This window comes from Tiliqua scincoides, chromosome 1 (assembly GCF_035046505.1).
Source record: "Tiliqua scincoides isolate rTilSci1 chromosome 1, rTilSci1.hap2, whole genome shotgun sequence".
NCBI lineage: Eukaryota > Metazoa > Chordata > Lepidosauria > Squamata > Scincidae > Tiliqua > Tiliqua scincoides.
Genome location: NC_089821.1, coordinates 147,092,021 through 147,380,378, shown reverse-complemented (window position 1 = coordinate 147,380,378; position 288,358 = coordinate 147,092,021). Strand labels below are relative to the sequence as shown.

The following is a 288,358-nucleotide window of genomic DNA, read 5'->3' as shown; positions in this document are numbered from 1 at the left end:
TAAGAATTTGGAAAAGGCCCTTTCCTTCCCAATATACAATATAATTGCAGAGTAGGATTTCCCTAGGAAATTATTTCAGTTATGGGAAGTTCCTTTCTACTAGTGTTGTTTCAGACACTTTGGCAGACACATGGTCAGCCATGTGTCTTGTACGCCATACCATCCTGAAACAAATGCTTTGAAACAAAGGATAATTTAATGCAACCTTAAGAAAAGAATGTTTGCCTCTGTTCTCTCTTTGCTGCTTAAGTTTCTCCTCCTTTTTATTTTTCATGCTGCAACTTGTATGTTATGCAATTTTTTTGATTGTTTTAATTGATTTTGTTTGCTCCCTTGGGTGCCTTTATACAAAAAGGAAAATGCTAGAGCCAGGATGGTGTAATGGTTTGGGAGGTGGACTTAGAACTGGAAGATCCAGGTTTGAAGCCACAAAACTTCCTGGGTGACCTTGGGCCAGTCACTTTCTCTCAGCCTCACCTACCTCACAGGGTTGTTGTGAGGACAACAGGAGGGGAGCAGTGGTGTACACCGCCCTGAGCTCTTTGGAGGAAGGGCGGTATAAAAATGTGAAAAATAAAGTCCCACTATGTTGAGTAGGGCTTCCATAAGAGTGTGTGTGGGACTGAGGCCTTAGTTTTCATCTTTGTTCTACCCAGGCATGTCTATAAAGAAAGCATTCAGCAAGCTGAAAAGTAGGATCGTTTGGTCAAGTGTTTGTGGTAGCTGTCAGGGTCACTCTCTCCTGTCCTCTTCCTGTCCCAGGCTCTCTGTCATCATCAAATAGGGAATGCAGTGCTCATGAAAATTTGGCTGTTTTAAATAGAATCCTGTAAAACTTCCCAGTGGTTCTCAAAGAGCATATTTCCATCTGAATGAAATCTGAGAGTCCCACTTTATATATTATAGCTGAAGCAGAGAGAGCGATGTTAAAAGCTTTTCTGCTTCCTTGCTTCACTTTCCCATGTGGACCAGAGCTCTAACTCAGTTACTTCTGTGAAATATGTTTTAATTGTTGTTTTCCTCATATTTTTGTAGCTGGATGAAACTTGCATTTCTGACCAACACTAATGGCAAGATTCCGGTTAGGAGGTAAGTGCAATACGAATTTTTTTTAGTGATGTGCCCGGCAATAGTTGTATGGCTGTGGAATTTTAAAGAAGCAAGTTGGAGCCAATCCCAAACCACAGATTTCTCTAGCCAACGTCCATGTGATTCATGGCCCACTATTCTGTTCAGTAGGTTTTGTGTTCTCCTGCCTGCTGTGTCCTTTACTACTTATCTCACTCTGGGCAACAATCCTATGAGACAACAGCTATTTAAAAAGTATTTTAATAATAATAGTAATAATATGTTCATATATAAAAATTTAACAACTTTAATATAAGCATGGAGACCTCAGATAAAATTTATCCTCCTTCTCTTGCATTTTTTTCACTACATAGATAGAACATATGTTAGAATTGGGAATAGAAGGCCATTGAGCTAAGGGCATGAAATTGATCAGTTTCAAGAAACACTCTTAGCTCCACAGAAGTGCATACATTCTTTTAAAAATAAGTTTACAGATACAAATAGCTATGAAGACCAGGACAACAAATAAACTTATAGTTGTAAAATGAACAGATAATAGTGTTCGTACTCTCTGTTCACATTAGTGGTGCCAGAATTTCACTGCATTGTCCATTTTTACTAAATCAATTGTTGGGCAATCCTTGACAGCAAAGCAAAACTTTGTAGCACAGCACCATACATAGACGCCTATATATGCTAGATCAGTGGTTTCCAAACTGGTGGGTTGCAGTCCCCCAGCCAGCCAGGGAAGCACTTAGGTTTGGGTCCTTCAGGGGAGGAGGCAGGGGGATTGCAGCAACGCAATCCCCAGGATCACACTGCTGCAGGGGAAGAGGGGTTCCTGGCTTACCTGAAGCCAGTGATAGGGTGCGGGGAGCCCCACAGACACCTCCACAGGGCTTCCCAATCCTGGAAAATTTTAAAAAACACGACCAGAAGCCGCTTTTGGTTTCTGATCGTGAAACCAGAAGTGACTTCCGATCACTTTTTATAAAAACTTTAAAGGCTTGGGAAGCCCTGTGGAGGTGTCCGTGGGGCTCCTAGCACCCCCTGGACCCCATTGGTGGCCTCAGGTGATTGTGGACATCACATTGCTGCAATCCCCCCACCCTCATAAGCACTTAGGTAGTTCCCTCCTCCTAAGGAGGACTTTGGGAACAGCTGTGCTAGATGCAAACTGCTTTAGTAGTTCATGTATAAAATCCAGAGAAGTAAAAAAAAAAAAAATCAGAGCTGAGCTGAAGGGGGCATGTTTCTTAGACATTTTTGGCATAAATATGTATAGCTTCATATGTCATATTCATCTTTGCTCTTCTTATGTTGTGTTCCCAACTGTCAGTATTGGGAGTCAAGAACCTATCTTATTTACTGGTGATATGCTTTGAAATATTAGCCCAGTTGTTCTTGGAATCTTCAGATTGAAGAGTGGATTTTAAATTCTCATAAATACTATGTATTGGTAAACAGTGTGTGCCCCTGAGCTTTGGAGCCCAATCCTTCATTCCAGGGCTTGCTTTGGGGTGAGCAGAGGCTGAGCAATCCGCTCTCTTTAAGCAACTAGAGGGAATGGAATGGAGAGGAATAATTATCTAAGCCTAAGTTGAGCCCTTCTTTCCCCTCTAAAACGGCTGTTTGGGGAAGAATTTTCCTCTGGAAAGTTCATGGCATCAGCATACCTGAAGTAGTAGCAGTTCCAATCTGTACTTCAGGCTTTGTAGCTTCCACAAAAGCTATGGAATTGAGCATTTCCTTTAATCCAGAGGCAAGGACTCCTTTATTGTTAATACTTCATCATCTTCCAGTAAGACTGACTGCTTGGGCCTATGTACAATAGACAGCAGATGAAGAGGACACCCAGAAAGCCATTTAGAGCCTAGAGCTAAATGCAGATAAGTTGTTTTCAGTATGCTGTTGTCAAAAATCTTTGTTGATGGAAAGTGGAATCCAGTGTGCAGTCTTTTGTAAGAGATAAACACGAAGCCATTAGTTTTGAATGTCAAGCAGTGTATACAGCCAAACTAACTTTTGGAATTTAAATTAGGCATTAGGGTAAAGGCTAAAAAGTAAAACACTGTTTCAGCTTTTCAGTGGTAGCAGCACATCAACTATGTTCACAATAGGTAGGACTGTTATTCAGCCCATGGGCTGGAGACAGAGTTTACAGAGAATGAAGGGATACTGGCTAAACCAAGGATGTCAAACTTGTTTCATATAATGCTGGATAGAGTTCATGGGTCCTGCTGAGGGCTAGAAGTGACATTACTAAACCGATTATGGTCAGAAATAAGCACTTTGTTCTCACATAGAAGAATTAGCTGCAAATGACAGAAGAGAAAATGTGCAAATCCTGTTAATTTCAAGATATGAGAGAGCTGAATTATCAAGCTGGGTGAGCCCAGTTATAACGGGGGCTGTATAAATTGCTCTGGGGCCTGCATCTGGTCCGGGGCCTAAAGTGGCCTAAGCTTTAGTTCTGACTGGCTGAAGACGTTCACCATGCTTGGCTAGAGAAGCTCTTATATTGTCCACCTTCGTTGCTCCCCAGGTTGAGGGATCCTCTCAGGGCTGTGCTCTGTGGGCTAACTCAAGAGCTATACAGTTTCTTGGAGCTTTAAAAAAGCCTTTGGAGGCTTTTGCATAGGTCTACTTAAGCTGTGGTGGTTAGTGTCTAGGATTTAGGCAGCAATTGATGAATTATTGTGGGTTTAATTGAACGTTTGGCAAACAATGGAGGTGTTTTCCAGCAATAACAAAAGTGAAATCGAAATCAAAAAGTGTTTTAGTTTCCTTTTACTACTGATGCTTGGACTCCATTCATACCTGACCATATGATGTAAAGGCAGATATGTGGCTTGCCCTTTTACAGATATTCCCATTTATTCAAAACTACAGTTTATATGTACTATGTTGAAAATAAACGTATGTAATTGCAGTGTTAAAAGTTGTTCAGGCATGGAATGATCAAGTGGTAGGATGTTCTTTAGAAAGTTTTCCCCTGAAGTACCATTTTGAAACTAATAGATGAAAAGCATAAGCTAACATATATCTGGAGCAACCGTGGTGATGGATTACAACACCTTTCAAACAACTGTCTTTTCTCTTTTCTCTAGCATTACCAGAACTTTTGCATCAGGTAAAACTGAAAAGGTGATCTTTCAGGCGCTTAAGGAATTGGGTCTTCCTAGTGGAAAGGTATTTAAATTTAATTATCAAGAATGAAGGGCTAAATCAATTTTAAATTTGTGTTATGATCATAACATTGTAGTCCTGATGGAAGGCTATTTACTTACAACTTTAGTTTTAACTGTACAGTATTTTGTTATTTTGCAAATGTTAACTAGCATACTACTTAGTATTAGGACATTTTGTAGGCTATAGATGCACATCAAACATTGTATGTAGCATTCTGAATGTTGAGAACCATTTCCCTGATCTTTCTGTCGATTATGTTAAGCGAGATGCACAATTCTTCCATTCCTAATGGGCATTGTGTGTAAAATGTTGTGGCTAGTAGCTAGATCGGTCTGTGAATCACGTTGAAGGAGTAACCTAAGGGTTTCCATTTGCTAGTCATTTCCCTGTTGCCTTCAACTGGTTAAGCTAGGCACTGAACACAGAATAATTTGTTAGAGTGCAATCCTAAAGGAGTGCTTGGCTGGTGCCAAGTTCCTTGCACTGGCCTGGGAGGGTCACAAACATGCCGCAAAGCATATTTGCACCTCCTTGTATGTTGGATGGGCCAGTGCAGGGATGCGCGCTGTTCCATAGAGGCCAGATCCAACCTCTGTACTGAAGAGGATTGACTGGCACTGTGGCTTGGGGGGCCTGGGGAGGACGGAGAGGAGGTGTTCTGGGGCGGGGGAGGACGGGGAGGCCAGGGGGCGGATGGGTCCGTGGGCGGGCAGGCAGGTGGAGGCGTGGCCAGGATCCAGCGGTTTTGCCTGATCCTAGCCCCGTTCTCGGGAGGTGTGGAGTGGCTCCAGGCTGCTCTGTTCTGCTCGGATCTGCGACACCTCTCCAGGTGACACAGATCCAAGTAGACCCATTGGGGCTGCTGCAGCTCTCCCTGGGGTAAGGGGAATTTTTTTCCCTTGCCTTGGGCTAAGCCTCAGCCAGCCACAAACTTGCGCTGGATACAGCGCGGGCCCACCAGCCTGCCTGTTCCAGAGCAAGTTAGGATTGCGCTGTTAGTGCACTGTGTCAGTCTTAAACAATATTTAAGTTTGGGTGTTTTCAGTATATTGGATTAGCTGGAGCACTGGTTTCACTCATTATATTTATTTTGTCAAAATATTAAGGAAGCATTTAGAACAAGTAGAGTCATGTTTTTCTTTCCCTTTCAGAATGATGAAATAGAACCTTCAGCTTTTACTTATGAGAAGTTTTATGAACTGACCCAGAAGATTTGTCCTCGTACTGATATAGAGGATCTTTTTAGGAAGATGTAAGTTGATTATAATATATAATGATTTCTACTGTTAATATTACTATATCCAAGCATGATAAATGTCCTATATCATCTTTATACTATATTGATATTAGCAGTCAAATGAATATTCTTCTCCAAATGTTTAACCTACGGTAAAAGCTCAGATAGTGTTGTTTAGAAATGTCTAACCGAGTTAAGGGACGCACCTGGAACTGTTCCATATTGGCTTTACTAACTAACAATATTAAACTGCTATGTTAAGGTTATTAACACAATATGTGAACTAACTAGGTTAAGAAAGTTGTATTGTCTGAAATTTCATACACCAATTTGGAGTGGAAGACTTACATGTTGGTTTGTTAATAATTTGCTTTAATTTGTTCAATAATGAGATGGGGGAAAGCTGCTTTTTTTGTAGCAAGCTCGGTTAGTATTACCCATTTCAAAAATGGCCAGCATTGACTAGTGGTAGAATTTTTATGGGTGTTAAGAATATAAAAAATGTCAACATGTAAATCATACCTGCTGTAGCATCTGACATGAAAACTTACTTTTTCTAATAAATTTCTTTTCAGCAATGGAGACAAAACTGATTATTTAACGGTAGACCAATTAGTGAGCTTTCTAAATGAAGTAAGCTTTTTCATACATTAACTACCCTACAAGTCTGTCTGCAGTGGCTCGCTTCTTCCAGTTTTCTCATTGCATGTTTCATGCTGTCATTTGCTGTGCTTTTGATCAGCTGATCTTTCCATTTTGGCTATATCCAGGTGCAAAAATCAGCTCCAACGATGCATTCTTCTGCTTTTTTCATGTTGGCTTTGCAAATTGCTTGCATTGATTATTTGCTGTAGTGCTGTAGCTGTTGTGTGTATTACTGATTGCATTTGTTTCTATGTGCAATGTACTTTCAACTGAAAGCCTTCTATTTTTAATCACCCAATGTTTATGGACTTGTCCTAAATGTGGTGAAGGGGAGATAGAGAATTGCGTTTCCATGTGCAGTAACTGGAGCCTAATTTCAAGTTGTTATTTTAGTAAACAGTCACATGATGTTGTTTTCCAAAACACTGGCTGCTGTGTCATAGGCAGTATTAAACTGGCAAAATCTTCTTTCTAAGATACATTTTTTTCCTTGTTAACAAAGCCAAATGATGACCAGGTAGTTCTTTCTGAATCAGTGGCATCACTAGGGCTTGTGTCACCCAGTGCAGGAGACCAGCGTGTCACCTCTCCTCCCATGCAGTGAGTGAGGCAACTTCCATAGTGGTGGGTGTGGTGACACATCATTGCCCTACCGCCACGGGTTTTTTGGCTATTTTTAATAGAATGAAGATATTTCACTGCGGTTTGTTTCATTGCATTCTGCATGAAATCACACATCAAATGATATATAACATGATGGTATTATTTGAAAATGCCAAGGTTTAAAACATTTTGGCTGGTAATGGTGTCACCCCCTCTTGTGTGTGTCATCCAGTGTGGCCTGCACCCCCCTAGCAATGCCACTGTTCTGAATTAAGTATCTTGATGAATAGTTCTTCATGGAATGTTCTCTTATTCCTAATGGTGTTCAGGTAAGCACACATGATACACATGTGGAAAAGGAAAAAAAAAAGATTGAAGTGCAATATTAGATGGTTGTACTATTGGCTTAAATCTCAGAAGTCTCGATGATTCAACACGATTCTGATTCTTTCTCATCACAGTTTAACTGTGAGTCAGTTAAGTAGTGCAAGAATTTTGGCCACCTCTCCTTTCTGATTTTGGAACTCAATAGATTGGGTGGTTTTTGTCCCCAGCACTGGGGACACTTTTTATCCACCATTCTTCCACCGAGGGTACTTTTGCATGGTTGCGTGAAAAGTATTTTTGCTGCACCATATATAAAAACAAAGTTTCTACTTTTTTCTCCACACATTGTCAATCCCAGTAAAAAGGCTACTGGTTTCATTCGTACATTTACTTTTAGATTTTTTACTTTTCCACATGTCTGCCACATACTATATAATTTACCTTCTTGTTTTTTTACATTTCCAGCATCTGTTTGGCACATTTTTACACATTTCTGCAAGTTTACTAGGCATCATCTACCACTGATATATCATTTTATAGAAATTTGCTTTAATAGTCAAATTGAAGGTAAATTTCAAACATTTGGTCCATATTCTTTGGCCCTCCATACAATTTTTGTAGTTCAGTCAAAATGTTTGCCCAACTCTTGTGTGAAATCATGAGATGATTGACAGAGCAGCATGAGAACCAAAGAAGTTATTATACAGTTCTTCTCAAAAACTACTCTGACTTTTTTTCTTGTCATTCTGCTTTTGTTTTCCTGTGTCACCTTTTCTCTGTTCATAGTTGTATTCATGGAGTTGATGTGCAGTGTAGTGTAGTGCAGTATGTTGAAGAACAAACTATCCTGAATCGTCTCTGCTTTCCTTATATTGGAACTAATGGTGCAAAGCTTTCCACTGCTCATGAGAAATGTGAATGGGCTGTGCAGTTACAGCTAGTATTCTGTTTTTAAGTGACACTTTTTTAGCAAGCTGTAGCCTGCATCCAGCTGCTTTCATTCCCTTCAACATAGGCATCCAGTTTTATAGTGAATTACATTACTATATACGTAAGACAGACTGTTAATAGCATTGCTTAAGAGACAATGCTGTCACAGTTGCATGTTTTGATTTGGCATTGGTAAAATTTTTAAAGTACTAATTTATGGAGACATGGAAATGTTTTCACTAAAAAGAATCCATTTCTTTGCCTTTTCATTGGATATAGCTTGACACTGAACTGAGTGTCAAAATATTTACGGGGTTACAGCAAATATTCATTTGTGCCTTTTATACAAGATTGGTCAGTCCAGAACTTTGATTTGTAATGTGGCAGTCTGCATTTCATTTCTGAATCTCATAAGTAACATTCAACACCGATCTATATGGAAGGATTTCTACAGTTCTAGTTTTATTTTGCCTGCATTTGCTTACGTGTCACTTACGCAGCTGAAATATCTTTAAGATTTGTTTTGTTTTTTAAAAACTGGAGAATCAGATAATATGCAGCTTGATATTCAGTATGATAAAGTTAAAACCTTACATTCTGTGCAATCTGTTAGCAATTAATTTGAAGTTGTAATTAAGATGTAGGCAAACCTTTTAGGGATGATTGGATATACAAGCAACATTTGCTGTCTTGCAAAATGTTGTACAGGTTGGGAATCACTTATCCAGAATTCCGAAATACGGAATGTTTTTGAGCTCCAACATGACTTTTTAAAAACTTCTTTTTTGCCTAAAGAAATAAAATCACAAACTGTGTTTCATGCACAAAATTATTAAAATATTGTATAAAATTACCTTCAAGCTATGTGTATAAAGGGTATATGAAAATAAATGAATTTTGTGTTTAGAATTGGGCCCCATCCCCAAGATCTCTGTGTATATGCAAGTATTCCAAAATATGGAAATATCCTATATCTATGGTCTCAAGCAATTCAGATAAGGGATGCCCAACCTGTACTGCTTCAAGATCCAGTCCTAGAATTTTAGAACTGCAGAAGCCCCTGAAATCACAATGTTGTTTTGTGTTAGACATTTTTATGCATTTCACAGGTTCCTCATTAGATTAAAACTAAGGCTCCAGTTCTGTGTAAAAGAGCCCCAGTGAAAAGAGAGTCCCATTAGTAACTACCAGTGGGATTTACTTCTGCGTACACTTGCATAGGGATCGGGAAGCACAGTAGATATTGGAGCGCAGATTTAGTGATGTATTATTCAAAACATTCATGTGAGAAATACATTGCATATCTATTTCCATATTTGAGAGGACAATTTTTTAAAAATTAACTGTTTGCAAAATTTTTTGTATAGCCTTACGGAAGCCCAATCCTGAGCTGCCCAGGGTGCCCAGCCTCGGCAGCACCAAGAACAGCTGCTGCTGGATCCTCTGCGCCCCAGGCTACTGCAGGAGACACCTTGGGAGAGGGGGACTTTCATCCTCTTCCCCCGGGTGATTTAAGCAGCCCCGCAATGGGGCTACTATACTCACGAAGTAAAGGTGCTTGTGTAGTGCGCAGAGCCCTCCACGAGTGCCTCGGATCCTGTGGAGCGGAGCTTCACGGACCCGCCTCCCTCCCTCCCTGGCACTCCTCCAGCTCGCCCCCTCCTCACATCACGCCTCCGTGTCATGCCTCCCCCGCCCTCTCTCTGTCCCCTGCCAGCCTCCCCCTCCCTGGAACTCCTCCTCCCCGCCCCCACTTACCGTGCTGCAGCTTAGCTGTCTGGGATACTGCTGAGCCACAGAGGGTGCATGACTGCCCCGCGTTAGCCCAGTACCGGCTGGGCTGAAGCACAGGATTGGGCTCTGAGTCTCAAGTTTATAGTATTGCTAGAAACAGTGTATGCGTTCCGTCAGATTTGTATTTTCAAGGTCTCCTCCCACCCCCACACCGCACAGCGCAGAGCTTACCTGCTCTGGTGGGTGTCCTCTGCTATGCTTCCTGACAGCACACCTAACTGTAACACAATCACAAAGTGCTTTATGGCACTTTTGCATCAGCTATCAGTGCTGGTGCACGCACTCTGCCGATGCAAGCCTTAGATAGGATTGTGCTATAATTCTCTTAATGTCATGTTATCTTTGCATTTTGACACCATATTTTGATAGTACATCATTCTTTTGAGTGGTTAATATCTTGTACTTCATTATAGGGAACAAGTCCATTTTCCCTTCACCAAACCACATAGCCTTGTGAACTTGATATATTCTGAGCTGTGAAAATTGCACGCCATCATCACTGCTGAGAAACCTTTATGATAAATTACTGAGGAAGAAAGTGAATCTATAACTGTAAGATTTGTTCTGTATCTTTCCCATACAGACAATAGTGATCTGTCATACAAATGCTTTTATTTCCGACCCAAGGTCTGTTCTGCTTCTGTAATATTGTCCATCTTTTAGAACAGGGCTTTCCAAACCCCAACCCTGGGGCTAGATCCAGGGTTTGGGGATTGCCTTCTGCTCTGTGCTTTCCATTCTGCCTCCGCACCACATTTATTTCCAGTAAATCTGGGCAGCAGGATGCTCTGGGCAGTCATGTCTGCCTGAACGTCTTGTTGCACAACCTTCTGGGATGCCGGGCAACAGATGCGACTACCCAGAGTGTCCTGGAGCCCAAATCTACTTGGAATAAATGTGTTTTGGAGGTGGAACGGTAAGCTCCAGTCTGAATGGGGACCGCTGTTTTGAAGGCGAGTGGTCGCAAGTTTGGCAGTCATTCTTTTAGGAATATTTGTGCCTCATTATTCTAAGAACTAGTTGAGATTATTGTTCGTAGATTCTGACACATAGCTGTAAATATTGATCTGTGTGAGCACTTGGCACTATTAGGCCACCACTCTCCGCTTCCACTTCTGCATCTTCTGCTACACTATACTTGATTGAATGACTGGGCTTTTGTCATTCTCTATAAGAGGATTTATTAAGAATTGTATTCAATATGATTTTTTTTCTGGTACCTTCATTACCATTATTATACAGAAAGGTTGGGAATGTGTGTGTTCTCTCCACCACAGTTCTTACCATCCATGATATCTGTTAACTTCAGCAACAGTTCAGAGTCTACCTCACTTAGGATACTAGTGGATCATATTGTCCTTACCAGCTTACCAAAGAATGTTGCAACTATTTCTACATGCTCAAGGAGGAGGACCTTCAGTTTGATTTTTTTTTTTCTCCAAACAGTGGTCTACACAGAAAGTCACATTTAAATCTGAAGAGATTTTGAAAAGTTTAGAATATGGCAGTGGTTCCCAAACATTTTTGACTGGTGACTCCCTCGACCTTCTGGGCCATTGGTCATAGCTCCCCATTAGAGCTTCAATCCTGTACATTGTATAGGGCAGCATTTTTTTCACGAGGATTCTGTGACTCCCCTGGCTGGTTCCATGACTCCTCAAGGAGCCACGGCTCACAGTTTGGGAACCACTGGAATATGGTATGGGGAACTGATTTGTTCTAAGTAAAAAACAACATTAAAATTCCCCTTTGACATGCCCAAGCCCTCTTGACATGCACCAAAATTAGCTATTTGGATCCTGCTAATTAACATCATAACTACATCACAAGATACCCAACATCTTTATATTGCCAGTTAGTAACTGATATTTAGTGATTACTTCTTTCTCTTCTATATCAGTATGTACTTAAAATAGTTTCGGCGTCATTCAGCTTAGCTTATCATACTTTATCTTTATGTGGCCCTATTAATGTAACCATTCCATCAAGGTATTTACTGACTGTACAAGGTTTTTTTTAAACACACCACCATTACTGTGATGATCATCTTCTTCATAATCTGCATGGTTTGTGTTTAATGTTCTGTATGTGTTTTCTCTTTTGATTTGATTGGTTGAATTTTTCAAAGAGAAAGTTATATATTCTAATGCTTAGAAAATTCAGAGACAATCTAATCTCAATAGAAAATCAACGGTCAAATCTATTATTTAAAATTAGAGTTACGATAGATATGATATATGTATTATTGAGTTGTGAAATAGGCAATAAATACATTGCTATGTCTGTGACTCCTAAGCTTACCTGGGTCATGGTGCCCCACAGCTTCTTTTTCCCAGTTCGGCCACGAGCTGCCATCTTGGATCTCATGAAATCTCACAAGATCCAAGATAGTGGTACCCAAATCTCTTGAGATTTTGCAAGATCCAAGATGGCAATGCTTGGAAGAACAGGTTGGAGGGGCCACCAGGAACATCCTGTGGCACCCCTGTGAGTGTGCCATAATGCCCTAAGTTGTTGTGATGTGCACTTTGGGAACCCCTGTGCTATGGTATTGCGGTTGGAGTAGGGTTAGACTCAGCAGAGCAATTACCGACCAAAAAAGCTGCTCTTCTCCCCAGGATGCTTGCAAATAATAAGGCATAAAAAAACTTGAGGTGAAAAGCTTCAACATTAAAAGAAAGTTTACTCACAACTCCATAGAAGTTCATACATACACTTAGAGCGCAGTCCTAACCCACTTTCCAGCACTGGCATAAGGGTAATGCAACTCTGAGGTAAGGGAACAAACAATGCCTAATCTTGAGGATGCCTCTGTGACTACCCCCCAACTGCAGGATACAGCGTGCCCCATTGACACAGCTACACCAGTGCTGGAAAGTTGGTTAGGATTGCACTCTTAGTTACATCAAGAGTTCCTTAGAAGACCAGAAGCCCTAGAGAGCTGCTCCTGGAAGCATGCAAGTACAATAAAATAACAACTGAGAGCAGAAGCTGAGAAACACACATCCACACAAAAAGAAGGAAGAGAATTTATATAGCCTTAAAGGAAGAGGAAATGGCCAAGGACACACCTTTACAATAACCACTAAAAGGGAACAGTTACAGTATCACTTTAGAACATTAGATGCTGCCCTCTGCTGGTAGATGCAACTCACTGTTGCTGTTCCCCAACAATTGCATGCATTTCTTTTCTGTTTATGAACTACAGTAATACATTTAATACAGTAATACATTTAGTTATACTGAATGTGTTGAAATACTTCACCTGCAGAATGTTAAAACAGAGAGAAATTGATTTGCTATAAAACACACAAGTTGCAGTTTCAAATCCAGTCCTCCTTTTCCGCTTTGTCTCAATCAAAATTATATAAAATATTGTGGAAGTAAAGTTTATCCATCTGTAGTTTCTCTAAATACTGTTCTTCTCTGAACTTTAGCATCAACGAGATCCTCGGCTGAATGAAATTTTATTTCCATTCTATGATCCTAAACGAGCAGTGCAGATAATTGAGACATATGAGCCAGATGATGATTTAAAAAACAAAGGTAAGCAGGTGGCATGAACAGAGATGTAACATTTCTTGAAATTTTGGAGTCATGGGGGAAAAATGTGCCTTCCTGTAGTTTTTCAAAGTACAAGAGATGTCAAGGAAAGATGAAATATATGCAATACTTAGGGCACAATCCTTACCAGCTCTTTGGTCAGTGCAAGGCCCTTGCACCTGGCCGGAGTGTTGCAAATGTTCTGGAAAGCACACTTGCACCTTCTTGTGCGCAGGCCTCCCAGTGCCAGATCCCACCCGGGCAGGAGTAGGTAAGCACCAGCTGAGAATAGCTGGTGCAGGTGGTGGGAGGCTGATGGGAGGGTGGAATGGGGGCATTTGTGGGTGGGTAAGGGTGGGGGAAGGAGGGCCAATGGATGGACCAGGCCTGAGAGGGGGATGGGACCAGCCTTGGCAACTTAGGCTGGATCTTAAACCCCCTCCTAGCCAGCTTGGTGTTACAACAGGATGCTCTAATTAGTATCACCAAATTCAGTGGTGCAGATCTGAGTAGCCCCATGGAGTGGCGGGCTCATGACATGGTGTTATGAGATAAATATCCCCTTACCCAAGATGTGTCAAAACCACCTCCTCACCAGCACTGGATGCAGCACAGGCTGTTTAGCCTGCCTGTTCCAGCACAGGTTAGGATTGGGCTATTATTTACTGATCAAAGCTAAATTTACTTCATTCTTTTCAGAACATAGAATGTATTATGTATAACTAGAGGTATGATTTTTCTGGTGATTATGAAATAAAAACACATAACATCAATTTCTGCACTTCTCATTTTTGTAATAAATGACCCCCCCCCCCAAAAAAAACCCCAAAATCTGTGAGAAAATAAAACACCTTTACATATTGGTCACTGTAGGCTGTTTGGGTTGGTCTGAGGGAGTGCATGGTTAATGACTGTGGCTGCATCTACTGTTACTATGCCACCGATATAACCTACCTAGTACACTTTAAAAGTGATTATATTTTTATAATTATAATTTATAAAAATGTGTCCTTGGAATAAAAACATATAACATGACTTTCTGCACTTTTCCTCCTTGGGGGAAAAATAAGAAAATACACCTCTGTGTGTAATTTGATACATAGAATTGCACAATTGTCTGATTTTTTTCATCTAGAAATATACATACCTAACAGCCCAGTTTGATTGTGGATTTGACTAATAACCCAGGTTTTAAGTCCAGATGGTTTCATAGTAAGCTAAGGAAGGAGCAGACTGATGATTTGGGGTTTCATTATTATTTATTATGGGTTCTCCTCCCCCTTGCATAAATGCACAATTATGTGTTTTATTCTTTCAGGTCTCATGTCAAGTGATGGGTTTTGCCGGTACTTGATGTCAGATGAGAATGCTCCTGTCTTCTTAGACCGTTTAGAACTTTACCAAGAAATGGAGCATCCTTTGGCTCACTATTTCATCAGTTCCTCCCATAACACATACCTCACAGGAAGACAGTTTGGTGGGAAGTCATCAGTGGAGATGTACAGACAGGTCCTCTTAGCCGGATGCAGGTTTGACTTACAGGATTATAGTTTAACTCAAGGGCGTCAAACTTGTTTCATACAGTGGACCAAACAGAATTCATGGTACTGACTGAGGTCCGGAAGTGATATCATTATGCATGTTTTTCTCACTTAAGAACTCATTAGCTGTAAATAACAAATATGCAAATCTTGATCATATTTTCAAGATATCAAAGAGCCCAATTACCACTTCACAGCAGCTAAGAGGTGCTCTGTAAAGTGATGCCTTGGCAGAAGCTGTGCTGCTGGAAGGGTGGCCTGCGTAATAACTGGGCCCATCCAGAATCTTGGCAGCTTCTCCCTTTTTCACCCCTCTTTGTCTCCCTCTTCCTCCTGACCTTCTGAGGTCTCCTTCCATCTCTCCTTCCCAGCAACTTAGCAGAAATGGTATTGCTGAAAGGGTGGTGCTGGGAGAGCCCAATTATCATGTGGGCTGTCCTTTCAGTAGTGGCACCTTGGTACCAATCTTTCAGTCGTGCCACTTCTGCCAATGGGTCACTTTATAGCTCAGCATCTGAGAGCAGCTGGTGGTGGTGCTGGGAGAGCCCAATTATAATGGAGACCAGCTAGAGAGCTTCCGGGGCCATATTTGACCACGAGCCTTATATTTGACACCCCTGGTTTAAGTGAATGGGCAGCGCAATCTTAATGCTCTGGAACAGGCAGGTTGATAGGCCTGCGCTGTATACAGCACAGGTGTGGGTCTGGTTGAGTCTCGGCCCAGTGCAAGGCAAGAAATTCCCCTTACCCTGGGGAGAGCCACAGTGGCCCCAATGGGTCACTGAAGAGGTGGTGCAGATCTGAGCAGAATGGAGCAGCCTGGAGCCACTCTGCGCTGCCCAGGAATGGAGCTAGGAACCCACATAACTGCTGGATCCTGGCCCTGCCTCCTCCCCACCCGCCCTCCCCATCCCAAAACGCCTCCTCCCCACCTTCTCCCTGCCCTCCCCTGGCGCCAGTCAAGCTCAGCTGGCGTGGACCTGTCGCTGCCAACAGTGCACCTCTGTGAGCCAGCGTGGCTTACTCCCACGGAGGTACATACATGCTTTACGGCACATTTGCAACCCTCCCAGGCTGGCACAAGAGACTTGCGTCGACCTCGCACATCTTTAGGATTATGCTCTAAGTGAAGTAATTGCGTGAATATTTTTAGAGGGCTACTATACTTTAGAACAGTTTGAAAGCATCAGCTTCACCTCTGTAAGTGGACTAAACTCATTTGTATCTATGTGATGCACACATGAAAAACACTGAATTAACGAGTGAAAAGATAATTGGACCTGTTTTAAATGATTTTTTAAAAGAAATTGCAGAGTCACCAAATGTATGGGAGAGTTTTATTTACCGTATTTTTCACTCCATAAGACGCACCTGACCATAAGACACACCTAGTTTTTAGAGGAGGAAAACAGGAAAAAAAATATTCTGAACCAAATAGTGTAATAAAATATTAAACTATAACAGAATAACATTTGAACCATGTAAAGTGAACAGCAGTCAACAGTGGCATTAAGAACCATTATCACTGTCATTAACAAATGGAGAGACTTAAGGGTTTGAGCACTCTAGTTTTCTGGAAACCCCAAGAACTCATCATCGCTAGAGTTAGAATTTATGAAGCTCACAAAAGCAGGTGCACACAAATAGGGGATCACATTATCTTTCTGCTACAATGATGTTCTGCCAAATTCCAATCCACTGGGCCTCGTGCCCGCTTAAAGCTGATCAGTCCCCCTTGTGCAACTCACCAGTGCAGCAAGCAAAAGTTAGAGTCCAGTTCCAGTCCACAGATGCCAAGTAAATCAGTCCCATCAGAGTTGCCAAATCAGAGTCCAGAGCCAATAAGCCAAATTACAGTCCAAGGTCAGGTTCCAGGTAGGTCAGTCAAATCCATCAGGGTATCCAAGTCCAGTCACAATCCACAGTCAGATTCCAAATTCAATAAACCCAGTCAGTCTCCTCTTCTACCTCCAACCTGCACTCCTTCAAAACCCACAAACCCTTTCTGCCTCAGGTACTCCTTATATCCCTGAGGGCCCTATTGCCTTCCAGTGGCTGTAGCTGTGCAGCACACTCTGCTGGATGCCCAGGCTTTACCCTTAAAGGGGCCACTGCTGACACCACATCTACCTCCTCGCCAGTTCTTCTGTGATTCCAATACAAATGAACAAGTGGAAAGTCCAACCACAACTTGAATTGTCAAGACACAACAAACCTCTGGATTTATGGTGAGAATCGAGCCTTACCTGGGGCTTGTGCAATAAGCAAACACTGGCATTCTGACCAAGGAGACAGTTTTTTCTTTGTGATGGCAGGTTGGGGGGGGGGGGCTTACATTCAGATGCTGGATGAGGTGAGTGAAAGCGCCCCTCCCCTGCTGTGTGAGTGTGTGGGGGGGGGCAGAGCATCTCTGTGTGTAAGAGAAGGGGGCAGCCTGTGTGTGTGAGAGAGGGGGGAAAGTGTTTGTTTTTGCAGAGAAGTTGTGATGCTCCAGGCTTGGGGTGGGGGGAAAGAGAGGCTGTGATGCTCCAGGCTTGGGGGGGGGGAAGAGTCTGTGATGCTGTAGGCTTGGGGGGGGAGCAAGAGTCTGTGATGCTCCAGGCTTGGGGGGGGAGCAAGAGTCTGTGATGCTACAGGCTTGGGGGGGGGGGAAGAGAGAAGCTGTGATGCTCCAGGCTGGGGGGGGAGAGAGAGGCTGTGATGCTCCAGGCTTGGGGGGGGGGAGAGAGAGAGGCTGTGATGCTCCAGGCTTGGGGGGGGAGAGAGAGGCTGTGATGCTCCAGGCTTGGGGGAGAGAGAGAGGCTGTGATGCTTCAGGCTTGAGGGGGAGAGAGAGAGAGGCTGTGATGCTCCAGGCTTGGGGGGGAGAGAGAGAGGCTGTGATGCTCCAGGCTTTGGGGGGGGGAGAGAGAGTCTGTGATGCTCCAGGTTTGGGGGGCAGAAGAGAGAAGCTGTGATGCTCCAGGCTTGGGGGGAGAGAGGCTGTGATGCTCCAGGCTTGGGGGGGGGAGAGAGAGAGGCTGCGAGTAAGCCCCCCTGACTCTAATGGGATTTACTTCAGAGTAGGCATGCACAGGATTGGGCAGCGAGACTGCCACCCCACCCACGCTTTCCTGGGAGTGAGTCCCACTGACTCTGAGACTTACTTCTGAGTAGACACGCGGGCTTGGGTGTGCGGTGGCACCGCCGAGGCTCAGGCTCTGGCGGGCTGTGGCGCCTTGACGCTGCTGCTCATTGCCCTCGCGCTCCTTCCGGCGCTGCCACAGTCCGGGGTGCTGAGGGAAGGCAGGAGCCCGCCAGCCAGCTCAGCCTCTGACTGCCCAGGGAAGTCGTGCAGAGCAGAGCGAGTGGGCAGGGGGCGGGGGTGGAGAAGGGGCGGCTGTTTCCAGTCCGCAGTTGTTGTTTTTTTTTTTGCAGTATTTGCTCCATAAGATGCACACACTTCCCCCCCCCACTTTTGGGGGGGGGGAAGTGCGTCTTATGGAGCGAAAAATACGGTATATCTTAACTGCTTGCACAGAAAATATGGTTGTTAATTCAGATTATTTATATGCACATAGAATCATTTTAATATGATCACTTTTGTTGCAAGTCACATTGAAAGGAATTCTGTTGGTTTGGAATCTTTACTCTTAATAGTTACTGGATGTGAAGGGGATTCAGTACTCTTTGTTTTGGTTTATAGGTGTGTTGAACTTGATTGCTGGGATGGAAAAGGTGAAGACCAAGAACCAATAATTACCCATGGAAAGGCAATGTGTACAGACATTCTTTTCAAGGTAAACATCACCGGTAATAAATGTAAATGGCTAAGCCAGACATCTGCTGGTCCAAATTCTATTCTCAATTTACTGTCATTTGTGTAAACTCCATCTTAACTGTAATGGTGCTACTCCACCAAAGTATATAAAAAGTTCTTTCCCCCTATTATTTCCTAACTTGTTTAGGATTGACCACTGTAGTATTCATCTGGCCCTTTCCTGATCTGCAAAATAGTTCTAGTACTGCTCCATTGCAGTCCTTCTTGCCTATTATTGAAAAGGAAAATTATAATATTTGCTTTGTACAAAGCCCTGCCAGTAGTGTTACTTTTGTGATCAGCCTGAGTGACTAAGGGCCCAGTCCTAACTAAATCCCCTGCCACTGATGCAGCAGTGCCAAAGGACCACATGCTTTATCCTGCATTGGGGAGAGAGTCGTGGAGGTCTCCTCAAGGTAAGGGAACTTTTGTTCCCTTACCCTGGAGAAAACCTTTATTGCTCCAGTGGTTCTTCTTGGATCTGCACCAGCTATTTGCTGGCACAGAACCAAGGAGAGTAAGGGGGAGGGAAGGGGATAGAGAATGGGATTAGTATCTGGTGCACACTGGTGCTGGTGAGTTCCATCTCCTCCATTCCACCTCCTGCCCACTCCCTCCATGCCCAGAAGCTCCCCTGTTTCTCCCCCTCCTTGCCCCGTTACACTCATACCCAGTTGCTCTGTTCCCACCACCCACTTACCAGTGCTCCCAGAGGTAGCTGGCAGCAACAGCAGACCTCCAGCACTGCCACCACAAGCAATGATGAATTCAAAATGGTCTGTTGCTGTATGACCATTTACGACAGTGGAACTGTGTTATGCTATCATAAAGGGTAGCCAAGTCCTAGTTGGGATTTAACTAAGGTTGCAATCTTATGCACATGTTCTCTGTAAGTAATTCTCATTGAATTTAAGGGGCTTACTTCTGAGTTGACATGCATAGGGTTGTGCTGTTGCAGTACAAACTTATGCATTCTTACTTGGGATTAAGCTCTGTTGCACTCAGGGAGAGTCCTACGTGAACCTGCATAGGACTGCCATAACTCAAGGGAGGGACTGTAGCAGACCTACCATAAGTTCCGATGGGGCAAAAGCCCCAGGCGTGAGGTGCTAGGACCCCGCGGAAGCCTCCCTGAAGCTCCTGACGGGCGGAAACGTCTAAAAGTTTAAGGCGTTGGGGAACCTCACAGAGGTTTTTCCAATGCAAGTAGAGGTCCTGCGAGGGTCAGTGAGCCTCAGGTGAGTGGGGGGGGCAGATTTCTGCATGGGGGCGCCATCAAGGACCTTTGCCCTGGGCATGGGGCTGGGGAGGTTCGCTGCTGACTGTAGCTCAAAAAGTTCCAAGCTCATTCTCTGGCATCCTTAGTTGGAATAAAGATTTTTGTCTGAAAATGTGGAGAGTCACAGTCATTCAATATAGACAATATTGAGCTAGATCAGGGGTGCCCAAACCCCGGCCCTGGGGCCACTTGCGGCCCTCAAGGTCTCTCAATGTGGCCCTCAGAGAGCCCCCAGTCTCCAATGAGGCCCAGTCTCTGGCCCTCTGAAGATTTGTTGGAGCCCTCACTGGCCCGACGCAACTGCTTTCAGCTTGAGGGTGATTCTTTGACCTCTCAAGTGAGCTGTGGGATGAGGGCTCCCTCCACTGCATGCTGTTTCATGTCTGTGGTGCAGTAGCGGCAGCCTTTCCTTTGCTGCCGCTACTGCACCACAGACGTGAAACAGCAAGCAGTGGAGGGAGCCCTCATCCCACAGCTCACATGAGAGGTCAAAGAGTCACCCTCACGCTGAAAGCAGTTGCGTTGGGCCAGTGTGGGCTCCAGCAAATCTTTGTGCTTTGTGCTTTGTGCAAGGCCTTTTATAGATCTTGAGCTATTACAAAACCTTCATTCATTCATATAAGTTCATCGTTAATATATTCATTTATGTAAACTTATGTAAATTTATTCAAATTTTAAATGTAAATTAATTCTTTTTTTCCCTGGCCCCTGACACAGTGTCAGAGAGATGATGTGGCCCTCTTGCCAAAAACTTTGGACACCCCTGAGCTAGATGGACTCATGGTCTTGTTCCATACAAGGCTTTTTGCTGGGTTCCTATTGACCAATATAGTATCAAAGTATTAGTTGAGTTTGCTTTGGCTTCTTACCACAGTCAACATAGTCCAACTCCAAGGAGAACTTTGAGAAGTATACTATCCAGTTTAAAGACCGGGAATGACATTGAAAAGATCAATATGTATGTCTTTTAGCATATGTGTTTTCATTTGGCATCTTTCATGTTATTTAATATAGACAGATACAGTCACATGTTATTTTTTTCCTTTGCACTTTTAAAGGATGTGATTCAAGCCATTAAGGAAACAGCATTTGTAACATCTGAGTATCCTGTCATCCTGTCTTTTGAAAATCATTGCAGGTACTTTATGAAGGATTATTCCTGTTATGTATTTCAGTGGTGAGATGAAAGAAAAATTTTCTCTGTGGCAAAGCTTAAAGTAGGACAACTGTTGTTATTAGGCTAAATTAAATGTCAAGTGCCTTTTGAGTATTGCACTTGCTTGAATTACAAAGGTCAGATTTAGGTTGCTATATCATACTGTGTTTTAAACCGTGATGCAATAACTTTTAATACACCTGAAAGCCACTGTTACATAATTATTTAAATAAAATCACCTTATGTCTTTGGTTTCCTTGTGTTATGTGTTTGTTGTCTGTGTTGTGCATGGTTAACTGTTCCGATACAATGGTTAGTTATGCAATAAGCAGATTGCATAGAAAATAGATTCTGTACACTATTATATTTTGGTTCGTAACAATACTCCCTTAAATGTATTGTTTTTCAGCAAGTATCAACAATACAAAATGTCAAAATACTGTGAAGACATTTTTGGAGAACTTCTATTAAAGCAACCACTAGAAACGCATCCAGTAGGTACCTTCCCAATATTTTGTGTATACTTTCTGATTAAAAGGTTTGAAAAATTGATGGCAAGATGTATGTATATTCATAGGTCTGTTAAAAGACTGACATGTAGGCACTTTGTGAAGCCCTGTGTGTTGGTCCCAAATTCTGTTACATCTGCTGTTCTCTCCCCTTTCATTTTTGTGCACCTGATTTCTAGACTTGTAGACATGTGGTGTCAGTATTTTAGCTAGGACTTTTTTTGTCTGTTTGTTTTTGGTTTTGCTGCTCTTTCTTTGGCATAACTTTTATAACTAAACGTTGCGAGCAGAGCTGAATCAAAAATTGTATTGGCAACCTTCAGTCTCAAAAGACTATGGTATCGCGCTCTGAAAGGTGGTTCTGGCACAGCGTCTAGTGTGGCTGAAAAGGCCAATCCGGGAGTGACAATCCCTTCCACACCAGGAGCAAGTGCAGTCTGTCCCTGGTCTGTCTCCCTGGCTATGGGCCTTCCTTCTTTGCTTCTTTGCCTCAGACTGTTGGCAAAGTGTCTCTTCAAACTGGGAAAGGCCATGCTGCACAGCCTGCCTCCAAGCAGGCTGCTCAGAGGCCAGGGTTTCCCACTTGTTGAGGTCCATTCCTAAGGCCTTCAGATCCCTCTTGCAGATGTCCTTGTATCGCAGCTGTGGTCTACCTGTAGGGCGCTTTCCTTGCACGAGTTCTCCATAGAGGAGATCTTTTGGGATCCGGCCATCATCCATTCTCACGACATGACCGAGCCAATGCAGGCGTCTGTTTCAGCAGTGCATACATGCTAGGGATTCCAGCTCGTTCCAGGACTGTGTTGTTAGGAACTTTGTCCTGCCAGGTGATGCCGAGAATGCGTCGGAGGCAGCGCATGTGGAAAGCGTTCAGTTTCCTCTCCTGTTGTGAGCGGAGAGTCCATGACTTGCTGCAGTACAGAAGTGTACTCAGGACGCAAGCTCTGTAGACCTGGATCTTGGTATGTTCCGTCAGCTTCTTCTTTGACCAGACTCTCTTTGTGGGTCTGGAAAACGTGGTAGCTGCTTTACCGAAGCGTTTGTTTAGCTTGGTATCAAGAGGTAGAGTGTCGGAGATCGTTGAGCCAAGGTACACAAAGTCATGGACAACCTCCAGTTCATGCGCAGAGATTGTAATGCAGGGAGGTGAGTCCACATCCTGAACCATGACCTGTGTTTTCTTTAGGCTGATCGTCAGTCCAAAATCTTGGCAGGCCTTGCTAAAACGATCCATGAGCTGCTGGAGATCAAAAAACAGTAATACAAATTCCAAATGTAGGCATGTAAACCTTCTAATGTTGGCTCTCTTCTTGGTTGCAGCTTGAACCAGGAAGGCCTTTGCCTTCCCCAAATGACCTTAAAAAGAAGATACTTATTAAAAACAAAAGGTTGAAACCTGAAGTGGAAAAAAGTAAGTAAATAAGTATTAAAAACATTGAAATTAAAACCTTGTTGATGTGCCAGAGGTCTCTAACTGGGCACTCTGGCAGCAGGGCTCAGGTGCCTTACCCTCTGCAAACCCCAGTAGCTCCCAGGCAGAGAGAGTTACTAGAGTGTAGGTACCTGGCGAGTTGGATTGAATGCCATTTAAGTAAGCACTGACTATACTGGACTCAATGAACATACTGTACTGTATGTACAGTTCAGTATTGACAATGACTAACTCAGTCTGTTGAGTTTTTGCAGCCTTTCTGAACCAGGTAAATACAACCTTGGCAGGATATTCCGGGCTGGGAACATATACACTTCAGTGGCATCTCTAGTTCCCATGCTTATCCAGAAGGTTTCATGTGCTTATGTGCAAGCAGAAGAAATATTTGGATTCAGCTTCACTTTTCTCGTGTTACATTCTAGCGTGAGGTGTAAATTTCACGTCTCATGAGTGGAGGATGCTTTCTGCATGTGAGAGGACACTTTTAGATCCATCCCCATTCCTTTGATATTTATATTAGACTTCACATGGCTGTACTAGTAACAACTTGCTTTTTGAGAGAACACTGTGTAGCCTGCTGATGCTTAGGAAAATACAAAACTGGACTGATGATTGTTATAAGTCTGGCTCCACAATGTTTACTGTTCAGTGACCAGATATAGTAGAATAGTCAACCCATCCTGAGATCAGGCCTTAACCAACTGAGGACCCAATCCTATCCAACTTTCTAGTGCCAATGCAGCCGCAATGCAACCTCAAGGTAAGAGAGCAAACATTCCCTTACCTTGAGGTCTCTATGACTATCCGCCCGCCCCCCCATTGCAGAATGAAGCACATGCCTCATTGGTGTGACTGCATCAGTGCTGGAAAGTTGGATAGGATAAATTGCCTGTGCCAGGTGCCACTACCACCTCTGATATGCCTCCCAACCTCCCCCGTTCCGCCCTCCCCACTTTCATTGGTGGGTGGTCCTTTCCCCACCATCATGTATGGGGGCTGCTCCAGCTTCTCTGGTGGTGGTCTAGAAGCATGTGGCTCTGCACTTCTGGAGCATCATTTACAACAGCTGTAAAGCATCTACCGGAAAGCTGTAGCTGGCAGCACTAGAGCCCACTGTAAGTTATCCTGCTTGTGTAAGGGAGCTTACGCACATAGAAGTGATAAAGCAAGGTTCTTGTGCACATAAATGCAAATGGAAGCTTACCTTAGCTTTGTAGTTGTGGAAAACATTCTGCGCAGGATATTGCATGCAGAATTGCCAGACTTGCACAGCCATTTATGGAGCAGTCCAAAATACCATCTTCTTTCCCTGTGCTCTTTTTATGATACAAGCCAAGATATTCTGTTTGATAAAGTATCTTTTTCTCTGTGTATGCGTGTGTTTATGTGTGTGTGTGTGTGTGTGTTTTAAATAGAACAGCTTGAAACCTTGAAAAGTATGATGGAAGCTGGTGAAACTGCTGCTCCTGTTAGCATCTTGGAAGACGATAATGAAGAAGAGATAGAAAGTAGTAAGATGGCACTTCACATTTTCTCTCTTTACTGCCTCCCTGCTGATGTTCATAATGGCATAGCTGAGCTCAGTTGCTCACTAGGCAAATAGTATCAGATATTTAACCTTGACAAGTTTTAATGTGTTCTGGTAATGGCCATACTTAGGTGAGCATCCACTTATTGCAGAAATGCTTTTATCTCTATATGTATGCTGTAAATTCCAGTGATACATGCAAGAAGTTCATTAAAAATTCACCCCACTTGATCCTGTGACATGTGACTGCTCAAGAACATGTGATGAGGCTTGGAGGGATTTGACCTAACCCCAGTAATAACAGAGCAGGTATTGGTGATGCTGCGTTTATACTTGTTAAGGCTCACAAGCGCCATACAAGCACAGTGTGTGAATAGAATGGTCCTTAGTGGAATACACCATGAACATTTGTAATCTAATAGTCAGGCCTAGATGAACGAAATATAGTGTGTGATTGCTACAATAATACTAATGGATAGGAGTGGCCACAAGTAGGATCCCACTTCTGAGCTGCCTTGACAGCTGCTGTTCATCAAAACATATTTTATGTTCAATTTTATTCACCAAAAAGTGATTCTTAAGATTATTATGGCTAGTAAATTGCTTAGATGCCTTTTTTCCTGCCTTTTGAAAGCCTCTGGCGATGTGAATTTTTTTAAAATAAAGCTTCTGTCTTCCAATATGGTTCCTAATGATAATTCCTTTTTTGACTTTCTTCATTATTTAGCTGACCAGGAAGAAGAAGCCCACCCAGAGTACAAATTTGGAAGTGACCTTTCTGCAGATGACTTGAGCCAAAAAGAATCTGTAGTCAACAATGTGAAAAAGGTAGAATAGTTCTTTTTTTTTTTCCTAGAGACATTCAATTTAATTAGAAAACATTCCTTTGAACTGGCTGAGAATGGAATTACAGTGCATATTAAATATAGGTAGAAAATGAGTAAGGCATTTAACTTTTTATGCCATTGCTGATGTTTTCAGAGTATATCAGCATGAACCTTTTTAGAAAAAGTGTATTATGCATATTCAAGGATAGTTCTCATTTGACATATTAGGAGCTGTGCCCGAGAAGACCCAGGATCTGATTATGTTTTTCACTACATCTCAACAGAATATATATTATGTTCTGCACATAATATATTGTCCATATGGTTGATTATTTTTTCAAAGTCACAAATGAGCCTCTATTCATTTCTGGTTGCTGTTGATGATCTAGGGTGCTATTAGTCTCTAGTGTCATTTATTTTGCTTGTTTGCTACTCTTTGAATGCTTTCCCTTCTAACACAAATAATGAACAATAAGAAATAAATATCTCTAAAGGAACAAGCTTCTGAAAGGGCAAATATGAGATGAACTCTGAGAGCAAGAGGAGGTGCAGTTGGCTGGTGTTGCTTACTCTTCCATTTCAAGTGCTGGAAGAGAGTTTATTGTAGCACGTTTCAATGTAAGAGCAGCTGCTCATCAAATTATGTTAGGGCCAGGGAAACATTCCACATTTTACTGCTGTAAGTAATCTAGATCCTTCCTTCTTACTTCGTTATCTTTTGATCTTGTTTCAGGAAACTGCCATAGTTGGTCCACCTTACTAAGCGAACTAGCTTTTAAAACATTTGTTAATTGTTAATACAGAAATGATAAGATCCTGCTTGCTTCCTCTTTGCTTCCTCTGGAGTGTCAAGTTGCAACTAACAGAGATGTGGGATTTTTCTTATAATACAGTGGGTCTGTGGCGCATAATGAACCAAACGGTACACATCAACTCGCAAATCGTAGACCAACTTCCCTAATAGATGATAGATTCTCCATGATCACATCTTCAAACTGTAGCATTTGTTTCTTGGTTTAGCATCAGAAATATAACTACAGGTCATTGGCCTGTATATTTGACTAGTACATAGATCTGTGTTCTGTATACAGACCTATGAATGGTCATAGAATCTTTTTGATCAGTCAGGGATTTTTTTCTCCATGGTGATTGAATACCTTCTGTTCATTTTTTAAAAAATTGCAACAATTATTTATAATCAGGACCCCCATATATTGTTGTTACTCCTAATCTTGTTTTTCTCTTCCCTTTTCTGCTCAGTGGGCTGTCCTTTCTCTATACCGTTAAACAATGTGCTTTTTGCCAACATATTTTCTGCACACATGTTAAAGTTAAGTAGCAGCTGTCTACACACAAACACACACACACCGCAACACATGCAGACACATACGCCCAATTGAAAGGATATATCTAAAATATGTGCCCAGTTATTTCTCCTCTTTAGGCTCCCCCCTCCCTTTTGAGATGAGTGTTTGACCTTACGACTTCTTTGGGATAATATCTCTATTTTTTCCTTTAGGCTGTGGACGATTCTGAACAAGAAAACAATAAAAAGGTGACCCATGGGATATTTTACAACTTTCAAAGTTTATTTCTCTGCCTCTAACCCAGCTGCTTTGTAGAATGCATTCTTAACTTACTGCATCATTGAACCCGTGTCTTTATTTGGTTTTAGCTAGGATTTAGCAAATTGTTTCTGACTATCACGCTCGCTCTTTCTTTGTATTGGTTTAGGAAGTCCAGCTACCCATCTTTCACATAGGATGGTTGAATGCTGGGTGGGTTGCATGACCACTCTGTCTCAGCCTAGTGAGGATGCTTACGCAGTTCATTGAAGACTGGTAGATACTACTTTGACTTCCTTCTCATCTTGTCATGCCTTCTATTCTTTGCGTTTTTTCTTTCTTTTTTTGGTGAAGGGGATGGGATATGCATGTTATTCCTTCTGGAAGTTCTTTATTGAACCTCTTTTTCCCTTTCCTTGCCATGCTTTCTCTTCTATCAAGACTCTTCCTACTCTCAGGTCTATTCAGTCTCTTCCCATATTTTATGGGGTATCTGATCTTTTTTTACAATATACATAGAAGATGCTGATATAATTCTGATTTTATACCTTTGATACCCTAGAACAGCATGGTAATTGTCATTGAGCCATAATCATCCCTTTTGTTCAGTAAGAAAAACTGAAACACAACTTTTACTCCTGTGCTCCATTATCGCTACTTCAAGGATAATGCAAATATGTGATGATTTATTATGCATCAGTAGAAATATCAAGGAAAATCATAATAAATGTGAAAGCTTGTTCTTTCCTCTCATATTTTGCTTATTCAGAAGAATATGGACTTCTAAACAACCCTGAGTCTATTAATAGAATCCATCTATTCTATCATTGGAGAAACAGCATCATGCACTTGCAGTTCTTCTCTTATGTAGGGTGCAAATTTCCATTGTCTTCTGCCTCACTGCAGTTCATTAATTGTTCAGCAATGGTTGGGATTTCAAAAGTAACTAGTCTGTGTTATGAACATTATGCCATTTTATTACAAAAGATAATGGACTATGATATTAAAGCTGCAATCCTAACCACACTTTCCTGGGAGTAAGTCCCATTGACTATAATCAGATTGACTTCTGAGTAGACATGCATAGGCTCTTATTGAGTTATTGGGGCAGAACTACATATTTGGGGGAGGATGGAGAAAGAAAATACCTGTATCAGAGAAGCTTGTGAGATGGAAGTGGCTCTCAAATCAGCATTTAATATTATATGACAGCATCTGTGACAATTTTGTAGTAACCAGGGGGACGGGGGGAGAATGGGGACTCTGCAAATATTTCTGTAGTTACTGAATTGTAAAGTATGATGACCAGTGCTCAAGGTGGAGTTATGGAAGCCCACCAAGGTAATAGTTTGGTCTTTTAGCATTCAGAGAACAATGGGGTGGATATGACGGCATCCTCCGCTCACAGAAGGGCTGTTACAGAATTGTATTAGAAAATTGGCTAAGATAGCCCAATCTTGCATAACTCCCTCTGCAGCAATGCAGCCACACCAACACAGCACACGCTGTATCCTGCAGGGGAGTTCCAGGCCCCATAGGTCTTCTCCAGGTAAGGGAATGTTTATTGCCTTACCTGGGATAAACCCTCACCACCTAAACCCAATCCTGAGCTGCCCAGGGCGCCCAGGCTCAGCGGCACCAAGAAGGACTGCCGCCAGATCCTGCGTCTCCCAAACTACTACAGGAGGCGCCTTGGGAGAAGGGGACTTTAGTCCCCTTCCCCTGAGTAAGGTAAGCAGCCCCGCAATGGGGCTACTCACTTTACCACCAACCAAAAGGTCGGTGGTAAGGTAAAGGCACTCGTTTAGGGTGTGCAGCCCTACACAAGAGCCCTGAATCCTGCGGAGCGGAGCTCTGTGGACCCGCCTCCCATCCCTCCCTAAGGCGCGCCTCCAGCCTGCCCCCCTCCCCACATCACACCTCCCTGTCACGCCTCCTCCCCACCCTCTCTCAGCCCCCTGCCAGCCTCCCCCCTTCCCGGAATGCCCCCACCCCGCCCCCACCTATCTTTCCACAGCTTGGCGGTCCGGGAGACCGCCGAGCCATGGAAGCTGGGCGACCACCCCGCACTAGCCCAGCACCGGCCGGCGCTGAGCTAGCACGGGCAGGAGCCTGGCGGTGAGGCTGGCAAATGTGCCTTATGACATGTTTGCGACAGCGCTCAGTGGCACGGAGCCATGCTGCCAAGCACACGATTGGGCCCTGAGTCTACATGGTCTTGTGTCAGCGCCAGGTCCGCTGACACAAGTCCAAATGGACCCAAGAAGGCAGATCAAGGCTGGGAAGGGTGACAGAATATTGATGGTACTGCTGTTACTGGTACCATCTCCTTTCCAGCCTTAATCTGCCCTCCTTCCCACCCCCTGCTCTGACTTACCAGTGCCGGGGGGGGGGGAGGGATATAGATGGCCTGCAGATGCATCCACTTGCTGCTGCAGGTGCCATGCAGAACGTAGTGTCGCAGTTTGCATTGTGGCAGGGCAATCCTTATTAGGATTGGGCTGTAAATACAAAAATATTCTGCTTGCACAAGAGCGCTGCACAGAATTTACCTCTTTCAGCAGTTCATGAAGACTTCCACAAACTCTGGTTCAAGCATGTGTAAGAAAGCACTAGAAAGATATTTTCCTTTCACATATGGTTCTTTATATATATATGTGATAATGTTGTTGTCATGAGGCTTCCAGCTTGTATATTGTATTTTAGCTATCGGGGCTTTATTTGCTGAATACACATGAATGTTCTCTATCAAGCTAGGAGGGCTGACACTGAAATCCAGAAAGCTCTTGTTTCCTATCTGCAAGAGAGGGACCTATATTTTCCTATTCGATCATAGGATCGTTGTACATTTATGTATCAGTTGAGCTCCTGATAAATCTTTGCTTTTTTATTCCTACTTATTTTGCTTAAGACAAGTCACCTATTAGTCATCTTTTCTGACCTTTGCATACCCAAGAGAGGGCAAAGCAAACCTCCCTAAGTAACCAGAAGCTTTCCCCCCCTATTGTTATGCTCCCCAAGGCAGCTTAATGCAGTGCTAACTTTCTAGCCCATAGTCAAGCACAATAGTGGAGGCAGTTTAGTCTGTCTCCTCCCTCTACCTCGAGGCAGGTAAAGGGTGGCAAGTAGGCCTAGGAACTGGGGTCTTTCTGCAGCCTTCTGCTGAAATAAGGACAGGTGAATGATAGTGTCTGCAAAATTTAAAGCAACTATTTTTACAACTGCAGTGCCATAACTGTGGTTGAATGGCAGTGGGTAGGCCCCAAATAGGGGTCATTTATCCTGGCCTTACTCACCTACAGGGCCAATATGCCAAGTCTGAGATCTGGCTTGAATAAGATGGCTATTGGGATAGGCATTCTGGACCTGGGTGCCAACAGAGCTGGCAAAAGTGTTGATGTCCCATTAACTTGGATCTCCAGAAGGAACATAACCTAAAAGCATGAATGCAGGTAGAAATACAAGTGTATGTCCATGAGCCATTCTATTCATCTTTGACCAGAAGCCCATAGCCTGAGCCTACCTAATGCCCCTCTTGACCCTGCAGTATGTTAAGTTTTTTCTTTCTGTGCAAGAGGGAAACCTCACTACCCTTTTCTCAGTTCATAAGAACATAAAAACAGCCCCACTGGATCAGGCCATAGGCCCATCTAGTCCAGCTTCCTGTATCTCACAGCGGCCCACCAAATGCCCGAGGGAGCATACCAGATAACAAGAGACCTCATCCTGGTGCCCTCCCTTGCATCTGGCATTCTGACATAGCCCATTTCTTAAATCAGGAGGTTGCACATACACAGCATGGCTTGTACCCCATAATGGATTTTTCCTCCAGAAACTTGTCCAATCCCCTTTTAAAAGCATGTAGGCCAGATCCTGTGCCACATCCTGTGGCAATGAGTTCCACAGACCAACCACACGCTGAGGACAAGTTCATGTAGGACAAGGCTGTTAGGGCCTACTAGTCATGATGACTGTACATACCCTCCAGGTTCAGAGGCAGTGTGCTTCTGAAGAGCAGTTGCAGGGCAACAACGGTGGGTGAGGAGTATGCCTTCATCTCCTGCCTTGTCAGCTTTCCAGAGGCTGCTGATTGGCCATTCTACAAAACAGAAGATGGGCCTTTGGAGGTTGTTCTTGTGTTTTTATTAAAGTTAAGGTCTTTTAATTTGGGTATCTAAGATTTCAGAATGCAGCTCAGTATTTCTCACATTCTCCTTTTCTTATCCGTGCCTCTTCCCCCTGTCTCTTTCAATTGTTAACCTATTTCTTCCCTCCTAATTTTATTTTACAGCCCAATCCTAACCAGTGCTGGTGCAGCAGGGCCATTTGGCCCATTCTGTATCCAGTGCTGGGAAAGAGCAGGCTGGAAGTCTCCTCAAGGTAAGGGGACATTTGTCTCCTTCCCCAGGTAAAGCCCCAGCCTGTATAATGGGGCTACTTGAATCTGTGCTTGCAAAATTGCTGGTACTAATCCAACTTGGCCTTCCAAGCCTTGAATAGGATTAATTGTGGCTTAGCACCGCCGATTCTGCCCCTCCTGGGCCCACAATGCCACCCTGTTACACCCCCTTTTCACCCCTGTGCCACCTGGTGGAGCTTTACCTACTCTGTTGGGAGATCCTTGTGGATGCAGTACCAGTGGGACAGGATTAGTTGTGAACTGGATTGCACTGTTAATTTAGATAATATACATGGAACTCTCCTTTGCTTATATTATTCTACAAAGCACCATTGCACTGATGGTGCTTTACAGTAATAAATCTGGATAATAATAAAATAGTATGTAACCATGGAACTGTTCCTAAGTCCACCCCTGTGTGAGACTCACATATATAGAAGAAAGTATTATTTTGCATGTATCAGTGACAGAGCAGGCCTCTGCTGTGCCATCTTCCATTTATGCTTGCTTTTAGAAACTCTGGCCTAATCCTGTTTGAAATCATTGCCAATTGGACAAAAAAGAAATGCTGCTACTGATGGGTTTGTCTGTCTAAATATGCTTTCAGGGTGTTATAACTGCAGAAGACGAGCAAGCCTGGATGGCCTCTTACAAGTATGTAGGTGCCACAACGAATATACACCCGTATTTATCAACATTAATCAACTACGCTCAGCCTGTTAAGTTTCAAGGGTTCCATGTTGCGGAAGGTACCCAAAATATTTGTTCATCTAATGTAAACTATATTTCTATTACTTTCCCCCTAAAGTTTCTGTTCCCCTAAACCTTTATAAAGTTCCTTTATGACTTTAATAAGTATCGTGTTTATCCTGAGATATCATTTCAGTCTTTGTCCACTTGGAGGCACCAAATTACGAGGAGTAGGTTAACCTACATAGAGCTATCAAGAAGAATGTTTATATAGCACTGGTGGTTTCAGTGCATCTGCTTTGTCTTGATTGGTAAAATGTACTTGCCCTAAATACTTGCATTTTGCCTGGAATGCTGTATACTACTCTCTGTAAGATAAACAGGGTAAATTGTTGACATTCTTAGTTATTCTTAGTTAAAATAAATGTGAATTTTGATAGAAAAGATGTAAGTTTGTAAGTTAATGAAACATATCTAACATACGAATACTGTTTATTTTATTTCATTGATATATAATTATATATGCCTTTGGGCACAATCCTAACCAGGTCTACTCAGAAGTAAGTCCTATTTTGTTCAATGGGGCTTACTCTCAGGAAAGTGTGGTTAGGATTGCAACCTTAATTAATAAGCCCATGCCCAGAGGCAAAAGCAAGGAGATGTGGATGGATAGATATATGCAGGTGTTTAACTTCATTCATTGTTTGGTGTACTGCTAACCTATCACTAAAATTACAAAAGGGCTCTTAACTGTTTTCTTTCTAGAACGCAACATTCACTATAATATGTCCTCTTTTAATGAGTCTGTCGGACTCGGTTATTTGAAAACTCATGCAATCGAGTTTGTGAAGTATCCTTGCAGGGAGAGGGGTGGGGTTGGAAGGGAGTTGTTCTAACAGTGAAGATAAATATGTGGCTAAGCAATGCATAATCTTTATAAACTATAGCAGGAACATGGTCTGTGACAAATGCCTCATAAGGCAGAACATAAAAAATAAAGACGGGAGCAAATGATCGTTAAATCTATATGTTGCTTGGCTATTCCATTTTCCTTAACAAATAACACAGCTATAATAAACGGCAAATGAGTCGGATATATCCAAAGGGAGGCAGAGTGGATTCCAGCAATTACATGCCTCAAATTTTCTGGAACGCTGGATGCCAGATGGTCTCACTCAACTATCAGACCCCAGGTATGAAGGCATGTCCACGGAATCTACGTTTCAAAGGAAGGCAGCTTGGGCAGTAACTCTCCAGCAGATGTCATAAGCTTTTGCTGCTGGCATTACTGGGGAGGATTCAGTCGCATGGATAAATACAAGAATGTGTTTTGAATCAGACAATCATAATGTTTGAATAAAAGATTGAAAGGGGGAAAACTTTTAGAAATCCCTACACGCCTTTTACATTTCCGGTTTGATCACCAAGACATAAAGGCTGACACATGTTAAAACATGCAGAGAAGCAGCTGATATTTAAGACAAGTCATTTCTCTGGGACAACCATCTCCTCTAAATGAAAATATTGGAAGGGAGGGCCTGGAAGAATTGTTGAACAGCACATTACTGTTTACTTATGCTTTGTTTGTTTAGATCTCATCTGTTGCCCAAAGATGAGTCTTTCTTTATGGTAACTACGGAGTGATAATGAGAGACATGAAGGTCATGTGACTCTATGCAAAGCAAGAACATTCAGGTTAACATATGGATGTTTGCCTGTAGGGTTCTTAATGCCCTAAATGTTGTAAAGTACAGTTCGACATTTCTTCTATGTGGAGGCCACTGAACCAAAGCTTCCACATGCTTGTATTTTACTCAGGGTGGTGCGTGTGCCACTTCTGAACTCAACTTACCCTCTTAATGACCTGGTGTAGAGTTTCCATGCCACCTAGGGACAGCTCATGAGATGCTTCTGTCACTGAGTGCCACTGCGTAGAGGAAGGGAAAGCTCTTATTTGAGGCTGTTGTGAGATGGAAACATAATGGCTGCTAGCTTAGAACTACGTAAGCAAACACCTGAGTGACTTGCAGAGCCCAGACAGTGCTATTCAAAAGTTTTATTGCCTCAATTAAAGCTTGCGAGCTGCTGTGCTAGAACTAATTTCTGAATGGCTCTCCTCATCAGGTTCAGAACCCATGGATTTGACTTACTGCGGATTCTGAACCCATGACTGAAGGTCCTCACCAGACCTCCTGGACATGACCAGAAGGGCCTTCTGGTCACAGGGGGTCCGGGAACAGAACCCTCACAGATACTGAGGTCCTACCTATACTGAATTATGTACACCATAATTTGCAAACAGCTTATTCACTGAACTGTGAGTTCAGTTTTAGTGAAAATATAATTAGAAAATATTGTAAATTGTGTGTGAATACTGGGATTTTGTTTCAGAAAGGGACTTCAGGCACAAAATGATTTTGCAACAGGTATCTGTTTACCATTATTATTTATTTATCCTGAAATGTTAACATATACAACGTATATTTGCTAATGTTGCTGAGTGGATTCATTTTATGATATATTAAAATGTTGAACCCCTGCAAACTTTTTATTAGAATTAAATCAAACATCCTGCTTTAACAAAAAAGATTCCCAGAAATAGAAGCTGATCCATGTACTATACATCATTGTCCCTCTGTCATATTGCTGTAGAATTTAGAAGTCTATGACATTAATATATTCAAAATGCAGTTTTTAACTTCAGGAAGATTAAGAGTTCTTAGCTTTCAGAATAAGTATTTTCACTGAGCTTGTAGGACTTAATATTTAGTTAAACTGACTATCCTAGACAAATTGAGCATCTTATTTCCTTTACAGCACAATCCTATACATGTCAACTCAGAAGTAAGTTCCATTGAATTCAATGGGAGTTACTCCCATGAAAATGTGTATAGGATTGCATCCTTAGATTAAGAAGGCTCTTGAAGCCCGGTGTGGTTCAGCACTGAAGTACTAAACTATTTTGTGTCTTGACAGATTTAGCAATGCAATTGAATCAGGGAAAATTTGAATATAATGGGTCATGCGGGTGAGTAATGACTTAAACAGCTGTCGTTTTGTAGAACTATGTCACTTCTAATTATGTGAAAAACAGCATGTAGAAATTAGATTTTCGATTCTGTTTTATGGAAGAAATTTTGAAAGATCTGGGCCTGTTTAGACTTGGGGGGGGGGAGAAATCTAAGGGCACAGTCGTATCTGGCCTATGCACTGGCGTGGCAGACGCTGCACTGGTGGTAGCCATTGCAAAAGTGCGGTAAAGCAATTTGTGACGGCACAGCAGTTACCAGTGCCAGCAGGGAAGTCTGCGCTGACTCACTCATGCCGGCTGAAGGAGCAGTGTGTACTGGACATGGTAGGTTCCATGCTAAGCTGCTCAGGGGCGGGGTGTGAACAGGACAGGACAGGACGGTGACAGTGGTGGGGGTGGGCAAATCAGGCCCAGAAGCGGGCAGGATTTGTGGCACTGCTGTGTGATGCATCTTATCCCCCTTCCTGGGCCTGATCCATTGGCACAGGCAATGTGGATTTATGCCAGTGATTGAGCTAGCACAGATCTGAGTTGCCCCAGTGGCGGCTGGGGCTTATCTGAGGACAAGGGGACAAATGTCCCCTTACCTTGGGGAGGACCCCCTGCCTGATAAATCCCTCCATGCGCAAGTTGTGCTGTTGCTGTTGCATCAGCATAGGGGAGGCTGTGCTGAATTGGGCTGTGAGATACAGATGATTCTCACTGTGGGCTTCAGAATGCCTCCTGGAGGCAAAAACACACAACTTCCAGTTTTTGAATTATCTGTATCAGGGGGTGGGCAAACTTTCAACTTTAGGGATCCTGGATCTTTAACAATTGTATAGAAGAGGGAATTTCAGCAGGTGCAGCTTGTCATCTCATAGAAATGAGATGCTGAAATTCTGCTGCATTTCACCTGATGAAATTCTCTCTTCTACATTGTTAAAAGTCCAGGATTGCTAAAGTTGGAAGTTTGCCCACCCCTGATCTTTACCGTATATAGGGTCAGTTTTTAAAAGAATTGTGTAGGTTGCCACATACAGGTTGAGTCTTGTTATACAGGAGGGTCCAGTTCCCAGAACTCATGTGGATGGCAAAAATCGCATTAGAGCAAATCCATTTAAAAAGCAATATCCCTTTGCTAGGCAATTTAAAAACAACCTTGCTTCCCTTTGTGATGTAAGACAGAGTCACAATCCATCAATCAGTCTCACTCTAGGTGCTTAGAAAGGCTTCACTCCAAGGCAGTGACCCCCTCCCTTTAGCCAGAGCACAGATCTGGGAAAGAATGCAGAGTGATTATCTTTCTTCCACATGCTCAGGGGGAAAGAATGGAGGAGGTGATATTCACTGCCATTTAGCATTTTCATGTGATCAGGGGGAAGGGAGAGGTCGCTTGCCTTGGAGTGAAGCTGTTCTAAGTGCCTGAAGAGAGAATGATTGATGAATTGTCAGTTGGCTGCCCTATATTGCATTAATGAGGCTATTGTTAAACAATTTTTCCTTTAATTTAAAGGCTCCTTCTCATCGCATTGAGATAAAACTGCGGGTGAAGAATCCATGGATAATTAAGTTATACCTGTACTTGCTTAAGAAAATCTCATCATAGCATACAGGTTACTTGCCTCGCTATGTCATGGCTGAGGACTTGATGTGCAGGAATAAATGTCTAAACTGATTAAAAGATAATCTGGGTAACTTACATTAAGTGTTGTAGTTTTCTTTTCTACAGTTCAATGGGTTAAAGTCATAGTAGGTATCTACGTCTGTCATAAAATATGTGTTTAAGATTTCACCTGTAATCACATACCTTATGATTTTTGGGTTTTGTTTTTATAAATTCAAGGTTTCTTCTTAAACCAGATTTTATGAGGCGACCTGACAGAACATTTGATCCTTTTTCTGAAACTCCTGTAGATGGTGTTATTGCAGCAACTTGTTCAGTACAGGTAAGAAGTATACATTGACTAAAGAAACCCAACTTAAAACAGTCTTGGCTAAAAATGAAATACCCTTCTTGATAGCAAATGTACTAGGACTAAATTAAAAAGGAGTGGCTACAGCTCAGTGGTAGAGCACATGCTTTGCAAGCAGAAGGCACCAAGTACAACTGTGGCATCTCTGACTGAAAGGATTTCAGGAAGAAGGGCTAGAAGAGACTTTCACCTAAGAACATGACACCATTAGGCCGAGTAGATGGTACTAGGCTAGATGGTTTATCTCAGGATAAGGTACCTTCATATGAAGGTCTTGTAAAGTTTGCCATGAAGTATGCTTGTTAGTTTATATACCAGCTGTCATATGAATTCACTAGTATGTTACTTAATTAGGTATTTGCCCTTTTTAAGTACATTTGAAATAGTTTCCTTGAGACTTCACTTAAGGCTAGAGTTCAGGGGCTGGCTTATGAATATTGCAGACAAGATGCCTTCAGTCTACCAAATTGCTCTGCCAATAAATACTAAGGAGGTGGGTTGTGTTTGTGTGTGTGTGTGTTTTTTTTTTTTAATTACACTGTCAGTATGCATTTCTAGTACTCTTCATACTAGTTTTTCACATTGCATGAGGAATGATAGGTGTTTTCTGTAACATTCAAGCGGAAGCGTCCTGGAGCCTAATGGCACCCAGGTCTGGGTAACACAGTGATGTCACCACCCTACATCACCATGTCACCTCCGCACTGCTGCCGGACACTCTCCCCTACTTCTGGCATGGCTCCATTTCTGAGCCAAATGGCGGTGAAGGAGGGCAGCGGGTGGACAACTTTGCAGCGCTCACCGCTCTAAATGTCAAGATCAAAGTTTCCCAGGCTTAGGGGGTTGTACTGCCCCAGTTGCTCCCTCCACGTGCTGCTGGCCTCTTGGACACCTCCCTGCAACCTGACCCCCCCCCACCTCATGCGCCATGTCAGTTAAGCAGAAGCATAGGTACTCTCACACTCTATACTTCTAAGTGGTATAAAATGCCAGAAGACATGCTGGACAAGCTTGGGTCTGTCATTGGACCATTTGGATCTCTGTAGACTTTGTAACTAGAGGTGGGTGAAAAGGATTTTTTTGTTTGTGGATTTTAGTGTTTTCTAAAGTTAGAAGTGTAGAAGGCAGTGTTATGTGTTTTTATTCTGTTATCCCACCTTTGCCTGTAACCTATTATCACTGATGATTATTATCACTGACTAACGCATCATCAGTGGCAGTATGAAGGGTAAGGGAGGAATGGGGGGGTAGAAGGGCTACCAGAGGGGTGGATCCAGTGGCAGTGACATGCATCTGATCCTATACCCTCCATCAGCAACCTTCCTCCCCCCTCTCCTCGAACTTGCACCAGCTATAGAGGAGACCCATAGCAGAGCAGGAGACTTAGATGGGTAAGGGGATTTAAATCATTTTTCCCTTCCAAAGCCTCCTGATCTGCCTCCCCCCTCCCTCCGCTGCATACGACATGCTTCTTTTCAACATGGCTGCTCCAGTGGGGAGGGGAAGTATAGGACTGAGCTCTTAATCACATGCTACTAATCTCCACATACATTTTTATCCTAAAAAGTTTATTTCACAGTTGAATGAATGAATAAGTGTGTGTGTGTGTGTGTGTGTGTGTGTGTGTGTGTGTGTGTATTTCTATGCATAGATATAAATAGATGTATGGGTATGTCACTGAAGTAAAACAGTAAATATTCATTGGGTATGTTGTAGGACCACCTTTCTGACCAAAATGTACGCTTTTTGTATACTTTCATTTTAAGGTAATATCTGGTCAGTTTTTATCAGACAAAAAAATTGGTACTTATGTAGAAGTGGACATGTATGGCCTGCCTACCGACACTATACGCAAGGAATTCCGAACACGAATGGTGATGAACAATGGTCTGAATCCTGTTTACAATGAAGAATCTTTTGTGTTTCGAAAGGTATGATCTAATACTTCAAGTGGTATCTATGCTTGGCAACACTGATGTTGCCAGTATTTGCTCCAGTATGACCAGTTCCCTGAACAAGGATTATTTATGAGAATAAAGGCTTGCTGGTGGGCTCCCTGCATTTGTAGGACAAGGCTGCACAGTGGTTCACTTCTCAACATGGTTAAGGCAGAAGTTATCATAGATGTAAAGAGAGAGAAAGGATCTCTTGTAGCTATCACATGATTTTTATTTTTCTGTTTGGCTTTTCCCTCTTCTTGCTTCTTCCTCCTCCCTCTTGGAGGAACCCACCTCGTTCGTGGCTATGCCCGTGTTCCAGGTGTGCAGTCTGCTCAGAATGAGCTTCAGCTGGTGAACATCTACATTCCTTGGAGATTACAACTTCTTCCCTGCCCTGGCAGTGGCAGCTATCTTGCACTGTTCCTTCAGCCAAGAGGGCAGGTGAGATGCTGCATCCAAAACGAAGGTCAATGTCATTCCATGGATTCAGTCAGGAGGGTGCTGCCCCCACATCTGAGGCCAGCTCCTTGGTCCTGTGTGCGTCATGTGCATTTTTTCCTCTAAAAATGTTCTAAGCACTGTTTTGGTAAACACATTTTCAAAGATTGCTTCATGGGGATGAGTTTACATGTGCTGTTCCTCAGAACTTTCTCAACACGGTGGCAAACAAATCTCGATTCTTCTGTGGTTAAACATTTATACGTGTGTCCTGGTGTCGTTTTAAACATACAGTAGAACGGTAGAATCTGGATGTAGTTGAGAGGTTTATACCACTTCAGGCAGGGTGGGGTGGAAGGGCCTCATTTTTTAATGTTCTACCACATAAACAAAGTTTTAAACATAGCACATCAGGGGCACAGGTTGTTTCCCAGACCTCTCACTACTGTGCTGTTTTTCGACTTGTGTTAGGTTTTTCACACGAAGGGCCATCTAAAAATAGTATCTCTCATGCACAGTCCAAAGTGTACAGTCCTTTCGATGCCCTCAACACTCTACCATTTCATTCCGCTGCATGCTTAGAGCAGGTGGTGAAAATGTGGATGGTTCGCAGTATAGGGCACGTGTGGAATCTTTAACAATGGAAGTGCTACAGAAAAATGTGACAAAACTACACCTGTAAACTCACCCTCAGCTGTAATCAGTGCTGTCTAATTTTTATATCCCATTCTATTTTAATTTTTGTCAACTAGAGTTTCATTCAAAGTATGTGACGTTAGTGGTGCTGTCTTTGACAATGTCTCTTATCCTTTCACCTGTTCTGTTGTCCAGAATGCAGAATAATTACCTGCTCACCACCACTTTTTTGAGGAATTTTTTTTTTGCCTGTTGATGGATTCCTCCTTTTTTTAATTATGTCTGTAGAATAACACTAAATATGAACTGGCCTAGTAGTTATTGGCACAGGTTTTATGTAACTGAGGGTGCAATCCTAACACCTTATGTCGGTGATCTCCAGCACTGGCATAGCGGTGCCAATGGGACATGTGCTGCATCCTGCAGTTGGGTGTCACTCACGGAGGCCTCCTCAAAGTAAGGGAATGTTTGTTCCCTTACCTCAGAGCTGCATTGCCCTTATGTCACTGCTGGAAAGCACTGACATAAGGGGTTAGGATTGTGCCTAGATTCTTAATCTAACAATGGTTTTTTGGACATAGTTTGGAAGCCAGCTTTTTCTTTAAAAAAAAGTAGAGACATTTAGCAAGGCAACATCCTGAGTAATGCTCTGAGACCGTAGGTTTAGGCTTTATAGTGCTTTTCACGTTAGCATGAACCTCAGACAAACTCTTAGCAGGTAATGTGTGGATTATGTTTTATTGTCCTCCTGTTTAAAAAATAAAACTGCCACTGTTGTAATACATAGTCTGTGTTGTCATTCCACTGTGAGATATTGGTAAGTTGTGATATGGTATACTGCTTACGTCAGGTCAGTCTTGCTATATTTTAACTATGCATACTTATTTGGGTATTTCTGAATAAATAATTGATTTTATAAGAATGAACATGAAAGTGGAGTTGAATCAAGGTTAATTTAACAGCTTTCTCTCATGGAGAAATTGTTGGTTCAGAGGCTAAAGAAGTTTCTTGTTTGCCGTAGCTATTGTGATGTATTGTCCTTAGAGGGTGGTGGGGAACATTTAACTCCATCGTACTAGACAAGCAAACTACCATTGCATTTATGTTTGCTGAAGCTGTTGTCAGATTGCCTCCTTCCTTAAGCTGTTTTGTCCTGGCCGTTTCTAAATAAGTGTACATTTTGAGGCAGGGATTCTTGCTGGTGCAGTGGTTCCAGCCATTGGGCCCAGCTTGATACAACACCAGCATTCATGGTATTGCATTGGCAGAAAAACCTTTTGGCATTCCATTGTTGGAATGCTGATTTATAGGTTCTATGGCAGTAGTCTGTTTTTATTCATAATTGAGTTTGCATTATTCTTAATGAGAATAATTGAGCTGATTGTTCCACCACAGATTTCTGTGGTTTGTATACAGGTAGTCCCCAAGCAACAGACATCCAAATTACAGACGTCATGACTTAGAGGCACCTACTTTTGCACAGGTGTAGCCTGTCTGACCACAAGCTGGACAGCCATGTCGGTGCTCTCATGCAGGTGCAGTCCATCCAGGCTTCTGCTTTTGGACCTGTGCAAAAGTGCTATGTTAGTTATGTCAGTTGGTGCTATTTATGTCAGTTTCAACTTCTGAATAAATGCCCAGAATGGAACCTGGGCATTACAAAATAAGCTCCTCTCCCACCATCAGCAACTTTATGGTTACTCTATTTTCTTTTTTGATCAGATTTTGGTAGCCAGAAAAATCACACTCTTGTGTGGAATATTCCTGCAGGCTTGCCTTGTCCTGGTATATATGCATATCAGAGGGGGAAAAAGAGAAACAGTTTAATGCATCATGGGTTATGTTGCTGCCATGGGCCATAATTTTAGCAATCTGGCCAAACTACATTGCTAGAGGAGGCAGTGGTGGGAACAACCTTGGAGAAAGTTGCAGCGACACTGCTGTGAATAATCTATCATCTATCTGAGGGCACTGTTGTCTTTATCTCAGTGCTTATTATTCCTGCATATTCTTCTGGGATTCTATGCTCCTGGTATTTACTGTCCTGTCTCAAAAAACAAATTTCATTTAAACTTTTTTTTCTGGTTGCTACCCATCTGCAAAATAGTTTACATTTTTAAAAAATCCAAACAGCAGCAATCTAGATACAGTAATTCTTCAGAGGACTATTTTCATATTTTGTGTCCCATCCCTATACTCTCTCTGTGGGAGTTCTGTATAAAATTAGGTATACAGTACTTCAAGATATGCTGCCAGAGAGGTTACTAATGAGAAACCCAGCCAGACATACCTCCTCTTTCATGACACTCTTGGAAACTGGCTATGAACTTGTGGATTCCTTTAAAGATAACTTCTGAGCAACATATTCTATAACTATAATCAATAGCTATCTTTGTTCTTGGGTTTCTTAGGTTATTCTGCCAGACCTAGCGGTCTTAAGGATAGCAGTTTATGATGACAACAACAAACTCATTGGCCAAAGGATATTGCCTCTAGATGGTCTTCAGGCAGGTTACAGACACATTTCCCTTCGAAATGAAGGCAACAAACCGTTATCCCTGCCAACGATCTTCTGCAACATTGTACTCAAAACATATGTGCCTGATGGTTTTGGAGGTAAAACTTTGACTTGGTACCTTTTATTGCTCTGAGGATTTTCATAAGCAAGAGAATGCTTTCTTGAGAATGCTTTCCAGAATGCTGTAGAGCAGGGGTGCCCAAACCCCGGCCCTGGAGCCACTTGCAGCCCTGAAGGCCTCTCTGTACGGCCCTCAGGGAGCCCCTAGTCTCCAATGACCCTCTGGCCCTCCGGAGATTTGTTGGAGCCCACACTGACCCAACGCAACTGCTCTCAGCGAGAGGGCAACTGTTTGGCCTCTCGAGTGAGCTGTGGGATGATGGCTCCCTCCACTGCTTGTTGTTTCACGTCTGTGATGCAGTAGCAGCAGCAAAGGAAAGGCCAGCCTTGCTTTGTGCAAGGCCTTTTATAGGCCTTGAGCTATTGCAAGACCTTCATTCATTCATATAAGTTCATCTTTAATATATTCATGTATGTAAATTTATTCAAATTTGAAATGTAAATTAATTCGGCCCCCGACACGGTGTCAGAGAGATGATGTGGCCCTCCTGCCAGAAACTTTGGACACCCCTGCTGTAGAGTGAAGAATTTCTACAGTTTTCTTAGACCTTCATAAAATAATGGCAATTTGGTAAACAGTATGTTTTTATGGTTGTGAAGTATTCCTTAACAGTTAAGATGGGAAATACTAGCATGTCAAACTAATTAAATGTATTAATATTGAATGCTTTAATGCAGAGATGACCTACCGGCCATATGTGGTCCCCAAAATTCATTTACAATGGCTGTAGTCTCCTTTTTAGACTTCTGAAAGGCTGACTTCTAACTTTATGCTGATAGAAACAGGTTTGCTTCTCAGCAGTGGGGATTGCCTGAGTCAAGGAACAGGTGGGCAGCCCAGGCCTGAGCTGCCTTGAGCATGGGGCTGCCCTACGGCATGTTTGCAATCGTGTGCATCACCAGTGAGCCAGCACACACTGCATAGGATTGGGCCCTTAGTCTCTAACCATTGGTATACCCCATACACCTTTTTAGCTGAACTAAAATAATGACTGGCTCTCATTGGCATTTAAGGAGGCAGAAAAAATGCACTGTATTTCTGGACTTTGTTGCAATAAAGGGAAAAGCTGCCCATTACCTCTGCTCCTGGGTGGTCCAAGCATAATCAATATGGAATCCGTGGGAGAGAAGCAGTGTTCCTTGTCTGAAGGAGGTTGAGGGCAATATGTTTCCAGTATATCTTCCCCCAAGTAGAGCCTGAAGGAAATAAGTTCAAGAGTGGGAAGGAGTTTTTACCTGTTTTTACCTTCCCCACCCCACACCCAGCTTTTGGCTTACCTCCCCAGTGCCTGAAGACCATGGCCATTGGGGGGTAATCTGCGTCAGGGCCAAGTTTGGAAAAGCAGGGTTCAGGTTGACCTTATCGCTCATGACAATAACCTCAGTGGTGGGTTAAAGTTAGGTGGAAAAGGAACTCTTCACTTTTACCACCTTGCTGCCCAGCTCATCACTGAGGACATTGTAGGAGACAAAGTGAGAGAGTAGGCTCTGACCAAATTCTCTGCTTGGGGATGGAGTTGGGGGTGGTAAATGGAGCTGAGGAAGGGCTGAAAATCTCACTCTCTCTCTCTCTTTCTCTGCTACTCATTAAGTATGACAATATAATTAGATATGTACATAAAGGGATAAGATTTTTTTCTTATTCATATAACATTGGGTATATTTGGGTTGTGAGTCAGAGAACGTATGCACACACGCAGCCAGAGATTTCACTGAAGTTTTAATGACAGCAGCTTCTACTACTGAAGACATAATTCACTTTCCAGTTTGCAAAGCAGATATCTTTAGTTGTCAGATTCACTGCAATTAATGCACATATCTAGTTCTTTGGATCATGACCATACAGAATTATCTTCCTTTATGAAGAGATTTTACTATACGTTTCAGCACCTCTTCTAAATATATTGTGGCTATCCATATCATTAGTTCTTGATGAAGAGGTGGGTTAATGTCTGACAAAGTTAAACAGAGCTTTTGTAGAAATTATATGACATTTTTGAAAATAGCATGAATACTTATTTTTAATATTCTTTTAGATATTGTGGATGCCTTGTCAGATCCAAAGAAATTTTTATCTGTCATGGAGAAAAGAGCCGACCAGATGAGAGCTATGGGAATTGAAACAGTAAGTAATAACTATGAATATGAAAATGATTTGCATTTGTACTTAAAGCCTCTCCTGGTAAAAGATTTAAATGAAGAGAGTGGCTGAAAAGTAACAGATGGACTTATTTTCCCTTTGTTAATTTTAGGTAGCTGCCACCACTACATTTATTTGGTTAAAAGTACATATGGGGATTTGCATTTTATTTAGTTTTGGTTGTTGTATTTAATTCAATTAAATAAATATAAGCCAACTTACCTTTTGGTATTAACACACAACTGTCTGCATTGGAACTGGGATGCAAATCTATGTAGTCAAAGGAGAAAGATCATGATTGGCATCTCTACTAGCCAGTTGGCTTTGCAAACACATTAGGCAGCACTGAAATACAGGCAGAAAAACCAGTGCTAATACATTATTCCTAGGGAGCAGTCTTTTCCACATGGGTCTTTGCCAGTCACTGCCAGAATTCATGGTGGAAAACTGACAATATTCACATTTCCCCAGGGATCAAGGCCCACAGAGAGCCTTCTCCTCAGTAGAAATGACACAAATAGCATTCATTTCTGAAAGGATTCTGGGAATGGTAGTTCCAGTCCTTAGCTAGAAAGGGTATTCTGCCAGGAACCAACCACTTTTCCATTTCTTGTCCCAAACATAGCTACTTAGACTGAGGGGCAGAGAAGGTGATAACTCACAGAATCATAGGAGTTGAGTGTATTTTCCGGTGAGAATTACAGTGCAGAAAAAGTCCACCTTTTAAAAAAGATTTTGGGCCTCAATTGTCTGAAGTGTTACAATTTCCTCATGGTTTGGGCAAGGGCAGTAAGGTTCTAAGAATCTTACTTTTTAAAGAGTGATGTGTGCCATTGTGACTTAAATGACATTTGAAATTTGCCAGTTGAACCAGAATCATGAAATGCCTTTAAAATCCAAAATCAGATGCAAATTTTACCAAGTATTTGGTTCTTGAACTGTGCCCTTGAGGTGGTCATTACTGTCGTCACTAGTGTGTGACTACAGCTATAACCTAATTATCCATGGATTTTTTTACCTATGGATTTATCTCAGTTCAATGAGAAGGGCCCTTTAATTTAAAGGAAAAAAAAGTCGTTTAACAATAACCTCATTAATTCGAGAGAGGCAGCTGGCTGACCATCAATCATTCTCTCTCCAGGCACTTAGAACAGCTTCACTCCGAGACAAGTGACCCCTCCCTTCCCCCTGAGCACGTGATAGAAAGATAATCACTTTGCATTCCTTCCCAGTGCTGCTCTCTGGGTGAAGGGAGGAGTCGCTCGGAGTGAAGCCTTTCTAAGCACCTGGAGAGAGATTGATCGATGGATTGTCTGCCTAATGACTCTGTCTTACATCATAAAGGTCAGCAAGGCTGTTTTAAAATTGCCTAGAAAAGGTACATTGTTTTTTAAATGGAATTGCTTTAATTCAATTTTTGCCATCCACATTCTGGGAAGGAAACCTCTGGAATAAGGAGACTCAACCTGTACTTTTGCATGACAATAAATCTAAAGGGAATGGCACTCTGACAGAAGGGGTCTAGTTGTACCTGTGCTGTGATGCTGGGGCTGTTACATTTTGTCTTCTGTACTTTTCCTGTGCATACGTGATTTCCTTTGAGTCTATTAACCTCCATTCCAGATTTGACCACTGCCTTAAAATTCTTTGTTTTTTTGCAGAGCGATATAGCTGATGTACCAAATGACACTTCAAAGAATGATAAGAAAGGCAAAACTAATAATCCGAAAGCAAATGTTGCACCTCAGACTAGCTCTGAACTTAGACCAAATGCCACTTCTGGTGTGGGTCCTGGAATGGAAGCTAAGAAAGGTAAAAATGCACCTGGAGAGTTCAAGACTTCTTATGATACCTCTTTTCTCCTTTACAAATATGGTGACTGCTGATGATAGCTTCTGGGAAGCATTCGTGTAAAATATATTTTACCCTCTTTTAGATGAATCAGCATGCCTTTTGGCATTACAAAAGATTCCATTAAAATACAAATTGCTTCTAGGTAAAATGCTGCTCTTTATTCTAGGTATAGATCTTATTCCTCAAGTCAGAATAGAAGACTTGAAGCAAATGAAGGTACGTCTGTGAAAACTTAGCAAATCATTCTAAATTATGACAATATGCATTATTGTCAGAGGTGAAAATAAAATTGAAATTAAAATGTTGTGAGGTGCCCAGCAGGAATCACTGAACCTTCACTCTCAGTTTTCTTGGCTCCATGCCGAACTGCTTGCTCATTAGATAGGTTAAAAGGTGATTCTCCCCCCCCCCCCCATTTTTAGGTCTCTCTTCACTTCTCTCAGCATTCTGAAGTGGCCCACCTTTGCTGGAATTGTGTATTCACTTTGGGAAATGGAATACCAGGGAACTTTTTAAAATTGTGGTTGGTTTGAGGAAATGTTACAAATAAGAAACCTGACTTCCTTCTCCTAGCCACCGCCCATTGTTTATTTGATCTCTGGTATAATATGTATACTGGAAGAGTTGCTTATGTCTTGCATTTATATGTTGCCTTTCTGCCTTGGCCAAGTCAGGTTACAATATTCAAACAAAAATGTTGTAGAATGTAGAACTCAGAATTGTTCAAATTCAATTCAAAGTGTTTTTAACCTTCAAAGCCCTACATGACCTGGGACCAGGTACTTCAAGGACTATTTTTCTCCCAAATGATTTTGCCTGCCAGTTAAGATCTACAGGGGAGACCCTCCCGTTTGTCCCAGTGGTGTCAGGTGTACATCTGGTTGGGACATGGAAGAGAGCCTTCTCTGATGTTGCAACCAGGCTCTGGCATTCCCCTTGTGAGGGAGGGCTTGTAAGTTGATTGGCTTCTCACTTTGGTGACATTTTTGCCAAGGGCCAAAACTGTTCAATTTACAGAGGCTTTTAATGTGTAGTCTTTTTATAGGGTTGTTGCTTTTAGTAGTTTTCTGTCTGCCAGACTGCTGCATTGATTTTTGTTTGTTTGTATTTTAGATCCTATTTTACATGTTTTAACCTGACATGAGCTGCCTTATGTGTCCCTTTTGGAGGCAGAAAGACAGAACATGAATCTCCAAAATAAATAACAGATCATCTCAGGAGCTCAGTGCTTCTCCTGTCTTGTCTTCCCCCAGGGCACATGGGTCTGTTAGTAGACCATAGAAGGGTGGGGAAGGGGCTGCTCCAGACTCTTTCAAGCAGTTGAAATAATCTGCATATATCAGACAGCCTAGACTTCCAGATCACCACCTCAAATTCCTGCATGCATTTGTCAGTTAGTTACCGGAGCTTGGCTATGTATGGAACCTGCGTGAGTTTTAAATTTTGAAATAGATGCATACATTTACTCCAAGACAATGTGTTGTGATGCCATTTTCAGAATGTTTTTGATTTCAAACATTTTGAAGAGAAATTAATCTAGGTTTGTTTTTTGGGGGGGAACAGGCATACATCAAACATTCAAAAAAGCAGCAAAAAGAGCTGAATTCTTTAAAGAAGAGGCATGCAAAGGTATGGTAATTTTTGTTTGAGTTTCAGATAATGTGCTTTGCACCAATTTTCTCTTTGGACAAACAGAATAGCAGAGTTGGAAAAAAAATTATAAAATAATATATTCAAATACCTAGGCAAATACACCTGCATCTTAAGTATGCCCAGTAAGTTAACTACATGGAAACTTCTGCATGTTGTTAATTTTAACTTTAAAGGGGAAGTATGCAAGAATCTGGCTGCACTTTCCATCTTTCTGAGGTTCTATCTCTGTCTCTCAGAGCTGCAACAAATGTGTAGAAATTCACACTGTAATGGGCATTTTGCACGGAATAACTGTACATTAGGAAACATTATTCATGTGGGTTTCCTTATACCACAGATTTTGTGCCATGCAATATCCATGTATCTCTTTGCCACTAGTTGCCCTCCTAATCCATGAGGCAGGATTTTTTAACATGGGTTTTTGCACATGTGGTTACAAAGGTCACGTGGTTATCTGTGATTTTAGTATGTGAGATAGCATCCTAGAACATCCATCTGGAAAGACCGTCTTCTCCACTGCTGCTCCTCTTCCTGGTCTTGACTTTCAAAGGCAGCCAAAACTAGCACACACCGGAAGACCTTGCCCCAGATATCCTTAGGGGACAAATTATCTCATACAGCAGTTCCTCTGATGCCCTAGTCCCTAACTGTAAATCTGTGAATGATAGGGCTGAGTATAGTTGAGTATCCAAGGACAAAACAGTTAGAAATTTGGTACTGCCTTGCTTGGTTCCACAAACTTCCATGTAATCCAGTGATCTGATGTAGGCAGCAAGCAGCCAAATATGTCTGGAAGGCCACAAGCAGGACAGGAAATGTGTTTCCCATTTGTTCTCAACACTGTACATTCATAAATTAAAATGGTGTATTTAATATGCAGGTTCAACCTTGTTTTTCACTGATTTTTTTATACATGGATTTGGTTCAAAACGAATGGCCACTGCAAATGAGAAAGAATGTGCTGATCCCTGGAGAAGGGGAAAAAATGCATCCCTTTAAAATCACAGTTTTAAAAGGTGCTTTTCTTACTGTTGTAGAGAGACAGTCATGCAAGCAATCATTCCATTCTTCGGCTGTGCCAGGCAAAGGCAGGGGGTCCTTTGAATTTCTAATTGCTGACTGCCTCTCTACAACTGTAAGAAAAGCTGTTTTTAAACCACAATTGTAAAGAGACACACTTTTTAATTTTTTTAAACTGCTTTTATTTAACACATTTTATGGTATCAGCAGGGAGTCCCAGATAAAACCCTTGCAGGTGTCAAGGCAAGGTCTTAGTCCGTTAGGAACAAAGGAGGTGCAAGAAACCTGAAGTGGGTCTTTAAATCTGTTTTTCCAGTTGAACCCCAGTGAATAATAAGGGATGACCTGTATATATAACTGCTGTTATTTTAGAGTGGAAAGAAAAGCTTACACCCGGATTAAATTTTTCTGACTGTAATATTTATATGCTGTGATGGACATTTAAATGCCTACTAACCCAAACTACAGCCTGACAAATGATTTTTGTTTTTCAGGAACATAGTGTTATGCAGAAGTTGCATTGTACACAAGTTGACAAAATAGTAGCACAATATGACAAAGAGAAGTTAGCATATGAGAAAATCCTTGAAAAATCAGTAAAGAAAAAGGGGTAAGGTTTTCTTTAAAGGACAAACATTTCAATTTTAGGATATATCTATTGCATCCATCTTTTTCCAATGTTTGAACTAATGCTTAGTGAACTGGCCTGGCTTTTGTATGAATTACTCTGCTTTTTTTTTGTTGTTGTTGGCCTGCATAGGTAAGTCTATTAAGGAAGTTGACCTGAGTTGTACCAGTTTTCTGCAGATAGGCTGCTGGTCTTGGGGAGAGAGACTGTGTGGAGATCTTAGATATTGAGGTTATTAACGGAATGATCTCCTAATCAAATTAGTTGCTACCACTTCACTTTTGAAGAGGAAGTAGGGAAATCTCATATTTAAAAAAACCCACTAAAATAATATTTATCAAGAAACTTTGCTTTGGATAAGGTCAGCTCTCAAAAACCTTTAGTAGCTTAATTGCATTGGAGATGTAGTGTGAAACCAACCTTTTAACACAGTAAACTGTTTACTGTTGTAGTAAAACAGCAAAATAAGATCACTCTTCTTCAGGAACTAAGAAATGCTCCAGCCAGTTCTTTAAAGATGTAAATCAGCCTCCTTAAAAAGGGAGAGAGGAACTGGAGGAAATAGGATTGTCACGTCCTGCTCAGAGCATTCTGAGAGAGAGGTTGGTGTAGAAGTTCTGGTGTTGGACTTAGACTTGGAACATCCAAGCTCAAATTCCCATGCAGCCACAAAGCTTCCTGGGTGACTTTGGACCATTATCTCTCAGCCTAACGTAACTCACAGGCTTGTGAGGATAAAAAGAGGGAAGGAACCACATGCACCACCCTGAGGTCCTTGGGGGAATAACTGTAAAAATTTGAAAAATACATAAATACTCTGACCTGTATTCCCTGTAAGGGGTCTGTGCTGTGCCTGGACCCCTTCTCTTCCTGTGTGGCATCCTGTGTGGCTTCAAACTTCATGGCTGCCCGGCTTAGCAGGACCCCTGACTCTGAGGGGACAACCACGTCGGCTGCTTTCTGAGGTTGTTCTCCATTGGATGAGATCTTCCTGGATGCAACTTGCACTTTGTCTAATCCCCTTTTAAAGCCAACTCAGGCAGCATCAATTCCGTAAGTGAATTATGCATTATACGAAGAGATACTTCCTTTTGCACATCCCAAGTATGTGACAGGGAGTATTTGAGCTGCACAGTTTTCAGGGAGAAAAATATTATCATGCATTTGTAATTTGGCAGATGGGCTAAGTGCTTGGTTAGCTTGAACTGGGACTTCAGCTGTACATTGCAAATACTGTTATGTATCTCAGAATCTCAAGGGAACCAGTGCGTTCATGTGTTTGTCCACAGCTGCTCATGTGTTTAGATTCACAAATGATTAAGTAGTTGTTCTGAGGAAAGGGAAATAGCTCTGCTAGCCTCTGTGAGTTTTTTAGAGTTATGGTCTTATGAGGACCAAACTACCAGCCACAATTGTTTGTTCATGTTTCTACTCTAAACATATAAAGCAGGGGAGGGGGAAGTTGTATTTAACAGCAAGAGAGGTATGTGGGCAAGGGGATCGAGACCCTCTCCCAGTGTACCTCTCCACTGTTTCAGGTGTTTTTCATCCAGCCCAGTTCTTTTTTGCTATATTGGAGCAGGGCTAGGATAATAGAATCTAAAGTGATGGAGCAGGGGGAAGTGGGACAGGCAAGAGTTCAGCTTTACTCATCTACATACATCTTTCAATATAAAAATCGGACACAAACAGACAGAGACACTAGAACAATGGTGACTGCCCTGTCACATTAGCTCCATGGCTCTTATATATCCTAACCTACCTTATAGGGTTATGATGTTAATAACAGATGATCGCAAAGTGAAGCACTTTGAATGCTTTAAAGCAGCAGTCTCTAAACTGCTAGACTGCTACATTAAGGCCTTCCTCATTGCCCACAGAACTTACCATTCCACACTGATACCTGTTGTCTTTTGAACTGATCTTGTCAGAAAATTGCTCCAGGCAGCCACTTCTGTCCCAAAATCAGGGTGCAGAGCCTGCTGGGGTGACGGATAGCAGAAGTGGCTGCCCAGCCTGTCTTTCTGATGAAATTGGTTCAAAAGATTCAGGCAGCAGTGCAGAATGGTAAGCGCCTTGCATGACAGGAAAAGTTTTCTCCAGGCACCAGGTCCAGCCCGGGGTCTGGGATTTGTCACCTGCTGCTTTAAAGCATTATATAAATGCTAAGAATTGTTTTGCTTGAGTGGGATTGAATGAAAAGAATATAAGGAACATTCATTAATCTTCAGTGCCACTTTGCCACTCAGTACTGTAGTATGTGTGCTTTATTTAAATTTAGGAGGTTGGGGAGCCTTTATTTGAATCTGAATTTTCCCTTGTTAAAACTTTCATCACATTAGCAGTTTGTGGTGGTGGTTATTTTTTAAATAAAAAAAATACATTTTCTTAGGACACCACATATTGGTGCATAGTTCTTATTAGGTAAAATGGCATTTTAAAAAAAAAATCCTCTATCAACCCATTTGTCTTATGTGCTTCGTTTTAGTCTGCATAAGTACTCAACAGATTCTGTCTCCAGAGCTTCAATTGTACCTTCCAAAAATGTCAGACCTGTGACAGGTGTCTCTGCAAAGCTGTTCACTGTGTGACAACAAAATCAGTGATTAATCCTCCCAGCTATCCAGAGTGTAACCAACAGTGCTTTTTAAAACACATGGAACATGTGCAAACGGGGGGGGGGCACAGTCAAGTGCAGGGTTTCTGTGTAGCACAGTGGCACAGTTGCTTAATTGGGCAGGGAAAGGAAAACAGAGATGAGGGATAAAGGCCAAAGAATTTACTAGCAGAAGGTGCAGAGCAGAGCTACCAAAATGATTACTGGGCTGGGGTACCTCCCCTAAAAGCTACAGTGTTTGGGACTTTTCAGTCTGGCAAAAAGGAACTTGAGGGGGGACATGATTGACACATACAAAATTATGCAGGGGATGGATAAAGGGATGGTTTTTTCCCTCTCATGCAACACCAGAATCAGGAGACATCCGCTTAAACTGAGTGTTGGGAGAGTTAGAACAGACAAAAAAATTATTTCTTTATCCAGTGTATAATTAAACTTTGGAACTTGCCGCAGGATGTGGTGATGGCATCTGGCCTCGATGCCTTTAAAGGGGGATTGGGCAGATTTTTGGAAGAAAAGTTCATCACAGGTTACAAACCATGATGGGTATGTGCAACCTCCTGGTTTTAGAAGTAGGCTACCTCAGAAGGCCAGGTGCAAGGGAGTGGCAACAGGACGCAGGCATCTTTTTGTCTATGTGTGTTCCTGGAGGCATCTGGTGCCCACTGTGAGATACAGGAAGCTGGGCTAGATTGGCCTTTGGCCTGATCCAGTGGGACTCTTCTTATGTTCTTATGTACTTCAGTGTTTAAAAACCAAAAAAGGGAGTTCAAACTAGGCCTGACTGAAACAGCACACTCACACTTTAGATGGAGAGTTCTGCACCCACAGTGGAGCCCTGTGGGAAGTGATTCAAAAGAGGGGAAATGAGAAGAGGGGAGGAGAGAGGAACTCCTCATTAGATGGACTTCCCAGAAGTACCCAGGAGAGGGAAGTGAAGGTTTTGGGTACAGGGAAGGAGAGGAAAAGAGAGAAGAGTGGGGAGGTTGGTGAGAGACAACGTTTTGGTAGTTCAAGCTATGGCAAAGACTGGTTGGCAGTGGTTCTCTGTAGCCTGAACCGAAAGCTATAATGAATGCACTTCACCCACTTGCATTGGGGGATCTAATCTTTCCCACCGATCAAGGGCTCTTGATTGATGCACCAAGCCTCTGAAGGAGATCACAATTGAAATGTGAGATTCTCCTTGTTTCAGAGTATTTGCTGGATTATCCATTGAGTTTGGGGAACCCTGAGGCTGATCTCAGGCCTCCAACAAAAAGGTTATAAAAAAGAGACAATCACTTCACTTGCACATAACCAGACATCAGTCACAAGCAGAGAAGGAAAGTAACAAACACTAAGCATTCAGTTAATGGGACATCACATGAGACAATAACAAGGAAAGTAATGCTTTGGTTTTCATGAGTCTTTGGTGAGGCTGCACCCCAGAGCAGAATTACCTATTGCTGTTCTGCAAGGCTTAAGAGCAGGGGACAGGGTGGCAAGAATTGACAGGTAGGTCTCCTTATGCAAAAAGGGGTCAAGACAGGACTATGAAGCAAGCCCTAGCATGCAATTGAGGCAGGGTAAGGGAGTTGAGCTTCCTTTCTTGGGAAGAAGAGAGAGAGAGAGCTTAGAGAAACTAAAGCAGCCTGCAAGATTAGCTGACTAGCCTCTGATTTACAGCACCATGTTGGTTTTGGATTTCAGTATGGACTTAATAACAAGGAACCTTAGTGGGTAACGTCTTCTGTGAATGTTCTTGCTTAAAACTGCTTCTGATATTAAGTTATTTGCCACGATTTTGATCTTGAAAATGTTGCACCACAGGGGTGGATAACTACAATTTAAAAAATTGTGATAAAGCTTTTGACAAATCTAAAAGTCATAAAATAGAAGCAGCCAGGAATAATACTAACCGTAGCCAAGTACATTTCCATAAAAGCAAAATAGAGCTTGGGCCTGATCCTATCCAACTTTCCAGTGCTGATGCAGCCATGCCAATGGGGTGTGCATTGCATCCTGCAGTGGAGTGTAGTCACAGGGACCTCCTCAAGGTAAGGAAATGTTTGTTCCATTGCTTTGGGGCTGCATTGGCTCTAGAAAGTTGGATAGGATTGAGCCCTTTGTGTATCAACCACCAGGTAATGGTTTCTGATAAAGCTTCATTTTAACCTTGTGATGGAAAACCAGGAAAAATGGGATCAGGTGTACTTCTGCTGACAAAGTGTTCCACACTGTGAGCGCCATACAAAGAATACATATCCCTGTAACCTAGAAGCTCACATATTTGGAATGGATGAGTGTTCCAAAAACAATTGCTTATTAGCAATTGTTGCACAATCACTTTTTGTGGGCGTTTTATCCAGATGATTTTTTTTGACACCTTAAACCTTGACTGTCTCCATATTTAATACCTTAAACTGGACTGTCTCTATACATTGGACTGGGAGGGGCACAGTATGCTTGTGCTGCCCACAGCCCTGAAAAACCTTTGCTGGACAACCCCTCAGGTCTTTGCACTCAGGCAGACACAAAATTCTGTACCCCCTATAGGAAGGAGCAAGGGAGCAAAAACCAGCCATTTATTCTGGGTTGGTTTGGAACATCCTCTCCTTTCATGGAAGTTAACAGAATATAGATAGAATATAGATTTTCCTGAATCTTGCATTCTGACAATGATAAATTTAAAGATAGAAGCAAAGACAGTCATGTTCTCTCCTTATCTTATGCAAAAGTTCTGAAACAAACATGAGTGTTGTTCTGAGAACTTCTCCTATGAGTTTAGCTAAAGGATTTACTGATACTTTCTGTATGCAGTTATTGTTCTGTTATGAAAATAATTGTGCAGTATTAAATTCCTGCATCACTGTGCCAACAGTGGGCCCAATCCTATCCAACTTTCCAGCACCGGTGCAGCTGCAATGCAGCCCCAAAGTAAGGGACCAAATGTTCCCTTACTTTAAAGAGACCTCTGTGACTGCCTCCCCACCACTGGATGCAGTGCACACCCCATTGGTGCAGCTGCACTGGTACTGGAAAATTGGATAAGATTGGGCCCAGTCTGTGGCAAGTTTGGGCTTGTGTGTGAAAGGGAATAATTTTATTCAAAAACTTTTAGTTTAGTACTTGGTCTCTGGTGAATGTTTTTAGGAAGTTGTGTGTTGCAACTTTTGAAATTTTCATTTTTCTTCTTTAAGTGGAAGTAATTGCCTTGAGATGAAAAAAGAAATTGAGAATAAAATTCAGATACTAACATCTGATCACAAATCCAAGGTAAGAGAACTGGCCATTTGAGCAATGCATTCTTTCATTTGAAGGTCTTGTGTATGTGTAGATATCTCTAAAGGCAACAAGCAAATTTGTGCCCACAGCAGGGGACAAGAAGAGATATTTTAGAGATACACTTGGAGGTGTGTGTGGCTGATACAAGCTACCACGTTGATTGAGTTTCCAGACTTCTGTGTTGAGAGGGACTCAAAAGTTGTAGCTCCAAGTGCAAAGAGAAGTTTTTGTGGTTTCAACTTCTTCGCATTGTAACCTAGGAATTGTCCATAGCTATGACCTTGTTATTACTCTGAATAATGAAGCAATCCAGGAGTGTCTGTAATTCTCTCCAAACTTGAAGAATAACACCAACCCATCTTAAAATTGTCAGGTAATGCTAAGTGACAAAATGGAGCAGGGTGTAAACTCACTGTGGAAGTAACAAGTGTAAACTGAAAGTATTTAAGCAGTTAGGAATATTTGTATTTCTAGGTGTCCCTATTGGTATGTAAATAACAGCTGCATATATTATAAAACTCCCTAAACTTGTTTTTAGTAACTTCAAGCAGTGTAATAAAGTGAAATAGACATAAATGGGGAAGGTTAGTGTTTTTTTTTACCTTTTTGCTTCTTGTCTTGATAGCAGAGGTTTCTTCAGTAATCCCATGGCAACATGAAACTGATTTGTGTTGTCAAATTCCTTACATGCAGGATTCCAGTAATTATTTCAGACTGCTTACAAAATAATCTTCCTGATAGCCTAGCACTGAAAGATACAAATGGGAAGTACTGACATAGCCTTCATTTCTCCTAGGTAAAAGAAATTGTGGCCCAGCACACAAAAGAATGGTCGGAAATGATTAACACACACAGTGCCGAAGAGCAAGAAATGCGTGACTTGCACCTGAGCCAACAGTGCGAATTAATGAAAAAGCTACTAATTAATGCTCATGAACAGCAGACCCAGCAGCTAAAACTTTCTCATGATAGGTAAGCATATCAGTGCTCACCAACATCATCATCACCTTGCTCTGTGGTGAACAGAGGCAGAGCTTTGGTTTTATCTTTCACTCTTCTTTCCTTCCCCCCCCCCCATATTCAGTCCGTTGCCAAGTAACATGTCTGCAGTGTTGCAAAAATACAGCTCCTCTTTACTACTTCCTCAGTAAAATCTCTGGCTCATGCTGTGGTCATTTCTCACTTTGACTGCTGAAACCCTCTCCTATCTGGTCTTCCCTCACTAGAACTCTGCTGGCAAAATAATTCACCTCATATATTATCCTGACCATTAGGTTTCCCTTCTTAAATTCCTACATTCATGATACTGTAAATTGTATGGTGATCAGGGGTGACTCAAAGAGGTAGAAAGAGATAGTGGACACTTCCCACAGTATTTCCTACTACTCCATTTTCTTCTACCCCAGCTTTCGTTCATGATATACAGCAGTGATTTTCAACCACTGTGTTGTGGCACATTGGTGTGCTGCAAAAGATCTGCAGGTGTGCCACAGGTCATATATTAATAGGGCAATTGGGGGTTGTGAGCCTTCTGCTGGCAGCACAGTATGCTGTGTCATTTGTCAAAAAACTGATGGTGTGCCTTGACAATTTTAGTGCCTTGTCAGTGTGCCACAAAAGGTGAAAATCGCTGATATATAAAGATCTGAGCATCAGTCCCACCAGTCTGGGAAGCACATAGTTCTGGCCCCTTAAGGGCCGGTGAAGGAGGGAAGGCACCAACATGATCCCCAAGATCACACTGCTGCCAGGGGAGAGGGGTTCTAACTTATCAGATAGAGTGCTAGTCTCCGTGGTGTGTGAGGAACCACACAGATGCCTCTGTAGGGCTCCCCAAGCCTCTGTGATTGTAAAAAATTTGATTGAAAGCCACTTCCTGTTCTCGACTGAAAACTGGTAGTGGTTTTCAGTCAAGTTTTTTTTTTACTATTACAGAGGCTTGAGGAATCCTATAGAGCATCTATCTGTGGGGCTCCCCATACTATCTGGAGGCCAGCACACCTGTGGATTCCACCCCACCCCCCTGGCGGCAGCACAATCCTCTGGATCGTGTTGCTGCTTTCCCCCCTCCCCCGCACATACTTTCAGGCCTGACTACTTTGTAGGAGTTCAAGAAACACTGGGCTAAACAGTAAATATAATGCCATCAAAAACAATAGGTCTGTGCTGTTTTTGAACATTAATACATTTCAAATTTTCTGTATTCTTGAATGTTTTGTATCTAAATTTATTACTTAAACTGCTAGTAATCAGTTATTCTCATCAGTGATAGGTAAATTGTGTGATTAAAACTGTGGTTTTAAGTAACCTCTGTTCTTCAAAATGGTTAAATTGTAAATAACAATATTTGATGTTCAATTTTCTGCCTCTATGAAATTAAAGACAGACTCGGGTAACTTTTTGACATGAATTGTCTCATCATATGAAGACTTTATCATACAGTGACATATTCATCACATGGAAGCAGTAGCTTATCAATGAGGAGAGCAGTGTTTTGTGATGAGGTGACTGTGTGCCTTGAGTAAATTATTGTCTGAATCTTAATGCAGTGATATTTTTTTCTGTGGATATATCTATGTACACATCTGACTGTGTATACGAGATGATAAAAACAGAATCTGGGTAGCTGAGTGACAACCAAATCATTCAGGCAAATGGTAGTGTTTCTTCTACACAATTGCTTTGATATAGGGTTCCATGGAGAGAAACACAATAAATTTAACTAGAGCAAAATAACAGTGCTGCTGAGGAGCATGTACATGACAGTCTGCTATTTTCCACATGACTGCATAATTCAGATTCAAAAAGGTATGGGTGGATTAGTCTAGTAGTCGAAGCCTATGCAAGTCTATTCAGTGGTATGTCCCGTTATGGTCAGTGAGGCTTACTCCCAGGTAAGTGTAACTAGGGTCGCAGCCTATGGCTGCCATCCTTTCCACACTTTCCTGGGAGTAAATCCCACTAAACACAATAGGAATTACTTGTGAGTAGACCTGCATAGGATTCTGCCCTAAGTGTTTAATTGTCATGTTTTCAATTGTCTGTTTATTATATTTCCTTAGGGAAAGCAAAGAAATGCGTGCCAACCAAGCAAAAATTTCTATGGAAAACAGTAAAGCCATAAGCCAAGATAAATCTATCAAAAACAAAGCTGAAAGAGAGAGGTAAGTATTGAATTCTGTTGCTGTCTGTAAGAAATGTTCACTCCTTATGCATGAAGACTCAGTAAAAGACTACTTGTGCATAATTTGTGAGGATAGCACCACACATATAAGGGTGTGAAATTTCCCTGACCCTTCCTGCCCAGAAGACCTCTATGCCCTTCTCAGAAATGGAGATGGATGGGATATCCTTCAAAGAGAGGGGGGAATCACTCAAGATCAGGCAGGGGCATCCTTGGTAAAAAGTGAAATGATGGGGGGAGGGAATTTCACCACACTGTGAAATGGGTAGGCACACTGAAACCAGATGTCATTGTTTTGATGACCATATTCAAAATTGGAGCCTCCAGTTAGCCAATCTTGCATCAGAATATTGATTCAGCAACTCTGAAGACCAAAAACAGTGAGAAAACAAAGCTGAAACACTCATTGCTCTTCATTAGTAACATAAGACCAACAAAGTACCCTATGTTCACTTGACATTTTATTTTTAAAATAAGCAGATACTACAGTTTCATATCTTTTATAGGCGTGTCAGGGAACTGAACAGCAGCAACACAAAAAAATTTCTGGAAGAGAGAAAGCGGGTAAGTAATTAATTAATTCAGAAATCGGGCTGGGATTCAAGATGGCTTCTGGCTAACAGCTCTTTTGTTGGAGTGCTCCTAAAACAACATCTGTGTGCCAGTTTTTGGTCCACTTTCTCAGCATACCTAATTTTCTTTTATTGACAAGGATCCCTCTTGTGGCTCTGCTATTTTTTACTTGATTTTATAATTGACAAGCTGTGGATTGCTTTGGATTGGATTCTGACTGCTGGGGAATTCAACAGATAAAGAATCATGGGGAGGAAAAAGAAATGCCAAAGAGTTTCCCCGGGTCGGGGCTCTCCAACGAAAGCTGCCAAGCAACTCTGCTTAGAGGATTTATCAGGGTGGACTGAGACAGCAATTGAGACTTGCATCCCTGCTTCTACAAACAAATTCTCTGTATTGGAATCATCACCTTCTGCTGTTGGAAAGGAAAATGGGGAGTGCTGTGAGAATGCCTCTGAACCTGTTTATGAAAGATCTCTGCAAGCTGGGAGACACAACACAGCTTCTACACCCTCCTCTCCAACAAAGGAAAATACTATTCTTATCGACTGCCTCCTGGAAGATAACAATGACGCGGACAAACTTCAGAACTTAAAGGAGGGTAAGGAGGGTATGTTTCCACCTAACAGTCCCTTGTTGCCTCTTATGGTGGAGCAGTGTGTGATATCAGGGAGGACCGCCTTGATTTTCTTTCAAGAAATAAAATGTATAGCCTCCTGGGTTAGCACCCTCCAGGAGTCAGTTAACTCCCTCCGAGAATTGTTTTGTAAACATTTCGTTGACCCCCAGCTACCGCAACAGCAGACACATGGGAGGCATAAAAGCTTCACTCCTAAACCTGAGAGGCATAAAAGGCAAAAAAGCTTAACTCCCAAGCCTAAGAGTAGGGGAAGAGAAAGGGAGAACATGGAAAAGAAAGAGAATCCAACTGTATCTCGGCATCTTCTAGTGAAACAGGTGGCCCTTGAACTCAGAAAGAATGTGTATAATGTTGGTAAATGGCTAAATAAATTTAAAATTGTGGATTCGCTGGCTAGATTACTTAGATCGGAACCCAGATGTATTGATTTAAAATATTACCAGAGATTGGCTGCCCCTCCAGATAGAACAAAATTGAGGCTGGAATTTGCAAGCCCGACCATCCCCCTGATGCTTTTCAGAATGCGGGGTTTTCTGAACTCTTATGAAATAAGAGCAATGAGAGTTTTTACAGATATAAGCCAGCCACCAATGCTGCCTTCTAAACGCTTATCTGCAGCTCCTCCAGCTGTTATCATTCCAAGGTCAAGGTTTGAGAGGCTTGGCATGGAGCCTACGACTGCTGCTGCTAATGACCCACTGGAGAGCTATGTAGTTAACTCTCAAAATACTTTGAAAAATCTGCCCTGGACTTGTGCTGCTAATGATTCACAGAGGAGCAGTGCTAAAAATCCACAAGATATTTTGGAAAACCCTCTGAATACAGCCATAAATGAATTGGAAGAGATGACAGCCTCCCTCGAGGAATCCTTGGCAAGGCTAACGCCCAGAACACCTAGGGTGCTTCCCACAGTGGCAGTAGAGGCTATGGTCCATTCAAGTCAGGTTTGCCATGTGGAGGACATGGATACAGCTCCCCCTTCTGAGAGAGAATTGGCAGAGCTGGATGACTCTCAGGACTTGGTACTTCTACTGGCCTCTACACAAGAAGGTGGAGAAGAAACAGCTGAACAAACATCCCCTCCTGCTGAACTCTTTGGGGAGCCAATAAATACTGCTGGTAAGGCACCCAACATAGAACAACCAACAGCTTATTTACAATCATCTGGCGTTAGCGCTGCTCTCCAGAAATGCAGCGTGGTCAATGGAAGTAATATGAGACTGGAAACTATACGCACCCAAGACAATACTGGGGAAGAAGACCTAGATTTTAGAGAACTTTTGTTCCAACTGGAGGCTGAGGAGGGATCTCTTTCCTCAGAGGTTTTGGAGGCCTTTAAAAATTTGTCTGCTGGAGAGCAAGCCAAAGTTATTGATAATTTGGATAAGATTAGAGTCCAACTTAAAGACTCTATGGCTGGACAGATGACCATGACCTCAACTGCTATTGGAACAAGGACTGCTCATTCGAACTCTAACGTTCCCCACCGACCATCTGCTGTTAAATCGTCTAAAACACAGAAGCTTATTTCTTTGGGACGTGGTGAGGAAGACATTCAAGCCCTCCCATCAGATTGACTTACATCTGCAACACCTGATTTCACATCAAGGACATATTTAAAACTTCTTTCTTGGAATATTGCGGGGTGGCGTAGCAAGGTTAATGATGAGACTTTCCAGAGATATTTATGTGATTTTCACGTAATCCTTTTGCAGGAAACCTGGTCTCAAATTCCTTTACACCTTCAAGGTTTTAATTCCTACAACATTCCAGCTTATAGAATAAGTTCCAAGGGGCGTTTGCAAGCGGGGATGACAATTTTTGTCTCTTCCCAGCTAAATTCAGAACTGGTGGTCACCAAGACAACTAGCAAATTATGTCATGCAGTCAAGCTTATTCTTAACAATCTCCAGTTAATAATTGTAAATGTTTATCTTCCTCCTGGCTTGAACAACCAATTATTATCCCAGAATTGGAGCACCTTCTCTAAAATTGTCACGGAGTTAGACATGGAATTTCCTTCATGCCATTGTCTTATCGGTGGGGATTTCAACGCCAGGGTTGGAAATTCAGAGCCATTGCTCAGTACTGCCGCAAACTTAGATCCTGATTCATCTCTCCTTGATTTATTTTCTTTAGAAAGATTTTCCAAAGATAATAAAACAAATGCAGCTGGCCTCTATTTGGCCAGATTCTGTGTTAATTTTAATACAATATGGTTAAATGGCCTTGTAGATTTCCCCAATTCAGGTGAATTCACTTAAGCTTCAGCCATTGGTTCCAGTGTTATAGATTATTTCTTGGTTCCACTTCACCTCAAGGTCAATGTTATTGATTTTTTTGGTTGATGATCTAGGAATGAGTGACCATTTTCCTTTAATACTCAAGCTAGATTTAGGTTCTTTCCAGTACTCCACCCCTGATGTAGAACTTGAAAATGAATATGAAATTAGGCCTAAAATCATGTGGAATACTACAATTAATCAGAAAATGAGCGAACCGCTCTACACGGAGCCGTACAAGAGCTATAGAATCCAACTTTTAAGTGAGTCAGATCCAATAGAACTAATTAAGATATATGAGTTATTAATCTCTAGGGTTTCATCCACTTTAGTCTCCTACACTAGTATACCCTCTGCTAAAGGTGGTACAGGGGAGGGATCCCAAACAATATCCCCTTGGTTTGATAGGGATTGTATGGATCTCAAAAATCAGATTAGATCCGTTTACCAGCAATACCGCTATTCAGGGGCTATTCAAATTCTCGATACATATTTTATTCTAAAGAAGCAGCTGAAACAACTGATCCAAGAAAAGCGACATAATTATGCTTCCTGCTTGTGGTATAAACTACTAGCCGCCATAGAACATAAAAATTCTAAGCAATTTTGGGGTATAATCACCAATTCTGCTCAGAAAACTGCACCTCGCTCTCAGATGGTCATCTCCCCACATGAGTGGTGCCGCTTTTTCTCCACCTTATATCGCCAAGAGGGTGAAAGTGGCTTAGCATCTTTTACTTTAAATCCTTCAGCAACCACCCCATGGCCTCCTGTATCCACTCAAGAAATTATAGAGCTAGTTTCTCAAAGTAAACAAGGGAAAGCTCCTGGGCCAGATTTGGTATTGTCAGAGATCCTGAAAGTGGACCCCGAATGGTGGGCCCCTATTCTATCCTCATTATTCACAGTGGTGGACCAAACAGGTATAATACCAACTGAATGGACAAATGCTACTATAGTGCCTATTTACAAAAAAGGCGACCATCGTGATCCCTCCAATTTTAGACCTATAAGCCTTTTATCAGTGGGGGGAAAACTTTATGCAAAACATCTTTTAAACAAGCTGCTATCCTGGACGGAAGATCTGGGCCTTCCTGGGTGGGATCAGATAGGATTTCGAAAAGGATCTTCACCAATTGATCACTGTGCTGTTTTAGCTCATCTGATTGACAAGTACACAAGGCTAAAAAATCAAAAATTATATGTTGCTTTTCTGGATCTTAAAGGAGCCTTTGACTCCATTAATAGATCGCTGCTATGGGACAAACTAGTTAAACTCAATATAGACCCTAGACTTCTAACTCTTATTCAGAAACTTTATACAGGCACCACCTGCCAAATTAAATTTACATCTTCGGGGAAATTGACCCCCAAAATTCAGGTCGAAAGGGGAGTGAAACAGGGGTGCATTTTAGCACCCACTCTTTTTAATCTTTTTCTACATGATTTTACCCCCTTTTTGCTTCAGATAGATGGACATTTTTCAAAACTAGGTTCAATGCATATTCCAGCATTGCTTTATGCAGATGATGCAGTGCTAGCATCCTGTACACCTATTGGACTTAAGCGACTTTTAAATAGAACTTCTGACTATCTGAAATGTAACAAACCTGAACTGAATTCTCAGAAAACCAAAGTTATGATCTTTTCAAAATCATGGAGCCCAGGTACTTGGTCTATTGGAGCGGAGAAACTGGAACAGGTCAAAAGCTTTAAATACCTTGGAATTCACTTCCACTACAATCTTTGCTGGGGTACTCATCAAAAATTGGTTACCAACTTGGCCCGTGTCACTTTGCAGAGCACCAATCGATTCTTTTTTAGTCAGGGCAGTCGTTATATACCAGCTGCTCTCAAGGTATTTAATGCCAAGGTATCGGCACAGCTCCTGTACGGGTGCCCTATCTGGATTAGTTCTATAAATCACACCCTTGAGAGTATCCAAGCAAAATTTTTGAGGGCTATTCTGGGTTTACCTAAATCTGTACCATACTCTGCATTATGTTTGGAGACCGGACAATCGCTCTTAGTATCAAGAGCATGGCTTTTAACCATACGCTATTGGCTTCAATTACATTATAACGTGAAACCAGGCAGTCTCCTATCCAGAATGCTATCTGAGTCTGGTTCTTCTAAATGGTATAGCCAAATTAAATCAAAAATCGAATCAATTGGTTTTTCACTGGATTTTTTAAGTTTCTATCCATTCCCTGAAGTTTATCAAAGGGTAAAGCAAAGAATGCTAGACACTGAGGCACAAAACCTCTTTGAACTTGCTTCTAGAATCTGCTCCCCTCTTAATTTCTCTATCCTGCTAAAGTATGGGCAAATGGCTCCTTATCTGAGTATTGTGATCAACCCCTCTGAACGTCGTGCAATCTCTTTGGCAAGATTCAATGTGTTTCCTTCCAAAGTTACAGAAGGCAGATATAGGCAAATACCATATAAAGAACGCCTCTGCCCTTGTAATTTGGGAAATGTTGAATCAATCATAGGCATTCTTTTTTATTGTCCTCGGCACACTAGATCCCGCCACACTTACATGACTTCACTTCTTGGCAAAATGAATAGGCTTTCGGATGAGGCAAAACTGAAGTGTCTCCTAAATGACTGCTCACCAGATGTGCTAGAGGGAATTTCTAAATTTTTACTTTTGGTGATTTCCAAGCCTTCTTAATGTAATTTGTCAAAAATGTTGATATTTTATGTTGAACTGTAAATGTTTTATTAGTAATTTAGTATCTTAACTCCGTTTTTGATAAATGGGATTAGGACTAATTATGTTTGCTTTTATGATTTCTCTATCTATGCCTAATAAAGGTTTATTCATTCATTCATTCATTCAATTCAGAAATCACCTACCAAGAGTTTCAGACTTTCTCATACTGGGCAGACACTCATCTGTATGCCAAAGGTTGATTGACCATCAACCAGACTGAAAATTCATAAAGTCTAGTTACTCTTTTGCTAGTGTTGGTTGCATATGTAAAATGAACAGTGCAATCCTATGCATACTCCACTGAGTTTAATGGGGCTTACTCTGAGGTAAGTGTGTATAGGACTGCAGTCAAGTGTATGAAATAGTATTGTACAAAATTTTTGCTTGTGTAATCTCCAAACATATTCTTTTCTCATTTGTTTGTGATGTTTCCCAGCTCCTCTGTAAGGTTTGCACATTACACTATAAGGCATTTTACATTGTGGGCTACTCCTTTATATTTTAAAAACAGTTTATTCTACATTACACTGTGATCTCAGCAATTCAGAGATCACACTGTGAGCACAATGACATCATGATACAGTGTAGCCAATCAAACTTGTATACCTAATGACATCACAAAAGGCAAACAAAGATCAAAGCATCCCCATTGCTAAGGCAACAGGACTGACTGTCTCTGTCTTGCTACTCTGTTCTGACTGACCATGAAAATTTCTGACACCTATTCCTGTACAATACTTGAATTTTGTCGTTGTTGATGTTTCAGCAGCTCCCTGCTGCCAAAAATAACTGAAAACGGTACTTTTAGAGGACTGCAAACATGAGCCCCTCTTTTTGGTTTAGCCCTTGTATTAAGTGAGTCAAATATTATTTTGCACTTTGTTTCATAGAGTGTCTTGGCATTTATATACAGGAAAATGCATACAAAGATGCATATATATGTATTCCTATCTATATGGATGTAGGCATGTGTGCACACTTAAGAGTCCGATCCTGAGCCCTGCACACTGGCTTACCAGGTTACACCGGGTGAGCGCCTGTGCTGGCTCAGACCTGGCCGATGCTGGGTCTGGACCGCTGAGCAGTGAAGAGGAAAGTGGGGGCATGTGGGGAACTGGGGAGGAGGCATTCCGTGGAGAGGGGAGGGCGGAGGGTGGGGAGGAGGCATGACAGGGTGGTGGGAGGTGGGGAGTGGGCGGGGGAGGGAGTGAAGAGAGAGGGAAGTGGGACCTGCAAAGCTCCACCGGATCCTGAGTCTCTGCGTCAGGCTCAGCAACTGACACAGAAGCTTTAACCTCCCCGTCAACCTTTTGGTCGGCGGTGAATCGAGAAGCCCCATTGCGAGGTTATTCCCTTTACCCGGGGGAAGGGGATGAAAGTTCCCCTTCTCTGAAGGTGCTGCCCGAGGCCACCTTGGGTGCACAGGATATAGCGGCAGCCGTTTTCGGTGCCGAGGCAGTCACGCGCCCCAGGAGCTCAGGATTGGGCTCTAAAACATCCTGTGGGCCATCAAGATAGTGTCATTTCAGCCTAGTTACTACATATACAAATGACTAATGTGACAAGCATCACAGTTTGGTTTTTTGAACTTCCTCTTACCATTTATAATACAATATCCTAGAAATGACACTAACTACCACGTCAAGCTAAACACAGAATGATAATAGCTTTGGGAATGAAAATTCTTAAGAGGTATATTTATCTCACTATATATTCTGCAGCAAGAAGAATTCCACCACTTCAAAAGCAAAGTTCTGGGAGAAAATATGGCCACCACTTTTAAAAAGTCCATGCAGTCACACTGAGATGATTCTGTGTTGCATTTTATCTTCCTTTGTCTGATTTTCCAATAGTTGGCAATGAAGCAATCAAAAGAAATGGATCAGCTGAAAAAAGTTCAACTTGAACATCTAGAACTTCTAGAGAAACAAAATGAACAGGTAATTGTGTAACAGACTACAAAGGTATGTCTAAATAATCAGATCATCTGGAATGTGCACTGTGTTCAGATAAGTACCTGAAAACCGACATGCACCCACTTAATGGAGTTTATTCCCAAGTAAGTGTGCTTAGGATTGCAAGTTAAGTAGTTTACAGCCCAATCCTAACATGCCCTGGAGCAGGCAGGCCAGCTGGCCTGCGCTGCATCCAGAGCAGGGCTGGGCCAGGTTGCAGCACACCACAATGAATTCCCCTTATACCATGTTGCAGGGCAGCTGCCCCATGGGGCTACTCAGGTCTGTACCACCTAAAGTGGTATTGCAGATCTGAGCGACCTTGTAAGGTTGAGCTGCTTGGGGATTAAGATCTGGCCTAAATGCTGAATCCTGACACCATCCGCCTCCTCGGCCCTGTCCTCCCACCAGCCCACCTACTGCCCACCCTCCACCCAGGAACACCCCCAAAATGCTCTCCCCAAGCCCCTGTGCCAGCCTTCTCGAGCTGGCACTCATTTACCTGGTCTGGGTAAGAACAGGCCGGTGCATGTTTTTCCGCTGGCAAAGCCTGCTCCTGAGTCACCACAGAAGTGCCTTACGGCTCTTTTGAAACACCCAGAGGCCAGTGCAGCAGACCTGCGCTGGCCTAGGGTGCAGTTTGGATTGTGCCCTTATTTGGTCAGGTTAATCAATGAAATATATGTGGTTGACTACAACGGTGCCCCAATTAATTGTGAAATAGATTTTTTTTCATGTACATCATTAGTATAAGTATTGTAGAGGACAGGCACCCCCCCCTTCTCTGTCAGAAAACAGAATGGCTCTTCAACAGTGCCTACTGCAACACAAGTACATAATTTTTTTTAAATTCTTTTTTGCAGAAATGCAAGTGTATGTGATTGATTAGTCATTGAAACTCATACAGTTCATTAACTTCAAGATGTCGTGGAGTGACAGTCCAAGTGTGTGTATGATTGTCTACAGATCCTCTCAAGCTGCCAACTGCAATCCCTTCTGTTACTACATGTAACATTCATTTTAATGGATTCTGTGCAAACTTTCAGGATAGGAAGGGCCTCAGATGTTTGAATTTCCAAGGAAGCAGATAGTCTACAGTGTACACTGTACACTGGAGGTCTGGTTTAGAGGGGAGAGCCAACTGTCCATATGCTACGAATAGAGTGGTAAATAAATCACATGGCAAAGTCTACACACTGTTGGATGATGATTGTGTACACTTGAACTAGATTATACACTGCACCACGTATGCACAATATACAGCCAGGCTGCTGAGGGTGTCCATCCAATGAATTCTAGCTATGCAGTTTTCAGTTACATCTATCAACTAAGGAAGCAAGTTGCACTCTGCAGATGAGAGGGGCTTTTAAAATGTTCTCAATAACAACACACTCCCTTTACCAGCAGCATTTTGAAAGGTCTTTAAAGACCCCTCCTCCTGTCCCCAGGAGTAGCTTGTAGTCCATCCCCAGGAGTCTTGGTTGGGAAAGAAGAGAGATGTCCTGTTGCAAATCCCAGGTCTCAATATTAGTGGAAAGTGACTCTATTGTTTCCAAAGTGTCAACCTAATTTTTCCCTGCTCTTTTTCAGCATTGCTTATAGTGTATAAGAAAGTTCATTGTTATAGCCAAAAATTATGATAACTTCTGTACTGAAAAGGAGCAACAACCAGTTGTCTCTAAAAATCAACTATATATGTATCCCCAATTTTGAAGTTCAACATAACAATAGTTACTGTAGAAAAGGCTAGTATTAGAAAAAAAAATTTTTTTTTTACAATGCCAGTAGGGATTTAGGCATGGAAAAATATTATTTCTTAATCACTTTCTGCTCTGGAAAACACAAGGTTCAGCTAATGAGTGTTACACGTCACTGTTGTTTCTTATCATTTATTATTTTTGCTATACTTCTGAAACTATTAGTTTGCAAGTAATTTATTTGGCTAATCAAGAAAACCATTCCAGAACTGGTGAATTCAAATGATGACATCAGCAGCTTTTTTTCTCTCTTTGTCTTATCAAGGCTGCAATCCTATACACACTTGCCTGGGAATAAGTCCCATTGAACTCAATGGGTTCGACTTCAGAGTAGACATGCATAAGATTGTGCTGTTACTTTCATCTTATTTAATTTTATTTTGTAGCACAGAATCAAGTCTTGAATATTTTATCTTGGCCATGTGCACTTCCATTAAAGATTTAATTAAAGTTCCTTTTGGTAAGCCTCTGGAAGTCTTGCAGCTTTGATTCCTCTACCAACTAGAAGGGGAGAGATACAAGTAGAAGCACACCTAATCATAAAATGTTATGAATTTGTATGTCACTTTTATTTCTCTTGCATTTGTTTGTCAGTCTCATCTCATTTTTATTTGCCTCCCTGTTGTATTACTCAATTTTGACATTATTATTTTTGTGCAAACAGCTTTTGAAATCCTGTCATGCAGTCCCTCAGACTCAAGGTAGGATTAATGTATACTGACAAGCTACTACATTCGGTGTGCTTTCCTTCTTAAATAAATCTGTGTCACCAAGGCACTTTTTGTAAACGTGATAGATGAGCTCTCTAAAATTCAATTCATAACTGGCTCTGGATTTACGAGCTTTCACAGTGAGCATTTGAAAAATCCCATCTGTTTTTCTGAGACTTCTGGTTCATCAGTTGGGCACATGAGCACTGATGGGGCTGCAGGCATTTGCTTTATTGCATTGCCTCCTGGAAATTATAGTTTGTTTGGTACCCCACGTGTAACTGAAGTTGTTGCACTGAACGCATATGTTTCAGGGCATTTCCCAGCTTTGTTTTGTGTATCCCATATTCATTTTAAAAGGTCACACAGTTTCACCTCAATAATATTTTCACACAGAGCAAGGTGTTAACAGCAAAGAACATCTACACATGCACCTACATGCAACAGGCCCCAGGGACTCAGCACACCTCCCATGCTTACTTATCCAGTCAGCAAGTGGCCCCTTCCATCTCTCTAGGCAGAGAGTCTCTAATCACCACTCCATATTCTTTGTTGGGGCAGCAGTGACAATCCTTTGTTGTGCTGGTGATTCAGCATCCTCCACCATGTTTCCTCTTCCACAGGAAGGGTTTGGAAGTGATTCCTCAATTCTAGGAAGACCATGGAAGCCTTCATTACAGGCTTTGTCTTTTTTGGGACATTCCTCCACAGGGTTGCCTCTTGCATGTTTCTGTCTTCTTCCTTGGTGGAAACTTGTGAGTTTTCTTGAACTTCCAAAAGAACCTCCTCTGTTCTATCTCGAAACTCCTCATTCTCCCTGATAAGTTGAAGAGTGGTTAGACATGCCTCCAGGCTGCTCACCTCCTCCAGAAGGGCCACCAGCTAGCACTTACTGCAAGTATAGTTCTCTTTCTGCCTTTAGGAATAGGAACATGCCACATTCTGTGCAAAACACTGCTTCTTCTGCCATATGATTATACAGAGTCCTGTGAGTAGACAGACACACACACAGACACACACACAGAATACTAACATGAACACAATCAAAAACTCACCCCCTCCTGCCTAACTCCAATTTAAAATTCCCCTGTTGGCAACTATGTTTGCAAGCTTAGATTGCAAGCTCTTCTGCCCTGGCTGTCTTCTAGAAACTGAGCAGGAACCAATTCTCCTCCAGACCAGCTTTATTTCCTGCAGTTTGGCAACAGGTGGGAAACACATTCCCCATTAAATTACCTCTGTAAAATGGAAAACCCCTTTGCTTGACTCTGTTCTCTTATTCGAGATGGTTAATCATTAGTGATGCAAGGAGAGGCATGAAGAATGCCAGGTGTTCAAATCAATTTTTCCTCAGACAGAAGTAGCTATTGAGTGGGGATTACTAATCTGGTATTCATTCCTAAAGACAGTAGGAAGTGTTGCAGTCACCATCATTGGAATTTCCTTTATCCTTATCATTTTTTTAAATTCAGAGTTTTAGTTATCTATCAAATTTAATTCTTTTTATGGATTTGTTGTCTCATTTGCTTTTAGGAATCCCTTATGTCATATGTTAACTGTTTTTGTTGACAACAGTCGTATAGTTAACCTAGACATAAGGCTGAATTGTCCCCCTTTTTCAAACTGAATCAGGAGTTCCCAAATTTGCTTCCAATCAGAGCAAGTCTTTGCATTTGATCTCCTGAATAGTACGCTTACCCACTGGTTCTCCCCCCCAGAGAGAACCAGTCTTCATTTCTAACTTGAAAATTTGATTGTGGTCAGGAGAAAATACATGCAGATGATTCTCAGAATATAGTCTAGCGGGTGAAGTCTGTCTTCAAACCATATTTAAAGGTATGGAGGGAGACCTCTGAATTTCATTTGGAACATTCCACTTGAAGCATACATATAAGTCAGCATTAACATTTCAAAAGAGGCTGTACTTGCTGATCCATACATTATGTTTCTGTATTTTCCTTTTATGATTTTTCCATTAATTTTTAATTTGAGATTTTTGAAAGGGAAAGAAAAGGTGCAATGATGTCTCATTTTTGTGCAAGTCACAATGTTCAGATGTAAAATCCAATAATTTTCATAGAGAAACATGCTAATCACACCTACCCTAAGCTTTTATATTTACGTTGGTATTGGAGAGAATTATGTTTCTAAATTCTTGGTGTATCTGATGTGTATCCAAATACACAATTTAGCCCTAATTCGGTGGTTCCTTGCATGCACAGCAGGCCTGATGTACCCACACATAACAAATGTGAAGTAGAAACATACACACACAGAAACATCCCTGTTCACTCCAGGGCTGTACACTTACCCTTGTTGCAACAGGAATTGTTTTAGCCAAGGATCAAACTACACCACAGCTGCAGATTTATATCCCTCTCCCCCCCCCCCCCACAATGTTCAGTCATGTTAATAGCACAATTGTCCTGGTTTGCAGGCGAAGGAAATGCAGCAGATGGTGAAGCTAGAAGCAGAGATGGACCGCAGGCCAGCAACAGTGGTGTAAAGCTCTAGCGTGGAAACTGAAGTTGGAAAATCCAGTATTTTTGAATTTCCAAAGCTAACTCACTGAAGATTGGAAGGCGGTGTCTCTTCAGCTTACTGTCTAGTGGAGCTGCAAAGAACTGACTTTGAATTCTTTATAAGATTTGGAGTGCCCTCTCTTATTTTATTTTTGCCACTCTAGACTGTGTTCCTCCAAAAAATAAAAAAAGGATAAGACTATGATCTTGAAATCCTGCCAGTTGAGAAAAAATGCTCCCCTTTAAATGAGATGTTTCTGTGCATTGAGGTTATGCAATCAGCAACACATTCTTTCTGCTCTCAGTCATTTGCACTTGTCTGTTCCTTACTTATACTGATATTTTATATTGCACTTTGCCTTCCTTGGCTTTTGAGGGTCAGCCAGGTATCCTGTCTCTTCCCACAACCACTGAGCACCCTGTAGCAGCACCCTTTTATGAGGGGCACCTGAATGATTTTTTTTTTTAAGTATCTTGTAATGAATTTGACACCTAAATATCTTTCTACTTTTGAACATTTTGTTTTGTTTTCCTTTTGGCCACAAGGACAACATGGAACTGTAGCAAACTTTAAAAGAGTTGAAATTTTAAATTTATGTATTGGAAAACCACAATCTATAACATCAACAGACTAGATAAATGTGCAGTATAAAAACTTTGCAGATAATTTCTGTATTTAGGAATATGTTGTCAGCAAGTGCCATGTTGGGCTGGTCTTGTCTGAACAAAGCTGATATTTTGTTAAATGTTGCTGAAAGGAATGCCATGTTGGCAAAAGACAGTCCTTGTGCCAAACCTACTTAATATGATCGAAATGTTGAAAGAATTGCATTGTAGGCACTTTAACAAACGTTTACATCCTACTCAACAGCTACGTTTTGATCCACTTGTTACCAACCCCCAACACTACAGCTCATGGTTTCTAAAAATTTGTTAAATAGCTGTGGGGGGGGGGGAGCAGAGAAAAAAGTTTGTAACTGTGAAAATATAAAGTATTTATACACATGCAATCACAATGTTGTAGAAGATCACATTCCTGTGGCTACCTTGACAACAGTAGTAAACAAATCTTGTTTGCATGTGGTAAAAACACCAATTTTGACCAGTGACTATTGTACGACCACACAGTCATTCCCTTACCAGTAAATACAGAGTCTGTGTATGATACAGAAACTTTGATTACTTAACAAAGCATAAAATATGTATGTATATGTATGTATATTAATTATGTGGGCATTCTTAATACTTCAAGTTCTAGTTGAAAAGGAACGTATATTAATTTAATTTTACACAATATATTTATGCAGATTTTCAGATTTTTCATATCAGGAATAACCCTTTTTATGTCTGTTAGATATCCAAACAATTTGCTACAGTATTTAATGTGCATGTTCTTCAAGCCTGCTGTAGTTACAATGCAGAACACTGCATGTCTCGTCCATGCTACCGACATAAAAGAGAAATTGGTGATCTAGAACAAATCCAATGACTGATTTCAAGAGCACTCAGTGCCAATCATATTGTTGTATATGCTTGTACAAAGTGATTCTGCATATTCCTACAAATGAGATAAAGAGATTATTATGTAACAGTCCAAAAACTTTCAAGTTCTCTAATAAAAAAAATGCAAATGGAATACCAGGCCACATGGATCAGATTGTTTTGATTATTATCAACACAGACAAGCTGCAGTGAAATTCTCTCAAGGTGCCCGTATAGAATTTTTGGTATTTTGTCATCAAGCTTGATCTGCTGTGGTTTTCCAACAACGGGTATCATCTTTAAGTGGTGTTGTTTTGTTGTTCAGTTATGGATGTGACCCCCACTTCTCCCCAGATAGAATCTGCTGGCAACACCCCACTGCACTTTCAAAGGAAAAGTCACAGAAGCTGCTCATCTTTAAAATAGAATACAAAACAAGCCTGTATGAAGTTCACCATTTACATGCTCTCTGGCGTGTAAATCGTAATTGATGGTACATATTTGTATCTTGTTCATCCTGCCTTTCTCTTTTTTTATTAAACTGCCTTTCCTAAGCATAATTTCTTACCCAGCAAGTGTGCCTGACGTTGGCCTGGTTGTGCTTAGGTTGCAAGGATTCCCAAGCAACTGAAGCCCATGCCACCATTGTGACGTTACTATAATTTGACCGCATTGTGACCGCAGCCCACGCCGGAGAAACCTCTGTGAGTTCCCTGGTGCTATAAACTGTGGTTCCGGCAAACCGGAAGCACAGTTTCTAACCCCCCCGCCCCGTCAGGAGCCTCAGAGAGGCTTCTGCAGGGTCCTAGCAGCCGACATCTGGTGTTTTTGCCCCATCTAACTCTTATGATAGGCACACAACTGGGGACAGCAAATGGGTGGGTTAGGGCAAAACAGGTGTGGGAGGACAATGGTGGGGTGGATGGATTGAGCCTGAGAAGGGGTGGTCATCATTTTTCTGGCCTGAACCCCATTTTTCCACGATCGCCCTCAGCCACTCCCAATCAACTCTGTTGATGCTCAAGAGTTTCCTTAGATGACAAGCACTGCTCCTGCATTTCCAAAGTGTGCCTAGAGAAAAAAAAATTTTCCCACCTAAATTTTTGATGACCCCGGGGGTCATCGTTTTTCTGTCCTGAAACCAATTGTTCCACGATTGCCCTCATCCTCTCCCAATCAACTCTGTTTATGCTCCAGAGTTTCATTGGGTGACCAGCAATGCTTCTGCATGTTCGAACTGGGCCTAGGGGAAAAAGCCCATTTTTTGGGTATCCAGCACTGCTCCGGCATGTCCAAATTGGGCCTAGGGAAAAATTTTTTCCACCTAAATATTCAATGACCCTGGGGTCATTGTTTTTCTGGCCTGAACCCCATTTTTCCACGATTGCCCTCAACCTCTCCCAATTCAATCTGCAGATGCTTCAGACTTTCCTCGGTGATCAGCAATGCTCCAGCATGTTCAAAGTGTGCTTAGGGGGAAATTTTTTTTTCACCTATATTTTTGATGACCCCAGGGCCATCGTTTTTCTGGCCTGAACCCCATTTTTCCATAATCACCCTCATCCTCTCCCAAGTTCCCAAGGGTGAACCAGCACTGCTCCTGCATGTCCGAACAGTGCATAGGGGAAAAAACTTTTTTCCCCAAGATTGCCCTCATCCTAATCCATTCAAATCTGTTCATGCTCCAGAGTTGTTTTGGCTGACCAGCAATGCTCCTGCATGTCCAAAGTGTTCTTAGGGGGAAAAAATTTTCCATCCAAACTTTTGACGACCTCGGGATCATTGTTTTACTGGCCTCAACCCCATTTTCCCAACATTGCCCTCATCCTATCCCATTCAAATCTGTTGACGCTGCAGAATTGTTTTGGATGACCAGCAATGCTCCTGCATGTTTGAACTGGGCCTAGGGGGAAAAAAATTTTTTTCACCTAAATTTTTGATGACCCTGGGGTCATTGTTTTTCTGGCCTGAACCCCATTTTTCCACAGTCTCTCTCATCCTCCCCCAATCAACTCTGTTGGTGCTCCAGAGTTTTTTTGTGTGTGTATCCAGCACTGTTCTTGCATGTCCAATTTGGGCCTAGGGAAAAGGTTCTTTTTCCACTATAATTTTTTATGACCCCGGGGTCATTGTTTTTCTGGCCTGAAGCCCATTTTTCCATGATCTCCCTCATCCTCTCCCAATTAACTCTGTTGGTGCTCCAGAGTTTTTTTGGGTATCCAGCCCTGCTCCTGCATGTCCAAATTGGGCCTAGGGAAAACGTTTTTTTTCCACCTAAATTTTCGATGACCCTGGGGTCATTGTTTTTCTGGTCTGAACCTAATTTTTCCAAGATCACCCTCATCCTCTCCCAATTCTATCTGCTGGTGCTTCATACTTTCATCGGTGATCACCTATGCATGTTCAAAGTGTGCTTAGAGAAAATATTTTTTTTTCACCTATATTTTTGATGAACCCGGGTCATAGCTTTTCTGACCTGAACCCCATTTTACCACGATCACCCTCTTCCTCTCCGAATTCAATCTGCTGGTGCGTCAGACTTTCCTTTGGTGATCAGCAATGCTCCTGCATGTTCAAAGTATTCTTAGGGAATTTTTTTTTTCACCTAAATTTTTGATGACCCCAGGGTCATCGTTTTTGTGGCCACCCAATCCCAAATTGTGATCCTAGTCTTACTCATCAGGAAGCAAGCTCTATTGAACATAATGGGACTTGGTTTTGGTTACACATGAGATCAGGCTACATAATTAGTCATTGTCATTTTCAGTTACCATGTTAGCTAGATATCTTACAGAAGAGTGTAAATCTTAGGCAAGTGAGATTTTTGTCATGTTTGTGAATGGATGTAATGTAGAAAAACACAAAAGCTAGCACTCGGAAATGCACCTCATCTTTATGCACATATAAAGAGACATCTTTCAGAAATCCACTTGAAACTCTTTGCCCAGAGAGGAGCCCCACATATTTATTATTATTAAGAATGTGTTTATCTGCCCCATTTTTATTATTGGAGCCATTTTTCTCCTTCCAGAGGTCTTTGTTCTTTCCTGCTTGATGGTCCTGTCATTTTCTTTTGCATTGCAGGTATTATGGAGTCAAGATTACCATGGATAATGCTTTTCCCCATGATATTTTCTAATACTGTATAATTAAATGTAGTTGTACTCCTAAGTGGTAAAATCAGTTTATGGGAAAAGGCTTGCTAGTGATTTTTTAAACTGCTTTGGCCTGTACTAAAGTCGAATGTTTCTGCTAGAGCTGAAGTCCATTCTTTTTCCCATCTGCCCAGTCTCACAATACCTGGAGACTTCAGTTCCACCCCATCAAGTTTGGAAATTACACTGTAAATCACAGCCACCTTTCAGTCAATAGGATCCAATAACCTTTGTTTCAATCGCTGCACTTAGCAGCTATTTGCTGAGAGAAGGAACTAGAGCTGCTATTCATTCCTTCCATGGACCCAAAAGCTATTCTGGAAATTAGCTGGAAGTAGGGGATGGGGAATTATTAAGTGCTACAAAAGTAAGCTACTCTTTTGAAAGTCATTTTTTTTTGGGGGGGGGGGGTTTAGCATCCGATCTACCCCAGCCATGTCCATTTCCGTAGTAAACTATAAATCCCACGTGCAAAGATTTCCTTATTACATTTAGCATATATGACACAAGTGCATGTGAAAAAATTAATGTAATTGAAGTTTAGCCTATCAGAGCAAGAAAAAGAAGCAAAACACCCTTGTGTGATGTCATCTTGGCTTAAATCTTTGAGGCAAGACAGGCCCCTGCCGGCCAAGCCATGCCTAGTGGCATTGATCTTCATGCCCATAATGAGGAAAGTCATCAAAACCCAGAGGCCTGTCCTCTTAGTTCCTTGCTTTGCAATGTGTGTGCAAGTATAAGTGGACTCATTTTGGCAGTGGCATGGAGCCAAAGGACCATTCCTCTGTCATGGCTGGTCTCTCGAATGGCTTGCCATGTAGAGCCAGTCACCACTGGGAACAATTACACACTGCCTCTATACATGGCAGCTGTTGGTGTGCATTGGCCCTGTGCTGGAGGACTTGAGACACCGTTCCTTACCAGACCTGCTGTCTGGGTTTCTGTTTCAGCAAGTCAGTCAGTTCTCTTTATGTGCAAATTCACTTATCTGTGAAGGGTGAAATTGACACTTACCTCTCTGACTTTGTTCTCATTATTCTCTAATACTGTGCTGGTGTGCATGAGGCAAGGGGGGCAGTGCAGCTATGAGCAGGCAGGTGGGGGGAGAGAGGTTGTGGGAGGATAAGGCAGTGGCCTCCTCATGAGGATAGCCCTGGTGCCTTGCAGGGGGAGAGGAAGAGATGCCCATGCAGCCTATGGCTGATGGGAGAAGGGTTTGCAGTAATTACATCCAACCAATTATACTCTTTTTTTTAGAAAGTTGCCTTGATCAGGTCGATTTTCAGCATCAAACGAACATTGGTATTGGCTTTGGAGAATCATCGGACACATATGTGACTGATTCCAGACTTGCCCCACAATCTTGGACACCATCTCCAGGACTCCAGCTGAACCTTTACAACCCTGGCGATGATGAGAAACTAATGATGAGAGGTCTCTGGAAGGCTATCTGAGGGCTGTTCTGGGGCTGGGGCAAGCACAGGGAAGGAGTTAAGAGACAGGTGGAGGAGGAGGATGGGTGAATCAACCCCACTGCTGAACTCTGAGGCATCGGGCCAGCAACCTTCGAGGGGTAGCCGAGGGGCAGAGGAGGAAGCATCACATGTTTGAGATATTGATGAAAGCTTACTATCACTGAGTCCCACAGACTTCAAGTTAAGTTTTAGGTTCATAAAGTTCGTAGAGTACATGAGGAAGAGGGTCCTCTGGAGCCTAATCCCATTTTTCCCATAGGCTCCATATCTGCTAATTTGGTATCCACTAGGTTTTCCAGGAACTTAACCCTAGTGGATGATGAGAACTGACTGTCGTTTCATGAGAGGGTTCAGCAGTTTGCACTTGGCTGTGTTCAAGATTGTTTTTACACATAAGCTATATTTTAAGGTCATTCATTTCTGGCTTCTTTACTTTTTCCTCATCATTACTAGAGTAAAATAATCAACACTAAGCAGTCACAGAGAAACACCTACAATTTTTTTGTTTTGACATGATGGAACCGTGTCCTTCTTTGCAACCAAAGGAAATCATGTTACAGTACAATTTAATTATTTGCAACAATGTTGTGTAGAAGAGTGACAGCCCAATCCTGAGCTGTCCGGAGCTGCGGGACCCGGCGGCTCCATGTAGGGCTCCCGCCGGATCCAGCGCCTCCCGCGCTACCGCGGGAGGCTCCTCGGGAGAAGGGGATGTTCGTCCCCTTCCCCCAGGTAAGGGAAGCAGCCCCACAATGGGGCTACACACTTTAGCAGCGACTGTTTGGTCGCCGCTAAAGCAGTGGTGTCACTAGGGTTCGCGTCATCCGGTGCAGGATGCCAGCAGGTCACAACCTCCATGCAGTGGGCGGGGCACTACCCCAGGTGTTGGGCGTGGTGAACTACCATCACTCCGCCCTCACTGGTTTTTTGGCTGTACCTTTTGGCTGAACAAAGATAGAACACATTCTGCATGCATGAAATTACACATTGATTGATATATAACATGATGGTATTATTCTTCCAAATTATGATTTTAGTGATTTTGGTCACTAGTGGTGTCACCCCCCCCCCAAGGGTGTCAACTTACTAACACCTTATTGCAGCAGTTCTCAAACGTTTAGCACTGGGACCCACTTTTTAGAATGACCATCTGTCGAGGACCCACCAGAAGTGATGTCATGGTGGAAGTGACATCATCAGGCAAATTAAAATAAGTATAAATAATTAAAGTAAAACAAATAATTAAATAAGCAGAAGCCAGCCCTGTTCCACCAAGTGAATTTTCTATGTAGCCTGCCTGCAGTAATACCCCCCTCCAAAACCAGTAAGGTTTTCAGCCCTACCCAGTGCCCGGTTCAATTTAAGAACTTCTGTTTAAACCAGGTCACTGGCAGGATCCAGCTGGATTTGCAAGTCTCAAACAGGTTCACCGTATCAGCTGAAGCCTCTGTTTTGATTCTTTTTAGTGGGGGGGAGGCTGCCTCTGGAGCACTTGTTTAGCTGCAGGTGCATAGGATCAGGACCATTCTCATAGCTTTGCACTCGCCTTCACCTGATCTTCCACACCAGCCAAGGCACGTTTGCTTACTCATGAGTAAATGTGACCATGAGGCTTACTTTCACTTTCCATAGGGCTCAATACATTCATCTGCTTGGAGGGAGGAACTTCCTTCTCAGGTGTTTTTGGTGGCTGCATTCATTGAAACAGGAACATTCTGTGTCTTTGGATTCTCTCAGCCTGCCCCTTCCAAAGGACTAAGGCAAGTTCGCCTATTCGCAAGTAAATGCGTGATACGGCTCACTTTCACTTTCCATAGGGATCCAGGCATTTTTGTTCTCCTGTTTTTTTTTGCCATAACTTTTGATAGAAAGGAGATATTTCACTCGGGTTTTTTGCATTGCATTCTGCTCGAAATTCCGCATCCAACGGTATATAATATGATGGGGTTAATCCTAACCATTGTGATTTTAGCATGTAATCCCCCCAGAGCACATCACCCCCCTGTGCACGTCACTTGGTGCAGCCTGCAACCCCGCACCCCCCTCATGACGCCACTGCACTGTTTTGTGTTTTTTTTTCCAGAAAAACCAGAAGTGATGTTTTTGGGTCATCTGAAGACCTTAGATTTTCTGAGGCTTTCTAATGTATTTATTTAAATTTTATATTTAAAATTTATTTATTTTTTCCAGCACCTCCATACCATGCCAGATATTTGATGTGGCCCTCTGATGTAAAAGTTTAAAGACCCCTGATCTATGGTGACTGGGGGAGATATTCCCTCCCCAAATTGTGCATCTGTTCACATTGTGCATCTGTCCATTTGCACAATTGTGCAAATTGTGCTCATCCAGTGCTATCTGATTCTCTAAAATGGGGTTGCAGCATCTGTCCATTTGCACAATTGTGCAAATTGTGCTCATCCAGTGCTATCTGATTCTCTAAAATGGGGTTGCAGCAAGATGGGACACGGCCATCATTTTCCTTTATCTTGTCTATGATTTTCTTTTTAACAGGAAGGGAAAATAAAGGGTACAGAAGGAAGCATAAAAAAAATCACAAGCAGATTCCATGTGGATGCTGGAACTTTAAATGAGGGTTCTGATTTGAAAAAGTGAGACTGCTCTATCTTATTTATCATTTATTTATGATTCAATTCCTGGCCTTTTCCTATTCCTCTCTGGTTCTTTTATAGAATGACTTTCATGTACAGGCACAGGGTCACTTCTCACATCTGTGAGATTTGGGCATCACTTTTATCTACTGAACATTTAATAAAATGTAATAAAAGTGATGCCCAAATCTCGCAGATGCCCTAACAATAGAAGTGACTCTGTAGAAAACCTCTCTAATGGCCTTTGGTGAAAACCTCTCTAATGGCCTTTGGTGATCTCTAGAATATTGTTTTACTTTGCTTTTCTTCAAATACATTTGACATGAGAATTTTGATATTTGGATTGTTAGACAATAATGCATTGGATTCTGTTAGGCTTTGTATCTCTCTTTGGCCACTGAGCCCCTGTAGGCTTAAATTTTTCTTTCCATGGCTCCTGGCTGGGGTCTCACGTCCTCTTGGGAGTCATAAACCAGGCCCTGAGAAAGGAAGGATCCTCTCTTTGATATGTAAACAAACCTCCCCAAAACAAGGGCAAAAGGATGATTGCATTTCACACTTGCCCTGGATTCTCAGGTGCCCCTTTTCATGTTTTGAGAAACTGCAGAAGAGATGGAGTCTGGGAGGTTATCAGGGAATCATATTTCAAGTCATGTTTATTGTGATGGATGCAACCAGAAGTTCCTGGTAAATTATAAGGCTGAGCCTTATTTGAGAGAGCAAGAACCCAATCCCATGCAACTTTTCAGCACTGATGCAGCTGTGCCAACAGGGAGTGTGTGGGATTTTAAATGAAGAAGCCATTTTCCTGGGATGCTTTTCTGATGTTCTTTATTTAAAGTGCCATTCCCCAAAAGCCGCCTGTGCAGTGGCTTTTGTCACTGATATACATTTGTCATCTTTCTGTCTTGGACCAAGCGAAGACAATCACTCTGAGCCAATCCTGCTCCAGTTGCCCATTTGATATTCCCCATCCACCCACCTCCATTCTCCAATCAGATAAACCCATCACCAAGCGTAGGTGCTATATGGCAGACAACCAGGAGTGTGTGTGTGTCTTATGAGTCTGCCATTGGAACCCCCAGCCAGTCATGGTCATTCACCACTCTGGTAAGTGCAGGAAGACAGCATCCTTGGGACAACATAAGTGGCTAGCAACAGGTACTGTATTTATAGTTAGACATGCTTAGGGAATTGTTTTTGGTTTACCTGCTCTTTCAACTCCATGCAGTCCTGCAAACTGCACCAGTGTAGCACTTCATTGGGCTTCATTTTGTTGTTGTTGTTATTATTATTATTATTAACAGTATTTACATACCACTTTTCAACTAAAAGTTCACGAAGCGGTTTACAGAGAAAAATCAAATAACTAAATGGCTCCCTGTCCCAAAAGGGCTCACAATCTAAAAAGATGCAAATGAATACCAGCAGACAGCCACTAGAACAGACAGTGAGGTGGGCCAGTTACTCTCCCTCTGCTAAAAAAAGGAGCACCCACTTGAAAAAGTGCCTCTTACCCAATTAGCAGGTAATTTTATTTCTCTTAAGTATTCACCTGGTTTCCCTATGGGATGTTACTAGCTCCTACATTCAATTTTGTTAACCTCTGTCATCCAGCCAAGGCATTTTTCACCCGTTTGCATGTTATGCTTTTTAAAAAGCATGTTACGCTATGTAACTCTTTGAGGGGAGGTGTTAATAAATTGGTTATATTTTGTCTCCCTACCTGCCTCATTATTGCCCACTAGTAATGCAGCAGTTTATCATGTCTGAGAGTCCATGTGATTTGGTTTTAAACAGAATAGCTAGTTTTTATGCTTTCCCCTGATGGGAGGTTTCTCCCACCTCAGCCTGTGTTCTGCAGCCTGTGTTCTGCCAGGTTCCGCCAGCCCCCCCCCCATTCAGCTGCTGCCCCAATAAGGGTCCAATCCTATCCAACTTTCCAGTGCCGATGCAGCTGCAATGCAACTCTGAGGAAAGAGAACAAATGTTCCCTTACCTGGAGGAGGCCTCTGTGACTGCTTCCCTACTGCAGGATACAGTGCATGCCTCAATGGCACAGCTGCACCAGAGCTGGAAAACTGGATAGGATTTGGCCCTAAGTCGGTGAAGTAAAGAGCAGGAAGAAGCTTCTTGTGCACTAACTACTAGATCTACTTCCTTTGGTCAACTTCTGGCTTCCCTAACAGCAGTAGACCAGAAATAGAAAGAATATGGGTTCAACCCTCTATTCCAGTGATTTTCAACCTTTTTCATCTCACAGCACACTGACAAGGCACTAAAATGGTCAAGGCACACCACCAGGTTTTTGACAATTGACAAGGTGCACCATGCTGCCAGTGGGGGCTCACATCTCCAATTGGCCCTATTAATAAATGACTTTCCCATGACCTTCCCTCAAATTCCTCTGGCACACCTGTGGACCGCTCGTGGCACACCAGTGTGTCACAGCACAGTGGTTGAAAATGGCTGCTCTATTCAGTCATAAAGCTCAATGGGTAACTGTGGGCTGGTCACACTATATCTCAGTCTAACCAACCTCACAGGGTGATTGTAAGGACAAAAGAGAGATAATCTTGTATGCCACCATGATATAGAAGTGTCAGTGGCATCACTAGAATTCATGTCACCCGGTGCGGGAGGCATGCACGTCACCCCATGCAGTGGGCGGGGCAACACCCCAGGTGGTGGGCATAGTGATGGCCATCACCCCGCCCCCACTGGTTTTTTGGCAGTACCTTTTGATAGAACACAGATATTTCAATGTGGCTTGTTTCATTGCGTTCTGCATGAAATTACACATTGATTGATATATAACATGATGGTCTTATTCCTTCAAATTCTGATTTTAGTGATTTTGAAAACTTGTGGAGTCACACACACACACACACCCGTGTCACCCTGAGAGCCAGGGTGGTGTAGTGGTTTGGGAGGTGGACTTAGACCTGGAAGATCCAGGTTCAAATCCCCCCTCAGCCATGAAGCTTCCTGGGTGTCCTTGGGCCAGTCACTTTCTCTTAGCCTCACCTACCTCACAGGGTTGTTGTGAGGACAAAAGGAGGGGATCAGCTGTGTACACTGCCCTGAGCTCCTTGGAGGAAGGGCGGTATAAAAATGTGAAAATAAATAAATAAATAAACTTACTAACACCTTATTGTAGCAGTTCTCACACTGTTAGTACTGGGACCCACTTTTTAGAATGATAATCTGTCCAGGACCCATTGGAAGTGATGTCATGGCCAGAAGTGACATCATCAAGCAAATTAAAATAATTATAAATAGTTAAATTAAAATAAAAGAAATAATTAAATAAGGGGGAGCCAGTCCTGTTCCACCAAATGCATTTTTCTCTGTAGTCTGCCTGCAATAACCCCCCCAAAAGAATCAGTGAGATCTTTAGCCCTCTCCAGTGCCCAGTTTAAAGTCCTTCTATTTCAAGCACATCAATACAAAGACTCACCTGGCTTTACAAGTCTGAGAGCCCAATACTATGCCTGTCTACTCAAAAGTAAGTCCCATTAGAGTCAGTTGGGCTTACTCCCAGGAAAGTTTGGGTAGGATTGGGCTGTGAGGGAAGCTTTGCAAGCGCAAAATGGAAAACTTTCCCCTTAGCAGCTCAAGCCTCTTTGTTGGTTCTAGTGGGGGGGGGGGGAGGATTTCTGGGGCTTTTGTTGCACTCCAGTCCCATCGGATTGGGACCACTCTGGTGTCCTCACATTCTTTGCCTGGCCTGACCACCAGCCAAGGCACATCTCCCTACTCATGAGTAAACGCTACATGAGGCTGCTTCACTTCCCATAGGGCTCCATACACTCGCAGCTGGGGGGATGGACCTCCTCCTCAGGAGTTTTTGGGGCTGCATTCATTGGATCAGGACCATTCTGACGTTGGAATCCTCTCTGTCTGCCCTTTTGGATGGAGCAAGGCAAGGTCACCTACTCTCAAGTAAACGCAGCCACGTGCCTTCCTTTCCCTTCCCATAGAGCTGAACACACTTGCAGCTGGGAGGGGGAACCTCCTTATCCAGTGTTTTTGGGGGGCTGCACTCATTGGTTCAGGACCATTCTGACGTTGTTGGAGTCTTCTCAGCCTGCCCTTTCCGATGGACTAAGGCAAGTGCGCCTACTCACGAGTAAACACAGCCACGTGGTTCCACTTGCTTTCCATAGGGCTGAATAGGGACCTCCTTCTCAGGTGTTTTTTGGGGGTTGCATTTACTGGATCAGGTCCATTCTGGTGTCATTGGAGTCCTGTCAGCCAGCCCTTTCCGAAGGACTATGTTAAGTTTGTCTACTCACGAGTAAACACATGATACGGATAACTTTCACTTTCCATAGGGCTCCATGCATTTTTTCCTTCTGGTTTTTTGGCCATAACTTTTGAAGAAAAGAAGGTATCTCAATGGGGCTTTTTGGATTGTGTTCCGCTGGAAATTCCGCATCCAACAGTGTGTGGCATGATGCAGTAGCTCGTAAAGGCGCGATTTTAGCATGTCACCCCCAGGGCGCATCACCCCCCAGAGCGCGTCACCCAGTGCGACCTGCACCCCCCCGAACCCCTTGTGGTGACGCCACTGAGAAGTGTAACTTGATTTATTCACAAATGTTCTATTTCATTATCGCCTTTCTTCTTTTTTGTCCACTACATTCCCCTCCATATTTATTACAAAGGATATGCTATTACCCTTGGGGACAGTAATGCCTTCATAAGTAACACAGAATGTACATAGTGACTTCCTCTTCTTCTAAATGAGTCCATGTTGACATGGATAGTTTTGCTCCCTGAAATTTGGTGGTTTCTCACATTATTCATCACTGTGCAAAGTCTTCCCTCTTGTTACATGGTAATTGATTGGGTATGTAGACTAACCCATTCGTCTTCCTGGAATGGAGTATGGCAGGGACAGTTGCAGATTATTGGCATTGCGGGGGAGGGGGGGCATAGAATTGTGTGAAACTGTATTGAAAAAATCAGTTTCCCAGTGAGGGGCAGTTGATACAAACATTTCAACCATTTCGAAAATATTTGGAAATCTGAAAAGCACAAATGTTTGACGCCATTCATTATACCAGAGAGACAAAAGTTCACATGCAGAAATGTAAGTGACCCCAAATATTTCCCGAACCGCTTCTTTTTGTTCATTCCATAATGTCTTCCATTAGGATATCATCCTCAATGACCCAAAGAAGGAGTGAAGAAAAAGAATTAAAAGAATCATTGCATTAGATCACTATGCTTGTTTCATATTCTGCACAAATAAAGATAAGCCACAGGACCATAGATAAAACGGGAGGGTATCATCCATTCCTTAAGCCTGGCAATCTTTCCATGATGTATGTAATGCAGAGTTTTAAGGGAATATAACCCCCACTTTACGCATACCAACTCCTACTCATTGTTTTTTCTTTAATATTATGTTGTCTCCGCCCCCTCCCACACACTCCTATTTTCTCCAGCTGTTTTGCATATATACTCATACACATGCATGAGCTTATTCCAGTCAGAATTTATGATATGTGTAATTTGGGTAATAATCATTGCATGTGATGTGCTTGTCTGTTATAGTCCTTGCACAGTGCTTTAGATACAAACACTGGGAGAGGTTGGAGTTAACTAAAGGTTCATTTTTGTCTTTTGGCAAAGGACTGCACAGAAAGAGAACAGTGTTTCTGACTGCCTTACTCTGCCACACATTTGTGTGCTTGCTTCTAAATTGACACATTAAACAGCTGTTTTTGTTAAGCAAAATGTGTGCTGATCCATGGACAGCTGACAGCGGAACCCTTATTCCCTGCATCAAACATGACCTTAAAATGCCCTGTTTTATTGGTGTCTTTCTTCCTCTGATGGAATTAGATTCACTCAGGGAAGGATCGTATCTGTAGTAATGTGAGCTGCTTGAGGTGACAATGGAAAAGGAAGGTTGCATGCCAGGATGCTCAGGCCAGATTTTTTAACGGTTGTGGCACGATCAAGTAAAAGGGCTTAAATAGTCTGCACATTCATAAATTTATTTCCTTTGAGGTGTCCCGCCTCTTCAAATAACTCTTCCCATTCTTCCCAAAAAATGGAAAAACCTTCCCAAACATCCACACACTGCCACCTCTCCTACTTACTTTAAATTCCATCTTAAGCCATATTTCCTAGTACTCTCTGTTGTAACTAAGCCTAAGTATGCATTGATGAAAATAAGCTTGAGTCTTTCTGCCTCCAGTTCGCTTTCCTTCCTCTGCTGTTCTCTTTGTGTCAGTTTTAGATTATGAGCCTTTTGGGATAGGGATATGTAAAGCACTCTGCATACCAAGGAAGGAAAGAAGGAAGGAAGGTCAATATTGTGCCAACTATCTTTGGAGCCTAGAAGTTTGAAGAAACACCTCAACATTCTTGACCTTGACCAATTACACCAACTCAACTCCAGAAAATAACGCTTGGAACAGCAAGAATCCTTCAATTCTATAAATGTAATCTCTGTAATTCTCTGGATCTCTGTAATTCCCAGGATCTTTGCTAGATCCCAAATTGCAGACTATAATAACCAGCTCGGCATAGGCTGTGATGAAGCATATTAATAAAAAATAATAATTGTATAAATGAAGAGTAGTTGTGAATGTGGCTTATATATTTGTGATTCTGGTTTTTGCCATAAAGTTTTGACTACCTTGCCTTTAAAGTCATCCTGTTTTGATATTGGGGCTGTCACTTTGCCATCTAAAGAACACTGATGAATACAAAGAGGAAGGCAGTACTTGCTTATTTTACCTATTCACAATTAAATGATTGGGGGTGGGTGTGTGTGTTTAAGTCCAGTGATGCAGATTTAACATCTATGAGATTCTGGTCCAACAAGAAGCTGACGGAACATACCAAGATCCAGGTCTACAGAGCTTGCGTCCTGAGTACACTTCTGTACTGCAGCGAGTCATGGACTCTTCACTTACAACAGGAGAGGAAACTGAACGCTTTCCACATGCACTGCCTCTGATGCATCCTCGGCATCACCTGGCAGGACAAAGTTCCTAACAACACAGTCCTGGAACGTGCTGGAATCCCTCGCATGTATGCACTGCTGAAATAGAGACGCCTGCGTTGGCTTGGTCATGTCGTGAGAATGGATGATGGCCGGATCCCAAAGGATCTCCTCTATGGAGAACTCGTGCAAGGAAAGCGCCTTACAGGTAGACCACAGCTGCGATACAAGGACATCTGCAAGAGGGATCTGAAGGCCTTAGGAGTGGACCTCAACAAGTGGGAAACCCTGGCCTCTGAGCAGCCCGCTTGGAGGCAGGCTGTGCAGCATGGCCTTTCCCAGTTTGAAGAGACACTTTGCCAACAGTCTGAGGCAAAGAGGCAAAGAAGGAAGGCCCATAGCTAGGGAGACAGACCAGGGACAGACTGCACTTGCTCCCAGTGTGGAAGGGATTGTCATTCCCAAATTGGCCTTTTCAGCCACACTAGATGCTGTTCCAGAACCACCATTCAGAGCGCGATACCATAGTCTTTCGAGACTGAAGGTTGCCAACACACCATGTTGTACATAAACCTCAGTTTGGACTTCTCGTATTGAAAATAGAAACAATCCTTCACCCTAGATTACTTGGTTGCTGCTGATCTAATCCAGAAATATTTCTGAATCTCAATGAATTTGTTTAATCCTTGTTGCATCATTATTCTGCTGTGAGATAGATATGAAAGGCACAGTCATCTAGGAGATAGAAGCTTTTCACCACTCTAGGTCTAAGATACTCACATGCATTCTGCAAGAACTTATGTTTCAGTAGGGCAACAGGTTCAACTGGATTGTATTTAAAATACCCTGTGTAATTACTGTAGCTTTGAATTAGAATCAGACACTTCGCAGTGCTATGAACGCTCAAAAACATGCTGTCTAAATGCTCTGTTGTCAAAGTATATTTGAATAACTTCTTCAATGGAAAAAAAGGCTGGTGCTAGGTTTTGTCTTCTTTGTTTTAAGTGAAGGTTTGGTGGCTGATTTGTTAGACTTCACCCTTCCTCCCCCCAAGTTGAAGGGTTAAGGTTTATTTGTTGCTATCACAGTAATGGTTGTTCTTTTCCACTTAGAATGCAACTGAGAATTCAAGGATTGGGAAAGTAAGAGCTTATTACATGTTTTAGAATAATTAATTAATGGTTAATTTACCTCCTTTGTTACTGTGGTAACTAACTCTAATCCAATATGCTTCTAGGAGGAGATCAATGAGCTTGAAAATTCATGCAATTTGAATGGGTCAGTCTTCCGCAGCTGTACACTGCAACAATTAAGGGCAGCCTCAAGTTAAGAACTACAGTCGAGCAAGGAACATTCCTGGCTTATCTCAGGCAAGACTCAGGTTTTGCTTCTAAAAGTTAATGTTAATTTCAAAGGCAAATCTTGATTAGGGACTTTCAGTCTATATGCAGTGAAATTATATAATGTTTAAATAAACTTTTTATGCTTTGGAGAGAAATGTGGATATACTAGCCATTTTCAACCACTGTACCGTGGCACATTGATGTGCCGCGAGTGGTCCACAGGTGTGCCACAGGAATTTGGGGGAAGGTCATATATTAGTAGGGCCAATGGGGGGTGTCAGCCCCCACTGGCAATATGGTGTGCCTTGTCAAATGTCAAAAACCTGATGATGTGCCTTGAGAATTTTAGTGCCTTACCAGTGTGCCATGAGATGAAAAAGGTTGAAAGCTGCTGTACTAGAGTATACTGTAATAAGTGCTAGAATAATGTCAATCCTTCATAATGAGAATTGCTTTCATCTAATGGCAGGCACCATTCACATCGAGAATGGTTGCACTCTGCTCATGAAGTTTCTTGTTCGCACTAGGATTTCAGAGAAGAACATTTGTGGAGTTTGCATTTCCATGTACTGCATTTTCCATGTATTGATTTCAGGACATCACTGTGTGCCAAACCTGTGTCTCACTTCACTTGAAAAAAAAATATGCATAACATCTGAATGAATTTAGTAAACTAGTGATTCCTAAACTGTGGGTTGCAAACTGATTTTTTGCTGGGTGTCCAATGGGTGATGGAATGATCAGATAACTATTTGCCTCAAGCCACAAGGCTATTCAAAAATTAGATACTGTAGTTGCTAATTATCCTGAAAAGAGCTCAGCTCCTGCAGTTCGCAAGGTAGCTGCAAACTGCCCTGAAAGGAGCTGAGCTTCTACAGTTTGCAAGCATTTATAAATATAGAGAAATGAAGTTTGAGGGTCCTTTTTCTTGTTATTACCCTTTATTATTATTACTTAGAAAGTAATAATTATTTCTTTTTAGATCTCCTTTTTTAATAGCCTGATTAAGCTAGGTGGGTCCCAATAGAGTGTTGCTTTAAAAAGTGAATCCTGTGTCAAAAAGTTTGGGAACCACTGTAGTAGACCGTTGTACAAATTGGTTATTCTGTCTTCTCAAGTGGCTGATATCTGAAAAATTTACTGTGGGGGTACTGATCTGTCATATGGTTCATGAACATCAGCCCTAGAGACTCAAACAGAGCTTCCTGTTTGAGTGTCTGTTTACTGAGAGGACTGATGTATATGGCTAGATCAGAGTTAGATAGTGATTCCCAGAGCTTCATGATTTGCTCATTATGGTTACTATAATTACACTCCATTACTACCTTAACTCTTTGCAGGGGAATATATTTGAATCTCTCAGTGTTTGCTGGTAAACTCCAATCCTTGACAGTGAAAATTGTGGCTTTTTAACCGCATTTCATGATGTGGCCATCAAGTGATGGCTGATAAAACTGACTGTACCTGTCTGCCGCTCTACAGAGCAAGTCTCCTTGTGTGATCTAGCTCACCATGCTGATCAGTCCTCATGCTCCATGTTTTGAGGTGACTGGAAAATGAATCACAAGGTGGTGGCTGGTAATCTGTGCAGCACATTTGTACACATAAAATGGCTCACTCGGTGACTATTATTATGCAATCTACCACCTGTTTAAAGAAAGAATACACCGCCCATTAGTTTTGAATGGTTACAAATACATCCATGGTGTAGTGCAGTGGTTCTCACACATTTAGCACCGGGACCCACTTTTTAGAATGGGAATCTGTTGGGACCCACCGGAAGTGATGTCATGACCAGAAGTAACATCAACAAGTAGAAAAAATTTTCACAATCCTAGGCTGCAATCCTACCTACACTTAGCCAGGAGTAAGTACCATTTACTAGCATTGTTAAAAGCATATATATATAGTCTGTTGAAAGTACAGATCTGTAACATGTCCTGAAACTCAGTCACATACCATGGTAGCATCAAGTCTAATATATTAAAAATAAAATATTGAAATGAATGGGGACCCACCTGAAATTGGCTCGTGACCCCACCTAGTGGGTTCCAACCCACAGTTTGCGAAAAACTGGTGTAGTGTATGATTTTGTAATGTGGCATGACAACTGCGGACTTGAATTAACTCTATAAACCCTATTTACTGATGATTTTGGCTGCAATCCTATCCTCACTTATCTGGAAGTAAGTCCCTTTAACTATAGTGAGGCTTACCTCTGAATAGACATTCATAGGATTGGGCTCTTTGTCTCATTAATTTTGTTATCTGTGTAATTTGGTTTGAGAAGTTGAGTTTAAGGAGGCATTCCTACTCTTGCCGAACTCTGTGAAGGATTATTTGTGGGTGGGTGGGCTTGAGTCTCTTTAACTTCAGTTGAGTGTGCATTTTATTACTTCAGCACATTCCCCCCACTACACTCTTGTTATACCCTTCAGCCTTTTCTTGTTTCCTATTATCCACCTTCTGCACTACCAGATATTAAGCAGCTAACTTAATCAAGCCCATTAACCTAAAAAAAACAAAAAAAACTCAAGGATGATACACCAGCAGCTTCCTGAGTACAAGAAACCTTGAAGGCTTCAAAGCTATTGTCCTTTTTGCCTATCATTAACAGGGTTCACTGATGCCCCAAACGCTGTATGGAGGCGTATCTTGAATCTCCCAATGTCAGCTGGCAATTTCCAACCCCAGGAAACCAGAAGCTGCATTTTAATGGTTCGTTGAAGGGTTCCCACTAAGGCAAGACCTTGGAAGGGGAAACTGCTTTACAACTGCAAAGATCAGTTCAATAGAAGAAGAGTCCTCCATAGGAAGGATGTGAAGGAGAAGGACTCGCTCTGGAACTTGAGACTGGGTTGCCCACTGAAGACAGCGATGTGAGGGTGGAGGACAAGACATGGGACACCCGTAGTCTTCTGGAGGGGTTTCAGCGGAATCTGTGGTTCAACTCTGAGTGGCCAGCAGCCACTGGCTACAGCGCGGCTACTCTGGACAGCTCCTTCCAACCTCGCTCTCCGCCACTTGGAACCCGGAGCGCGTTTGGTACCACGGCGGCACTTCAGCACCAGTTTCCTTGGACAGCTCCCGCCGGCCTTCCACGCATACCCCGCCTCCGCGCCGTTCTGTGACTGGAGCCTCTTGCGATGATCTGAGCGCATTCGCCGCCGCGCTACAGGAGCAGCGGGAGCTTCCCAGGAAAGCCCACCAGGAGCAACCCCACCTCTCGCTGCCTGCTCGCGGGCTCCGCTTGGGAAGCATGGATCTGAGAAGGTGCGGGACCCCCACACGGGGCCAGAAACTCGGGCTGCTGCTGCTGCTTTTTTTCTGTGAGTATCCCCTCCCCCGTCCCAGCCTAGATTTCCCTGCAAAGGACCCCCTAGCAAGCGGGGCTTGAGTCTCTCCTCGGTTACGCACACCTTCTTCAGCTAAGCTTATGCTGCTTTGAGGAGAATCATATGGGAAGCGGGGAAAGAGCCATGAATGCTTCCCCCCCTTTGATTTGCAGGAGGGTCAATCAACGTGGATTCCCCACCCCGAATCGCTAGGTTAGCCGGACCGGGGTTTCCATGCAGGGGAGGCGGGTAACTTCATGCTTACACCAGCCAGGAGCCTTCCCCGTGGAGAGAAGTCCTTGAAGTCTAACTCCTCGGCTGAGCCATGCCACTGGAGCGGGCGATCCTCCTCCCTCGACGCCTTTTTCTTTCCCCGCAGATGCACTCACCGGCAACGTGGCCGAGCAAGAAGCGGAAAACCTCTCAGGGCTCTCTCCGAACCCCGAGAAGGCCATCTTTGTCGTTCGCGAAAACGGCACCACTTGTCTCATGGCGGAATTTGCAGCCAAGTTCATCGTCCCTTACGACGTGTGGGCCAGCAATTATGTGGATGTAAGAACTTCTCTCTCTCTCTCCCTCCCCCCCTCCCGCATATTTTTATAACTTATGGGAAGATCCAAGTTTCACATCTCTTCTGTTTTATATAGGAATTTTTGTTGGCTACAGTGCTCTGTGTGTGTGTGTGTGTGTGTGTGTGTGTGTGTGTGTGTGTGTGTGTGTGTGTGTGAGAGAGAGAGAGAGAGAGAGAGAGTATCGTGATCCCAACTATGCATGTTGCTAAGGCAATAAAACCACCACACTCCTCCCCCCCTTTGAAACAAGGCAAATCTTCGTCTCTTTTGCGAAGAGTTAAGCAAAGCTGGAGTGAGACGATCCGGTATAGGGAGCATTCACGCACACACACACACCCCTCTTTTTAGCAGTCCTTTTCTCCAAAGAAATGCTAGTTGCGTTTCTTGCGGGGCATAAAGTGTGTTTCGTTTTGATTCTTATATCTGTGCATGAAGTTGGGCGGGCTGTTTTTTTGTTTTTTGTTGTCTCCTCGTGAGTGTGAAAAAGAGATTCGATGCTATATAATTACTTATCTCGATTCCCTGGGGCTGGGAAGGGGGAGTCTATTGTGGGTAATTATACCTTGGGCTGTGCTGTAAAATCTCATTTCTTTCCAATGCGTTGCGCTGAAATGCTGGGATCCCACACATTGCTGTAGTCACTCTACCTGTGGTGGGCTGCTAGTTTTCTGGCTGCTGAAATACAGTGTAGGAAAAAGGGATTGGGGGGGGGCTTCACCACATCCCCCCTGATATTCCTCATGAAAGCATTTCAACCTCCTTTAATACCCTCCATTTTATTTTATTGTTTTTGTTACTCTTTGGGATCGGGTCCTGAACCTTTTGCGCTCTTGTGTGCATTCAGATGATCACGGAGCAAGCCTATATCCCGCTTTCTCGGGGAGCGGAAGAGCAAGGCAAGTGCGGCAGCAATGAATCAGAGCTCCAGATTTCCTGGATAGATAAAGCTTACACCCTCCGACTTTACTTTGTCAAGGTAAATGACGACCTCAGGCTCCCTGCCCAGGGCTCAGGAAAAACTAAGAGCTAGCAAGGAAGAATGAAATGGGGGGGGGATGAGGGGGGGGATGAGAGAGAGAGAGAGAGAGAGAGAGAGAGAGAGAGAGAGAGAGAGAGATGCGATCCTGGATCAAGCAAAATGGCATTATGTAGGGTGTTAAAAATCCTTGTCAATTTCATTAAATCCATGTCAGTTTCAGGCCTGTTTAGGGCCTAATCCAATGCACGTCTACTCAGAAGTAAGTCCTCGTGTAGTCAATGGGGCTTACTACCAGGTAAGTGTGGATAGGATTTCAGCCTTAATTCCCTGGAAAGAGGAGCATAGGGAAGATAAGTTAGCCTAGCCAAAGTTCTGGCCTAGCCAAATTCGGAGTGGGAGAGACTTCCCAGCCCTTTCTTAAACAGCTGCCTTTTCTTTCCCTCCGCCACTCTCTCCCCACCCCGCAGGAGGGTCGCAACACGAGCGCGGGACCGGAGGCTTGGTGGAAGATGAACAAAGTCCAGTTCGTTTATGACAGCTCGGAGCGCACCTACTTCAAAGACGCCGTCAACCGTGAGTGCTGGGCTGGGGAGAGGGCCTTTGCAGCGGGGAACGGGGCCAAGAGGTGTGGGGTGGGAGATCGAGGGGTCGGCGTGCGTTTGGGTTGAGAAAGCCAGGCTGGACCCACGATCTAAGCTGAAAAGGAAAGCAGAGGCCTGAAGGGTCAGAGTAGAAAGCAGACTCAGGCGCGGTTTAGCTGTGCCCAAGTCCTATACTATAGTACTACACTTCAAGCCAGGACAAAAAGACCCCCATTCATTCTTTCCTAGATTCATTCATTCATTCTTCTTAGACTTCTGACCCCCCACCCACCCCCATCGCTCCTGTCTATGGTTGACAAAGAGAACCGCCTCTTTGGATTTGTCCAATCTTCCTTGCACCAGATCTCTCCACCCACCCCTAGCCCTGAAGCCCGCACTGCGGAAAAGTGGCACCCCTGCATCTCTCCTTCAGCTGAGCGCCTCCTTTCTTGGGGATGTTTTCAATGCGTTTCCTGATTAAGACCTGAACCTTTCTCCCCCTCAACCAAACCTCCGGGTATAATACTCTTCTCCATCCTAGAGAAAATTCTTTCTTTCTTTCTTTCTTTCTTTCTTTCTTTCTTTCTTTCTTTCTTTCTTTCTTTCTTTCTTTCTTTCTTTCTTTCTTTCTTCTTTCTTTCTTTCTTTCTTTCTTTCTTTCTTTCTTTCTTTCTTTCTTTCTTTCTTTCTAGTGACCAATTCGACAATATAAGGCTATCGTTGGCCTCTCTCTTATTAAGAATTAATAAATTCTCTCTTAGCAGCTTCAGAATCCTAGGAGTCTTCCAGGGGAATAAGCCCCACTGAATTGAGTAGAGGATGTTGACTGACTTCTAAGTAAATCAGTTTAGAATTGGGTCGCATCCCATATATGCAGATGGCAGGGCCATATAGGTTTTGGATGCATGGTCTTTAAAAGGGATGTCAATTTATGACATTTAAATATGGTCAAAGTTCCATCGGAGGAGCAGGACTGAAAGGAAATGGGCAGGATTGCTTATCAATAAAGCTTGCCATTGTGAGAAGGAAAGTCCCCCCCCCCATTTTTTTCTTCTCTATTACAGTAGTTTAGGACTAAAATAGCATACGGAATTAAGCATACACCCTAAACTCCAAGACCCACAAAATAAAATTGGTCCCCACTGATTACTCAACTGAAACCTTTATTACACTGCTGCCCAAGGCTGCAATGCTATCCACACTTACCTGGGAGTAAGCCCTATTGACTATAATGGGACTTGCTTCTGAATAGACACCCAGGCATGGACTGTAAATGGATTTAACCTTGTACCCTTAATTTTTGTTTTGCAAACTCTTGATTTATAAATAACCAAGTTTTGTATAAGGGTGCATATAAGGCATGTGACTTTTGAATGCAGCCCTTGGGCTCCCAAGTCCATATTACAGTTTTATTCAACAAAATGTGACTCAAGTTGAAATCCTATACATATATCCACAGGAATAAATTCCAGTTATCTTGAAGCTTTCTGCTGAATAAACTTGCATAGGATTGTCTATCAAGTTGTTGTCCTATGCAGATTAAGCCCCTCTGTATCATGGGAGGACTTCATTCAAGATAATTTGTGCTGGGGTTGGTCTGTACCAAACCTCAGTAAGTTTCCATTTTCCTTTTGTTTGATTGTGGTGTTGATATTTTGCTTTTATATAATAGGCATTGTAAAATTAATGTAGGAGTCTCAATTTCTCTTCATTGAAATGGCAGTGATAAGATGCTAAAAACTGATGCTATTTAAATACTTTACAAATGTGAATACCTGTATATGTTTCGCTGGCACATGTGATGAAATTCAACTTGTGTGTGTGTGATTTTTAAAACCACAGTAGAGATTATTATTATCAATCATTACCTTGAATTTTCCTCTTGCTTAAAAAAAAAGAAAGATATTTTCCTAATGCCTATATTTACTGCTGTGTGTATCTGCAGTATGTACTGAGAGACTGTCAGTTATTCTTTTTTTGTTTTGTTGCATTGAAGCATGCAAAAGTCGCATTCAGTGGTTATAAATTGCACCCATCTAATGTCTGGATAGTTGAAGCTTCACCCTGAGTTATTTCTATTGTAAGGGTATATTGCAGAAAAATCCATTTAAATTTTTTTTAAAATAAGCATTTTAAAATAAGCTATAGATGGAAAAAATAAGCATGTATTTTCAGTATGGTTTGAAATGCACCACTCTATGCGCATGTTTCAATATGTTTTGTTGTCATATGTAACCATATCTTAGTTGTGTAGGACCCACAGCTTATTTTTCCAAAATACATGCCTTATTTTTTTTTGTAATGATTAAAGACTTATGCTTCAGTCCAGAAAAAATGCTTCATTGGGACATAGGAGCATAGAGAAGCACTTGCCATTTATTCAATGGAAACCGCATGGATATTTTTTTTTCCTTGACTGCAGCCCTACTTATTAACATTAACATTTGCGAATACTTTAATCACCTGAGCAATCCTGCAGATCTCAAGGGCAATGTTGTTCTTGCTCAGAATGAAGGAAAATGTTGAGTTTTATCCTGTTTTTATGTCAGCTCTCATGATTTCTTCATATTCATTTTTAGCATTGTTTGCTATGATGGTTTTGAGATGAGAGCCAGAACATTCGAAGTGGTGAGAGTGTTGGATCTACATGGGAGAATCCCAGGTCGCTTTGTGTCCTTGGTTAAGTCGCCATCTCTCTTCCAAGCCTTGCCTGCTGCATAGGGTAGATGAGGCAAAAATCCTGCCCCGAGTCAGATGACAAAACAACTATATAATAATCCTTGAGTCACATTGAGAATGCAGCAATATAGTTCATTTTGGATAATGAGGAATACAAGAATTCTAAAAGGTCACAATGTCAGATATTGAATATTCTGCATTTTTGATTAGGCACAATCCTTACTGTTTATAAATGTGATGGGGTGGGGGTGGCGGCACTGGGGGAAGCACAAGTTTCTTGTTCCCAATTCCTCTAAGTGTTGGCATTCAATGTGTGAATATTTTTCCGATTTTTAAAATGTAGTATAGGAAATATATCATCATCATTATCATTAAAAACAGGATTTGATCCTGCACCGAAAGTTTCTTAGAAATATGCATTGCCTTTTCCTGAAATGCAAGGCCCAATCCTAACCAACATTCCAGGACTGATGCCGTCACAATTTAGCCTTGAGGTAAGGGGACAAATGTTCCCTTACCTTGAGGAGGTCTCTCTGACTGCTCCCATATTGCAGGATGCAGTGCACTCCCTGTTGGTATGGCTGCATCAGCTCTGGAAAGTTGGATAGGATTGGGCCTGCAGAAAACCAAGAGAGCCTTGGGTCTTGCTCTCACTTGGGGAGGGGGCATAGCCATAGCTCACTGGTGGACCACACAGTTTGCACGCAAAAGGTTCTGAGTTCAATTCTGTATCTCCAGGTAGGGCTAGGAAAGACCCTTGCTTGAGACACTGCAGAGCCAATGGCATAGACAAGTGGTTCTCACAGATTTAGCACCGAGACCCACTTTTTAGAATGAGAATCTGAAAGGACCCACAGGAAGTGATGTCATGACCATCAAGCATCAAATCTAATATATTAAAACTAAAATATTGAAATGAATGGGGATCCGCCTGAAATTCGCTCGTGACCCACCAAGTGGGTCCTGACCCACAGTTTGAGAAACACTGAGAATACTGAGCTATATGGTTTGGTTTCTAGTATGTACAAACAATACATGAAACTACACTGCTAACTGGATGGAGATAAGTTAAGCTCCTGCCAGCATTTTTATTCTGCTCTAAAAATGATTGGCAGATTCCAGTCAGGTCACTCCAGCCAACAAGAATTGGTAGGGCACAATCCAACTTTGGCTGAAGATAGTGGCTAAACTCCTTTTGTCTTTGACTCTATACCTTTTTGACAGCAATACTGAGGAAATACTCCAAACTCTATTGGATCCATCTAGTCTTACTATGGGCACAACATGCACATGAAAAGGAATCCCCCTGGGCGCAACAGGGTACTGTTTTACCTCTGTTTTCTTTAATTTGCACAGTCACCATACCATGCCATTATAGGGAGTGCGTGGCCTGTGCATACCTCGCATCTCATCTAATCCTCTCCCCTGTGTTTGGTCAAAGAAAGCAAGCTACGGAGGGGGCAATATTCTGTCCAGTGGAACCTCTTCACATGTCAAGGTGGTGCCCATGGTTCGACTGTGCCAACCCCTTTGTGTTTCATTCATTCACTCTATTTATTGAACTTCTACCTGACCTTTCTGCTTTAGTAAGTTCACAACAAGTGTTCAGGTATTTTGTCCTTCAACTTTTTACAAGGTGTAATCTCTCTGGGTGTGATTAACACAGAGTCATAGTTTCTACTATATCAGGGGTGTCCAAAGTTTTTGGCAGGAGGGCCACATCGTCTCTCTGACACTGTGTCGAGGGCCAGGGAAGAAAAAGAATGAATTTACATTTAAAATTTGAATAAATTTACATAAGTTTACATAAATGAATATATTAAAGATGAACTTATATGAATGAATGAAGGTCTTGCAATAGCTCAAGGACTATAAAAGGCCTTGCTCAAAGCAAGGCTGGCCTTTCCTTTGCTGCTGCTACTGCATCACAGACATGAAACAGTAAGCACTGGACAGAGCCATCATCCCACAGCTCACGAGAGAGGTCAAACAGTCGCCCTCTTGCTGAGAGCAGTTGCGTTGGGCCAGTGTAGGCTCAACAAATCTCCAGAGGGCCAGAGGCTCATTGGAGACTGGGGGCTCCCTGAGGGCTGCATTGAGAGACCTTGAGGGCTGCAAGTGGCCCCAGAGCTGGGGTTTGGGCACCCCTGGACTATATCATAGACCAGATGAAAGGAGAGTCTGATTGTTGCCTTCTCTCCCCCTGATAGGAGTAGCATCAGGACTGGCACAGTGATTCTGACCATCACCCGATTTCTATAGTGCCCACACAAAATCCTTTGGGAATTCTCAGGGCATTAAAGTTGGTAGGATAAAGCTGTACAATTAGTGCCTCAAAATACTAGGAGCAGGGTATAGATTCTAAGCAACGGGGATGGTACTCATCCATGGACATTTCTATTCTCTTAACAGCTGGGAAGCACACATTCACCACACGTCATCTTTCAGCCTTAGTCACCCCAGCGGGCAAGTCCTATGAATGCCAAGCTCAGCAGACTATCACTTTGTCCTCCAGCGACCATCAGAAATCTGTTGTTTTCTTGTTGTCTGAAGTCCGTCTTCAGCCATTTGACATCAGCTCTGATTTTGTCTTCAGTGAAGGTAAGGGTCTCATGGGGCTGGTAAGCTTTAGGGCAAATTTTGGGAAGTAAAAATAATATTTCTTGTAAAACATTGTTCTATGGAAAGTTGGCATTGAACAGGGAACATAGTGCAGACTTTTAAAAAAGAGCACTGATAATGTGTTTCTTTGAACATCTTATACTAAAGTTTCATCCAGGTCACACCTTTCATTCATCCAGAGAAAAGTGGAATTTCCCCATTTCTTTCTGCTATGAATACTGGGATTCACTCTGCCCCTGGTGACATCAGTAGGAGGGTGCGGGGGGAAGTGCAGGCCACACCAGGTGACATCACTACTGGCCAAAATTTTTTAAATCTTGGTATTTCTGAATAATACCATCATGTTATATATCATTTGATGTGCAATTTCATACAAAATGTACTGAAACAAACCATGCTGAAATATGTCTATTCTGTCAAAAGTTATAGCCAAAAAACCAGTGGGGTGGAGCAATTTTTTGGCCAGAGGGCCACGCATCAAATATCTGGCGTGGTGTGGAGGGCTGGGAAAAAAATTTAAATATAAAATTTAAATAAATAAATTAGAGATGGAACTTAGATGAGTGAATAAATGAAAGAACTGGTTCATTCATTCAACCTCTCTGGCCCTCAGAATGCCCTCCAGACACCATCAGAGCACAGTTCTGGTCATGTTCAGTTGAGTGGGCCAGAGGCTTTCAGGGGACAAGAAGTTGGCCACAGGCTGGAAAGAGGCTTGCTGCGGGCTGCATCTGGCCCCCAGGCCGGGGCTTAGAGACCCCTGGAGTAAACCAATGCTGACGTCACATTGCAAGATAAAAAACAAAATCTGGATGTGATCAGAATTCCCTTTGCACAGTCACATCAGAATTCCCTTTGCACTGTAATTTAATCCATGCTCACTGGATTAAATTGCATCAATGCACATCAATAATCTGTACTATTGATGCAATCTGAGAACTGGGGAAACTATACTTACATGACTAGAATAACGGTAGAATAATGGCATTGTTGCAGTTGAACTGAGGTACTGTTACTAAGTACTGAGGTACCTAACTGTCAGGTAACTGAGAACTCCCAAACCTTGAGAGTAATTTAGGCTGGGGGAATTTTGCAAGTATCCACCATAGCTCTGAAGTGGAACAAAGGAGCATTAGTAAACAGAGCGGAGGAGGCTGAGATGATGGCATGCCTTTTTGTAATCTGTTGTACCGTTCCCTGCCTTAGTCTGTTTTGATGGGACTGGTACCCTTTGGCACCTTTGGACTAGCAACAGTCAACACAGTTCTCATGTGGCTTGTGGGGTTGACAGGTGAGCTGAGTCTGCATTAGCCCTCCTTCACAGCCTGGTGGAAGTTTGGCTGCTCCCTAAAACAGCACCAGAGAGTGTTGCCGCCACCACCTTGCACTCCTGGGCAGTGGAACCTTTTTACCCCTTCCTCCAGAATGGAAAAAGAGCTGCCTTCACCACGGCCTCCTCATCCACTCAGCTGCTTAGGACAGTAGTCAAGAGGGCAAGGAGGGTAAAGCAGGGCAAGGTGATTTGAATCCACCCCCAGTCTCCTTACCTTACTCTTTAGTGCCATCTTCTTCCTTTGTGCCATCCTATTTGAAATAGAGAACTCCCAGCATGCTCCACTCATCCTACTTATTTCAAATAGGATGGCACAGAGGAAAGTAAGGGGAAGGGGTTGGATTGTGCTCCAGAGCACTCTGTGCTCCGCCTGTCCTTGCTTGCTTGGCTGCTTTCCTAAGCAGTCCGGTGAGTGAGGAGGCAGTGGGGGTGGCAACTTTTTTTTCCTTCCTCCAGCATTGCTGGAGAAAGAGGTAAGCTGCCACTGCCCTGACCCTCTCCAAGTAAGAATCAGATGGGAGGGCTGATTGAAATAGCTGAGTGAGCAGCAGCCTGGGGCAGGCAAGTGCAGAGTGCAGGGTACCCCTCATCAGTTGAACACTCCCCCTAAATTGCCACTTAACATTAGTCCTCATGGGTGGGCCAACCCTGCTCCTTCAGGAAACACCCTGTTCAGTATAGATCCCACTCATTTCCCCCTGTATCACTGACTTAGTACTATGAGTGAAGGGGTGATAGAAGTGTCTTCTATCCCCACAATACCACTAGGACCAAATTTCCATTCATGAGGCCCAAGTGCTGACTCCAATTTGTTGCCATCAGATTGCTCAATGGCTGATTTTGGAATGGTTTCACAGATGTTTCTCAAGCACACTCTGTATTATAAGGCGACCAGTGATTTGGATTTATTTCTTATGGTATTTTTTTTTTCCTCACTAAGCTTGCAAGCAGAATTTCTAAGTCACACCATTTGTTGCACTTCTTTTCTTTATTGCCTTTGACTGTGCATCAGTCAATGACTCATACAGACTGGAGTGGTCTCCACTAAGTTCTCTACCAAACCCTTTTCCCATCTTCTGCTTGGTCAATGTTGATCAAACTCCACTGTTGTTCTGAAAGTCATTTCGTGGGGTTGCTTTTCTTTATCATTAGAGACAAGGTCTTTGAACAGAACCAGCAATCCTGCCTCCCTTTTTTGGCCCACTGGGGCCGTTGCAGTTGACTTGGTAACACAACAACAGTGATTAGTTATTGTGCTGGCAAAATGGCACAGTTCCTGAATGGAAGGAAGCCCATGTCAACATGCTTTCTAGAGCTCTCTTTGTTTCATCTGCTTGTGTTCTCCGCTAAATGTTGAGTAGAAGGTAGAAGATTGTCCAACTTTTGTAGCTTGTTTCTTTTCTCATGCAGTATTTCAGGTTAATGAAATGTTTTGGCTTTGTGCATGTATATATGTCTGTGGCTATGTCATAATGATTGGCATGTGAATGCCAGAGTCCAAAATATATGCACAGATCAGAAGAATAATGTACAAAATTGCTCTGCTGGACCATGGCCAAGGGCCCAGCAAATGCAGCACCCTTCCTGTTTCCAAAAGTGGTCAACCAGATACTCCTGGGAATCTCAGAGGCAGGGCATTAAGGCAAAAGCACTCCCTTCTTCAGCTTCCATCTGGTTCTAAATGAGATTCCATTTACCTAACATGCCCTTGATTGTTCTATCATCCTCCATGGGATTAGACAAATTCTTTTAACAGTGATCTAAGCCAGTTGCCATCACTACATCTTGTGGCAGCCAGTTCCACACGCTAATCATGCATTATCTGAAAAAGGACTACATTTGTTCAAATCCATTCCCCAAGCATTTCACCAGGTGAGTTCGAGCTACAGTACCATGAAAGGAGAAAACATTTTCTCTTCACTTCTTCCACACCATTCATGGCTTTATATTTATCATCCCTCTTTCATGTCATTTTAAAAAATAAACCCAGCCCCAGTGTTTTAGCCTTTCCTTGTTGGGAAATGATCCAAATACCTGGATCATTTTGATTGCCCTTTTCTGCACCTTTTCCAGCCCTCTTTGAGACATTGCATCCAGAGGTATACACAGTATTCCAAATGCAGCCACACCATGGATGTATGCAAAAGAATTATGATACTCTTGAAGTGTTCTATTTTTAGTTCCTTTCCTAATAATCCCTAGGATTTTGCTGCTTCCATGACTCACACAGTGAGCTGGTCGTCTCAGTGACCTGCCTATCATGACTCCCGAATTTTTCTTTTGGTTACTCATTGTTCAGACCTCACCAGGGTATATGTGAAGTGGAGACCTTTTGCCCCAATGTGCATTGCTTTACATTGAATCACTTACCGAATTGCTCATTGCTCACCGACTTTGGGAAGATGCTGCTGCGTTAAAGTAGCTATATTAGCATTCTGTGGGAGGCATGTATGTTTCATGACACAGTGTCAGTTGCAGTCACATTCTAACACCTTCCTTCTCCACAAAGTTATTGTGCTGTTAGTGGTGAGGTATTTGACAGTGATTGGCTGAGCTGCTACTGTTATTGTTTGCCAGAAGGCAAAGAGGCCTATGGCCCAATCTTAACCCTTACATGCTCCATAAATGCGCACTGTCACAGAAGTGCAGGAAAGGCTGCAGTCTTTGTCTATTTTCATGATTCTATTCAAGAACAGAATCTAATCAAAACTGCAGGAAGGTTTTGGAAGAAGGAAGGAAGGAAGGAAGGTGGTGGACTGAAAAATAGAAGGTTCTGAAAAAATTTGGGGAATGGTCAGGTTGCATTGGTTCTCTAAGCAGAGTGCTGTGGTTTTGTAACTGCTTGGCTTCCGTGGTTCATATTCTCCAGACTTTTGGGTCACAAAACCAAACAGAAAAGTGTAAATTGCATAGCAAGCAAACCGTGCAACAAAGGGTAAAGAGTGCAACTGTCTCCTTACCTTTGGCAATGGCATCAATGATGAGGTTGACCGAGTTCAGAAATGTGGTAAATCTCATGGCTCAAGCAGCACAATCCTAATTTTCAAATGGCCACGGCCCTCAGTAATTACCTCACTTTTGATTTTAAGGCTTGCCTTTAAGGCTAGGCCTCCTTAAAAAACACATTTCAATGTTCAACAAGATAAATAAAACAAGTGGTGCGCCATGGTCACAGTCAATGACCCTCACTCCCCCCTCCATTCCCATTCACACATGTTCCTCCATCTGCTGCCTGTCTTTCCAAAGTTGGCTCATGATGTTGCACGAAGGGAGCAGCCCTGACTAGTATTACTATGTTGGCAGCTGCCACCATTGCTAGATGTGGCATAAGGTGATACGCAGTCACGTCATGGGGCAGAGAAGTTGGTCAAAGAAGGACATGGACAGAACAAGACTTGGGGCACTTGTTAGGCAACATAGATGCAGGATACCTGTGCTTGATCTCAGATCTGTCCAGACTGGGTGTGTTATTTGCACAGCTTCCAAATATTCATAGGATTTGACGCTGCCTTGATGTCTTCCTTTGCCTCGGATTCTCTTAGTGCCAAGTGTATGTAGTGCACCAAGCTGTGGCCCTGCTTGAGGAAACCCAGGTACAAGTTCTTACTGAGCCATGAAAGGTTCCTGAGTTCTGCATCAGTGGTGCTCTCTTAGCTCAACTGACCTTACAGGGTGGCTGTGGAGGCAATATAGGGAGGAACACCATGCTGCCCCAAACTCCTTGAACAAGGGGAGGAAAAGTCAAAATACTCAAAATGAATTTTCAATAGCATGGGTCAGGCCTGGTTAGTACTTGGATGGGAGACCACCTGGGAATACCGGGTGCTGTAGGCTTATACCATAGTCTTTCGAGACTGAAGGTTGCCAACCAGCATCAGGTTTGGAATCATCATCATCATCATCATCATCATCATCATCATCATCATCATCATCATCATCATCTGTTTCCACAAAAAAGCTTACATTCACCCATAGCTCGTGTTTGGGGGTGGGCTTTTAATTGCCACTTTTTCCTTTGTTTACAGTTTGATTGGCTTTGTTTTGCTCCTCTTATTGGTGCATTTTAATTGCTGCTTTTGGCTTGTCCGCCTTTATGTTCTACTGAATTTTGAATCTACTGCTGTGTTGTTTTTTGTGAATCTCTTATTCACTGCTTGATGAGTTATGCTGGGGTTGGGTTTTAATTTATGCTATTTTTTCTATAATTGCTTTAGATCGGGGGTGTCAAATGTAAGGCCCGTGGGCTGGGCGCAGCACCGAGAAGCTCTTTATCCAGCCCTCACTGTAATTGGGCTCTCCCAGGGCCACCCTTTCAGTAGAGCCACTTCTGTTGGGGCATCATTTTGCAGAATACCTCTCAGATGCTGAGCTGTGAAGTGATACCTCTGCAGAAGCTGCACTGCTGAAAAGACAGCCATGCTCTCATATCTTGAAAATAAAATCAAGATTTGTGTATTTTCTCTTCTGTCATTTGCAGCTGATGAGTTCCTACTTGAAAGCTGTGCTTATTTCTGGTCAGCATCTGTTTAGTGATGTCACTTCCTGCTTCATGATGTCACTTCCGGCCATCAGCAGGTGCCATGAATGCTATACGAAATGAGTTTGAAACCCTGCTCTTGATGCTTAGCCAACTTGTGCAATTCTAAAAAAAGAGGGAGCTGGGATATAAAGTTTTAAAATAAATACAGTAACTAATCTCTCTCTCTCTCTCTCTCTCTCTCTCTCTCTCATATCTCAATATTGCAGAACATAAATGTCCAGTGGACCAAAGGGAACAATTAGAAGAAACTCTTCCTCTTGTTCTGGGGTTGATCTTGGGACTGGTTATTGTGATAACCCTCGGTGTTTATCATCTCCATCTCAAAATGACAGCTAATCAAGTCCAAATTCCACGAGACAGATCTGAGTATAAACATATGGGATAGCTAACTCCCAATCAGGGAGTTGGAGCAAAAGCACTTTTTTCTATAGGTCAGGAACCCACATACTAGGAAACAGTCTATTGCATAATGACCAAATTGGGAGGAATGGGGGGTGGTGGAGAATTAGCCATTCTGCCAAAGCCATTGCCTAGAGCAGGGGGCAGTATTCTTTTTTCAGACTAGTCAGCACAATTGCTAGCTTTGCCTATATTTTCCAGATTCCTTTTCCCATTCATGTAATGAGGGAAGTGCTTTGGATGAAGATATATGTTTTGCTCTGATAATGGACTAACAGTCCAATCTCAAGGGCTGGAGTCACCAGTGGAATGCATGTTCCACAGGCAGCAACTGCTGACAAAGCACTGTAAATTTATTTCTAGCAGTGCCCTAAGTAGCAGGCTGCTGGAACACCAGTGGGAAGGCCAGAGCCTTCCCATGCACATCATCAAGCTTGCCCACCACCCGCTGGAGCAGGTAAGCCAGCAGGAGAGGCAAGAGAGGGTGGTGGAGGGTGGGATAGGGAAGGAACTGGGTGGGGGAGGGATGCAAAACAGAGGTTGGGAGGTTGCAGGAAGGGTGGATCTGGTAGTGATGGTGCACACTGAATCCTGTCCACCTTTCCTGCAACCTCCTTGCCCCCTTTCTCTACTTGGACTTGTGCTAGCAAAATCACTAGTGCAGGCCTGAGGAGACTCATTGCAGGCTTATGCAGGGGTAAGGGGTTTTAATCCCCTTTTCCTGCTGAAGCCTCCCAATCCACACATCGACCTACACGCACCCGCACCTGCTGGATACGGCACACCTGTTTTTGGTGTGGCTGCACCAGTAGGGGGGGAGGGAAGATAGGATTGGACCGCTAGCATATGACAATGGTGATGATATAAGAGAGACCAGTATGCATGCTTACTCTAAAGTAAATCCCACTGTGTTCCGTGAGGCTTACTCTCAGGGAAGAGGGCATACATTTGCATCCCTAGTTCTGTATTCCAAAGTACCAACAGTTCCTGTAGAAATGAAGTAATATTTAGGAGCAAGGACACAAGGGTTGTGCCCCCCTCCAACCCCCCCCAAACATTCTCCAAGGAATAATGCCATTTTGAAAAATACCAGCCAGGTAGTGTACTGATGTGAAACCACAGTTGTCCACTTCAGCTCACCTCAAGTCAAAATCTGGTTCAGTGGGGCCCGGAACAAGATTCTGTGGGTTTTAGCTTGAAGAGCATTTGTGTTTTGCTTATTGGGGAATGCTTTAGCACCAGAGCAACTTTCTGGTTGTTGCTGCACAAAAACCATAAGAGTGTCATGCTGTTGTAAGCCAATCAAGAAATGCTTCTGGGCTGGGCACTTTTGCATGTACTGTGATTGAAAACTGCCTACTGCTATGTGGCAATTCCATAAGATGACAATGACAACAACAACATATTACTATGCAGATATCTTCAGGTGTTATAAATATATATGTGTAAATATATATATGGAAAACCCCAATAAATCCTAAATTATCTTGATTAATGGAGAGCATTTTTCAAGTCAATGCAAATATAGGACTCAATAAAATATGTCATGGGCGTTCTTATTCCCTTGGAATCTACCTCTGCTTCCCTAAAAGAAATGGATTGCAGATAAGATGTCGGAGGGCTACAAAAAGTACATGCTATCTTAGGGCTTTCATCAGTGAAGCCTCAAGCAGCAAGAAGGATGGAGGTGGTGGGGAGGAACTGGCCTCAGTCCAAGCCAAATTCCATTTTGTCACATGTAGGCCATTGCCTTGGACAATGACTTGCAGTCTCAGCTGTTTCAGATGCATCCATCAAATTCAGAGGGGTCAAGGTGAGTTTTTTGGTTTCTTTTTTTTTTTTTTTAATGTGCACACAGCTCAGAGGCAGCTCAACCATGAGGTGAACCAAATGTGGCTTGCATCAGGGTGGGTGGTGGATTTGGGATGCCCTACATATGATTCATGGAGAGTTGGCACCCCAAAATAAGGTCCAGCTCCATTGTATAATGAAAGGTAAATTGAAGTCACTGAGGACTTAGGTGTAGGTTTTAGGCTTCTACACACATTTTCTGAGCAACGGTTGGAAAGATCTAGCCTCGGCCATTTGCAAACTGCTAGTTGGGAGGGCAGTGCTGTCTCTCCTGCTGGGCAGTGTCTGGGGCCCATAAGTGTCCCACCAGCACCCAGAGTCCCGCAATGTAGCCTACATTACATACCAAGATGCCTGATAATTAACTTCTGTAAAAGTGGCAAGGAAGTTGCAAGCAGTTCAGAAATATGTTCGTTCAGAGAAATGTTTAGTCTCTGTAGTACATTCACAAGCACTTACGACAGGGTTTGGAAACTTTATTTTAACCATAGCAAGGCCACTTCTATCTCTCGCCTAGAACTTAACTAACAGCAACTATTTACAGAATGGAAAGTGAAACTAATACAAAGTAACTGGTTTGCCTCTAAGCATCAAGTACTGTAAGTCTGTCCTCTCCAAATGCACACCCGTCAAGTGACCTGAATTTAACACAGGAAATGTCCTGTGAACCAACAGATTCTTATGTGCTACTAAGGCTTAGTCCTTTTGGGGGCAATCAACTTGTGTTTGGAGTTGTCCGGCAATCAGCCCACATCTTACATGGGCTTTACTTGTGCAAATTCAGTTACACACAGTCAACAAAGAAACAATGCTGATGACCATGGAAGAGGGGTAGGTTTAAGCATGGTTTAAGTCTGTGTCCCAGGACTGCCTGGAATTGTGGGGACTGAGCCCCATGGGGAGGGAATTAAGAAAGACCTCCAAGACCACCCCCCTAATAAGCCAGGCAGGGACCCTTGGGCTTTTCTGGTAAGCAGCTCACCCCCCAGTGCCAGGGAGCAGAGGGACCCACTTTTCCCTGGAGTTGGCCATGAAGAACCTCTGTATGAAGCAGGACCGGTTGTTTGTGTGAGAACTGCAGATCTGAAAGAAATCAGGAAAGAACTGAGGGCCCAGTCCTATCCAATTTTCCAGTGTTGGTGCTGCTATGCCTATGGGGTATGCACTGCTTCCTGTTTGGGGGAAGCAGTCTTGGAGGCCTCCTCAAGGTATGGAAACATTTGTTCCTTTACTTCGGGACTGCATTGCAGCTGCCCCAGCGCTGGAAAGTTGGATAGGATTGGGCCCTGTCTCAGAAATGACACTCTTCTCCCTTTGTAAAGGGAAGAACCGTATTCTCCTTAAGACAGATTCAATAAAATACACCCTAGCACAATGGTTCCCAAACTGTGGGTCAGGACCCACTGGTGGGTCGCAACCTGATTTTTGGTGGGTCACCAAAGGGTGATGGATAGATCAGCCAACTAATTGCCTCAAAACTTGGCTATTCCAAAATCAGATACTGTAGCTGCTAATTACCTACAAAGAGCTCAGCTACTGCAGTTTGCAAGCATGTGTAAATATAGGGAGAGAAATGTTTAAGGGTCTATTATTCTGGTTATTATTACTTATAAATAAATTTTTCTTTTTAGACCTTTTTTAAAAGCCTAGTAAACTTAGGTGGGTCCCGATAGAGTGTTGTTTAAAAAAATGGGTCTCATTGCTAAAAAGTTTGGGAACCATTGCCCTAGCACCATCTCTCTTGCCTCTTGAAAGTCATTTTTCCTTGTCCATACTGATTAGCAGGGGATGGAATATCTTACACCAACCCCTACAATGTGGACTCTCCCCCTTGGAATGACACTCAGGGAAAGGGACTGCAGCAGGTGAGTGAATGGATGCAGCCTGATGTAGCAGGTCCTATCTAGCAAGAGCCAGATCTAGTCAACCTCATCATGAATTTCCATTGTGTGAAAGCAGGGAGGACACTGATCAGCCTGTGATCAGCCCTGAGATGTCTTGAGCTGCAACTGAAGCCTCCTGGGTAGCTTTCATGAGAATCTCTTGCAATTCCCTTTTGCCCAGCAGTTGTTACTCTGTGAAAATGGCCAGCTAAAAATACTGGGAGTGGGGGTGGGGGAGTGGAGAAATGAAAACATCTGCTCTGTTATTTTGCATCCAAGTTGTAATAAAAGGAAGCAAATGGATAAGCCCTCTATGCCAAATGAGTCCTTCCTCAGCCATCATTTGTTCTTCTGTTGAGAGAGAGAGAGAGAGAGAGAGAGAGAGAGAGAGAGAGAGAGAGAGAGAGATTCCAAAGCCTTGGGTGGCCAGTTCATACACAGCAGATGAATTTAGTCTAGAGTGATCATAATCAGAAAAGCACTATTTAGGTACTAATTATCTTTTTATTCTAGTAACTAATTAGTGCATTGTATTCCACCCTGGGAGCTGCAGGGTAAAACTTGTGTTCTTATAGCATGTGTGCTATGCGCACGCGCACCCCCGCCTCCCAGCATTTTAAGGTCTCAGTCTGAATGAATGAATGTTTCTATTTGTGCCTGCACCAGGGACTGTAGTAGGTGGAGAGAGGTGATGGGAAACAGACACATGACTGAGTAAAAACCAGTCACAACTGTATAAGCCACATGACTGTTTCCATGAAAGTCTGTCACACTTGACAGTGTCCAGGCTGGACCCAGGATAGTCCAGAAGTGGACCAGATGGGAGATGTTCCCCCTGTGGTCCACTCTTAGGCTCAACCATCCATATAGTGAAGCCCACTGACTGTTGGGTGACCCATTTTGTTGTGGTACCGAAGAGCCATGGAACATTTCATGCCTGGCTCCTCCTCCACCTTTCACCTGCCACCCTTGATGTGAAGGGCACAAAGAGGTGCCCGCACCAAAGTGGGGAGCTGGGCTTCTGTTTACTGGGTAAATAGAATAAGTTTACCATTAGCAAACTGCTAGTTGGGAGGGCAGTGCTGTCTCTCCTGCTGGGCACTGTCTGGGGCCCATAAGTGTCCCTTTATAGGGCATTTGTAGTCCCTTTAAATAGGAGTGATTAACCTTCTTCTGTTCATGTCCATGCATATCACAGTTTTGTTGTGCTCTGGGAGAGGGTCAGTTCATTGTGTAAAAATATTGAGATAGGATGCCCTGAGATGCACCCATTATTTGAGTGATGGTGATGTAAATGGTCTTTATAGAGGCATATTGGCTGCAGTTACTATGTCTTTGGTACAAAAAAAATCTGAAAAAAGAAAATAAACTGCCTTCTCAGAAGCTTCGGGGTCATTGAAAAGGACTGATGAAGTACTAAACTTCCATGCTGCAATTGAAAAAAGGATACTAAACTAGATGGTTATTTGGACTGATCCCACAGGGGCTGTTGTATTAACACAGTCACAGCCCAATCCAACCTAAATTCCCACACAGCGATGCAATGGCACAAGTGTGGCTTCCACTGCATCCCATAGGGAATTTCAACTGCTGGAGGTCTCCCTGAGGTAACAGGACATTTGTCTCCTTGCTGTGGGGTAAGCCCCAGCAGCAGCAATGCATCTACTCAGATCGCCACCAATCATGTCGCTGTGCAAGTCCGTGTTGTTTCCTGCGGGAGGATCAGGTACAGGAAGGGGTCAGGATTTGGCATGTGCTGCCGCCAAACCCACCCCTGGGCTCGATCTGCTCACCCCAATCCCTGTCTCCTCCCCATCCTGCCCTTCCCTGTCCTGTTCACCCCCTTCCCCCAGTCATCCTCCTGCACTGGGCTTCCCTGCTTCTGTCACTCCACCAGCATGCACTACCAGCAAGGCTTCAACCTTTCCCCTGGTATGCTGGCTCCCTTGAACTTAGCTGCTGGTTTGAAAACTTGGTGCCATCTGCCCTTCAGAACATGGCAGGGCAGTGGTTCTCAAACTTTTTCGCCCAGAACCACTTTTTAGAATGATAATCTATTGGGACCCACCAGAAGTGAGGTCATTAACCTGGAAGTGATGTCATGGCCAGAAGTGACATCATCAAGCAAGAAAAATTTTTAACAATCCTAGGCTGCAATCCTAGCCACACTTACCCAGGAGTAAGCCACACTGACTATCATTGTTAAAAGCATATACATTGTAGCCTGTTAAAAGTACAGATGTTCCAAGTTTCTGGAGGAGAAATCCATTATGGGGTACAAGCCATGATGTGTGTGCGCAACCTCCTGATTTTGGAGGTGGTCTATGTCAGAATGCCAGATGCAAGGGAGGGCACCAGGATGAGGTCTCTTGTTATCTGGTGTGCTCCCTGGGGCATTTGGTGGGCCGCTGTGAGTTACAGGAAACTGGACTAGATGGGCCTATGGCCTGATTCAGTGGGGCGGTTCTTATGTTCTTATGTCCCCAAATGCAGTCACGTATCATGTTGGCATCAAGTCTAATATACTAAAAATAAAATATTGAAATGAATGGGGACCCATCTGAAATTGGCTCGCGACCCACCTAGTGGGTCCCAACCCACAGTTTGAGGAACAGTGTGGTAGGGTATAAACTGAGAAAGTATATTGTTGCATGAATGCAATGTAAAAACATTCTCCACAGCAGAACTGCAAACATGTATTATTATTTTATTTGTGTGTGCATTTTCTCCACTGAGTGGGTTTGCTGTGCACAAAACTTTTATTTTTTAAGATGACAATTATTTCTAATAAATGCAATGGATACTGCTGAAAAAAGTATTTCCCAATAAGAAAATTACAGATATCTCTTTCCATTTAAAAGGTGAAACATGTACAGTAGTTTCTCTGAAGATCAAGGATGTTTTATCTTGCTGCTTATGGTTTTTGCTTTCATACAATCATTTTTATTAATAAAGTTCAACTCCTTACTTCTTAAAAAAATGGTGGAATCATTCTGAATTAGCAATCAGTTTCGGGCACATGATCTTGGTTGGGCACCAAGCACATATGGAATGGCTTTCCCATTTGTTTTAATAGAGAGCTGAGCTGACATAGAAACAATTCAGACCATACATCTGCGGTTTGCAAACTCTCTGGGGATTTGAAACCCGCAGTAAGTCTTTGTGGAGGTGGGGAGGAGGCAGCAGGGGCAGGGGGAAGGCAGCGAAGCGATCCCCAGGATCGCGTCGCTCAGGGGGCTGCAGGGACTGGGATGCACTCACCAGTCCCTGCAGCAGCCGTCACTGTGTGCGGGGAGCCCTGTGCGAGCACCTGCAGGGTGCCCCATGTCAGGGAAAGGGAGAGTGGAGCAATCTGTTCTGCCTCCGCAAAAGTACTAACCAGAAGCGGAGCGCGATTGCCCCACTCTCCCTTTCCCTGACCTGGTGCTCGCGCAGGGCTCCCTGCACACAGCGACGGCTGCTGCAGGGACTGGAGGGTACACCCCAGTCCCTGCAGCCCTGTCAGAAGGGAAAGTGGAGCAATTGTGCTCTGCTTCCGGTTTTGCAGAGCAGGACACGATCGCTCTACTTTCACTTTTCCTGACCTAGGGCGCCCTGCCAAAGGTTGCGCAGGGCTCCCCGCACCCCTGGGAGGCTGCAGGAGGCTTGGGCAAGTGCACCCAAGCCCCTGCAGCTCCCCTGAGCAGCGCGATCTGCAGGATTCCCCCTCTCCTGGCTGCCCCCGCCCCTTAAGGGGGCGGAGGCCAGGACCCACAGGCTGGGTCGTCGCGACGCCCCAGTTTGAATACCACTGCCATACATCATTCTGTAGTCTTTCATATATGTCAGTGGTATTTCAAATAATAAGTTGCATCACAACTTTTTGTGCAGTAGTGCTCTGTCATCAGAAGTTTCTTCTATGAACAGAAAGAAGGTGCGCTCACACAATGAACTTCTCTTGTAGAGCACCACCTATGCCAAAGGTGTGAATACAACCCATTATGTTTTCCGATATGAAGACTAATCCCCTTTAGAAATAAATGCATATTTTTCAATGTATAAAAGCTGGAATTGTGGATGATTTCCACCATAGGCACATGGACTAGGGAGCACTGTATGTATCAACTGACATCATTGCTGAACACAAATTTATGTGGCAATTCACGCACTCCAAAAGACATACTTCAAAAAAATTTTTATGTTGTTATAACATCAGCCCTCACTGAAGCAGATGGCAAAGATTGGGCATTTATCATTTACCATCATCAGTGAAAACCAATAGCCTATGAGAGAGAGCTAAACCAACAGGGCTCTGCATTTTTGCATTTTAGAGCCCAATCCTATGCATGTCTACTCAGAAGTAAGTTTCATTACAGTCAATTGGGCTTATTCCCAGGTAAGTATGGATAGGGTTGCAGCCAATTTGAGGAGGCCTATCAAACAGCCAAGCAATATGTTTTCAGCTGAGTCAGGATTCAATATTGATTAGGACCACCTACATTCGTGTTGTTAGGGAGCTAAGTTCTTGAACACTGGAAAACAATAGCTGAAAGGTCTATATTGAGCACTGTGTCCTATGTACACTTGCTTTGGAAGTAATGGTGCATTGAAATAGTTGAATCCTGATCCTATGAATCCACTTTATCTATAGGAATGCAAATAGAAGGTCCCTTTAGCTCAAGAAGCAACTATCCTTGACTTATGACTGCAAGTCATCAACTGTTACCCTGCACATGCCCGATCTCGTCTGATCTTGGAAGCTAAGCAAGGTCAGGCCTGGTTAGTACTTGGATGGGAGACCGCCTGGGAATACCGGGTGCTGTAGGCTTATACCATAGTCTTTCGAGACTGAAGGTTGCCAACCATCATCATCATCCAGTCCATTCCCACTTGATGTTGTCACTACAGCATTCAGGTCATGCTGTTACACCAACAGCATGCAGGTCAAAGCATGCACACAGGTAAGGTTACCAATCCTTCAGGATTGGCCTGGATTCTCCAGGAATCAGCATCCATCTCCAGGAGACTACTGAAAGCAATCTTGGATATTTTAACAGGATGGCTATGGGGAATGGTGTAAAGTCATGTTGTGGCAAAAAAAAATGTTCAGGAATTACTTTAGCTAGAGTTGATGACTCTACACACTATAACGACAGAGTCCCAGTTCTCACAACCCTCTCATATGAGGTGGTACATGAGTTGTATAACTTCAGATTACGGATGAGAGTTGAAGTACAGTACTTGGAAAGCCTTACATCCAAAAATATCCACTGTACATAGAAAATCAGAGTAACAAGGAGATGAGTTGAGCAGATGTGCTAGTTTTCTGTGAGTAATATGATCTATGTGCTGCTAAAAATTATGTGGCCAAGATCCTGTGTTGCTATTGGTACAAGACTAGGGGAACGCAGTGCACGAGCATACCGTATCTGGTAGGCGATACTATGTCCATGTTTGGACTGAAGCTTGATCATGAAACTTAGTCCTCATTTCAGTGGCTCATGGGATCAAGCCATTCATTCCAAAGAAAGTGCTTTGGCCAATTGCTGAGAGTTGGCTTTCTTTCATTTGAAACATCAAGATGGTTCTGCCCATGAAGAAGACTTCTGCCCAGTCTTGATTATAAGCTGAAACACTAACTCGGTGTGATATGCAAATTGAAGAATCATTACTTAGTGTGTGCTAACCTACTTGGAATGTTTCAAATTACGTAATTTTCGTAATCGAATAAAGGATCTTCATCACTGTTGATCAATCTATCTGGAATCAGTAGTATTCTGACATCTTGTTTTGCTTCTGTTTATTACAATAAATAACGATCAAACTATTTCTGTGAACCTCCCAAACCAAACCAAAAGACCCTCTATACTGCAAAAATTTATCTAACCAGATATGTTAGAGTTTGGGTCAGATATAATTTTCAAGTGAGGTCAGTAATAACAAATAAACAAAAACAAGTTGGAAAATACATGGCTTTCATAGTATGCATATTTTTTTAAAAAAATCATTAATAAATAAATTCCTCCATCATAATTATGAAGCACTTATAAAGGCAAATCTCTATAGGCCTATGGTTAACATGCAAATCTATCCAACAAGCAACACAAAATCTGTTGTAGCAGTCACTGCTGAATTCACATTCCAAATGGGTTTAGAAAGCATTTTCCACCCCCATATGGCAAACACATCCACATATTCTTACAACACTTTCATATCGACGTGGAAAAAATACCCACTCGGCGGCCAGACTTCTTGAGTCTGTGTTTGACTTTGAAAGCATGAATATAAATAACAGAGACTAATATTGCAACCCAGGAGTGGACACAGACTGAAATGAAGACATGTCCGTATTGCTAGCTGAGGCCAGTCGTTAACCCTTTCACCAGTAGGTGAGGCTGGATACTCATATGTTATAAAAATCGTGTTAGAAACAATGACGTGAAACTGGGATCCAGATTTCTGTGCATGCAACTGGATGCTTTTGTTACCTTTGCACTCCAACATTGCCTGTACAGGTTTCTGGAGGCCATGGCGCAAAGTCCTGGACTGGGCCTCTTCCTGTTATGCTGGGCTCTGCATCCCACCAAACCTAGAGGCCTATCCAACCTTCTAGCACTGATGTAGCCGTAGTAATGGGTCAAGTGCTGCATCCTGCTTTGGGAGAGTGTGGCAGACACAGAGGCCTCTTTAAGGTAAGGGAATGTTTGTTCCCTTATCTCGGGGCTGCCTTGCAGTTGCACGGGAACTGGAAAGCTGGACAGGATTGGACCCTTACTTTGTACAGTCCTCCTGGCCAGTGGGAGTATCTTCTAGAGGCCCTGCAATTATACAGGGGCCTGAGGAAGATGCTCCCATTTGTAAATAGGGTTTCAAGGTGCAGTGATAGCATGAATCTCTCAGCAACACACTGCCGACCCTGGAGTTAGGGGTTCAGGAGGCCATGGGGGCTATCTAATGGGTATGACCCTCAGCCAATGCCTGACCCCTGATGCCATCCCTATATGCCAATCCACAACAAGCGAGCTGCAAACCAGGTCGCAAACCAGGTGCATGCAACTTCCATGTGACCTACTCAAATGGAATGCAGCTCATTATAGTGAACCTATGCAGGCAAATACAAGAAGTTTGGCAGGCTACAGACATGTGACTGGTAAAGCTACAAACATAAGCCTTTGGCTACACTGGTTGTGTAGAGCAATGGCAGGAGCTGTTAGAATTCAAACGTAAGCAAAATTAACCAGCTACATGCACACTTATAAGGTGAAACTGAATTGCAACCACTGTTTAATCATAGTCAGGACCAACTTATGCCATCAGAGGTGGTGCGTAGTTATCAAATGACACACTTTTGACTCTCAAACCCCCTCTCACATGAGCAATGCAGTAATGAGGACCGGCCCTTAGAATACGAAGTACTTGTGTGCACTTGCAAGGTGCCTATCTCTTCAGGGCATCTTTAAATGTTGTTTTAAAGGGGAGGAAAAGGATATATAATAACTCAGGAATTTAAACTTTTGCAAAAATGCGGATTTATGTTTGACTGGCATGGCTGACAAGTTCTTGTCAACATTCTGAGCTGCTAAAGGGTGGGTGTGTGTTCCTTTCGCTTCAAAAGGGATAAAAAAGTAGGAAAGATCTTGCTCAAATGCTTTCTAAATTACACCTATGACCTCTACGAGCACTATCGCTAGGACATCCAAGTACTTACTGTAAATTATCAAAAGCGATGTACAGAAAATTACAAATTCATTTCAAAATACGGCACACTGCTACAACCGAGATAAAAGTGCTTCGATTTTTTTTGTTGTTGTTGTCAGAAAAAAGTGTTCTTCTGAAGTAGAAGAGGTGTTTGTTTCACTTATATTTTAGATCATATTCTGGTGTTCCCTCCAAATTGTGCTACAAACTTGGGGTTCTTTTCCATCCAAGTGCGCACACTCACTGACCATGGAAAAGGTGTGCCACGCAGAATCCGGGCTATCACCAGAATTCTCCTTCTTTGTATGCTGAGCTGTAACAACAGTGGTACATTTCTCTGCTGCTGTGCTCCCTGGTGCTTTTGGCTTGCTCGATAGTTTTCATCCAGTATCTCTGCAGCCTTCCCAAGAAAAAAAACACCATGCTGTTGAATTCAGCGATGCCTGTACTGCCTCATGAGAGGCACAATGCAAGAAGGAGGCCCAGACAGTTTCAGAAATGGATGTCTCAGCAGTTCTTGTGCTGTTCCTCTCTGGGAAGGTTCCCTCACCAGCATCAAGTCTAAAAAGCCGCGGAGCACTGAAGAAACCTGGGAAAGCCAAAATGACATTGTGATGCAGGTAAGGTCTAAATGATCTACTCTGAACCTTTGAACCAGCGGAAAGATGACTACTACATTTTCAGCGTGGCTGCACCAGTGACAGATGGACGGACGGACGGGGGGGGGGAGGGAAAAATAGAATTGAGTTGCTAGTGAATGAATGCACTCTCCTGAAGTGAGAGGCCACAGATTACACAGTTCATGCTCTCAGGCCAAACTAGATGGCAGGCAGCTTCCCTCTCAAGGCAAACAGCAGCTATGTAGTACCAATCCGGATTAGATCCCCCATGCTGTGGTCCTGATCTGGCTCAGATCCCCAGGCGGTTGCTATTTATGGGGAAAAAAATAAGCATGCAGTGTAAGTATTTCACGTTGCATCCAGTTTAGCTGCCAATCACAATGTTACACAAATTTTAAATTAATAAGCCACAGGAATAAATGTGAAAATGATTTAAGATCCAGCATAGGGGCATTAATCATACATTTCCACAACTAAAAAGGTAGCAGTCTTCTTTCTGTTGGTAAAGATGGGGACAATTGGGAACATGAGTCAGAAGACAAATGGGTACATACCAATTACATTCAGGGTGTGTCAATGGATAGCAATGAATGTCTGTCTCCTCTTTTGAACTGCTTACAGCCCAGTCCTGTCCCTGGAGGCTCCACCAGGCGCAGCAGTGCTTAAATGGCTACTGCGGCATCCAGCAGCACTCCTTGGGGGAAGGGGATTTCTGTGCAGGGGCTGCAATGGGTCTCCTCCATTCTGCATTGGCTATTTTTGTGTAGTGGTTCAGGAGTTGGATGTAGACCTGGAAGATCCAGGTTCAAATCCTGCTCAGCCATTAAGGTTCCTGGGTGACCTTGGGTCAGTCACTATCCCTCAACTTTACCTACCTTACAGGGTTGTTATGAGGACAACAAGATGGGGGGAACTATATACACCAGCCTGAGCTCCTTTGAGGAAGGGCAGAATAAAAAAATGGAAAAAATAAAATAAAAAGTGACTGAAACTTAACTCTAAACTCTGTTCATGCTCAAATTGCAAAAGTTCAAGCAATGCACCAGACGAGAAGTGTGCTTAAAGACCTCTATAAGTCGTTGTCTATATGACTCCTAAAAAGACACAGGCACCACATTTAGGAACTGTTTGCTCAAGCGTGTGCTGCAGGATGAAAATGCTCAGGAATGAATGCATGCTATGAAAACACAGACATCCCCACCTTATGTAGATCTTTCACTCTTGGTGGTAAATTGTCTCGGATTCTGCGCATTGCCTGGAGAGGGGGCTCATTGAAGTAAGGTGGCTCTCCATCTATCATTTCTATTACCATGATACCGAGGGACCAGATGTCCACCTGCAAGAAACATCCATTTGTTTAAATGTGAAAGAGGCTGTACGTAACTAGCTTTCTACATATGCTTCATTCTCATGGAAGCTTGTCCTAGTGACATTTTAAAAGCGAGATCTATAGTCAGCTGGCTTAGTACTGATCTTCCCTTAGGAGTTGGGGACACGGGGCAAGGTCTCACATCTAGTTAATTGATGGCACAAACATAATAGTTAATACCAAGTCATGGAAGGATGTTCACACTAGGCTGTCTCCTGTTGGAAAATATCAATAAATGTACAGTAACTACCTTTTGCAGACTGAATTGCACTAGACACCATTACTGTTTAAACTATAAGCACTCTGGCCAAAAATCTTCTTAAAGTTCCTACCTGGTGTGCGGTTTTATTTCTTTACACAAATCTTAAGGGTGCAGTCCAGAGGCACCCATGGGCCAGGGCAAGTCCCTTGCGCCAGCCCAGAAAGGTCGCAAATGTGCCGTAAAGCATGTTTGTGCCTCTCCGGGAGGAAGCCAGGTCGATGCTCAGAGGAGGCTGACATAAGCCTCCATGCTGGCTTCTTCACTGAGGCTTGTGTAGGCCTGGCTGGGGTGATGCAAGGCTCTGGGGTGGGCGGGGAGGAGGCAGGGAGGAAGCGGGAGAGAGGCATTCCTGAGCGGGGCGAGGGTGGGTGGTGGGCGGCCCCAGGGGTGGGTGGGTGGGGAGTGGAAGGCGGGGCTGGGATCCAGCGCTTATGCTAGATCCCAACCCCCGTTCCCGGGGAGAACAGAGCAGCTTCAAGAGGTGGCGCAAGTCAGAGGAGACCCATAGGGGAAAGGGCGCCTTTCCCAGGGGTAAGGGGAAAAGTTTCCCCTTGCTTCTGGCTGAGCTGCTTTTGGCCCCTATCCTGTGCTGGATACAGTGCAAGCCTCTGAATTGCCTGTTCCAGCGCAGGTTAGGATTGCACCCTAAGAAAGTGATGAGCCTATGCATGTTTAAGTCCCACTGTGTTCAATGGGGAACACTGTTAGGTGACTATAGGATTGCAGTCTTTCAACCCAAACCTAACTGGACTTCATGACAGGAGTGGCAATTCTGCTGTTGTAAATGATCTTATGGTGGCATGTGCAGTGCACTGGCAGTGGCCATTCTGCGGCTGCAGATGGCTCTGGTGTTGGATGACTGCTGTCCCAGGTGCCTGCTGCTGGTGGACATGCAGGTAAGTTGGCACTGGGGATGGGCGGTGAACTGGGCTACGTTCCCCTCTTCCTCTTAGCAGCAGGTGAAGGAAGAGGAGGAACAGAGGCTGCCAGGGTGCCTGGATGGTGGCATTTGGCTTTCTGCCCCTCCGCTGTCAGGAAGGCTTGGGCTGACCCTACTGCAAATGCAGACACTACATTTTGATCCCAGCTTCTGCAGGGATCACTGGATGGAGATCTGCATGGGTGTCGTTCTGGCCCCATTTGCACCGTTCCCCATTCTCATCCACTTCAGCCCCCTTCCCAAAGAGCCAATCAGTAGGGTTTCAGGATAAAATGCATTTGTAAAAAAGAGCCTAGTGTATGCATTCTATCAGAGGAGGGCATCGGCATATGGGGGAATGATGGAGAATGGTCTCTCTTACCTTTCTTTGGGAACCCCTGCCATACAGTTCCCTTTATTCTTTCTAATAAGCTTTTTGCAAACGTTTATTCAAATCAGTGTGGGCAGTAACATGGTGATCAGAGAATGTTGTATGCCAGCAGGGCCAGCCTTAGGGCAATTTGATCCATTTGGCCAAATTGGACCCTGTGCCTGAAGGCACCAGGGTGGCATGAGGAACACCTGCAGCCACAGCTGGCACCTCACTCTGTAGCTGAAGCTGCAGCATGGAATCTACCAAGCTGAGGCATCAAGAGGAGAGCACAGTGAGAGGAACATTGCCTCTGGACGGCCCTCCCTCCCTCCTGCCCCTGGATCTGATTGACTTGAAATCACCCCCCCCCCACACACACACACAAAGCTGTTGGCAATGACACTGCTGCCAGATGCCTCACCACTGCTGCCCCTTCTGGTGTGTGTGTGTGTGGGGGGCCTGTGGGCTCCTACAACCCTGCAGCTTGTACGACCGGCCCTGTATGCTCGTGTGTGAACAAAGGTTAACTTGAACAAATGCCAACTCGGTATGATTTTACTGTGTTCAGCTGCAGCTATGAAGATCATTTGATTGCAGGTTTAGTAAGTTGCTCATTCATCATAAAGCAATGAAGAGGTGCCAGCTCTTGAGGGGCATCAAGAGGTACCAGTTCTATTACAATCAAGAGCTATTTCACACTGAATACACAGACAGGGTAATAAGCTTGTCACACAGAGCACTGGACCCTGTATTAACCTGTTAAGATCTTCTTTTAGGGAGGTCTTACTCAATCTCTCTGCTTCCAGAGAAATCAGAATGGTAACTGGGAGAAGCAGGGCCTTTCTCAGTATTGGTCTGGCGATTTTGAATGGAGCAAGGCATCAGTTTTACTTACCTCAGTTCCATAAGGCAGTCTAGAAATCACTTCTGGTGCCATCCAGTACGGGGTTCCAACCAGTGATTTTCTTTTTGGAACATCTTTTGAAACTTGGGCACAGAACCCAAAATCTGACAATTTGATCTGAAAAATTAATAGCCACTCTGAAAACTAACCAGCAATCATCGTTCACATATATTTGGAAGATATCTATACTGCTAACCATCGTATCATAGATAACTCTCCATTTATAGTGATGCAAAGTGGTGCTGTAGGAATGATAAATACTATAGATTTCCAAGAACAGAAAATGCCTATGGCTTGTCAACTGATATCCGGGCAGAAAAAGGACATGATTGTTATAGCTTGTCCGAATCATTTCCACACAGCCCAATATTCTTTTGGCAGACCTAATCATTTCTAGCTGATGATTCTGATCCAGGGAAAGTCAATCATACTCAGGTTCCAGGCCCAACCTGAGCCAAAGGGGCACCTGAAATGGTGCCCAAATTCCACCTCCCTGTTTTGTTGTTTTGGGGTACATGCTTGTGTGCGACATCCCCCCCTCCCTCCTCTTTGACTTGCTGCATCTCCAAGATAGGCCAGCTAGAGAAGATCTTGGGAGTTCTGCTTCCAAGATCCTCCCCACTTAGTCAATGAAGATGTGCAGGTACAATGTACATGATCTTCTTCCAGAATGTAGGACCAGGACTGCAGTGTCCTTCCTCTTTCTCCAGCTCCAGGGCAGCATTTCTAAGCAGCGGAGCTCGAGGAAGAGGTCAGCCCTTCCATCCTCACCTTGCTTGCTTTACAAGGAGAGCAAAATGGGGCAGGGTTTAAGTGGAGAAGGTGGTAGGCACAGGGCCCTCGCTGCCAATTCTCTGCCTCCCCCAGGCTGTCACCCCAAGCAAGCATCTCAGCCCAGTTTGTGGGTGGACCATGCCTGAGGGATTGTGTTGACAACAGTGGGACTGATGTGCCAACAGCTATCTCTACATTGGGACCTTTTTGTTATTTCTTCTATTCTTGCCACTGAAAAGTTTTACTTTGTGATGGAGACTTGTCTGTCCCACCCTCCCCTTTTATCCATGCTGTGATTTTTACCCTTTGAGAAATCGCATGCCCAGTACTTCTCAGATCAGATTCAGATTCCATTTCCTCCTCCCTCCCCTCAGATTCATGTGGGCTCTGAAACGTTGGTGCTATCATGAGGCACTCCATCATCAGCCTATTTGCAAATTTCAAATCTGTTGCCTGGAAACATTCAGGAATTGCTTGACTTCAAATTGCTCCATTCACCTGAACTTTACTTTGACAACAAATGATGTTCAGAGGGTGGCTGATAAGTAGTCCAAATTAACGACAGGAAGAACAGCCATGATCACCAAAGCCTCACAATCTGTAACTTCCACAACCTCTTGCTTAAATACAAACTAGCAAAGGCTAGTTTTAGAAAGTCTAGCATCCCTAAAGGGGCATTCCTTTCTGCAGTCATAAAGCCAAGGAACCTTGGGGGTGGTGCCATTCCTTTGGAGAAGGCTAGGCAACTGCGCACTCCCCAAATAAAGAACTTTTCATAATATCTTCCTAAGGAAATAGTTAGTGGAAATACGTAGTTACACAATGTACAGTTATTCATGTATATACTACTACTACTACTGGAAGCCAGTTCACATGTTTCTCTTTATATGATGGAGAAGTGGCTCCTCCACCATTCTGTGTAGTAAGGCAATGTGTGTTGTGGTTGTTTCACATAAAGGACTGCTTTGCATAATTCCTTCCACTCAGAAAAAGGGGAAGGGGAAGACATTGGGCAAGGAAAGTGACATATGCTAGTGTTCAGTTTCAGAGGTTTTGGTCTGGGGTGTCTGGTACAGATCCCCACGGGTGCTGTGAAAGTCAGTGGCTTCCTATGTGCACACATGTCACATTAGAATCAAGGCAAGTAATGACTAAGGACAGGACCTTCTCTGTGGTGGTGCCCAAATGGTCAAAAATAGAAAATGCAGCATATCACACATGTCATGTCAGGCTGCAGTTTAGAATCTAGTGAAGATTTAGGAAGCGTAAATAGGACGCTTCAGAGATGGCTATCAAGTAGAGACCAGAATTTTTGTATCAGTATTGTTTATCTCGTTTTGGCATTATTTCAGACATTACTTGTAATAAGAGCTTCTCACTCACTTCTCCCATCACTCAACACAACATCAGGAAAAAAAAAATCAGAAATAATTGCTTCTATTTCTAAAACAAAGCCGGCTATAGCGCAGCTTATTTTTATACAGCAAAGAATAGATGGAGCAGTACATATATTGGATGCCAGATCTATTTCCCTTTTTATGGGAGCGCGAGAGGCTTCTGCAAATGTATTGCTCATCTGAGTACATAAAAGAGATGCTTTTTCTTAAAAGAAAAATAAGATAATGATTCAACCGCTCCATGACAACAATGTGCATTGCGGATAATAAGTCCAGGAGTAATAAGGATAATTAGGTATTGTAGGCATATCTGCAGAGCAGAGATCAAAAGGGTTTTTTAGCAGCACTCTGTTTAAAAAAAAAATCAAAGAATATTCATAATAATGGCATCCGCTTTTCTTTTTTGATGCAGGTCTAGTCTGTTAGATCCTCTGAGAAACTCTGTGTTTCCTGAGCATGCAAAAGGAGAGCAACATCCCTTATTATGTGGAGAGTGTCTAAATGATCAACTGCGCACAATTAGTCTGTGACAATCCCACTTAAGTTAGTAGAATCTGGGGAAGCCTAACTACACACAGGATTTCAGCCTAAATCCAGAAGGAATAGGATGAACCATCACTTCTTTTGGTGATATAGCATGATGATGATTAGTAGCACCTTAGATATATTTAGGCCAATATTCCCAGGACAATGAAGGATAAATTAGGCTAGAGTTCCATAGAATGCCAACTGACAGGATGCTAGCAACCCGGCCTCTCATAGCCTTTCATGGAGGTAAAGAAAAGGTGACCTTACCCTGTTCAAATCTAATCTGATAGTAGACATGTGATCAAAAATCAGGGCCAGGGAAACATCAAATACTTACTCTCCCATCACTTGTGAGAAGTATAGAGTCACTCTTTATATCCCGATGGATAACTCCTTGGTTGTGCAGGTAGGACAATGCTCTTAGTACAGACAAACAAACAGTAGCAATCTGTTCTTCATTCATTCTGGAATTAAGAAGGCAACATGGAGACAAATTTTGCAGCTGGTTACTGTTACGGTTGGTTGAGACATTTTCCAGAACAATGTCGTAAAAGAGGTATGCCTTAGATCTACATTAAATATCGACATTAAAAACATCGCGTCAGGGTTGTGTGCTATATGCAATTTACACACATTAATATCAAACAATAACCCAATCAAGCCCATCCACTCAGTTCCCTTAAGAGGCACGTTACAAACTTCTGTAGCAACAGTACTGATCTAGAGATAATTGTATTCAAATATACACTGCATTTAAATGCGTGTTCGGAAAAATTTAGAGGCAAGAGAGATAAAACGTAAAGAAAAAAGGGACACTGTCTTTATAGTGTTTAACACATTCTGTAGTCTTCATGAAACACATCTTTGTTTAGTTTCTGGTAGATTACATGCTCCTTGGATTGGGGTCAGTCATCTAATTCAAATATAGTTATGCTGAAGGGCTCGTCCAAAGAAACTATCCAAAGAAAGTTAGAGCCCAATCCTGAGCTTGGCGCGCCAGCTTTCCGCCAGAGTGCACTTTCACAGACATGCCATAAGGCACGTCTGTGAGGCTTACCGCCGGGCCAGCACCCGCGCTAGCCTAGCGCTGGCTGGCACTGGGCTAGCGCAGGGCGGGTGCCTGTCGTCCGCTGCTCGGTGGTCTCATGGACTGCTGAGCTGTAGCATGGTAAGCAAGGGCAGGGAGGGGGCGTGAAGGAGGTTCCAGGGAGAGGGGGAGGCAGGGGGAGGGTGGAGAGAGGGCAGGCGGGAGGCGGGACGGGGAGATGGGAGGCAGAGAGAGGGCGGGCGGGAGGCATGCTGGGGGGGAGGGAGCAGGGAGGCAGGAGGTGGGTTCAGTGCAGCTCAGCTCCACTGGATCGTGTCTGTTCTTTACTCTGTCTGATCCTTTACTTTACCACCGACATTTGGGTCGGCGGTAAAGTGAGTAGCTCCATTGTGGGGCTGTTTCCCTTACCCGGGGGAAGGGGATGAAAGTCCCCTTCTCCCAAGACACCACCTTCAGCAGGCTGAGGCATGCAGGATGTGGCGGCAGCCGTTCTTGGCGCCACTGCAGCCGCGCGCCCTGGGCAGCTCAGGATTGGGTTGCCCGTCGCAATTAAGCACCATTAAAATCAATCAGAAGTTGAGATGAGTTTCATCTCATTAGGATGGTGAAGATCAGTATAATACAATCAAAGGTGAGGAGGCATGAATTATTCTTTTCGCTAAAGTCTGATATTTATAACTATAGTGACCTAGTGAGAAAGTGACAATATTTTTGAAATTAGTTGTTAAGAGAAAGACAGTATGTTCTACTGTAACTTTATCTAAAATGGTTGAGGATTTTTAAATCTGTTGTTTTTTAAGTCATATTTCTGTATCGTTATGCCAATAAATGTATTCTGAATGAATGAGTGAAAGGTATCCTAGGATCAGGCTTTTAAAGGAAAAAATAGATTTGAGTTATGTATTGATCAAATACATTTATGATCAACTATTTATGTATGTATTGATGAAAGAAATCTGATAGTCACTTTTTCACTAAATATGGTCCACAGTAAATTACACACAATAATCCAAAGTCCTGTGTTAATTACGGATATTGTGGGCCCAATCCTATCCAACTTTCTGGTGCCAATGTGGCTGCAATGCAGCCCTTACTGAGGAGGCCTCTGAGACTGCCCCCCCCCCAAACAGCAGGATGCAGTACATGCCCATTGGCACTGCTGCATAAGTGTTGGAAAGTTGGATAGGATCAGGCCCCATGGGTTTACACTATTTTCTTCAGCAGTCCTATATAGAAATAGTTGGCCATTACATGGGCAGGAGCGGGGTGGAGCTACTTCCTTGCTCCCCTGGGGGATGGTAGAACTCAGGGAGCCACCTAGTTTCATATAAATAATCACCTGTCCCCAGAAGGGTAAAATAAACATCAGAACATGGGTGCAAAATATGTTCTTCTGGTACTGCATGTCCAGCAATAAAATTGACAGTTTGGATGGTTGGAAGCAGTTCTTACAGTTAATGTTAGATTAATTAATGTTAAATTGAATTAATGATAGTCTAATACTGAGAGAAGCAATTCTAACATTTAACATTGCCACTCCACTGGTTAAAGGAAATGTCTTCCTTAACACCTGCACATCCATCTTTTCTGAGTACAGAATGTAAATCAGGCAGATCTCCTTTCACAAATATAATTCAAAAAGATGGTGAAGGGCAATGAATGGGTGCATCATTTCCAAAGTACTAGCTCCTTCTCAGCAATGTGCCCCCTGATGGAACGTGGCTTTGTGGAGGTGAGCAGCCAAACTGACCCCTCCAGTCTTGGATTATTCCATCAAGAATGAAATGGCCATGAGCCGTCCTCAGATTCTGTTTTAAGAAGAACTGTTTTAAGCCATTTCTGCCCGACATTGCATATAGGCAATAGGAATAAAATGTATCCACTTGTGGGAAGGGCAGAAATGGGTTAAAAAAAGCAAAGTTGCAATAGATTTAGTGCTGTGAAATGACATGTTTTGAACAGCAATAAGTCAGTGCTCTCCTTTTGAGAAAGCAGAACTCTTTTTTTTTTTTTTTTTTTGCTATAATGCACTGATAGATTTTCAGAGGGGAAAAAATAATAAAAGTGAACAAAGGCAGAAAATGTGATTTGGATTTCAGGGAATATGTGCAAACTCCAGGTGGTGCAGTCCCTTGGGTCTCCCCTGTTCCCTAAACCCCTCCCCCCATTTTCCATTTAGTATTCAAAGCATTATAAAGAAGCATTTTTTGGGGGAAAAAAGAATAACACATTGCAGTGAATGAAATTCATAACGAAGCAAAGCTGCCTGCTTGATGACCAGACTTGAAGGAGAAGATTCCTGCCAGATCATTCCAGTGTATTACTGGAATGGAATGAAATGAATGCGCTCTTTGCTATATCACAGCCATCTTTGCGTTCTGTACCTTCTGACTGGGCTAATCAGTGAGAGATGCGGAGTGGCCCTCCAATCTCTGCTGTCATTGCAGTGTTTTCAGGGCTACCCAGGATATATATATTTCAGATGCTGTTTGTAGGCATTATGTGTGAATGTGATAGAAGGGGCTAGTGAGGTTTGTACCTCAACTAGCATCTTCTCCCCATTTCAGCTCCACTTTAATGAGTCTTTTTTTTAATGATGAAACTTAATATATCATTATACATGTACTAACTTCAAAACAGTCTTCATTTTGGATGAACATCTTAGAATGACAGTCATCTTGGTACTGTCTTAGGACCCAATCCTACTCAGCACGTACCAGCTCACCGTTCGCGTGCAATGTCACAAACGTGCCATAAGGAATGTTTGAGGGTCCTAGAGTCAGTGTTTGACCCAGCTCTTGCCAGCTCCAGTGCAACACTGGAGCTCTGCCACTCGGCAGTCACGTGGATTGCTGAGCAGCGGAGAGGTAGGTGGGGGCGTGGGGGGAGGCGGGAAGGAGACATTTGGGGCTGGGGGAGGTGGAGGGAGGGCAGGGAGAGGGTGGGGAAGAGGCATGCCAGGGGAAGGGTGCGGGGTGGGAGGGAGGCGGGAGTAGGGGAGCTTTGGTCCACCAGATCCAGAGACTCCTCCTTACACAACAGATAAACAGGTTTTAGGACTTTGTTGGATTTTTGGGGCCACAGCCACAGTATCCACTAGTGGCAGCCAGCCACAAAATGGTCTCTCAGGCTTGGTTGGTCAGGGTCTGGAGTCTATTGAAAATGCTATGTTGATTGGTTTGTAGCTACTACCAGGGCTGACCCAAGACCTCCTGAAACCATGTCAAATGCTGCCCTCCCTTATCCGGTGATGTGCCTACCTCAGCTCCTCCCACACTCCAATGTCCAAGATGAGCACTCTCCTTCCCTCTAAATTTCCCCTTCCTCTCTGTCCCCCCTCACTCTTTTCCAATCCAGGGAGGGGAAGGGGAAGGGGAAGGAGAAGGAGAGGCAGTTGGGGCAACTAGACAGACAGGGATGGGTGTCCCCCACCACTCTACCGCCTGAAGTGACTGCTTCAGTTGGCATTATGAATGGGCTGGGTACGGGCTATTACAGGTGCTTACAAATTCTCTGTTTCACAGTGGTACCATCAATACATGATATCAGGCCACCCCATGGGCCAGACATAATCCACACCGTGTCTGTGCCACAAGCACAAACCAAGCATTAAAGATTCCTGCAGACCATATAACTCAAACAGGTGAATTCAGCCACAGACTACACATCAAGTGACACATGTAATGCACACTGCATTTGCCTAATTAAATAATTAAGCAGTTCCATGATGTGACAGAAAACATGTACTCCTTTTCCAGAGAGGGAACATGGCGAAAGGCTCAAATACATACAGAGCTGATAATTCAAGAATGGGAATCACAATAAAGAACAGAGGTCAAGTCATCAGTGGCAGGGGGTGGAGTTAACACTCAGTGCAGTAGCAGGGAATCTTGGAGGACTCCGGGGGTGGGGGGGGACATGGGACTGCTAAATAGATGTGTTTCCAGAGGACCTCAGCAATGAGGGACACTTCATTGTCTAAAAAGAAGACATGAAGGCTGAGAGCTTGAATTCGGGGGGTCTCTAGGGATGGCGGTCACAGAGATAACCCCCAGATATCGCTCTATGCTGGATCACATCGTATACCGGATGCCATCTTCGGAGAAGATTCAAAGAAGACAGATTTGGAAAGCTGGGCACCCCCCCCCCCCCACGGTCTAGATACAACAACATAACAGCAAAAAAAGCTTTAAACTGTGAGTAACCAGTTCATTAAAAGGTTTTAAAAAGAACTGCAATCAAGAGTTGGAAGGAGGGAAAGATAACTTTAAGATTATTTATGTTGGCTTGTAGCCACCCAGAGGGGAAAAGAGCGAACCTGGATTTAAAGAAGCCCCTGCTGGAGTAGTTTTTCTTTTCTTTTTTGTAATAAGGGTGACTGGAAGAAAAGGCAAGAGACAAGACAAGATATATAAGGAAAGATAAAGGATCACCCTGCTGAAATGGTATGCATGGAAAAGGAATAAATAACTAACCTTTAACGGATGGAATAACTTTCACTTTTGTTTTCCCAGCAAGACGTCAGAATCAGGCTGGATTTAGGCCTGACCATTTAAAGACATATTAACTTAATTTGACAGTGTTATTGACCTGAACTGGATTACTGATCCACCCCTTTTGGATATTAACAATTAAGAATTACCTTGGACAAGAAGGGGTTAAATCCAAAAAGAACAGAATGGAGAGAAAGAAAGAAGAAAAGAGAGGGATTAAGAAATACAAGAGAATTAAGAAGAAAAAGAAGAAGTGGAAGGAGCAGTGGGAGGAGCAAGAAGGAAAATACCAACAAGACAGAGAACAAAGGAAGTATTAAGACAGAAAGTGAAAATGGCTGAATAACAAGTAGAAATTTTTTTTTTGGTAGATTTTAATGGATTGAATTCTCCTTAGAAGCAAAGAGTATTCCATTAATTATATCAAATCAAAGCATATATAAATGAAAACAAATTTGGAACACAAATATTAAGATAACTAAAGTGGTATTAAGATAACTAAGTGGTATTTTTTTAAAGAGAAATTATATAAAATGTTTCATAGATGGTATTTAATTCCAGAGAAAATAGCAAAAATGTATCCTGGGTCATCAAATAAATGCTGGATATGTAAAAGGTTGAGGGAACTTTTTACTATATGTGGTGGACAGTGGTGTAGCTAAGGAGGTGCAGGTGGTAGCAGTTGCACCGGGCATCAAGCTTTAGGGTGGCAATTGGCTGAGCTTGACGCTAGTGACCAAAATTGTGAAAATCTTGGTATGTATGAATAATACCACCATGTTATACATCATTGGAAAGGTCATTTAATGCAGAATGCAATGAAACAAATCACACTGGAATATCTGTTTTCTATCAAAAGTTATGGCCAATTAATCAGAAAATGAAAGCACAACTGCCTTGCGGAACAAAAAGTGGATTTGCTTAACTCTAAACCGACCTATGAGACTGTTTGTTCTGAGTGCCAATGAGATATTATTATTATACAGCATGGAACCAATAACTTTTTATTTATTTACTTAATTAAATTTGATTTTGTCATGCGGAGTGGGCTACAAAATGTTCTTTTGACCCCAGGTTGTAGATAGATGCCTTGGCTATGCTGCTGACTGGGGGAGGCAGCAGAGCAAGTGGATGGTGAACTGCTGGGGGGAGGAGGTGGGTTCCTCCCAATTTTCACTTTTTAAAAAGCCTGGGTGGTGTCACTTCCGGTTGTGACATCACTTCCGGGGCAACATTTTGAGCATGGAACCGGGCTACACGATCATTAGCTACACCACTGGTGGTGGATATGCGAGAAAGCAAAGAAATATTGGAAAATGATATATAAACTGTTACAAGAGATATTGAATTGTGTATACCATTCAAACGGGAAATATTCCTCTTAAATGTGACATCAGAAATTAAGAACCAAGATTTTATTTATTGTAAATATTAGTATAGTGGTAAGAATATTGTATGAGTAAAATTTGAAGTCTTTTTATGACCGGATAATAATTTTAGTTAAACAGTATTGTTTGTTTTGTTAAATCATTGATTAGTAGATTAGCAAATATGATAATTTTTGTATTGATGAATAATATATTTTTTTTAGTCATTGTTGATTTTTTGCTTTTTTGGATTAATGCATGTTGTAATCGATGGCCAATACCCTCGTGTGTAACCTGTGTAGTACCAGCCCTAAGTCTAACCCATTTTCCTCACCTGTATCTGTAATGAATAAATAAATTTTGCTGCAAAAAAAAAAAGAAAAAAAAGAAAAGAAATGTCAGTGGCAAATTTAAAGGGACTAAGGGCCCAGTCCTAACGGGCATAGCACTGGTGTTGAGCTCCAGTGCAGGTACTGGGTTTCATAAATGTGCCGTAAAGCACATTTACAGCACCCTTGGAGTAGGGAGTGCTGGAGCCAGGCCAGCACCGGGTGGAGGATGCCAGGTGGGACCACTGGGTGGCAGTGAGGCCTTTTGGAGCAGAAGGAGGCATTTTGGGGCAGGGGAGGGTGGAACAGGGGAGGGGCCAGGGCAGGAGGGAGTGTGGGAACAGCAGATCCTATCCTCTGTGTCAGACTGCAAAGCCCAACTCAGAGGTTCTCAAGTCTGTACCAGCAAAATAGCCAGTGCAGGTGTGAGAACCCCCATTGCCTGGCCTGGGGCTTTCCTCAAGAGAAGGGGACAAAAGTCCCCTTCCCCTGCGGAGTCCTCCAGCGGCTGCCCGGCACCTGTGGGACTCAGCGGTCACCATTTTGGCACTGGGAAGGATAGGACTGGGCTGTAAGACAGCCAACCAAGGCACACATTTACACAGGCAGGGCAGGAAGAAGTTCACTGCTGCCAGTTGGGGCTGGTCTATGCAGCCGTAAGCCCAATCCACCATAACTCTCTGTGCATGATTCAGTGCACCAAGAAGGCGTCCACTGCATTTTGCAAGAGAATTTTAGCCTCCGGAGGCCTCCTCAGGGCAAGGGAACATTTGTTCAAACATTTGTTCCCTTGCCGTGGGGGAAGTCCCTGCCAGCCAGGTGGATCTACTCAGACCTGTGACAGCAAATTCCTGGCACAGGTCTGAAGGACCTGGGAAGGTGCATTGAACCCAAGAAGGGGGCTAGGATTTGGTGGATGCTGCTGCACCCACCCCTTCCTGGTCCTGATTCGCCCTCCCCCTTGCCCCATTGCTGTCCCATTCCGCCTACCCCACCTTGTTCTGTCCATCCTCTGTACAGTCTTAGCTTGGGTGCTGAGCATCTGGAGTCTGTCGTGTGGAGCCAACGACTTGCTATTTCCAGCAGCAGCCAGCCCACATGTTCTGGAATGTCACACATTGCAACTTCCAGAGAGCACCTAGTGCTGCTGGAACACTCGTTGTGGGGGTGGTAACCACTATTAGGGTTGGGCAGTGAGTCCTGGTTGCTCTCAGATTTAAGCTCCAGGCTGAGGCCCTATGTCTGCTGCCACTGTTCTGCTGGCCACCGCCACCCTGATCACCACTGACAAGGTTAACCTTTTTCTCCAACCACAAGGTCCATCAATTGGGCTGAGCTAACCAGAAATAATACCTGGACACTTCTTTCTCCCATTTCAAGTGTTGAATATATGAACCAGTCTTGCATGCACACACATAAGCTGATTGGGAGGTGTGAAGGACAGAGATGACCAGCCATAGTGTGCCCAAAGAGTTAAGCCCAGCCTAGTGGCATTGCAGATGAGCCCTTGCAAGGAGCCTCAGGGAAGAGACCACCTTGGCCTTAGTGTCACCGTTAAGTCAGAGTGTGAGAACAGATGAGAACTCTTTCTGTCTCCTAAGCAGGAACATCCCATAGTACACTGTGCAGTGGCCCATGGTCAACCTATTAATTGTGACTGACATTCTGGCTTCCCCCACCTTGTAAATGTTGCAAATATGCCAGCAAAATCTTAGTGAGAAGGTCACTAAATGAGCAAAATAAGATTAAGGAGTGATTTTAATGAACACAACCCTAATGACAGCATTTAAGAAAGAATCTTCTGGAAGTATCTGTTTGCAATTAGATTCCTGTCAAAATATTTGGCATGGTGACTAACTTTGCAGAAAATAGCTCTTAATGAAAGCAATGGTAATTTTTGGTATGTGGGCTGAAGTAGATCTTAAAAATAGATTCCACAGAAGAAAAGTCACAAAACAAAGGCACCAGCTAGCATACCAGAACCAACTACCATAGCAAATTCAGCATGCAAACTTTTCCAGTTACACATAACTCTTCTTCATGCTGGGTATTCAGGAAAAGAATTACACAAGACAGAATTCCCATTGTTGAGTTTCAGGAGGAGGTATGAATCTGTCAAAAACAGCACACATGGAACATAGCAAGGGTGCTTTTTTTTAGTCCAGAGGGGCAGCATTCCCAGTTGCACTACCCCGGACTATGGCACCAGTTCTCAAATTGAAGTGCCCTAAAGATATTAGAAGAGTTTCCCCTAAAAGTTGCAGTGAAGGTGTGACTTCATCTGTGTCTTCCAAAGAGGATCAGATGTACGTCAAGGATGTTGGTAGGGTTAATGAAGGCCTGATATCAACAGAAAATGTTACGACTCACTGACCTTGTTGTCTATTATGAAAACTTTTCCAACAACATCATAGTTCTTGCTTTTCCTCTTGAACAAGCAGTTGCAGAAAGCGATGCAGGAGGTAGCCATGGGCCAGCATGTTCATGAGGACTACTTGCACCAACTCTGAATGGGAATGCACTGCCTACTGAGTGCACTGCACTCGTGCTGAGAGAAGATGCATCGTCTGATGCGCATGTCACATATATTGTCGCCATCTCCACCTAGCTTGTGCAAGGATCTGCACATCCAGCTGCAAATAATTTATTATCTGCACATCCAGCTGCACATCCAAAGGGACATAAATGGGATACAATTGCACATCAAGAAGATTCAGTTGAAGAGGCTCAGAGCCTGAGATGCAAATCAGGACTTCTCGCCTTTGCCATGAACTCACTAGGTGGCCTTAGGCAAGCTGCTCCCTTAGCCTCTGCTGCAATATGGAGATAATAATACTTACCTTACAGGGTTCTTGTAGGGGCAATATGAACAGTTTTGTACACTCAGAAAGCAATATACAAATGCTAAGTACTACTATATCTATGTTGGAAACTGAACCTGGAGTGCATCATCATGCATCCCTAGTTCAGTATTTTATAGCTACATCTGGTGCTGGTACAATCAAACTATGTTTAGTAAATTTCTCAGTTACCATAGAAACAGTGGAGAGAACTAACTGGAATTACTGTTAAAGGATGTACCAAATCAGCCCCCATTTCTCCACCTTTTCTTCCTTTTGCTATTGACAATGACCAAATGACATACAGTAACTGCCTCTTCCTTTTCTTGCCACCAGTTCATCAGCTGAACTTCAATCCAGCATTCTGTGTGTGCACTCTGGTGCACGCATTGTGCTCCTTCATACAAGGGCTCGTACATAGGGCTTCCTATTCCTTCATACGAGGGCTCGTACATAGGGCTTCCTATTAATTTAGGTGTGTCAAAATTTTTTGTCATTGTAGTATGGCTTTCATTTTTGTGTTTAAGCCTATTCATTTTGTTCATTAAAATCAGTGTTGTTTTCGTTCCAGGGGAGCCACCAGGTTCAGGTTTGTAGCAGCCAGGATCTCTTCCTTTGTGGCTGATTTTGTACAGTGACACTGGAGGAAAAGCTAAGCCATCACATCCCATTCTCCTTTCATTCTACAGGGAAAGTCAAGGTTGGGGCAGAGACCGGGTTGAGCAGGCGGGCAGGTGGCGGGCCACTGGAGGTGTAGGGTGCTTCTGGCAGCTCAAGGCTTCCACAACTTGCCACTAAAAGCATCCACTTCAGCTCACCTCATGGTGACCACCATTTTCTTCTCACAATGCCCTGGATGTTGCATCAGTTCAGGGTATTGTGGGGGGTGGGGTGGGGCAGTTAGACTGCTGCCATGTTTCTCATCATAAGGCCTTAGAGTGACACAACACTCTAAGGGTGCAACCCTAACCCCTTATGTCATAGTGGTGCCAATGGGACATGTGCTGCATCCTGCAGTTGGATGTCACTCACGGAGGCCTCCTCAAAGTAAGGGAATGTTTGTTCCCTTACCTCAGAGCTGCATTGCCCTTATGTCAGTGCTGGGAAGCACTGACATAAGGGGTTAGGATTGCACCCTGAGTGACACAGCACTAAACATGTGTTTAGTGGAAAAAAACATGGCAGCTTCCAATACAGGAAGGACCTTTTATGCTTTGTTTGCACTTCTAAAACAGTTCAAAGAATTAGGAAAAATGTTGACTGCTCTGCCCCACTACAAAATAAGCACCCTGTTCCTAGTTCTCCTCCATCAAGAAAATGGATAGGCCAGAATAGACCAAATGGCGCACATGCCATTCAGCTCATTCAGACCTGTCAGCATTCATTTCTGAACCAATGAAAACTGGGCCAAAGGGGCCTAATTTGGTTCCATTTGCCATTTATCACAAAAGAAATGCACAACCCCATCCAGTGCAACAGAGTCCCTTCATCGCAGGAAACTGGGAAGCCTCTGAAGGCAGGAGAATTCTGTGTCAATACTGCTGGAGCGGGTTGCTTGCCTTGCCCATGGGATATGAACCAAGCTTACCTCGTATGGGTCACTATGTCTGTTAGTGCTCCACCTTCCAGGAACTCCATCACGACCCACAGCTCATCTCCCACAAGGTAACTGTTGTACATGTCAACCACATTTTCATGATGGTAGTCTCTCATGATGACAACCTAGGAAAAGAGCCAAGGCATATACATTACATGGTTATGGATTTATTGTGTATGTGTCTTTTGTTTTCAGCATATATCATATTATGCAAACATCATAATATCATAAACTATCTCAATATCACAGGGGTGTCCAAAGTTTTTGGTAGGAGGGCCACATCGTCTCTCTGACACTGAGTCGGGGGCCAGGGGAAAAAAAGAATTTACACTTCAAATTTGAATAAATTTACATAAGTTTACATAAATGAATATATTAAAGATGAACTTATATGAATGAATGAAGGTCTTGCAATAGCTCAAGGCCTATAAAAGGCCTTGCACAAAGCAAGACTGGCCTTTCCTTTGCTGCCACTGCTGCCTCACAGACGTGAAACAGCAACCAGTGGAGGGAGCCCTCATCCCACAGCTCACGCGAGAGGTCAAACAGTTGCCCTCACGCTGACAGCAGTTGCATCGGGCCAGTGTGGGCTCCAACAAATCACCAGAGGGCCAGAGGCTCATTGAAGACTGGGAGCTCCCTGAGGGCCGCATTGAGAGGCCTCAAGGGCCGCAAGTGGCCCCAGGGCCGGGGTTTGGGCACCCCTACAATATCATAATCATAATATCAAATCAAGCAAATATCAACTACAGGCTGAGTCTCATTATTCGCATGGGTTCCGTTTCCAGAACTCACGTGGATGGCAAAAAAATGCACTATAGTAAATCAATTTAAAAAACACAGTTTCTTTGCTCTGGTGATTTAAAAACAGTCTTGCTGACCTTTTTGTAAGGTAAAAGTCATTAAGAAGACAATCCATCAATCAGTCCTCCTCCAAGCACTTAAAAAGGCGCTTCACTCAGCCCTTGCCTTCACCAATGCAAAGTGATCACCTTTCTTTCATGTGCTCAGGGGGATGGGATGGGTCTCCTGGAGAGAGAAGGATTAATGGATTGCCAGGCAGGTGCCCTCTCTCTCTCTCTCTCTCTCATTAAGGAGGCTATTGTTAAAGGTATTGGCAACCTTCAGTCTCGAAAGACTATGGTATAATTGTTAAAGGACTGTTCAGTTTTTTAAACTGATTTTAAAGGATGCATTTTTCCCCTTCGCCAGGGATCAGCACATTCCTTCTCATTTTCAGTGGCCATTTGTGTAGAGTCAAATCCGTGTATAAAAAATCTGTGTATAACAAGGCTGGACCTGTATATATCAAAGGTTGATTATATCAACCTTTCAAAAAATCATGACTGATGCAAATGATCAACAAAATGACCTTGAGGGAGAACTGGGTGCATTAGATATGTGTGGACAACTGGAAATATCCTGTTTGGTCATAGCAACACCAAGCCTACCCCCAAAAGCTGCTTCTGAATTCTTCCTTCACAATGAATTTAAGTAGTAATTTGCAATATGATACAAGACGATGCAGGGCAATGCAAAGGGCAATGCAAATGCTCCTAGACCAGGTTTGAGACTTTTGTCTGGTATCAAAAGACATTGTTGTGTGTGCTGTTGCGTGAACCTCCAGATGAGCCTCCCTGGAAAGAGTCTTCCATATCTAAGAAGGCACCCTCTTCCTTGGTCTTCACCTTTCAGACCTCAGATGGTAGGGCATCCTTGAAGAAGATTAAAGGTACAGGAGCCCTTGTCCTCCTTTGCATCTGTTTGCCAAAACAATGGGGGGGATCTGACTGTGCACTTTTGGTACCCTTTTCTGCATATTCACTGAGTCTGTAGACTGAAAGCATTGCCTTGCTATGTAAACCACTTTGTGAACTATTTCTATTGAAAAGCAGTACATTAATTCTCTTAAGAACAATGATAATTAATTTAGGAAGGCAGCAGACCTGTGTGTGTTCCTAGGAGTTGCATTTGATGGATTTTAGCCTTGCTTATCTTAATGAGCAGGTCCCATCTCTGCACACCATGGCCATTGCCAGCACTGCACCAGGCAAGAGGGTTTTGGTGCCAGCACCTACCTCCTGCTTCTGCTGCAGCATAGCTGGGCTGGGAGAGAAAGATTAAAATACTACTCTGGAGGAGGAGGAGGAGGAGACGGGCAGAATCCCCTTGTGGTTCAAACAGCATCTGAATTCTTGCTTGGGGTCTTTGCGATAACTTTGTAGCCAAAGCGTGCAACCTTCTATGCCTTAACTGCACTCCTTTGGCACTAAAAGGAGACTGGGGTGTGTGTGATGTTTTGGGGCAAGATGGTGAGGAAAGGGCAAGTTAAAATAGAGCAATTGTTTCACTGTATGAGAGCAGAGGCATTTGCTGAGGGTGTTAAGACAAGGCCAAGAACTAGAGGACAGGCTACATGAGTGGGAGAATCTGGGACCCTAATGAATGTGTGGAAGTTCAGGCTTGGGTGGAATGGCTCCCAGCCCTACTGCTGAGTATTTGCTTTCGGCCACACTCTCTTCACACACAATTTATTGTGTGGAGGGGAGTTAATGAGATAAGGTGGTGGGCTCTGAAAATAGGTACACAGGATAATTGTTTTGTACCCACAGAACCTGTTAATTAGATCAAATAGTGGGAAAGGACAAACTCTAAACGACTGTGTGATTGGAATGTGTGTGGCACAGTTCAGACTTCATAGCCAAACCATGGTTTAGCAGTCAAGAACGTGCTGTGAGCTTGTGTGCTTCCTTGTTGCCTTACCTCCCTTGGTGCTGGTGCCTTTGCTTCACCTTAAGCAGGATGCTGTGAGAATGAAGATATTTCTCCAGGCTTACTCAGTGTGAATAAAACCTCATGGATAAGAAAAGCATAGGTTTTCCTATGTAACCTACATAGGTTTTGCATCCAAATATGTGACATCCATGGGGAAATGCTCACCTCCACGTGGGTTTTTGCACACTTATTCTGGGTCTTAAGTGTGTAAAAAGTGCCTTTTGTCAAGGTTGTCAGCCTGTTCTGGTTGCATTCCCTGTGAAGGAGCTGTTTTGCAGTTTGAGATGATTTCTGGACCCAGCTCTGAACCTTGGATGTTCAGGGGTTGGTGCTGCCCCAGAATGTTTTTGTGACAGTTTAGGCTGCTGTGTCACTGTGTCCTCTCCTGGGATAGTCAGACTTGACCATGGTTGTCATGCACTGGTTACAGCCTGTTTAGATTACTGTAACATGCTCTATGTGGGGCTGCCCTTGAAGACCATTTGGAAACTTCAGAGCACGCAGAACTATGCTGCTTGTTTGCTGACTGGCACAAGTCCTGGTGATCACATCACAGCAGTCTTCCATCACCTACATTGGTTGCTGATGTTTTTCTGAGGGCAATTCAAGATGCTGGTTTTAACCTTCAAACCCTAAATGGCTTGGGATCAGAGTAGCTGAAGGACCACCTCCTTGAACCTACATCCTCTGATGATTAAAACAGTCCCTTTATTATTACATTGTCTAACATGAAAATAGCTCATGTTGAATTTTTAATGTTTCTTATGCAATTCAGAGGTGCTGATTCCAACAGTAGTCTTAGTTTTATTGTATCATCGAAGCTAAGCAGGGTCAGGCCTTGTACTTGGATGGGAGACTGCCTGGGAATACCAGGTGCTGTAGGCTTATACCATAGTCTTTCGAGACTGAAGGTTGCCAGCCAACCAACCAACCAAAATGTTTTTAGTTATCCTAAATTTTGAGTTTTTATTCATCCGAATGCATTGTAATACACATTGCATCATACAACTGCATAGGTTTTGGAGCAGGGTAACTATGAATGCTGTACCAAAAATAGCACTGTTTTTGAAATCCGCACACCAAGGCAACAAAGAAACATCAAAATATTCAGAAAAACATGAAATTGTTCAAATTTTGTTTCACAGTGTTATTCGAGCTACTGGATATAACCAGAGCCCCGACGAGTCCCCACTGCACCTAAATGACTTACCTCATTGAAAAGCAGTTCCCTTCTCTGCTGCTTCCTGAGATCCATTTTCTTCACAGCAACTTGCTTCCCAGTGTGCTTCTCTGTGGCAATACAGACAATACCGGTGGAGCCTTCCCCGATTTTGATGAAGTTGTCCAAGTACTCTCGAGGGTCCCCGGGACTCACAACCAGCTGCAAAGCTGCCCGGAACTGCTCATGCGATACCCTGGAGGGCTGTTGATCAGAGGATGAGCCCCAGCTTGGTGGGGGATATGAAGTGGAGGTGACGCTGGGGGAGCTGGGGTAAGAAGCAGTGGAAATGTAATGGGAACTGGACTGCAGAGAAGGCTGGTGGTGATAGTGAGAGAATTTGTGGTAAGCCACAGGGTACTGGTAGCTGCTGCCTGAATAGCTGACTTTGCTCTGGCTTTGAGGTAGCTTTGTGGGGCCTCTAGGATAAGTGTCTGATCCAGACAGCGGCGGGCTTACTACCATCTGTGCTCGATCATAATCCAGCTGTGAAAAGAGGCAAGTAAACAAGAAGTAAGCTTAGTTTCATGCACATGGGCTCCTCCCCATACCAATGGGGTACAACTCTTACTCTTCTATTGTCCCTTAAGCTGGACCACCTCACTTATGAGGCATGGCAGATTCCCTGTTGGATCCACTTAGGAAGGGAATCCCTCTGGCTCCCAAATGTTGCTTGTTTTATTTGGAACGTAGCAGCCCTGTTCACAGAACTTCCCTCTGATGTCTTCTCTCAGATTGGGGGAATGCCATCGTTCAAGAGTTAGGAGGGCAGCCAAAAGAAAAGGCCTTCTCCAGATAGGGATTCAAAACCCCGGACATCATCAATATCAGCAGCCTGCAAACAAATAGACCTTAGGAGAGCGGCTGTGATTCGGTGACAGCGGATGCGCTTTGAGTGCAGAGGGTCCCGGGATAGATCCTTTTGACCTCCAAGGACAGCTGAGAAAAATCCTTGTTCAGAACCCAGGACAGCCACTGGCAATCAATGTTAAGCCAATGGTTTAACTTGGTAAAGGCAACTTCATATGTAGCACATTCCCTGATTTTTTGCATCAATGGAATGTGTTTAGGTCTGCTTTCTGCTGGACTGTATCCCAGAGTTGTATTCTCATATTGTGGGTTATGGTGCTCCTATAGAACCCCTTCCACAACACTGATATGATTTAAGTAGCAAGTGGAAGGCCATCAAAACCCAGGCACAGTTAGGCTATTTCAGTCTCCCTGGCTTCAATGGGCTTTAGGAAGCTTAGCTTTGTACCCAGTTGAAGCCCAGGTCTTCACAGTTGTTAACACCTCCTGGTACAACGTAAATAATTATAAAAATGCCAGTCTAAGCATCTGTCCTCTTAAAGATGATGAGCCATTTTCAGCACTGCTTGCTAGACCAGATGTGATCATCTGATCACCTTCCAAAATGAAAGCTATTTGTCCCACCTAAAATGGCCTGGACTTTCTTTTCACTGTCCCCTGCCTAGATAGGATGAGTCACGTTTCCTGCCTTTTCATCAAGGTGGCTTAGAAGGTTCACTCTCATTTTAGCTTCACTAGAACCTACTAGAAGTAGGTTATGCTGAGCCATTGCGTGACTGGCAGTGGTCACTCAGTGAGCTTCATGGCTGAATGGGGAGATGAGTGTGAGTCTTCCCAGTTCTAGTCTGCTACAGGGGTCAGGCATCAGCCAACTGAAGTACAGGCAGAGGGCCCACATCTATCAAGGGGGCCTCACCTGGCTAACCCACAAAGCCCTAGTATTTTGTAGCATTTGGGTGGCTACATTGGGATGTAACTACAGGGGTGGCTGTGCCCAGTGGTGGGCTTTGTCACAAGGTCCACAGCAAGCTGGTACTACTATTGATCTGAAACTCTAATCACTACACCATACTACACCTCAATAATATTCTGATAAAATCTGTTCTTTCTGACCATGAGGTTCCAGTTACCAACCAGGACACTCTGCATTCTGTCCTGTATCCTGACAGTGCTGTGGGCAGACATCTACTCCTATTGTCCCCACTTGGCTTGAATTTATCTGTGTTGTATACATCTATGTGTTCCTGGGAGTACCCGGAGGCATCTGCCAGGAAGCACTGAATGCTGAACTACATGCCCCCTTGCTATGGTCCAGCAGGCCTGCTCTCATAGCCAGCTGTGGTTTGAGCGGAGTAAATAAGTATAGCTGCTGTTCTGGCCAGGGTGAGAATAAACTGAAACAAGACACTGTGCAAAACACATGCACAATGCCTATCTCTGTTGCATGTGCTGTGACATATTCAGAGGGTGGATGATGGGGGAAGGGAGTGTTGCAGCACATCAAGTGATATGTGGAATCTGGGGAGCAAAAGAAAGAGATGGGTGAAAGTCCATCTTCATAACATATTCATATGGCAACATCTGCCATGCAGCATGTGATCAGCTTTCCTGCCTGCTTGCTGTGCTGGGCTCGACAGCGACATTTCATACTAACCTCATCTGTTCCAAAATCACTTCATTTACAGTCCAGCCTTAGAAAGGTGGACTGTGAAGAGCCCCCAGTTTAAGTGACTGGAGAAATTGTTACCTTTTGAGTTTGAGCAGCAGGAGAGTTTAGCCTCGTTGCGTCATTTCTTAAGCAAAAACTGGATTGGGCAACACTGATGGCTGATAGCATTTTAACGTGCCAAACTATCACAGCTTATCAGTGCCCACAAATTAAGCCCCCCCCCCAGAGATGAGGGAGAAATTACCATGAACGACTTTTGTAAACCTCCTATAAAGAGGTATTTGGCAATATCCTCTTTATTGCGCACTACTATCTAGGCTGAATTAGGGCCCAGTCCTATCCCTCTTTGCAATGCTGATGCAGCTGCAATGCAGAGAGGCCTTGATGAGGCCTCCATGTCTGCCCCCCCCCCAAAGCAAGATGCAGCATATGACCCATTAGCATGGCTGCATCAGCACTGGAGAGTTGGATAGGACTGGGCTCTTAGTCAGCTAAGGTTTAATTGCAGATATAAGATTTATAGCCCAATCCACTATAACTCTCTATGGAGTGATGCAGAGGTGCCAAAGTGGCACCTGCTGCTTGGGGAAAGGGAACATTTGTTCTCTTATCTCAGGGTAAGCTCCTGCAATATTGGTGGTGCAAGCCTGTGTAGATCTGTGATTATGGAGCAAGCCAATAAGGTGGTTTGGATTCCGTGGATGCCACTGCTGCCAAATCAGCTGACTTCCTAGTCCTGGTCCGGCCCCTTTGCGGCCCTGTTCTGCCTACCCCCACCTCCCTCCACCCCCTGTGTGTACTTACTGGGACAGACAGGTATCCGGAGGCTGCTGCCGAATGTAGCCAGAGGCTCGCTGCTTGTGCCAGCAGCCAGCCAGTGCACTCCAGTACATCACCTTTTGCAACAGCCAGAAAGTACCTAACACCACCGTAACACTCATTTGGGGGGCATTAGGCTTGAATAGGATCAGGCTGTTAGCCTCTGATTAATCTCTGGAACTGATCACAGGCAAACAAGTGCTGGGACGTGAATCACTATTGAGAGGTCCAATGCTTGCCCTGACCCTTTTGAAAATTATATTTTCTTAATCTCAAAAGGCAGCTGTAGAGCTGAAAAAAGACACACTCAAGATGATCAAGGACCTTTTCCTTTAAGGACAGACTGTAAATATTTGGAACTTTAAAAAAGGGAGAAAAAATCTGAGTGGGGGCATGATAGTGGGATATAAAATGATGTGTGGATAAAGTGGATAGAGAGAACTTTCTCCCCTCCCCCAAAATATTAGAAATGGGGCTTACCCAAGGACCTTGATTGGCAGTGGACGGAAGACAGATAAGAGATTATACTTCACATGCATTGCATGATTCATGTGTGGCATTCACTGCCACATGGTGATGGCCACTGGCTTAAAAGTTTTTAAAAGGATGTAGACAAATCCATGCAGCAGGACACATTTATCAGTGGCTATTATCCAGGAGGGTTAAATGTAACCCCCACGTTCAGAGAGAACATACCACTGAATGTCACTGACTTGGAGACAACAGGGAGGGAGGACTATTGTCTTCATGCCCTTCTTGTGGACTTCTGGAGGCATCTTGCCACTGTGGGAAGACAATGCGGGACGAGAGGGACTCTTGGTCCTATTCAGCAGGGCTGTCCATCTGTTCTTTTCAGTAAAGTCTATACATGACTAAAACTGCCAGTGATCCTCTGAAATCAATACCCATACCCATATTAATGTTCTTTACCTTGAATCAGCCACACTGCTGATGAATTTTGAACTTTCTTATTATTGGAAAGCATTTTAACTGTCCTATGTTATTTATATGTGATCGAGACATTACTAAACCTCATGCTATTTCACACACATGCTTTTCTGTTGACATAGAAAGCTTCCTTATATTGAGCAATTGGTGTGAGTGTGTACAGTATCTTGCTGCCCTCTCTCCAGCTTGAATGGAGCAATGCTTTAGAACAAAAGAGATATACCATAAATATAGATCACAGTGGGATTTCATCCTTGAAATAATGAATAATGTGAGCATATAAAAAGCTCAGTCTCTACTGTTTTAGAAGTGGCTTAATTTTGGAAAGATATAAAACTAGAGTTTGTCATTTCCTGAATTATTTTCTAAAGTGACAAGTTAATTAACTGCAGTGTCACAAAATGGATTATTCTAATCTCAATTCAGCAACTATAAGAGAAAATTATATGGGACTACCTTTAAAAGACTCACAGTAAAGTTTTACTCTTTTAAAATCAGGTTCAATTGCAAACTTTAAAATTCAGACTACTGCACTGTCCATATCTATTTGATTTTTTTTAAAGTATGCATTGCATAGTTTTTTTTAATTCATGTATTATGTAAAAATTCATGTATTTTTTTTTTTATTCATGGCATACTCAAATATCTTTTTGGACTTTCATAATGTAACTATGTGGATACAGAGTAAAAAAAATTAACCAGTTCTGAAAAGGAATAATAATTCTCAGCTTCGAACAAAACAAGAGAGTTTTTGAATAATGTGTGTAACATCTCCGAGGTGGGTGGGGGTTTAGACAAAAGCTCATGATGTAGCACAATTACAAATAATTATAGCAGTGAATTTATTTAATCAATCAATTTCAGTGCTAGAGCACAGGAGGTGGACAGAGCATAAAGCTCTACACAGCTCTCAGTTGCTAGTATTACTGCTGGCTGTCAGCCAGAAGTTCCCTGATCCATGTTAGTTAAATGCACATTAATCTGAATTTGGCAGTGTAATCAAGGACCCAACTGAACTGTGAAATTGAATTCTGCAGTGGAACATCATTTGACCATTTTATGCTTAAACTGCGGGGGGGGGGGGGAGACGTCTGCCGCAACATCAATTTGTCACTGTAGCCTGCTGCACGGTGGAGGGAGTGTTTCTGACTGAGGTCTACTCAGTGGAGGAAGACAGTTGCAAAGGACAGAATTAGATCAGTGTTTGGCAGCCTCCTGCATTCAGTGCACTGGGCTCATCTTTTTATGTCTCAGGAAGCTTTGATGGAAAGAAGGTTTCACTTGCTCTCAGAAGCCCCTTCTGAAGCATGAAACTGGATTCCTTTCCTGGAACGAAACACATTGAAAGGCTGCGGAAATGCTGACTACAAGCCAACTGCAGTACAACCAACTGCATCTTGGAGCAGCAGACACCCAAGATAATATAAGAGCTGATACAATGAAAAGGCTTTTATAATTATGGCAGTCAAGTGATAGTGAACACAGCTCACTGTATTTTGCAAGACAAAAAGGTCCAGGTCTGCCAAGGACTTTGTCAGTGCTATAATTACTAGAAAGGCAGACTGTTAATGGAAATCCAGGGTATAGTGAATGTAAATCTAAGGCTCTTCCTCTCTTGCAAGATTTATTGGTTTCAGTTGTAATTTTGCAGACAGAATTATAGTTCTGAGTACATGAGAACCTTTTTGAACCTGATCCATTTGACCCTATATCCTGCTGCTAACATTGATCAGTATCCCATCAAAGGAAAAAAAAAAAGTTACATAACACAGACTTACAGTGACATACACTATTCACTCTGCTAGAGGGAGAGGTTTCTGCTGTATTTAGTTAGCAAACAACGCCTTGCTTCCTCAGCAAATATGGAGTCTATAGTTTCAACCTCCTCCTTGCGATCGTGTAAAAGTTCAAAATGAAGGAAGCCAACTTCTACACTGCATCATAGAACAGACACTTGACTGGGCATGTTTCTGGCACTACTTGGCCAGATCGAAGAGAAGATACAACTTCTGGGCAGTTCTTTTAACAGTTCTGTAGACATGGGGACATGGGCATGGGTGGATTGCCACACAGAGAAAAGCTGGTCCTGCTGAAATGTCCTTTTGTTTACAACCATACTTTATTGACTGCATTTCTATTTCCCCCTACTATCCGTGATGGAACTGAAGGTTATGCACATAGGATTCCCAGGCAGTCTTGCACTGATATAGTCCCCAGGTTGAAGTCCTCCTTAGCATCTGTAAGATGACTGCCTCATGCGCCTTCAGACAATGTTCTTGGGCTGTTAAAAGCACAGGTTTCCTTTGCTATGATTTTTTTTAAAGTTATATAACAGCTTACAGCTTTACCCTTTTCCATGCTATTGGAATTTGGATACTCGTAGTATACACTCCTGCCAGCATCCCACCCCTGCCAGCTGTATTTAAAGTGAATGTTTATAACCTCTCCCCAAAAGAAAGCTCTTGACACATATCCAGGTAAGGTATGGAGCAAGGTATGGTAAAAAAAAAAATTGTAATTTTTGTTTGTTCCCTTTACAAGTTTTAGTGTTTTGATAATTATGTGGGCAGCTCAGATCTTAGATACAGGTTAATTACCTTTCCGTGCTTGTGATTTGAAATTTATTTTTAATGAATACCACAGTATTAATGTTGTTGCATGACAGACAGATTTGAAAAAACAAAACAAGCTCTTGTAAAATGTACTCATGCATACATTTGATGCATACATGTGATTCTTTTTCTGCTTACCGCTTGAGGCAGAACAAAATGACATTCAATAAACTCGACACACCTAAATTCCTGATATGATCTAAACATAGATATCCATAGCATTGCAGTCATATAGGCATGCACTGAGTATTGTTTCATTGTATATTTCTTTCTTTCTTTTTTTTACATGTGTGTTTCAATTAAGCTCCCAAAGGAAATCCTTTTAAAGACTGAAGAAGGCAAAATAGTGGGGTGGGGGGGGGGAAATCAGATTCTGAGGTCCAGGCCAACAGATTACATTCTGACAAGGAATCCATCAAAAGCACAGCAGGGAGATGTGCTACTACAGAAGCAGCTGTCCGGGACTAGTCTTAATGTAAGTCAGATGCAGACAGTCTTCCTTTGGCATGAAAGGCCTTTTAATTGCTAAGAACTGGGTATCCCTGATGCTTTAAAAACACACACACACACACACACACACACACACACACACACACACACACACACACACACACACACAAAAACCTCATTTCTTTTTTGTGGTAAGGGGCAGGAATTAAAACCCCCAAAAAGAGAGCTAGGTGTGAGAAATCGCTCCAGGGAACAGTGAAGCATCATTGATTTTAATGCAAATGAAGGCACTGATCCAGAAACCCGGGCTCCTTGGGTAGGTGGAGATACTGACATCCCTGTGGAACTGCACTGAAAAACAGACAATGGGCATCCCACTCCCTTCCAGAGCTGACATGTTCAGCTTAATAAATTAACGTGAGATTTTACTAGACCGTAGCCGATTCGCGTGTGATTTTCGTGGGCTGAACGGAAGAATGGCTGGGTGTGGGAGAGGTTTGTTCAGCCTGTGAAGAAATCATGTCACCACGTGTAAATGGACTGTGCTTCTCCATGGGCAGAACTGAAATATGAACTGGATTCAAGATGGACAGAAGCAAACAATCTGCTTCGCACAGAGCATAATGACATGCAGGGCAGCCACAGTGTGTGGTGAGGGCTTTAACAGGGCTCAGTTGTATTCGTGAAGAAGGTGATGACTAGTAGTTATGATGGGCTTTAGGAACCTCTGACTTTGGGGGCAGGTAAAACCTTAAATATCAGTCGCTGGAAGAGGCACAGCACAGGAGAGGTCTTGCCTCCATGTCTTGCTTAAAGCTTCCCAGAGGTATCTGGGTTGCCATCACTGGGTGGTGGAAAAGACAGCCCTCTAGTCTATACCAGTGGAGTTCTTCCTACAGGCAGATTCAGTTCACGTTGTCCAATGCTTGATGAATTGGTCCTTACTCTAGAATAATCCTATTGAGTTAAATGGAACTGCTCCAGAGGTAGTGGCTTGAAGCCTGCAGCTTCTCAAGCCAAAGCAAAACATTTCACACAGCTTAAAGACTTAACTATTTGATTATAGAGATTATAAAGCCAGCAGTGGTGGCCAGTTATGCTCACACAGAAGCATATGCTATATATGTTTATTTGGATTGTAGCCTTTTCTGCCTTGTGTTCAGACTCTTGGTGGATATGAGAGGGAACACAGATAGCACAATCATATTCATGTGTACCCACAGGTAAATCCCACTGTGTTCAAAAGGGCCAACTCCCCTTACCCCAAAGAAAGTCTACATAGGATTGCAGCCTTACTCTGGGAATATGAAACTAAACACTGTGGAAACATGCTAAACCTATCATCAAATGATGTAAACCACTATATAGTTTTGGTATTAATCCAGAAAGGCCTTGTGAGCCTTGTTTTTCTTCCCAGTCAGTTGGGTGGGAGCAGGGAGATATGGCAGAAAGTCAGGTGCTGTGGCACGAGGTGGTGACATCATCACTGGGCACTAGCAAGGGATGGGGGGTGAGCTGGCAAAGCTTCAAGTGCTGCCAATTGGAGGGGCAAGGAGCTGAGTTACTGGTACCAGTCTGTGCTGGGGCTGGGGGCTGGGCCAGCAGTTGGAGGGGGGCAGAAAGAAGGGAAAGCATGGTGGATAAGGAGGAAACAAGAACTGGAAAAGAGAAGTGAAAGCAAAAGCCAGAAGAGCAAAGAGAGGAAATGTGAGGTAAGTGCAAAACGAGGGAAAAGAGGAAGGAAAAGTAGAGGCAGATGAAAGAGATGCGGGGGGGGACGGGACGGAAGCCTCAACAGTCTTGCGCTCCAAGAAAGGGAAAGGGCAACCCAGGTAGCAGAAGGACAAGAGCATGCAGGGGCAGAAGGCACAGGCAGTAACTCCATCCAGGCCACAGTAGACCCCTGCCCCACAATTGAGTGGAGCAGACATTGGCAGATGTGACTCTCTTCCTCCAGTGGCCATGGGGCTGGGCCTTCTGCTCTCCCTGTAGACCCACAGCTAGAGTGAGACATCAGTATTCTATCTGAGCCAGGCATCTGGGGAAGAAAACTTATCAGAGGACTCAATGCTGGAGAAACCAATGATTGCCAACCCCCCTTTTTTTTGGGGGGGGGGTTGTTGTACTAGCCTCATCCAATGGGAAGGCTGAAATAAAAGAACCACTGAACCACTATTGTCTGTCTCCATATCATTTTCTTCCTTTGGGTATGTCACTCAACAACCCCTTTGAGATCAAGCACCCCCACTGGGGAGAAGAGAAGGAGACTGCCCTGATCACAGTTCTTTGTTTTGAAATATTTCTACTATTATATGGGAGTAGGAGTAGAGCTGCAATCAAGACCGTTCCTCAGAGGACAAAAATGTGGGTCTAAAGTGAGGCACCTTGATTCTTATTCAGATGTTTATATGTAAGCCTCCCTTTGCTTCACTGTTCATCTCTCTGGGACATAAAAAAAAAAACACAGTATCTTCTTTAGTTCTGAAATTCTGGGATGATACTAGAGTGCAAAATAGGTGTTTAATTCTAGATACTGAAATGACCACAATGTTGAAAACGTTGACCTGTAAAAGTTTACCTTAGGAATGCCTGTTGCTGTTTCTGATAATCGAGGGTAGGTATAGGAACTATACGAGTGGCCTTGCTGACTGGACTTAAAAGCACTTGCTCCGTATGGCATGATTGGCTCTTGGAGACCAGAGCCTGACCTGGACCTCTGTCTCATGGCCGGTTGGGGGCTTGTCTGGTTGACATAGGATGACTTGGGTCTTTTGTCATAATCATCCTTGCCCCAGTCGCTGTCACTGTACTCTAGTCTCTCTCTTGAGCAATGACTGTGCATGGAAGTTCGAGAAGGAGTGTACTGAAAAGATTCTTTGTAATCCAGAGAAGAGCCACTGGGAGGCCTCTGATATTCCAGCTTCAGACCGCCGTACTCATTCAGTTTGCTTTTTGTTTCCAAGTGAGAGTGATAATCTGGTAAGAACCTGGTGATATCCGACTTCAGAGGTTGAGCTTCCGAAAAATACATTTCACTGGGTTTCATTTTGACCACATGGCCGTTCTGTTTAGCAGCACACCCACCTTGGGCGTATCTGTCCAGTTCTTCCCCATGAATGCTCTGGTCTCTGTATCTTTCACCAACGAAGTCTGCTGCGGTCTCTGACTCGCTCGAATACTGTGAGTAGGTGATGTAGCCGTTCTCTTGACGATGGCTTTCCACATGGTTTGGGTGTCCCAGGTGAGGGGTGGGAGGGCTCTCCTTCCGGAGCGAGTTGGAACGTGTCACGGAGATATTGTCAAACTCTTCTAGCAAGCCGTTGATTGAAGTATCCTTGCATGGTTTATTTCCTCTAACAATGGTCTGGGAACAGAAGATAGCTTTTGATTAAAGACTGTCTCAGATTTAATGTCATACTGATAACAACAACAAAAAAAATCAACCCTATTGAGCAGTGGAATTTCAATGATACTGCAAGGAACAGACTGACAATCTACCACCTCCTTGGATCAAATATAACACTTTGAATGGAAATGCCATTTTCTTTAAAGGTGCATTATTGCATACTCTTGGAAACCCCATACACAATTACAATAAATTGCCATTGATGCTATACGGTACCACTGCTGCGCAAAGCTAACCACCAGTTTGCTGATATACACCTGCAGGAAAAGAGATCTCTCCCCAGTTTGATTCACTTGTACAGGTTGTTACAAGAAAAGTAGTGGAATGGAAAATGGTGTGCTTATTACTAGGCAGTTTTATCTTTCCACAGAAGGATCACTTAAAGTAACTCTATCAATGTACTGTGAGCTGTTCTTTTTTTTAATCACAATATCCCAAATTCCCCCCCCATTCTATACAGGTATCATATTATGACAAACTGAGCTATAATTTGCTACCTTTTTAAAGGAACAGAATTTTCTCTTTGGCCTTTATCTTAAAGATAGCATAACACTTCTTTTGCATCTCAGGCTCAGTCTCTGGCATCAGCAGTTGAAAAAGGTATCTCGGGTAGCAGAGCAAGGAAAGCTTCTTGCTCTAGGGCAGTGATGGCAAACCTAGGACATGCTTGTCAAAGGTGACATGCCACAACATTTTGCATGACACGCCAGCGTTCACCAATACCCGACAACAACTGGGTTTGTTTCACTTGTATTTCATTTTTGTAATTATTTCATATTTCTTTGCATAATACATAGCACAACACATGATTGGAGTGTACTTTTTTAAAAGACATGGATATGTAAATAATTATCTCTTTTGTTTGATGTGTGTGTGTTTGTGTGTGCGTGCGTGCATATGTGTGTGTGTGTGTGTGTGAGAGAGAGAGAGAGAGAGAGGTGCAGATCCACTTCTTTAGGTGGTGCAGATCCGAGTAGCCCCATAGGGGCAGCTGCCATGTGACAAGGGGTAAGGGTAATTGATGAACTAATCCAAATTGCGTGGCAGCCAGCCCCAGCCCTGATCTGCCTGTTCCAGCTAGGATTGGGCTGTTGGTCTGGTATGAAAGGATACAGGGGGTTCTACAGTCATTATACTCCTTGGACCCATGTCCTTTGCCCTCTATTTCTGGTCAAATTTTCCTTAAGTAAAGCATGCAGGATAGTCATAAAAGGCCTAACCCCCAAGTAAGAATGCAGCCTCTTTTCTTCCAGAAAACACAGCACAAGCCCATGCATGTTGACTCGGAAATAACTAAGCCCCATTGACATCATATTCTTAGGCTGCCATCCTATACATCAGATGTTTTCAACCTTTTTCATCTCACAGCACACTGACAGGGCTAAAATGTTCAGGGCACACCATGAGTTTTTTCACGATTGGCAAGGCACACTGCATTGCAAGTGGTGGTGGTGGGGATCATATGGCCCTACTAATAAATGACAGTCCTCCAAACTCCTGCAGTGCACCTGTGCACCATCTGAGGCACACCACTGAGCCCTGGCACATTGGTTGCAAATCACTGCTATACATGTTTAGCTGGGAGTAAGTCCCAATAAACTCACTGGGGCTTATTTTTGAATACAAATGCATAGGATTGCAGTGTTATGCAGGAATACAGCATAATTTTTTTCCTTGCTCCTCCTTGTTCCCCTCCATCCCTGCCTGACTTCTTCTGGCTGATGCTTCACAGATTCCCACAGAAACCTACTTCCGTGTGCTTTGCCAGTGGCCAGCCAGTACAGCATCCATAAAGCATCTCTGACCTCTCAGTGATCCCTATACTGAGTGATGACTGCAGTCATGAGCCCCTGCTGCTGTTTTGAGCTGGTGTGACAGACGGCTCAGACAAGAGTCTGCGTACGTGTGCCGTTTGACTTCGAAGTGTTTCCGCGACAAGAGCGAGTTTCATTATGCGCTGGCCTTCCTTTGGCAGGGTGGTTTGGTGCCATTCATATTTAATTATCACATCACAAAGCAGCATGATTGACAACAAAATGCCTTCTAATTTAATGCAAGATGGAAGCACCCAAGAGACATCCACTTCCCCTGTGTAAACGTATGGCTCAGATACAAGTGTCGAGTTAATACTCTCCCTAGTTTATGCTTCAAGCAGAGGACATTCACCTCCCCCAATTCTGCAGGCACTTGCACTTCCCGAGCAGCAAGGACAGGCTGGGAATTCAGCTCGTCAGGTGAAATCTGCTGCATAGGGTTGGGAAACAGGAAGGGGGATGTACCAGGATGCAGATGCGCCTAGGCCCCCAGTGGCTGGCACATGCTGATAGCATCATTGCTTTGGGACAGCAAGCAGAAGCCACTGAGCTAATGTGAACTAAGCTTTGCAGGACACTCTCCAAGAGGACAGTTGTATATAAAGGACTTTCTGAAGAGGCTGCCGAGTCATCTGGATCTCACAGCCATTCTCCTTTGCGGTTGTTTTTTGCTTAAGCCCCTTCCCCAACAGAGCAGTAAACAAGAACTTGGCTTTCAGTTGGCTTGTTGGACATGAATCCCACCTAATTTCCAAGAGTGGGAAATGCAGGTGACTACTACCACCCCACATCCAACCCACATGTAACCATGGGTGTGAATGGCACTGCTGTTAGATGTGGCAGCCATTTTGCCTTCTGTCTACCCACAAGCCTGCAGCTGCACCTGCATGCTGAAGCAGTACAACCTAAACACATACCAGCATTTGAATGAAATGAGCCAAATGTTATGAAAGAAACTGTATGGATCTTTTAGACTGCGCCCAAACACCTATTTGGGTTCTATCCTAAGATATCCTAAGGGTTCTATCCTCTGAAGCACTGATTCCCAACCTGTGGTCCAGGCAGGGACCACAGGTGGCCCGTGAGACCCTGAGAAGTGGTCCATGAGATCTCAGGAAAAAAAAGATCACCTTTGATCACTTCAAGCATCTCCCCAGAGAGAACTAGAGAGGGTGAAGAACAGACTGTCTGTAGCCGTCAATGAAGTGTCAGCTGCAACATGGGCAGTCCATTCTCTACCTTCTCTGATAGTCCATGGGGGGGGGGGGGCACTGGCTTGGGAGATGAATCCCTATGGACCACCAGAGACAGCAGAGAACAGACCACCTGCAGCCACAGCTGGCAATAAAAGCAGCAACCCAGAAATCTTCTCTACAAATAATAAATCTAATATTAATTCTCTAATTATTACAAATGTAACTGTATTTTTTGTGCACAGGGGGAATAGTGTGGTCCAATTTTGGCCTCAGTGGTCCATGAGTTCCTAAAGGTTGGGAATCCCTGGAGGAAGGAAATGTTAGGATACAACCGTTTATTTGTTTGTGAAAAGGAGAAAGCTGCAAAACTTTAGCAAATCATCCCAGGTTTATAATTTTGCCTCCACAATATGATGTAGCACAGAAGCTAAAAGACAGAAGCTGGAATCCTATGCACACTTTCCTGGGAGAAAGCCCTACTGAACACAATGGCACTTACTTCCCAGTAGGCATGCATAGGCTTGTGCTGTGAACTACGTATGAAAAAGTCTCAGGTTTGAATCTTGCCTCTGCCATGAATTTGTTAGGTCACCTTCAGCAAGCCACACCCCCTCAGCCTCAGCCTTCTCATCTGCAATATGGGGATAATAAGAAGAATTAATCTTACAGAGTTAATGTAAGGATTACAAAATAATGTAGGGCTGCAATCCTAACCACACTTTCCTGAGAGTAAGCCCCACTGAACAAAATAGGAATTACTTCTGAGTAGACCTGGTTAGGATTGTGCTCCATGTGAAGTGACCCAGACAGCTTATGTCACTACACGCATGTAAAAACAGTACTGTAGGTGGAAACTGCAGGACAATCGTCTGCATAAAAATACAGTATTTATTTGCACCAAAAATCAAATCTGCTCGATTACTGCAGCATTCCTGCTTGAACACTTGATGTCAATGTGGGGTGAGGATTCCCTCCCCCAATTATTGCTTGTGAAGATGATTAGCCAGGCATGGTTTTTCAATTTTTCTTTAAGGATATAATTGCCTCTGTCTGGAGGAAAATGTATATTTCTAATATATATTAATTAAAATGAGATTAATTAGTCTGATGCACACTTTACATCTAGATGCTTCAAGGACTCTCCTTTACAAATATATGTTTGCATTTTCATTGCGGTAAAGCATTTAAAGAAGAAGCATTTAATGTATACTCGGAAATAGTGAGTTTTTAGGAAAAAATAACAAGGAGTGCACCCTTAACAAGGGCTTAAAATATAGAATTATTTGTTTAATATGAGGTCTTATGGGGGCAAAGTGGTTAATTACCTACTTCATTATAGTCAACGGTTAATACAGGGGTTTTTGAGCAGGAGCTGTTTTTCATCTCGTTTTTGTAACACGCTGAGACAGCTGTTCTCACAGACAGATCCATTACAGCTTATCACAAGAGGACAGGCGACTAACACAACACCATGAAATATGGCTATTGTCACTGGTAGCTAGAACAAATGCCGGAACTCTTCAGAACGCAATGGAAAGCAGAGGATATCTGTTCTTGGGAAGAAGTGGACTTTAACTCAAGTAGATGGGCTTTCATTGATTTTAATGTACAGCAGTTGCTATGACACAAAAGCCGGCTTTAACTCCCCCTTGCAATATTGATTTCTCCCAAGCTGCCCTCTGCTTTGCATTAATATATGCAATTTAGCTCTCATCAGGCGCAGGCATTTGACAAGACATTGCAACTGAAATGGGATGATACTCTGTGTTGTGATTTTCACCGTGCACAGGAGTGACATTTGGGAGAGGAGTCATCTCCCCTCCAACACCACATCACTTCCTAAATCACAGCTGATTTTTCCGTAGGCCTTTGAAGCACTTCCGTCTTGGTCCAGCTCGTTGATTCAAATGAGTGACTATTGTTAGAGACAGTTAGAGACATGAAAGAAATGGTGACTAGGCTGGGATGACAATAAGCCATAGTTATTATGAGGTATTATTATTACAGCTGGGCCCTTTTATCAGTAGGTTTGGAACCCACAGATTTGACTCATCACAGGTTCCAATCCTGCAGTGGAGGGCCCCACCTGACCACCTGGATGTGACCAGAGGCCCTTTTGAATACTGTGGAATACAAATGAAAGTTTCACAGGACAGCATGGAATTATTTATTTATTTGTAACCCACCTTTCTCCCCAAAGGGCACCCAAGGCAGAAATAATGTGTGTTGGGCCATAGTGTACCCAAGAAGAGTGCAGCTTGGCCAATTCTAAGCCCCTTCCTCACTGCTTTTTGCCAATGTTATCAAGAGAAGAGGCTTTCATTATCAGGAGAAGAGGTGAGAAAATAGATACTGGTGGGTTCAAGGTGGAGTAGGGAGAGAATCAAATTCACTCAGTAGAGAACCCAAAGATTTTCCTTCCTTACAACTCCCTGCTCTGAACAGACTGTCAGGATGAACTAGCACAGCAGATGGCACTGCACTCATTTTTGGGAGGTTTCAAAGATCAGGTTGAAGCTTCATCACTTCTACTACACACCCATGTTGACCCAGTTCTCTGCAGTTGCAGTTGTAAAGCAATTGTGGGGTAACCTGGCAGTCTGAAACAGCAGAGGAGCAAACCTAATGGAAAGATGCCCGGTGCCACCTAAGTCATGCTTTGTGTCTCCATGTCCTCCTGCTCCACGTTTAGCAGAAAAGCTCCAGTGGTGGGCATGCAGAAGCTGTGATCTCACCACAAGAAAAACATCTGGAAGCAATGACACGAAAGAACTCCAACTTCACACCCTGTCCTACCTAGACAACTTGAATTATATAAAGAAGATTAAACCGCAAGAAAATACTGGGATTTTAAAATCAAATTGTGAAAGACATTAGCATGGAAAAGAAGTATTAAATATTCAAATGACCATTTGGAGACAACATATGCCTGACTTTTTTTCTTCCAGGTGCTGTAAAAGTATCCGAATGATAAAATATGGGGTTTTATAAGAAGATAAAGAGACCAAATTGGTGCTGTATGATTTGTCAGCCTTCACTGCAGTTTCTAAAGTCAGTTGCCATAACAACAGGAGCAACAGTTCATTATAATCACATTCAGGCAGGTTCTCTTGAATCCCTTAAATATAGTAACATTCAACAAAATGCTTGGCATTAAAGTTTGGTCAGTTGCTTAAAACATAAGCATAAGTATCTTCACTTTTGATATCCTATAGAGCAGCGGTTCCCAAACTGTGCGTCATGTTGCTGTGGGAGCAAGCCAGGGGAGCTTCAGAATCCTCATGAAAAACCCTCTCCCCTATACTAGGTATAGGATTGCAGCCCTAATGGGGAGCCTCAGCCAATGGCCCAGTAAGTGAAGGGAGTCACCAATCAGTAAAGTTTGGGAACCACCGCTATGAAATATTCAGTGATTAAGGGCCCAATTCAACTTTCCAGCACTGATGCAGCCAAAATGCAGCCCCAAAATAAGGGAATAAATGTTCCCTGACCTTGAGGAGGCCTCCAAGACTGCTCTCCCACCGCACGATGTAGCACATGCCATGGATGGCTGCATGGATAGGATTGAGCCCTAAGTATAGTTGGCATAACTGCATGGAGAGGATTCAGCCCTAAGTATTGCCAAGGAAAATATTAACTATAGACTTCCCTTTTTATCATGCTTTAGAGCAGCCATTTTCAGCCACTGTCCCATGGCATACTGGTGTGTCACAAATGGTCTGCAGGTGTGCCAGGGGAGTTTGGGGAAGAGTCATTTATTAGTAGGGTCATTGGGGGATGTGAGCCCCCCACCATCAGCATGGTATGCCTTGCCAATTGTCAAAAAACCGATGATGTGCCTTGAAAATTTTAGTACCTTGTTAGTGTGCCATGAGATAAAAAAGGTTAAAAACCACTGCTTTAGATCAATGCAGAGCATATTTGGATGAACATTCAGTGGATTTGTCTATAAAGTTAGATACCACATGTACTTTGCATGCATGGTAGTCATCTTTTAGTTGAAGGGAGAGTTTTCATATATAGGCAAAGTATGAATAATTGTATGCACAATCCTGTCAATTAGAAAATGGAACAAAACCATAAAAGAAGAGGGAAAGTACAGAGTGCTGCTATCATATGATCTGAGCTACACAAAGGGCTGATGCAAGGGCTGCCGCGCAAGCCACCACGGAAGCTGGATTCAGCCTCCGTGTGCTGGAGCACCTCCGTGCACTGCCATGGCTTTTTCGTGAGGAGGTGCAAACCTCCTGCGACCTCCTGGGCCGGCGCCAAGTTCCTGTTTAGGATTGCGCTGTAAGTGAATCTTCAGTTAGGTTTCACTTAGTAGCTGGCTATATTGAAACCACTGCTCTATTTATTAGTTTTACTTACTATGTTTGTTACTCAATAGAATACCAAGTTATGAACCCAGTCTATGTGTGTGCAACCTTGGGCTGCTTGAGAGATTTCTGGCATATATTTTACAGTTGTGTTAATTCATTAGGAGAAAATGTAGGATTTTAATAGGGCCTTCCTTGGGCTTAGCAGCTTTACACAGAGCCAGCGTTGGGCAATGCTACCATTGGCAGTCTGGAGCTTTACATGGGGTAAGGGAAAAAAATCCCCTTACCCCAAGGAGACTTCCAGCCTTCTCCTAATCTGCGCCGGATACACTGTAGGCCACTTTGCCCAGCTGCCACTAACAGAGGTTAGGATTGGGCTGTAAGTAAGTAAATACAAAAATGAAGATTTGCAATTAAGTTTCTTTGCATTCCCTTTGAAAACTAACTTCAAAACTGGTTTTGTGTTTATTGATCTCTAAGAAAACAGAATATCCTGAACTGGTAAGAGGTACATTTTAATCCATGAATATTTTGGAAAGAGTTGCTAAATTGGACAAGAAGAGAATTTGAATCAATATAAAGAAACTCTACTTAAATGCTTACATTATATGGGTCTCATTGGAGGGTCTTCAGATTTTTTGGTATGAGGGTCACAGTGTACAGCTGACATGGTGTTGAGGCCGGAAAACAAATAAATAATAACTACATGGAGAACCGATGTACTGAGAGTTTGATTGAATACAATAAGCGGGTGGGAGAGGAAGGAAGGGGAGCAGAAGGCAAAATTGTCTTGCACAGAAAGAGGGAGGAATGGATTTTGAAAAAGAATTCACAGAGCAGAGGACAAAATTGACTTGCTCAGGAAGAGGGGAGAATGAATTTGAAAAACCATCAATCAACCTATGACAAGCAATCTATGACACAAATCACAAACTTTAAGTTTAACGTAGATATTAACTTTAAATTATATTTACAGGTGTGCGTCACTTAGTGCGGGGGATATGTTCTTCGATCTCCATTGTTATGCGATTAGATCATTAAGTCAACATTCAGCCCGATCTAGTGCCTTTGTTGTGTAAACAGACATTCCCTGCCAGACACTAGCTGGCTGCACAGACTACTGGAGATAGATTGCTTCTTCTTTGCATTAAGAGCCTCTTTGCTGTGCAAACTGACACTCTGTCACAGGCTATGGGAGTCCTGACTGTTTTATGAAGAGCCACTTTGTTGTGACCATAGTCATATACACAGTCCGTTGTTAAGCAGAAAGTTGTGAAGTGATGCGCACCTGTATATTTATATACCATGTCTCCCAGCATTCGTATGTACCACATTCAGCCATTAGAGGAGCTGAATGACATGTCATGACTCCTCTAATGGCTGAATGTGGTACATACGAATGCTGGGAGACATGGTATATAAATATACAGGTGCGCATCACTTCACAACTTTCTGCTTAACAACGGACTGTATATATGACTATGGTCACAACAAAGTGGCTCTTCATAAAACAGTATAGAATAGAATAATTTTTTTTTCCATTACATTGCATTACATTCAGCACCTCTTGTGGCTGAATGAGGTATATAGCCACGCTGGGAGGCCCAGAAATGCATCTTTAAGGCTATTCTCAGCCCTGAGAGGGGAAAGAAGGGGGCCAGATAAAATCCTCCGGAGGGACATATGTGACCCACAGGCTGGGTTTGGAGACCCTTGTGCTGGAGAATAAACTACTGTTACTTGCATTTCACTATTAATAGTAAGGTGGACATGATAAACATGCAAATCTACACAACTCTGCTTAGAAGTAAATCCTACTCCTGGGATAGACAGTGTATTTACATACCTGGAACAGCTCCCTGAGAGACTCACTGCCATCACTGGTTAGACTTCACTGTCATTTGTTTCCCCCTCCCTGTAAAAATAAACTTACTTGGGACTGGTGGAGTCAACAGGGTGGGCTGATGGAGCTGACCTGATCTCTGGTGGAAGTGTGGGCTTGACTCATAATAAGCTCAGGAGAAACACTTTGAGTTCACTAAGGACAATGCTGTGAACATCACACCATGTATAGCCCCATTTTGAGCAACTTCTGGAAGCCCATCTACATAGTTCAGTCCAGTGGTTCTCAAACTTTTAGCACCGGGACCCACTTTTTAGAATGAGAATCTGTCAGGACCCACCAGAAGTGATGTCAAGACTGGGAGTGACAACATGAAATAGGAAAATTTTTAACAATCCTAGGCTGCAATCCTACCCACACTTACCCAGGAATAAGTCCCATTTACTGTCATTGTTAAAGGCATATACAGTCTATTATAAAAGTACCAATCTGTAACATTTCCCCCAATGCAGTCACATGCCATGGTAGCATCAAGTCTAATATATTAAAAATAAAGTATTGAAATGAATGGGGACCCACCTAAAGGGTCCCGAACCACAGTTTGAGTAACACTGGTCTAGTCACAATGGAAGCCTACACAGAAAGAAATAGACAACCACAGCAGCATCCCATGTAAGGGAAGTGGAGCAAATCCATCCTGCTGTACCAATTTGTCCATTGCATTCTCCTCTAACAATACATACGTCACTCACATAGGCCAATGCACACATAGCTGCGTCCATGGTACACCAAAGGCCCTGGTAAAGCTACGGTCCTATACAAACTTCTCTGGGAGTTGCCACTGGACACAGTGGGACTTACTTCTGAGTAGGTATGCATAGGATTGTGCTATAAGTCTTCTCTAGTCCTCCCTGTCTATTACTATGTTACCTAACAGCTTTGCCTATGGTGATGATCACTGCTGCTCTGGCAGTTGTATCAACCCACACACAACAGTGCAAAATACTTGGCTGGCATGTGGAGCTGGGGGAATGCCACCAATTATCTTTTCATGCCAATGCCACTTTATTTGATATGTGATATTGGAGTTACTTTATTAGCTGGCGCACAGACTCACAGGGTTCCCAAACATCAGCAAATGGTGTGTTACCTAACCAGACTTGTCATTCTTCCATTGTAAAACACACATCTATTTACATGAGCAGCAGAGATGATCGAACATACTGCTTTCACTGTTTCACTGTCTGCAGACAAGGCAGAGTTATAATAATATATGAGAAATCTGCACTGTAAGCAGAAGCATTTTTCAGACTCATAGACTGCTGCCCATCGTCCAAGGAACTGATGGGGGTGTTTTTGCCCCTTTATTGCTCCTAGGAAGCCAGGCATGGGAATTGGTTGAGGGCAGAAGAGGGGAGGGAACTGTGTAGCCATTTCAGGTGCACTATGGTTTTCCACTCACCATGGAAAGCATCGTGATGTTTTGAGATTTTAAAATTAGCTGGTGGATCTTGGGTGCTGAGAAGAAATTATTTCCCTTCACCTCATTGGCCTGTGGCTGAGGGTTTTTCTTGTCCCATTCCGGAATGTTTGATGGGGTGTGGTGCTTTAGCCAGGTTAGTCACAACTAGAAAGTATAGTGCAGAAAGGGGTTAAAGATAAGGATTGCTGTCTACCTTGAGGTAAGTGGAGTAGTCAAGGGGCCTCAGCACTGATCTCCAGAAGCTGTCTGGTGTGGGGATGCAGGCTTAGAACTCCTTGGGCAAGGAGGTTAGCCTATTCAGCTCAAAGGCTACTTGGGGGGTACATTGCAATCCAGAACTTCCTTCACTCACTTTCCAGAGTTTGATGTAAGTAAGATAGACTGTCACTGATGAGCTAGGAGTCAGAGTGGAGACACTCACATTGGCGAATAGAGAGTGGCTATCTCCCTCCTCCAAGAAAGAAGGCCACACTGAAAAGGGGGAAGGAGTTCAGGAGAGTAAGGACCCACTGTGATTTATCTGTACTGAAATTCAATTCTAGTCCATTTATAATACAAATTACTTGTCTTGTGTATTATAGGAGATATGCAGGTAATGTTTTTTTCAGTCCCAGCTTGCATTCAGCAGAGGAACCATTTAATGTAGTCTGCATAAAACCTGGCTGGTTGCATTACAGGCACATGGGATACTCCATGCTGGGATTCAGGGTGAACCACTACATACCATACTGCATGCATGGAACTGCAATATTGTCTAACACTTTTTGCAGTTCAGTGGCTAGGTAAAAAGCTAACATGTTTAAGCTGCCACAGACTCAAAGAAGGATCTTTCTTCTTTCCAAGGGAATTGCTCTCTGGGCTGCATCAAAGGTTATTCTTTCACACCGGTAAGGAGGCTTTTACACATGGAAGTGATAGCACAAGATGCTGGTGCACAGAAATCCAAATGGAATTCTGACTTGCCTTTGCATTTGCACAAGACAGTTATTTGCACAAGACACATTTTGCAACACATTGCATTGCCCCAGATAGCACATAGAAAAATGCACAGAAAAACCATTTCCCAACTGCACATGAAGTAAAGCAAACTGTCACATTATTTCCACATACACATACCCCTACAGTGGGGTGTGTGTGTGTGTGTGTGTGTGTGTGTGTGTGTGTGTGTGTGTGTGTGTGTGTGTGAGAGAGAGAGAGAGAGAGAGAGAGAGAGAGAGAGAGAGAGAGAGAACTTGTCTCACAGTCCTAACAACATTCATTCTCTAAATCCAATTACCTCCTCCCCCACAATATAGGATTCTTTAGACCAGGGTTGTCAAATTCATTTCATACAGCAGGCCAAAGTTAGCATCCATGGTGCCTGCTGAGGACTGCAAGTGGCATAATTAAGTAGAAAGTGACATCATTAAGTAGAGAATGGCCAGGCATTAGCACTTTGATATCACATAGAAGCTCATTAGCTGCAAATGACAGAAGAGAAAATGTGCAAATCTTGTTCATATTTTCAAAATACAAGGGAGCCATTTATCATGGTGTGAGAGCCCAGTTAGGGGTCAGATAAATTGCTTCTGGGGGCCATATTCGGCCTGCAGGCCTTATGTTTGACAACCCTGCATTAGACTGCAAGGACTATCTTTTCACAATATAGAAACCAAACTTCTGTGGAGGAACAAGCTTTGAAGAGCAGTTCCTCTGAGGCCAGTTCCTCCCTTTCATTCATGACATTTTCCGCCACCATGTCATAATCAAAACTTGCATTATTCTTTATTATTCAATGAATATTCTGCTTAGTATGTTTTGTGATATTGTGGTTTAGGTCTAAAATTTCCTCTAGCCATTAGTACCAATGCATGCTTTTTTCCCTTGTTGAAGAGGAGTTTGTGGTGATAGTGATGGTGGAGATCCAGTTTGGAACTTAAAGGGGAAAGGGTTAAATTCCAACTCCTCCAGATCATGGTTTCAGTTTGGATCAGGGTCCCATATGACTGCTACTTAGCCTTGAAAATCAAGCAAACAGACCCCGGTCACACATCTAGTCTGGCCTTTAGTCCCTGAGACATATATATTGAGGCAGGAGTCAAGAGAGGAGTTGTACTAACTAGAGCAACTAGAGAGAACATTCATGTCCTGTGGCCATATGAGGATCTTGTTATGAAGTTATTGCAAGGGAAGCAAGTACAAGGACTGGGCCAACTCAGAGAAACTCTCAGTCTACTGCCTGGTTACATGTGATCCCAGAAAAAGCGGTGCAAAATCAGCCCCTCTTAACAGGGAGATCATAGAAAAATGGCAACTTGATCACACTTAAGGAAGTGCTAAGCAGAATTCTCGTACAGTACAAGTATTTAAACAATACTTGTTGCTGCCACCTTGTGTTGTGTTCTGGTAATTTACAAAAAGCTATAATTGAACACAAGAGTAAGGATTTACATGAATCGCCCAGCTAACGTGAAGGTAGCTAACATAAAAGGTTGGAACAGTTCAATGTCTAAAGTTTCAAAAACAGAAGTTCAGGATTGGACCTCGACATTTAACTTTAAAACCAGCAAGAAATAGGTCTGAATATTTCGTAAGTTTACTCAGAATATAAAGAATACTTTATATTCCACATTTACTCAGAAGTAAGTCTCAATATATTCCATGGTGTTTGCAGGACAATCTCATGCATGTTTATTCAGTCCCATGGGGCTTACTCCCAGGAAACTGTGTATAGGATTGCAACCCTAGTCTCAGGTATGTGTAGCTAGAATTGCAGCTGTAGACTTACTGGGCACCGTCCTGTGTGGATATTGTCATCTTTTGAAGGGGATGATTCCTGAATCATATTAGTTTGGATCCAGAGAAGGGAAGGGCGCTCTGGGCTTATCTTGCTCTCAAAGAACAACCCCATCTTCCACACACACTTTTGAAATGGAGACTTTCCAAAACAGACCTTAAGTCCATCTAGAACTGCATTACCTAAACTGACCGGCTAGAGCTCGCCAGGGTCCCAGGAGAAAATCTTTTTCCATCCCTACCTGGAGGTGCCAAGGAATGAATCTGAGCATTGAGATACAGCCCCCTTTTCACTATACCACTGAGCTACAGCCCCTCATTATATCACCACACTTTTTAAAAAGCCTTAGATATTAATTTCCATCTTTGGGATTGGGAAAGAAATTTCTCCATGATGCTTCTCTCAATATTCATGTATAATGAGAGCATTACTGTTGACCCCGCCTCCCCTCCCTCTGTTGCTTCCCTTTTGACTATTGAGAATGTAAGCCCCTTGGGGCAGTGTCCTGTCCTCTTGTTTGGCATAAAGCAAACCCCTAGATTAAGGATGCTATTTGAATGGATGGATGGATGGATGGATGGATGGATGGATGGATGGATGGATGGATGGACCTGGTCTGTTTTATAGCTGCTTTCATAGAAAGGCTCTTTTCCTATTGAGTTCTGGAGTCTGTATTGTAGCAGAGAGGCTGGGTCATTCCTTGTAACTTGACTTTAATGCATGGAATATTGCTGAATCCATCTTCATCTTAGTGATCAACTCCCAAGCCAGGTGAAGCTGTGGCAGCAAAAACAAGGAAGTACCTTGTGGAACCTTAAAGATAACTGGCAAATTCAGAGAGGCAGGAACTTTGTTGGTCCAGTTACTGTAAAAATTGAGCAGCTAAAGGCCAATAGTGGATCTCCTGCACTTTATGGCCTTTTTGGATCCCCTGTGCACATTTTTTGCTCATGTGCATGTGTGTGTGTGTTGTGGATATAATGTCACATGAACCTGATGAAGTGGGCTCTACTCTCTTGGATCTTATGCCACAACAAAGCTGTTAATCTTCAAAAGATGTTACAAAACTCATCTTAACTGATCAGCAGCATTATTCATGGACACTAGGTGGTGCATCAACACTATTTTTCACATAGTCATGCCAGAGCATACCTCCTCTAAAGAACTGCTTCTCCAACTATCTTATGTGGTAGGCCAGTATTTTTCTTCTGAACATGCCAGGGATCGGCACCATATCTGTGCCATATTATTACTATTATTTGTTTCTTTCCGAGAAATTTGCTGCAGGGCTCTCCTTGCCTGGAAATATCTAAAAAAAGGCAGTTCCAGTTTTTGCGGCGATACAGTCTTTTTTTTTTAAAGACTTTTGCAGGCAAGGGGAGCCCTACAGAGGACTCCCTAGACCCCTAAGACCCCCCAGGACTGCAGCGCTGGCTGCAGGTAAGTGGAAACCCCCTCCACTGCAGGAGAGTGATCCTGGGGATTGCACTGCTACCTTCCCCCCTCCTCCACACATACTTGCAGTTCTCCCAACTCCCTTATAGGAGTTTTGGAAGCACTGCTCTAGACCATCCACATAATTGCTCTTGTGTTTTCACCACTAAAATACATTGCATATTCTGATGTTCTGATTCCTTTATTGATTCACTTCCTGAAAACCCATCGCATCCCACAATATGTTTCTGCAGAGCTGACCCACTGAAAATGCGCAAATATTCACTTCTCAGTATACTTGTGTCACATTCCCTTGCTGCCAGCATTGTTTAAGGAATCAGAAAATGAAACAGCTTGAGTCAAAATCCCCTGCTGAAGCCTAATATCAGACAAAATGTGCATGCACAAGAAAAGCTCTGCAGCTGTGCAGCTACAGCCAGTCCCATGGTGCAGTGTGACTTGAGGTGGAGCAACTGTTTCGCAATCATGTGGCTTTCCTGTACCATTTGCACAGTCTGCTTATTTGCACAACTTGCCTCTTCATATTTATCAAGAGTCATAAATGAATATATACAGCATATCAGTGTGCATTTTATAAAATGCCTCTAGGCTACTTCTTCTCTCATCATCATCATCACGATACAATCCTATATGAGTTTAGTCATAAGAACATAAGAAGAGCCCCACTGGATCAGGCCAAAGGCCCATCTAGTCCAGCTTCCAGTATCTCACAGTGACCCACCAAATGCTTCAGGGAGCACACAAGACAGCAAGACACAACCTGTGTTCTGGTGCCCTCCCCTGCAATCTGGCATTCTGAGGTAGCCTACTTCTAAAATCAGGAGCTTGCACATACCTATCATGACCTGTAACCAACCCATGAGGGATTTTTCCTTCAGAAATTTGTACAATCCCCTCTTAAAGGCACCTAGGCGAGCTGCCATTACCACTTCCTGTGGCAAGGAGTTCCACAGACTAATTACATGCTGGGTAAAGAAATATTTTCTTTTGTTTGTCTTAACTCTCCCCACACTCCATTTTAGTGGATGTCTCCTGGTTCTGGTGTTATGTGAGAGGGAAAAGAGCATCTATCCATCCTCTGCATAATTTTGTATGTCTCAATCATGTCCCAAAGTAAGTCCCACTGTGTTCAATGGGATTCATTCTCAGCTAAGTGTGTATAGGATATACAGTACGTACATCACTGTAGCAAATTATCAAGGCTTGTATGATAATCTATTATCATCACTGTAGATGTCAAGCAATAAAAAACACAACCACCAGATGGCGGCAAAATGTCAGGATTCTAGAATTCAGGTAAACTTCTAGTACTGTGTTTCTCCAAAAATAAGACACTGTCTTATATTTTTTTTGGCTCAAAAAAACACACTAAGTCTTATTTTCAGAGTAGGTCTTATTTTTGGGGAAACACGGCAATTAATGGGACATTCCCTGGAAGGTGTGGAGAGGGTGTCCCCTCAGCGCCCAGGAGGATGCCTGCCTACCTGCCTACTCAGAAGTCAGTCCATTTATAGTTAATGGGACTTACTCCGTGGAAAGTGTGGAGAGCCTCAGAGCCTGGTAGGCAGGGTTGCCTCGCTTGCTGCTTTTTGCCTCAGCTCCTCCTCAGTGTCCTCTGCCCAAGGCAGCACAGTAGGTGCTTTCTAAGTGGCACGTGTGGGAGTGCAACGTCTCCGGTCACATTGTCCACCCGAAGACCCCTTCTCTCCCCCCCCCGTCCCTGATCACAACTAGGCCTTATTTTCAGGGTAGGTCTTATATTTCAGCAATTCTCAAAAAACACATTAGGTCTTATTTTCTGGGTAGGTCTTATTTTTGGGGAAACACGGTATCCTTGGCAATAATGATTGCCTGGGAAGTTCTAACACGCCATGAATGTTTAACATATTCCAAGTTAGAATTAGAATATGTTATGGTCTCCTAGTCCTTCCTGAATAATGCAGCCTACAGAGATGCCACATCTTGGCTGAGTTTCAGCTCAGATTTTTGGAAAGCTACTTTGTGGTAATTGTGCAACTTGGAAACGGGATAGATAGACGAGTTCTTTGATCCCATAGATCAGTGGATCCCAAATGCAGGTTGTGACCCACCAGTGGGTTGCAAGTTGATTTTTGGTGGGTTGCAAAGGCCCAGGACTCAGCGCTAGCTGCTGCTCTCATCACAGCCTCAGACTTTGCTCGGCTGTCTTTGGCCTGTTCTGGGCTTACCCGTGTTGTGTTGTGTACCCTAGATGTGACAAGGCCCAGAGTGGACCTCACAAATAACCTGTTATAAGGCATGGAGAAGCTTGTTTTTTGTTGCCTTAGAGGGGACACTGCAAATCTGAGGTTGCCTGCCAGACAAGCAGCCCTAATTTATGGCCTTGCTTACAGACTGTGTTAGCATCCGAAAAAAGGCTTAATTTTTATGCATTTCGGATTGGCTAGGGTGCTCAACCCTTTCCCAGTTCTGATTGGCAACTGCACTATGTGGTGCACATGGGGAAAATCTGCTGTTTTGTTTCTAGGGTGACTCTGGTGTTGCTGCTGAATTTAGTCCTCAAGACATAATTGGGAAAAAGTTTGTTTGCGTTGGCTGTGAATCAGTACTTCACACCAGAGGACAGATTGCTTTCTCCCTATCTTAGAACTTGTCTGTCTAGTCCATATCTTCTTCTGGGTGGGGTGGGGAAGGAATGGGGGCAGAAAGGCTGTGGGAGGGGATGTACCTGGTGGCGACGGATCCCGTTTCTCCTCTGAAGCCCCCCACTCCATCGCCCTGCTGGATACAGTGTGTGTCTTTTCAATGTGGCTGTATCAGTATGTGTGTGTGTGTGTGGGGGGGGGGAAGGATAGGATTGCGCAGATAATCTTACTCTTTCCCTCATTTAGACATTAGATGCTGCACACATGATTCTCCTCTCTTAATAGTTTAGGCTGTGTAGAATCACTTCTTGAAATAGATCATTCCAACAACTGACTGTTCAGTGCTAGAAAGACCTTGATTCAGTCCCCGCTGGTTCTCCCTTTTCTCCATACAGCTTATCAGTGGGATTTTAGTTTCTAAAAAGAGTGTGCAGTTCCACTGATCGGTGGTGCTCCACTGGATGAAACCGTTGGTATCACAAGAACTCCATTAATATAATCCTGTGATGGTCTAAGCATGAACTGATTTTCATAATGTACAAGAATGTCGGTTTATACTTCCAGCTGAGTTTTCTACGAGCACTGGCAGAATTAATATGCAATCATAGACATGCTTCCTTGGGAGTAAATTACTCCCATTACTTTAATGGGGCTTACTTCTGAATAGGCGTGCATAGGCTCACATTGGTACAGCGCAATCCTATCTTGTGCTGGAACAGGCAGGCCAAGAGCCCTGCGCTGTATGTAGCGCAAGACTGGGACCAGAATTGACTCAGCCACAGGCAAGGGGCCAACTTTTCCCCTTACCCCCAGGTAAGCCACCACAGCCCCAATGGGTCTCCTTGGAACTGCACCACCTCAGGAGGTGACGCAAGTCTGAGGAGGACGGAGCAGCTTGGAGCTGCTCCATGCTGCTTGGGGAATGGGGATGGGATCCGGCATAGCTGCCGGGTCCCAGCCCCACCTCCCATTTCCAACCCACCTGACCCCTGGAAAGCCTCCCTCCCGCATCCTCCCCAGACCCCTGTGTTGGCTGAGCTCTGTCAATGCAACCTTCTCTCTCATGTCTGCACAAAGGCTGGATGCGGCCTCCATGGACCAGCGAGCGTCCCTGCACTGACCCAGCCAACTCACAAGGAGGCGCAAATGTGCTTTATGGCACGTTTGCAGCCCTCCTGGGTTGGTGCAAGTGACTTGTGCTGGCCTAACCAATCGTTAGGATTTCGCCCTTAGTTTCGTAACAGAAAGATCTTACAATACATTATCTTGGAAGTGGGCTGCATTGAAATTAACAGCACTCTGATAATTAACATGTACAGGATCTGAGTAGCAGATTGTTCTTAGACTAACTTATTCTTGTATAGAGTGAAACTCTGTACTATTTCATTTACACTGCTATTCTAATTAACCCAAAATAAACACATTCATAATGCCTCTTTGGGGGGGGGGGAGAATCAATTGTGCAAATGAATCTGGCTTGCTTGCCACTGAGTTCTGGGAGAAACTAAGACAGACATTCTGTTTTTGTAGACTCAGCAGATGTAGATGCAATACTAATCAGCCTCTGCTCTTCTTGAGGCATACACTCAGCTTAATAAGTTGGACGAATCTGCATATGAGAGGTGACAGTGCTTGAGCTCTAAAGAACCAATTATTTGCTGCTATGATCTCATCTGTCCCATTCAGTGAACAATGTGAACCATAATTAGGAGGCGTGTGCTAATTCTGCAAGAAAGAGAGCCAGGATGGTGTAGTGGGTCTGGTGTTGGACTTAGACCTGGAACAGTTCAAAGCCCTGTTCAGTCATGAATCTTCATGGGTGACCTTCGTCCATCACTATCTTTCAGCCTCACCTACCTCCCAGGATTGTTCTGAGGACAAAAGGGGAGGGGGGAAGGAACCATGTACAGCACCCTGTGCTCCTTGGAGGAAGGACAGTATACAAATGTGAAAAATAATTCCAGTTTTCTTGACACACCTGCCCAAGGAATAGCTTAAAGGGAGGAGCTTGTATTTCAAACCTGTATTTAGAAGGGTAAAAAACCAGCAAACTTTAGCACTGTAAAGGTATACAAAGGAATGCCACTCTAAAGGATTTCTTAAAAGGAAATAGGCTACCTCAGAATGCCAAATGCAAAGGAGTGGCACCAGGATGCAGGTGTCCCCTAAGGCATCTGGTGGGCCACTGTGAGATATAGGAAGCTGGACTAGATGGGCCTTTGGTCTGATCCAGCAGTGCACTTCTTACGTAACCCAATAAAGTAGGAAGATTGGGCTTCACAGTGCCTTTGGGATATCAGACCCTGCCTGCACCTGCCATTACTGTCCTTGTGGACTGCAGGTTGCTCACACATTAGATTTTTCAAAGACATAACCATCTACTTCCTTAAAACGTCCTTATTTTTGTGTGAGGGCTGCCATCTTGAATGCCTCAGAGGAGGCAGAAGTGGGGATCTCGGGTTGTTCATAGGTTTCAGCCCAAAGCAACAGAGATACCGTCTGCCTCAACCAGACTACCACTTCTGTTCCAAGACGAAAGTCAATGCTACCAGTGCTGCTGATGTGGTACGGAGAAAGAACTCTTCTGTTTCTAGAGTCACTGAAGAAAAAAAAACAGAACTTTCCTCAGCCTTAGAGACTTGGTTAGAAAGATAGAATTCGCTTCACAGGATAATGATTGAAATGAGTTGATTTTAGACACACACGCACACCGCCACCACCACCAGATATCCATATGCTTTTTTGTTTGCTTTTTGTCATTGCTTTGTCACATCCTTGCCTGCATTTCATCCATAACAACATTTACTCTGGATTCCAATTGTGAATGACTTTCCCCATATTTAACTTTGGTATAAACAAAGCTTGACTTTAAAAATCTTTCTAACCAATGTCTTCTCGTTATACCATTGTGGGTAAAAAAGAAAGAAAATGGGATCCATTGAATTCCTTCTCCCAGCGGCCAAAATGCAGGATAGCTGTCACAAACATCACCCTTGGGGTAGGGAAGGACCAAGGGAGACCCCCCAAACCAACCAGACTCAACCCTCCTCCACCTACACCACCTTCCACAACCCCCAAGAGCAATGCTTATTTATTTTTGCTCACTCCAAGCCCCAGGTCCCATCATACATGTCCCTGGTCAATCACTGCACCAAATATTTTATATAAAAGATTTTTATTAAAGCTTAAGGGAGCTTCAATTGCTCCAAAAAGACATAACTACATGCATCACAATAGCTTTAAAAACAAGAAAGATCTTACCTAAATAGAGGCTAAAACTACCATCTTACAGGTCTCAGTATTGCTTCCAATATAAAAGCTGTTAGCACCCTTCCCCCTGCTCTCTCTTTTAAGGCACCCAAACCCAGGTTTTATTCTTTAAGTTATTAATACCCTACACCTGGTTAACCAACACCCAGCCTAAACCATCTTAAAGGGAAAGGGACTTGCCCCACCCCGTGACAATAGCCAGTGGAGAAGGGACTTTAATCCTTATTTAAACAGCATTCTGAGCTAATCTTAACAAGCACAGGATGGAACCCACTGTCTGGGAACCACATGGTACCTTTTTACAAGCACGCAGCGTAGAGACATGGGGTTGGTGGTTGTCGCCAGACACGCTGACACCCAAGGGTTCCTTGCTCTCTCAGATTTCCTGCTAGTTACAGAGAGGGGATATTCTGAGTTTTCAGCATGGCAGGAGAGTACACACAACTGTGTACCCACATGATTGAGGCCACCATGTGGAAAGCTGTTAGCTGGCTATTGAGCCAGAGTAGCATAGTGAATAACAGCCCAATCCTATGCATGTCTTCTCAGCAATGTCCCTTTGTGTTCATTGGGGCTTACTCGGGGGAAAGTGCACATAGGATTGCATCTGAGAGTCTGAACTGTGAATCAGGACTTCCCTAGTTTGCATTTTCTCTGCCACAAACTCAACAGATGGCCTTAGGCAAGCCACTCTGTCTGAGTCTCAGCTTACCCAGCTGTAATGTGGGGATAATAATTCTTACCTTGCAAAGTTGTTGTAAGGAATACATCAAGATAATATATGTGAAATACATGCACATGATCAAAAGCAGTAGTGTAGCTACAGGGGAGTCACAATGATAAGTTTTGTAGGCACCTCCACGGGCTGTGTAAGCTGCCCCTCCCCCCCACAGTCAGAGCCGTTTCGGGTGGTGAGAGCAAAGCAGAGGAGATGCCTCCGCTTTGCTGTCTCCATCTGGAATGGCTCCAATTGCAAGGAGGAATGGCAGCTTACATGGGGCACTGAGGCCTGCAAAACTTAGTGCTGTGACCCCCCTGCAGCTATGCTACTGCTCAAAAGTGTGACATATATCACAGTTGTCCACAATCTGAAATCCAAGCAACATTACCAGTCTCTAGCCTTGCAACATTAAGTGCTCAGACATTTTGTAACTCAAACAGTGGCTTTGGATGCTTGTAGAAGAATGGTCTAATATTCCGGACTGATCTCAGTTTGTGTTAATGGTGGTGTAACATGTTGGGAATCATTAGTGTTGTTACTGCTGGTAGCACTTAAATAAGACTGTTCTAGACTTTGAATAATATTTATGACTGCAAGGAGCATAGGTTTTTTTGGCACATATGAAGTAATTCTGCTGTAGGAGAGACAGAAATGTTATGGTGGAAGAAAAAAAAACTCTGAGCTTCTAGGAGGTGCCAGAGTATTTGTACATAGCCTTGACAGGTGCCAAAGTATTCCTGCGTGGTGTTGACAGTTTTGTGCATGCAACAAAAAAAATCTATTTTAGGTTGTGTGTTGTTTTTTTTAAAAAAGGAGCTTTAAAATTATCATTTGTTTCTCTAGAATCCATATTATCCCCAGAATTTCCCTACTGCTGGATTATTTATGTCTGTGCGCAGTGTATGCATCCTGATGAACTATGTGGTTCACATTCTGGTCTTACCAAGGGTGTGCAAGATGTGACACTGTATCAGCAAGGCCACATGAACCAAAATATATTTGCATGGAAAAACTGATGTGGGAAAGCTGCCCATTTTGTTTTCACTAGATTGCCTTTTTCTCCACCCCATGGTGTCAGATATAAAGGTGACCCCTCAGAGAGTCTTGGCCACCCTTCCTTTTAGGAACTACTCATGTAACTCCGGCGTTCATTCAAATGTGGATGCTGTCCGTTTCTTTGGATGGAATGTGCATCTGAAGGTGTAGCTGGATATCCTACTAAATGCACATGCTGTTCATGGCTTTCAGTGGGATGTGCTTTCTGAAATGCATCCCCCTTATTTTTAAAATCCCCAGTTAGTCTGTATAAGAACTTGCGCATCCAGCCACTGATAACTTTTTTCTTTCCTGAAAGGAAGTAAATTGGATAGAACCAAAATGAAGGTTGGTGGTGGTGGTGGGGGGGGGATCATCATTTGCTCTACCAAAACTACAAGCTTTATACTGGAAATCAAATCTGCCAGATTGCTGTGGCATCTTGACATGGAAGTAAGTCATACTGAACACAACAGAATGTTGTTGGGGGTGTGGGGACTGTAGCTCAGTGACAGAGCACCTGCTCTGCATGCAGAAGGTTCCAGGTTTGAATCCCGGCATCTTCAACTAAGGCAGAGAAAAAAAATCCTGTTTGAAACCTCAAAGAGACAGTGCCAGACAGTGTCAACAATGCTGAGCTAGATGGAGTGTTAGTCTGGCTTGCTATAAGGCAGCTTTCTGTGTTTCTCAGGATTATAATTCCAGGGTAGGCTGTCATTTCTGGGCTGAACGTGGTGCCAAAGCTTTCAGTGGTGACCAGAGCTCTTGCATGCACAAGTGGTCTTAGTGATTTCAGTGGAGGTAGGAGGATGAGGTGGAGAAAAGAATGGGTGTGTTGACCTACGGCCTCCACTGAAAATACTGGGGCAGCCCTTGTTAGGTTGAAGAGACTGGTTGTGCAGTGGAGCTTCTGCCTCATAATAAATGGTGAGCTCACAGCGATAGCGTCTGTGATTTGCCAACAGCACAAATCCTAGACATGTGTACTCAGAAGTAAGTCCCACTCTGTTCAATGGGGCTTACTCCCAGATCAGTGTGTATCTGAAAGTCAGCCTGAAAGTCTGCAGCCTGAAAGTCAACCTCAGTGGGGCTGGAGCTAAGAGACACCTATAAGCTAAGTGAAAAGTGAGTATCACAGAAAAAGAGAAGCTAAGCTCAGAAACAGATGAAAAAGTGGGAGTAATACCTTCATAGGAGCAAGCTGGATGGGTGTGATGCATGAAGGGTCCACCATCGGCTTCGGCCGGTTGGCGGTGTCTGCTAGCAAACTATGCCACTGTTGAGGTAGACCTGTGAATTTCTGTTCTCGATGATCAAACCCTGTGTGCACTCTGTGTTCAAAATTTGAAGGGCCGGAAATCTCAAGTTTTTTCTTTTTCTTTCCAAACATGGTGGAAAAACCTGAGGAGAGAAACAATGAAAAAAAATTACCTGGTCATTATGATATTTTAGAACATGTGATTTGCAGCACTGGATGGATGTGGACAATTGAGAAATTCTGATTACATGACACTCTAGAGCACGGATGTCAAACTCATTTCATACAGAGGGCCAAAGTTAGCACTCATGACACCTGCCTCCTTCTCCTTGCCTGCCCGCCCCTGCGGCCGCCCATCGCCCTCCCTCCTCCCGCCCAGGAACGCCTCCCTGCGGGGCTGACGCAATCACCGGAGGGGAAGCCAGCGCAGCTTCTTGGAGCGCTGGCTTGGCTTCCCCTCGAGGAGGTGCAAACGTGCTTTACGTGTTTGTGACCCTCCCAGGCCGGCCCAAGGGACGTGGTCCGGCCGAACTGCAAGTTAGGATTGGGCCCTTAGTGAGCCAGAGGTAAAGCAATTTTCCTTCCCATATGTAAAGTGGAGATCATAATCAATCTAGCTAGCCAATGTATACAGAAGCTATATCTATGGAAGAAAAGCACTTTGATATGTTCTTGTTCCTTATTATTATTATTGAATTAGAGTCATCTTTCTTCTCACACTGACAAACAACCGGCTCCCATATCTGCCTGTGGCCTTGAAATAACTTTAATCATTCTGCTAGCTGCTGCTCTTGGCTGCACGGCTAGACTAAAAATCAGCAACAGACAGAAAGCATTCAGCTCTGTAGCTCTAAGAGTAAATATGCAATGCCAGATTCTGGAAGCTGAGGCTGCTACTGAGCCAGCCTGGTGGAAGTATATGGAGAGCTCACTTAGAAAAGGGGCAGGAGAGACACAGCCCAATTCACTGCAGCACATGGGCCAGGGGAGCGCGCACTACACTTGCGCTAACCATTGCAAAAGTGCCATGAAGCACTCTGTGGCAGCCTAGCAACTGGTGGTGGATCAGGGCCAGGGATGAGGTGGTAGCAGCAACAGCGGCACCACTGATATCCTATCCCCCTTCCCAGCCTTGATCTGCCTTCCTTCGATAGCTGGCACAGGTTCGAGTATACCCAGCAGAGGCGTGAGGGAACACATGTTCCCATACCTCAAGAAGACTTTCACAACTCAAAACTCCCCCCCCCCCGCAGGATGCAGCACACACCCCATTGGTGCAGCTGCATTTGTGTTTGGGGAATTAAGAAGGACTGGTCTGTAAGAATGGGTTTCTGCAAAACACCTCTCTAATACATTGCATGAAATATACTATGCAATAGTGTCTTATTACCTTTCATCAGTTTTCAGTTATATACTTTGACAGTGTCATCTCTTGATGAGGATTTAGTTTTTTGAAAGAGCAAAAACAGAAAATGACCAGAGCAATCCTAGCTACCTTTAGGTATTCTTTTAATTCAGAGGCTTTCACCTCCTCCCTGAAAACTGAGGCATGTAAGCCAATCTAACCTTAGGTAAGACCTTATTGGTGGTTTTCTGCTGATTAAAAAGATAACATAAAAATGCTGTGGGAGCAGAACCTGCACTATGTCCACCTAAGGGCGCAGTCCTAACATGTACTTAGGCCAGCCCAAATCCCTTGGGCCAGCCTGGGAGGGTCGCAAACATGCTATAAGGCACGTTTGCGACTCCTTGGGAGGAAGCCAGGCCGGCGCGCCCGGCACTCCTGACAGAAGCCTCTGCACCGGCTTCCTTCCAGCGCCTTGCGTCGGCTTGGATGAGACAATGCAAGGATGAAATGTAGGTGGCAGGGAGGCAGGGAGGAGGAGGGTGCGAGGCGTTCCTGGGTAGGGGAGGGTGGGCGGTGGGAATACCCTGGGGCGGGAGGGCAGGGAGAGGGAGGTGGGGCTGGGATCCGGCAGTTATGCAGGATCCCAACCCCTGTTCCCGGGGAGAACAGAACAGCTTCAAGCCACTCCACTCTCTTCGGACTTGTGCCACCTCCAGAAGTGGCGCAAGTCCAAGAAGACACATTGGAGCCAGAAGCCCTTACCCAGAGGTAAGGGGAAGAGTATCCCCTTGCCTCTGGCTAAGTTGCTTATGGCCCCTATCCTGTGCTGGATATAGCGCAAGCCTCCTGGGACTGTACCCTAAGAGCATTATTCTTTGGAGAGCTATAGAGCCATGCAGCATATTATTAATGTTATTTAGATTTTCGCACAGTCAGGTAGGCATTACTAACTGGTTTGCTTTATCCAGCCATTGAGCCCTTCCCAAGGACCTGGGATGCCTGACTTTTATGTTGTTGTTGTTTTGACAATTGTGTTCTCCACACAAAGATCTGTTCTGCATTACTCAGATGCCAACATCTTCTGTAACCAAGTTGACTGAAGCTGATTCGGGTGTATGTAAAAGTGCCTTAAATAACACTGCAAAACAGTGATGTAGCTAATGATCATATAGACCGGTGCCAAGTTCAAAATGATGCCCCACAGTAACATCATGCCTGGGCTTTTAAAAAAGTGGAAAGGGGAGAAAATTCACCTCCTCCCCCCAGTAGCTCATGGCCTATTTGTTCTGCTGCCTCCCCTCAGGCTCTCCCGGATTAACACCTTATTGGTTCCCTGCTGTATCGTAATAGCACCTAACTGGCTCTTGGAACAATCTGTTTCATTGATCAGTTTTGGGTGAAGAAAATCCAGTTTTTGTTACATAATACAGTTGTGCTTTTATTTTTTGGTTATTTGGCTATAATGTTTGATAAAATATGTTTCACTGCATTCTGTATTAAATTCTGCCTTGAATGGTATACAGGTTGAGTCTCATTATTTGGGAAGGTTCTGTTCCAAGAACTCCAAGAACTGGATGACAAAAAATGCACTATAGCAAATCAATTAAAAAAACAAAGTCTCTTTCCTCCTGTGATTTAAAAACAGCCTTGCTGACTTTTGTAATCACACAGAGACAATCAGTCTGTCTCCAGGAGCTTCACTAGGAGGCAGCTATCAATGAGGGGGAAAGAATGGAGGTGATAATCGCTACCATTTAGCCTTCTTTCATGTGCTCAGGGGCAAGGGAGGAGTGAAGCCTGCAGAGAGAATGATTGATGGGGCCCTTCTCATCTGCTTTGAGATAGAAAAATCTGGGGATACTTAGGTTACACCTGTAATACAGCGATTTTCAATCTTTTTTATCTCGTGGCACACTGACAAGGCACTAAAATTGTCAAGGCACACTATCAGGTTTTTGACAATTGACAAGGCACACCATGCTGTCAGTGGGGACTCACATCCCCATTGGCCCTACTAATAAACGATCTTCCCCCAAATTCCTGTGGCACACCTGTGGACTACTCGTGGCACACTAGTGTGCCATGGCACAGTGGTTAAAAATGGCTGCTGTAATCACTTGTATGACTGTCTCTCTGCAACAGTAAAAAGCAGTTTTTTTAAACTGTGATTTTAAAGGGGTGCATTTTTCCCCTTCTCCAGGAATCAGCATATTCCTTCTCATTTGCAGGGGCCATTCGTGTTGAGTCAAATCCGTGCAGAAAACATCCGTGTATAACAAGGCTGGACCTGTATAACATGATGGAATTATTCAAAAATACCAAGGTTTTCACAATTTTGGTCACCAGTGTCCATCTCAGGTTGTTGCCCGCCTAAGGGCCCAATCCTATTTGAGTTTCCAGCATCGGTGCAACTGCAATGCAGAACTGAGATAAGGGAACAAATGTTCCCATACCTTGAGGAGGCTTCTGTGACTGCCTCCCCATGAAAGGATGCAGTGCATGTCCCATTGGCACAGCTGAACCAGCACTGGAAAATTGGATAGGATTGGGTCCCAGAGCTTGTTGCCCAGTGCAATTGCTGTCCCCTGCGGCCCCTTAGCTATGCCACTGCTGTGAAGTTTTTTTTTCCAGGATGCAAAATAGATAAGAAGATCCAGGTAGAAACAAACTGTACTTGCTCCATACATTCTGAGAGATGGCATTTGGTTCAGTAATAGAGAAAAGAACACACTCAACATTGCATAGCTCTTTCCAGCACTTTACAAACCTCTCACACATATTTACTGCTTAATTAATACAACAAAGAACATTATCTTAATACAGTGCTGCAAATGGAAATGTATTTTACCACAGTACTATAGTGTGCATTCAAAACGTGCTTTTAGGACTCTTAAGACCTGAGATGCACTGATTCCTATAGCCCAATAGGATAGCCCAATCCTATCCATACTTTCCTGGGAGTAAGCCCCATTGACTACAATGGGGCTTACTTCTAAGTAGACATGCATAGGCTTGAGCTGTAACTTGGCAGGTTAAATTCATCTCCTAACTCTTTTATGTCCCAGAATTTTCAAGAAGATCTGCATGCTGGGCAAAAAGGGACGTTTCAAAGGGGAAAGAGTGCCCAGCTGCAGGGTTATGTGGATTGCACTGGCATACGCCCCAAAATAATTAACACAGACCTTTGCAGTGTGGCAACAAAAATCTAAGACTTTTGAATCTTACAGCCTGTTCCTCACTTTGGAAAAATCAGTGTCTCCCTAGGAATATTTCTTCACATTTTGACATTTCTATTGATAGAAGGAAGTCAGTAGTTTACAGCCCTCCTTCTGTCAAACCACCAGAATCATGTGTGGGTCTGTCAAAAAGCACATGGTGGAAAACGAAACATGTCACCGAAAGCGACTTAAGTTTTTTTAAAAAAAATTTATTCGAAGTATTTATAGCCTGCTTTTCTGATCCCTGATGGCAGAGGTTCTCAAACTGGGGCATCATAATGCCCCAGCCAGAGAACCCTGGCCGCTTCCCCTTTAAGGGGTGGGAAGAGGGGAGGAAGCAAAGCGATTGCCAGGATCATGTTGCAGTGAAGGAGATCAGGGGCTTGGCTGGACTTACCAGAGCTTCCTGCAGCCTCTTGGGGGTGCGGGGAGCCCCGCGCTGGCCTCCACAGGGCCCCCTGAAACGCGCTGACTTTGAAAATATCAATCGTGACCCGGTTTCGCGATCCCAAACCAGAATTGGGTTGTGATTGATATTTTCATTGTCAGCACGCTTTGGGAGGCCTTGCGGAGGCTGGCGCAGGGCTCACTGCACCTCCAGGAGGCTGCAGGAGGCTCTGGTGTCCAGCGAAGCACCTGCACCCCTTCACAGCGACGTGATCCTGGTGATCACGTCGCTGCCTCCCACCATCTCCCGCAAGGACTTACTGCGGGGCTCAAACTCCTAGGGAGCTTGAGAATCACTACTTGATGCGTAAGCCAAAGTGGCTAAAGCGGTAGCCCACGGGTTGTCAAACTTGTTTCAGGCAGAGGGCTGAACTCAGCATTCTTGGTGCTTGCTGAGGGCCAGAAGAGACACCATTAAGCAGAAAGTGACATCATTAAGCAGATGATGGTCAGAAATAAGCACTTTGTTCTCACGTAGAAACTCATTAGGTGCAAGTGACAGAAAAGAAAATGTGCAACTCTTGTTCATAATTTCAAGATATCAGAGAGCCCAATTATCATGGTGTGAGAGCCCAATTACAACACGGGGATGGATAAATTGCTTCTAGGGGCCAAATTCAGTCCATAGGACTTATGTTTGACACCCCTATGGTAACCCATAGTTTGCATTCCACATGGTATCAGTTTTATTTTTACATTAGGAATGTCTTCTGTTTTGATTTCACTGTGTAAATTACCACTTGTTGCAAGCATCTAAAAAAGAGTTTTTTTTTTCTTCCCTTGCCTAGTTGTACAGTAAAAGGTAGGCAATTGCCATGCTGTTCAGAAGAATTTGTAGACACTTGCATACTTTTGGCAAAATCAGAACCTAAGCAATCTTTTGCTCCCAATATCCAATCATGGATATTATCCTATATTATCTAATCATTGATATTATCCTATAGTTTACAGTGACACAGAACTTAAAATATATAGAAGTATCATATAAAAAATTTGATAAGATAAAAGATATAGAAGCATCATATTATATATGATGCATATAGAAGCATCATATTATAGATGCTGATAGGAGCTGTTCAATTTAGGAGACATTGAGCAATCTTTGTACAAAATCGTATTTTGGTACCAAGTCCATCAGAAGTATCCCCAAGACTACAGTACATGCAATTTTGCATCATGTAGCAGAAAAACTTATGTAGCAAAAAAACTAAACATGGAGAATGGAACAAAGCAAAAACCATAATAAATGAGATATGGCACCTTAAGTTATGCATTTCCTATGTGCAACTTGAAGAAAGCAATTCTCTTTCCTGATCTACAGCTAAGTTAGAATGTGACATTATAGCTCTTGAAAGAGCATTTCTCCCAAAAGGAAGTACAGTAGATCTTGAAGATAGGAATAAGACAGAAACTGGGTTAAAAGAATAAATCACATTAATTCTTATCATGGGTAAATACAGGTTGTTGAACCAGTGTAGTTAACTCTGGGTCAGATGTAGTGCTGAGCCGAAATGGGGGAATTTCAGATCTTTCAGCCTCAGTGCCCTGCTCTGAGGATCTTTCTGAAGGGTGCAGACAGGAGTGAACATATTTGGCTCTTTTAAAGTGGCAGCTGTCACTTCAAAGGCTGCAAGCTACAGTATGATGCACCTTGCAAGCCCTCCCTCTCCCTTGGCAAAACGCTTACTGGGAAACAGAGAGGTACTGTGCATTTACCAGCATGAAATACAGTGCCTTGTGAGGGATGACTTGAGTCTCTGAGCCTATACTCTCAAAATGACAACTTGCATATCCAAAATCAGATACGCAAAAGCTTTGGCACTGTGTGTGGGTGTCCAAGTCACTGCTTGTGCCTTTGGGCTCACAGGGTTGAGCATGTAAAGGGCGTCACCATGTGGGAATGCCAGACTAAAACAAAGGTCTTGGTACTCTGGAATGTCTGAACTTTTTGAAGTTCTCTTATAGAGTTCTTTAAGAGTTCCAATTCATATGATTGTACAGAAAATCAGTTAAATATATATTTAGTGAGGGATATATATATATATATATATATATATATATATATATATATATATATATATATATATATATAGTGAAAATACATAAACAGAAGTTGCATCTTTAGAATGTGTTATGAATAAAAACTGTAAAATTGTGGCTTTGTATGGCTTTTTCTACTCCTCCTTTAGTGTCCCTTGGGACCAGGGCCCATGAGAGGAGGGTTCAGGGGGTACCAAAGGAGGGACCTCCAAAATTACATCGTACCTGGGCTGGGGGGTCTAAAATGAGGCCCAGGAGCCAAAGGAGGGGAGCTCCTGTAAATCTCAGAAAATGTTTGAATATATTATGTGAAGACTAGCATTCACATTTTGTGTAAGCTTACATAGTTTTATATACAGATTGAGCCTACTTATCTGTGGATTTTCTATCTGCAGATCTGGCTCAACGTGAGTCCCCTGGACCCGCGTTGAGCCAGACTTGGCCCAACCTGAACCCTCTGCAGGTGATCAGAACTCTGCTCCAGTCACTTTTGGAGGGCTTTCTGAAGCCCGCAAAGGCCCCGAGCATCTGCCTGTGGCCTCTGCAGGCTTCAGAATGCCTCCTAGAGGCCAAAAAAAAAAATTGACATCTGGTTTTCAGATGAAAACCGGAAGTGACATTTTTATGCCTTTACAAGGTATTAGGAAGGCCGGGGAAGCAAGCAGACTCAGCAGGTTTTGCTTCTGGAGGGTTTAAAGGGGCCAAAACAGTGGATTTCATGATCTGCTGTTTTCCGTATCCACAGAGGGTCTTAGAATGGATCCCTCGCAGATACCGAGGCCCTACCTGTTTTATAATTTTTAGAAATTATGATCCAATAATCATATGAAATTATGATCCAATGGAGAAGAGGAAGGGGCCAAAAGAAGCTTTGCCACCCCAAAAGGGGCTTAAAAGAAACTTTGTACAGCTATACATTCTCTGCTCTTTGGTGTGTACCTGTACAAACACTGTTGAAAAATGTCAGAGGCCAATAGACACCCATTTGGGTAACTGTGAAAAGAGCAACAGGAAGTATTTCTCATAATAATAATAATTTTGCAATTATTCCAAAATCCAGACATATCTGAAATGAAGACACCTTCCCATCCCAAGCAGTCTGGATCAGGAATACTTAACCTGTTCCCTCTGATAAAGCTCTGCCTGGGAGCAACAGACCACACAGTCTGTTCAAAGAATGGACTCTCAGCAAGCACTCAGAAGCTAAGCAGGGTCAGGCCTGGTTAGTACTTGGATGGGAGACCGCCTGGGAATACCGGGTGCTGTAGGCTTATACCATAGTCTTTTGAGACTGAAGGTTGCCAACCAACCAGCAAGCACTAAAACAAAAAATTTCTCCATGAGTTGGTAGTTAAGTCATGGTGGAACATGGAACAGGAACAAAAATGGCATTATCAGGCACAGAAGAGCAGCACATGGAAAAGCTGGAAATAAAATAAGCAACGTGCCTTAAAGGGCTTTCTTGCAAGGATGACATGAGGAATGTGGTGATTGCAACAGGATGCTGATGTAGCTCTGCCCAGAGCTCACCTTACCAGTAGGTGGCTGGCAAGGACAGCTGTTTTTCTGCTGCTGACAAGAGTATGTGCTTGAAACTAGGGTATTGCTTCAGAGATCTCTTGGGACTTGCTTCTCTTGTCCTGTTTACCTCCAGAGCAAGTTCCCATAAATCACATGTAGTTCTATGAAGAGAACCACATCAGGATCAGAATAATACCTGCTGGTTCAGGTGTATATGTTCAGGCCTTCATGCAAACAAGACCATAAATGTATGGCAGCTGGGGAAGGACCAGAAGGCACCATCAAAGTCCTGATCTCCTCTCCACATGTTGATTTATAAACTTAGCAAAAGGCTACAGCAGATCTTGTTTTGAGAACTGATGCTGTTTATCAGCCTGTCTAAAAAAAAAAAAATGTTTAAATTATTCTCTTGTTTTTCCTTTTTTGGAAGTTATTGCCATTCTATGCAATACAGTATGAAGAAAACATTGACATGATTCCAAGCCAGCTGCGCCTTGCCATTGCCAATGTTTCTTCCGAAGCACACAATACCTGGTCTATGGTGGAAAATGCCTTCACTGGTCACACCACAGCACAGCAGGGTGTCTCGGGATGGCTGGCCCATGAGAAACATCTGAGATGCACAATGAAATAAATACAACTAAATAAAAATCAAAGACAATGTGGGCTTGTACAGCAATAGTAAAAGCTGGCACAGAATGACCAAAGAAATAGTGTTGTCATTTGGGGGAGGGGACGACGGACAATGTTCTGAAAGGCACTTCTGTATGAAATCCTTTAACAGATCAGCTGACATTCGTAAACAGAATCTCTAAAACAGAGGCCTTCCTGAAAAACAGTGCGGTTTATGCTAGCTGACTACTGAAGCTCCATAGAAGGCCTTCCGGCTGAGTAGGTGCCCTGGTCTGGTTTAGCCACATCCCACCATATAAGGGTCCCCACCTCTCTTTTTTTAATTCTCCCCATAAAGCCAGGATGGTGTAGTGCAGAAGCAGAGCTACAAGGGGGTGGTGCGGTACGTATGGCACACTTTGCAACGTGCCATATAAGCGGTCCCCTTCAGCGTCGGAGCCATTTGGGGTAGACACAGCCACGAAACATTAGTTCCGTGAACGGCTCCAATGCTGAGCGGGAGGGGCTGCTTATATGGCCCATTGTGGAGCGTGCTGTACTTACTGTGCTGCTCCCCCCCCGCTCCACTTCTGGTGTCGTGGTTCAGGAGTTGCACTTGGAAGATCCAGGTTCAAATCCAGGAGCACTTCCTGGATGACCTTGCGCCTGCCATTATCTCTCAGCCTCACCTACCTCACAGGGGTGTTGTGAGGACAGAAGGAGGAAAGTACACCACCCTGAGCTTCTTGGAGGAAGGGTGGTAGGAAATGTTATTTAGGATTGGGCTATGAATTTCTGATCCAGTACAGAAGCTCACAAAATCATCATCAACTACTTGTAAATGCAACACCTCGCTTAGGTTCCTTTCTGACACACGGTTATAAGAGCCAAACGCAGCTGGCATTTTTTCCTAGTTTGCAAATAGAAAAGTAAGTGTTGCTGAAGTTACAAGAGTGTCAAGGACAGAGATGGCGGTTTACCAGGAGGAATGGGTGAAGTGGGGGGTGGTGGTAATGAATATATGTTTGCCGTTGCCGAAGGGAGACATCCAAACCGGAAGTCTGAAATTTATTTCTGCATTAATGAAATGTATTAGCATCAATTGAGCCTTTCCGTAATTGAAGTGACTCTAGTGCAGTGGCTGCAGAAGTGTGAAAATCCATTTGTCCTGCATTCAGACTGTAAAACAGTCTTGAAAATTCACTTAGACCGCATCTTCTACATTAATGATGCCCAGCTGATGAAAACTGGCACTGTGCCACTCAAATCACTGGTTTTTATATGTGCAGAGGACCCTGGTGCTCTGTCGTCAGGGTAATTGCCAAAATTACAGCCTTCCATTTTTCACTGAGCCAGTTGGCCTGAAAGAACGGCAGTTCGGCTCTGCTTCATCGTCCTGAGCCGGGCCAAGATGTTCCACTCGCAATATGTCCGCCGCACTCAGCTGCCGTGCTTCTAGAGCACCAATTGCAATTAAAAGCCATTTTTTGATATGAGAGGAGTAAAGGAAGCCTATAATGAAACATAATTATAGCGAATTGTTGCTTGTGGGTCAAAGGTCAGGAGATGTAGTAAAAGCCTCTACTTCAGGGAAGGGAAGCATGCACCACACGCACCACACAACAGCCTACATGTTCCTGACTGTAGCATACAACAAGCATGCCAATTTGTTGGCAAAATTCAAGGGTTCTAGTTCTGTCACAGACTTTGGGAAAGGAGCATTTGAAACACAAACCAAGCTCACTGTTAACTGAAAAGACCTTATTTTTCCAGACGCACAGTAAGCCTTACCACACACAGTCCCATTCCCCTCAGTTTTCAAACAGTGTTGTGTCAGTGGAACATTCCATAGGGCCAGATACTACTACAGAAGCCTGCTTCTCCATACAGTTATGGCCACCATGCAGTTATTTATTTAAGCAGCCACACGCGGCAAGAGAGTGTACCTCTTTCTGTCCCTCAACTGGTCTCTCCAAAACCACAGTGACACAGCCAATTCAACGTTCTGTCATTGTCAGTGCACTTGAACAATGCAAGCGGATGTGTCTTCTGGAATGGCATGAACTTGGCTTTTGTGTGCCAATCCCCCTTCTCGCCCAGCACACAAACACACTTGCATAAGTGCACAGAGCGGGGACTAAAAATGTCATAGTGATAGTAAGAGGTCACCTCAGCTTTTCTGCCAACACAATACCTTTCAACGCTTTCCAGCACTGACTTAAGGGCAATGCAGCTCTGAGGTCAGGGAACAAACATTCCCTTCCTTTGAGGAGGCCTCCATGAGTGACACCCAACTGCAGGATGCAGCACACGTCCCATCTGCACCACTATGCCAGTGCTGGAAAGCACTGATATAAGGGGTTAGGATTGCGCCCTAAATGTAGCTTCCTCATTTTGCCAGGCTGTTCTTTCTGTTGCTTTATTTTACAAAACAGTTGCCAGTTTGTCCCACCCTGTATGTTGCACATGTATGCGCATCTATGCAGGTACCATTTTTGTGAATGTCACCGGAGCCAGCAGCTCTGCCCCCAGAGTTGGAGTTTTGCCCTGCACCCTCCTTCCCCAAATCATGCCTCTTTTGAAGGCCCAGGCAACTGCACAGACACTTCTTGCCCGACAATGTGCCACGACTCCAGCCACTACGACTCCAGCACTACGACTTCCGCTGAAGTCAGGGCATTGCCATGTGGTCATGGCAGGGAGGGAGGCCAAGTACCACCTGCCACACTGGGCATTAGCACTAGTGATACTAGCACAAGTGGCTGAAAAGCACTGACTTGGACTACGAACATGCCAAAACAGGACAAACAAAGCAGATACAGTCTTCACTGTATTATCCGAAAATACTGTTTAGCAAGCACAAAGTCTAAACTAGTATCTTCAAGCTAAGTACAACAAAGAGCAACTCTCCCTTACTGTAACGTAAATCACCAGACGCATGCTCTGCTACAGCCTAGTGATAATTTAACCTCCAGTTAAGATGTCATACGCAAGCCAATGCAGAATGGGATACACTGATGATTTGTGAGAACTGCTTTCTTGGGATGAGAGAGGGGATTTTTGTTTTACTTACCCCCTGAGTAGCTACAGCTTCTAGACCCAGAACATTCTGGGTGACATCCATTTCTGAACATCCAGAACTCAGCTGATTCTTGATTCCAAGTATTTCCTTAAAAATTCCACTCCTGAGGAGTGAGGCCTCAGCTGCAATAGCTGCTATGCAGAATGAAATCCCCCCCTTCCCTGCTTGTAGCTTTTGACTGTTTACTCCTCAGCATGAGATAAGCACAGAACAATGATACAGTTCCTTCCGCCAAAAATGCTGTCCTTCGCCAATGCTGACACTCGGAGCTGCCTCCAGCTGGGTCAGACCATTGATCCTTGAAGCTCGACACTGTCAACACTGACTGGCAGGGGCTCCCCCAGGGGTTCAGGCAAGGGCCTTTCCTAGCTGTAGGTGAAAATGCCAGAATTTGACATCGTCTGCATGCAATGTCTGTGCTCTGCCACTCAGCTCCAGCCCTTCCCCAATATATATGATCATGCACATGGTTGAAAAAGGATGTCAAAGCACTGTACACGACACTCCATTTTCTACCACTGGCTGATGAATCAAGTCAGTGAATGCAAGCCTTTAGCTAAAGGTTATTGCGTTTACAAAAGGTGAACATCAATTTGCAGCTCATGGATGGATAAATAAGAAGAGGAACCCCAACAAAACCAAGTATCTTCCCAAACCTAATTGCCTGATTGTTTCAAGCAGGCCATGACCCTCTCTCCGTCCTTCCTCCACAGTTCTGCTGCTGTTCTATCTTCCTTTTCCATAGACACCTCAACATTCCCTGGCTTCTGGGGGCCACTGAAAATGATCAGGTCACATCAAGCTGTTCCGTTTCCCTTTACCTTTTCTTTTAAATTCCAAACGTATCTACTCCGGCATGCCCAGGGAGCCTTCTGAATATCTAGAAATCACCACCTTGACTGTGGAAGCCCCCATTTTGTGTACAAACCGACAGGCACTCAGGGCCCAATCCTATCCAACTTTCCAGCACCGGTGCAGTTGCAATGCAGCCCCGAGGTAAGGGAACAAATGTCCCCATACCTTGAGGGGGCCTTTGTACTGCCTTTCCACCACAGGATGCAGCACGTGCCCCATTGGTACAGCTGCACTGGCACTGGAAAATTGGATAGGATTGGGCCCTCAATCAGCTGAGCTTGTTATCAATGGGATATAGATCTAGAGGAGAGCTGTCCCACAACAAAATATTACAGTATACACACCGTCCTATTCGCAAGTCCTACTGGATACTGTGGGCCTTACTTCAAAGCAAGCATGTCCTGGATCACACTGTTAGGAGAAAGGGGTTCAGTTGGAGTCTTCAGCATCAAAACGGCAGCCACGTTTTTCCCCAGTCATTCCCACTTCAGTTTCAAACCTTTGCATCTCTGTTCTTTCTCTCTCCACTGCTCTCTTTGTCTCCAAACCCTCCCTCCAATAAAAACCATTCTGCCTTTAAAAGGTTGGTAAAATTCTTGCTTGAAATAGAGACAGACACTGAAAGTTCTTTCCCTTCCTTGGTCCCTCCAGGAGCAGGGAGTGTCATTTTTTGAGAGAACTTGACTTTCTACCTTTTATTCCACATTAAAACAAGCATTTGGGGAATTTTTTAACTTTTGCTTTTGAAAAACTTACAAAAGTAACTGGGCAGCAATATGGTGACATCATCACGTCACCCCAATCACTTCCAGTTTGCGAGCCACAGTTTGGAGCAGCCGCCTCCCCTCTATTTCCAGCTCAGAATGGAGAAGAAGCAGCCACCCTGAGATGTGGCTTGGAAACCAGAAGCAAATGGCACCCCAGGCCAAGCTGGGCAGGTTTGGAAGGCTGAAGATGAGGCAGAGTCCACCCGACTCAGATCAAGGTGCCAAATACCTATGGCTTCCAAGTTCCAAGTTGGGCAGGCTCAGAAGGGTTGAGGATGGCTGAGTCCAAGCCCACCCAACTCGCCCTCAGTGCCAACCATCTATGGCCTCCAAGTTTGCAAACCAGAAGCAACTGGTGCCACGTCGGGCAGGCTCGGAAGAGCAGTCACTCTGCTTGGAGATCTGCACACTGCAGCAGCAGCGGAAACTGAAAATTGACTGGGAAGCAGCACATGTGTACTGCTTGCAAGAACATCAGAGCACCACCATCTTGGATGGGCCTGACACCCCTCCTGGCTTGGCACCCGGGGCAGTGCACCCCCTGCTCCCGCTTGCTATGTCTTTGCTCTGAGGTCAGGCTGGTAGCTATCAAGGAGAAAGCCTTTTTGGTTGTGGCACCCTGACTCTGAAATGCTGTCCCTGGGAAGGTTGTCTGGTGTATTTTTTGCATGTCATTTCAGTTCCAGGCAAAACCCTTTTAGTTTTCCCAAGTCTTTGGAAACTTGGGTTGAATTGGTTTTATACAACGACTATGATTTTATGCCTTTAATGTCCTTTTTACTCTTGCTACATGATTTTCTTGTTTGCATCTGTTTTGCATTATTTGTTAGCCACTCAGGGAGTTGGAACTGAAGGGCAGGGAATGTACTTTAAATAAATAAACATCCTGCTGTTGAAAACATTGAGCTTTATAGTTGTTCAGGCTGAAACCCTTGGCAATAAAAAATACAATATACAAATAACACATATTTATTTATTTAAAAAATGTATACTCTGCCTTTCCATAAAAGTTCAAGGTGGCCAACAAAATTCATAATAAATAATACACAATACTAAGACACAACCACAGTAATATTCAAAACAGCAGTAATATAGAAAGAAAAACCAGCACCAGCACCACTAACATAACTCCATTCAAATCCCATAGCAGCACAAGGTAGGCACAATTAAAACAGCAAATATAAACGATTGAATCAGGAGCCCCAGATAAAAAAGGAGCAAATCAGCAGGAGTAAAGTCAATTTAAAAAGCCATTACTAAAAAACCATATGCAATACTAGTAAAAGGCAGCTCATCCTTCCCACACTCAGAATGGCAGTTGAAATAAAAATATCTTCCACCCCAGCCAGAATGTCCCTAAGGAGGGGTAGTTCTCATAAGGAAGGGAGTTCCACAGCTGCAGTGCCACCACAGAAACAGCCCTGCTTCTTCTTATCACCCCTCCAACTTCTGTTAAAGGTAGGACTTAAACCAGGGCCCCGTCAGATAATCGTAGGAGACAGGCCTGGAAAATACAGAAGCAGGCAGTCCTAAGTACTCCAGTCTCAGGAGGTCAAGGGCTTGAAGCATTAATAGAAGCACTTTGAATAGAGCACTGGGCATCCCCCAGCACCATCTTCTGGGACCCGTCAGCCAAGGAGTGGAACCACAGCAAAACAAGGCCTCCATGCCCCAACTAACCAATGACCTATTAGGACGCTATGATCAATAGTCACCATGGGCAATGGTGTGGAAAGCTGCTGAGAGATGCAGCAGGATTAACAGAAACATACTCTCTCTGTCCAGTTCCCAGTACAAGTCATCTACCAAGGTGACTAGGGTCAACTCCATACCAAAGCCTGGCCTGAAGATGGACCGAAAGGGATCCAGATAATCAAATTCATCCAGCACCTTTGGAAGCTGAGACATCACCACCCATCCAATCACCTTGCCCAGAAAAGGGAAGTTTGTTAGTGGCTGGAAATTACCCAGAACTATGGGATGCAGGGAGAACTTTTTCAGGAGGGGGCAAGCCACTACCGTTTTCAAGACTCAGATTATACAGTAATATAATATACAGTATTATATTGTAAAAGGTCCGTCATGTTTAAAAATTTGACTGAGTGCCCTGCTAAAATTTTGGTATTCATGAGCAGCTGCCTGCAAGATGCCACTCTTTCTACAGCATTTTTGTTTTTACTGGCTCACAACACTTCAATTTTCTGCTGGATGAACCAATGGACCTTGCTGAGAGGTAAATGATCCAATTGTTTAGCCTTAATCTCTTTGTTTATGTAATGGTCCAGCAGGTAGTGGGGGGAAAGAGTCTCCATTTTCTTTTGCACACATAAACAGAATACCATTCTATTGTTTTTACTTTTCTATATCACCCATTCACCACTGCAGACGCCATCAGACAGGCCCACCAATGTTCTCCAAAGAGAGTAGTCAAAGTCAGTCTTGAAAACATATATCTGTGGGTTGAACTTTTCTCACATATGTTATTATAGGAATTATGTGTAGACTTCACACACATATAGGAATACTTCTAGCATCCAGAAGGCTGACCTGGAGAGCAAGATGTGCACTTAGGGACTTCCAGATCAGAAAAAAAGGTTGAAACTGGGTTCACACTTGATCTACAGCACACCAAATACTAAACCTCTGGGGGAACAGTCCTTGAATTACATTTCTAGAGAGCCTACCAAATGTCTACACACGCATACAGTACATACAGTACTATATGTAAGGTCTCTAGCAGCGTCAGGAGCACGGGACTCCAATTATTATTAAATAATAATTTATCATAATCAACAACTTGCTAGATCTCTTTTTTTTTGTCTGGTGGGTGGCAATAGATTGTCATTTTAAAAAGTGGGTCCAGGTGCTAAAAAATTTGGAAAGCTCTATATAGGTACTATACTATACGAAGAGTAAGCAAAGTTTTGTCTTGATTTGATTCCATGTACTTCGACTTTTGTCCTCCCAAATGTTAAATGAAACATGAGAGAGGTACAATGAAATAAAACTGAGCATGCTTTTCTGCACCACCGTTTCTTGCTTTCACTCAAATTATCCCCACCTCCTCCCACATCGTACACTTGATTATAAGGAGACTCCCCACAGAAACAGGACAATACAACCCACGATTAAACCGAGACTTCACCAAACTAGCAGCTGCGACCAGAAACTATTTATAAATGCTTGTGGTACCTACGCCACTCTGATCACAGCATGTGGCATATGACACAAAGGGAATGCACTGAGGCTGGTTCCAGGTCACAACAAAGAGAGCAACACAAGGCTAGCCTGATTTAGTCCTAGCTGTGCAATATTCTGGCTCTCGCTCATCAAAATGTACAATGTTGATCTCAAAAGCCAAACTGATGAAAATTGGACTCTGCCCTGCTTATATTTATGTAGGAGACTTTTTAAAAAATCCTGTCTTTTTCACTCCATATAGAGCAGGGGTGGCCAAATGGCAGCTTGTTAGCCACATATAAATCTTTCTTTGACATATAATGTGCGGCTCATGGAAATATGTTGTCTGAGCTTCTTTTTGCATCACAATAAATAAATAAATAACATTCAAACTTCATTATTATTCTCCAGGTATAAACTAGGAGACGACAGGATTGAAACGTTAAGTTTTTTGTTAAGTTTAAATGTTAAGTTTAATGTTCATAGGTGTAAATATATTTAAGAATTCATAACTAAATTTAAGAATTTAAGTAAATATATTTAAGAATTCTTAAATATTACGGCTCACAAACATCTGAAGTTTTTCATATGTGGCTCTTGTGTTATGAAAGTTTGATCACCCTGATTCAGCAGCAGAATGCCTCTAAATGCCAGTTTCCAGGAAGCAATGGCAGGCAGAGCCATAACTAGGGTGAGGCCTGAGGAGCACCTGTCCCAGGCGCTACACCAAGAGGGGGCACATTACTGCCCCTCAGGCTCTGCACTAGTTACAGGGCAGGTGCTGGTGGCTTCACACCCCCAGTTCTTTCTCCTGTGGAGGCTCCCCTCGAAGGCCAGCCAGTGCCCCTCCTTGAAGGACACAGAAGTGATGTCATGTCACTCCTCTGAGCGGCGGGGCAGTGCGTTATGGCTCTGATGGCAGGATAGGGCAGTTTGCCTACAGTCCTAATTCTGGGTTTTCCAGAGTCACTGTGAAAAACAGGATGTTGAAAACAGGATCTCTGATCCGATCCATCAAGACCCTTCTTACGTTCTTATATCTGATTACGTCACTGGTAATGCCAAAGAGAAGGTGGATGATGTAATCATCCAGTCTAGTCAGTGCAGGTAACATTACAGAACATGAAAGCGCATAGCTTCTCATGTGGAAACACTCAGGCGTGCACAGTGCAATATAGGCTAAGCTGTTACCATCAACATGCTGATGTGTCAAGAAAAGCAGCCCAATTTTTGATACTGCTAAGAGAACTTGTTTATGTAATGTCAGTGAGTGTAGCGTTTATTTAATGTCACTGAGTGTACTGGTGGGGGAGGAACCAAGGGTAGGATGAAGCAGGGGAGGGTGGATCCAGCAGTAATGGTGCACGCTGGATCTTATCCCCTCTTTCCAAAACCTCTCTGCCCCTTTTCTCACCTTGGACATGAACCACCAAGCTAGTTGGAAAATGTCCAAAACTAGAGCAATCAGGCAGCCTGCCAGGAGGTAAGCGCAAAATGTATTCACTTACTTCCTGCAGGCTGTCTGATCACCCCACCACCACAGGATGCAGTGTGCAGCATTTTGGCATGGCTACATTGGCACTCATGGTGGGGGAGAGAGTTGGGCTGTAATTGAGGAGAAGATTGAACAATAAAGAAAGGAAAAAAAAATTATAACAAAACAACAATCAAGAGGGGTAACAGTAGCTATGGAATGAAAACAAGCAAACCAGTGGTGCAGCTAATGAAAGTGTAGCCCATGCCAAGTGCAAAATGATACCCCCGAAGTGATGACACTTCCAGAAGTGATGTCACACCCACACTTTTTAAAAATGAAAAATGGGGAAGTGGCATCGCTAAGGTATCTGCTACCCCGAATTGAGAAGATTTTGTAGCCCTCCTTCTGTGATGAAATCAAATTTAAGTTATCAAGTACGTAAATAAATAATTTTCTGGTTTATTGGCCATAACGTTTGATAGAACACAGATATTCTAACGCAGTTTGTTTCATTGCATTCAGCATTAAATTACCTTTCCAATGATATATAACATGATGGTTTTATTTGTATGTACCAAGGTTTTCACAATTTTGGCCACTAGTGTCAAGCTCAGCTTGTTGCCCCGTCCAATTGCTACCCCCTCCACCCACTTAGCTACGCCACTGAGGCAAACATTCTCACAATGTAAGGTTATTTTCAGGAAATATTTAATCCTTCCTCACTGCATTACCTCCAGCCTGAAAACGGAAGTAAGAGAATAGTTGGTTTAGCCCTAGTTCAGAGAAGATTTTCCCATTATCTTCGTTATGATGAAGAATCAATTAATCCAACAATTACTTGTTTCCTATGACACATGCTGCATGTTTGCAAAATTTGTCTAAGGGCACAATCCTAATCAAATTTCAAGCACTGAGGTAAGGGCAATGCAACTTTGAGGTAAGGGAACTAACATTGCCTTACCTTGAGGAGGCCTCCGTGACTGCCCCCCAACTGCAGGATGCAGCACCTGCCCCACTGGCACAGCTATGCCAATGCTGGAAAGTTGGTTAGGATTGCGCCTTTAAAGTAAAATAGCTCTGAGGTGGTTGACAATGGTTCTGAATATTGAATTGGGTTTCATCCATCGTTGTACCAGAATGCCATCATTGCACCATGGTACCTTGTACATTGTATCTTGTACCAGAAAGCCCAATCCTGCAGCATCACTGAAATGGCTACCACTGTATTGTGCAGGGCCAAGGAAGCAGCTCCTCATGGGTAGGATGGGTCTACACGGATCTGCACCATTTAGTAGCTACTTAGTTGGCACAGGGGACCTGTATACCAGGAGGGGGTATATGATTTGGCACAGCCTCTACTGCTATCCCCAACCCCCTCCTGGACCTAAACTGCCCTCCAGCCCTCTCTCCCTCTGCCCAGTTCTGCCCCCTCTCCACCTTCCCCACATCTTCCCCCTGTCCCAAGAAGCCTCCCCACCAAGCATTGGTTATACTTACTGCCCAGCAGTTCTTCTCAGCATTCTCTGGCGTGGAGGCCCGGCACTGACTGGCACTGGCCTCTCTGCTGGTGCCATGCATTCTCTGCTGGTGGCGAAGTGCCTTATGGCATTCACACAGCAGCCATTGCTATGGCAGTGTGCGGACCACTAGCACTGCCCCGACATAGGATCCTGTCGGTCATGGGATGCTGATATTGCAAAGGTTTGCTCCATCAGTTCCCAAGTAAGTGTTTGCATGTGTCTCTCTTCTCACCCCTCCCAATTTGCAAAGGACATTAAATATTCATCCTACCTTACCACTATTTCTCAGACAACATGCACTTTAGCTTTTAATGCAGTGCTACACTGAAGGATGTTACTATTAAAAGCTTGTGAGATCATGCAGCAATTCTCTTGCAAATACTGTGTTTTCAAGTTAGGTGCTCAAGGAACCCTGAAATATCAAGTACAACTATCTTTTGTCTTGTTGTAAGACAAAGGATCTATCATTCATAGTATTGCATGGTATTTTAGAGTTTCATTAACCCTTTAATTATGCATTTTACCCATTTCTGTCAAAAGGGTGGTGGTATCAGTAAATCACTAGACTATCAGTCAATATCCACATATTAGAATGTTTGGCTCAGGCAGCTGTATCTTGGCTCCAACACAGAATTGATTAACACATTTATCTTTTACTGTACATCCTTCATACTGCCAGATCTGGAAATGATCTCAAACAATTTTGTGGTTTCACAAAAAAATAAAAAATAAGCACTTACATTGTTAATTTCATTGTGGAGGGGAAAAAAAAAATAAAGCAATGAGATTATTACAGTGGTTCCCAAACTCTAAACCAGGGGCCTCCAAACACCAGCCCCAGGGCCAGATGTGGCCCACTGCCAGCCTCTGATCCCGAGAGCCTCTGGCCCAGTTGACCAAACAGAACCGGAGTTGTGCTTGTGGGGTGGGGGTGGAGGTCAATTTAAGTGTGTGCTTCACTTCTTAGGCTGTGTTGGTGCTTGGAGAGATCCTGGGCATTTGAACCCATTCATTTATTCATTCATCAAAATTCCAACTCTAATGTATTTATTTAAATTTTATTATTTAATTTTTTCCCCGGCCCTTGACACTGTGCCAGATATTTGATGCAGACCTTCAGCCGAGAAGTTTAGAGACCCCTGCTCTAAACCACTGCAATCCACCTAGTTCAGATACTCACTGTAGCACTGCAAAGCATTTCTGGAAGCCACCAGAGGCTGCTTCCAGGTCACGCTGGGCATGCGACTCATTCCATTGAACTCCATGGGTCCCAGAATGCCTTGCAGAAGCGAACCAGAAGTCACGGAAGCAAACCAGAAGCTGTGTGAGCAAACCTGATGTTGCTTCCGGTTGCTTCTGCAAAGTATTCTGGGACCCACAAAGGCTAACGGAGTGGGTCATGGTTCTGGCACAACCCAGAAACAGTCTCCAGTGGCTCCCAGTAATTCTTATAAATAAAGGGAAGCAAGGGGAAACTGGAAGTGGATATTGGCGGGGAGGCAGGGGCTAGAGGCAACTAAGTTATGGGGGATTCCCTTGGAGCCCAGCAGGGTGCCTGAACGTTGAGCTGGAAGAAGAAGCAGGAAAGCTATTTGCCGTTTATGACTCTGAGGTCCGAGTGAGAGGTGCTGGTCGAAGAAAACTGGGCTTGCCCCAGTAACAAAGACTGAAGAATGACTGGTGTGTTACAGTTGACGAAAGGTAAATACCAGGGCCATTTGCAGTCTTGTTATGATCCCCATGGATCCAGGTTTCTGAGGGCTCTCAGCGAACTGTCTTCCCTGGGCTCCCTCCTGTTTGCTTGGGCTCCAAGAGAGTTGCTTTGCCACTAATACATGAAGCAGATGGATAAAGAGGAGATAAGCAGTGAGCCCTTCTGAAGGTCTTGGGCCCCTTAGCAGCTGCCTACCAATGCTAACCCTGCAGACAAAAAGTAAACAGACTTATTGAAGATCCATTGACTGGGGAAGGTGGAAGTCAACTCTTCATCTCCTGGTGAAATCAGAGAAACGTATAGGAACGGCCTAGATTAGAAGAACTTACACTTCCTCCTTCGGGCTAAGTAGGCATAAAACTCTCAAAATGGATAGCTGTGGAGAACACATCGTGGAGAAAGGTTTGTTCCTCTAATGGAGCTGGAAGAACTCATAAAGATACGCGCACGAATGCCTTCATGCAGTCTGCCACTTTGAAACGTTTTACAAGATTTCTCGCTGCCAAAACTCATTATCAGCAGCTGAATAATTCCCTATTTCAGTTTAATTAAATCTTTCAGCCAATTGTTGGCAGACACTGTAGAAGGAAGATATTTGGGACACTGAACACCTCATTCCAACACCTCACCTTCTGTGGCAGTTTCCTAGCAAATAACTGTCAAGCTGTCAACCATGCAGATGCACAAACTTTGTAATGTTCCCAAACCATTTGAAGTATGTCCTTAAAACCACCTGGGATGTTAGCCTCTCAGAGGATTCTTTCACACTTTCGTTTCCCGAGGGCTTTTCTGGAGGCAAATCTTAACCACTTTCCTAACAGCCATAAAAGTGAAAAGAGTTATGGACAATGAGGCAAGACTCCTACCAACAGCGATGCTTCGGTTGAGCAACTTAAAATGTTAGCACCATGAAATCATGATGACTGTCAAGTCTGTTTTTGGCATTGCCTATTGACACTTACAACGTTATGGTCTATAAAAGGGGTATAAACATAAGGCCCAGGGGCCGGATCTGGCCCACGGAAACTACCTGGCCCCTGGCCCCTCCTAGCAACACTAAAAGCACCTCTTAGCTGCTAAGCTGTGCTGAGGTGTCACTGCTGAAAGGGCAGTGCACATAATAATTGGGATATCTTGAAGGTATGATCAAGAATTTGCAAATATTCGCGTCCATTTTGCTAGTTTTGACCTTTAAAGCCCTATACTGCTCGGGGCCCAGTTCAATTTAAGAACTTCTGTTTAAACCAGATCACTGGCTTTCCAAGTCTCAAAAAGGTTCACCTTATCAGCTGAAGCCTCTGTTTTGATCCTTTTCAGTGGGGGGGGGGGGGGAGGCTGCCTTCTGGAGCACTTGTTTAGCTGCAGGTGCATAGGATCAGAACCATTCTGGTAGCCTTGCACTCTCCTTCACCTGATAGGTTGCTTACTCACGAGTAAACGCGTCCGTGAGGCTTAGTTTTGCTTTCCATAGGGCTCAATACATTCATCTGCTTGGAGGGAGGGACTTGCTTCTCAGGTGTTTTTGGGGGCTGTATTCATTGGAGCAGGACCATTCTGGTGTCACTGGATTCCTCTCAGCCTGCCCTTTTCAATGGCCTCAGGCAAGTTCACCTACTCATGAGTAAATGTGCGATACAGCTCAGTTTCACTTTCCATAGGGATCCATGCATTTTTGTGCTCCGGGTTTTTGGCCATAACTTTTGATAGAAAGGAGATATTTCACTCTGGTTTTTTGCATTGCATGCCACTCAAAATTCTGCATCTGATGGTATATAATATGATGGGGTTACTCCTAACCACCATGATTTTAGCATGTCAGCCCCCCAGTGCGTGTCACCCAGTGCGGCCTGCACCCACCGCACCCCCTAGTGACACCACTGCATGGGACGGCGGCAAGAAATAGTGCCCTCTCATAGTGGCACCAACACTATCGAATTCCCTGCCCCTTGATCTACAAACTGCTTCGTCTTGAAACTTTTCTGTGAGGTCTGAAGACATTTCTTTTTAGACAAGCTTTCTGAGTTCTTGGCCTTTTTAAACATCTTTTAACATCTCGTTCACAGGCTTGGGGCTTTTTAAAATTGCTGCTGTTGCTCTTTTACACTTTTTAATGTCTGATTGCTGTTTTTAAGATGTTCTTTGTGAATGTATTTTTACCTTGTTTTTAATTGTATTTTTAATTGTTTTTTTTTTTTTGGTATTCTTTTAATTATTGTTGTAAGCCACCCTGGGTGCCTTTGAGGAGAAAGGCGGGATAGAAATGTAGTAAGTAAGTAAGTAAGTAAGTAAATAAATAAATAAATAAATGCAGTGAATGAGTTCAGAGGTGAGAAAAAAGTGCTATTTTGGTCGTGACCTGCTTAATGACATCACTTCTGGCCCTCGACAGGTATTATGAATGCTGTACGGCCCTTGGTATGAAATGAGTTTTGACACCTCTGGTCTATAACATTGCACTGTACGCTCCAGGATTCCCACTGTATCTCAAACAGAGTCAAGATTTGGAATAAAAATAATACAACAAGGTACACTCCATTTTGACAGAATTCAGCTGCTACAGGTAGATGCTTACATTAGACAACAATTGATAACCAGATGCTATAAAACTACAATAAGTATGAATGCAGTCTCTTGAGTGCTCACCTTGGCAAGCTGCACTGAAACACAGGGGAAGGAAATGTACACTGCTTGAGTGCTATCAACCAGCCCTATGATTAACCACAGTTCTATCTGCAATAGAATGGGTTTATATTAGGGTTATTTCAAATATTCTCCACTCTGAAGCCAATCAGAACAATCTCTGGAAGTTAGAAATATTTTCCCCAAAACGATTTCATGTGAATATTCACCTTTAAAAAAAATCCTATTTGATGCTCCTATGGATCCTCAGTTGCTGCTACTACAGGGCTATCTCTAGCACATTACAACTTTGGTCTTCTTCCTTTTTTAGTCACAGGGCTTATCTCAATTCATCAAATAGCAGACAGGATGACATCACTATGGCTGCAATCCTAACCACACTTTCCTGAGAGTAAGCCCCATTGAACAAAATAGAACTTACTTCTGAGTAGACCTGGTTAGGATTGTGCCCTAAGTGACATATCCAACCAGCTATGTGCAGAGGTGTAGTTTTTGGGTTTTTTTCCCCCCCTTATTTTATTTTTTGACAAAAATGAGAAGTGCAGAAAGCAGTGTTATGTGTTTTATTACAAAGGTGCATATTCATAAATTATGATTATGAATTATAACCACTTTAAAAGTGTATTAGATAGGTGATATAGTTAGTATAGTGCTAGTAGATGCAGCCACCATCATTACCCAGGCACTCCTCCCCAGTCCAGCCCAACCAGCTGAGTGACCAAATATGCAGAAGTGTTAAGAAACCAGCGTTACTTTTTCAGAGATTTTGGGTTTGTTTGGTTTTTTTTTTTTCAAAAATGGGAAGCGCAGAAAGTGGTATTCTGTGTTTTTATTTTGTTATCACCGAAAAGAAAATCACACCTCTAGTTATGTGCTGCGTGATGGTAGGGATCAGGGCAAAAGGAATCGGAGAGAAAGGGAGAACATTAGTGAGCAGGCAAACATTTGCAGAAGTGCTGAAATGTCATCCAAAAGGGAGTGGTTTAATTTACACTGCCCAAAATTTTCCAGCATGATGATGACTTTTGGCTCAGTCCTAGTCCATACTCAACTTGAAAATATAGAGCAAAATAAATACATATACAGGGGGCCCCCTGTATTCATGGATTCAGTTATACGTGGATTGGGTTTGCGGGTCCCTTCACACACACTCCCCCTGTGTCCCATCTGGAGACAAGGGAAGCTTTGCTCCCCTCACTTCTGGAGGGTCCTCTGAGTCCAGCAGAGGCTGTGGATGGACTCTCAGGGCTTCCCGGACCTCCTAATGCCTTATAAGGCATTAAAAACATAACTTCTGGTTTCTCTGTGAAACCAAAAGTTGTGTTATTTTAACTGCTCAGCTCAGTTGGAGCCAGGCAGAGGCTGTGGATGGACACCTGTGGCCTCTAGTGGGCACAGAGGACCCTCCAGAGGAGAGGGGGAGAGGGTAGGTGGACAGCCATTCACCCGTATCCATGGTTTTAGGTAACTACAGTGTGTTTCAGAACAGAACCCCTGTGGATATGGGGGCACGCCTGTAATATGTGTACAGTACTATGTAGAAGGAATGCATTGGCAGTCCCAGCCTTTCTTCCTCCCAGCCCCAAATTCTATTTATGCGTGTTGCGCTGCCACTTGGCTCAATCAGCTTTATAAATATTCTCAGCACCATCAGCAACAAAGCCAGCACAAGTTTCCTATAAACACAACAAATACACATGCAGATGCCCAGGGTCGTATCATCTGCCCTGAGTTACACCTCCGCTAACAGCAAGATTAAATGTAGAGAGGTGGGGGTCGGAAATGTAATTCTGAGATTAGAGAGATAAATTTTCCCATTTTCATTTCTGCCTATCTTGGCAGAGATCTAATCTATTTTCTTAGTACAGGTATATTTGGTGTCCTTGAATTATAAACTGTATTATATAATTGTGCGTGTTTGGCCATCTCTGATCAGAAAAGCCTTGCTCCAACGCTCCGCATTGAGTCACGGTTTGCTCTCCAGATAGACAGGGCATTTGGAGGAACAGTTAGAAAACATGCCTGCACCCAGCCGCTCTTGCCCACAGGACACAAGTTTAATTTCCTGAAAAGCCACTTCCTAAGGCTTCAAACACAGAAATATCTTTGAAACGCCCACACAAGATAGAAAGGTGCTGAAAGCAAGATTAAAACAAAACATTAGAGGGGCTTGTTTTGAAAAGAGGACTGATTTGATGTTCCAGGTGCCTATTTTCACATTCTGTTTTAGGAATAAAAAACATACCAATGAACTACCAAAAAAAGGGAGCTTCATTTTCTAACCGTAGGAAACTGGAGGTGCCAGGCACTACTGCACAAAACAAAGACAAAGGGAGTCTCCTTTGTCAGTCAACACACTTGTGGTCTGTTAAGATTATATATGTTACTTGCATTATGTGAAACTAAGGTATTGTATAGAATGCCTAGGTATTCTATAACCTGCCTAAAATGCCAAGACAATGTACAAAATAAAATCATCTGTACACATTTCGTGGGTATTCTGTATGTTACCAAGTTCTTTACCTGCATTGCGTGAAACTAAAGGTGCAATCCAATCCAGCACTTAAGCCAGTTTAAGGCACTTGCACTATCCTCCGGGTGTTGCAAATGTGCCATAAAGCACAGGTGGGCTGGTAGGTGAACCGGGCCCAGGAGGGGGGTAGTACCAGCTTCTGGCACTGCTCATAGTACACTGGACTGCTCAGATCTGTGCCAGAGATTTCACTGGCGCAGATCCAAGTAACCCCATTGAGGTGGCACAACACAGGGTAAGGGAAAATAAATCTCATTACCCCCAGTTGCATGGGATCCACCTCAAACACTGTGCTGGATACAGTGCAGGTCAGTCGGCCTGACTGTTCCAGAGTAGGTTAGGATTGGGCTGCCCAGTACTGAGTGAAATACTTTGCCGAAAAAATGTTAGCCATTCTATAGAATACCTAAGCATTGTGTTAAAATCCCTAGGCAAAGTATATGAGGTCAGGAAGAGATGAGTTTATTTTGTACCATGCCTGAAAATGCCATGTATTATATAGATTGCTTAGGCATATTGGGGGGGGGGGGCTGTATCTGTGGTTTTGCTGATCTACTGACCTGCCAATGTGTGACCCACCGTGACCCCCTGCAGAGGCTAGGGGAGCTGTACTCACCCCTGGAGGCTCTTGAGCCCCACAGAAGCCATGCACATCCACCCACAGAGTCTGTGGACTTCAGAATGGCAGTTTAGGCAGAAAAAATGTCACTTATGGTTTTTTGGCAAAATGAAGTGACTTTTTTATGCCTTTAAAAAGCATTATTAGGGGCTGGGGAAGCCCTCAGTGGCTCAGAAACTATGAAGGGGGAGAGCAGGAAGGAGGGTGGTTCAAGCCTGAGAGGGGACCGGAAACAGTGAAGGAGACCTCCAACGAATCCTAACCCCCCTCCTGGGCCTGAAAGTCCTACACAGGGCTACTCGGTTCTGCGCCAGCAATTGAGCCAGTCCAGATTTGATTAGTGTCATGGGTAGGCTGGGGCTGGGGATAAGAATAGGCCTTCAGTTTGGCTGTACTTGTCGTAAGAGGCGACTAAACAGCCACTGGGTAGATGGGACTCGTCAGCCTGGGAAGGCGGCTCATCTGAGAGAAGGAAAACTCTGATCCCAAACCTCCACTGCCTTGTGGCTACATCCAGTTATGGAAAAGGCTTCAGGAGTCAACCTCCAGGCAAAATCCGGAGCCGGAGTCCCTGAGGCAGTTCATGGCTGAACACAGTTACGTTCTGGCAACTCCTGCGACGCCGCTGGAACCAACCGTATTGGCCTCTGCCTTTCCATTGGACCATTTCAGCGACGTGGAGAGGGGGGATTTGCTGCATGGGTAACAGCCTATCCTCCATACCTACTTTACCCAGGCTTCGCGCACTGGAGAGGACACTCTGTTCCAGAGTTACCATTCACAGCGTGACACCATAGTCTTCTGAGACTGAGGGATGCCAACACACAGGCTGGGGCTGAACACAAACACATGTTCCCTTACCTCCAGCTGCCTCCCTTCCTACATAGAATACACTGGTAACCAATTCTGTGCCACTATATTGCAGCACAGGCAGCCCCATTAGGATTGGGCTGCTAGTTTCACACAATGCTAACAGAGTGGACCATTTCTGTGAAAAAAATATCTCCATGCAGTGGCAGACCTGGGGCAGGGGGCAAAAGCCCCAGGTGCAGAGCTTGCCATGCCCCCACTGCTGTCACCTCTGCTTGCCGTGCCACGCCCACTGCCCGTCACAGCTGTTCTACAGGCAGGCAAAGCCTCGCATGGCGCTTGGCAGTGCGCAAAAAGCCTTTTAAGGCTACTTGCATGATCTTAAGCAATATGTCCGGTTTTGTTAAGAAACTGGAAGTATTGTTTAAAACCGTGACAATTTTTTGAGTTGTGTTGAGCATCATGTGAGGTTCCACGGGTCTTGGTGAGTATCTCGGGGAGGGCAGCGTGATGGAGGAGGGGGTGGCATTCAGATCTGTGCCCTGGGAAGCAACAGGGGTAGGTCTGTTAAATGTGGGCAAATGGCACATCATGGTGGTATTCTGGGTTTGCACCTATTTCCATCCCCTTCAACAATGACAACTAAAACCCTAGTCATTGCTCAAATACCCTGTGGCTCTTGGGCTCTCAGCTACTTGTTTTTATATATATAAAAATCTAAGAGGCATTTGCATTTTGCATCAAAATGTAATGTGCAATGTTCACACTTAGAGCAGTTTCACATGCAAATGTACATCCCTTAATAACTCATCATTCAGTGACTCACTGCTAATGTGTGAACTGCCTCCCTTGAAAGTGTCTTGGAGGTGATTTCGGATGATAGGAAAATTGCATCTCAGGTGTTTGTATCCATATTGGAATTTGTGCCTTTGACACTGATTGACTGATGCTCAGCGGGGGATCAGAAGACTGATTATTTTTCCCCCTTCCTTTTCTTCTCTCAGGGAATGTTACCGTACATTGTGGGACTGAAGGACAGCTATAGCTACATCAGACTATTTCCTTCCAAAACAAAATTTTTTAAAAAATGTTTTATAGGTCAGGATCCGTAAAGATCAGGGAGAAATGGAAAGCAGCGTCATAAACCTGAGACAGCCTGAGTTTCCTTTATGGTTGTTAAACAGTCATCCCCAACAGTTCATTTGACCAGGACAACTTCTGGAAATGAACATACAGGGATTCCCCCCTCCAAGATCTCTTACACATCTCCGTTAGCTCCCTGCATGTGTGTTTCTCTGTAATATGCTCCATTTAACCTCACAGACACATACTTCCTCTGAGAGGAATTTTACTAAGGAGTACAAAAGTTTCTTTTGGGCCCCTTCTCAAAGGGGGAGGGGGTGAAACAGAGTGGAGAAGGGTGGCAATTGGAGTGGGCAGAACAGAGGCAAAACAGGTCTGGGGAATGTGGCAACAGCTGGAATAGTCTTTGGAGCCCAGATCTACCTGTCTACGTGGCTCGCAGCTAGAGACAGTAATAAGGAAAACCAAACACACTCCTAAGTCTCTCTAAAATCTTTTCAATATAGAAAAATCATTGCAGAAAATTAGTACCATTGCATTTCGGCTCACACTAGAATGGAAAGTGTCCTGACCTGTGTATACCAAGATGTACTTCTGCAGCAGCTATAGTCCTGCAGCTATGTTCCTGAGCTCCTAATCACTCCCTCATGGTAAGCACATACACCAGCCAAAGAGCTACTGTAGCAGACCAGTTTCCTCCAGATGTGACACCGTGAAGGTGAATGCATTTCTGAGCCTGGTACATATAGTATGTGGCGGTAGCCATCACTGTATGCCACAGTAATGCCCCAGGCATCCCACACAGGCAGCAAGTTCAGGTGAGGTCAGAAAATGTAAGATCCCAGGAAATTTCTGGGCCCCCTCTTTTGGCTACTGGGTCCACTTTTTTTATCCTGGGCCTGGATACAAGTTAACCCCTTTACACCCTCTCAGGAGCTCTGCTTCCACTTGTCCCCTAATAAAGATAACTTCTCAGTTTTCAGTTAGCCCTCTGGGAGTAGACACTGCAGTCTTTAGTCAAACTGAGGCTGAAATCCTATACCCACTTACCTGGGAGTTAAGTCCCAATGAACTTCATGGGGCGTACTTCTGAATAAGATAAGAAGAGCCCCACTATATCAGGCCATAGGCCCATCTAGTCCAGCTTCCTGTATCTCACAGTGGCCCACCAAATGCCGCAGGGAGCACACAACAAGAGAGCTGCAACCTGGTGCCCTCCCTTGCATCTGACATTCTGACATAGCCTATTTCAAAAATCAGGAGGTTGCACATACACATCATGGCTTGTAACCTGCGATGGATTTTTCCTCCAGAAATTTGTCGAATCCTAGATGTCGAAGACATCTAGGCTAGATGCCATCACCACATCCTGTGGCAAGGAGTTCCAGAGACCAACTACACACTGAGTAAAGAAATATTTTCCTTTGTCTGTCCTAACTCTCCCAACACTAAATTTAGTGGATGTCCCCTGGTTCTGGTGTTGTGTGAGAGGGAAAACAGCCTCTCTCTATCCACACTATCCTTCCTGTGCATAATTTTGTATGTCTCAATCATGTCCCCCATCAGGTGCCTCTTTTCTAGGCTGAAGAGGCCCAAACGCCATAGCCTTTCCTCATAAGGAAAGTGCCTCAGCCCAGTAATCATTTAAGTCGCTCTCTTTTAATATATAGTATAATAATATTTTGCACCTTTTCCATTTCCACTTTGTCTTTTTTGAGCTGATAAGCATCCAACTGCACAGTGAGTAACAGTGGATTGTGTATGGACATTAGTTCCATTGAGTTCATTGGGAATTCTTGCATGTAAACACTAGGCACCTAAGAAACACTTGTGATTCATACAGTATTCAAAATTCATTTCACTTTCAACTCAATTACAAGAAATGCTATTCACAACTTCTTTATACTAGGGTAAGATCTGAAGCACCCTAAAAGAAGGCTGTTTGGGATCTGGAATTTCAATTCTCAATCTACATACAAATTTCTAGGATGCTGCAATTTAAGATGGCAGACCAGATTGGGATTTTTTCATTTTAAAAACCAATAGCTTACTATTGGCCATACAAAAAGAAAGCACAATTTGAAATTGAATTGGTTTATTTAAGCAATTGATTACATTATTCTTAATAATAATATTTTTACATTACACGTCTAAATTAGCGCTAAGTGAAATCAACTAACTTCCTAAGATAGGTTCTGAACCTTCTGAAAAATGATTTGTGATAGGCAGGCTTGTTTTTAAAATTTCAGAAATACATCTTGACCATATTCCATATTTTGTGTCAAAATAGGGAACCCACATCATGCCTAGCTGATATTTCATGACAGAAGGCGCTTAGCTGGTAAACACAGGGTCTGTGGGCAGGTCCTTCTGCCCACCTTCTTGAAAAGGCAACATTAAAATTAGAGAGAGAGAGAGAGAGAGAGAGAGAGAGAGAGAGAGAGAGAGAGAGAGAGAGAGAGAGAGCTCTGAAAACAATAAGAACTCAAATCAACACACTTCTCAATGGGGACACATCCAAAACTCCAGCTGGCTTATCACTTATTAAAGGCCTCCTGTTTTTATTTGAAATGTCATGTAATTTTTTAATAATTCTGATGGAAACTGAAAATATTCCAAGTATTTGTTTGTGGGTAAAGAAGTATTTCAAAATCATACAGGGAAGAAAGCATTATGAGAGCTCTATATCTGCATGGACTTGTATTTGCAGATACTTCGTCTTTTGAAAATGGTGAGGAAGAAAGACTAATATTAATTTCACTTATCTGTGATTTGATATTAACCAAAAATTAAATATTCAGACTATAGCGTTTGAGCTTGGATATTGTTTGATAAGCACTTAACTTTTTTAACCTAAAAATATTTATACATATGCCATCTCTTCAACTTCTTCATTTGATTCTTGAACCAAACTGGAATACAGGTTCTTATGGCATGCCAACATATCATAATGTTTGGTTATAAAAAGAAACGTTATATCAGTTCAGAGTGGTTGACAATGTGAGATATAGCACAAGAGCCTCTGCTTGCATTTGTAAGGAATTTGGTAGAACTTGGCATAACTTCCATCAATGCCCCATGATCCTTTCTGATAACTGCTTCTAACATTATCAAATATGGGATTGTTCATAGGCAGCTTTCTTGAAAAAATGACTTGCCTACAGAAAAGAAGCTATGTCAGTCTTTGACATCTCTTGCAGCCCAATCCTAACCTGCGCTGGAACATGCAGGCCAAGTGGCCTGCACTGTATCCAACGCCAGGGAAGAGGTGGATGCCACACAACTCGGAGTAATTCCCTTCCCCAAATCATACCCCATACACCCTGTGCAGCTACTCAGATCTGCGCCAGTGAAATCACTGGTGCAGACCTGAGCAGCCCAGTGTAATGCCAGACTAGCTGGGAGGAGAGTCGGAATCTGGCCTAAGTTGCTCTGGCAGGTCCAACCACCCTCCTGGACCCAGTCTCCCCATCGATCCGCCCTCCTTCACCCCCATTCTGCTCTCCCACCACTCTCTTCAACCCTTGGTGCCAGCCTTCCTAGCCCAGCGCTTAGTTACGCCCGCCAGGACTGAATGTGGCATGCGGAGGCAGGCGCATGTCCTTGTGCTGGCCTCCCCTACTCTGGAGTAGTCATGGACATGCTTTACAACACGTTTGCAACACTCCCAGGTCAGCACACGGGACTTCCACCAGTTATGATTGCGCTCTTACAGTTTTACCATTCTTCTGAAGTTGCTCTCCTCTTTCTCTCTCTCTCTGGGTGTGGGGAGGGGTGGGGGTGGTGGGAGGGGGATGGAAGAAACGGACACACACCTTCTACCATTTGAAGACTGTGCTGGAAAGCTGAAAACAGTGGATGTGATGTTGTTTTCAAAGTCACACCTTTCTAGAACCCCTCTGACCCCTGCTGAGTCCAATAGGTGACATCTTGCAGACAGAGGAAGTTACTGAACCTAGTTCTGGGCCAGTCTGACTATTATGATCTGTCACTGAATGCTGGGGCACCCTTGGTTTGAACTCCCAGACAGCTGTGAATCTGTTACTTGGCTTCTCCGAAGATTCAATCCAATTGTGTAGCTCGGCTGGTGGAAATAACTGCATTTTATGAGAAGAACATGGCCCATAAGAGTTTGCCGCCTAAGGTAGCTTGGGTATTTTGTTGCAGAGGCTGAGATTTTTTTATTTTTTTTAAAGAGCAGTTGATGTTTTTGTTGCCATTGCCCTTTCCCCAATGGAACCACACACTCGTTCCCTTAATTTCATTTGACAACTGAAAAGGAAAGGGATTTAAAATAACAAATGGCCCCTTCACTTCCCTTGTAGCAAGGTTAGGGAGACTTAATGAAACTTCAGCGGGGACGCCTGTATCAGATGAGCATCTTACTTCTAAAAAATAAAAAAGAGCTTGAGAATTAAAGAATGTATTAAGTTACCACTCCTTTCTTCTTCCAGGAAAAGATCAAATTATCAATACAAATTATTTGTTAACTGCCTGCTGTCTACTCACTGCCAGTGGTTCCCAAACCTTTTTGACAGGCAGCTCCCTTGACCTACTGGGTCGTTGGCTGCGACTTCCTATTAGGGCTACAATCCTATACATTACATAGGGCAGTGGGTTTTTCATGAGAATTCCATGTCTCCCCTGGCTGGTGTTCCACTGGTGAGGATTCCACTGTCTCCCCACGCTCACAGTTTGGGATCCATTGCTCACTGCTGAAACGTTGAGGTTCAGAAGGAAAGGCCAATGGTTGACATGGAAGTTGGCCTCAGATCTCTGAGAAAAATCCCCATGGAGCACACCTTGTTTTACCAGAAACACTGCTAATGTGACATGATATGGTCATCTTGCTAAAGCTAAGCAGCTCTAAACTGGGTCAGGGTTGTGGAAAAATGACTGCTTAGGAACTCCATGCAAACCCACCTTGACTTCCATGATGCAAGAGTTATAGACACATAACCTTAGGCAAGCAAGTCACTTTCAGCAGCGACTCCACTGAAACAGGCACTACTATTCCAGGGCAGTAGAAATCTGTTGCAGCTAAAACCATCCTTACGGCACCTTAAAGGCTAACAGATTCAGAGCCCGATCCTGTGGTCTGCTCTACGGACCACAGTCGCAAACGTGCCGTAATGCACGCTTGCGGGGCTCACTGCCGGGCTCTTGCCAGAGCTGGCTTAGCTCCAGCCTGTGCTGAGCCTGCGCGCGGCAGGCACCTGCGTTCCGCGGCTCGGAAGTCTCTGTGACCGCCGGGCTGCGGAATGGGAAATGGGGGCATGGTCGGGGGCATGGGGGAGGCGTTCTGGGGAGGGGGGAGGCATAGCCGGGGGCGTGGGGGAGGAGTATCGGGGCGGGGGAGAGGTGGATCCACGGAGCTGAGCTCCGCAGGATCCAAGGTGCTTGGGCAGGGCTGCTCGCCCTACACAAGCACCTTCACTTTAGCTGCGACCAAACAGTTGCTGCTAAAGTGAGTAGCCCCATTGCGGGGCTGCTTCCCTTACCCGGGGGAAAGGGACGAACGTCCCCTTCTCCCGAGGAGCCTTCGGCGGTAGCACGGGAGGCTCTGGATTCAGCGCAAGCCCTCTGTGGAGCTGCCAGGTCCCGCAGCTCCGGGCAGCTCAGGATTGGGCTGCCCCTGTGGCAGAAAGTTTCATCAACTAGAGCCTACATTGCTCATGTATATCTATGTTAATTGTTACCTGGTCATCAGTGTTTCCTCTAATCTCCCCCTACCCCAGTGCATGGAGTCCTCCTGGGGCAGAGTTCTCAGCGATGATGTCATCATTATCGCTGTGCTCCCATTAGAGCTGTATGGCCATGCAGCTTAGACAGCCCTGCTGGTCATGTTCCCACTTTGTATGGGAACCCACACACACACACACACGTACACACACACACACACACACTTAGGGCATTGCCACATATACATAGGCCATGCCCTTGTTACTAAATTAGCAACTGAAGTCAGCTCCACTGCATACAAACAGCTTTGTTAGCACCTCATTATCTCCACTCACTGTCATGGAGTGGCCTTTTGTAGGAACCCTGAGTGGTAGCAGTTACATGAAAACGACAGGTGCCAAAATCCATCAGGTGTAGAGCTATTGCAAGGGTATTAGATTTGAGGAATGACACAAATTAAAACTGAGCAGGATAGGCCTGAGTGCCATTCCTTCCATGGTGTCCCCGTGGCCATCTCACTTAGGGCACCCTCTGATTCACAGAAGCAGATCAAGAGCCAGCAGCAACTTATTAGAAAGGTCTAAAATAATGTATCTCCCTCACACTGTCCTTATCTCCACTTATCAACATCAGTGAAAGACGGCAGTGAATGAAAACCACATTATTGCTGAATAATACAATCTTTGTTTATGGATGTCAAGGAAAGACTTGTCACTTACATAGAATAAAGGGGATATTTTTAATAAGACTTTCATTTACACATTCTGAGATGTAAGAGATGTAGATAGAAGCTAGCACAAACCTCACAGGTGCATCACACACATGCAATCTGTATCAAAACTAACAACTAAAAACACCCGATGACCGGTCCCACCTTGAAGGAATTGTCTGAGTTTCTGTGGTATTGTAGATGTTAGTGTGCATGTGAGATGGGGTGAAAGAATGCACCAAGGCTTAAGGCTGTTAAAGGCAAAGGAATAAAGAGGTACTGATGGCTTGGGGCCTGTTTCCCTAATCCCAGTCACTGGTTAAGGTACCCAGAATGTTTTTTTGGGGGGGAGGGGGGAGGAGAAACTTAGATAGAGCCTATGGATGGGGAGGGGTTTTTATATATTTATTTATTTATACAGGTATTTATATACTGCCTTTCTTTGGTCGTCAGATTTCTCCTCAGACTTTAATCCAAGGCGGTTTACATAGGCAGGCTGTTCTAAACCCCCGTAGGGATTTTTACAATTGAATAGTTCTAGTCTTTCATAGAGTCCCTCATTCCAGCTGGATTCCTTCCCGGCTTGGCCTCTCTCTGGCCCTTCGCCTCCCACACTCCACTTGACGGCAACTCCTCTCTGCCACCAAGGGTCAGCTCATCAGTATATCAGCATGTGGTCAGTTCTCAGGTACTTCCGGTTGTTTCGAACTGGCAGCCTCAAATCTTCAGGCATACAAGGCGGTAGCTCTACCAACTGAGCCAGACCTCTCTGCCCTTTATGATGCAATGGGTTCAAGATACAAGCAAGCACAGACTTGGTGGGCCAAGAGAGAAGAAAACACCAGTGTAGCAAAGTGTGTTTTCCCAGTTGAGACTTCTAACATGAACGAAAAATGCTTTTTCAGCTCTGGGGCACATTTGATCTCTATTCCAAATTTGCCCACTGTTCAGCTGCACTTACACATGACCCCAAAAATGTGTATTTTAGTCATGTCATGCTCCTAATGTCACTTTTTTTCTAGGAAAAAAATAAAATAAAACTTAAGACTTCGAGAATTGATCTGCTTGCGTCAAAGATAATGTCTAGATAGTTGGTATTTTTGAATCAGGATAGTTGCTATCATAGTGGATGCACGCTCCGCTAATTTGAGTTTGCAGAAAAGAATGTTTGGTACACACTTAGCACGTGATCTGGAGTGACACTTTAGTGACATAAAAAAACAAACAAATGTAGTGGAATAGCGGAAGATCTGGCGAGGAGGTAGATGTGGTGTCAGCAGTGGCCCCTTTAAGGGTAAGGCCTGGGCATCCAGCAAAGTGTGCTGCCCAGCTGCAGCCACTTGAAGGCAATAGGGCCCTCAGGGATATAAGGAGCACCTGAGGCAGGAAGGGTTTGTGGATAGCAGAAGGAGGAAAAGCTTGAGAAGAGACTGGAGAAATTGGTGAATGGACTTTGGAGACTGCTGGAGACACTGGAGTTTGGTGTGTGGCTGCTGTGCCCAAGAACTGCTGAGGACCAAGGGTCTGCTGTAGTGGTGGGAGGCTGCTGGCAGGAGAGAGGACCTCTGCAGGTTGAACAGGCGAGCTACCCTGGAGGTGGGGTCCAGCAGGACTGCAGGGCAGAACCAGGGTCATTTGTTGGGGGACAGAAGGGGAGCTAATTTGCTTAAAGTGGGCATAATTCTCCAGGTAGAGCTTGGCCTTGGAATCTGGCAAAACAATAAACTATAGATTATTATAGTGACCAGGAGGCCGTGTCAGATTTGGGTTGCAGATAGATGCATAATAGGAGAGTTCAGAGCCTGTTCTTCAGATGTACCCTAGCCTGTGTGCTTTCTCTGGGGGAGGGGGATGAAAGCCCTCTTCCCTGAAGTGACTCTTGGTGGCTTCCCAGTGCCCGCTGGATACAACGGTAGCTGCTTTGGTGCTGTTGCTCCAGTGCATGCAGGGAAGTTTAGGATTGGGCTGTTGAACAGTAATCCACATGTTTCTGAAGGGGGAAATGTAGTTGTCAGCTAGTACCATGAAGATACATAAAACTAATCCTTCATGAAGGTCTTACTCCAATCAGTTGGGATGATTAAAAAAAGACAATTGAATACAGATCCTTGTAATTCCTTATGATGATTGAATGGGAGTGAATGCTCTTTCTTTATAATGATACAACCAGCTGGGGCAACAGTGCTATCAAAAAAACAATGTTGCTTCAAAAAAATAATGTTCATGTCTTTCTGGATGCCTTCATGCTTAATGAAGAATTACTTGTCTGTGAAAAATAAGTTTTTCTTGGGTACATCCGAGTATGAGCCAAAAAAATATTAATATTGTCTACAATCATTGTTTACCAGAAGTTAGCACCTGTTTCAGCATCTTGAATGCCTATTTGGTTGTCTTTGTCTTTACTGTTAACACAAGTGTAGACACGTAGTTGCCACAATGAAAACGGCTGACATTCAAGAAGGTGCTTCTTCCTCTGCTTCAACTGGCTGGACTCTTTATGCAGCAAAAAAATCTTACAGATTGAATATTGGGACATTCATCTGTCCGCACAGTCAGAAGCACAACTAGATCAAAAAGTACCCAGGGCTAGGCATGTGAGCCTGGACAATTGAGGGTCCTCCATGCAACCTGGAAGAGTCAGCAGGGACCTCGGAAGACTGCCTGGTGAGTACTCCAAATGCAGTGGTTTTCTATGTGATGGTAGGGGAAGCTATTTGGAGCTTTTCTCTTTACTTTTTAAAAGTTTTTACAGTAGGTACACAGGAAAATTGCGCCCCCCCCTTGGTGTGCCCCCCCCTTGGTGTGGCAACCAGGGCAGATGCCCCTCAGCTCTGCTCCTGTTAAGCCTCTGAGGACAGCCTATTGTGATGAATGAACACAAGCATGAATCTTTGTGAGCTGAACCTGTAGAGTTCAGGATCTCCATAATATAACATAAATGAGCACATGACCCTCCTCTTTAGTCATGGCTGCACTAATGCTTTGTTAATTACAGTCCCCACACAGCAATCACTTGAAACAGCCTCTGCAGTATTATTGGATTATTATTTCATATGTATACAGAAAGTTTTTATATATTACTAAGTCCAGCATTTATATTTCTCACATTTTTTTTTCTTCTAATGTGCATAGTATGCATATGGCAATAGTTAGAATAGGACATTGACAGCACTGTCCTGATGATATGAGTTAAGCTGTACTCCTATATACACATTTTCTTTGGAGTAAGTTCCATTTAAGTCAATGGGAGTTACTTCTGAGTAGACATTCATAGCCTTGTGTTGCTCGATTAATAGATCAACCTGGATTTATTAGTTTGCTTGTGTTCAGGAGGCAAAGCGTCTCTCTGATTCCGTGGCCGCTACTGTGAAGGTTCAGCCCTGCAAACGGCTGTATTCATGAGCTGTGCTCAATGCCTTTGTGTTAGTAACCTGGACGTTTAAGCACAAAGGCCACCATGATCAGAATCAACATTTTTCATCCATGGGCCACCCTGCATTCTTATTATAATGTGTCTAGGCTTCTCAGTGTTATCTGAGAAGCAATCAGAATGGCCAGATACATTCATAACTTTCCCATGTTATGATTCTCCGCTTTCTGTGCAATTTAGCAGCGCACTGAATGCCTAAAGCAGGGCTTCTCAAACTAGGGCACTGCAATGCCCCAGCCTCAGGGCCCTGGACTCTTTCCCCTTAAGGGGTGGGGGCAGGGGGGGGAAGCAGAGATGTGATCCCCAGGATCACACTGCTAAGGGGGCTGCAGGGACTGGCAGTTACTTACCAGTCCCTGCCGCAGCTTCCTGGGGGTGCAGAGAGTCCTGTGCAACCCTTTGCAGGGCTCCCCAGCCTTCAAAAAGTGAAAGCAGAGCCATCGCGCTCCACTTCTGGTTTTGGGGAGGTGGGATTGCTCCGCTTTCACTTTCTGAAGCATGGGGAACCCTGCAGAGGGTTCCGCAGGGCTCCCCACACCCCTGGAAAGCTGCTGCAGGGACTGGTAAGGAAATGCCAATCCCTGCAGCCCCCTTAGCCTTCCCCCCACCCCTGCTGTCTTCCCTGCTCCCCCGCAAAGACTTAGTGGCTCTCAAACTCTTCCAGAGTTTGAGAACCACTGGCCTAAGGAATAAACACTAACATTTCAGAAAACTTATTGCAGGTTAGAAGCGCATACATTTGACTATCACGTAAGTCACTAATTGGAGTGTTGTTGGGATGCATTAAACCCACAAACATGCATACCTTATTTCAGGTTATTGATGGATAAGATGTCTGGGTGGCGGGAAATCACAGTCATGTATTAAAAAATGGAGACGAAGGTGGATTGGGTAGGGAATCCAACCTCATCTATGAGGCCAAGCTGTCACTGAAAAGACTGCTTACCAACTACCAGGAAGATGACAGGGAAGAAGATGAGCCCTGACACATGCAAGGTTCTTGAAGTACCAACTACAAAGCATTGGAGCTATAAAAGTAATTGAATTTCAAAATTCTAAGTTTCTCTTATTTGGAGCTCATGCTGCAGTACGGCTTTTTGTTTGTTTGTTTTCAAGACTTTCACAGAAACTGAGGGATAAAAGAAACTTACCTTGCAAACGGAAACTTAAATATTTCAAGATCCCTGGTCCTTATCTCCTACATCCATGTTTTGGAATTCCCTCCACAGCTCTTGCATCTGAAAGGAGCATTGATTGGAAGGATAAACCACAGCAATGATACTTGGGAAAAGAATTAAAAAGGCGGGGTACCAGAAAGTCATCAGCTATGGACTTTCACAGTATTTTAATCATCTGTCTTTTTCCTCCTCTACAAGGGTACCAACTATTACGTGAGGAGTTGTGACAGTAAGGGAATTGTCATCAATTCATTGGGAAGAGTACCTTTTTAAAAATTTCTTCATATTAAGAGTATCACTTGTCATAATTCTTTTTACAAAATCTTCAAAATGCACAGAAATACCATCTCTTGAATCAATGAATGAAGATCTTAGAAGTTCTATAGAACACTGGAATATCTGGGTGGGAGAGGGACCACACTATAAATTTTGAGAATGTGTTCCCCATTAACATGCTACAGCAGTGTTTCTCAAACAGTGGGTCGGGTCCCACTAGGTGGGTCACGAGCCAATTTCAGGTGGGTCCCCATTCATTTCAATATTTTATTTTTAATACATTAGACTTGATGCTATCATGGTATGTGATTGCATTTGAGGAAATGTGACAGATCTGTACTTACAACAGGCTACTATGTGTATATGCATTTAACAATGATAGTCAATGAGACTTACTCCTGGATAAGTGTGGGTAGAATTGCAGCTTAGGATTGTTAAAAATCTGCTTGATGATGTCACTTCTGGTCATGACATCATTTCTGTTGAGTCCTGATAGATTCTCATTCTAAAAAGTGGGTCCCGGTGCTAAATGTTTGAGAACCACTGTGCTACAATGTTAGAAGTGCATTCCTATACCTTGGCATTGTGGGAAGCTAAGGCAGAATGTAGGAGGATGTCTCATTTGGATAGGAATATACCAAGTCAGACCATTGGTCCATCTAGCTCAGCAGCTCCTTAGTTACCAGACAGGAGTCTTTTCCAGGTCCAATAGAGGTGTGTGTTTCCGGTGAGTAAGATAGAATTACAGGCTAAGGGCACAATCCTAAGCGGTTTTCCAGCACCAACCTAGCTGCAATGCAGACCCAAGGAAAGGTAACAAACATGCCCTTACCTTGAGGACACCTTCTTGACTGCCTCCCCAATGCAGGATGCAGTGCACGCCACATTAGCACAGCTATGTCAGTGCTGGAAAGTTGGTTAGGATTGCACCCTAAGAGTCTCAGAGCCTGATCCTGTGGTCTGCGCCGCGCCTCCATGGCATGGACCACAGTTGCAAACGTGCCGTAAAGCATGTTTGCGGGGCTTACTGCCGGGCTCCCGCCGGATCTAGCCCTTCTCCCAAGTAGCCTCCCACGGTAGCGCAGGAGGCGCTGGATCCGGCGGGAGCCCTCCGTGGAGCTGCTGGGTCCCACAGCTCCGGGCAGCTCAGGATTGGGCTGTTACTGACCAGAATGGGCTTCAATAGCTCTGTTTTTAAACACCTCTACTAAGGAAGATATGAGGATTTGAACCTGGAACTTTTGGTATGCAGACCAGGGGCTTTGCCACTGAGCTATGGCCCCATCTGTGTGTATTTTACAGGCAAGACTATTTAGTATTTGGAGGAGATTGCTGGATAAGCGTTTACAAATATAGGCAAAGTTTCAGAAAGCTAAACTCCTTAAGCAAAGAGCCCTTTCCCCATCTCCTCTCTAGATTCCTCAGCTCCAGGGCTTCTTTTCTACCAGCATAGCTGGGGAAGGCCACTGTCCTCTTCACTATTAGATTTGGCTTATCTCCTTGCCTATTCACACTCCATATGCTTCCAAAGCCAGCTTTAGTTGGCACAGACTCCCCATCAACCTGCCTTTCGGTATACACACTGAACAGCTAGGAAAGCCATCATGAAGAACAAGTACAAATCTGCTCACTTGCCATGTTTGTTCCCTCAATATTTATGCTTACATAATCCCTGCACAATAACAATAAAATTGCTACTTTTAAAAAAGAGTCTTGACTGAGCACGAAATTCGACCCTTTTAAACATTTTTTAGGACTTCAGAGGATACCCAACTGACTTACATCCCAAAACTAACTCGCGCTGGAACAGGGAGGCCAGCTGGCCTGCTCTGCATCCAGAACAGGGTTGGAGTTGCCACCGGCTCAGCCTGGGGTAAGGAGAATTCATTCCCCTTATCCCGGGTAATGCCAAACCAGCCCCAATGGGGCTACTTGATTTGTGCCCCCTAAAGAGATGGCGCAGTGCTGGGCAGCCCGGAGCTGCACCAGGTTGCCCGGGAGTGGGGTCAGGATAGAGCCTAATTGCCAGATCCTGGTCCCAACCCCTGCTCTGCCCCAGCCCGCCCATAGGCCCACTCTCCGCCTGCCTTCTCCCTGCCCCAGAACACCTCCATCCTGCCCTCCCTGAGCCTCCGTGCCTGACTCAGAGGGTGCAGCCTTATCGTTGCATCGGCTCCACAGGGGTCAGGTCAGCTTTTGGAGGCTGGCGCACATCTGTGCTCCAGCCTCCCTCCTCACATGGTGGCATGAATATGCCTTGCTCTGGTCCAAGGGTCAGTTTATATTGCGCTGTTAGACCCCATAATCTGTCTCTTTCACTAATGGAAAATCTAGTTCACGTCATACTTATTCTGTTTTGGCTTTCCAAATCCAGAGGCTACTGATCTCCGTTCATCATGTCAGCCTGTTTTCCCTTCTCGCTTCACTTTCCATCAGGCCTTCATTCAGAGAAGACTTTATCACCATGCTCTCATGTGGAGCCATTTAATGGCTCTCACCTGAAGGCAACTGCTACAGTATTGTAGGATTGGAATTTGATGTTGTGAATGAGAATCACATTAGAGCAGAATCTGAGGCAATGCTTTAGTAGTCTAAAATAGGTTTAAAATGTTAATGGTTCAAAAAATGCCTTTGACAGGAGTCAAGAATCTCAAGTATGTCTCCCTGAGAAGAGATGGAGATGATTCCTCATCTCCACTCTTTTTGAATGAGGAAAACAAAGGACATAATGGCTGGTAGATGCTGGAAGAGACAGAGAGGGAGTTAGAATTTGATCTGGGATAAACTGCAACAGAAGCCAAAAGGAAGAGATCGTAGCAGCAGCAGACATGCGTTAGAAGGCCCGTGTAATTGATGCCGCACATGCTACCTAACTCCATCCAAATGTTCAAACCATTATATTTGCAGCAGCTCAAGCCAATGCATGCTTACTGAGAAGTAAATCCAATTACTCCCAGGAAAGCGTGCACAGGATTGCAGTCTAAGCAAAGCACATATCACAAGGACACTGTAAACCTCTGTTGCCCACTCATCTTAAGAAAACTAGAACCCAGGTTGTGCTGTAGTGCCAGGACTTCTCACTGCTTGAAAAAGTAGGACAGGCATATGTAACAATATTGTATTGTTGTGAATTGAACCCACTCTCTGACATTTGAGTCTGAGGTACCTCATTAACGGAGGACTATATCTACATAGGTTTCTGTATCAATATTGTTTGAATACCTAAATACTCAAGTACAAAAGAGAAGGCCATCATTTCCTCTCCCATCTTTCCAGGGGCTACTTAAAGACTTGTGTGTAGAAGAGGAAAAGCCCAGGCCACAGAGCTCATGCCATTAGCTCGTGAAGAGATCACCAAGTACTATGGGAAGAGACCAAGGCAGAAAAAGTCCAGGCTAAGGAACTCGTATACCTGAAAAAACCTTTCTTGAAAAGGCCACCAATAGTGCAAAATGACTCTACAGCTTTACTATTTTGTCTTCTGTAGAGTTCCTTTGTGTTTGCATTCTAAATCAGTGGGTGCTAAACCCCAGACTGTGGGCCGGACCCAGTACCTGGGAATAGCCTTCCCCCATGTGCTTACCAATAGAGCTTATCAGAGCAACCTGATACCTTCCTTCCTAATCTCTCCAGAACTTTGCACCAGGTAGCCACGTCTACATTCTGCCGCTCCAGCAGGCTCTGTGCCCGGATTTCCATGCAGACATGGCTGCCCAGTGCAAAGTTCTAGAAAGATCTGAAAGATATCAGTCTGCCCCTCAGAGTGGTAGGCACATTTCATGCCGGGGATGGCTTTTTCAGAACGCAGTGGTCCCGCATTTGGAGACTGCTGTTCTAAAGCCCTGGAAGATCCAGGTTCGAATCCTCTCAACCATGAAGCTTCCTGGGTGACCTTGGGACAGTCACTTCCTCTCGGCCTCACCTACTTCACAGGGTTGTTGTGAGGACAAAAGGAGGGGAGCAGCTGTGTACACCGGCCTGAGCTCTTTGGAGGGAGGGTGGTATAAAAATGTGAAAAATAAAATTAGTAAGTATAAACTGCCTCCAGTGCTTTGGCAGGAGTGTGGTATGAATGCAGTAAGTAAATAAATAAAATAATTACTGTTCAGGGCAGGGGGTTATTTGGAGCATCAGTTATTGTCCGCTCAGCGCACAGACCAACAACTGCTATGTGAAAATGATCCTGCAGCTCTGTTATCTAGTCCAACAGAAACCAAAGCTTTCCTTGCAAACACAAGGAAGGGCTTCAGTTGCTAAACATTTTGTTACTTTTGTTGAGGAAGAAACAGTACATTTAACAGCATGTTGCAAAGCAGCCAGCATCAATAATTAAAACTGATTTACACTTGGTCAAGTAACTGAATGGCATCTTGGACTCTGCACTTTTCTTGTTTTGTTTCCTGATTTCTTCCCCCTAATTAACTAAGGGAGCAATCCCAACCCACTTTCCAGCACTGACATAAGGGCAATGCAACTCCAAGGTAAGGGAATTAACATTGCCTAACCTTAAGAAGGCCTCTGTGACTGCCCCCCAACTGCAGGATGCAGCACCTGCCCCACTGGAACAGCTATGCCAGTGCTGGAAAGTTGGTTTGGACTGCGCTCAAAAGCAGCACAAACCAACTCAACATGGGAGGCTGCTTCAGACAAACCACTGGTTCCTCTAGCTCACTATTGTCAACACTGACTGGCTCTGCATGGCTTTCAGACAGGAATTTGCCAAACCTGGATGTAACAGTGATTGATCACAGAGCTTTTGGAAAACAAACCATATGAGCTCTCGCTGAGTTGTTAGATCCAACCTACACCAATGATATTCTCTCTGATATCATTTGGGTTGTAAACAAAGGAAGTGAATCCTAACTAAGCACCAGTGAAATCAACGAGACAAGTTGCTCATGATGAAATGGAGAGTATATCCCTGTATATCTACATATCCCATAATCTACTCCCTACCCTGCACAGGAATTATTTTATTTATTTACTTACTGCACACATACCACCCCCCTGTCAAGGCATTCAAAGCAGGTTATAAGTTAGAACACAAAGGAACTTTACAGAAGACCCAATAGCAAATGGGGTGAATATTCCATTGATTTCAACAGTGCTAAGTCAAAATTCACCTTCTATAGATACAACCGATTGGATTCATGAATGTATACTTGATGGCTGATGGATTGTAGCCATTGGTTTGAACTAGGGTCAATGTATATGAGTGCAAAAAGTTCAGCATAAGATCTTATTTAAATTAGTTTTAAAGATGCTCACCGTTTAAAATTTAAGGCATCTTTATCAGCTCAGAAAAATGCAACAATTCTTCTGGAAACACACTGCAAGTTCAGTTGTTTCCTGTGGGATTTAAGCAAATGAAACTCCTTGCAATTGAGAACCATAGCCTTTTGTAAATGTAGAGTTGATCTAAAATAAGGTTTTATTGAAAAGACAAGAGATGAGGTTGCTATTGCCTGACAATCCCTTGTTAACCTAGCACACTGTTTCTCAGATGCTAGACCATGGAACTGGTGTAGCATAGTGCCAAACAGCCCAATCCTGAACTCCCGGGATGCACGGGTGCGGCAGCACCAAAAATGGCTGCCGCTGCAGCCAGCACGCCCAAGGCAGCCATGGGCAGCACCTTGGGAGAGGGGACTTTTGTCCTCTTCCTCTGGGTAAGCGCGGTAGCCCTGCAATGGTGAGGTAAGAGCCTTCATGTCAGGCGCCAAGCCTGACATGAAGGCTCTGGATCTGGTGGAGCGACCTCCCTCCCTTCCCGTTCCCTCTTTCTGGCATGCCTCCCCCCTCCCGCCTCCCCACCTTCCCCGCTTTCCTCTCCGCTTCTCGGCGGTCCGTGTGAGGCCAGGAACCAGCCTAGCACTAGCCCAGCACTGGCCAGCACTGGGCTAGCAATGGCGTTCACCTGATGTTAGAGCTCGCAAACCTGCCTTACGGCACGTTTGCAACAATGCATGCCAGCGGTAAGGTGGCGCGTCAAGCTCGAGATTGGGCTCTCAGGCAGCAAACATGTACACAGTATCCTGGAAGGAAGCTCCACTGACCACAATGGGACTAACTTCTGAGTTGACATGCATAAGATTGTGCTGTAAGGGACTAATCGGTGAATCAGACTCAACTCTCACCTCTACCAAGAACTCACTAGGTGGCTTAGGGAAGCGCTTCACTCACAACTTCCATTCTTTCAGAGGCAAAAGGGGGATATAACAGGGCTGTTCTGAGGCCTACATCACTTGAATACAGATGAAGCACTTTGCACACACGAAAAAGAGCTAAGCAGGATCTTTTCAATCTACAGGCAAAGAGGCTGGCAGATAACTGGTACTGGTTCATACAGGGCAAAATTAAAAACAACAACAACTATAACTGCAATCAGTCACTTTAAGATCTCTTTTAGATCATGCCTTTTGCTTGCATTCTGTTCAGACTGGCTTGTTAATCCCCAGAATTGTAAATATTACACTCTCAGATAATGTACTAATTGTGTGACCCTAGCAAGAATGTGTACATCACCATGTGCTTGTGCCAACTGTTTTATGTTGGAAAGACTGACAAGTCTCTGAAAACAGAAATTAGCAAGCACAAAAGCAAAATCAGGCACCTACAATGACAAACGTACCACGCATGTAGTACTTCCTGAACTATGGACTTACTTAATTAATCATGAAGCTTTTACGGTGAGGTTTTTTTTTTTTTTTGAATTGTTAAACCTTGTAGGTTCAATTTGCTCAACAAGGAAATGTTGTCATATAGACAAGGATTCTGAATGCAGACACTGAACACTATTCATCTCTACAAATTAAGTGTTGAATATGATTGTTGTGCCTAAGGCAGGGGGTTGGTCTAGATCAGGGGTGTCCAAAGTTTTTGGCAGGAGGGCCACATCATTTCCCTGACACTGTGTTGGGGGCCGAGGAAAAAAGAATTAATCTACATTTAAAATTTGAATAAGGCTCATTGGAGACTGGGGGCTCCCTGAGGGCTGCATTAGGAGACCTCGAGGGCCGCAAGTGGCCCCAGGGCCGGGGTTTGGGCACCCCTGGTCTAGATGACCTATTAGGCCCCATCCAACTCTATGATTCTATGATTCCTGTGATTCCTTCAGTATGTGTAATGTCTTTTGTGACCCTTTCCTGTAATGCTATTCAGGGTATGAGAAGCTTCTTTGAACTCATGAGTTTTGTCCATTTCAGATTTCCTCTGAGAATTTACAAATTATGTGAGAGTATTTGTCTGTGATTTCTCACAGTTAGTTGGCTTTCTAGTCCCTGGTGGAAACTGTGTGTTGATGCTCTCCAAGTGGTGAAAAGCTTTAAGTTCATTTGTTTTGTATATTACAAACTGTGTGGTATATTGAACTTTGAAGATCACTCCTTGTGGAAGTCATACCTTTGGATCCTGGATAAAGAGTTATTTAAAATTCAGGCAATGAATATAATTGCAATTACTATTGTTTTAATTGGTTTTGATCTTAGGACTAGCCTTATACTGTTTTGAATATACTGTACATTTTAAATATTGGCTACCCAAAGAGCTTGTTGTTAATGCCAAGATAAAGCCCCTAAAAAGACCCCTCCTGGATCAGACCAATGGTCTACCCAGGCTGCAATCCTAGACACACTTCACTGGGAGGAAGCCCCATTAAACACGAGGGGACTTACTTTTGAGTAGACATGCTTAGGATTGTGCTGCCCATCTCACATCCTGCTTCCAACATTGGTGAGGCAGATGCTACTGGGAAGGCCTCAACACCCCCCCCACCTCACTGCTCGCAACCGTCCAGCACCCAGTGTTCAATTGCACACTGCCTCTGAGACCTGCACATGTAGACATCATGGCTAATATTCCTTTATTGACTCCATGAATTTGCTTAATTCACTTTTAAAGCATCAAAGATAGTGGCCATCACCACATTCCGCAGCAGTGAATTCCGTTCTGGCTATACTACTTCAAGTTGCAGGTGGAAACTTCATACTAAATAAATAAATACGTGCACATAGAAAACTAGCATATCAGAGAGAATGCTAGGCTGGAATCCTTCACTCTGATGTCTAGCTTTTCTCTGTGAGCAGAATCCTTTTGTACTGAGGAACATTCAATTAATTTGAGACCCCAACTTCCTTCCCAAGTGGTACAGTCCTGACACAAGATTGCCATCTTCTTGAAAAATAGGCTAGAGAGTTACTAAGAATTCTGAAATTTCAAGACAGTGTTAGAAAGTGAAAAGAAAATGATAAAACATTGTTGATATTCACACTGTGAGGTTCAGGGTGTTGATTCAGACATTGCACTTCCCAGGAGGAATCCACCTTCAAATGTATTTACCACCCCAACTCAGCAGCCCTAAAGTGTTATAAACCACTCATAACTGGTGAGTGGGAGGAAAAATCAAAGGAGTTGTTACTTTCGGGATGACATCTCTGCTGTAACACCACCATATCCTCCATACTACCAGCCCAACACCCAACACAGTTCTGGCACTGTCAGCAAACAGCTGCAGCTTTACTTAGATGACAAGGAACCCAAACCATCCTCACCCTAGGCTGAGGGTGTCTGGGGTGATGCCTTTGTTCCTGCCTATGTGATGATGTCCTGACTCTGACGGTTTTGTGTGGGATGGGGCAGGGAGTTGAATGTTGGGGGAAACATGATGGGAGCTGCCCACCAATAACATGGATCTCTCATTGTGCATGATTCCTCCTGGACATGAACTTGAGACTCGGGTGACAGGGATGCCACCTGGGTATTCAGGGAATGGGAAACAGTCATGAGGGTGCATCACTGGGTTTAAAAATCTCAGAGGCCCTCCAACTGAAGGCCCTGCTGGTCAGTAGACTAGCGCAAACCCAGGGAAATTGCACAGAGATGAGAAAGATACAGGCGGTACCATAGCTAGAGGGAATGCAAAGCACTAAGTTTTGTACGGTGCCTCATCACAGTGTGCAAATGGCCCCTCTCCTTTGGAGCCATTCTGGATCACTAGAGCAAAATGGTCTCCTCCGTTTTGCTCTAGACCAGGGGTCTCCAAACCCCGACCCGAGGGCCAGATGCGGCCCGCAGTGAGCCTATATCCAGTCCGCGGCCACCTCTTGTCCCCTGAAAGCCTCTGGCCCACTCGACTGAACATGCCCAGAGCTGTGCTCTGATTGCATCTGGAGGGTGTTCTGAGGGCCGGAGAGGCTGAGTGAATAAGCCCGCTCAATCATTTATTCTTTCATCTAAGTTCCATCTCTAATTTATTTATTTAAATTTTATATTTAATTTTTTTCCCGGCCCTCAGCACTGCGCCAGATATTTCATGCGGACCTCTGGCCAAAAAGTTTGCAGACCCCTGCTCTAGATGCCTGGAATGTTTCTAAAGGGGAGGTGGAGGGGCCACTTGCATGCTACAGTGATGTGCCGTGCAAAACTTATTGCTTTGCACACACCCCGGCTACACTACTGGATATGGGCGCTTATGCCAGCCCCACCTCCTCTCCCCAAAATATCTGAGGCACTGAAGGGGTTGTGAAGATCGCGGATCAAAGGAGAGATTTTACAGATTCCCATGATCAAATAAGTTGGACGCATGAATCATGCATGCAGCCCCCTTCAGGTCAGAATGGTATTTCACAACACTTTGGTCTGTTTCCTTCGAAGTGTGCAGGGTATGTGGCAAAACAAGCAGCATGTGCACCATGTCAGGATCACGCAATATGCTTGTGCCACTTTCCAGGCACATGAATCTCTCACAGAAGTCATCCCTAACCCAAAGAGCAGCACATGGAAATCTGGGCACAGTTTCAGCAAGGTTGGGTTTTTATTCATGCTATCTGGATTTGTCCTACCTTGCTGCAAATGAAGCCCTTTCCCAGGAAGCAGGGACTTTGTAAACACACACAGGGTTCGGGGAAGCACGCGCAACACTTGAATTGGGTCTTTCATTCCGTATGTTTCAAAGAGCAAAACAAAAGCCCTTGAAAAAGGTTTTTTAGTTCCAAGTACGTTTTCAAAGTGCAACTCCTCAGGCAGAGGAGTCTTGGTCCCTTTAGGGAGAGAACCGATGTTCTCTGACAGCTGGAAACTTTGACTTTGAAGCTTATACTTTTCAAAATGAAATTATTATGAAGATATATTAAACAAGTCACCCTTCGAAAGAAAAACAATTCTTTTCTTCTCAACGTATCAGTTTTTAGCATGGTCAGGATTCACAGAGAAAAGACAGTCACATGAGCAGGGGTACTGATATACAGGTGTCCCAGAAGTAACAGGGCAGTCCAAGATTTGGCATTTAATTAAAAAAAATTATAACTATGTATGTGCAGGAGATTAAATGCTCAGTACAACAATTGTTCAATGTGCTGCCCGTTCACTTCAATACATTTAACGGCTGTTTACAACACAGCAACGCATCATCTGATATAAATCCACAGTAATTTGTGTGCAAGAATCAACAATTTCTTGCCAGAGTTGCTCAATCGTTTTAGGCCCAAACTCTAACCAACTTTCCAGCACTGGCATAGTTGTGCCTATGGGACGTGTGCTGCATCCTGTAGTTGGGTGGCACTCGCGAAGGCCTCCTCAAAGTAAGGGAATGTTTGTTCCCTTACCTCGGAGCTGCATTGCCCTTATGTCGGTGCTGGAAAGTGGGTTAGGATTGTGCTCTCTGGGCATAAACCGAATTCTTTAGAGCGCCTCAGAGGAAAAAATCTGGTGGGGTAAGATCTGGTGACTGGGCAGGATACTCATAGCATACTGTCCATAGCATCCAATCCACCCCTGAGGAAAATGCTATTCTAACCAATTGCACACAAGGATACTGGAATCACATTGCGGGCCCAGTCCTATCCAAATTTCCAGCACCGATGCAGACGCAATGCAGCCCCAAGGTAAGGGAACAGACATTTCCTTACTTTGAGGAGGCCTCCATGACTGCTCCTCCACCATAGGATACACCACATACACCTCATTAGCATGGCTCCATTGGCACTGAAAAGTTGGATAGGATTGGGCCCCTCATCAATGTTTAGCCAGTTAGCTATGGCTGGAAGAACTTTGTTCTCTAGCATGGACACATAACTTTCACCAGTCGTGGTCTGATTAAAAAAGAATGGACTCACAAGACCAGCAATACTAATCCCAGGCCAAACGGTTAAGCCTGGGGGATCAGAAACCAGTCCAAGACCTTCTGAGGCCTGAGGTGATGTCACAAGAGCTTCCCCCCTTTACGTGGAAATGTGCCAGTCTCTGCACTCTAGCTCACCACTCTCCTATCTTCCATACTTCCTCTTGCACTCTGTCCCCCTCTTCCTTTTCTAATTCAGGGAGTAGGAAGAGGATGAGGAGCAGTGCGCAGACAGATGGAGTATATGCCCAATCTGCCGCTGGGATGACTGTCTCAGTCTGCCCTATGGATGGGTTGGCCTCACCTACATTGACTTGCAGTGGGTCTCCCAAGTTCCTGACAGGGCTCTTTCCCTCTAGTCCGACTTGGAGATGCCAGGGATTGGCCTTGAGATCTTCTGCATGCAAAGCACATGCCCTACTACTGAACTACAGCCACTCCTGTTACTAGGTATGCCAATTAACTAGACATAAGCAAAACATAAGCCCATAACATAAGCTAGCCAACAAGCTAGACATCAGCAAGATATACCAGTTGAAGAAAGACTCTTGTCCCTTCATCTCGTTCCTCAGAATAAATAGAATGTTTCCCCCTACAGGCCAATCCATCTAGGCCCACATTCTCAGTGCAATCCTATGCTTGTCTGCTCAGATGCAAGTCACACTGTGTCCAATGAGGCTTACTCCCAGGCAAGTGTGCACAGGATTTCGAACTCTGTCTCCAACAATGGCCAGCTGATGCTTCTAGAAAGCTCATAAGCAGGACTTGAAGGCCACCAAACTCCCATTCTGTTGCCCCAAGAAGACTGCCTTTGAACCAGGAGGTTTCATGACTAGCAGCTGTTGACAGAGCTGTCCTCCATAAATTGGCCAATTTAAAGCCATTGAAGTCTGTAGCCATCACCATATCCTGATGCACCAAATCCCATACATTAATGACGCTATGCTGCCCAGCTTCTGGGGATAAGCTGGGCAGCATATCCTGGGGGCTGGGGATAAGAATAGGCCCTCAGTTTGGCTGTACTTGTCGTAAGAGGCGACTAAACAGCCACCGGGTCAATGGGACTCGTCAGCCTGGGAAGGCAGCTCATCTGAGAGAAGGAAAACTCTGACCCCAAACCTCCACTGCCTTGTGGCTACATCCAGTTATGGAAAAGGCTTCAGGAGTCAACCTCGAGGCAAAATCAGGAGCCGGAGTCCCTGAGGCAGTTCATGGCTGAACACAGTCACGTTCTGGCAACTCCTGCGACGCCGCTGGAACCAACTGTATTGGCCTCTGCCATTCCAGCAACGTGGAGAGGGGGGATTTGCTGCATGGGTAACAGCCTATCCTCCATACCTGCTTTACCCAGGCTTCGCGCACTGGAGAGGACACTCTGTTCCAGAACCACCATTCAGAGCGCGACACCTAGTCTTCCGAGACTGAAGGATGCTGCCCAGCTTCAGACATGTGGCAATTGGCTGTGACTAGTACCCAGGGATGCCACTTTCATTTATCCATTTAACAATTGAAGAAAAAGCACTTCTGATAATTTCAGTTTATCAAATATTAGCTTAAATCATCCAGGGTTGACCTCTCAGCACTGAGAATCAGGTGGAGGACTACGTCATGGCTGTAAGTCACATAATGCTACTGTCCTCCAATTTTCAGTTGAATGGATATATGAAGATGTTGAAATTGAGTTGGAAATAACTCATACGTGGATCATCTTATGCAACTGGGACTGGGGGAAGGGAAGAAAAAAGAACTGGTGACATTTGCCAACTAAAGAATGTTTAAGTTTGCTTAGCTGTCAAGCTATCACTCAGAACAAAAATAGACAATGTGCTGTGCCAGATAATGTGTTGTTATTCAAGGAGAAGGAAGATTATTTGTGAAACTGTTCTACCACAGTCCTACTCTTCTTCTATGTGAGTCTTTTAGCAGCTTCCCTAGTACAGAATCTTAGAATCAGAGCTGGAAGAGACCCCAGGCATCACCTCAGCCTCGTTTGTCACCGAAATAGCAAATTTGTGTCCAGGCAGCATCACTGCAGACTGCAGCGAGGGCTCGTCCAACTAATGCTCTTCCATGCAAAGATTCCTTCCGTATAGAAAACAACCATGTGAGGAAGAAGAGCTCTGGCCTAGCCTTCTCACATATACATGAGTTCCAAGTTTAGATATTTTTTTTCATTTTTGATATGGAAATTTATTTATTTTGCATATTTTTATACCACCTTTCTGCCAAGGAGCTCAGGGTAGTATATATGGTCCCTTCCCCCCTTTTTGTCCTCACAACAACCCTGTGAGGTAGTTGAGGCGGAGAGATCGTGACTTTCCCAAGGTCACCCGAAAAGCTTCACGGAGGAGTTAGGGGTTTGAACCTGGATCTTCCAGGTTCCAAATTCTGAACCACTACACCATCATGAGAGCACCCACCTATAATCTGAAGTGATGCAGCCCATCCACAACTTAACTATGTCCCTAAGTGCTAGGCCACTGAGTTGTCAGCGTAAGGTGTGATGCTGATGAATACATATAAATAACTTAAGTACACAATGCTGCCCCTCCCAAATGTACATAACACTGCAGGCCAATAGGAAGCCTGATCCTGTGCTGCCCAGTGCTGGTGCTCCAGCCTCACTGCTGGTGCTAAGTGTTATAAAAGTGCCATACAGCACTCCAGAGCTGGAAGTGACGCCGCTGTGGCAGCGGAAAGGCCTGTGTCAGTAGGCGCTGGACCTCTGCACCGGCCTACGCATCGCTGGAGCACTAGACGGCAAGTTTCCTTGGGATGGAACGGGGCGGAGGAAAAGATGAGGGAGTATTGGGCCTAGGAGAGGTGAAGATGGCGGAATCCTATGCTCCCTCCCAAGCTGCAGAGACCAACATGGGTCTCCTTGGTTCTGCACCCACTATTTAGTGGGCACAGATCTGAGTAGACCCATTGGTGTCACTTGGAGTTGAACCACTTTTAGGGGTAAGGGAACCACTGATCCCTTACCCCGAGGAGACCTCCAGGAGCTTCCCAGGCCCCACAGGATACAGAGGTGGCCATTTCGGCACTGCTGTCTTCCTGGGTGCCAGGAAGCATAGAACTGGGCCCTAAGATTGCCAGAGTAGGGTATTGGTGAGTGTTAGATTAAGACTGAGGGACATCTAGGTTTAAATTCTTGTTCAGCCATGATGTTCTCTCTCTGTCTCTCACGCCAACGGACCTTTGCGAAATTCAAAGTGGGAAAAACCATATACTGCCTAAACTCCTTAGTCGCTACACAATATCAATGCAATTCATTAATAAATCACCCCAGTGGATCAAGCGTTCCAAAGGGTGCTTTGTTCTTGATATATTGAGCTTGGCCACAGTTGTTAATTTTGTCCCTAAAGCAGGCTGAAGGCCTCTGCCTTAGGAGATGGATTTTGATTACAGTTTAAGGCTGCAATCCTATCCACACTTACCTGGGAGTAAGCTCAATTGTCTATAATGGGACTTACGTCAGTGTAGACATGCATAGGATTGGGCTCTAAGAAGCTGAGAACTCTGTATCCGTTTTGTCCCATGATGCCATTCCAAGTGGTGACTTCATCAGACTCAGGGTGCAGTCCTAACCAACTTTCCAACACTGGCATAGCTGTGCCAGTGGGGCATGTGCTGCATCCTGTAGTTGAGGGGCAGTCATGGAGGCCTCCTCAAGGTATGGCAATGTTTGTTCCCTTGCTTCAGAGTTGCATTGCCCTTGTGTCAGTGCTGGAAAGTGGGTTAGGATTGCACCCTCAGCCTCTTGGGGTAATGGTGGCAACAGTGATAGTTTTGGGATGAAAGCACCTCCAAGATCATGCATAATGCACAGTTTTCCCAAGCATAGTTGCTTTAGGCCTGAACTGCCTAGTCTAAGATCCCAGGGAAGTCTCTGCACAATGTACCTGTCCAGTTAGCACCCTTTTTAAAAAACCAAATTAAAATACAATACCATGTATGCAGGGGGGAAAATTTTGGTTGATTTTAAATCTCCACATTCTTCTCCTTCCCCACCCACCCAATCATTTGGTATTTTGGTGTCAAGGGCTTCTGTTTACAAGCAGCAAATGAGGCAGAAAAAAAAGGGACTGTAAGAACAGTAAGCAAAGAGATGCTTCTCCGCGAACAGCAAATGCAAAATTAATGCTTAATTGTGGGTGCAAAATATCTTCCCCAAACATTTTGTGAATCCAATTTAGATGCACAACCAGGCGTGCAAAATCCTTACAACATGTGCAGTGCTGGATACTTAAACAGAGTGTTATCTAACCAGGCAAATTACACCTCTCCATAATCTGACACCATCACATTTCTCTGTTGCCTGCTCCAAATGATCAAAAAATCAGAAAGCAAGCAGCTGCTGGTGCAAGGGGTTTGAAAGAGAGACTGAAACTTTTCATGAAGTCTTCTTTTGTGCTTCTTTTCAGATCTCAAATTGTCAGGGTTCACTTAACACTGCTCTCACCCAAGCAGAGGTGTAACTAAAGCACAGCCTGAGAGCCACCTGCCCCAGGCACTACGCCAAGGGGGGTGCACGAGTGCCCCTCAGACTCTGCCCTAGTTACAGAGGAGGTCTGTAGGAGGGGAGCCTTGAAGGGGGGCCTCCACAGTAGAAGGAACAGGAGCACAAAGCTACTGCAGCAAGCACCCCCACCTCTAGGAAGAATCTGGAAGTGACTGCCTTGCACCATAAGCGGTGAAGGAACAGGTGAGAAGGAGAAGACACTTGTGCCGACCCAGGGGTGTTGCAAACTTGCTGTAAGGCACATTTGAACTCTTTCGAGCTGGGGAGTCCAGCACAAGGAGTTGCACTGGCCTCCCTGTGCCGGATCCAGGCCTGGCAAGGTAAGTTTGCATTGGCCGAGCTTGGCTGATGCAGGGGTCTGGGGGGGGGGGGCATGGGGAGGGCAGGGAGGAGGCAGGGAGGGAGTATTTTGGGCGGGGAAGGTGTGGGTATTCCTGGGAGTGGGTGGGCAGGGAGCGGGAGACAGGGCCAGGATCCGGCGGTTATGCCAGATCATGACCTTGTTCCCGGGCAGCCCAGTTCTACTCAGATCTGTGCCACTGCCTGAGGTGGCACAGATCAGAGTACACCCATTGTAGCCACTGCAGTGCAACACGGGGTAAGGGAAAAGTTTTCTCTTTGCCTCGGGTTGCTCCATTTCTGGTTCCAAACTTGTGCTGGATGCAGCACAGGCCCACTGGCCTATCTGCTCCAGCACGATAGGATTGTGCCCCAAGTCACATGATGTGACATCACTGTCCCAGGCCCCAGGGCAGTGTGTTACGCCTTTGTATTCAAGTATCTACGCTGGGTCGAATCCAAAGAGCCATGCAGATAAGGGGAAGAGCTGCTCGATGTATTCCCCAGATGCGAGAACAGCCAGGGTTCTACAGACACTTTTGTGCTTCTGCAAGGTGATCCGTAAGTAGAACATCTTTGGATTCAGTTTCTCTTCTCTTGTGCAATGCTGTTATATGAGGTGTAAAGGAAATGAGTGAATCCATCCCACTCGTTTCTCATTGAACATTCCCTGGCATTTTAAGATTGCAGCAATTAGAGAGGAGAGAATCAGTCCTGCTCATTTGCTCGCTCTGATGAACTGACAAGGTAGAATATTCACCCATTTTGTCCACTCATTTGGGCTGATCTCTTCAAGAACCTTGAAGTAAATAAAGTCAGCTTCTTTGTTCCACTGCAACTCTTTTTTTGCAACTCTATATTTGCAACACTGCAAATATATATATATATATATATTTCAAGGTGGCTTGAACAGTACAACAGACACACACACACACACACACACACAAACTATGGTAAAAAAAAAACACACCAATGAAATAAACAATAGCAGTAAAACAATTCAGCAGCAAGTAGGACAGAACTAACCACAGACAGCCTTCACTCCACATTGAAGCTTTAGAACAGGGCATTCAAGAAAATGAAGACTGACCTGGGGCCAATATAAACGTTATGAGAAAAGTTCCAATTGGTGTGAGCAACAGATCAGCAACTGTCCTGTTTATGAGCCGTGCAACAGAAAAGAAGAGAACTCATGGAAGATGCAGAGGCAACTCATGGGAAAGCAGAGAATCAGGGATGTTGAATTCACTCCTTGCTGCCCTGTGCCTTCAGTAAGTCTTGTCATCTTCCCCCCACATTACACTGTTCAGACATGAAACCACTTTTTAAAAATGAAAATGATGGCTGTTTCATAATCTATGAATCTGCTGTAGAACTGTGAATTCGGCCTTCACACCATTAAACCATATTTCACTAGAGGCACCTAAAGATGCACCTTTTCATCCTCCCTCCAGCGTTCATTTTTTTGCAAGGTTCATATCCAGAAGGAGACTACCTCTCGCTCATAGCACAAAACATCTTTGTGAAGAACCTGGTGCTAAATCCTTTGGGAGTATGCTCAGCGGCAAACCTATGTTTCCCTCTGTGAAATGTGTGAAATGGCCCCGACAGCCATAGTATTTAAACTACCATTGCAGGAGTCTCTTAGAGAACATAAGCCTGCGTAATTCCTCTTGCGTTTCACCTGAAGACTCCTACCGTACAATCCAAGTCAGTTCACTGAGAAGTCAGTCACAGTATATTCAATGAGATTTACTCCCAGGTAAGTGTGCATAGGATTACAGCCTTAAGAAGCAGCGGACTTTGGGGCTTTTCCTGCCATACCCATCTTATTTTCTCTCCCCCACGCCGCCTTTTCTGTTACTTGGTCAAGTTCCTAAGAACTTGGAAACATACTATTCACAACTGTGTGTCACTGGCATAACTGGGGAGGGGGTTAGAGAGGCAAACGCTCTGCGGTACCACCCGATGGGTCTCCGACACAAGCCCCTCTTCCCACCCCCTTTTTTATTTTTTTGCTTTAAGGCCCATTTTCAGGGCCTTAGAAGGCCTTCGGAGGACTGGGGAAAGCCGCTTGTGGCCTCCCCAGCCCTCCAGAAGGCCTAAAGATGACACTTCCAGTTTTCTCTGAAAACCAGAAGTGATGTTTAAAGACCTGGGGGCCCGGCATTTTGCGGTCTTGGCCCTGGACAGTACAAGGGCCAGGATCGCAATTAATGCGTGTCATTGTTTTTGATCCTAAAAATATACAATGTATTTACTTTTTCTACTGGAAGAACATGGCTGTCTATGATTTTTATCAGATTACATTTTTCCCATGCATGTGTGAAAAGCCAGTGGTTTAACAGAATCTTCAAATCAGAGAGGATTTCTGCAAGAATTATTTGCATACAATGGAGAGATCGCTTGCTACATACTGCCCACAGACAGGAAAGGTCAACGTGTATAGATATCAGCTCCTATGAACAACTCCCTTGAAAAAGTACTATGGTGAAAGGGTACAGTTCATAGGCGCTGATATCCATACACACTGACCTGTTTAAAAAGAACAGAAGACAGAAGACCTCTTGCTAAAGCAAGGCCCGTTCCTTGCAATGGGCTTGCAGCACCAAGAGGGCTTTCAAGATCAAACTTGACAGCCAGCAGTTTGTACTAACTAGAGGACATGTGCTCCTTTTAGGGATGGAGGACTTGATGTATGATGAATAATCTAAGCCTGTATGCTGTGGGCAAGTATTCCACTGCTCATTCCCTTTCACCTCCCCTGTGTGCTACTAGGGCCCTAAGCACAGCGGATGTTTTCATCTCAAAACATTTTTTTCTCCACTAGATGAGCTAATAAGAGCTGGTACTTTCGCTTCTGGGTGAAAGTCCTGTTTTTAAACTTGCCCTTGTGAGCTGGGGCAGGGGAAAATTCACCAGCATGGAAAACATTGTGTACCCTGACTTAAGGCTGTCTCTCCCACAGAGACAGAGAGATTTTGTTTCAAAAACTCACTGCCCAATCCTATTCCCTACCAGCCCAGACCATGCAGTACCACTGAGGGAGTGCATGCTGCATGCTCTAGGGGTGCGCTTACAAAGCCCAGGAAAGGTAAGTAAGTAAACATATTTTCTGTTTACCTCTCTGTAGACCACCAAACCTCCAAAGCGTCTCCTCAGACCTACACCAGCTCTTTTGCTGACATAAGTCTGAATAGAGTGCTGGGTGTGAGTCCAGGCTGTGAAAGGGGGATCAGATCTTGGTGTGTGTGTTCCACCAAAATTCTCCCCTCCTATCCCTGAACCGCTCCTGGCCCTGCCTATGATCCATGATTCTGGAGACAGTGGGGGATGGAGGAGGTTCAGCAGGTCACAGTTGCCATTTGTGCTGGCAGCCACTGGCCAATAGAGCAGCTGCAGTGTCACCATTCTGGGACTGATAGTGTCAGGTAATGAGATTTACCACTAAAAAAACCCAGCATAAGATTGGGCCATTGGTTTTATAGGTCCATTCGGTGCAGGAGAACAGCACTTGCAGTAAAATGTATTTATTTTAGCTTTGCTGGGCTTGTGAAGATTAGGAAACAGAAGCACAGAGAATGGTTTCCACCATATTTCTTTGACCTGACAGTAGCTTGAAGCCATAATAATGACCAATCCTGAAATTCATGGTATTGTTTCCTCATGTAACCTTGCTTGCTTAAATGCACAATGAGAAGTTATCAACAATTCTTTTTGTCTCTTTAGATTCAGTATGCTCAGAGGTATTGAGTGCCACAGGGCTTCGTTTTGAGCCCTATGCTGTCCAATATTTATATAGCTAATCTGAATGAGGGGGTAGAAGGGGTGCTTCTCAAGGCTACAAATGATCTTAAATAAGAGAGGGCAGCGATACCTAACACCCTGGAACCCCAAATTAGGATTGAAAATGATTATGATAGGCTCCACCAGTGGGCCATACCATCAAGATTAAGTTCATCAAAAACAAATGTAAAGTCCTTCTCATAGAAACAAAATACCTCAAATCTGAGTAGACCAGGGAAGGTGGATTGAAGCCAGGAAGTGCTGCTGCTACTGACACAACTCCCTTCCTGGCTTTGATCTGCCATCCTTGGATGAGCCAAAGACACAAGGAGTGGGCCAGGGATGAGAAGGGGCTGGTTGAGGGCTAGAGGCTGACTGAAAGAGGCCCTAGGGCAGTAATTTTCAACCTTTTTTGTCTCATGGAACACTGACAAGGTACTAAAACTGTCAGGGCACACCATTAGTTTTTTGACAATTGACAAGGCACACCATGCTGTTGGTGGGGAGCTCACATCCCTCAACGGCCCTACTAATCAATGACCCTCCCACAAACTCCTGTGGCACACTTGAAGACCATTCGCAGCACACCAGTGCGCCACGGCGCAGTGGTTGAAAAAGGTTGCCGAAGAGCCCTGGGAGGAGGAGGGCCCACCATGCCAAGAAGGACAAGGGTGCTCTCAACCCCCTCACTGCCTTGGCTCTGAGGTCCAGGGGAAGAAGAGGGAGAGAAGCCAGATGGACATGGCCAGGAAAGCCCTACATAAACTGCTGATCCTATACTGATGGGGACCTCAGTGGCAGGCAGGAGCTCCCCTTCTCAGTGCCCCTGACAAAAGATAACGGGGATAGAGGTTGTTTGTAAGAAAGCTCTTAGTGCATAGACAGGGGCTAGCATCCAAATAGTTTGTTCCCTATGCAGTGTTCCTCTGGCCAATGGAACCTACTGCAAGAGTGGAATGCTCCTTCTACATGGAAGCATTAATCTGGATGCCACCGAAAGACTGCAGAACTGCAATCCACCAAAGGGAATCTAATCCACCAACCAAGTGCTGCAGCCTGACAGGTACAAGCCTCCTTGCTTCTGTAACACCAGGCAGGCAGCAAAACAGGAGATTTATTAAGCTCCTGTTGACCTGCCCACATATGGTCAGTGAACTGCATTCCGTTTGGTGGGACACAAGTTATGCAGACCTGATGCAGCCTCACGTTGACTTCCATTACTTCTCAGCTGTTGCCATCCTGATATTTGAGGCCAGCTTAAGTATTCATCCACTAATGCTCTCCACAGTGAAGTGGTCTGCAGATAAGAGAGCAAATCACTGGCCTGCACATTGTACGAGAGAAAAATGGAAAGCCAGAACGAAGCCGCAAAACTCTGAAGGGAGAGAACTAGGGCAATAGGTTAACTTGACTGTGCGCTGTTGCATATGAAAGCAAGCCAAGACAGATGCAGGAAGATAAGAAACAAGGATGGCTCTGGAGCACACAGAACAGCCTCCTTAAATCCACTGCACGCTAACTCCACACCCTCCAACTCATGATGGACAATAATATGTAGGTCCATTTGCTCTACATTAATGGTTATGAGAAAGTCATAAATGAATCAGAATATATATATTCCGGATGCTACCGAAAGACTGCAGAATATATATATTCTGAACACACACACACACACACACACACACACACACACAGAGCATTTGGAACACTTTCCCTATACACCTACCTACAGCCATCAGCGTTTACATTTAGTACCATCACAGTATTCAATTCTCAAATACAGCATTGCAAAATGCACTAGCAAAGTTGCTTAAAATATTTCAGAAAGCAGTCTGCTAGATACTGAGCTCTGAATGGGAGGAACTCTGGGTAGTCATTCCAATTTAGCACACAGAACCCAATTTACAATAATAGCCAACACAGCAATCCTTTTCAAAATCATGCAGATGCAAGCCCTGTTGAATCAATGGGACATACATAGGCATCACTGAACAATCCTAATGAATCACGGCAGACTGTGATTCAAGTTGGGAGAATATAGAACCTATAAACCACAGCTGGCAGGGAAACTAAGTGGCGTTGCTATGTTGTGTTAGCACCAGCAAGTGTCGGTGTTTGGAAGCAATGCCAATATTCTTACCAGGGTCATTTGGTTCAGGCATTAAATTAAAACGCACACTCTGTGGAGCTGCACTAAGGTAAATTTCGGAGAAACAGAGAAGACAAAATGTGCCCTTTAGGAACACAAAGTTGCCAGTTTGTTGAAATACGCAGGTGTATATCCACTAGAAGCAGCTCTGCAGAGCTTCATAGTGACAGGGGGATACAAAATGCTGACAGCTATGGGCATTGATTGATTTAGCCAAGACCCAATGAGGAAACCTACAGAAAGGGCGCTACATGGTCCATTAACAGACATGAAGCTTTGAACTCTGGTGAGCAAAAGATGAGAACACAAGCAAAACTCACACCCAGGTCTGGGAGAGCAACCTGGTTGAGAACAGAAGGCATGGTGGCTGGAAGAAGAAGAAGAAGAAGAAGAAGAAGAAGGAGCTTTCTGGGCCCTAGAACCATAAGAAGAAGGGATATATCCAGCCCATTAAACAAAATAAGTATCCGATTAGGGCATCAAGGGAAGGGGGTGCATCACAAAGTTTTTTTTTTTCAGTGCCAGATTTACCACTGTGCAAAAAAAAAAAAAAAGTTGACCAAAACGAATTATGGAAAAATAAGGGAGAATCATTGAACACAAAATATAATATAAATATGTTCTTATGTTCTTAATATACAGTGGGGCCACCTTATCCACGGATTCAGCACCTGCAGATTTGACTCAGATTGGGTGCAGTCTGGGAGATGTTCTATGGCATGGTGAGACTGCATACTCTGGGCTGTCTTCTGAGCTCCCTTCAGCCTCTTCCAGGTCACATGGAAGCCCTTCCGCCCAGGGTCACCCCAGAATGCATTGTTTCATTTCTAAAGATAAAATTTTATTTTACGGTTTAGAATGATTTTTATTTTGAATTACAAATATTATGGGGGCACCACAACCTTTTCTGTGCTTAGGGTCTCTAAAGGTCTTAATTCTACCCTGGATACATCCCACACAGTTGAAAGTCTGGCATGGTCATGTCTTTCAGTGACCTGAAGCCTGCCCTTGAAGGGATGCAGAGGGGGAGGCACTGCATTAGGTAAGGAGTTTGACAGATAGTTATCAGATTCCCATCCAAAAGGTATTCAAAGGGATTGTGCAGGTTCCAACAGGTACAACATCCACTACAGTCCCGGTGTGTGATTGCTGAGGATCCTGGGACAAAGCCTCACACCGAGTCCCCCATGACACCCCCATCCATTCCCTGATGGCCTGCTGAACATTACCACAGTCATCAATATTGAGGATTCAGGGATCAGCCAGGGATCAGCCCAGCCAGGTGAGACTTCTGGTGGCATGGGCCCATAGTCAGTGTCCCACATGGTCAATCCCTGACACCACCCCCTGAGCTACTGCCAGCCTGCTGGTCAGAGTGCTCTTTCCTCCACCCACATATAGAAAAATGTCTCAGCTAGTGTAGTGTACATCTCAACTTTCTTTTCTTTTTCAAAAGGATTCATCTTCCTGATCTCAAAGGTACAGAGAAGACCTTGACAATATAATGGTAAAAAGTACCCTAAATCTAGAAGAGAAATGAAAGCCCTATAATTAACCTCATTATAGCATCGATTCAATCTCACAAAGATCTAAAATCACTAGTTTTATACACAAAGCTCTGGCATGCAGAGTGGCTGCTAGAGTTAGTACGACCTAGTTTCTCACTGAGGTGGTAAACTTCAGTTTGGACTATACCACTTTAGGTGGAAGATGAAAGATCACATAATTGGACTGCTCCTTCACAAAGTATGTGCGCACCTAGAAAAGTAGCATGGCAGGGAGAAGGCTAATCTATAACCTTTCTTCCTGACTAGTTTTCCATATCCAGAGATTTTTTAAAAAATATTTTTGATATAGAAATGCATTCTGTCATGCAAGCCTAAGTCCATTAAGTGTGAACTGCCTTTACTCTTCATTGACTCTCCGGCAAATCGTTGCACAGCTTAGAATATCCGAGTGACACAGATCCCTCCATCCCCACCTCCATTGGCAAGGATTGTCCTGAAGGCTAGAAGGTTTGGTCTTGTACTCCAATTTAAGGTGGAGATGATTCTGGGAAAGGAAACAGATCCCAAATCTGGGGCCTGGTCAGGCAGACCTTTTTCAGAGTCACTGATTGGATTCTGGAAAAAAAAAGGATCTGCCTAAATCCAGACTGGTGCTCCACTATGTTAGGCGTGGCATGAGACCTAAGGAGAGGTCTCTATGTGCAATGACAGGTGTCAGGGCTTGCAGATCTATGGGCAGATTTAGGAGGGAACTGCATCCAGATCACTGTCAGGTCCATCAAGTACACATCTGCTGTTCTTGTTAAATGATCTAATTAACCCACACTGAAATCACTAGTTTATGCTATAATGTTCCTTCATTCCCAGGGACTACTTCTTAAATGGCTTCAGCCCTTAACTAGTCATTAATTACTTAAAAAGCCTTGTTTAAACTACCCATACATTTGAAAATTCTTTCTCTACAAATCCAAAACTTAGCTCTGCTCCTTGAATAACTGAAGGAAAAGAATGCCCTTTTCTAGATTCCTTCCCATATGCTAAGTAATGCAACCAACTTGCAGGAGAGATCTTTTCTTTTTTTCTTCCTAGCAATACTTCAAAATATCATGGAACTTTTCCTCTGCCCTCCACATGCTTTTTTTCTCTCCATTCTTGATACCCCATGGAATGCTTATGATTATGGAGATTGCTGTGCCATTCCTTTGCACATCAATACTTTTTGTCATTCCACAGGGTTGCTGCCTAATGTCTTGCATACTTTCCTAATGCCACAACAAGGTCAGCTGCAGCAGAGCTTTGGGTTCCCCCACCCCCACCCCACCAGGAATAAATTATTCAAAACCAAGCCAGGCATTTTGAGAAGACTGTCCTTTAAAACCCAAACTATCCCATCCAGTGATATTTCTGTACTGCATGGAGATTAAGCTGAGGAAAGTGGCAAAACCATGACTTTTATTTTGTGTAAAAACAATGGCAAAAATAAGTGGCTTGGAAATCTGATTTTTTTTTTAAAGTCAGCCTAATCAAAGAGACTTGGTGTTATCTTCTATTGATTTCACTGGCAAGTCTCCAAGATTTCCTGCCTAGTACTCAATGTGCTATTCTTAGACTGGGCTCCTATGCAATCTTGGACCCCTAAAGAAAAGTTAATTTGTCAGCCTGAAACCTAACTTGATCAAAGGGTTTGTTGTTTTGAGGAATTCTTTATTGGCAAGCATTATAACTGTATATTTTTGCAACTGTGAAGAGGACCTGACTGTTTTTCTTAAAGCTAAAAATTAACCCTTTAATTCTGATTCAGTTCTTTGGATGCCATATGTACAAAGTCCATGCTACTTTGTAAGGCATGATCTTTTCTTTAGCTGGTGTGTCCACTTCCTTCAAATAAACACAACACATTTATGTCCTTGCTTGAAATTCCTTTCCTCAGCAAAGGATACATTGACTATATTTGCAAGCTGAGAAGTGGAAGCTGTTTCAGAACTGTGCTCTGCATTAGCTGCGCATCACCATTACAAAGCCCAAACAGTGTCACATTAAAGCAGCGCAAGGAGCCAAGTTTCTCCATCAGGAGCATCTTAAGACAGGGCATTGTTTCACTTGACTCGGAAAGGGGGTGGTAGTTTGGGGAGGGGTACTGTGTTGTGTGTGTGTGTGTGTGTGTGTGTGTGTGTGTTTTATTTAATGCTGCCTGCTCAGTGTCCAAAATGACAAGGTTATAGGGCTGATGGCACAACACACACACAATTTTAGATTTCTTTGTATTATACCATGCTTTAATCCTCGAGAGCGCAGAATCACTACAGCAGCTACTTTGGCTCTCTCTCTCTCTCTTTCTCTCTCTCTCTTCAATTTAAATAGATGCCAATATCTGTGGGCGCGTGTGTTTGAGGACACAATCCATGGAATCTGGGAAGTGCCCCTTTGGGGAATGGGATGCCATCATTTGCCACAGACAGCGTGTGCCTCTGTGCGACTCACGCTCTCCAGTTCCTGCTCGTAGGGAGGCTTTGTGTGCACCAGCCAGCCACATAGGAACGCGTGTGGACCCCCAAACCGCAGAGATCTGGAGGTGCCCACTCCAAGGTGCTCCCTCTGCTCAGGCTTCCGACCCCGAGGGGAGGGTGTCACTCCCAGGGTGCCGCCTCCTGCCATCAACGGCACGGTGCGCCCCGCGCCTCCATCCACACCCACCCGGTGCTGGCTCCCTCTTGGCTGATGCGCTGTCCAGGCTCTTGGGCACGGGCGCCCTGGAAACCTGACAAAGGCGCTGGAGATGGGCGGCGGGGGGACCCTCCTGGACCGCCCCCTCCTCAGGTGGGGCTGCTGATGCGCCCGCTCGCCCCTTCCCTGGCCCGGGCTGCGGCGCTGGGCCATCCCCTGCCTACCTCGCGGCTGCCAGCTGGTCTCAGGCGAGCTCCGGCAGCATCTCCCCCGTCACATCGCTCCCCGCGCCATGTTCCTGCTCGCCGCCGTGTGTGTCACTTGCAGGCAGGAAAGTGGGCACCGCTCGGCAGCGGCAGCGGCTCCTGCTCCCGCTCCTGCTAGAGCAGCTACATCCGGGCTGCCGCAGGCCAGGGATGAAGATCGCCTCGCAGTGGCAAGAGGCGGAGATGCTCGGCAGGGGGAGCGGGGAGAAGGGGAGCGCGGGGCGAGGACGGAGCAGGGATGCTCCTGGTGGAGATGTGGGGGGGGGGGGGGTTTGAACACAGAGAGAGAGAGACCCAAAGAAAGAAAGAAAGATGTATGTTTATTCTCCCCCAATTGTTAATGATAATGGAAAATGTCTATAGGGTATTGGTCTGAACACACACACACACACACACACACACACACACACAGAGACCCCCAAAGAAAGAAACATGTATTTTTACTCTCCCCCCAATTGTTAATGATAATGGAAATGTCTATAGAGTATTGGTTTGAACACACACACACACACACACACACACACACACAGAGAGAGAGAGAGAGAGAGAGAGAGAGAGAGACATGTATTTTTACTTTCCCCCAATTGTTAATGATAATGGAAAATGTCTATAGGGTATTGGTCTGTACACACACACACACACACACACACACACACACACAGAGAGAGAGAGAGAGAGAGAGACCCAAAGAAAGAAACATGTATTTTTACTCTCCCCCCAATTGTTAATGATAATGGAAATGTCTATAGAGTATTGGTTTGAACACACACACACACACACACACACACAGAGAGAGAGAGAGAGAGAGAGAGAGAGAGAGAGAGAGAGAGAGAGAGAGAGACATGTATTTTTACTTTCCCCCAATTGTTAATGACAATGGAAAATGTCAATAAATTACTGGTTTGAAACACGCTCAGAGACACCAGTGAAACCTGCTGATTTTGTTCTTGCACACCAGGACAAACCCTGACTTCCATACACTAATCTCAAGAGTTTAGAAAATGAAAATAAATCACCACCCTGTGCTTAATAAGCATGCAGCGGGCCTCATAAGGTGCCACTGTTATTTACATTTTTATTTTTTGCCCAGACTTTCCTCCAGGGAGCTCAGAGCTGCACACATGTGTAGCTCCCATGTTATCCTCACAACAATCTTGTGAGGTAGGCTAGGCTGAGAGAAAGAGAGAGCGAGATGGTTAGATGAGAGCTGGTGCGATGACCTGTCAGACAATTGTTTGGAAAACCTGGGTTCAAATCCCTGCTCAGTCACAAGGCTTTCCGCGCGCTGATGCTTTAGCCTAACCTACCCACAGAGTAGTTGTGAGAATAAAATGGAGAGGAAATGGCCCTGACCTTCTTGGAAGATAAAAATATAATAAATAATTATCCAAATTGCACCCACTGAGCTTCATGGCCAAGCAGGAATTTGAACACAGACCTTGTTATACTATCCTCCTTCAGGCGCAATCCTAACCCCTTATGTCAGTGCTTTCCAGCACTGGCATAGCAGCACCAATGGGACATGTGCTGCATCCTGCAGTTGGGTGTCACTCATGGAGGCCTCCTCAAAGTAAGGGAATGTTTGTTCCCTTACCTCAGAGCTGCATTGCCCTTATGTCAGTGCTTATGTCAGCGGTTAGGATTGCGCCAACCCCTCCAACCATCCTAGGACCAACTAAAATAAACATGACCCTCCCATCTTGTCAGTGTGAGAGGCCATGACAGTTAGCAGGGTTGATGCTGCTGATCTGCTGGCTGGCCCATCTCCAGCATAAGACTGATGAAGGAAGGGCATTAGTTTGTGCTGCACCACTCAGAGAAGAAAGGGACACAATATCAGTGATGCTGAATGACCTCTGGAATCACTGGCTCCTTCCAAATTGCCAGAATGAATTTCTGAATGACCCTTGAAATGCAGGGAACTAAGGTCAATTTGTTGTTGACCTCATACTCTTTAGCGACCATTGCCAAATGACCACACACAGAAAATGATTGTCCTACTGAGATGCATTGGAATAGGTTGGAGCACAGCATCACTGACTATGAGAAATGCCAGGAGCCCCACAGTCAGTCACAGCACCCAAAAGAGTCTCTGTAAGCCCCTGGGGTGGCACAATGCTTATAACCCCACTTCGTTCCTTTACCATGTAGGGCACCTAACTTTTGTGCATGCCAGCACTCTGTCCCAGACATGGTCTGAGGGCACATGATTTAACTATTTTGCTGAAGCTAAGCCAGTCTCAAAACCAAGATTGTCAGTGGGTGACTGCCCAGGAAATTCATTCATTCATTCCACCCTTCCTCCAAGGCACTTAGGGTGGTTGACATAGTTCCTTCCTTTTTTGTCCTCACAACAACCCTGTGAGGTAGGCTAGGCTGATAGATATAGTTTGACCACCTTGAGCTCTATGATGGAAGAAAGTGTGATAGACATGCATTCAAAATAATGTGTATTGAGCTTTTCTTGAGAGTTCTGCATGGTCTTTGTGGTTCTCACAACAACCTTGTAAGACAGGCAAACACAATCTTCTCATAGAAGGGATGAGGGGCTGGGGTTGAGAGAATGAAGTCTTGTATAAAGCATAATCCTAATGTTGAAAAGCGGTATATAAATACTGTTAATAATAATGTTGAGTTCATGGCTGAGGGGCGATGATGGAAACTTTTCATATGGATGTCTTGTTCTATAGAGTGGCCACAGATGTGCCCTGGGAAGGAGTGTGACTCTGCAACCAACTAGTTAAAATGCATTAGGATCCAGGGAGGGATATTAAGCACTGGACTTCAAAACAGGGAACTTCACAAAAATGAGGGGAGTACTAAAAAACAGAAGCTGAAAGGAAGTCCAGAGGGTCAAATCCCTCCAGAGTGCATGGAGATTATTTAGAGAACCACAATCACGGGAGCATAACCAGAATGCATACCACTCTGCAGGAAAGGCATCACCAGGTTTAAGAGGAGGCCAGTATGGCTCATGAGTGGAGTCAAGGAAGCTATTAAAGGCAAGAAGCCTTCCGTCAGAAAATAGAACTCTTGCCCAGATAACAGCAAAGAACACAAGCACGGACAAATAAGATGCAAGCTGATGATAAGGGATGTGAAAAAAAGAACATGAAGAGTATGCAAGGAAAAACATCTAGGCATACAACAAAAACATCTTTCAATGTACCAAATATATTAAAAACAGGAAACCTGCCAGGAAGACCACTAGATAACAAGGAAATAAAAAGAAACTCAATGTGGATAGAGAGATTGCAGAGAAGCTGAATGAATTCTTTGCCTCCGTCTTCAGTACAGAAGACATTAGGCAGATACTTGTGCCTGCTGAGGGAGGGAGTTTGAAGAACCGAATCTGATGGAAGTGATGAAGTGCTAGTGCATATTGACACATTAAAAAGGAACAAATCACTGGGTCCACATGGCATCCACCCTTGAGTTCTTAAGGAGCCCAAATGTGAGACTGGGTGAGGTCTGTCTTTCTCTCCTGCTTGTGGGTTTCCCAGTGTCAGCTGGAGGGGGCCCACAATGGGAAATAGGATGCTAGAGGACATAGGTCTTTTGGTCTGATCCAGCTTTTCTTACATACAAGCATTGCTAGGAAATCGTCCTCTGAATGGTCACAGAAATGCATCAGAAAGGGTTGTGATCCTGCACATTGCTCTGTAGGCTCTCCAATAGATTTCTGGGGTCAGTTGGAAGGGCAGTGCAATTGCATGGCTTTTTTGCATGGCAAAAATCTACAGAGCATTATGCAGGGTCACAGTTCATTCTAATGGCTTTCTATGAGCCATTGGCTTAATGGTTATTGAGAAATGTATTGTATGCCCATGTCTGTTTGTGAGGAACTAAGCATTCCAGGGGCCATTTTGTGCCATTTTTTTTCCATTACAAAAGGAGTGGCAAGATAGGGATGACCGTTATTCTCTGTGGCCTGGAAGCATGGAAATAATGACCTGGAGGGCCCAGCAAGGATGATGCCATAGCTGCTGCAACAGAGCAACCTAGGAGAAGTTGCTGTTTGGCTGACCTGAAACTGCTCCTGCTAGAAGCTCAGAAGGCATATCCAGATGCCAGGTGTGACAACCATGCCTTGAAGGATTCCATCTGGAAGAGAAAGGTTCTATGAGCTGCCCATAGAACCATTATTGGAAAATCTCATTTGTACTCTACTATAGAGCTTTGTAAGCAGCCTTGGGCATTTGCTTCAGCTTGGGAAAGGCAGGATTTAAATCTTTCAAATAAATAAATAAATAATAAGTCATTGTAGTTGCCAATGCATATCAAAGGATCAGATGGTTTGTCCTACCAGTCTGAAGGTGATATTGAGCTCATCTACATTGATGGTGCCGTTGTACTCCATTACATCCAAGAGCATACATGCTTGACTAGATAGTGGTGGTCAGTCTCTTGAAGAATAAAGTTCAGAGCTGAGGAAGTTCCATCAACACAACCATTTTGAAATTACAGTGGTAGATGATTGGTGATTTGATGCAATGTTTAGCTAGGAGTGCTCCATCCAACACATTGGGACTTTGAAGTAAAGAGGCACGGGATTGGACTTCAGGGGAAAGTTTTTCTTTTCGCTTTTCTAAAGACAAAATAAAGAACACTAAAGAGAAAATACAGAGACAGTGCTAATATATTTGTTGAAAGAATACTGCAACCAACGTCATAATCTCTTGGAGTCTGGTTCATACTTTTTCATGAACTTGCCAAAATTGACAACTAATGCGTAGTAGCCCATCAGAGGAGAAATATATAATGAGAGTTATGTGTGCATAAACAGGCAGGTTGTGGCTATTTTCTCTCAGCTTTAGAGACTAATCCACATAAGCCACAGATGCTGCCACCCACATCACACTGAAACTTTCTTTTTGGTGATATTTTGGGAGATATTTATCCACTGTCATATTTTCTAAATCCCTCCATCATTAAAGGTTACAAAAGCCTCTTTATCAAGCAGTGAATTATTTCCAACAGGCCATTATATAGCCAAACACTAGTCATTTTACATCTTGGCATGAAACATAGGGATTACCCCCCCCCCCGCCTCTTCCAAACGGGCAACTCTTTCCATGCCTTTGACTATTTTGTATGTGGTATCCAACAATTTCTGGGCAACCAATTAAGACTAGATAGTTTTTGTACCATACTGTGAAATGAAATCTTGTAGAAAAGAGATATGTTAAAGCAGCATCAGACACACACACACACACACACACACACACACACACACACACACACACACACACACAAGCAAATGTTGTATTCAACAAAAACAGATACAACACATGGAATATACATTCCTGGTAGCTACTGGAAATTCTGCTATGACTGATGCAAGGGCGTGATCTGTGCTGCAGTGCAGCTTCCTGTTATGATGTGAAACTCAGGTTCTGCATTTTGAACATTAGGTGTACAAATGCTCCCTGTTTAGCATCTTCTAATAATTAGGCTGTCTTGGGCAATCTGTGAAACAAACACCACCCTAGGATGGGAATAGCTTGACTGTTTCAGAATACATTTTTTAAAATTACTTCATTTCAAGGAAGAAATGTAAAAATATCTTATTTGGGGATTTTAAATAAGTGGGGTGTCTTGGAGTTACCACATAGTAGTTTTCTGAGTGATACTGATACATTTTAACCCTTCATACTAACACTGAATACATAACTGCTAGGGGGAGATATCCAGCAGTTGCACAGTTGTGAGTGGAGGGATACTCTGTATTCTTTGAATGGATGACTGCGGCCTGTGTGAGGCCTCTGTACAGTTCAAGTTAATTTTGATCATACAAGGACCTACTGAAGTTCACTATAACTAACCTCCCCCATTATTATCAATGGAACATATTCATGATGGCAAACTTTAGCAGGACTGGGGCCTGCCAATACAGGTATCTATCTACTTTCAGCAGTTCTAGTCATTCTTGCATCACATAAGTCACATCTTAGGAAAGCACAGGAAACCAGAGAAGGGCGGTGGTAGACTCAGGGTGAAGGGCACACTGAATCCACTGCACCCATTAACACTGCACGCAGTAAGGTGCAAGGCTGAGAACTTCAAGTCAAGCTCTGGGTAGTGTGGAACTCAGCAACCTGGAGGTTCGGTGATGATGGGATGACATTGTCACCAAATGTCTAGAAATGATGTTACAATACAGTTGCAAAGCCATACAGTCATAGAAGGAGTCCATGTACCGGTGCAGACCCCTTAGGGAACATTGCCCCTTGGACCCCACACAATCTGCTGCTGACGCAGTCTTCTTCACCATTGAGCTGGCAATGACTGGGGACAACTATGCATGTGGTAAGGGGCCAGGAGTCTTGAATTGGGAGTCCTAATAGCCAGACTCCAGCACCTTACTTCCTGCAGTGCTGAGGTTCAGGTGCAGCTTGTCCATGAGGCCCACTGGAGCAGTCACTTCAGACAACAGATGGGGGGGGGGGTGCTGCCCCCACTGCTCTTCCTACATCCACTCCCTTGGTTGGAAAAGGAAGGAGGGGCAGGAGAAGAAGAAATGTGAAGGGGAGGAGAGCGCTGAGCGAGGACACTTGCAAGTTGGAGAAGCAGAGGCTGGCACATTATTGGGTAAGGGGGACAGCATTTGGCGTACGTTTTTAAAAGGAATTTTAGTCTGAACTTGCCCAGAGGTGCCCCATAAGCAGCATTTAAAACCTTACCAGTGGACTCAGTAACCAACCAGAAGCCCTAAGAAACCAATAACATTGCACGGGGCTCTTTGCATCTGGTCTCGTTGCATGCTAGAAACCTGACCTTGTCTTAGATCAGGGGTGTCAAGCTCATTTCATACAGTGGGCTGAAAGAGCATTCGTGATGCCTTCTGAGGGCCAGAAGTGATGTCATTAAACAGGAAGTGACGTCACTAAGCAAGTCATGACCAGAAATAAGCACTTTTTTCACTTTGGAACTCAACAACTGCAAATGAGAGAAGAGAAAATATACAAATCTTGACCATATTTTTGAAAACATGGATGAGCCCAATTATCACGTGGGCCACCCTGTCAGCAGTGACACCTGAGATCAGCTCAGCAGCTGAGAGCAGCTGATGGCGGTGCTGAGAGAGCCTGAGGCCCAAATAAAGAGCTTCCGCGGACTGCATACAGCCCCCAGGCCTTATGATTGACGCTCCTATCTTAGACTAGGCAGTCCCTGGCCTGTCCAACTGGAAACGGATCATTGCCTCTCTCTTAAGCCACAATGCCAGCCTCTGGCCCCTGCCTAGCTGATGATTTTCTCCCTTGTCTTGACCCTGGGGCCCTGCCCCTAAATCAAATGGGATGAAGATCCCTAAGCCCCTGACTCCTGCTCTTTGCTCAGTAGTGATCTGAGGGAGATTTGCACAAAGGGGACTTCTCCAAAGACAGAAGAAAGATATTGTCCAGATATCAAATGTCATTACTCTGCACATGCCCGATCTTGTCTGATCTTGGAAACTAAGCAGGGTCAGGCCTGGTTAGTACTTGGATGGGAGACAGCCTGGGAATGCCGGGCGCTGTAGGCTTATACCATAGTCTTTCAAGACTGAAGGTTGCCAACCATTTAATAGAAGCAGCGTTTCTATGTTAGGAATCTAGATTACCCTGCAAGACTAGAAAAATACAAATTAAAAGGACTGCTCGGTTAGAAATAAGAAATCTTATTTTAACAGTGACACCAAAACGGAGTTTCGATAGTTTGCCCTCAGCATATTGTATGGGGGCAACAGAATGTTTTGGATTCCTCCTTGTGGTGCTGGTTTCCCGTTTTAGTGGCCTAAACCCAAAAGGATCTCAACGGCAGATTGATGCTGTTGCACACTGACGACGTGTGAAGCTGTAAACGCCTGTAAAATGCAGCAGAAACTGCTATGCCTAAGTGTGTTCTCTTTGGTCAGCAGAATTCCAGGGATGGGGGCCAAAAAAATGGACAGCACTCAGGTGCCGCAGTAGACCTTCAGTTTCCTACATGACACCCCAGGAGACACTGAAACTTGTTTTCTGGGAATCAAATCCTGCAAGTCATTTATCTTGTTGGCAATGCGGCTGCGAAATTTTTGGCACCAGAGGGCAAAAACACACAGATGAGGAACCTGCATTATCAGAGGCATGCTCGGCTATCGGAAATAATGGAATCCGTAACGGCACCACTAACACTGTTATGCCTTAGCTCCACCACCACAGTGGCTTTTTACAAGGTAGGGCTTTTATAGCACTAGCCTATGCATGTCTACTCAGATGTAAATCCAATTCTTCTCAATGGTGCTTACTCTCAGGTAAGACTGCATATGATGGCTGTTCCATAGGCAGAACTAGCCTTCCACCAATGCTGGCTGCTGTAAAAACTGCCATAAAGTGCACTCTAGCAGTGCATGGGTGGTGAGTGAATGGTGTGAGGAGCTGGGAAGACAGGGGAGGAATGGGAGGGGGCTGTGTCAAGGGGAGGGAGTGATATTGGTAGCAGCAGCTCCGCCAATATCCTATCCCACTCCCTAGCCTCAATCCACTGGCCTGGGTCCACTCAAACTTGTACAAGCGAAATCACTGGCACAGGTCTGAGTAGACCCAGTGGGACAGTGAAGGCTTACCCCAGGGCAAAAGAACCAATCATTCCCTTACCTTGAGGAGGCCTTTGTGGCTCAAAACTCCCCTGTGGGATAAAGCGCATGCCACGCTGGTGCGGCTGCTTCGGCACAAGGGGAGTTGTGCTAAATTTGGCTGTGAGTCACCATCCACCTCTCATCTCAGATGACAGAGAGGCATCCATTGGACATGGTGATCCTACAGGTACCCAGACTGCAAGGTGTAAAGGGCCTTTGAACACCACCACTTTGACCATTGGCCAGAAAAGGCACTTCATTTTTTGTCCCAGTATGTCCCTGTGGAGTTCGAGGGTGTCCACAAAGCTATCGTCCCCTGCAATGGTAGTACCTGACAGGAACTGGCAGGAACAGCACCTTAAAAAGGGGAAATTGTTTGGCATGCATTTGGTGCTGCTGCCATTGGTTTGTGTCACAGCTGCTGTCACCCATACCTCACCCTGATAGTCTGTCTGGACTAATAGCAGTCACCACAGTCCCCATGCAAATGGCAGGTGAGTGAGGCTTCAGTTCATCTAACACAGGGGTGCCCAAACCCCGGCCCTGGGGCCACTTGCAGCCCTCCAGGACTCCCAATGTGGCCCTCAGGGAGCCCCCAGTCTCCAATGAGCCTCTGGCCCTCCAGAGATTTGCTGTAGCCCGCATTGGCCCGACGCAACTGCTCTCAGCATGTGGGCGACTGTTTGACCTCTCATGTGAGCTGTGGGATGAGGGCTCCTTCCACTGCTTGCTGTTTCATGTCTGTGATGCAGTAGCGGCAGCAAAGGAAAGGCCAACCTTGCTTTGTGTAAGGTCTTTTATAGACCTTGAGCTATTGCAAGACCTTCATTCATTCATATAAGTTCATCTTTAATATATTCATTTATGTAAACTTATGCAAATTTATTCAAACTTTAAATATAAATTAATTCTTTTTTTTCCTGGCCCCCAACACAGTGGCAGAGAGATGATGTGGCCCTCCTGCCAAAAACTTTGGACACCCCTGATCTAACATTCACACACCACTCAACCTGAATATGGCCTCAAAGCAGCAATTTCTGGTTGAGCTTCAATCGTAAAAACAGGGCAAGTGTCCTTTTATAATTAGGAGACACCAATACAAATGCTTTCATATTCCATTTCATATTTTCACGGGCTGAGGACTGCTATCTGGTAGTGATGACAGATTTTAGAGTCCAGACTTGACTTGTACGAAGCCTTGCTTAGCACCACCCTGATAATGTGGCCTTTGCCCCAAACCCATCCATGATTGAGCTACCCTGCCAATGAAACGGACTTTAAGAGATTCAGGAGAGATAACAGGAAGGGCTACTACACACAACACATCCTTCATTTATGGAAAGATGTGGTCACAGCCACTAGCCTAGATGACTCTAAAAAGGAATTGGATAAGTGCACAGAGGACAAGTCAACCAAGGTTTTATCACTGTCTATTGGTTATGTTTTAATTTTAATTGATATTATGTTTCATTTTATTGTAAGCTGCCATGCACAGTTTTTAACTGGAATGGTGGGGTAAGCATTCTTTGAATGAATGAATGAATGAATGAATGAATGAGGGCTACTAGTCAGAGGCAGTGTGCCTCTGAATACCTTGGAATGTTACTAGGAAGCAACACTAGGAGAAGCTATTTGCCTATTCCCCAGAAGCATCTGGTTTGCCTGTGTGAATAAATTTGACTACCTAGATTTTTGATCCAGCAGGTTATTTTAATGCTACTATGAATGGACGTTTTCCCCTCAATATTAACAATGTGCTAGAGCAGTGATTTTTTCAACCACTGTGCCAGGGCACATTGGTGTGCTGTGAATGGTGTGCAGGTGTGCCATGGGGGTTTGGGGTAGGGTCATATATTAATAGGGTCATTGGGGGATGTGAACCTCTGGCTGGCAGTGTGGTGTTTCTTATCAAAATATCAGTGGTGTGCCTTGACAATTTTAGCACCTTCTCAGTGTGTGGTGAGATGATAAAGGTTGAAAATTGCTGTGCTGGATGTTAGATGACTATTGGGAATGAAGTTTGAAGCAGTGAAATGAACTACAAACTGAATTCAAATTTAAATTCTTGATACATTTCATAAGAGTAGTATCAGAGAGCCCACTGAAATGAATAGCAAGCAAATCAAAGTCCAGGATTATTATTATTATTATTATTATTATTATTATTATTATTATTATTATTATTATTATTATTATTAACAGTATTTATATACCGCTTTTCAACTAAAAGTTCACAAAGCGGTTTACAGAGAAAAATCTAACAACAACAACAACAACAACAACAACAACAACAACAGGTATTTATATATTGCCTTTCTTGGTCTTTATTCAAGACTTTATTCAAGGCGGTTTACATAGGCAGGCTTTATTAAATCCCTATTAAATAGGGATTTTTACAATTTCAAAGAAGGTTCTTTCTTTCAAGAACCACTACATTCAAGGTGTTTCATTCCGATCTGGCTTCACATTCTGGCCTCCATCCTCCCACGCTCAGAGCAGATGGAATTGCTCGGCTTCAGCTTGTCAGCTGCTCCAAGGTCGCACGGTGCCGGTGGCCTCGAACTGGCGACCTTGTGGATGTTATCTTCAGGCAGACGGAGGCTCTACCCTCTAGAACAGACCTCCTGCCCATAATAACTAAATGGCTCCCTGTCCCAAAAGGGCTCACAATCTAAAAAGATGCAGAAGAACACCAGCAGGCAGCCACTAGAAAAGACACTGCTGGGATGAGGATTGCCGATTAAGTATTAAGTATTAAGAGGATTAATGTGGCAAGGTGTGCATTTGTCACATTCTCAAAGATGGGTATTGGAGAATTTCTCCAACTGCATGAATATCCACATATCATTTAGAGACAAGAGAAGTCTCATACATGGATTGTGGTCACTTTTTTGCTTCCTATGCCTGCTTAAAACGCTTTCTTTGTCCTTTGGTTTCTTTCCTTCAGACATTTTGCATCCCTTGGTGCTCTTTCCATTAACCTTCTGGTTCAGAACTACGCTGTTGGGCTCCAATCTACTACGTTCTGCTTCCATAGGCTAGAGATGTGGTGATGCTTTGTCCTCAGACTAGCGCACATGCATATTTACTGGCAGAAAACAGTTAATGTAGCTATATAATCTCATTAATTAAATTATTTCGTTACAATTGAAACTAATAATACTTCTCAAAACTGCACATAAAATGCACTTATGTTCTTTGGCCAGAGGTGTGTACATGAATTAGGACTGTATAGTTTTGCAGTATTTGAAATTGGCTGATACTATGTGACAAATTGCATTCATGCATCTCTCTGTAAAGAACAGATAAGTGTTTCTTAAACTGTGGATCGGGACCACTAGGTGGGTCGTGAGCCAATTACAGGTGGGTCCCCATTCATTTCAATATTTTATTTTTTATATATTAGACTTGATGCTACCATGGCATGCGACTACATTTGGGGAAATGTTACAGACCTGTATTTTGAACAAGCTACTATGTATATTCGTTTAACAATGATAGTAAATTGGATTTAGGATTGCAGCCTAGGATTGTTAAAAATTTTCCTGCTTGATGATGTAACTTCCGGTCATGACATCACTTCCAGTGGGTCCTGACAGATTCTCATTCAAAAAAGTGGGTCCCAGTGCTAAATGTGTGAGAACCACTGGAATAGATGGTATAACTATCAAACCGAGCTGCTCAAAAATATACAGACCTGCAATTCTGTGTAAACCCTAGATGAAGTTGTTTCTTATTTGCAATATTTATTTATTTAACAAGGTTCGTGTGCCTTTTCTATAAAAGCTGTTACATATACAACATATTTTTCTATTAGAACATGTGCCAAGAAGAGGTAGGCCTCAACCAAATATTGATCTCAAACTTTCAGGAAGTCAGGGCATGATTGGAGCAGAAAGGACAGGAACATAGAAAATGTTCTTGAGGAATATAGAAAACTGAGCATTTAGATGGCTTTAAAGGTGAATTGGACCAATGGGTTGGTTCAGATAGTATTTGGGTTGCTGGAGCCTCTTTACCCATTTGCACACCCATTTGAAAGTGCATGCTCTGCCACAGGCTGGGACTTTTTTTGCCTAAGTGGGCAAAGGTAAAGATTACCAAGGGCTCTGTCCTATGGGCTGTACCCTGCTAAACCATTCTCTGAGCACAACCAGCCAGCAGGAAGAGAGTATGGGAAATGGTCTTGTACAGTGTGCAATGGATCTCAGGGCCAAACTAGATGGGCTGGCAGAAGATTTTACTACTTTTGAAAGGCAATTTAAATGTAGCTTTGGGTGGGGAGTGCTGGCAGATTGGGGCTGTGGTGCCTCAAGAGGGGTGTTAAACCTTTTCTTCATACTGTTTCCCAACTGATATTCCCTCAAGCTTTTTGCCATGCAGGAGAAATCACGCAGGCACCCATATGGTATTTATTGGTTTTCCCTACTGGGCTAAGAGGAGCATAAAGGAGGGATCTCCTGCCCTCTCATGTGACTTGGTCTCCAGTCTTAAGGAAAGGGCTCCAGCAGATAAACTGTTACAGCAGGGGTGCTCAATACGTCGATCGCGATCTACCGGTCGATCGCGAGGCAAAATGAGTCGATCGCAGGCTTCTCTCCCGTCCAGGCATCCCTGGGAGTGAGCCCCGTCCTGGGAGTGACGCTCCCTGGGAGTGACGCATCCCTGGGAGTGAGCTCCTGTCCACGCATCCCTGTGGGTGAGCCCCGTTGACTCTACTGGGGCTGACTCATGAGTAGACCTGGAGAGGAGCCACTGGCAGGCTTCTCTCCCATCCACGCATCCCTGGGAGTGAGCCCCGTTGACTCTACTGGGGCTGACTTACCTTTCCCCTGTTTTTGCACTGGTATGTATGGAGATCTGCCCCCCCCTTCCATCTGTTGGTTCTGTGTGCAAGGGGTTTTGCACTGGTCTTGCTGTGATGTCTATATAGAGATCTTCCCTCCCCCACACCTTTCCCCTGTTTTTGCACTGGTCTGTATAGAGATCTGCTCCCCCCCCCCACTTGTATTGGAATCAAGGAAGATCTGGTGAGGAGGTAGATGTGGTGTCAGCAGTGGCCCCTTTAAGGGTAAGGCCTGGGCATCCAGCAGAGTGTGCTGCACAGCTGCAGCCACTTGAAGGCAATAGGGCCCTCAGGGATATAAGAGCACCTGAGGCAGGAAGGGCTCCACTTATTTATGTGAGTCAGCCTTTTCCTACATGAAGATCATTAAGTCCAAGTACCGTTCCACCATGACTGATGAACATTTGGAAGTGTGCGTGAGGCTGGCTGTCAGCAGCTACTGTCCGGACTATGCATCCTTGGCTGATTCACTTCAGTGCAAGTCATCAAAGTAAACTCAAGTAATTACAAAAAATGTTTATAGTTAATTATGTTGTGTTGTGCAATATTGGCTCATGCAGTTATGCAAGGTACACCAACATACATTGTACACATAAATGTTATATGTTATGATGGCACAAACATTGTAAAAAAACTCTGGTAGATCTCCGGGCCTTGCTGGGTTTCAAAGTAGCTCTCGAGCCAAAAAAGTGTGAGCACCCCTGTGTTACAGTACAGACCCTTGCCATTACTGCCAGCATACAAATGCATTTTTGGTAATGGAAGCTACAGCCAAAAATGAAGCTGTCGCTGTGGGGAGAGGGGGATGCATATTTTAAAAGAACAGCAAACAACTTTAATTAGTGACTCTGCAGGGCTGCAAGTCTGCCGAGCTCTAATTTAAAAAAAAAAGAGCAGGCAACTTAAGAAGAAATCTTATCAAGCCTGGCACAGTGTTGTTCTTCATGTTCTTCCCACTCTATAAATAGTAAGAACAAAGCCATAAGACCATCAGAAGGTGCCTGCAGATAGATTAGAAGAGCACTTTTGAACTTGTGATCCCTTCAGCAGAATACTGGCAAGGAAAGGAAAGTGGCTGCTCAGAGGCAGTGGTTTTTGGAGTCCTGTCTTACAGATGGCGCAAACAAAAATTGTTTAAATCATGCTGAGAGGGTTGACGTCATTAGGGTGACAGGAAGAGCTCAAGCTGATGATTGAAGGGATTATGGTGAGCCACAGATTTACAAATGTGAAGAACAGCTGGAGACTGAGGCATGTGATCAGGCAAACTTTACACAGTGCAATCGTCCTCAACAGGAAAATGTGGTAGTGAGAATTGGTGAATCGGTAGATAGAGACTGAGGGCCTATGACCCTGAAAGCTTCACTAATAGGGTTGCCAACCCCTCCAGGATTGGCTTGGATTCTCCAGGAACCAGCATCCATCTCCAAGCAATCTTGGAGATGTTAAGTAATGCCTCCAGGAATTGCCAACATTATATCATGTGGGGGAGGGGGTGATATCCAGGAATAGCGTCAGTCAGAATTGGCAACCCAGCCCTACCCACAAACTGTGCAAAGAAAGTGGTGCTCCTCTTCTGTTTAGCAGGGGAAGAGCCACGGTGTCTATTCACCCCAGCATCACGTCTTTGGCAGTTTGCTGGTGTCTCTTTTGAGTCTTTTTTTTAAGTTGTAGGCTCTCTGGGGCATGCCATTTCATTTAATTTGATCCAAATCCCGACCAGCTTTCCAGCACTGGCATAGCAGTGCCAATGGGACATGTGCTGCATCCTACAGTTGGGGGGCATTCATGGAGGCCTCCTCAAAGTTAGGGAATGTTTGTTCGCTTACCTTGGAGCTGCATTGCCCTTACTTTGGTGCTGGAAAGTGGTTTAGGATTGCGCCCTTTGTTACATAAACTGTGAACTTTGTGAACTCTTTTGTTGGAAAGCGGTATATGAATTTTCGGAATCATAATGAAGCCAGTGTGTCAAATGACCCACCATCTTCTAATGGTATCAGTTTCACACGATATTATTTATCACATGTGTAGCCTGTCTATTAGCATAGCAATCGGGCGGGGAGCAGTCCTCCCTGAATGAACCACTCTGGAGCATGATGTACATGCCACCCAGGCCCCCTCCAAGCAGAGGCCCATGCCTCATTTGGTGGTAGATGAGCCCTCCCGCCCCCCAGTCTCCGAATTGCAGGAAATGGCTGCTCCGGAAGCAATTAATTAATTGCAATTTTATTAATTAAAAAAAAAGCAATTAATAATTCAGTGGTGCACACAATGATGTCATCACATCACTACCAAACCCATTTTGGGTGCCGCACATCACTTCTGGTGAGTACAGGGTCTTGCGTGGCGTAGGGGTGATATCCACTCCAGACTGCACCTGCGCTGACAACTGCCCTGTCCTTCCTCCAAGTTGTTCAGGGTAGCATAAATGGGGGGGGGTTGTCCCCCTTTTATATTTGCAACAAAATCTGTGAGATCCCAGCTTATGTTGAGAGAGCTGATTACTGACCCAGGATCACCAGTGAAGAGGGAGTTGGACCCAGGTGTACCGACTGTATGCCTGATTCCCTGTCCGCCCTATTGGTTCTTACACTGGGTTAATTTCTTACAGGTCTGGGAATTAATTCTTGTTAGTTCAGTCTGTAGCAGAGCTGAAGAACACCTCCTGGAGGTGTGCCACGGGCACAGAGCAGAATATTAAAAAGAGAGAGTGAGCAAATGAGAGTGAGAGAGTGTGTAGGGTTAGCCAAGCTGTGACTCACAGGCTGCATACAGTATTCAATTCAAGGGCAGTTAGCCCACTAAAGTGAATAAAAATTAATGAAGCAAGCAGACCAAAGAGATTTGCTACAGTGATTTGCCTCTGCAACCTTTACTCCAAGGCCTAATTCTCATTAAGGTGTCAAAACCTATGGCTCAGGCAGGTCACTTCATACTGGAGTTGGGGGCTTATGCTATGGAATATATCATGAAAAATATTTTCACATAGTAAGTGAGCATCTTAGGACAAAGGCACAGCTGGAACCCTTTGCAGGACATTCTTTGTATGGAGGAACGTTCAGTCATGTACATTCACCTGCACTGTCCAGGCACAAGATTGCATCCTGAAGCCAGCCCCAAAAAGAAAGGAAATAGAAGAGTATTTTGCCATGTTCCAAGGTAGCACTTCCTCTAAGGAAAGGAGTCACCTTGGGTCAAGGAAGGAAGAAAGATGGAGGAATGGTGATGTGATTTTGTGCGCTGCCTCCCTAACCCTCAGAAGGCCTTGTAAGGCCTTTGGAAGCTGAAAATAATCACTTCTGGTTTTTGACTGAAAACCGGTTGATTTTCAGCCTGCAAAAAGCCTTACAAGGTCTTCTGACAGCCAGGGAGGCTGCACAGTTTCCCGGGCCCTCAGAATGCTTCTGCGCCCTCAGGGGGTGGCTCTCAGGGGGTGGCTCTCAGGGGATCAGCACACTGTTATTGGCGCATCAACTTGAGTGCCACAGGGCAGTGTTGTTGGGGGGGAGTGGACGGTGGCACAGTGCTGCCCTCCTCAAGCCTGGCACCTAGGGCATTTGCCCCCCCCCTCAGGTATACCACTGAGCCATGCTGTCTTTTTTGACATGGGGATCTCAGGGTCTCTAACATCAGAATCTTATGTTAAGAACAGTCTATTTAATTGTTTAATCTCTCTCTGTATATATTCTTAAATAACAATGTACACAAAGTGGCTAATGAAAGTCTGGAATGTTTTGCATGAAATGCAGTTCTTGTTATATATGGTTAATGTGGCATAGTAAAGGTCTTTAAAAACGACATTTATTTGCTACTCTGAATGTTCCTCATTAAAATGACAAGCACCAAGCACAATGCCTTCCCCTCTCGTATGTGTGTGCGCGCCAGCTGAAGTTTCTGAACAGTCTTCATAGGCAGCCCCATGTATTGTGTGTTACAGTAGTTCAGTATAGATGTTACGGAGATACAGGTGACTATAGCAAATTCTGCTCTCTCCAGAAAAGCACCAGCTTAATCTGAGCGACAGTTCCCCTGCCTAATTAAATTTTAAAAAAATGGGACAGAATATGGCAGTTGTGATCAGAAGTTGATTATTGTTGCTTATTTTTCATGCTTTTTTTAAATCTCCAAACTCAGTGCAATAATTATTTGATAAAATCACAAGCATGGATATGCTTTTAAAAATATTTTAAAAAATCAAAAAACAACCTTCTCAACACTGGGGTACAGAGCTAATCTCAAGGAGTCACTACCCCAATGTAAGGTTCAATAGTCCTGGGGGAGGAAAGTCTCTGGTTTCAATTTCAATGGAAATAATGGAACTGCGGCTAGACACGGGGGCAGGGCAGCCTCTAGCATGCAAGCCAAATTGGTGATCCTAGCCAGTCTGAGGATTTGTCCCAGAATCCATTTTATTTTTTATTTACAACACTGAGTTGAAAGTAAGAGGGTATATAATATCACTCATCAATGCCTCTTGGTTGCTTTGTCAGACCAACAGGGTTGCAGACACCCCACATTGCCTTCTTCCCAGCATCTATGCTTATTTAATTTACTTGTATGCTGCTGTTTCTCCAATTCAGTCAAAACATAAGCACAAAAGAGTACTTTGTGAATTAAACATCGTAACAGAAACAGAGCTAAGGAGATACTTGTCAGTGGAGGGAGGGGAGGGCTACACCATTTCTTGTGATAGCCATTGTTTTCTTTTCTTGTGCCCTTGATACCAATCTTTTAGGAGTCAGACTAAAGACATTCACATGAATCACCTTCTTTATACGAAAGGTCATGGATTTTCCAGTTTGTACCTATTGTGCAGTTTTTGCATCAACAGCAAGAACTATGGAACATCAGGTCATCTTTTGCTGGGCGTGCATGTAAATATTTAGCCAATAGAGAGGAAGTCCATTTTTTTCTTCCTAGTGAGCACACAGATTGCAGGCAAGGCATAACACCTACCTTTGGCTGCAGTCTTATATACCTACCTGGGAGTAAGCCCAATTGAACACAGTGGCACCTGATTAAACATGCATGGGATAGCTTGCCCTGTAATGGATTTTCCTATGATCCATCAAAGCTATGCTCCAACTTGTGTTTTCTTTTTTCTTTGTATTATACTCCTGTACAGGGCTGGCCTAGCCATGAGGCCAGTTGAACCCCATGCCTCAGGTGGAGATGCGGGGAAGTGACAAATAGGAGGGAGAGTGACTTGCCATGTTCTCCAGCCTACAGCCTGCCCAGGTGCTCCACTGGATATACCATTGCCTTCTCGCATACTCAAAATGCTCACAAAAGGAGGATAAGAACATATAAGAACAGCCCTGCTGGATCAGGCCATAGGCTCATCTAGTCCAGCTTCCTGTATCTCACAGCGGCCCACCAAATGCCCCAGGGAGCACACCAGATAACAAGAGACCTGCCTCCTGGTGCCCTCCCTTGCATCTGGCATTCTGATATAGCCCATTTCTAAAATCAGGAGGTTGCACAATAAACACCATGGCTTGTAATTGGATCATGGATTTTTCCTCCAGATATTGGTTCAATCCCCTTTTAAAGGCACCTAGGCCAGATGCCATCACCACATCCTGTGGCATGGAGTTCCACAGACCAACCACACGCTGAGTAAAGAAATATTTTCTTTTGTCTGTCCTAACTCTCCCAACACTCAATTTCAGTGGATGAGGATGGGAGGATGAGGCTGGGAGGAAGGAACCCCTCCTGCTCTGGTTCCACCACTGCTTCTGGCTGTCAGAGAGAATGTTGGGAGTGGAGAGATTCCACTCCCAGCTGAGCTTCTGTACAAAAAGCAACACTGGAGCTAGTCAATGGAGATGGTGAGGTGTGCACCTGGGTGGCAGTGGACTGTGTACACATGAGAGTGGTTGTCCATATGTTGATGGTGATAAGAACGTGAGCAATGGAATGGGGAGGGTGTCAGGTGATGGATCACCTTGGGCTGCTCCTGCTCCTGGAAGTCCTAATCCAACACCAATAACACATTAGCCCATGCCCATATAGGGAAGGGGAATTTCTCTGCTGAGTGTAGAAATAGCCACGCTGTTATCTCCTTCAAAAATGTAGATAGATGCATGTCTCATCTACAGGAGACACGAAGAGCAAACCTCTGCCTCCCCCCCCCCCCCCCGGGGTTACAAAAACACAAATCTATTGAGTTTCAAATTATCATATAGAAAATTCCAACTTAAAAAAAAAAGATTTTCCACTTATTTTTTGTCTCTGTCTTGCCAAGTTGTGATTCTCTCCATATGTGCTATTTCTAAAGCACAAAGTAGACAATTCTTTTTATGAGACCTATGTCTAGATTTCTAATTTTGTACTCATACTATTATGGCTACTGCTGGAAGAATAAAAACCAATAACTTTTTCACACATACAGCACCCTGCATTTTTTCAATACTAAAATTGTATTTCTTTCAAATTACATTATACAGTTAAACTTACATTCAAAAATAAGTAAAAAATAATGTGCGCAAAATGATGTCATAAAATTCTCATATGAATTGCACTATACCACAGCCCAGTCCTGAGCTGGCTGGTGCCCAAAAGACCTGTGGCATCAAAATGGTGACCACTGCATCCCGAGCACACTGGGCAGCTGCCACTGGTTCCTCAGAGAAAGGGGTCATTCCCACAAGTAAGGAAGCAAGCCCCGCAATGGGGCTACTAAAGACTGTGCTGGCTGTTTAGCTGGGGCAGAGTTGAGAGCACCCATCTCAGGTTGGGAAGTCTGATGTAGGGTTCTGGATCCAGTGGAGCAGAGCTCCTGCCCCCCTCCTGACCCACAGTTTGGGAACCACTGTCTTATTCTCTTTTGGTTTTGATAAACTGATTATGCCCCTTTTTCCTACCTACGTGATTAACAGCTTAAACATGTTTACTCAGAAGTAAGTCTCATGATGTTCAACTGGGTGTGTACAGGATTGCAGCCCACATGGGATGTCATATCTGATCACTCACAGGCAATACTGGGACTTGGTTTTAAATAGAACCACTAGCTTCTATGCCCTCCTGGGAGGGGAGGTCTTTTGCAGACCCCCCAACCACCTGGTTTTGCCACTCTGGGACGATGTCCACTGATATCTACTATTTCCCCCTCCTCCACCATTCAGCTGGAGGGGTTCATAGGCAAACACACTGCGTAGCTGGAGCCACTGCCTATGGTGTTCTATCTCTGCTTTGTCCTTGTTCTTCTTCTCAACCTCCAATCAATTATCCACTAGAAAAAAGGAACAGGAATAAAGAGCAGAAAGGTGGCCAGTGGCTCCCCCTTCTCTATTTCAAGTGCCTACGATCCCTTCCAGCTTTCTCTGCCTGTCTTTGTGGAACAGGATTGATGCTTATGGGAGCACTGACATTTTCAGCATTTGGATTCTGACTTTTTTGATGTGTTGAATGGCTTGTGTAGCCACACTCTTAAGAATAACTCTGCTGAAACAGGCAAAAGGGTAATCTAGCCTAACACCCTGTTTCCAGCAGGGCCCACCATGAGTCAGCAGTTTGCCCACCCTCACATTTTGCACACCTGTATATATGTTCAAAGGCATGTCTCATTCTTTTTAAAAAGTCACCTGATCAAGTGACAACAACCACACCTTGTAGCAATAGGTTCCCTAACTCGTCTTCTTATGTACTTTTCTCTTGTGAATCTACAGTTTAAGCTACTCTTCTCCAGAGCCCTCAAATTCACAGCTGGCAACACTGACTGATAAACAGTCACTACAGTCACAAACTCACTACAAAATGGGGCCACAATTTGTGCACAGCAAAGGCCTTTACTAGGTCACAGTAGGAGAGGGGCAAGTACACAACGGCAATAGAAATCAGAGGGAAACAGATGGTGGTGTGTTCCCTAAGGTGAAGCAGGGGCAGAATGAATAAAGAGCAGTAAATAATATTTTTCATAGTGGAAAAATGTCTGATCTATTCCGTTAGATTTAACGCATGTCACATCTTGAGAACCAATGGTCTCCCTGTAACATGCTTCCAGATGAGAATGTGGTAAGAATGAAATAGTTAGTACTGATCACAAAGAAAGGAAATAATATGTGTGTAGTGCTAAAATTAGTCCTCACTGATTAGTCTTCACCCACCTTTCCGATGGCCAATTCTCAGCTGCAGTGTAAGCAAACATGCTTCAGTGCAAGCATGCTTCAGCTGACTGTTTGGGACTGTCTAGCCAGGCTGACTACATCTAAAGCCATTTTAATGGTCATGGCTTCCATCCAGTGAAACCTGGCAACTGATCCAGTGGTGAGGCGAACTTCCTTCTATGGAGAGGATCTTTAACACCCTCATATTGCCGGCATCTCTTGAAGGGGAGCCATGACAATTACTGGACACAAGCTCTGACTACCTCAATAGCATTTCTCAAAAGCGGAAGCTGGCACATCACAAGGTAAAGTGGGCAACAGGGACAGTGTGACCTGGAGTGTTGCCCTACACCGATTCCACAGCTGCCGCCTCTGCTGTGGTGCTCTAGAAAAGAAAAGCTCCTTTACTACAGTTGCAGTTTTATTTAAAAGGATAGCACAAAGAAAGAAGCTCCTTTGTTCTCACTGCTCTTGTAAATAAAACCAGAAGTCCTACACTTCTGGCTTTAAGGAAACTGTGCTAAGAGCAAGGTAAGAAGGGGGATAAGCCGCTTCCTGCTTGAGTAAAGAGCGTGCAGTTCATTGCAGTTCACTCCCAAATCCCAGCCTGGCCAGGTGATCCAGAAGAATACCATGATCAGTGGTATCATGTGCTCCTAAGAGATTCAACAGAACTAACAGAGATGCATGCCCTCTAACCCACTTTCTAGCACTGGCATAGCCATGCCAATGGGACGTGTGCTGCATCCTGCAGTTGGGTGGCACTCACAGAGGCCTCCTCAAAGTAAGGGAATGTTTGTTTCCTTACCTAGGAGCTGCATTGCCCTTATGTTGGTGCTGGAAAGTGGGTTAGGATTGCACCCTTAGTGAATGTGGCCTTGAAACCCATAGAAGGAACCTTTCACTCAATGATAGTTCTGGCCACAAAAGCTTCCATTCATATGGAAGACAAATTAGCTTCTGGTTGACTTAGAAACTTTTGCTGTCACCTCAAGGCACCAGGCACAGACAGGCTGTTCCCTTTACTGTCCAGGTGCTATTTTCTGCCCCCATCAGGAGCCACTAGGTTCTGCCTCTACCAGTCTCTATCCTTAAACCCGTTGGCATCACAAATTACTTTCTAGGTTCAGTTCCCAATATCTCAGGGTCTGACTCTCAGCTGGGAACCCTGGGAAAATTGGCTCTCACTGCCTTTGCCACTTGTTTACTCTGGGTGCCTGTCCAGAGGAACATTTTGCAGAGTAGTTACAAGTTTTGTGTCTTCGTTTTCACCACTGTATGAGTAGAATTTCCCCTTTGTAATTCCGAGTTGCAACACAGGCCTCTGCAGTTCAATAACAGCAGGGGCCAGTAAAGTTGGTTAGGATTGAGCTCATGATGCATCATGGAAAGGTTGGGGATTAGAAAAGTCATGGACAACAGAAAACAACACTTGGTTAAGTAGGCAAGGTCCCAACAGAAAAGGAAAGAGTGTCACCATGCTCAATAGCACCAAGATCTAGGTCAGAGGATGCAGTGGACTATTTTATCATCTTGTACAGAGACTTGCCAAAAAGCTTAATACTGACCTTGTATCAACCAGTGTCCCTAAAATGATGAGCCTATCGTTGAGTGCTTATAGCCAAGTGATATTCTGACCCAGTGTGAAGTTTAGTGCCCTTTATGCTTTATTTTGGTGTGCTATTTATGTATATTTTAAATCAGGATTGCAAAGTTTAATTGGCTTGATCAGGAGATTAATCAAGTAAAGTTTTATGGATTAATCAGTGAAGACAACCGTAACCAGAGGGGCTAGGAGTTAAGAGAACATTTCTTGATTGTTTTAGGCTGCAATTCTATTCACAATTTGATGGGAGTAAGCCCCACTGAACACAGTGGAACTTACTTCTGAGTAGATATGCATAGGATTATGCTGTAAGGCTCTTTTTTAGTTTTGGTGTGTTACTGTAATAAAGAATGAACAAGAATGGCCCATTTCTTCTGACACTTTCATTATTAAATTGCAGGTTCTTCTTAGAGTATTTTGAAAAGGCACTTACATTGTGGTGCCTATGCTGTGCAATTACATTGTGGTGCATTTGCTGTGCAAATGCCTTACAGTGCATTTTAATCAACTAAGGGCACAATCCTAACCAACTTTCCAGCACCACGGTATGGGCAATGCAACTCCAAGGTAAGGGAACAAACAGGGATTCAGGCCCAGAAGGGTAAGTTTGCGTCGGCCAAGCTAGGCAATGTTTCGGGGCAGGGGGAGGGGGGGCAGTGGGCATTCCTGGGGGTGGGCGGCAGGGAGCTGGAGACAGGGCCAGAATTCAGCAGTTGTGCTGGATCCTGATCCAGTTCCCAGGCAGCACGGTGCAGGCCCCTGGCTACTCTGTTCTGCTTGGATCTGCTCCACCTCATCAGGTGGGGCAGATCCGAATAGACTCATTGGAGCCACTGCAGCACACTATGGGGTAAGGGGAAAGGTTTCCCCTTGCCTTGGATTGTGCCGCTTTTGGCCCCAAAACTGCACTGGATGCAGTGCAGGCCCGCTGGTCTGCCTGCTCCAGCGCAAGTTAGGATTGGGTTGCACCAAATCTGAAAGCTATTGATTAGCAGCCCTGAACTGGGAGGCCCTAATGCCCCATTGTTACCCACCTCAAGTCTTTGGGATCAGAGGGGCTACTGCCTTCCACGGCGTCCTCACTAGAGTCAACTGAGCTTGAAAGCACTCAAGCCTGCCTTCCTCCTTTGGCTCTTTGTTCTGCTCTGTCATGCTTTCCCTCCTTGAGCAGATTGCGCAGTCATTCCATCCCACAGCAGATGTTGCATTGCTCTCCTGCACTTCAGCCTCTGCCTTGCAGGAAGCAGGCAAAGCAGCTGCTTCGATATTTTGTTACACAAAGCCATTTTTTCCCCCTGATCTCAATCAATTCCTTTCAAAGAGGGGTATGATGCGAGAGTAGGCTTGCATCATGGAATATATTAATCTTTCTGCCACTTGCAGAGGCTCCCTGCTGCGACTTTGCCATTCCTGGCATAATCTCCCTCTTTCTTCCACCTCACAGAGAGAGTGAGAGCGAGCGAGAGTCACAAATATGAATATCCTTGCATGCGTTAGGAATGCCTGTGTCTTTCAAAGACCTCACCAGGAGTTTGCAGGAGTTTGCAGGAGTGCATGAACGACAGTCCTTCCCAACCACCACAGAGAAAGAATGCAGCATGCATTTCACTCTCCCCCTCCTTCTCCTAACACAATCCTCTCTTTAGGTGAGTCTCCCAACGGGAATTCTCCCTTCCGTGCAGTGGCTCATGGAGAAACAAGCCAGCACCTGGCCTTCAAGGCTCAAGTCCCCTCACCTGACCCACACCACAGTACCTGACTGATTCAATAGTTGGAGCCACCAAAGCAGAAGGTAAACTTCAGCCCCAATCCTTTTGGGGCCTTGCGCAGTTGGAATTAGCATTCCTGAAGGTTCTTTACAGCAGTGGGAAAGCTAGGCCGCTGTCATGCGCCACTGGGCTGCTGCTGCAAATGGCAAGAGGCTGCATATATGGCAGCGGCCTCAGGAGACTCCACAGGTGCCGGTATGTTCCAAGGTGTTCCAAGGCGAGGGAGGTGGGGGGCAAAGAATTAGCCAGAGGCAAAGGATCTTGATGGCAAATGCTGGATCTTATCTTCCATTTTTTGGCCTGTCCTGCCCATTTTCTCTCCTCAGACTGAAGCTGGCGTGGGTCTAAGGAGACGCATAGGCCATCAGGAGGCCATCAGCCCCCACCTCCTACCATTGGACGCAGAATGCATTCCACCAGTACAACTGCATAAGAGCCAATGATAGGCTTGGGCAGTTGGTGTTTTAACGCAAGGCACTGTTTTAATAAGTTCTTGTATATACTGAATAGTTGCTATTCCCTAGCTTAGAGAAAAAGGAAGTGCTGTGCTTGGGTAGAACACTGTGGAAAGCCCTACCCCTTTAAACCTGACACCTGTGGCAGGAACATTGCACTTCCTTGACAGAGATACTGCAGGGGCTATAATGCGTCTCTATGCGTAGATGACCCCGGATGATAAAGTGGTAAAGATGATCTTTACCACTTTTTTATCATCCATATGGACCCCAACCATCAAAACAATGGTGATTTTGTTTGTTTTACTCGTATATATTAATGTTTCTTTTACCAGTCTGTGATGAGAATAATCTTATTTGGCTCCAGTAAAGAATATGATACCAATAAAAACAAAACTTCCAGGGATACATTCACCTGGCTTGTTCAGAGCAGTTTATTTGGTTTCAGTGGCAAAGCTAGGAGGGTGTGGCGGGTGCAGACTGCAGCGGGTGACGCGCACAGGGGTAGGTCATGCGCACTGGGGGTGACACGCTAAAATCGCGGTGGTTAGGAGTAACCCCATCATATTATATACCGTTGGATGTGGAATTTTGAGCAGAATGCAATGCAAAAACCCAGAGTGAAATACCTCCTTTCTATTAAAAGATATGGCAAAAAAACTGGAGAACAAAAATGCATGGATCCCTATGGAAAGTGAAAGTGAGCCGTATTGCACGTTTACTCGTGAGTAGGTGAACTTGCCTTAGTCTTTTGGAAAGGGCAGGCTGAGAGGAATCCAATGACACCAGAATGGTCCTGATCCAATGAATGCAGCTCCCAAAAACACCTGAAAAGGAAGTTCCTCCCTCCAAGCAGATGAATGTATTGAGCCCTATGGAAAGCGAAACTAAGCCTCATGGCTGTGTTTACTTCTGAGTAAGCAAACGTGCCTTGGCTGGTGTGGAAGTGAAGTGAAGAAGAGTGCAAGGCTACCAGAATGGTCCTGATCTGATGGAACTGGAGCTCAACAAATGCTCCAAAAGTCAGGCCCCCCCACTAAAAAAGCTCAAAACGGAGGCTTCAGTTGATAAGGTGAACTTTTTTGAGTCTTGCAAAGCCAGGTGGATCCTGACAGTGGTCTGGTTTAAACAGAAGTTCTTCAATTGAACTGGGCACTGGGTAGGGCTGAAAACCTTACTGATTTTGGAGGGGGGGGTGTTATTGCAGGCAGGCTGCACAGGAAATTCACTTGGTAGAACAAGGCTGGCTTCTGCTTATTTAATTATTTGTTTTACTTAAATTATTTATACTTATTTTAATTTGCCTGATGACATCACTTCTGGTGGGTCTTGGACAGACTGTCATTCTAAAAAGTGGGTCCCAGTGCTAAAAGTTTGAGAACTGCTGCAATAAGGTGTTAGTAAGTTGACACCCTTGGGGGGGGTGACATCACTACTGACCAAAGTCACTAAAACCACAGTTTGGAGGAATAATACCATCATGTTATATAACAATCAATGCGTCACTTCATGCAGAATGTGTTCTATCTTTGTTCTATCAAAAGGTACAGGCAAAAAACCAGTGGGGGCAGAGTGATGGTACATCCCCACGCCCACCACCTGAGGTGTTGCCCCGCCCACTGCATGGGGGGTGACCGGCTGGCATCCCGCACCAGGTGACGCAAACCCTAGTGATACCACTGTCTGGTTTTAATGCAACTGTTAGTGTAGTTAATCAACTTGAGCATTACTTTTTTGGGGGAAGAACCTTCAGGAAGCTCCTGCATTACTTATTTTGGCCTGTTGGCTGTATGAACAAGATCGGGATTTTTTTTTTAGATTGCACCAAGATGGTCTGAACTTGCCATTTCCTATGCTGAGCACATCACGACTGTGTTGGATTCAGGAATGGTTCATGCCTCCCTGCTGCCCAAATTCCACCTCAGTGTTGCCACCCTTGTGCATGCACATGTGCCCCTGGTGGGTAAGAAGTGGAAAGGGAGGCCCATCATAGTCCCTTCTCTTCCTTTGAGCTGCTCTCCACATGCAGCCTCTGTGCTGGTCCCCTTCATCTGTTCATTGGAAACAGGAGTGGCGTGGAGGACAGCGGCCCCATGGTAAGAGCAGCTGGATGGAAGGGAAGAGGGCGCCACAAGGCAGGCTCCAGATCGCCTCTCCCTGCCCATTGGTGCTTTTGGAAGCACAGCGCTCCGCTGGCAGCCATTTTGCATGTGCTGCTGCAAGCGGCAACAGTGCCTCAATGCTGCAGCTGCCCATTCCTACCACACCTGCTGGACCAGGTAAGGTAGCAGTGGGGGCAGGGAGGGAGCCGGGAGGAAGTGAAACTGGGTGGGGAGGAACAGGGGTGGGGAGGTGGAAGGGGGGTGTTTCCTATTCTGATAGGATTCTGGCATGCGCTGGATCCTATCCTGTCTTTTTCAAACCTCTCCACCCCTTTCTTCTCCTCAGACTTGCGCCAGGTAAAGTACTGAGAGGCTCTTTAATGTGAGAAGCTTGCCCTCTGAAGACTCACATTCGGCCCCTACCCCCGCTGCATACAGTGCATACTTTTTTTTTTGGTGTGGCTGCATTGGTGGCGGCAGCGGTGAGAATAGGATTGGACTATGAGCATCATAATAATCAAGCCTTAATGTCTGCTATTTTCTAATATTCCCAGTGCACAATGCACACTGTTTTCATTTTTTAATACAGTAGAACCTCCAAAGTCGACCACCTCTCTATATTGACCACCTCCTTAAGTTGACCTAATTTTCACATTATGGACAGACACTGCATATACACTATGGGAGACCAACCTCTCTATATTGACCACCTCCGTAAGTTGTATCTTGACCACTTCAACCATTGCACAGAGTATTAATTTACCCTCTGTAAGTTGCCCACTGAACGCGATACTGTGGGCCTGTGTTTTGTCTGGTTTGTCCCATTTTGGAAAAGCAAGAAGCCACGTGACAATCCCTCCCCTACGCCAGGTAGCGCGCGTGCGAAAGGGTTTTTATAGGTGGGCACACTGCACATAGCCGACAGACCTGTGCCAGCTGCCAATTGTACCTGGACATGTACCAAGCTGTGAGGGACATGAGGTTCCTTGTGCATAGTGAAGCCACAGTCCTTTCACTTTGGTTCCCATCACCAGTGCATTACTTCATACGTATATTGAAACACAACTGCTATTTTGCTGCCTGTTCTCCTGGTTTGGATGGACCCTTCTGGAGCACTTCACAATCCCTTCTGTTCTTCACCACTCAGAAAAGTTTAGTGTCATCCACAAACTTGTCCACCTCCCTGCTTATCCCTGTTTCCAGGTCATTTATGAAGATGTTGAAAAGCACCAGTCTCAGGACAGATCCTTGAGGCACTCCACTTTTCACCTCTCTCCACATTTTTTGTCAAATGCCCATTGACACCCACTCTCTGTTTCCTGGTCCTCAACCAGTTCCCAATCCATGAGAGAACCTGTCCTCTTATTCCCTGACTGTGGAGTTTTCTGAAAAAGCTTTTAGTGAAGGACCATATCAAACACATTCTGGCATTTAGTGAATCTGAGGAGACCCAGTGGATGCCAGGCAGCCAAAGTAAAAAAGTGTTTTGTTTTTTTGTAGCTGTTGGGGCTATGTAACATGCTACATGCTGTGGGCTGGCAAGGGGTAGCATTGGTCTGCCTGTCTGCTATGAAACCAAGTATTTTTTTTTTTTAACTTACAATTTTTTTTGCTTATGAATTTTCAGGGTTTTTTTTAAACACTGTGGGCTTTTTATTCTGTCTCTTGATATAGATATAGATATAAATAGTAAGCATCACAAGAAGATGAATTCTAACTGATATTTGCAATAAAACTTTTTAAAAATCCAATCTAAATAATAACTTGGCCTTGCATTTGTTGTCCTGGGAGCTAAACATGATAATATTTAAATGCCTTTTTTCCATATGTGGACCAATTTCCTCCAGTCCCTTGGGTGGTCAACTTAAAGAGGCTCTACTGTATTTATTCCCACTAATTTATTTTTTATCTGATTCCTATTTCACTACTTAAGGGTGTAGCTGAAACCTGTTAAAATCTTGATTTTAAAGCAAGAGCATATTTCTCCTATTTGTTTCTGATCTATAATGACCCTATGTTGTATTTGTACAGTCTTTTCGCAATATGCAATTTATGTACTCTGCAATCCAATTGGTTAATTAACTACTTAAAAGCCTGGCAGTTAATCTGGTAACAACAATATTTAATTGGTTGACGACCCTAAACATAACAACACAGTGTGGCAGAGCTCAAATAAAAATGCCACTGTGATTTAATATCTCAGTGAGTTCTTTCCAGTTCCTTTGGCATCCTGCAACACAGGAAATGTTTGCTACATTTCCCTGTGGAGGATAATATTTTGAAGGGCTCTAAACTGTATGATCAGCGATGGTTTTAAAGCTTCCATAATATTTTTTTCCAGTTATTCTTCCATGAACAATCAAATACCTCATCACAAATGCCCCCCCCCATTCTTCTATTAATTTGTTCATTCCAAAGAATGGAAGAAATCAAACATCAATTGAGTAAATTCTAACATAGGTTAGCACTGAAGAAAGGGTATAAACTTTAAACTTTCAGGCTGGAAAATGTATTGGAGTAACTACTTGAATTGGAGCACAGATATATTAGCAAGGTACTGCAAGTATTAGTGCTAATATACTGGCAAGGATCTAAATTTTGCTCCAGGAATCTCCCTCCCATAGAGATTGGAGGCTGATTGGAAACTCATCAAGGAACATTTTGGGGTACAACATGCCACAGCTGGGCCAAATCATTGGGCTTTATAACTTCTGAAAAATGGCCAGTGAAACCTGAAAAATTCAGGTTCCTGGTTCCTGGTTCAAGATCATCGTATTACTGCTAAGACGTTCATGGCAAATGTTGCATTCTCAGCCTCAGGAGGGTACTCAACTTATGCCTGCCTGTCCTGAAGCAGAATTTCATTATTACCCTGTACCCCTGTACACTTCTGCTAAGAAATCTAATACTGCCTACTGTCAAAGACTGGATAGAAGGATAAATGACAGCCTAATCTTAAGCTAGTGGGATGCAGTGGCTCAGTGGGTTAAACTACTGAGTTGACGTGCCTGTTGACCACAAGGTTGGCATTTCAAATCTGCTCAGTGGGGTGAGCTCCCATTGCTTGTCCCAGCTCCTGCCAACCTAGCAGTTTGAAAGCATGCTAAAAATGTGAATAGATAAATAGGTACCACCTCAATGGGAAGGTAATGGCGTTCCGTGCATTTAGGCATTTAGTAATGCTGGCCACATGACCATGAAAGCTGTCTATGGACAACGTCGGCTCTTTGGCTTAGAAGCGGGGGGATGGGGACCTTTAATCTTAATCTGCGCTGTTTTAAGCCGCATGGCATCCAGTGCATCCAATTCTGCTTTTCAACAAAAAGTTTCACGGTTTACATTAAACGGCTCCTTGTCCCAAAAGGGCTCACAATCTAAAAAATATGCAGAAGAACATCAGCCAACGGGCATTAGAAAAAACACTGTGCTGGAGTGAAAAGGAACAGTTACTCTCCCCTTGTTAAATATAAGAGAGACACCACTTGCAAAAGTGCCTCTTACCCAATTAGCAGGGGATGGGGGATAGAATTAATCACTGACTAGTGACAGTCTGGGGCTTCAATGGGTTGAAGACCTCAGCAGAATTTGACAGGAGCAGCAGAGAATGCTTGTAGCCAGAATGCTCATTTAACATGGTGTGTCCATGCTTTCCGGGAGAGAAATATCATACCTGTTCACAAAGAAAAGATGGGGATTTCAAATTCTTCATATGATGGGACTGGAAAAAAAATTCCTTTCTTCTGACCCTGCTCCCCATTCTATTGCTGCATTCTAAACCTCATTGTTCTTCAGGATTATTCACACCCCATATGGCAGAATTGCATAATGACCTAGAGCCAGACGTCACGCTGGGGGATTTTACTTGGCTGTTGCATGTGTGCAGCTCTGCCAAGGTACCTCACTGCTGTCTTGCAACCCTTATGTTGAGCCTCTGGTGAGCACAGATTGCAAATGGAGACAATTTGTGCTAACCATGAAATCTGAATATGTCTGAAGATTTTCCAATCTTATTTACAATTTTCAAAATTTTCAAGTCCACAAGGACAAAAGTCACCATAAAATCTATAGTCTACTCAAGCATATAAATTGCAGTGCGCTCTATGAGCCAGCTCACTATTTGTCCCATGAGAATGAGCTGTCAACGGGGACGCTTCCTTGCAAAATATTTAAATGATACCTCACCAGTAAGGAAATCTATGATCACATATTGGATCTGCGAAAGCAGCAATCACCAAACTGGTGACCACTGTGTTTCAAAAAACTGGTCCCCGTTCAGACCAGAGCTTACTGTTGCCGCATGATTTTCACTTAGAGATTGGGGGACAGGGATGCTCTGGGCAGCTGCGTCTGTTACGCTTCCCAGAAGACTGTGAAACAAGATGTCAGGGCAGACAGAACTGCCCAGAGCATCCCTGTCCCCCAATCTAAGTGAAAGACATGGGGCGACATGGCGGAATGGTAAGCTCTGCTCATGGGGCAGAAGGGTTAGTCCAAAACCCAGATCCAGCCCCTGGGCTGGTATTTGGAAGGCCCTGAGCTGAAGTGAAGTCAAAATTCAATTGACAATTTCTGCAAAAAGTGTGGTGCCCATACTGAAACGCAATGTGGCAGCAGTCTATAGTGATAAAACTGGAGCTGCAATCCTGTGCACACCTACCTAGGAGCACGGTGACCAGAATCAGTGGAGGACAGAGTGCCTATACTCATTGTATAGAAGAGGGAAATTACAGTCCAATCCTGAGCGGCCCAGGGCTGAGCCGCCAGCAGCTCCCAGCATCATCTCAAGGAAAGGGACATTTGTCCCCTTTCCCTTGGTAAGGTAAGAAGCTCCCCGCAATGGGGCTACTAGACTCTGCGCTGGCTATTTAGCCAGCGCAGAGTGAAGTAGCTCCATGTTGGACCATGAGGCCTGATGCAGGGCTATGGATCCGGTGGAGCGGAGCTTTGCCAGTCCTTTTCCCTCCTGCCCTGCTCTCTCCCCAACGTGCCTCCCCCACCCTCCCCTTGCCCCAGAACGCCTCCCCCTACACCCCATAACACACTGGCAGCATGAGCCTGTCGATCTTAGGCAGATTCAGCTTTTTAAAACCCTATGTTGAGCTGCACCTGCCGTAGTTCCCACTGTAGTTCTATACAATGGGTAGGGGTGTTGTTGTTGGTTATTGTTAAAGATGCATAAAAACAAAAACCGCCATCTTTTTGATGTTAAAATAATAAAAGCACAAAACATTTTGGTGTTTAAGGTATTTTCCAGAAATTAAAATAGATTACTTTTCCAGTTAGAAATAATACTGTGGCTGCATCTGCTGACACTATATCACCTACCTAGTACATTTTTAAAGTAATTATAATTTATAATTATAATTTATTAAAAAACACACTTGGAATAAAAACACATAACACCACAATTTGCTAATTTAATCCAGAAATTTTTGGAAACAAGCTATCACAAAAACACACACCCCTAATAATGGTTAAAGGTATAGGCACTCTTTCCTCCATTGTATCTGGTCACGCTGTCTGGGAGTAAACCTTTTTAAACATGATGGGACTTTTTCTGAATGAACATGTGTAGAATTGCATGGGAAGTTAATCGTAGAAGTCCTTCAATCAGTGGTTCCCAAATTTTTTAGCACCCAGACCCACTTTTTGAAAGGACACTATCGCAGCCATTTTCAACCACTGTGCCGTGGCACACTGGTGTGCTGTGAGTGGTCCACAGCTGTGCCTCAGGAATCTGAGGGAAGGTCGTTTATTAGTAGGGCCAATGGGGGATGTAAGCTCCCACTGTCAGTATGGTGTGCTTTGTCAATTGTCAAAAACTTGATGGTGTGACTTGACAATTTTAATGCCTTGTCAATGTGCCATAAGGTGAAAAAGGTTGAAAATCCCTGCTCTATCTGGACCCACCTAGGTTTACCAGACTTTAAAAAAAGATCCAGAAAGATATAATATTTTGTTGATTAATAAATAATAATAACCAGAAAAAAAGACTCTCAAACATTTACCTCCCTAAAATTTACACATTTGCAAACTACAGGAGCTCAGCTTCTTGCAGGGCAGTTAGCACCGATATTGTAAACTGCAGAAGCTGAGCTCTTTGCAGGGCAATCAGCAGCTACGGTATCTGATTAGCCTCAGGGTTTGAGGAAGTTCATTATCTGATCTTTCCATCACCTTTCGGCAACCCATCAAAAATCAGGCCACGACCCACCAGTAGGTCCTGACCCACAGTTTGGGAACCACTGAATAGTATGAATGGTTCTATGTCTCCATTGAACAGACCTAATAATGTTGTCATGAATCAATGATTTTCCCTTCCTTTATTTTCTTCATGAAATTGTGAGCCATATCCCTCCCCCCCCACAACATAGCATTCTCCCACTGTTCTAGCATAACGCACAGAATTTTTGCACAGTTGTACTCATATCCATCTAGCATAAACCAAAGCTTTAAAAACAATATAATGTCCCTGCTTTCCTTGGCAATCACATTGCTGCTGCCTTGGGTTCCGAGCAGACATTGTCTGTCTCTCCTCACTGGGGAAGGATTGTTTCGATCCCTCCCGACTTCAGAACTGAAAAGTGTTGTTTGACCACAGATGGCTCTGAACACCAACCCCAGCGTCACACTGTGTCAGTCTGTTACTATTCAGTTCACTTTGCACATGCTGTCAGTGTGATTTTTGCAGCCATACCTGTGACCTGGAAAGGGCATCCGTGATGTTCAAAGCGCAGCTGTATGAACTGAAAGTGTTCAGAAGTTGTTTATTGTTGTTCCCAATTTTGATGGCGCTACCAGCATCAGCATGTGTCTCCCTTTATGTATTGATTACATTCAGTTAATAATACAGCTATAGAAGCATATGGCTGAAAATGACCTCAGGTATATTATTTCTAAGGGCCCAATCAATCCACACAGTACACTGGCAGATTCTGAGGTTCATTCGCATACTGTGCAGTCCGCCATCACACTCTGACTGTCTGCAGAGCATGGCTGCCGGTGCAAAGGCCAGAAGGCCACTGTTAGTGCTGTCATGCTGGCAGTGGGAGCAGGTCAGGGATGGATTGGGACAGGGAACATGCTGGGCTGGGGACAGTTTGGGGGCAGGATGGGGCAGATCTTGGCAGCCCTCTTCGCCAGGACAGATGTATGCCACCAAAAGAGCTGGCATAGATCTGAGTATGCCCACTGGGGACCACAGAGCAGCCAGAGAGGTAAGTAAAAATTTTGTTTTCTTACCTCTCCTGGGCTGTCTGATCCCCAGATGGACCACGGGATGCAGCAGAGCAGGGCCAACTTTAGGAGCTGCAGGGCCCAATTGGAAACATTTTTTTGCGGGGCCCCAGGTTCACAGCCAAGGTCTGTAGCATCTTACATACCATATAAATAAAATTTATTATAGCCTTTATATCTCTAAGGTAGAATGGAAAGCAATCAAAATGTGCACTTAAAAAGTGCATGTGAGTTAATGGACCAAATGGATCTAAGCACATAAATACATGTCAGGCCGCAAGTAAACAAAATGTGTAGATTTTGAAAAGAAAACTTTGAAAAGTGAATAGTTACAAAACCACTTGTTTTAGTTGTGAAACGATATAGTAAAATATGAATTTTATTTTTTTATTTTTGCCCTAATGTGGGACTTCCTTAGACAACAAGGCCCAATCGGCAGCAATTGGTCCAATTGGCTTAAAGCTGGCCCTGCAGCAGAGGCTGTGTCTGCAGTCCTGCATCCTATAGGCCAGCTGATGATAGAACTGGGCCATAACCTACTGTATCAGCAAGATGTCTTCAACACATGTGACAATCTCATCCAAATGCCCTTTTAAAGGAAAAGTCATTTTTTTCCACAGAGGTCTTTGGAAACTTAAAGAAAACACAATTGCCTATAACTGGAATGCAGAGATCATTATCTAGCATGACTATTAAGTATTGGCTCATTAATAACGGATGGTTCTTTTAAAAATGAATGTTAAAGAAGGGTTGCTTTGTATGAAATGTTTCACTACTGACAACATTATTATAATCGATATACTGTGATTCCAGAAATTGATTTATGCGTTTCCAATCCTTAAATGAATTGTCAGAAGTGTTTATTCAGGTTAAAATGTACCTGTTCAATCAATACTTCCACAGCAGTGAGTTACTATCATTTTGATGTGAGTCAATAAACAATTAAGTAGACAGGACTTTTCATCTGATGGCGGGTTTTAGACCATGTGTACTATGGCAAGCCAGAAAAAGAAGAAAAAAAATGCCTACCTAGAAGAGAATAACCTATTAAAATCTCATCTCAATAACAGCCCAATCCTATCCTGTGTTGGAATAGGCAGGCCAGCTGGTCCACGCTGTATCCAGAGCAGGGTTGGGGCTGGCTGCGGTGCAACCTTGGGCAAGAGGAATCACTTCCCCTTATTCCACATCACACGACAGTGGCCCAAATTGGGCTATTCGGATCTGTGCCACCTAAAGAGCAGGCCAGACTGTCCAGGAGAGTGGTTAGGATCTGGCCTAAGTTCTGGATCCTGGGACCACGTTTCTCCTGGGCCTGGCCTGCCTACCGCCCAGTGGCGTCACTAGGATTCGAGTCATCCGGTGCGGGAGGCCTGCGCATCACCCCATGTAGTGGGCGGGGCAATGTCCCAGGTGGGCATGGTGATGTACCATTGCCCTGCCCCCACCGTTTTTTTGGCTGTACCTTTTGTTAGAACACAGGTATTTCAATGTGGTTTGTTTCATTGCATTCTGCATGAAATTATGCATTGATTGATATATACAATGATGGGATTATTCCTCCAAACTCTGATTTTAGTGATTTTGAAAACTTGTAGAGTCTCTCTCTCTCTCACACACACACACCCTGTGTCAACTTACTAACACCTTATTGTAGCAGTTCTCAAACTTTTAGCACTGGGACCCACTTTTTAGAATGAAAATCTGTCCAGGACCCATTGGGAGTGATGTCATGACCAGAAGTGACATCATCAAGCAAATTAAAATAAAATAATTACATAAGCGGGAGCCAGTCCTGTTCCACCAAGTGAATCTACTCTGAAGTAAGTCCTATTGCGGTCAATGGGCAGGGTAGGTGGGTGTGGGTAGGATTGCAGCCTGTGAGCCCAATCCTATGCATGTCTACTCTGAAGTAAGTCCCATAGTGGTCAATGGAGCTTAGGAAAGTGTGTGTAGGATTGCAGCCTGTGAACCCAATTCTATGCGTGTCTACTCTGAAGTAAGTCCCACAGTACTCAATGGAGCTTACTCTGTAACCTGCCTACAATAACAAACCCCCCCCCCCCAAAAAAAAAAAAAAAAAAGAATCAGTGAGATTTCCAGCCCTCCCCAGTGCCCGGTTTAAAGTTCTTCTATTTCAGGCATTTCAAGAAAAAGACCCACCTGGCTTTGCGAGTGCAAAATAGAAAACTTCCCAAAAAAAGTTCAAGCCACTTTTTTATCCTTTTTAGTGGGAGCTGGATTACAACAAATGCTCCAGAAGGCAGCCTTCCCCCCGAAGGCTGCCTTCTGGAGCATTTGTTGTAATCCAGCTCCATGGATCGGGACCATTCCAGTGTCCTCACATTCCCCTTTGCCTGGCCTGACCACCAGCCAAGGCACATCTGCCTACTCGCAAGTAAACGCGACGTGAGGCTGCTTCACTTTCCATAGAGCTCCATAGACTTGCAGCTGGGAGGTGAGACCTCCTCCGTGTTTTTGGGGGCTGCATTCATTGGATCAGGACCATTGTGACATCCTTGGAGCCTCTCAGCCTGCCTTGAGTAAGGCAAGTCCGCCTACTTGCAAGTAAACGCGACCACGGGGCTTCATTTCTGGCTCAGACTCGCAGCTGGGAGGGGGGAGCTTCTCGGGTGTTTTGGGGGGGCTGCATTCATTGGATCGGGACCATTCTGGTGTCATTGGATTCCTCTCAGCCTGCCCTTCCCCCCCCCGGCTTTCACCCTGTGCAGCCCACACTTCCGCACCCTCCTACCAACACCAGTGCTACCACCCACCCTCCCCTGCCTGAGAATGCCCCCATTCCATCCTGCCCCTGCCCTCCCTGAACCCCTGTGCTGGCCGAGGCAGGCCAGTGCATACTTACCTGTCCACCCGCACAGTGGAGCCCAATTTGGTCTCTGAAGGCTGGTGCATGTCTGTGCACTAGCCTACTGCCTTCTGCAGTGGCACAGAAGTGTCTTATGGCACTTTTTTGACACCCGTAGGCTGGCTCAAGTGCTGTCCTAGGGTGCAGTTTGGATTGTACCCTTAATAGCTAACTATAATTTTCACAGAATATTGTGATTGGTGGTGGTAGTGAAGTTTCTGGCTACCATTGGCTGAGCTGCTCTGATGTCACAAGCTAAAAATGGAGAGGCAGACAAACCATGGGATCTAGGAAAGGAGTAGCTGAGTCTTTATAAAATAGCAGGCCAATTTGGAAGCTGTGATTTGAGGAAGAGAGGAATAGAAAAGAGCGGATGATAGAAATGGGAGAGGAGAGTGATCTCAATCAGCTGGAATTTCATACCTAGGTCATTGCAATGCCATCAAAATTAACTCTCAATTGACGTATGCTCCTTCTGAAGGCTGTTTCATATGAAGTATGAAGCAGATGTCATGCTCTGTGTGGTATAGGTCCTGAACCTGTGTCCTAAACCAGTGTCTGGCATCAGCATTGGATCACTGGGATGTTCATGGGATGAACAAACTGAAAATCCACACAAAACAGGTATTGTTGTCTAGCAGTTTTCCTCACCTAAAAATAGGTATACAATCTGTTCTGCCCTCCTGCTGGAAGGACCAGGTTTGTATCTTGGGGATGATCCTGGTCCAGCACTGTTTATAGAGAATCAGGCTGTGGCAGCCTTGACTGATTTCCCAGCTATGTTTCCTAAAAGAGCAGACCCAGCCTCAGTCAGATCCCTCATGCCCAAGTTATGTCCAGATTGGGCTGCTAAAATGCTTTTGAAAAGGAGAGACACCTTTGAAGATGATCCACAAACTTGAACAGGTTCAAAATTTGATTGTCAGGGCCCTGTCTGGAGCCCTGTGTTTGGATCAAATACAGTCATTCAGATCTTATGCCTGTTCAGAGGCCAATCCTACCCAACTTTCCAGCACTGATGCAGCCGCAATGCAGCCCCAAAGTAAGGCAACAAATGTTCGCTTACCTTGAGGAGGTCTCTGTGACTGCCTCCCCACCACAGGATGCAGCACACGCCCCATTGGCACAGCTGTACCAGCACTGGAAAATTGGATAGGATTGGGCCCTCAGTCAGCTCTAGGCTCTATCTGGTGTTAAAACATTAAAGCACTATATAGCTTAGCACTTGGATACCTTAAGAACCACCTTCTCTCTTATGAACCTGACATGTTCAAAAATCATCACCAGAAGCCCTGCTCTGTCTCTTGACCATTAGAGATTCAGTGGGTTGGTAGGAGAGCCAGGTCTTTCTCAGTGGTGGCACCTCCCTGAGGAGATCAGTCGAGCCCCTTCCCATTGTCAGACAGGTATTAAAAACACACTTTTTAAAAAGTTAATGGCTATTTTGATTGCACTATCACTTGGTTTTGTTTTTTTCCCCTGTTGGGAGCTTGGAATTTTCTCCTGTTTTAATGTTTTGTGAATTTTGTTATTTGTTAACTGTTTGGGATGTTATTTGTATTGCAGAAAAGCTGGATACAAATATGCATAAATAAAGCACCAAAGAGCCGTTTGTTGTGCAGAAATCATATGGTGAAGCTTTCACAGCATCGAGAGAAAGTTTGCACAGCAAATTGCTTTTAAAAGCTAGCCTCAGTGGCTGGGTGAAAAGTTTGACCCCATTTGCTGACCCCTTTGACCAGGCTTACTTGGGCAGCTTTAATTGACTTCAACCCACTTGAGATATAAATTTAGAAGATGCATCCTGGAAGAAGTGGTGTTCCAAGATTTTTCATTGGCCCTGCTTATTACAATTTTAGACGATTACGATAAAAAACCTGATCTTATCTTACTGTTCTTGGTTCTGTAATTTTAAAAGCATCCTGAGCAGTGGCACAGAGCAGTGTCAGCCCAAGCCTATGCATGTCTACTCAGTAGTAAGTCCTATTAGTGAGGCTAATTCCCAGGTTACGTGGAGGATACTCCCATGTCACATTTGTGCATAGGATTGCGGCCTGTGCTAGGGAATAAGAGATGTGGGCCTGGATCCCACTCTGACAGATACAGATGTGACCTCCATGAGCAAGGCTCACCTTTTGTGGAGAGGAGCCATAGTTTGATAGTGGAGCACAGGGCCTAGGAGAGGGGGATAATTTGTACCCAGGCCCAGGGTCAGAAAGGGGGCCCAGGAGTCAAAGGAGGGGGCCCAGAAAATTCCTGGGATCTGACATTTTCCTATCTCACCTGAACCCGCTGCCTGCTCATGATGCTGGGGCACAACCATGTACATGCAGTGTTAACTGCTGCTGCAAGCCATACACACCAGGCCCAGGAAAGCATCCATGACCCTCCTGAACACAGTGTCAAATCTGGGAGGAAACTGGCCTGCTACAGTAGCTCTTTGACTTGTGGATCCCATAACCATGAAAGAGTGCATAGAAGCTCAGGGACCCAGGTGTGGAGCTACTGCTGCTCCAGAAGTTCATTTTGGTCCATTCTAGTGTGAGCCTAAATGCAATGATGCTAATTTTCTGCAATGGATTTTCTATATTTCAAAGATTTTAGAGATGCTTAGGAGTGTGTTTGGTTTTCCAAATTACTTTATCTAGCTGCCAGTGCTGCATGATCAAGTAGACCTGGGCTCTGCATCAAGAAGCCTAGTAGACCTGGGCTCCAAAGACTATTGTGGCTGTCAGCACCCTCCCCTTACTGTATTTTGCCTCTTGTTCTGCCTGCCCCCATTGCCCCCTCCCTTTTGGGAAGGGACCCAGAAGAAACTTTGTACCCCCTGATAAAATTCCTCTCACAGGCCCTTGTGGAGCATGTCTTTACATAGATGAAAGTCCTGTTAATTCCCAGTTAAAGGGATCTCAGGAGCAGGGCTGCAAAAGTTCTCTGCCTTCACCTCAATTTCTGCATGTCAGTGGCTACTGCAACCACAGGATCAGGGTCATGGAAAAAATCAGGAGCCCTGGCTCTTGGTGTAACAGCTTACTGAGTTTTCTCCAGATGAGAAGATGGAGGGCTATTGACAGGTGGCATTCAGTCACTTTATTGCTTCTCTTCCCACTCATGCTAACAGCATCCTTAAATGAGTATTGCATGAGAGACAGGAGTGTAGGCTTTGAACAGCTGCAACTTCCAAGATCAGACAAGCTCTAACATGGGTCTTCAGGAAGGCAGAAAGATATGCTCCCCTTCAGCAAGCCCACAACTTTGATAAATGAAGTCAAACTCCATCCTCATAATCTGTTTTGTTTTTTTTTCCAAATCTGAAAATTTTGTCATTTGATTTGAAAAAAAAAAAAAATTTCAGCTGATTTTATGCCAGTAAGTATTTACATCTGAGAGTCATACTTGGCTCTGTTTCAGTATTATTATCTGCCCTCAAATCTTGGGGTGAGATGGATTAAATAGACAAGCCCTACTGACAGGGGAAATGACTCTGGAGGGATTCAACTAAGTGAGGATGGGTAAAGGTAAAAGACCCTGGCAGACAGAAGGACAGGCTCTTGTCCTCTCCAGAGATGTAACCCAGCTGTATTTATGCATCGTACTAATAGGCAACTGAAGGAAATGTTGTTGCTGTAAGCTTTGAACTATGAATCCCCAGAAGGATAATTCGATCTGACCGTCTTGTTGTCATGGTGACAAAAAGTACCACTATTTATTCTAATGTTGCTGTATGCTGCTTGCCAGGGAGCAGCAAAAGGGGACTGCTCAAAAGACTGTTTTAGATGCATAAAATGTTTTCAGCCTTTGGGGGGCAAACCCCATTTGTGAAGTTTGGCGGCCTATCATAATACACACATAGGCCCAGGCTGCATGCTATATACATTCACGACAGGGTCTGACATCATTCTGGCCAACGTCCTGCACTCCAGGTGTTTCACTGAGCAACTCTCAACATGACAGCAAGAACCATCACCAACAGCGTTGACACACACACAACCATAATCAAACTATTTGCTATCCTTTTGTCCCTTCCGATGTTACACCTTAGAGGCACATGAGTTGCTAAAGCATGCTTCCTTTGCTGCTCTGATAATCTCATAAGAATGAGATAAGGTGGGAAGAGGCAGCAATGAAACCCTTTCCCATGCCACATTGCCCCTCCCAGAAACTGGCATCACATTGCCTACCACTCTTCCCACACTATCTTGTATTTCTGATATTACTGAAGCAGTACGGGATGGACGTATGCTGCCACGACTCCTGTGCTGCTGGTATAACTTCAGAATGGGTCTTTAGCTTCCAAATTCTGAATTTCAGAAAGGAAGAGATTACTTGTCACCACCCTGTCCAGAGCTTCCTATTATCCTTGGAGATTATGGACATTTTCTACATCTCTAGTTTGAGTCTTGTCTGCACTGATGGAGCCCCATCTACAGTGGACAGCATCCATATGGTGTTTACCCCATAGGCCCCCCCCAACGAAGACACAGATGAGGATCTATGGTAGAAAGGGCCACTTTTATAAACTATTTGAATACAAACTATAAATAGCAGCAGGGACTAACTTACTAGATCGTGAGAGTTCTTCGTGGGGGAAACAGAGCTGCAAGTCTGCCTCCCCCAAAGCTAATTACAGGCAACAACATCAGACTCCAGGGTGTGAAAGGCCATGCCCTGATGCCCTCTTCCTTGTAATCCCAGAGAGTCAGGGTGGCTGGTTAGCGCAGGCCAGCCAAGCAAACCCGAAGTGCACCTTTGCCACCAGACTGGGGTTCATCTAGCCCACCTCACCTAGCCAGGTAAGCAAGCATGAGCAAGCGTGGCCTCTCCCCAACCCTTACCGCCAAACTTGCCTTGCTGATCCAAAACCCACACAACATCTGCCTAAAGTGACCAGAGAGAAATCCTATTTAAATGACCAAAGAACTCACTACAAATCTTTAGTTTGGGGTTGATGAAAAAAAACAATCACCAGCCTCTCAGCCAATTAGGTGATGGTAAAAAATTCCTACCTGGTCCCATAAGCGACAACCAGCTAGCCTTCAGACTAGCCTTCAGACTGCAAGAGCGTAGATGGGCGGGGGATCATCACAGGGTCCCGAATGAGTGGGGTCTCCACATGTGACTCCCACTCCATGCCCTCTCCAGCAAATCAGCTGGAGGGACACCCCTCTGTTCCTCATGCAGGAGTGGGGGCAAACACTGACGGCGCATTAACCCACATGCCACCAGCATTATTTGAACAGAGCTGAAGATTCCTGTATGCCTGCATAAGACTGCCGCATTAATTATAATAATAAGCAAAAAGACAAAGCTGGTTGTGTTGCTGGACGGGGGATGATGATAAAAGCACACCCATGTAAGCCCTGCTCCTGTACTGATGTGCCCACTAAGCTCCACCCTCTGTTCCCCTCATGTGCAGCATTTGTCTGCACTGACAAGCGTAGTACCTGGATCACCTCTCCCCTGGTCTGGAACACCGATTGCCCAAGTAAGTAATAAATAGGAGAATCAATATTTGCTTTGGCTTGGTCCAGTATACTGTCAGTGTTTCGCTTGAACTTCAAGGTGGTGCATGCAAACATCCAAAATTTTTCTTTTCTGTTCGTGGTGGCTGTCTGCTCACATTGAACTGTTATCCGACTCATTTTTCATGGAGAAGAATGGAAGCCTGGTGTACACACAGCTTAGCATGAGGTGAGAAGAAGGTGGCAGGGTTCTGAGTGTTAGCATGACTCCATCACATCAGACTGCAAGTGGAGGGAGGCCAGGAAAGTCGCATTAGACTGCAAGTGGAATCGCATCTCTGAATGCTCCTTTGTGTTAAAAACAAAATCAATTTGCTAGACGCGTAAACCTGGCCTAGGGAGCCAAGCAGAACAGAGCTTTTTCTTCTGCTGTACTAGTCGTAAACTTCAGCAGAAGGTTTTTTTTTACATGGGAAGCAGTTAAAAAATGGCACCCTCCATTTGCAGCCTGAAGTGGTGCAGTGCACCCTATGACTCCAAGATCATGCCACTTGTGTGGCATGTTTAGACCAGGCCTGAGGTGTTGCATGTCATCACGAGTCCTTACAAGTGTGTTGGCCAGAGGAAGCATAAACATGAACAGCTTCTACATGTGGTGGACAAGTCAGACATCCCATGGGCTATGTGCAAGCAGCCACCATGCACCAGGTAAAAACCCAGCTAGAAGGAATAGGGCCGTTGGGAGCACCAGCCCTTGATTTATTCCATGTGAAGAAATTAGGTATTCCTGCCTCCGAGATATTTGACTCCCACAGCATATTTGTATATTGTATTCAGTGATGTAGAAGGTGAATGGAATTGCACCTACAGGTCTTGTTCCAACCTATGTGCATCTCCTGCCCCCCCCCCAAGCCCTCCATGTGTTCAACAGAAGATAAGTGTGTGCATGTGGAATGGTATGTGCATCAGCCTTTTTACATAACATGAAACGCTGCCCAAAATATCTACTTTCATTTTCAGAATCTGTACACACATGGGTGTATATCAGTGATTCCCAACCCCCTCTATCCCCACCACACAAAAAAATACAATTCAATTTGGTAGCCCATGGGGGAGCGCTTGGCAAAACAATGGAATTACCAGCTGCCGGGGGGGTGGGTGGGTGGGTGGTTCATTCTCATCTTGCTGAGTGAATGCTCCTCCACAGACTACCAGAAAGGGTGGAGAATGGACCTTCCTACAGCTGGCACTTCAGCAGCACTGGACAACCAGAGAGGGCTATCAGACTACCCACAGCCACAGCCAACACTTCAGTGGTCCATGGGGCAGTGCTCACATGGAGAAACAGTGGAAATGATCACCTTCAATCTTATTTTTCTCCCCCCCCCCCGACCTCGCAGACCACTTCTCAGAGTCTCACAGACCACCTGTGGTCCCTGGACCACAGGTTGGGAACCACTGGTGTATATACATAGAGGCACATTCTCACCTTTCAAGGAATGCATAGAAGCTGAGCCTAAGGTCAACAGATATGCAGTGTAGTTGCATGTACTGATGATGAAAACTCCTGTATACCTCTTGGTAGTCCAAGGCCACTGATAAAGTTTCATGTCAGGGAAGGCATGCATGAATTCTTAGTGGATGCAAAAGTTCATGTGAAACTAATATTTTTAATGGCATTAACCAGTCTAGCTATAATACTATTCAATATTTATGTAGTACTTTTTGAGTGTTCAAAGCCCTTCACGTGTATCATTTTGGTGCAATCATTAGAACAACTCTGTGAGGTGAGCCAGTATTATTATCCATTCCCCCATATTGTCAGTGGGGAGCTAAGATTGAGCAATTTCTCTAAAGCTCTCTGGTGAATTCATAGCAAAGGTGAAATCTGACCTCTGGAAGTTCTGTTTTGCAACTCCTTTTCTTATAGCCCAATCTTATGCATCTCTACTCAGAAGTAGGTTCCATTGAGTTCAATGGTGTCTTCTTTCAGGTAAGTATGCAGAGTGTAGCTTAGCTACTACACTACACCACCATTTTATTCCCCACAGTAGTCTACCAGCTGCCCCAGGAAACTCACAAGCAGGACAGAAACTCTACTTCTCTCCCACCATTGCTCCCCAGAAACTGGAACTCAGAGGTATACTGCTACTGACTCTAGAGATAGCCCATAGTCAACATGACTAGTAGCCGTTGATAGACCTGTCCTCCATAGATTTGTCCGGTTCCCTTTAAAGCTCTATATCCATAAACTTCTGGAAATATGGGTTCCTTCTCCCTTAACCCCACCCCAACAATTCAGAAGTGAGATTGTACTGCATTATGGTGTGCAGTGGCGTCGCTAGGGGGGTGCGGGCTGCACCGGGTGACACGCCAGGGGGAGGGGGGGATACGCCCTGGGGGGTGACGTGCTAACATTGCGGCATTAGGGGCTGTATCGCGCGTTTACTCATGAGTAGGCGAACTTGCCATAGTCTGTCGGAAAGGGCAGGCTGAGAGGAATCCAATGGCACCAGAATGGCCCCAATCCAATGAATGCAGCCCCCCAAAACACGAGAAGGATGTCCCTCCCACCCAGCTTCGCGTCTATTAAAATGAAGTCATGTGGCCGCATTTAATCGCGAGTAGGCGGACTTGCCTTAGTCCGTTGGAAAGGGGAAGTGGAGAGGACTCCAACAACGTCAGAATGATCCTGATCCAATGAATGCCGCCCCCAAAAACACTGGAGAAGGAGGTCCCTGCCTCCCAGCCGCCCTATTGAGCCCTATGGAAAGCAAAGCAGCCTCACGGTCATGTTTACTCGCGAGTAGGCAGATGAGCCTTGGCTGGTGGTCAGGCCAGGCAAAGGGGAATGTGAGGACACCAGAATGGTCCTGATCCAATGGAGCTGCTCCAGAAGGCAGCCTCCCCCCCCCCCCTAAAAAGAACAAAAAAGAGGCTTGAATGGTAAGGGAAAAGTTTTCTATTTTGTACTTGCAAAGCCAGGTGGGTCTTTATCTTTATCTGCTTGAAATAGAAGAACTTTAACTGGGCACAGGGAAGGGCTGAAGATCTCACTGTTTCTTTTGGGGAGTGTTATTGCAGGCAGACTACAGAGTAAGCCCCATTGACCACTATGGGACTTACTTCAGAGTAGACATGCATAGGCTTGGGCTCACAGGCTGCAATCCTACCCA

The 288,358-nt window shown here is 44.0% G+C and overlaps 3 protein-coding genes and 1 pseudogene across 9 annotated transcripts in view; 3 read left to right on the top strand and 1 right to left on the bottom strand.

Annotated features, from left to right (window-relative positions):
* The window catches only part of PLCB4 (phospholipase C beta 4), a 92,152-nt gene extending 19,934 nt beyond the window's left edge, over window positions 1–72,218 (top strand). Inside the window, exons 6-37 of one of the 4 annotated variants that reach the window (XM_066639101.1) lie at window positions 1,036–1,089; window positions 4,182–4,263; window positions 5,415–5,515; window positions 6,076–6,133; window positions 13,237–13,345; window positions 14,661–14,871; window positions 18,569–18,662; window positions 21,020–21,099; window positions 21,527–21,611; window positions 22,947–23,037; window positions 24,474–24,569; window positions 25,314–25,414; window positions 26,933–26,968; window positions 31,985–32,126; window positions 32,833–32,917; window positions 33,136–33,260; window positions 35,044–35,095; window positions 36,924–37,026; window positions 38,820–38,984; window positions 42,479–42,683; window positions 44,742–44,830; window positions 46,507–46,657; window positions 46,866–46,915; window positions 48,263–48,328; window positions 49,867–49,982; window positions 55,800–55,875; window positions 56,681–56,856; window positions 58,947–59,048; window positions 59,575–59,632; window positions 67,136–67,222; window positions 69,659–69,695; window positions 72,142–72,218. In XM_066639101.1, coding sequence (XP_066495198.1) covers window positions 1,036–1,089; window positions 4,182–4,263; window positions 5,415–5,515; window positions 6,076–6,133; window positions 13,237–13,345; window positions 14,661–14,871; window positions 18,569–18,662; window positions 21,020–21,099; window positions 21,527–21,611; window positions 22,947–23,037; window positions 24,474–24,569; window positions 25,314–25,414; window positions 26,933–26,968; window positions 31,985–32,126; window positions 32,833–32,917; window positions 33,136–33,260; window positions 35,044–35,095; window positions 36,924–37,026; window positions 38,820–38,984; window positions 42,479–42,683; window positions 44,742–44,830; window positions 46,507–46,657; window positions 46,866–46,915; window positions 48,263–48,328; window positions 49,867–49,982; window positions 55,800–55,875; window positions 56,681–56,856; window positions 58,947–59,048; window positions 59,575–59,632; window positions 67,136–67,222; window positions 69,659–69,695; window positions 72,142–72,218 — 3,160 coding nt within the window. The remainder of the gene's footprint in view (window positions 1–1,035; window positions 1,090–4,181; window positions 4,264–5,414; window positions 5,516–6,075; window positions 6,134–13,236; window positions 13,346–14,660; window positions 14,872–18,568; window positions 18,663–21,019; window positions 21,100–21,526; window positions 21,612–22,946; window positions 23,038–24,473; window positions 24,570–25,313; window positions 25,415–26,932; window positions 26,969–31,984; window positions 32,127–32,832; window positions 32,918–33,135; window positions 33,261–35,043; window positions 35,096–36,923; window positions 37,027–38,819; window positions 38,985–42,478; window positions 42,684–44,741; window positions 44,831–46,506; window positions 46,658–46,865; window positions 46,916–48,262; window positions 48,329–49,866; window positions 49,983–55,799; window positions 55,876–56,680; window positions 56,857–58,946; window positions 59,049–59,574; window positions 59,633–67,135; window positions 67,223–69,658; window positions 69,696–72,141) is intronic. The other 3 variants (XM_066639102.1, XM_066639103.1, XM_066639105.1) reach the window with 3 other exon arrangements.
* Window positions 72,219–92,519: 20,301 nt separating this feature from the next.
* On the top strand, window positions 92,520–106,286 carry LAMP5 (lysosomal associated membrane protein family member 5). Its single transcript, XM_066610856.1, has 6 exons — window positions 92,520–92,589; window positions 92,975–93,147; window positions 94,012–94,143; window positions 94,614–94,719; window positions 99,819–100,007; window positions 106,108–106,286. Exons 1-6 carry the CDS (start codon window positions 92,520–92,522, stop codon window positions 106,284–106,286), a joined length of 849 nt encoding a protein of 282 aa, XP_066466953.1.
* An 8,438-nt stretch (window positions 106,287–114,724) lies between these two features.
* LOC136637113 (5S ribosomal RNA) lies at window positions 114,725–114,841 on the top strand (annotated as a pseudogene).
* Window positions 114,842–115,788: 947 nt separating this feature from the next.
* PAK5 (p21 (RAC1) activated kinase 5) lies at window positions 115,789–242,228 on the bottom strand. Of its 4 annotated transcripts, XM_066610562.1 has the most exons (10): window positions 242,089–242,228; window positions 215,475–215,561; window positions 174,965–175,179; window positions 150,412–151,197; window positions 140,517–141,011; window positions 136,523–136,656; window positions 125,195–125,321; window positions 122,150–122,275; window positions 119,533–119,667; window positions 115,789–118,300 (listed from the first exon to the last, which is right to left on the bottom strand). In XM_066610562.1, the coding sequence occupies exons 3-10, from the start codon at window positions 175,166–175,168 to the stop codon at window positions 118,145–118,147; spliced, it is 2,163 nt and encodes a 720-aa protein (XP_066466659.1). In that variant the 5' UTR covers window positions 175,169–175,179; window positions 215,475–215,561; window positions 242,089–242,228; the 3' UTR covers window positions 115,789–118,144. The 4 variants fall into 4 exon arrangements, with proteins under 4 accessions (XP_066466659.1, XP_066466746.1, XP_066466832.1 ...); XM_066610649.1 differs by lacking the exon at window positions 215,475–215,561; XM_066610735.1 differs by lacking the exons at window positions 215,475–215,561; window positions 242,089–242,228 and adding an exon at window positions 215,129–215,206.
* Between the last annotated feature and the right edge of the window lie 46,130 nt (window positions 242,229–288,358).

Bases quoted from the DNA above. Each gene is read 5' to 3' on its own strand.
- PAK5 (XM_066610472.1), bottom strand. From the start codon at position 187,356: ATGTTCAGAAATGGATGTCACCCAGAATGTTCTGGGTCTAGAAGCTGT. The intron at 125,322-136,522 runs GTAAGCTTGGTT...TCTTAATTCCAG, and splicing joins GACATAGTGACCCATACGAG to AATGAATGAAGAACAGATTG. The intron at 122,276-125,194 runs GTAAGTATTTGA...TTAATTTTTCAG, and splicing joins TTCTCACAAGTGATGGGAGA to ATCAAATTGTCAGATTTTGG.
- LAMP5 (XM_066610856.1), top strand. From the start codon at position 92,520: ATGGATCTGAGAAGGTGCGGGACCCCCACACGGGGCCAGAAACTCGGG. The intron at 92,590-92,974 runs GTGAGTATCCCC...CTTTCCCCGCAG, and splicing joins GCTGCTGCTGCTTTTTTTCT to ATGCACTCACCGGCAACGTG. The intron at 93,148-94,011 runs GTAAGAACTTCT...GTGTGCATTCAG, and splicing joins GGGCCAGCAATTATGTGGAT to ATGATCACGGAGCAAGCCTA.